Source organism: Sphaerodactylus townsendi, linkage group LG04 (genome assembly GCF_021028975.2).
Source record: "Sphaerodactylus townsendi isolate TG3544 linkage group LG04, MPM_Stown_v2.3, whole genome shotgun sequence".
NCBI lineage: Eukaryota > Metazoa > Chordata > Lepidosauria > Squamata > Sphaerodactylidae > Sphaerodactylus > Sphaerodactylus townsendi.
Window position 1 is genome coordinate 45249535 of NC_059428.1, and position 288358 is coordinate 45537892.

The following is a 288358-nucleotide window of genomic DNA, read 5'->3' on the forward strand; positions in this document are numbered from 1 at the left end:
AATATTGTGCGGGAACATACCCAGCTTCCAACAGTAAAGCATAAAATAAAATTAGAAGTCTATTATAAAACAATACCAGACCAGCAAAAGCCACAACACACACAGGTGGATTCCTCATGGGCCAAAAACAGTGGTGTGAAAACGGTGTAAAATGGTTTACAATGGTGTAAAAGGGTTTACACCGTTTTCACACGGCTGTTTTTGGCCCATGCAGAATCCACCACAGTTAAGTCAAAATACCAGGATCTATTCAACCACAACCAGTTTTAGCCAAGTCTATAAACACAAAAGAAGATTGCTGAAGGCTTTTATGGTGGAATCAGCAAAAACTACCACAACACAGCCACACAACCCAGAAAACCTTTAACAGCAAACAAAAGAAGATTGTCTTAAGCTACTTACTGAGCACCAAGAAGCTATGTACTGAACACCAATAATAAAGAAATCATGTAAATCTTACTTGGCAAAGCTTGCATGTTTTTAACATCATGATGAGATGAGAAATGGGAATATAATTTCAAGTTATGTTTTGCACTAACTTATCAAATAAAGAAGACTATCCATGTCTCTGTAAAAACAAAGAGACATATAGCATGAAAAAACATTATGGCAAGAGATTTATGAGAAAGCACATGCTTTCCTTATATCAGATATTCCTAATCTTGTTGTGCCTGTGGGCACTTTTGGTATTTTGAGTGGGAACAACCACAAAATGGCTGCTACAAGAGACAATCACAAAATGGAGCTCAAAGGCTAATTACAAAAATTTGGGAGGTGTCAAGTCAATCACGCTCATACACTTATATTTCAAAAAAACGCTAAATGATAGGTGGGAAAGATCTTCAAAGCTAAAAACAAATCAATTCAGTGAGTCTGGTTTTCACTGCTATATACTATGTGTGGTGTTGAGATTGATGAGTTGATGGCTGGATTTCTGGGTGATATAATTTGCTGATTATTTATTAACTGCCAGATGTTTATTATTTATTTAATAATTATGTTCAGCTAACAACCATCTGCTGATGATCCCTTGCCAAAAACTATATGGCTGGTCTGTCAGAGTGTTCTTGGCCCTGGCTTCAGCCTGGTGAAACATTCTGTCAGATGAGACCTGGGCGCTGAGAGACTTAATGCAGTTCCGCAGGGTCTGTAAGATGGAGCTGTTCCACCAGGCCTACAGTTTACTTCTCTCACACCCTCTTCCCCTTTAACTTTTTGTTAAAGTTGTTTGAAACTTATTGTTTTAGCTATGAGAGCTTTTAATCACCATCTGGATAGATTTTATAGATAACTGCAGATCGTGTTGAATGTTATTGTATTTATCATATGTTGCAACCCTGAGCCTGCAAGGGGAAAGACGGCATACAAATATAAATAGATAAAATTACCCCAACTTTCTCCCCAAAGGGGCTTTTACCTTATCTTCTCCATTTTATTCTCACAACAACTTTGTGAGTTAGGTTAGGCTGAGACAGTATGAAAGGCCCATGATAACCCAGCAACCCTCCATGGGAATTCAAACCTGGGCCTCCCAGATATTAGTCCAACACTCTTAACTGCAGTTCATTTCTTAACTTCTATACCACATATGTCTTATATGCAGTTTTTTTCTATGTTGAAGTTCATTCTTATTGTTGAAACCAGAGGCGTTCCTCCCATTGGGCAAAGTGGGCAGTTGCCCTGGGCGCAGCCCTGTGGGGAGTGCAGGTTTGTGGGGTTTTTTGTATTTTCAGTGTTTTCCATTTTTGGCCTGCAGAGGGCGCAGTTTTTAGGCTAGCAGCACCAAAATTTTCAGGATGTTTTGGGAGACTTTCCTGATGCTATCGCCCAAGTTTGGTGAGGTTTGGTTCAGGGAGTCCAAAGTTATGGACTCCCAAAGGGGGTGCCCCATCCCCCATTGTTTCCAATGGGAGCTAATAGGAGATGAGGCTACACCTTTGAGGGTCGATAACTTTGGACCCCCTGAACCAAACTTCACCAAACCTGGGAGGTATCATCAGGAGAATCTTTTACTGATACCACCCAGGTTTTGTGAAGTTTGGTCCAGGGGGTCCAAAGCTATGGACTCCCAAAGGGGGTGTCCCATCATCCATTGTTTCCAATGGGAGCTAACAGAAGATGGTGGCTACACCTTTGAGGGTCCATAACTTTGGACCCCCTGAACCAAACTTCACCAAACCTGGGTGGTATCATTAGGGGAGTCTCCTAAAGATACCCTGAAAGTTTGGTGCTGCTAGCTTAACAATTGCACCCCTGCCAGCAGGCACCTCCCAAATTTCCCCAGATTTTCCTTTTAAATCCCCCCGCCTTTGACATGGATTTAAAGGGAGAATCTGAGGTCCCCAGTTTAAACACTGCAAGTGATGCTGTTTCAGGGTGGGGGAGAATCAACCCCAAAATAGCATCACTTCCAATGTTGTTTAAACTGGGAACCCCAGATTCTCCCTTTAAGGTAGATTTAAAAGGAGAATCTGGGCTCCCTAGTTTAAACACCATTGAAAATGATGCTGTTTGGGGATGGATTCCAGCATCACTTGTTTAAACTAGGGAGCCCAGATTCGCCTTTGAAACATTGAAAGTGATGCTGTTTCCCCCAATTGGGGGTACTGGATACAACACCATGAAATGTTTTCATAGCAGTAATAAAACATTTTGAAAGCATTTTAAAAATGTTTTCAAAAAATATTTCTGCTGTGTGGCATGGCTTATTGCTGTGCTCAGATTTGTGAGTTGAGGCATGTTCTATAATGTGATTGTGATTTTGAAACAACCTGGTGTAAAAAATCATTGCTTGGTCACAGTGGGGGAGGATGGCTGCCCATGGGGGGCACCAAACTCCAGTTTGCCTAGATGCGCCACTGGGCGTAGCTACAAGGGGGGTGCACATTGCATTGGGCACGCGCCTGGGGGGGCATCAAACTCAGGTTTTGCCCAGGGCTCCAGTTTGCCTAGTTACGCCACTGGTTGAAACCCATGTTGCAGGAAGTGCAATTAAACTGTGGAATCAAAATAATACTTGGGGGTCAGAGGTAATTTTTTAAAAATTCCAAGAATGAGTCAACAACAAATTTATTGTGTCATAAAGTACTGTGCATTAGAGCCCACTTCATCAATTGCATGAAATGGTCTAGGAATAAGCAGTATTTGTTTTAAAAAGGTAGCTCTCAAGCTCAAGATAGGGGGAGGGGAGCCAATAAAACCTAGATTTCAATTGATGGGTACGAGTTAAAAATAGATTAAAATATTTCTAAGCTGTGTCCTCAGGCAACAGAGTGAGAGACACAATAAAGACACTTGACACAAATGATCCTTCCCTTCTTTCAGTCATGAGGCTTAGGATCCAGTGTAAGTGGATAAGTGTTCTTTTTCAAAGCTTATCATATAAGCCTTTTAAGTCTGTAATTACGAGGGCTTTTTATTTCCTTTCAGATGTCAGAATTTTTTGGCAGTCTTGTACAACAGTTGAAATGTAAACCATGAACACTAACATAAATAATATGGTCAGATATTTTACAGTAATACCGAGCCCTGAGAGCAGCTGCCCAATGGCAAAATTAGTATTTAATCACATAGTGCAGAGCAAGAGCCCCAAAATGCATTACAGCAGCCATTACTTTGAAGTCATTCTCTCTGCCCTATACTGCTTTACTCACTTTTGCAAATGCTAATTTTAAATACATGTAATTCCTGAGAAGTTATTCTGATACGGCAGAACACTTCAGCAGTTTGAGATAAGTGAAAAATATTTCCAGAGATCACGTTTTAATTTATGGAAGCTTGCAAGATATGTCACTTTGTTAACAGCATCTTTTCAAACAATGGTCCTGGATTAAACATCCGTCCTGGATTAAACAACAGCATCTGCTTAATTTTAGACTAGCAAGACTTCATGTCTATTTCACAAGACACATGGCAATCTTTTTAATGGTTCTCTAAATCGCCTGGTGTTGTTGGCAACCTAATAGAAAGATCAAGGCATTAAGCATATTTCCATTACAAATGTTCTGCTGGAGAGTAGAACTTTTAAAATTGTTATTTACTGTAAACCCCACCTTTTCTCTAAAACAGGGACTTGAAGCAGCTTACATCATTGTTTTCTTATCCTTCATTTTATCTTACAATAACCATGTGCGGTAGTTTAGGCTGAAAATTATAACTGCCTCAAGGTCATCCATCAAGTTTCCAAGGCAAACTTTAGATTTGTACCTGAGTAGATCCTAGTCTAACCACTAGATCCTAGTCCAACCATTATACCATAATAGCTCTCCAGCATAACAGTTTGCCTAAACTTCTGCAAGCTTCTTAAGAGCTACAGTGGAACCTCGATTTTCATTGCCTTCGGTTTTCATCGGTTTCGGTTTTCATTGATTTTTTAGTGAAAAATTTGTCTCTGTTTTCATTGATTTGCCTCGGTTTTCATCGATTTGCAGTAAGGGTTTGTGGAGAAAAATCACCCAGACAAAGCTGTTGCAGGCCGTGTCTGCAACTTGTTTAATGACAATGTCTTTGCCCCATTTCAGACAAATCTTAAAGAAGCATCAGAAACAGACATCTTTGGACAGCTTTCTGGTGCAACATTGGTCCACTGGCTCTGAAGCTGGTCCTAGTGTTATTGTTTGTTAATGTTTTCAGCATTAAACACTATGTTAATTCACCAAAAAATGTGTTTTTGGGTGTTTTTTGGAGTGCCTGGAACGGATTAATTGGATTTACACTGATTCCTATGGAAAAGTTTGCCTGATTTTCATCAGTTTCAGTTTTCATCAATTCTTTTCGGATGGATTGCCAACGAAAACCAAGGTTCCACTGTAGAATAAAACCGTGATTCAAAGCACTAACTTCAAACTGCATACTGAAATCTCAGCTTAGCTCTGAACCGATATCTATAAGCAATTCTCCAGGGAAAGCTGGTGTGTCCAAAATATAAAGGTCTAAGTTTGTGGCATTCTACTTTGTTACTAATACTAAACATTATTCATTGTACAATGTTTGAATTAAAGGTCTCTTAGCTTGTGTTTTAGGAAGTTCAGGGCATGATTTGACCTACCTCTATTCAAAGGCATCCCAGGGCTATAAGCTAATATTGCTTTCTGAGGGCGCATCTTTCTGGAAAGACAAGGAATATACGTAAAATAATGCTGTTGAGATCTATCCCAGGGAGCCCAGAAGGGTACAAAGAGATGTTGAAGTTCTAAAAAACCCCAACAGTGTTTGGGGTCATTTAAACCTCAGTAAGGGTTGTCTACTCAGGCCTCTTTCCTAAAACTGGATGTGAAAAAACATTGCCAATGGCCCAGATAATCACTACAATCTAGGAATCCTTGCACTATACACAAAGCTCTTAGCCAAGGGTGGAATGTTTAAAACTGTTTTTAGTTATCCAGGTCAGAAGCAACCAATGAAGGTTTCCTTCAGAGTCAGACTCCTTTATACACTAATAGCTTCTATTAAAGGTAAACGGGACAAAACTGTGAAGTATCTCTCAACCTCCAGCTAATGCTGACATTTAAATGTTGGTATTGCTAAACAGCAGCCAGTCCTTCAATATGGATAGAGCTCACATATAAAAATCATTTACTCAGCCTGCACTACTCTCCCAGTCTAAATGCCTGAAAGAATTGGCATTTTTCCTGTTAGGATAATATACAGATTGCACATACTTGGTAAAAGAGCAAATAATCATTTCAAGGACAATATCTGATGAAAAGATTCAAGTTCCTCTCCCAATCTCTGGAAGGCCAAACCATATGAGATGCATAGCTACTACTAGTATTAAAACTGTACTAGAGAAGAAACGTTATAGATTTTCTAGTATCTTATCTTGGGATGAAACTTAGAAAAGCAATTATAGCCAGAGGGTTGCAGTTTAGGATTCATCTGAAATTCTCAGCCAAATTTAAAAGTCAAATGTGGAACAGGCTAACTAGGATTTTTTCTTTTCTTTTGAATTCTATAGAGCATGTTGCATGTGTAATTTGCCTTTATATTAATTTACAGGCTATTCCTCTGTATCTTCCTAATACTTTCAGGGTACTTCCTAAAACACCCCAAATGAGCAAACCAGTTATTATATATATGACTGTATTAAAAAAAATCACTGTTTTACCAGTGTGTATTTTCACGTCTGAGTAAATTGCATTGAAATCAATGGGACACCTGCAGCAGAAATGTTAAGGACCGTGGTCTCAGTGATACAATGACAACTGCAATAAGGTGAGGATCTCCATATTTTTCAAGCCTCAATTTTTTATTAGATTAAACTTATTCAATATGGCCAGTATTCATAAGCCTTTAGCAGCATCAATCCACACATCACAGCACGTACAGTGTTAAGTCAGATTTCCTACATCCCAAGCCAAGTCCATGAACCCATTCCCCAGTAGAACGCCTCTTACCTGTCATAATCTGGCAGGAGGGGGATCAGATTGGCTCTAGGCACCTGTCAAGAACCACTCCAGCTCTGTCTTCTTCCAAGTGGTTGGCAGAACAGCATGTTAACTGCCAAATATCCTGCGGGCCTCTGCCTTAGGCAGTGCCAAAGGCTACTGACTGTTTTGGGGCAATTACGACAGATTTGGGAAAGGGAAGATTTCATTCAACTGCAGTAGTCCCGCAGCATTTAAAATAATGATTATTCTACTGCATTTGTGATTTCTGGTAAATTAGAAAAAAATTCTAATGAAAATCACCTAGCTAGACATTTAAATCTCTGGAGGGACTAAAAAAGCAAATAATGATGCTGCATTAGGAGTGAAACACTAGCAAAATTCAGTGCAAATCAACAAACAAACAGGTCCAAAATATTCATTTTTTTAAAGCAGAAATGCCTTGTTTGCATTATGTAGTTGGTACCAAAGAATCAACGCGGTGAATTTGTAAGTAGACCAGAGACATCAGAAGGCAAAACTTCAGCTTCTCTTTGGTTTGAACAACAAAGAGTTTGTGGCATTTTAAACACCAACAACATTCATAAAGAACTAAACTTTTATAAACCAGAACTCAGTTCTCCAGAAACCTTATGCCAAAATGATTTGAATTTGCCACAAGATTCACGTTTTGGCAACCACAGCCCAATGTAGCTTCCTCTCAGATGTATGTCTGTGTTGTTTTGAATTGTTGTTCACTAAAAATGAAAAGGAAATGAAAATTTAAAAATAATTGAAACAATAGTCAGCAAACTCTTTAATGTCAACACACGCAGAGCTGCCTCCCTAAACTATCCATGTAGCTCAGTATTCTTTACTGTGATTGGGATAGGATTTCTAAGGTTCCAGATAGAGGAAGCTCTGCTCCAGCTGTTGGATGGGTTTCTTTAAACTGAAGATGCTAAGATTTGATTTGGGGGCCTGGTAATTTTTGCTCCTAACATTCTGCCCACACCCTGGGCTGGCATCTTCAGAGGCAGGTCATGCATCTCCTACCATGGCACAGTATGGAATCAATAGCCAGCTGATTCAAAACGTGAAAGCCTTCAACAATATATATATTGATATTCTGTGACAAAGATTAGACAAGCATTGAACCTCAAGCCTTAATGTTTCTTATTAAAACATCTTTTGTCTCTCTACCAGACATCCCAAATCCAGGCAGAATTAGAATGGTTCCTTAACCCATGAACTCAAGTCTTCTAGAAGCAGTATTGTTTTGACAAGACAGTGTTGTCAGACAAAAGCAAACACTCTTCACTACCAGACCTCTTCCTCAGAGTCTCCAGGGGAGCCAATACTGTCCCACTGCATGCCTCTGCTGATGGTATGAGGGTAACCAGAACTACTCCAAGCAGAGGCGTAGCTACCATGGGGACATCCGGGGACAAGTGCCCCGGGCGCCACCTTGTGGTGGGCGCAAAAATTGCAGGTTCGTTAGTGGCTTTTTCTATTTTTCAGGGTTTTTCCCATTTCTGGCCTGCAGGGGGCGCAGTTTTTAGGCTAGCAGCACCAAACTTTCAGACTATTGTCAGGTGACTCTCCTGATGATACCAGCCGTTTGCGGCCAGTTTGGTTCAGGGGTCCAACGCTATGGACCCACAAAATGGTGACCCCATACTCCATTATTTCCAATGGGAGCTAATAATAGTAACGCTACCATTTCCTGAGGGGTCCATAACTTTGGATCCCTGAATCAAACTTCACTAAACCTGGGTGGTATGCGTATAAGGATTGGGTCTCCTGATAGTTGATTAGGTTCTGAAGCATTCCAGGTTGGTTCAGAGGTTTATTATGGACCCCAAAAGTGCTCCATCCTCCATTGTCACCGAGCTAATGGTAGATACGGCTACCCTTTGAGGGTCCATAACTTTGGGCTTCCTGAACCAAACTTCACTAAACCTGGGTGGTTTAATCAGGAGAGTCTTCTGAAGATAGCCTAAAGTTTGGTGCTTGGCACAAACATTGCTCCCTGACAGGCACCCTCACATTTTCCCTCAGGTTCTCTCTTTAAATCCACCTTTGGAGTGGATTTAAAGTGAGAATCTGGGCCCCTAGACAAAAAAACATTAAAAGTATTGTTGAAAGGCTTTCAAAACCAGATTCAACTGGTAGTTGTGAGTTTACAGGCTGTGTAGCCCGTGGTCTGATAGATCTTGTTCCTAACATTTACGCCTGCATCTGTGGCTGGCATCTTCAGAAGTGTATCACAGAGAAGTCTGTTATAAGAGAAGGCTGGACACAGTGTATAATAGACTTCTCTCTGTGATAACCTCTGAAAATACCAGCCACAGATGGCAGCATTCATTAGGAACAAGATACAACTAACCAGACCAACCACACAGCCCACAATAACCAACAATATTGAAAAATGATGCTGTTTGGGGTGGGGAATCCCCTGAAACAGCATCACTTTCAATGTTGTTTAAACTAGGGGAGCCCAGAGTATCCTTAAGATTGGATTTATAAGGAGAATCTGGGCTCTGTAGTTTAAACAACATTAAAAGTGATGCTGTTTCAGGGTGGATTCCCCCTCCTTAAAAAAAAATAGCATCACTTTCAATGTTGTTTAAACTAGGGAGCCCTGGGTGTGTTCAGATTTGTGTGTTGGGCCATGTTCTATAATGCAATGGTGACTTTGAGATGACCTGGTGCAAAAAATGTTGTTTGGTCGTGGTGGGGGAGGGAGGCTGCCCAAATGGGGGGGGGGGCGCAAAACTCAGATTTTGCCCCGGGCTCCATTTACCCTAGCTACACCCCTGACTCCAAGTCAACATGGTGCATTGGGTTATGTGGTTCACATTCAAAGCAGCTGGCGTCCCTGATGGATTCTGAACAGCAAATATATAATGGGTTGCAGTCATTATAAAGGAACTCATTTTCCTTTTTCCCGTTTATATGCATGCTGTGCAGGCAGCGGAGCCCATGGAAACAATCCAGGTTGATTTTGCACCTTTGCACGGAGATGCTTCTTTTTTACATTTCCTGAAACACATGCATAGCTGTGCAGGCATATAGAAATGAACCCCTGCAGCCATGCCAATTGTCCCACAATGTGATCAGCTGCACTTGTGTAACTGCAACCTCCCTGCAACAGAAGAGCAATAATGAACATATTGCTGTGGCAGGGGGATTCTCTGTGACTGTGGACAGCACAGTGGAAGGGACGGAAACAAAGTGCCTCTTCCCTGGTCGCAAGGGAGTGGCACCAACCTGGAATTTTGCAAAAGAACCACTGATTTAGCAATTTTCAAAAATCCCAGGTTGAAAGAATAAAATGGGAGCAAACTCATTTTCAATTGGGACATGTGCAAGTCCCTCACCTTCCAGTTTGTATTGTACTCTACACCCATTGTATTTCCCCTGTGTGGAATCCACCACCGCTCTTCATGCACCAACAGTCCAGGTTCTGTTTACCTCAGGATGTTCTAAGACAGATTTGTAATAATAGCATACCCTTCCACACACAGGTAACTCGGCATATAGAAATCTAGCATGTCAGGGTGAAGACTATTTTAGAGCCCTTCTTCCAAACATGTTTCTACACACTGGGTGTTTTTTTTAATTTGAAAGTATTTTATTTAATAATGTGACTCTTCTCCTCCGTTTGTGACCATAGAGAACTGGTTTTTGAAGCCTTCTGGAAATGAAGTATAATTTATTATCAGTACAAATACTTTAAGTGAATTAAAATATATATATGTAGGTCTAAATGAGATCCAAGCATATGACTTGTAGGGAATATATTTAAACACACACAGCTCTGCAGTAAATTTTTTATTTCCCTTTACAAAGACAAATGGTATCTAGAAAAAGGTTATGAAGAGACATCTATGGAAAATAACTATTTCATTAAAAGGTTAACTACTAGTTTATTAAAATGTTAAAAAGCTACTATTGAGCTGAAGCAACTGAGTTTGAACTTTTGTAAAATGTAACTGCACTTAAGTTCAAACTGCTAAAACAAAAGATTAAGACGCAGGAACTAAAGGGAAAGCTGAACATTTCGAAGGTATTTATTGATGTTACAGTCTAACATCAGTGTACTTAGTGAAATTAGAGTAATAGAGTTTTAGAATTTTAGTATCTCCAAGCACCAATAGATTCATTTTTGAATTAAAATACACAGGAGACATACAAAGATACTGTAATTTAGCTAAAGGAATGCTTTTGCCTTTCTGGACAAAATAAATATATGTTCTCAAAGTCCATTACTTTAATATTTAGGCAGAGTTGATTTATTAAATATTCAGGCAGTGGTTCAAAAGTGTATAAAATTATTTCTACCCCGATGTGTGGGAAATATAGTTATGTAATGAAAATTCAAAAGTGACTATATAAAGCTTGATACATAAAGAAATGGAAGCATTGACAGTTCCATATAAACCAGATATATTCAGACCTAAAGAACTGAGAAACATTGCAAAGGACTGAACAGTATTTAACACAGAAAAATAAAAACTGGGTAAAATATACACCAGTGTTTTCCAGCTTCTGAAATTAGGCATTAATATGTTATTAGAAGTTTGGAAACATGAGGATGAATAAGGCTGTGACACTTCTATTAGAACAATTGATGACGTGCATATTGTAGAACAATATTTTAAATTTTATATTTTAGTATAAATGCAGCTTTGTATATTTTCCTGGATTCTACTTTACAAATGTTAAAATAACTATTTTAAAAAAGCTGATCAAGCTGAGGTCCCCAGCTGCAGCCGAAACATGTGGGATAGCAGTGTCAACAAGAAAGGTGATTTTTACTAGAGTAATTTTCAAGACTGACTGCATACAGAATTTCCTTTACATAATAATACTGAAGATCTACATTCATTCTAGTTGGATTTTTGGATGAAACATAGTTCTAGATAATCAAATTCTATAAACTGAGATTAACAGTCTCTGCACTTAATTTACCACCACTTAAGCTGTGTATCATGGCTATCATATGAGAATGTTTATTCAGTTCTTCTTGCTGGAGTTTAACCAAGGCCTCCTTTTCTTCCAGTCGCCCTTCCAATTGTGTCTTCTGAACTTCCCAGGAGGATGCCTAAGATACACATGACATATAATTCCATCGTCAGTCGCTAGTATATATATTTGCCCATTATCTAGCAACCCAGGCGGACTAAAATCATGTGGCATAGTTGACTTAAGCATCCTCCAATTTAACAGCTTCATAAAATATGTTTTATGTGAATGATGTAATGCTTCAGATTACTATATGGTAGACCATGCTTGGCAGACTGTATGTACAGTGAAAAACGATTCCATAGATGAGAAATAGGAAGCTTACATCCCTAAACAAAATGTAATTACCCAATATTCTAAGAAAAGCAATGCTTCCTCTTAAGATCATGGGAGACATGGGAGAAACATGCATCTACGTATATGCCCTATGGTTTGCTAAAAGGGCAAAACTTGGATAAGCAGGGAAAAAAGGAGAGTCCCAAAATTGGAATATTAGTGAAACAGAGGGGTGCCAGCTGAGTCTGGGATTGCTTTCAGAAGCACAAAGTACAATATATTTTAGAATAAAAAGGCAGTGCAAGCTTAAATGAATAAATAGTCAAAGGAAAGATGTTCTGGATTTGTCTTGTGTATAACAGGATTTATTACAATAATAGCCCCAATTCTGGGAGTAGGGGGTGGGGGAATGATGTCTGGGGTGGGTACAGGGCTGCACTGGTATGTTTGTCTCCTCTGCTGGCATAAGAGGCACCCACACCAGCTGAGGGGGCAAAGACACTGATGGCTAGGTGCCCCACAGCAGCTAAACCCAGAAGTAGATGTGGCGGCAGAGCTATGCTGGAGTCCAAGCGAACATAGGGAAGGGAAGGGGACAGGCCAGGGTGTTCCCAAGGGTGCAGCCGATTTCAGTCAGGTTCTACTTAGGCTTTTCAGCTCGGAATGCCATAGTGTGGACCTTGGACTTACGCCAACAAAAGGGTGGAGTAACTCCGTGACCGCTCTGGAGTATATTCCAGGGGACCAGAGTTTTCTTCTTTTTTGCTGCCTCCCTATACCATCAGAAAGTCTTCTGGAGGTGGTGTGCCAATGGCACCATCCCCAGCTGCCGCAGTCTGTACATTTGGTTGCCAGTGTTTCAAAGCAGGCTAGAAGTATTACGCAAGGCTCCTAACTAACATGGTAAAGAGCCAGCATGGTTAAGGTATCAGAGTGGGACCTGGGAAACTCAGGTTCAAATCCACACTTGTACCATAGAAGCTTGCGCCATGACCTTGGACGCGTTATACATTCTCAACCGTCACGCTGGCTAGTATTTGGATGGGAGACTTCAATGGAATGCCAGGATGATGCAGAGGCAGGCAACAGAAAGCCACCTCTGAACATCTTTTGCCTTAAAACCCTACGGGGTTGCTATAGGCCAGCTGTGACTTGACAGCAACCCCCCCATGGTGAAATAAAATTGCTTCATATGTTCATTAATAACTGTAATTATCCCTTCCTTAACCATGCAAACTGTAACTCAATAGAAGTGGCTAAGAGCTTGCAACTCAGAGACAGGACAGGACAAGCCATTACCTTCATCCTCACCAAATGTGATCAACCAAGACTGGGGGGGGGGTGCACTCTTGAACATTGTGGTTGAAGACACCCTCAAATCCAACAGCAAAATGAAGAAATCATTACTGATTTTTCCCAATATCCCTACTCAAATAGTTCCATCCACCCATCTGATTCCCAGAGCTGCAGGACAAATGTGAACTAACAGCCATGCAAGTTGAAGGCCAATGTAGTATGGAAGAGAAAGAGAACGAAATCATCATTCCTGCCTCTTCCATCAACATATCTGCGCTGACAGAGCACACTCAACTCACATGGCTAAATATGATGCCAGTAATTGTTCAGGGATGGGTGGAACTGCTGGCGAAAGTTCTATGATTCTTTTGTTCACAGATCCAACACAAACCTTCTAGATTTTTTCATCAGGGCGGGATAAAGGACTTAAGAAACCTTAAGTCTTCACCTTATCTATTCATTATTAGCTGTTTACAAGATGTCTGTTTAATTCCTCAGCCCTGTCATAAAAGTACTACATTGGCATGAACTTTGCTTACCTTAATACTCAATTCTTTCCTTGTCTGCTCAGTTCTACTTAATTCTTTTCTAAGGATGTCTATAGTCTCTTCCATATCAGTTTTTTCCTTCTCCCTTGCTTTCAATTTTTCTTCCTGAACTTTCACCTTTTGTTGCAAACCTTTTGGAGAATTAGTGACAAGACACTGGGGTTTTAGTTAAGAGTAGGCATCAATTACAATTAAATGAGTTACACAGTACTGCCATCTACTGAACACTAGTAACTCTTATCTTCGGCATATGCCTGCCTAACCAAAAACACGACTGCTGCAGAAACATGGAGACAGGAACAATTTAAGAAATAAGCTTCATTAAAGCATGTATTTGTATCACCAAAGTGGAAAAGTGCTGTTTCATTTTTTAAAGCATGTACTTGTATCACCAAAGTGGAAAAGTGCTGTTTCATTTTTTTTAAAAGCCTCACCTTTAAAAGCATAAATCACTCTAAATAGGAGCATTCAAAAGGAGCAGTTTGTCTTAAATTAGCTTCTATAGCGCTGCTGCTCACACGCGCTGTACTATTACTGAACTAACTTGTGCTTCTTGGGCCAGGATGAAAGACTTAATGTTGCTCTTAGATTAAGTATGTACTTGCATGTGATCTCAGATCTGTACACTGAGATTATAACTAGAGATTAGGACCATCTACTTGCATCCAAACCTGTCTAAGGCTGAGGTTAACATCTGAGGCTCTGTATGCCGCACACCTGAGGTGTGAGATAACTGTGGCATCAACTCTATCAACATGTACCAGGAAAGAAGCCCCACTAAATGTACTTCTGAGAATACTTGGATAGAGCAGTACTAAGCTTTTTTTAACTGCCCAGGCCATTACAAACTGATAATTTTGTATTGGCTGTAGTATGTTGTTGTTTTAAAAAATCAAATTAAGATAATACCATATATACTCGTGTATAAGTCGACCCGCATATAAGTCGAGGCACCTAATTTTACCACAAAAAGCTGGGAAAACTTATTGACTCGCATATAAGTCGAGGGTGGGAAATGCAGCAGCTGCTGGTAAATTTCAAAAATAAAAATAGATACCAATAAAATTACATCAATTGAGGCATCAGTAGGTTAAATGTTTTTGAATATTTATTTCAAAGAAAAACAGTAAACTGGCTCTGTAAGTGGAAAAGAGGGTCAACAAGAACAATATGGTATCAACAATAACTTTAAAAGTACAAAAACCTTAGCTCAATCAGCAACCAAGCTAAAACACAAGAATTAAAATCTTCAAAACTGGATTCCTCATCATCATCTGTATGTCCAAATGTAACCCAACTTAGATTTTAAGAGGGATATAATCAGAAATGGAAAATCTACTATTAGCTTCCATTGTAAACAATGGGGGATGGGGCACCCTTTTGGGGATCAATAACTTTGGATCCCCTGACTCAAACTTCACCAAACATGGCTGGTATCATAAAGAGACTCTCTTGATGAGACCAGCCAAGTTTAATGAAGTTTGGTTCAGAGGGTCCAAAGTTATGGACCCTCAAAAGGGTAGCCCCATCTACTAATAGCTCCCATTGAAAACAATGGGGAATGGGGGCACCTCCTTTGGGGGTCCATAACTTTGGACCCCCTGAACCAAACTTTACCAAACTTGGCTGGTATCATCAGGAGTGTCTTCTGAGGGTACCCTGAAATTTTGGTGCCGCTAGCATAAAAAACTGCACCCCTTGCTGGCCGGCAAAGTAAAAACACACACAAAAATTTAATGACCCGCATATAAGTCGAGGGGAGCTTTTTCAGCATTAAAAATGTGCTGAAAAATTCGACTTATACATGAGTATATACGGTAACAATAATATTTCAATTATAGGTTGATTTTTTTTACAACTGGCATTACTAAGGCAAGAATAACTGCTCTCATTTTATGACTAAAAAAGGATTACACGTGTTTTAGAATTAAGTTTATCCTTTTTTCTATATAATAGTCATTGTTGTTTAATCCTGTTTTCAGTTTTTTGTTAATTCCCTATGCTTTATACTATTGTATGATTTCTTTTTGGAAAGTGCCACACAAAATGAAAACAGCATCCAAACCCAATCATATTTAGAAGCACAAAAGTAAACCAGAAAATATCCATATAGTTCTCCAAAGCCGCTGCAGTCATAATAATAATTCTTTGCCCAGGGACCTCATGAGAGAATAGGCTAAACCTTGAGCAAGTGCCTAGGTAACAAATGATTTTGGATTGTACAAAATTAGAACAAAAATGAGTTAACATCATTTATGTAAACAAGAAGCAATTACAACTTCTTAACTAAAAGTAATTATGGAATACACTTGAGAAAACTACTGTTTTTATGCATGCTTGGGAGTGGGAAGTCCTTCAGACCTGACGCCAACACAGCTTTGCAAATGTAAATACTTTTTCAAAGATAAAACAGAGAATCAGCATGTCAGACTACACAAAGACGCCATTGAAATCCACAAGCAAATGGACAATTTCAACAGAAAGGAAGGAACTATGAAAATGAACAAAGTTCGGCTACCAGTACTTAAAAACACTAGAATCAAGACAATAGTTAGTGAACCCCACCCAGGGTGTTTCCAGGCAGGAAGCAATCAAAGGGATTAAAATGCTGGGTGGCTGCTGTGCAGATGCCCTCGCTAGCTGATTGTGCAAACTTCATTGTTACTTACATTTGCTAAAATGGGTGGATTCCACTCAACACATGCAAATCACACTTGCTAATTGCACCCTTTACACTTGTTAACGCAAATAGTTCTTTCTCCCACCCTGGACATTCCACAGGTACATATACTCCACTTGCTTTGCTTTACTACCATCAGATCTTCTGAAGATGCCAGCCACAGATGCAGGCGAAACATCAGGAGAAAATGCTACTGGAACACAGCCATACAGCCCAGAAACCCCACTACACTCCAGCATTTTCCAGTCTGTTTATCTTGATGAAATGACAGAGACCAGTATAAGTCAACAGTAACTTACTTGATATTTTTCCTTCTCTATCTTGAAGCTGTTTATGCAATTCTTTTCCAAACTCTTCTGCTTCTAGCAGCTGACATACAGTTCTGAAAAATTGCAGAAGGTACAAAAATTAAAATTTCCCCAAAGAACAAAAATGTGAGAGGGAGGATTCCTCCATTCATCAGTGTATTATTGTAATGTTTGCCCATCACGGTGTTATCTAGAATAGAATGGACATTTGGACATAAGGTTAAAAACCATCCCCATTTTAAAACAGCATTTTAACTAAGCTTCTGTTTCTTGAAAACTGGTGTTTCTTCTTTTATTTCAGTATAGATTTTACAGTCATATAAAATAACCACAGATCTTGGTTTCAACTGTATAATGCTGCAGAATAAGCTTCTTCTCACTGCCAACAAAAATCATCAGTTGGGGATTTCCTCACCCGCAAATAAATATGCCAGGAAACACTGGAAGTCTAATTCTGGAATACCTACAAGGATATTAAATTCCTATCTGCTTGCATAGAAGCCTAGGAATGTATATCACAAGAAGAAATTCAATAATGATTGCTTCCTTAGGACAAAGAGGTGCACATGAACCTGATTTCCTATATGGTTTAAAACCTCCATATTTAAAAAAGAAGGAAAAAAGAGACAATTTGGTGATTAAACAAAAGACACCAGAAACCTCTGTATCCCCTTTCCATTTAATGAACGTTTGAATCCAGTTCCTAGAATTGTTTTTGATACTTGGATAATTTTTAAAAACTTAAAAAAATATTTAACAGGTTTATATCATTTACAGTTTAATATTTATGTAAACAAGATGCAATTACAACTCCTTATGCAAAAGTAATTATGCGATACACTTGAGGAAGCCACTGTTTTAATGCAGAGCATATTAATAGTTTTCAATAACAGTTTTGATATTCTCTCAAGAGAATGAAACTCTCAGAAAAATAATCAGCTATGTAGTTATGTGCGCATGGTATTCTGGATGACATTTTATGGCATCTCTAATGCTGAACTCAAATGGCACCACATAGTTAAGTGGCTGTAGTTGTGGAATGCCAACCATACCCTAAACTGGCAAGAGGAAAATAAATCAGAAAGGAATATCTAGAAATCCACTTTTTTCCAGACAAATTTCAGCATGAATTGTACCTTCTCCCCTGCCCCACATGACTGTCCAGGAATTGTCTAACGGATGAACATGGCCCCTCTTTCCTCTTCCAATCCTGCAGCTTCCAGTCACAGTATATTGAATTGTTATAGCAGGGATTACAATTTCAAAAAGCCAACAGGTGCCACTTAGCAGTCGGTAAAGACATTGCTGTTCTGCCCACATCCTGTCAAAAGAGCAGGGCTGGGAAAGTACATCCATATAGAGTGCACAGATAATGTTTCTGTGTGCAGCAAGGTGTGAGCAGGATATGAGTACTACTACATCAACAGGAACAAGCAGCTGGAGGGGGAGGCCCAGACTAAAAGATTATTGTGTTCTTGGATTGGGTCTAGTGCAACCAGCCTTGTGAATAAAAGGCAAATATGTTTTTTTTAAGCAATGATAAATATGAAGAATAATTTCAGAGCAAATAACTGACATTTAAGAGGTGCTGTTCTCCACTTTACAGAAATGACTTATTTTTGTGACAAAAACAGCAGAAGAGAATATTCTTTTTTACAATTGTCTCCCGTGTAGTCTCTAGTTTACATAAGGATAAAGATTACATGAGAGAAGAACGAGAAGAATCAGTATTAGAGAAAGACAATCTTACATATGCTTCTTCCTAGGTAAGATTAGGTTTAAGACTGCAATCTTTCCACGGCTATTAAGCAAAATGATGAACTGCAGAATCTTGTGGAAAGATGTACAGATTCTCAGAACAGGTATAACAAGCTTTATTAAAAATGTAACTAAAGTTAAAATGTAACACCTCTATTCTGCCTTGGAATACATCTGAGACTCTGCAAAGTACCTACCAAATAAGCTGTGCTTTAGGGCTTGACTGAGGACCAGGCTAGCAAAAAAGAAAAAAAATACTGCTATGCTTTTGGCATATTCAAAATGCTCTAAAGAATTATACTATAAATCCAAAATAAATGTTAGAATATTTTAATAATTAATTTTGGCTGCACAGTAATATGATCATCTTATAGCTGTCATATTTTATCTATATTTTTATCTGCCTCCTTCAAGGAACTCATGACAGAGACAAGTTTCTGCCCTTTCCGACTGTGTTCTCAGTCATTTGCCAAGTAGATTAGGCTGAATTACTGGCCTGAATTTCTGAATTGAGAAGGGATTTGAAACTGAGCCTTAGAGGTAGCAATCCAACATTCAAACTAGTACCACACTGCTACTCCATTCTGTACTATGATTAGTTCACACCAAAAGTCTTTGCCAAAACCAAAATCAAACCATGAAACACCCACTTTAAAACATTCTCAGTACATCATCAAGCTAATCTGAATCAAAACTCAAACATTTACCATCCCACAAAAATAAGCGCTTTCAAAAATTAAAGGTAGGAACTCAACTTACCTGTCATTCTGTTGCTTGAGAGATTCATTCTGCCTTTTAACAGTCTCGAGCTGTTTATTTAATGAATTATATGTCACTTGCAGGTCTTTATATTGCCTTTCAGTGCTTTCATGCCTGTTAAGTTTAAAGTATGATCATCAAATTAATTAGTGCTATGTGCTAACCTGCCTAGCTGAAAAATTAGAAATTACAGGTTTCAAATAGGACTCATTCACGCATGTATTCAATCAGTCTTGAACAAAACCCTGATCAGACTTAAATATAGATAATGGCCACTCACTGGTTAGGTGTCAAACATTTTGCGGCAGTCATATCAAAGAATCAAACCAGTAGCTTGTTATTTATTCCTAACATTCCTATTCAGTAACCTGTTCAAAGTGCCTTCCTGAAAGACTACAGGCGTATAGACTGAAGTTTGAATAATCCAGTTAGAGAATATTATATTCTAAATAGGCAAGGCCTACAATCAAACATGAGCTGAAGAATTACTGAACCTATGCTATCTATTTTTTCAGTCCAGTTATGATCTCGAACAAAGAATTCCATTTTTGTTACAACTTGAAATCAGCAATCTAATGTTACCAGATAGCATTCTTACTCATTTTTTAAACATATGAATTCTATTTTTAAAATCACATCACTTGTAGCTTAAATTTTTACTGTGAATTAGTGATTCAAACTATAACTTTGCTTTTTCTGGAAGACTGTTGCATTCACCAATTAGACCAATTCAGTTTCTGCTCCAATTAAGATTTCTGTTGTTAGAGATGATGGTTTTGGTATGGCACCCAACATTTGCTCCTACCGTCCACATGTAAACAGAAAATTAGTCTCTCAAAACAGTTTTACAATCACAGAAATATTGAACACACACACACATACACTTTCACAGCAGTTTAATGCCTTACTTTTGAAGAAGGTCAATAGAAGATCTTTTAAGTATCTCATGTTCTTCAACTATACTTTGCAGTTTCCTATTATGTTGAAAGAGCTGTTCGATATCACTCTGGGCACGTTCAGATTCTACCTGCTGTGCTTTCAATAATGCATCAAGATCTTCATTTTTGCGTTCGGCATCCTTCAACATAGAAGCCAGGGTTCTAGCCTTTTATAAACATAGGAAAAATTCGGATGGCTTAACAGTTTGGTGTTCCATAGCACACATAACTTTTGTAACTCTATTTTATATTTGGAAATTCTTCCTTGGATCAGTAGCTCCCATTTTTAATATTGATTTAAGACCTGGGCAATCCATGGCATCCCACTGTGGCGTCCCACCACTCTCAAAGAGGCTTACCGGTGGAGTGGGGAGGCTGCAAAAGCATAAAAGCCTCCCTGCTACCAAGAAGCTCCCATTGGACGCAACAGATTTACACCATCCAAAAGGGTATCGTAAGTCTCACGTCCTCACCACCAGTGTAACACCTAATGTTGGCTCCTCCCCTGGCCATGCCTGTTATGACAGTGCTGTGAAGGACCGTGGCAGCCACACGCCAACAGTTTCGCTTCTCCGCTGGGGCAAATGCCCTAGGGAAGGAAAATGCACCAGCATGGCCACATGCCGCTTCCACAGGCAAATTCGTCTCACGTCCCTGGGATGGGTCCATAAGACTTAACATTTTTACTATCCAGTCCGCAAAGCAACTTCACTATGAGGACACTATAGATGTGCAAAACCAGACGGCCTTAAGAAAGCCCCACCCCCAACAATATTGTTTTAAAAAAGGACTAGGCCATCTTTATTTATTTAAATATATACGCCAGCCTTCCTGTTATGGGCTTTGAGAGGCTTGGACTGGTTGGCTGCAAAAAATTAATTTGTATGTGATTATTACAGATTTTACCCACCTCTGACTCTGCTTGGGCTCGCTGACAACGATACTGGGTAATGAGTCTATCAGCCTGAGCAAGTGCTAATGCCTTTGCTTCCAAAAGGTCTTGCAATCTAGTTTCTTTGGACTAAAAACAGGGGAAAAAATTCAGATACCAGCAAACATGAACATAACACAAACATGCATATTACATACTCACAGCCAGTGCAGACAGTTTCTGCTCATACACATCCATTATTTCAGATATCCTCACATCTGTTACTGTTTCCTTCATCTGTGGGACAGTGTGAAATAATAGGCAAGTCAAGCCAAACTTATAACCACTCAGACAAATGAAAAGCTTGACAGGAATAATTGTGATGATTAAAGTATTGGCAAACATCCAACATTTCTTCATTTATTGTCGAAGGCTTTCATGGCCGGAATCACTGGGGTGCTGTGTGTTTTCCGGGCTGTATGGCCATGTTCTAGCAGCATTGTCTCCTGACGTTTCGCCTGCATCTGTGGCTGGCATCTTCAGATCCAGGAGAGAATGCTGCTAGAACACGCCAAACAGCCCGGAAACCACACAGCACCCAATTTCTTCATTTTCTGTATTAACAAAGCAGCATGTTCGCGAAATGTGTTAATTGAATCCACATAACTATGTTGACATTTTCTAAAAATAGTCCTATATTCACCATAAACATTGCATTGCAAACAATATTTATCTTTCATCTTACTTGCATTCAGATGGCACTACGGTAAACATACTTCAAGGTACTAGAAGAATCCCTTTTACAGGTTTATACTTCCTATAGGTGATTGATGCTATACAATATGCATTTTTGATCAGTATCGTTGAGAATAGCCAAGTGTGTGTGCCATCCCTTTATTATATAAATTAAAAAGTGGGAGCTTTAAAAAAATGAATATGCCCCCCTATCCTGGCCAAATAGTTAAACAGCCTAATAGGGCAAGTCTGATTACAAATATAGACCTAAAATGTACTTCTATCAGGTAATTAGGACAGCTTTGCAGTTAAGTGTTCAAGGACTTAGGTTCTCATTTTGTTATTTCACCAACAGCTTTCCTTCCTGTCATTTATTATCGCCTGTCAGAGCTGCTCTTCAGTAGCATGTATTTCTTTCTTTCTCTCTCTCTCTCTCTCTAGGATGTGTTGTCAGACCCAAACAAGAAATGTAGTTCATGTTTCTACCCAATTTACTTTTACAATGTAACTGCAATACACACAGATTTAGTCACCAAATCATCAACTTGTTTCAGTGGACTAAATCCCTGGTTTTTGTAGGTTCAAATCTCGGACGGAATGGTTTCCTCCAATCTTCCTAGCAGTCTGACTTTGCACCACTTCACCCCTCCTTTGTTTAATGAATTCTACAGAAGCTGGAGTGACTGGATCTTAGCACATTTGGACAGACTTCATTGCATTTTATACGCTGCTTTTATCCTAAAAGAAATTGGTTAAAAAGCCATTAACCTCTAGGCCTGACTGAAGTTTCTGTATCAGGTCCTGAATGTTGAAAGTTGCAGCTTCTTCATTGGGAGGGTAAACAGAAACTTTCACTGAATTAACACAGGTCATAGCTGCCTGCATGTGGCTCCTTTTAGGTATGTGCTCTGCTTCCTGATGTCTGTAAGAATTATTGGCTGCAATGTTTTCACCAAGCCTATTCGGGGAACAAATAAACCCAAAATAAGTATCAATTGAAAAAGTATATACAGCAATATTTAAGGAGGATGTAGGGGGGAAACTGTCAGCAACAGTAAGCACCCCAGGAATACAGTGACAGAAACACAAGCATGGAAGAAAGAATCTCACACTATGGCAGGAAAATCTGGTAATGGGGCTGCTTCAAAGAGTATTCTGAGTCCCGCTTGTACTTGCTCTCTGTAGTCTGATGTTAAAGCAAAAGCCAAAGGTGCAACCAAACGTTGGTCCTAAACACAAATTACTTGTCAGTTCACAGAATTTCTTTGAGAAAGACAGACAGCAGGAGAGGCAAGCACATAAAAATAAAATGATGTATTCATTTTCATGGCATCCATTAACTCTTACAAGAAAAGCCTACATTTTATTGATCACAAGTACTTTTCCAGCAAGAAGCATTAGCATGTTCTTCTTCTCTTTGTTGTTTCATGTATCCAAGAATTAAAGTGAAAGGCATCAGAACTCTTATATCACCACACAGGAATTAACAATTCTGTATATTACAGAAACCAGATATTGTCTTAATACAGTCATACCCTTGAACCGTAAACAATCTTTAATTCAATCTCATTTTTACACCAAACTGGAGTAATTGTCTGAACTGGGGTTAGTATGGTATCTACATGATTGTCATAAAGATGTTCTCTCTCAAGTGTTTAGGAGAGGAAAGACATATATTTTCAAAAGGTTATGACATGTATAGCTTGCTAGAGCTAAAAGCCACCACTTCACCACACATTATTTCAAAGATTTAAGCTAACACAAAACTTACCTGAAGAACTTTGTAAAAACTGACTTCCATGCTAGGAACCAGCTGCTTAAGTTTGCTCATAAGATCCAGTGTTTTTAATACTGCCTCTGCAGCAAGCTTGCTAGAACAATAATAAGATTAAAAAAACAGCATTTCCCATTTAGTGCACATATCAAAGCTTCTAACATTGAATGTTTTTTGTTTTCAGCTAGGAATGTTTTAATGAACAGTAAAGAGGCAGGATATAAATATTTTAATAAATAAATTCTTCCAACAGGATTTTGCCTAAAAAGAGATTTCTTTATATAATGAAAAAAGCAAAATTTCTAAACTAAGGGTTGCTTAAAACAAGAACTATACATTCTTAACTGTAGAATACAGAAAATGGAGACAACATGTAATATATACATATAGTATATATTTAAAGCTTCCACCATGCTAGCTAACTACCATTAATGGTTTTTGGCCAGCAAGTGGCTTGTCTGGAGACATATGCAGAAACTGACCAAATATTAGACCTATTAAATAAGGCTGACATTCCCTTGTGCATAAAGTGCTGTCAAGTTGCAGCCAATTTATGGCAACTAGGGTTCATCAATGTTCTATTGAGATTTCCTCTTCAAAGGAACCAGAATTCAGAATGATTCATTTAGACCTAGAATTTTTACTTTTCTTACCTCAGTTCAGAGTCTATTAGCTTTGCTCCAAAGCCAAAGTCAATCCCACTGCAGGTAAAATGATGTTCTATCAAGTTCATACATTTGCTAGCTGTTAGAACCTTTGTAACATGTGTTTTTAACATGTCATCTGCACAAAGGGGTATGTTCTGCTAAGGAAGAAGACTCATTTGTAAGATTTTAGATAAAAATATGTTATGCACCAGTTCACAACTGAATAATAGTTATATTTGAGGGGAAAGAAAACCCTGGAGATACCACACAAAGGTCTTATTTAGCAGGAAACTTTTCACACCTAGATCCACAATGAGTTGTGACAAGAGATATGAAGGCATGGGAGAGGGTGGGGAATAACACCCCCCCCCCCCGGTATTACTTTTTTTAAAAAAAAATCAGGAATATTTAGGAAGTCCTGAAAGAAAGTTACGATTTTTTTTTCTTTTGAAGGGAGTATGATAACAGAGGGTATAGCCATTTTCAGGCCTCTATCACTTAATTTGGGTGTATTTTGCCCTCCTCTTTTTTGTAGAACATTTATATTTTTAAATTCTGTAACAATAACAACTCTAATATACTAAATTTATACATGATGCATTTTATGTTAAAGCAGAAAAATATGGTTTGATAGGAAAATAAGCATTGCGTACACGTCAATTTTACTCATATTTTTCCCCATTATGTCAACATTTCCAGAAATTTTATTGTGAACTACAACAGGTCAAGGCAGCAAACATAATGAGCACAGACACACTAATATTCTGTCCAATTACAAATCAACCATATGTTTGAAATTTAGTCTACTCTTGATTTGTTGAACTTTAGATGAGTTCCTTGCACATCATTATACAACTATGAAATTTGTGATCTGTTCACAGTTTGAGGCCTCTAAGTTTTCTGGATGTTCATTGTACCTTTTGGTAAAGACGACAGAGCACAAATAGAAAATATGTGAGTCTATGCACACCCAGATAAACATTTTAAGCAGCCCAGTCAGATTTTAATCCAATAGCTCCTTAGAAACTAGCATAAGCGTAGAAGCTTTAGTTTAAGAGTCAAAGCTCCCTTCATCAGACGCAGTAAAGTAGAAGTGGAAATCAGAATCCTTTTATCCTGGTCAGAAGGTGGGAGTGGCATTCTAGAGAATGCTTGTAAAGGATGCACAGGTACAATGTGCGTTTACGATGGTGACTGGAGGCATGTAGGTATGTTTGGCAATCCATAGGTTTTGGGTATAAGATGGTTTTTATGCTTTCAACGTGTATTTATACAGTGGTGTCTACAAAGTGCATCTTGCGTCAATTGGTTCATGGTCAGGTTGATGGTGGGAAGGAAGTTTCTGACGCCCTGGTGAAAATTTTCCAGTGTTTCTTATCAAGCATTCTTTACAATAACCTTCCTACCTTCTGACTAGGATAAAAGGACTCAAATCTCCACTTGTACTCAACTGTATCAGATGAAAGGAGTTTTTACTTTCAGAGGTTATACACCAAAAATCTTCTTTGTCTCTAAGGTGTCACTGGACCTAAATTTAACTGTTCTACTGCAGACCAACACAGTTATCCTTTGAAATTATTTTAAGTAGCTGCAACTGCTGGTTGCCCTCTAACATGTCCAAAAATTTATGGTCCCATTTTCTCCTATTCTTATGAACACTGTTCACCATGGTAAACACCAGGCTACTCACAAAAAAGCTATACTGAGATATAAGGCATCCCTCATGAAAACTTGATCAACTACACTACAATTTTCTAAAGTTGCTTTTAATGTTATTAGGCATATTGCCCAATCAAAATGTTATCCTGGTGAGAGGAATTTTTTTCTTCTCAAAACACCTCTTTGCAAATTGACTTCCTATAGCTTCCATGCTTAGGTCCAATTCAAAGCAAGGTTCTTCAACGCCTAACAACTGTCATTTCACAGTATGCTTATTGTTACAAAAAGTTTGTATCAAGGATATTCAACAAGATGTCAATGGCTTTCATCATTTTTTCACATTTCTTCTTCAGCAACAGGTCTTCTAGAGAATTATCTGGAACATGAAGATGGTCGAGAAGAACAGGTAAAAGAAGATCCACAAAGCGCTCAGCCATAGCACAATGGCCTGTGTCAATAACATCCTGTAACAGAGACATGTCACGCTTGTTGACATCCAAGTCACAGATGAATACATTGTGCTACTGCTACCCAAGATCTGTTTTCTAGGTTCAACAGTACCTCAAGCTCCAGGACACACACCCTCTTTCAATGCTTCGGACTCTTCAGCTTCATTGCATTATTTTATAACTGCATGTTAATAACAATCCTATGTGTTTGAATATTCATTTAAAGGCAATTACAATATCCAGGGATGATAATTTTATCATCACGGAGCGAAGCTACTTCAAAATTTATAGCACCAGAACAAATATAAACATTCATTTGTACATCTGAAAATATATACACTTTAAGTGGCATGTTAATAAGCCCAACCCTGTTTGTTACAGGTCTTTTTTTTAGACAGTGACCCAAAGGAGCACCCTACTTAACTGCCTTACAACACAATCCTGATCCTGGAGGCAGCCAGGGATGGCACAGAAAGGCAGAAGAAACAAAAAACCTCCTCAGCTGCCTCAAAGCCCTCCATAGTGGAAAACAAAGTTACACCACCTCCATCTTCCCTGCCACTAGCATTCCTGTGGCCAAAGCCCAGTGGCAGGTGATTAATGTCTGCTCCACCCCCAGAAAGCCTCCAGTTGTGCCTCCCTGTTTGCCCTCCCAATCAGCATAAGTGACACTGACACCAGCTGGGTGGGCAAATGTGTCGGCGTGAGCTTGCACGCCTCCTATGACCGTTCCATCACCACCACCCATCTCGATTGGGTCTCCAGTGTACTGCCAGAAATGTGAGCATAGTTTGCATTTGGCATACTGCTAAACTTCCAGTACATCATTTCCTTCTCTGTAAAGCATCTCTACAAAGCCCTTTTGTCCCATAAAACATATTTGCTTACTATGCTCTTTGCACTCTGGTTACACTAGCACTCAAACTACACTGCCACCATAACTTAACATAGATTTCATTTTTGTTTGTTTTAATAAGGTAGAGTTAGTTCCACATTGAACAGGATGGCACCTAAAAGACAGCAAGGCTCCAGCCAGGCCAGAGTCCCAGGGAAGGGCATTCCCATTCCAAAGGTAAGGCATGACCACCGAAAGACCAATGGCTCATTTTAACGATAAAAGGTAACTGAATTTCAAATATGAAAGCAGAAACCCAGGATACTTGGAGTAAACCAAGGTATCTACTTAATGGAGTCAAAAAGTATGCAGAGAAGCATGGCTTCATAAATTACCAAGGATGGCATTCCAAAAAATATGGGGGAGGGAGAATTTCTTCCAATCATCAACTCCAGCTTGTATCACCTTATTGCTTTGCAGCAACCATATCATTTTAAGTCAGTATGCTGAGGGCCTGTTAAGATCGTGGCTATGTCTGCAATATGAAAACAGCAGCCAAGAAAAAAAACTACCGAATAAGCTTAAAATTCTAATTAATTCTCAGAAAGAAGGCAGCTGCAAATTGAATGTTTAAGTAGGGGAATTTTAAAAATCTGAAGAGCGTCAACATTAACGTATATGGTTAATATGAAAGAAGGATAGGCTGTGATTGTTTCAGTAATGAAATTAGTTTGAAAAACGTTTATGGAAAAAGACTTTGCAAGTTGTCGGGGTTTTTTTTTTAACAAAATCTTCACAGACAAAAGAATATGTAGCACATTTTTAATATAGACTGAAACAGTTCATCTACTGTAGCAACATAAAATGTAGGGACAAATATTCAATAAGCAAGTGTTTTCTACTGTGCTCTCATACACAAAGTAGGTTGTTTAGATATTAGAATGTAAACGGTTTTATTTTGATTATTTCCAAGGAAAGGCTGTGTTTCAGTTGTGGATTTTACAATTTACTAATGTCTTTACTTCTAATATGGTGCACACATTTAGGGAAGATCCTGAACTTGCAATTTCTTTGGAAGCTTGATCATATTTGTAAAAGCCTTTATTGTGATTGGAAGGGTTCCCAGATTACAGCAATCATGCAGGTGTTTTATTTGCTATTTATAAATAAGGGATGCAATCCAGCATGGTTCAAAACCTTAAACTGTTATATTTTATTTATTTATTTGGTTCAATTTATATGCCTTTTTTTAGTTTCTGTAGACTTAAACCTAATAATTTCCACATAAATTTAAAAATAAATTATTAAAGTATCTGGGAATAGCTCAATGGAGTAGCCTGAAAAAGTTCTATATAAAACATTAAATAGGGCCATTTAGGAATTACTTGGTAGCTATGTCCCAAAGAAAGTGGTAGCGATGTCCCAAAGAAAGAGCTTTTATTTGAGCAAACATTCCATTCAATTATTGAGGAATGACTACATCTCAGTATTAAAAGAGTTTGGTACCTCAAATATCTCCCTGAACAGCTCCAAGGCCAGAGTTGAGCAGTTTTCAGGTGCTTCCAGTGGCTGATTTGACCAGTGCACTAAAAGAACAGATGGCTCTGAAGGCTTGGACCGAGACACAAGTTTTGAGTTTCCACAGCTTGCCGTATTTGGTTCCAATACTGCTTGACACAAGACATGACGGAGTTCTGGTACTGAACAGAAGGCAAGAAGTAACTCCAATACCTGGTTAAAAAAAATGAATTCCATGTGTTTTCTATCTTCTCAGGCAAAATATTCTTAATAGCAGTATCAAAACCTGGTTCAGATTTCTGCTATAAAGCAATTTTAAAAGCTTATATAACAAAGCATTAACTCATTAACAAATTGTTTTTTCCATTACCCCCAAGAATGTTAGTACGCTGAAAATGTCGTTTTATTCTACCAAAAATCCTACCTTCTCAGCAGGAGATAACAAAAAGTTACACTTCAGTCTCCCTCATACTAATCAGCACTGGCTGGTCTGGCCATGCAGAGGTCTTAGCCTTTAATTTGCCATATTTTGGATTGCTATATTTTGGATTTCTATATGCAATTTGTCTTCTCTACCACTGATCAATAGACAACCAGTCTCCAAACCAGAGGCAATTCTCACTTTTGTCTTTTGGAAATATTTACTAATTCAGAGAGAGAAACCAAACTTCAGAATATTTCTCACTTGGTATACTAGGGATATTATTCAAGGAAATATATTATTCACCAATTCCAAAGGAAATAAATTGAAATTTCTCCTGGACAAAACTGTAGATGTTTATGTAACTGTATGTATCAATTAAAGATTTCCTTATTACAAAATATTCATCCTATATAACAGTTGGAATTACCTACAGCACATGACTTATTCTTAAAAAAGTTTTTTTAAAAGACCAGTAACACAAAGTATATATGCCATAGCTATAATTATGTTTAAACTCATTGTGTTACAATGAAACACAACACTAAATGCCATCATGTGTAAATTTCTGTAGCTGTAATCAACGTACTAAGGCATGACATTACACTTAATGGGGAGCTGGAATTAATAAAGGGAATGCATGGGGTATCTGGATTCTATAAGGTGTTTATATACCTGTACTTTATTACTGTAAAATTACCTTTGCTGAAGAATCAGGGTCCCTTCCTTGAAGGAGGCCCAATACCTGATTGAGGCATGATTGAAAATGTTCATACCTGCATTGCCACACACACACCAAAAAAAAAGTTGTAATTCATGTTTTAGTTGAAGTATTTGATCATTAAAAGCAGAATTTCCTATTAGCCCACAAGAAGGATTTTCACTGTTCATACCCCGTTTCTAACTGATGTAATAGTTACAATTAATGGGTCATAACAGGTGCACTAAAGCTTGCTGTGTCAAAAAATGTTACCTTCAGGGAGTATGCATCAAACAAATATTTGGGATCCAGTTAATAATGTCCAATTCATGGAACACTGAGCTGAAAACAGAGGACAGCAAGGTGCAAGATTCAGTGCTTATTTAGTTCTTCTAGATCCCTATGCGTTTCTCAATTTGCTTTGTCAATGTCTATAGAGGTCAAAGTTGAGAAATTTCTATAAAAGATCTTGATGAAGCAAACTGCAAAACGCATAGGGATCTAGAAGAGCTAAATAAACTCTCAACCTTGCACCTTATTCTCCTTCTACTAACTGGTGGGTTCTCATTTTCTCCTGGCACTGAGTTAAAGAGCCAGTACTCATATTATTTTAATAAGGCCATTCCACTTAAACAAAACAATGCCAGATTTCAGGTCATGAAAATGGGATTTGCCCCATCCTCTTAATGATGCCGAAAAGCACATGTCTTATAATGATAATCATAATTTCACATGGTGAAGAAATCACAGAATCATGCTTTCCACCATAAGTGCCTGGATGATCAGGATTATTACATAGGAGCCTACATGCACAAAGCTAAATGCACACAGATTACAGCAACCAGTACAAAGCACAAAGATGGTGCCTACATACAGTGGCCTACAGGGAAACATGACCAGTTGAGACCTGGAAAAAGCTGTCCCGTTCATCACACATAATTCCCAATGTACAGAACTACAATGAAAGAAAATATAATGTAGGCCTCTTGACAACAGATAGATGATCACATATTGGAACATTGTATTGTTGCTGCAGGCCTGCTGTACGCCGCCCAGTGCCCTTCGGGGATGGGCGGTTTAAAATCCAATATATAAATAAATAAAATAAATAAACATGTCTCTATGGCAAGAACTCCCTGCAAGCAGAAAATCAGCACAGCAAGCAAAGAGAGAGCTTAAATTTTTCCACTGCTGTTTACTTTAGAGTTTTCCATGGAAATAGTTTTCTAAGATGAAACATGATTCTTCTATATTTAGAAATTTGGGCAGGTAACACATGTAAAAGCATATGAAGGAATATCTTGAAAATATCTTAACTGAAAAAAGTTACTGTGTAACTCATACTTTGTAAGATAACTTGCAATCTTAGGGTTCTTCAGAAGATCCATGAGCAGATCAACAGAATACTTCCTTGTCAGCGTTCCATCTCCATTCACAAGAATGTTGAATATCAACTGGAAAGTCTGATGAATGTTTCTGGAATGGAAAAGCTAAAACAATCCTGTTTTTAATCTTAATGAGATTGCAGCCATTTATATCAGGGCAAACCTAAATCATAAAACATGGTTAAAGCAAATATGAGTCAAGACACACATAGTGAAATAGACTCACAACGCTTGCCTTATGCAGAATGATGGAGTGATATTCTACATCCTGCCAGAAATATTTTATTTATAAAAGGGTTAGGTATATTAGGAGCAGCAGTGACATAGTGGTTAAGAACAGGTGTACTCTAATCTGGAGGAATTGGATTTGATTCCCCGCTCTGCTGCTTGAGCTGTGGAGGCTTATCTGGGGAATTCAGATTAGCCTGTGCACTCCAACACACGCCAGCTGCGTGACCTTGGGCTAGTCACAGCTTTTCGGAGCTCTCTCAGCCCCACCCACCTCACAGGGGGAAGGAAAAGGAGATTGTCAGCTCCTTTGAGTCTCCTTAAAGGAGAGAAAGGGCAGATATAAATCCAACTCTTCTTCTAAACAGAACATTACTTGAAAACAAACAGAATACACACACACTTACCTTATCTCCAACTTCTTCATTTAGTGTAAGGCTTGATAATATTGACAGTGCAAAGACAACCACTGTTAAACTACTGTGAGCCAAGAAACTGATCAGAGTGCGATAGAAACCCTTCACATTGGTCTAGTGCAGGGGGGGGGGGGGTGAAAGAAAATTTTCATTTGTTTGCTGCAGTATAAGTCAATGTACCACACTTACCAGTTAGCTACAATATTAACAAAACAATTGACTGTCCAAAACTTAGTTGTAAACAAGCAAGCAGAATTCCTACGTAAAGCTATAAGTGACTGCATAACTTTACATTCACTTTACCAGTTTCCACTACAAATGACAAGGATTTGAGGTAAAAATAACCACTCATGAATACAGATTGATACTTTTGATACTTTAGACTTATGGTAGTCAGATCAAGAAAATTCAAGGATACATAGCAACTTCCACTACTATTTATGTACAAACACAGTTGACATCATAGGGATCAATCTATGCTCACAACTTTTCATTAACTAAAAAACCTTATAGTTTGTTGGAAGCGCAGTTTTCAGTATGACTAATCCAAACAAGAATTCTGTTATGCCAGCACACAAGAATGTTTATAGTTAACCCAACTGCAGCCTTTCCACACTATATCAGAAGCAGCGGTTAAGAAGTTTTAAAAGCCACTTGAGACAGTTTATGTAAATACAACAGTTCAGTAAAAAGTCACACTACACACATGGATCTCCCTGAATATATTCAAACCCATATGTTTTTCCATTACTACTTAGTAAATCTTCTGTAACATGAAATGCAAATATTTTAACTTAATTTAGTTGTGAGCATAAACCGTCAACAGAAGGCTACGCGTACTTTATAATGATAAAATATGAAATGCTGTTTTTTGTCTAGGTCCAATTCTCCAATGGCTCTGGTTTGAGTAACACACAACTAAGATAGACAAGAGAAGACATATTTACAGCTTTAGCAAAGAAAAAAAATCCCAAATTAACCAGGGCATATTCTCCCAACTTTCACTTCTTCCAGATGGGCCAGATGTAGAGCAGGCCCACGACAATACGTTTGCCCCCTCCACCAATGGAGAGGACAAAGTTGCTGGTGTCCAGGCACCCCATAGCTCTATGGCAGTGAAACCCAAAAGTGGGTGGTGCCAGAGCTATGCTGGTGTCCAAATGGATGCCTGTGCAGGGAGCATGGACTGTTTCTGGGGATGGATCCAACAGCAGTTGGCTTCCACCAAAGCTTTAGAGCTGGGAACACCACAACCCAGGCCCCCAAAGGGTGGGGTAACTCTGTTCAGCCCTATGAAGGACTTTCAGGTGGTTCTTTTTTCCCCTTTTTTGCTGCATCCCCATACCACCTGAAAGCCCTCAGGTGGTGATGCAACAGCAGAGCTATCCCCAATCATAGCGGCCTCTGGATTGGGCAGTAACAGTGTGATCCTAAACACAGTTACACCTAAGCCAATAGATTTAAGATTGCTTAAGATTGCACTGGAAGACTTCAAATTTTTTAAAAAGAGACTTCATAGCCTTCTCTTCCATCAATCAGATACAATTAAGTTCCTTACCAATGACTTGATGTGTGCTTGAATGGATAGATTATGTCGACACAGATTTGCCATAAGTCCCAGGCATGGTATAGTTAGCTCATCTTCTGTGGACTGACTAAAATAAAAGCCCAGAATAAGCAAATGTCTTGCAAAACTCTAAATTTCCTTCCTTGAATAAATTCACTCCTACAAGTCATTTCCTTAAATGAATTTTCACCTTGCTGTACAATTTAGCAGACTGGTCCCACATAACAGAACACACGTTTCATTAATTCATCATATGCTCAGATTCTGTTCTTCTGCAAACTTTGAGCAACAGTGTAAAACCACGGTTTCCTATCAAGGACAACTCCAGTTGTTACTTCCACCACTGGAAAAGTATACAAACAAAAGCAGGGATGTGGCACTGGTTTACACAGAGATAGGTCTTGGCTTTGCTCTCTATATGCAGGATTGCCTGGACAGGGTGTTTGCTAGTAGGTGATCTGTTCAGCTATTGTTAATGACATAGCAAATAGCCTAAAGATGAATGCTGCAGTTTTGTTCTGAACAAGCCTAGGCCTAACTACTACTCGCACAGAAGACAGTCTGAGAACAGGAGAAAAGATAAAGCTTTGGAGAAATTTTCCACAAGACCTGGTCTTGTTTAAAAATTGAGTTATTTCACAAGAGACAGCACAATCTTGCACATTTACTGAAAAAACCCTGTTTGAGTTTAATGCATCAGTCAAGTAAATATTTTCCCTGAAAAGGATACTTACATACGATGCATTAGAAATGAAATTAATTCATCAATGTTAGCACTGGCATGGAATACTCTTACACTGTAGGTCAGTTTCTGTAGGAGCTGAATACTCTAAAGAAATAAAAAATAAGCTAATTGAACATATTCACTATTCATCCCAATGTATAACAAAAAGAAATTCTTTGAGGTTCAAGATATATTTCCCATGAAGATAAATATTTTATGCATTTGTATTGCACTTCAGATCTAAAACTAGATCAAGCTTAATTCCAACAGTAAATTAAAACTCAAACTCATAGTATAGTGCAGAACAGATAACAAAACAACTTTTTTTATATTAAACCACTCATATACAGTTATAAAAACAAGCAAAATTAGTGTTCAGTAATTAATATGGCTTGTCTGATTTAAACACTAAGCTTTTTCCATCTTGTCTGACTAAAAAAATTGGTTTTCAAAGCATTAAAATAATGTTATTGCCTTTTGGTCCTATGAACATCAAATAATTATGTCATACTGTAATGAACAGTGTGATGTACTCCAGTACCCTGCTGCTTTATGCACTAGCCAGATAACTCATCTTAAAAAATTAACCCTGTAGTATATGAATTGCCACAGCTGGACATCTATCAGCAGTATTCTTCCAAGCATTTTGATGGTTGGAATCTGACTGACAAATTTTCTAGACATCATTACAAAGGTTGTGGCATTTCCCCACCTCGCCCGGGGTTCTTGGGCGGCTGATCCTTCTCTCCTTCCCTGACCTGGGGGTTGGTCGCCCCAGACGGTGACTCTTCCAACTGGCCCGAGGAGGCAAGAAACTGGTTTACACGGCAGCCCTTGCCCATTGTTCTCAGGGTCTCCGCGGTTTCTCCAGAAATTAGGGACCACCCTATCAGTTTCTGCCATCTCAGACCTGGCAAGCTTCCAGGAGGCTCGAACTACACCCCATCAAGCTTGTCAGCATGGCCAATTGGCCATGCTGGTAGGGGCTGATGGGAATTGTAGTTCCTGAACATCTGGAGAGCCGCAGGTTCCCTACCCCTGTCCTAGCAGGCCTCTCTGCCCTCCTTCCCCTGGCTGACCTGAGAGTTCGAACCCTCCCTCTCTCACTCCCTTGTTGCTTCACAGGGAGAGGAGTTTCCAGGGGTGTGCCTCTCCCGTTACTTCACAGGGTTGGGACCAGCCTAAACCGTGCTCTAGGTTCTGGCAGGGGTTTTTGGCTACAGGGTCCTCTTCCCTCCTTCCTACTTCCCACCATTGATCTATCCCTTACCCTTGCCTTTTCACACCATTACTCACATTCCCTGCTGCTGCGGCAGCTCCTGTCTCTCCCTTTCCCACTTCCTTATATCCCTTCTGCCCTCTCATTTCTCTCCCTCGTCCCAGTTGCTTCCCCAGCCCATTTCCCACATCTGCCTCAGCTGTAGGCGGGCGAGCCCTGCTGGGCCTAAAACTCCTCTCTCCCCTGCCTTCCTCTTTGAACAAGTCCTCTGCGGCCTCCGCTGCCGCTGCAAGAGGCTCCTCTGCAGCCTTCACGTCCCCCGCAGTGCTGGCCTGCGTGTAACCCAGCGGGGCGAGTCCAGGCGCTGCAGCCGAGATTATTAGAGATCACAAATATTAAATTCATGGTCACAGTATACAATAAGCCTCAGCGAGAGGCATATTCTTTTTGGTTCCTACAAAACTGTTTTCAATTCATGTCCAGATGCCGGGCCCCCTCCCTTCCCTTGCATGCCACCCCTCCCTCCGCCAGGGTGGGTGGGCCATGGATACGTGACCAGCACTTAAATTGCAAATATGTCATGTATGACTGCCAAATCTTAAATCACTTATGACTCGCATAACCTTCTATGCATTATATGTATCTGGTTTCTTATATCATACATTAATCTTATATTAAAATGTCAGCAAAATGTTATAATTCTTACCGGAAGTAACACCACATCAGCAGCACTGATAGAACTTCGATGAACCACATTTGCTAGAACACTACCCAGATTGTAAGTATTCTGAAGAGTTTCTCGGGCCTCATTGTCTGAAACTAATACACAAACATATAATTGAAACATCAGTGATATCCTCAAGATCAAAAGCAACAGGCCTACTATGATAGAGTAAGCAAATCTTTTTTCCTTAAAAAAACAAGATCAGTCCACTACCACTTATATTTTAATCAGCAGCTGTAGCTTACATTTTAAAATTTTCTTTGGAGGTATTGGAAAAACAAGAGAACAGTTTCTCAAACTGAAGAAGGCATTTTAGTTGCTTCTGTGTTTCATGTCTCTAACTATAAGTAAATTACTTACCTAATTGAGAGAGTAAACCAACCACAGTTAAGGTTAACTCAGAACTTGTATTTGGGTCATCAATGAGTTCTACTAAACAGCTAAGACATTCACTTGGTAAAGTTTGATTTGATGCAAACAATCTTGTCACCTTCAGTCCTGAAATAACCTGGCAAAAGAAAAACAAATCAAACAGATAGGGTATATCAATTATTTATTTCAATATTTATATTTTGTTTTTCTCCCCAACTGTGAGACTTAAAGTCTCTTCTCTTCTTTGTTACCCTCACAACATTCCCGTGAAACAGGTTAGACTGAGAAAATCACCAAACAAGTTTCCACAGCAGAGTGGGGATTTGAACGTGGGTATCCCAGATCCTAGTCCAATAATCTAAGTCTAACCACTAACCGCTAGGGAACAGCAGTGGCGTAGGAGGTTAAGAGCTTGTGTATCTAATCTGGAGGAACTGGGTTTGATTCTCCGCTCTGCCGCCTGAGCTGTGGAGACTTATCTGGGGAATTCAGATTAGCCTCTGCACTCCCACACATGCCAGTTGGGTGACCTTGGGCTAGTCACAGCTTCTCGGAGCTCTCTCAGCCCCACCCACCTCACAGGGTGTTTGTTGTGAGGGGGGAAGGGCAAGGAGATTGTAAGCCTCTTTGAGTCTCCTACAGGAGAGAAAGGGGGATATAAATCCAAACTCTTCTTCTTCTACACCAGGAGTCCCCAAACTACCCATAAACACCTTTCATGGTGCCTGCCAAGTCTTTTTAGAAAGTGGGTGAGGCTTTTGCCCAGTAAAGTATCAGATTGGCCACTGAAGATTTGATTGGCTGTGCAGATTTTTAGAAACATTGCTTTGGTAGCCTGCAGCCACCATAGTGTTTCAAGTTGGTGACTCTTGCAGTACACCATGCTGGATCTTACCTACACATTGGTAGCTAGATCTGTGAGTTACCTGGGAACTTGAATCAATATATACAGTTCTTGCCTTATGAAATATGCAGAAAGAAAATCAAAGCAAGAATCCCAATGAAGAGTAACACTGACAGCAGCACAGAAAGACTAGGAACAGGAGAGCATCATTGGTTCTTAAAAAGCACTGCAGAAACAGATAAAACTGAGACTGGGAAGGGCAACCATGAAAGACCTAGAAAAGATTTTTAAGCGTAAGGATCTGTAACTGGCAACCAAGATCAAGTCAACTCATGCTACAGTAGTTTTTATTACTATGCATAGGTATGAAGCTGGATGAATAAAGCTGACAGGAAGGAAGTAGATTCCTTTTTAAAGTGATATTGGAGGAGAATGACAGTATTGTAGACCACCAAAAAAAGTGGGCTCCAGATCAAATCAAGTCTAAACCACCCCTAGAAGCTCAAATGACTAAACTGAGGCTATGCTACTTTGGTCATATAATGAGAAAGTGAGTCACCAGAAAAGACAATAATGCTAGGAAAGGTTAAAGGCTGCAGAAAAAGAGGAAGACCCAACTTGGGATAAATTGACTCTATTAAGGAAGCCATGACTCTCAGTTTGCATGAACTGAGAAAAGCTGTCAATGACTGGATGTTTTAGAAGACTTTGATTCATAGGGTTGCCATGAGTTAGAAGCAACTTGGTGGCCCTTAGCGCACACACATAGCCAAAAACCAACTATAGATACCTTAACACAGAGTTAGTAGCGGACGCAGCAGTTCAGAAAAAAAATCGTATAAAAGTCTTTGCTTCTATTGAGTTACTTCTTCACTGGGAATGGGGAGGTATAATTGGTGATCAGATGCATAACAGTTGGAAAATTAAAGCGGAGTAATAAGCCGTTTCAGGCTAATATGATAATGAACGTACCTATTTGGTACACTACAATGAGTACAATTAGGGTTTTTTAAAGGTATGGTAGGCAAACAATAATCGGAAGTTTCAACTTCATAAATAAATATGCATGTCAATATCCAAAGGACCCCTCCCCCGCAACAAGCCCCTATTATTAGTCCAATAACACCGGAGGCAAGAAAAGGAGAAGGTAAGCCCCGGTAGGTCCCTGGCAGCTGTCTTTCACCTCCAGACTCCTCTGCAAAAGCGCCGCGTTAGGCTGTGTACGCGCAGCCCGGTACTGGGACGCGGCCAGCAAGACCGATTTCATACTGGCTGAGGCATCCATGGTGCTACCTCTCCTACCAGTCCTTGCTTCCACCTCTTTAGGGCAAGGAAATCGTATTTGGCGCCCCAGCCGCCATTTTGATGCGGGGGCCCACTCAGAGAAGCCGCGCGCGGCGCCGCCCAGAACCCCGGGGCATGTCGGGAACGACAAGAAAGGAGGCCGTTGAAGGCCCGCTGGGGAAGGGGGTGGGTTGAGTGGTAGGCTCGGCGAAGCGGAGGAGGCGGGCGCTTGTTGTTGCGCTCGAGGTATTTCCGTTTGTGGTTTCAGCTCTCGCCACGCAGGACGTCTTCCTTTCACAGCTGAACGTGTCCCGCCCCCATTTCGGCTTGGCTTCCTACTGAATAAGCTGGAGGGGCCAGTTGTCTGGCTCTGTATTCGAGGAGAGTGTGGCATACCGTGCGGAGTAGTGCGATGGACCACCTCGTTGGCCAAGTGCGAACCAGTCGCAAATCCCCGCTGTGCTACGGAAGTTTTCTGGTGGAGCTTGGGCTAGTCCCAGGCGTAGACTACCTCACGGGGGTGTAGTCAGCAAAAAAATCGAGAAGAGGAGAATGATGTCAGCCGCTTTGGGTCGTTGGGAAAAGGTGGTGTATAAAATAGGGAACAAATCATGTTCCTTGGCAATGTGAAAGTTGTGGGTCATAAACGGCTTGATCCGCAAACGCTATGACTGTGTCGTTGCCTGTAGATTAAGATATGATCAGTATGGGATATTTTTTTTTTGCTTCAATGGAAAAATCATTGGAATTTATGAAGATCCATAGAGATCTGGGGTGTTGTGTGGTTTCTGGGCTGTACGGCCATGTTCTAGCAGCATTCTCTCATGACGTTTCCCCTGCATCTGTGGCTGGCATCTTCAGAGGATCTAGAGATCCAACTTTTACCTATTGGGAAAGCAATTGACTCGCTTGCAGGCACATGGCAGGGAGGGATATGGCATAATTCATCCTTGCACTTTATCCCTATAGCATCTTCTATTCTCCTGAGCTCAGCATTGAATGTGATACTGATATACTTTTTCACCCTGTCTCACAGTCAGATTTCTACATGTACCTGTCTAACCAAAGTAAAGAGAATGATTCATGCATCTGATAATGTAGTTCCAGTATGTGGAACCATATTCCAATTTATAAAGTGTGGTGTAATGTTTAAAGTGTTGGGAGTATGACTTCACTTCCCATTAAGTTTACTGTGTGACCATCTATTTTCCAAGGCTGTTGTGGGGATAGCATAGACAATGGGAGGACCATAAATGCTGCCCTTTCCTTAGAGCAAACATGTGCATTCGATAAATTAAGCTATCACAGAACTCTCTTGTGTGTTTTTTATATTGGACTAAGTCTAATCTCATGTATACTTACACAAAAGGAAATTTCATAGAAATCAGTGGCTTATTTTGAGACTGGGTAAAAGTTGAATTTAAATTATTTTAAATGGATTCCAATGATTCTACCATTGAAACAAAATAAAGTTCCAGACATATTGTAGATCATACCTTAGTCTACAGGCAGCACCACAAAAATTGTGTCCATTGCTTTGTGGCATCACAGTGGCACTGAAGCATGGATCCTCATGGACCCCTGAAAGTTCTGTGCAGGACACCCCAGATTCATCAAATCACATATCATGTCTATAGCCACAGATTGCACCACAAAAACCATGGGTCCACTGCTCCATGGTGCAGCCATGGCACAAAAACATAGTTCCAGAGCATGACACTTCAAGATTTTTGCATTAGGCCCCTCAGAATTCATTAACTCGCATGTCCATAGGCATAGATTTTACCACAAAGATGGATCTATTGTTTTGTGGCACAAAAACATGGATCTGATGCACGAATCTTCATAAATTGGCCAAAACAAACAAAATGAATTTCAACAGAGATAAATGTAAGATACTACACTTTGGCAGAAAAAATGAAATGCACAGATATAGGATGGGTGACACTTGGCTTGACAACACTACATGCGAAAGGGATCTGGGAGTCTTAGTAGACCATAAGCTAAACATGAGTCAGCAGTGTGATGCGGTAGCCAAGAAAGCCAATGCGATTTTGAGCTTTATCAATAGGAGTATAGTGTCAAGATCGAGGGATGTAATTGTACCTCTTTATTCTTCATTGCTTAGACCTCACCTGGAATATTGTGTACAGTTCTGGCCACCGCAATCCAAGAAGGAACGGGTCCAGAGGAGGGCACCCAAAATGGTAAAAGGTCTGGAATCCATGCCCTACGAAGAGAGGCTTAGGGAGCTGGTGAAGTTTTAACAGTTTAGTGGCAACAGTTTAGTCTGGTGAAGCGAAGATTAACAGGAGACATGATAGCTATGTTTAAATATTTGAAAGGGTGCCATGTCGAAGAGGGAGCAAGCTTTCTGCTGCCTCAGAGACAAGGACACGGAGTAATGGATTCAAGGTGCAGGAAAAGAGATTCCACCTAAACACTAGGAAGAGTTTCCTGACCGTCAGGGCTGCTCGACCATGGAATTCACTGCCTTGGAGAGTTGTGGAGTCTTCTTTGAAGGTATTTAAACAGAGGCTGGATTACCATCTGACAGGAGTGCTTTGATTGTGCGTTCCTGCATTGCAGTGGGTTGGACTTGATGGCCCTTGTGGTCTCTTCCAACTCTATGATTCTAATCCAGGATTTTTGATTGGGTCACCCCAAATTCACTATCAAATCACATATGCCTGTAACAAAATCCTATGGTACAAAAATCACAGTTTCACTCCATGGTGCTACCCAACATAACAACATTGTTCTGAAGCATGGATCTTCATGAGTTTGTGTTACCTCAGATTCACCATTAAGTTACATATGTCCTTAGTGACAGTTTGCATGACAAAAGTCTTACTGTGTGATTGTTTGCAACCAACATTTATATAAAAATATTTAAACAACAATTTGGTCTCTTTTGCATTCTCTGTAGAACTTTTCAAAAGCCAATTCTGGTGTAGTTGTCTAAAATATCCCACCTAGCCTGCCTCTCACACTGCCAAGCTGAGTTATTTTCCCCACTGCTACTTTGAAAAATATATTCATAACTGTTCAGCTAACTGTTAAGGTAACAACAGTGATCCCAAAGCTCCAGAATCCTCATGGATCCTCAGGAATTTTACATGGGCTTACTCAAAACTTATTAAGAAACCACATGTCACATCCATGTCCATAGAATGAACTACAAAAAACAGGTACTGATCTTTGCAGCACTGTTGTGGAGCAAATGTGTAGTTTTTATAGTGCCTATAAATTAAGGTATGATGTATGATGTGGGTTATTTTGTTTCAATGCAAAAATCGTATACATTCATGAGGGTTTGTGCTTTTGCCGCACAAAGTATTACATCAATGTTTTTCGTGATTTGTTTTGTGGTTCTGGCCTTGATAAGATTTGATACTGGTTTTGGGCTTTTAGTCTTTTCCTTCTTGTTTTAAAATGTGTTTCAGATCATGATGCAACTGTTTTTGATCATGGAGGCTGTTTTCGTTGCCCCCTGGTGAGAACTGCACAATTACATTTCTTTATCACGATTCTTACCAAAATCCCTAAAGGATTTTGACTCCAATGGGTCAAAATCTAAATATGATGGAATAATAATTGTATAATGTTAAAGCCTTTAGACGTTGTTCAGAGAAAACACTATGCAGCAGAACCGCAATCTAAAAAGTTGTATGCTGAGTTACCCATTTTTTAATCATCTTCAGTGAGAAAAGTTAATTGCCTATTTTTAATGGAATTCCTGTTATAGGTCCATATTCAGCTTCTGGATAAATAAACAAAATGTTTACTGATAGCTGTGCTATACCCATCCCTTTCTATTTATTTTTGCTACTTATTTCTTTCATTTCCTGATTAGTGGTCATGCACCGCATGTCTTGAAATTGTTATACTGACCTTTTGTTCTTATGCTATTCATATGTTGAGAGGAGGAGCCTATAAAGTAGACTTTTTCCTTGGTTGTTTCTCTAGGATCCATCTTTTTAGGATGCTGTGACTCTGTAAGGTCGTCTCTGGTCCTCTCTTTCAAGGATCTACATGCTTGAACCTAAATTTTAAATACTGTTCCTGCATACTGCTTCTATTTTTGATAAGCTTTGTTTCTGTTGCCCAGCTGACCCACTTTCAGCTCTTCCTTGTTCTACTCTAGGTGTTTTGTTCCTCTTTACTACGGTACATCTGTGGGATAACCCCTTAGTGCCTAGATTATACAGTAATGTCTAGGTGCAACTGTGATACTTGCTGACCAAGCTAATCATAAATCTATCACCTTAAGTCACATGAAAACCAAACTATAATGTTTAGTTGCTCTAGGACCACTATGGGGTAAACAGGTTGTGGATTGTAATCAGTTTATATACATCAGCTACTATTTCCTGTGACCACATATGCTTACAGAGATGAAGTTGAAGGGATGAAGTTTCACTGGTGCTAGGTAAACAGCATGAAAGTGTTAAATCCTGTGTAAACCAGGTGCTAACTTATTTCCCATCTACTTCTGACATGCTTTAACACATACAAAGTGTAAGAAGTTTAAAAAAGGAGTAGTTATTGCAGAATATTCTTTCTTATAATATGGTGTATTTTCTCAGCTTTTCTAGCTAGTGATGTGATGCACAAATGGAAAACACACAGCACTATGATACTGAGATGTGTAATAATATATTTATAGATGGGATAGATAAGAACTTGACATGAAACTGCCATTTTGAACAGCAACCCTGTGGTTATATTGGGAAATTCTATTGAAGAAAATGCTGCTAAAAACAGTGAATGTTGCAAATAGAAGACTGCCAAAGTCATTTATGTAGTTCAAAGTTGATGCTGTGTGGCGGGTTCTAATAAGCTAATCTGTTGAGACAGAAAAACAGGAATAATTCTTTTGACATCTGATTAAAATAATAAATTTATTGAAAGCTTTTTTGGCACAGAGCTACTTTATCAGATACATGAATGTATAAGCATATATATCATGACATAACAAAAAAGGGGGGGAGTTGTGTTTAAGTGAGACAAAAATTAAAATACAAGAAATAAATGATGTATCACCTTAAACTTATAATTAAACAGAATGTTAACATTACTGTGCACAGCATTATAATACAGAACCCAGTCAGATTAATAGAAGACCCAATCAGCAAGGGTGCAGCTACTGGTGATGAGCAGGCATTATGTTGAAAGAGCAAAACTTATTTCATTCTGGTTCAACATCAATATAATCTGCATCTTCAATTTCTGGAAACAAAAAGATAAGACAACTGATTATTTCTGTGATTGTAACATAAAGTGGGTAATTTATTGGTAGACACAAAAGAGATGATAGCTTGTATTAAATCAATTTCTGTTGAAAGATACTGTGTACTGCATAATGACAGTACATATAACAAAGAGCCTGAAACCAGTTATTAAGGAGTCACCTTATGTACTAAAGTCCTAATGGCTGAATTTGTGCAAATCCCTGTTAGGAGATGCAGTGCAGAAGTAGCAGGATATATACTTAACCTGATTCTCATCTGCTATTTCTCCACTGCAATTTAACTTTAATAGTTAAAGTTAAGACTCTAATAGTTTCTATAATAAATTACATGTATTGAACCTAGTACAAAATCAGCTTGCAGTCATACAACTGGAAGGAAGTTTTTTAGACCACCAACACTCAGAGAAAGATTTTTCAAAATGAAAAATCTTCTCTGAGTGTTGGTGGTCTAAAAAAAATGCAGTTTGCATACCTGTGGTGAGATGAAAGAGATTAACTTGCTTTTGTGATTCTCATATGTTTGGGTAGTTTGTTTGTTGGTTTGTATGTGTCTTTTGCATTCTTTAGAATGCAAACATAGATCCCATGGGGTGTCTTTCAGCAGAATCTAGTCCTCGGAAGAGACAGCAATTGCAGGCTAAACCAATTCTATTCAGTTCCTTTGGCCCCTTCCACGTATGGAGAATCATGCACTTTCAATCAAGTTTCACAATTGTTTGAAAGTGGATTTTGCTATTCCGCACAGTAAAATCCAGCTGCAAAGTGCATTGGAAGTGGATTGAAAGTGCATTATCCTGCATGTGCAGAAGGGTATATTGGATATAATACTATTGGATATAATACTTTTTACTGAAGAAGATGAGGGTTTATCCCCCATGAAACAGGAATTTTTGTTATCTTGAAAGCTTGTCTGAACTCTTTTGTTTGTGATCCTCTTTGTAGGACATTTTTCTACTGTACCAGGTATATTTCTGTGAGTTTATTTTGTACATGGTTCAAAACATGTAATTTATTATAGAAACTATTAGAGTCTTGCCTTGAATTATGGTCTAACCTGCAGGATAGTTTTTTGGTGGGTGTCAGTTTGTACTATTAGAAGTAAGACCATTCCATAGGCGAAGAAACACAAGTGTAGGACGCTATATAACCTGGGTTTTTTTTGGGGGGAGGGCTTTGCACAGGTCCCACCCCCAAAACAAGTCTGCCCTGTTTTATATCTCCCAACCTGGGTTTTTTGAAAATCGCTAAACAAGCGAACCTTTTGAAAAAATCTCTGGTCGGAGCCGCTCTTGAATAAATGGCTTTGTTCCCCTCCCTTACACTCCATCCTCCATTGTCACGGAGAGGCTGCCTGCCATTGCCTGGCCATTGCAGGGAGGCCCCTTTTCCTTCTTTAAAAAAAGTTTGCGACTGGTCATATCATGGGGCATTGATATGGCTGTGGGGGGTTCATCACTGCATGCCTGTGTAGCTATGCATGGGTGGCAGGTAAATTTTTAAAAATAGAAGCATCTCTGTGCAAAGGCTTGACAACAACCTGAATTGTTGCCGTGGCCTCCAATCTCTGCCTGCATGGAACACATGTGAATGGGAAAACAGGAAAATGGTTTCCTTTATCATGATTGCACCCCATTATACATTTGCTGTGTGGAAGGGGCATAGTCTACCGGGCTTATGCTACATTAAAAAAGCAGTTGTAAGGAAGCTAGCTACACTCAACTCTCAATGCCCTTGTTTTCTTTCATAGACCTTGTGGCTTAAGATCATTTAATGAAAGAAAATGGTGACTAAAATGGACTTTGTATACCAAAGAATGTGATCTACTACTGAGTTGAAACCCCGCACACTTTTTCCACATTTGATCTTGAACATCCTATGATTTCTTCTTTTTCTTGTTTTGACTTACAACTTTTCCAGGGATCACAGATCTGTTTCCTTAATTTGTACTTGATTTTCCTGAGATTTATCCAGGCCATGTTTGGGTGGTAGTTACAGTGAAACCTCAGTTTTCGTTGATAATCCATCCGAAAACAATTGGCGAAATCGAAACTGACGAAAACTGAGGCAATGCATAGGACATTTCCATAGGAAATTAGCAGCGAGGTCACGTGGGCAAGGCGACGAAAACGGCAAAATCTGAGGCAACCAACGAAAACCGAGACAAAATTTTCACAGAAAAAATCGACGAAAACTGAAACCAATGATAACTGACGTCAACAAAAACTGAGGTTTCACTGTATTTACTTGACTTACAACTGTCCTGGGAGCCAGAAGGAAGAACCAGAGAAAGGACTGAAGCCTGTGCTTGAAGTACATGGAAGTGTTTGTACTTCCAGCCAGAAAAAAATCTTATGGTGAGATATTGCCCTTGTAAGAAAGACAGAAACCTGGACTAGAGACCTGCACCCTTTTAAAAAGTGGGAAAAATGTACAGTAGATACTATCTATAATTAATCAGGTATAAATTGTACGTTCCCAATCTGTTTATTAACACTGCTTCTCATCATTACTTTTTCTACTATATACTGGAATCCTGGCTATGAGAATTGGAAGTAAAACATTAAACATGTAGTAACTAAACTGAGAGAACATAGTATCTATGATCTTTGTTCCTTGTTGTGGTATAAGCATAACTTAGGGAATTGGTATGCATATTAATAGGGCATTTATTTCCTTTACGTGTGTGAATAGATCTCAACAGCAACAAAAATGACAAATGAAATTTCATAAATGTTTCATTTTGAAAAGTGTCCTAAATCCAAGTCTTTCAAGGTTCAAGATAAAAATGACTCACCCATGCCCTTTTTGTTCCCCAAAATAGAAAACATGGTCTTCTTAGTATGTGAAAAACATTGAGAGCCAGCATGGTATAGTGGTTCAGAGCAGGCAGACTCTAATCTGGAAAACTAGGGCTGTTTCTGCACAGGCGGAATACAGCGTCCCAGGGATGCTAAAAACAGTGTCCCTGGGGAGGGGTTTGCACGGCTGCCATTGCTGCATCGCAGCAGCGCCGGCCTCGCAACCCCCAAGTGGTGTGAAGCTCAGGGAGCGAGGTTTTTCAAAAGCAGCGGCTTCCAAACACTGCCATGCGAATGGCAGCAGCTGGAAGGCACCATTACCCCTCTTTCCCGAACTCCTTACCGTCCCCTCCTAGCTTCCTGCGCGTTGCACAGGCCAGGGGGCACGCACGCCCTCCCTGTGACTCTAGAGTTGTCGCGCCGACTCACCCCCTGAGCGTGGCCGTGTGGAAACGGCCTTGGTTTGATTTCCCACTCCTCCACATCAGTCTAATCTGGTGAACCAGATTTGTTTCTACATTCCTGCTAGGTGACCTTGGGCTAGTCACAGCTAATTCATAACTCTCAGTCCCCCCTACCTCAAAGGGTATCTGTTGTGGGGAGAGAAAGGGGAAGGGAGTTTGTAACCCCTTTTAAGTATCCTTACAGGAGAGGAAGAGTGGTATAAATCCAAACACCACTTCTTCTGATCATTCTTCTCATCTGTTTCACATTGGTAGAGTGATTTAAATCAAGATACTCTAACAGTGCAATCCAGAGGGGAGCAGATCACTGAGAAGATGGTGTGACCCTTGTCTCAACATAAATGCCACTTATGCCGGTACAAGGGGCATTTATACTGGCACAGGAGCACTTACGCTGGTACTGGAGTGCCTCACAGTGGCACTAAAACACCCAGGTGCCAAAGTAGCCATGGTGCCAGTACTTCTCCATCACAGAGCCTGCACTGATTCCAATTGGGATATTTCTGTGACCAGAGCTGGCTATAGTCGCTTTCCTGATCCTTTTTGGCCCAGAACGTCATGATTTGTCAGTGTAGACTTACACCAGCAAAAAGGTAGGCACAGCCCATTGTGCTCCATTGGGGGATTTTATAAAGGTTGGGAAAGAATTGTGTTCGGCTTGATGACCACGGCACAGCAACCCTCTTGGGAGACAGTGTGGCTGTGTTGTCTCCTGACGTGCTGCAACTCCCCTGCCCCCAGGACTGCAATCTCCATCATTGCTTTAAAGCAAGTTTCTGATCACTGGACAAGCATAATGTTTGCCATAGCAGCTACAACTTGCTGATCCAGTGGAAAGGCCACTGCAATAAATATGACACATAATTATACTGTAAGATAAAAGACTATCAGCATAGTATAATGGTTGGTGTTGGACTGTGATCTCAGAGATCAGGTTCAAATCCCCACTCTGCCATGCAAGCTCAATGGGTGATCTTGGACAATCTCACTCTCAGCCTAACTTACCTCAAGGATGCTGCTAGTGAGGATAAAATGGATGAGGACAGAATGTTGCAATAAGCCACTTTGGGTCCCCATTGGGATAAAAATTGGGATATAAATAAATAATTTACAACATTACATGCATACTCTCCACATTATAGAAGTCAAGTTTCCCCATGGCTAACTTTCTTCCATAGAACAACAGCATTAACTAAATGACAAAGATGGTCAAGATTCAGTTTTAAAAGATAAATACATCAACATGCTGATTTCTACTAAAATGTGAAAAAAACTTAACTAGGTTATTTGAAAGAGAGACAATAGCTGTAATTACACTTTTTACAATATGATTTTACACCCCCCCCCCCGAAAATCCTTGATTTTTATTTATTTTAAAGTGCCCTGCTTGATCTTCCATACTATAATTTAACATAAAGATAGGTGCTAGGAGAGGTACATAATCTTAAAAAAATATATAAGGGTGCCTTTGTTGAATTTCTACCTGATGTTTACTTCCAACCCCGCCAAGTCTTATATTCTGACTGATTCAAAACTTCATACATAAAATGTAAGGTTTAAAAAGAATTCCCCTGAAAGACAGTATGAACTGAAAGTTGTATTTTTCAAAGCTTATATATAGTCATGAATGCTGGTTCCAGTCCTGCAGTTGGAGATTAGTGCATCTGAATTCATATAAAATTCCTTCAGAAAATGTTTTGGATTAGCCTGCATAGATAATTTAACTCCTTCCTCCATGGGCTTGTCTGCACTGAATAACTTTTTGAAAGGCCACGAATACTTCTGCTGTTGGTCCCTGTACCATCATTTCCTCCTTTATACAAGGTGGCGTATCTTAACTTCCTCCTACCTCAGAAATCTACCCAAAAGATGTTTTTAAAAGGCAAGGAAAGCCTACAAAAGGTCTGTTTCCAAATTAAAGAAAACTTAGTTGACTGATTAAAGCACTGTTTTAATTGCATAAATTAGGATAATAATTTGAAGTAAAAGAAATTGTGTTTTTGTGTTAGATTATGCACTTACGTTTCACAGCAAGTACCACCCTAAAGAGGTATTGCTTTTAAAATGCAAGAGAGAAAAATTGTCTGTTCTAAAATGGCACTAGCCAACTTTAGGTTTAATAAATACTTTCTGGAGAAAAAAATAAGTCTGTTCCTTGACTGACCTTTTATAAAAAATATTTATCATTGATTATTCCACAGAATGCTATAGCTCCACTATTTTAAGTTTATTTTGTTTTTTTAAATATATTGTCTAATCCAGAGGCACTTCTTTTTGAGCATTTTCTCTGAAGAAATGAAGAACATGTTCATTTTTTTTCTCCCTCAAAAAGGCAATTGTATTTTTAGCTAAGCCTCTATTGCAGTCTTGTTTGCTGAGGGGAGGGGACCACATAATATTTCCTGTCTGGAATAATTTTATTAGTTTGCCATTTGATTTGTTATGCACATTCTTACCAGCGTAATCTGAATTTCCATGGCCATGCTCCGACCCCTGCTGGAATGTTGATCTATTTACTGGATAGCGCAGATGAATTACTAGTCCTTGATTGGGTTTTTCATACTTAGCAACTAAATCCTTTAAAGTTCTGAAGTCCTGTCTTGGACCTGAATCAGAAGTCTGCAAAATAATGTGAACAATATGTGGATTGTTGCTAAATTTACATTTAATTCTAAATGTGAATAGCAATTGGTTTTTGAGTCAAAGAATATGTATGATGAAAGATTATTTTTAGTAAAGCTCATTAATAATGCAATATGAATATTTCACTATCATGAAATAAGTAACAGTTAAGAACACAGCTTTTAGATATTTTCAGGGATGTAGTGGTGTTGAATCAGAATCCATTCCATTGGGAGCTGTGGTAGATGGACAGTCCAGATATTAAGATGAAATAGGACAATGCATGTTTACTAAATTTGTCTTTACCCGCAGACATTTTCTTACCTGAATAACGTAATGTCCATTACGTTTCTTGAATATTCTGTAAGTGTAGACAACCTCTTCATAGCTGAATATTTTTTTAAAAAAGGAAAAGTATTAATTGTGAGATTATTAGAATGTTGAAGAGTCATATATATTTATGTCTGTATCATGAAAATCGTTATCTGGGGAGTATATGGAGAAAAGGTCATCTTGGCTACCAAGACGTTGCTTCTCACCTATTTTCAAATAATACCAGAACTTAACTGAAGTTGCCTGTGATAGATTTCTGGCTAGTCATATTGAATGACATTTACCCGCAACTACGGTTACAGTGCAATCCTAAATGGAATTGGACTCTGGGTATAACTGTTTAGGATTGTACAGCTACCCATGTTTCCCCTAAAGTAAGACAGGGTCTTATATTAATTTTTGCTCCAAAAAATGTGTTAGGGCTTATTTTCAGGGGATCACTTATTTTTTTCCATGATTTTGCACCCCCCATGTGACCAGATCAGCTGCGCCAGAGAATCTGTAACTAGGGCTTATTGTTGGAGAAGGGCTTATATTTTAATCAACCTCCAAAAATCCCGAAAAATCATGCTAGGGCTCATTTTCGGGAGTGGTCTTATTTTTGGGGAAACAGGGTAGGTTTGTAATTAAGTAGAATTAGGCTCCTGCATAATAGCCAAGTCACAAAGTCTCTTATGGTAATAGCAGACTGGTAATGGTTCTTATGGAGTGTGTGAGAGAGAGTGTGTGTGTGTGCAGGGGGTACATCAGTGAAGATCTGCATTAATATGTGAAAAAACAGATCTCTGATGCAAATACTACTATTCTTATGTACATGTGGCCAATCATGGGTCGTGCAAACAAGGTGAGACGAACATTGTTTCCTAGCAGTTTGGCAGTGCTTCAGATATGGGAACTGACTCTACTGTGAAATCACCATGCTGTACATGGTTCCATATATTCAAAAGGTGCGTCTCCAGTACTATATAATGCCCTTGTGAATAAATGTTATGCTATTGTATGATAGGGTGTGAATCAAAACAGATTGGCAATTTCAGAAAGGTGTGGATTTTACTTTTTGAACTAAACTTCCTAGTTTGAATACCCTTTTGCAAGGATTCTGGAAAAAAACTGGATTTTTATCGACATTTGTTTGACTGGAAACTTTTCTGCGTGTACATTTACTACATATCTTTATTATTATCCTACTTTTTGATCTGAGCCTAGATGACTGAACAATGTACACTACAAGTCAAACCAGCTACATATCTCTCTGAGAAAAAAAATCAGACTTTTCCAAAAATGGCAATAGTTTTCCCATCCCCCCAAAAATCCCAAAACAGGAAAAAGTATTAGTCCAGATGTGTAATTCCCTAGAAATCAGTGGGGCTTAATGATTCATTGTCATAAAAACTCATGTGGAAGTAACTCTAGTTAAACTATTGGGAAATGCTTCAAAATTATATACAAATTTAAGCTTCTGTAGATTGGGAGCTTCCTTTTTAAAAGACAGAAGAAAGATACCACTTAAAAGAATAAGAAAATACTTACAGAACACAAAGACACAAGACTCCCGGTATGCTCTCGCTCTCTCGTAATAAAAAGCTTCCATTCTTTCCTTTATGTATCAGTACTTCTTCACACATTTCCTTCGTTATATTTCCATGGAAATACTGCAGCTCCATTTGCCTATGAAAACTGTTTTACAGGTTAGCTCTTAAAATTCTCTTGAGAAGAGCACCTGTTCCTAACTCAGCTGAAACCATATTGGTGAGGAAAGGATGTTGAAATGGATGCAATGCTGCGTGGGTTTAACGTGGTTTCTCATCTCTTTGAAAAAGATTCAGACACCTATCATTTGGCACAGGAAGCTCAAACTGATAAATGGTTTAGTCATTTGCAGGTATCTTAAAGCCCTCAGATTTGCATTGTAAGCAAAGAATACCATTTTGAGTTGTCTTGAGAAAGTGGAGATGAAGGTTTAGCCGAGCCTAGATTATATATTATAACAGATTTTAGAAGTACTGTCAGTGTGATTCAGACATTCTTCGTATACAGTGCTTTGCTGAACACCCTATGGGTATAAGCACAAGGATCTGTCTGGCTTGAATAAACCAAGCCAACCAGAAGGCCTTAGGGTCCATTCATGTGTTTGGTACTAATAAAGACAATGACACCATAATCTCTTTAGTGTCCCAGTTCAATAAAGTTTCTTGGATGCAAAGATATAAGCAAGGGAACTTCCTAGTAGTATTTTTTTATACAAAACTAGCGGGGCCCGGCCACGCGTTGCTGTGGCTTATTGTGGTGAAATGGGAAAGGAACAGTAGCAGCAAATCATTTGCAGAGGCACAGCTGATACTGTGTGATGTCATTTATGTGTGTGACCGCATTCCTTGGGGGGGGGGATGGAAAGGCACCCCTCCCACACATCTAGGCTGGCTGGTCACAATCCTTTACTTGGGAGTAAGTTGGGGTGGTGGCAATGGGTGTCGCTTCTGAGTAAACCCTCTCAGTCCCGACTCAGTCATTCAAAGTATGTCACGGTTGCTTTACTGAGCTTACTCCTGAGTAACGCATGCCTCGGAGGCAACCTTGTTTTCTGAACTGTAACCTCAGTATTCAGGAAATCAAGGTTGGTTGGGCACTCCCCTCCCTTGCATGCCACCCCTCACTCTCTCCCCTTGCATGCCACCCCTCTCCCTACCTCCCTCCCCTTTCCCTTTGCTAGAGTGTGTGGGTCATATCCAGATACTGGTCCCCCTCCCTCCCCTCCCTTGCATGCCACCCCTCACTCTCTCCCCTCCCTAACTTCTGTTCCCTTGCATGCCTCCCCCTCCATCCCTTCCCTTTCCTTCCGCTGAATGTGTATGAGAGTAGGTGTGTCGTGTGGTAGTAGTGGGTGAGGCTCAGAGAGTGAAAGGCATCTGAGTGTGAGGGGGGGAACCCCACCTGACGTCTCACACGGCAATGGGTGTATGTGTTTCACTTCCACTTGAGTTATTGCCTACATACTGTTTTCACTGCTCATATCTGGCCATCTGAGCGAACATTCTAAGGGTGACAGTTACACACAGGCAGCTTCATGGCCTGGTGCGCCAGGAAAAATATGTTTTACCTGGCTCAGGTGTGTTGTCTGACAGCAGGAAGTATGTAAGAACACAGTCAGGGGAATGAGTAAGTGTCTGTGAAATTTTCAGAGCGTTAGGGCGAGCAGGTGCAGGGTTATTCTCAAAGCAACAAATGCAGGGTTCCATTTTTATATGTATAGATGTACAAAATTCATATAGACATTCACTCATGGAAAACATTGGTGTATGATTATCTTTGCTCTATCATATTAATAGGCTTGGACAGGGTGTTTTTTAAAAAAATAAAAGTCAGATTTTTAAATTTAAATAATTTTGTAAATAAAATGCTTTTAAAGGAAAGTCTTTCTAAAGATAGTTTTCTGTTAAGATACGTTAATAGTCCACATAATTAGTTTATAATTATGTAGCATAATTTTTATAAATATGTTTTAAAAATAACACTGTGCTATTTAAAACATTTTTACGCAGCATTACTATCTGATCAGGGTCTCTAAGGCAGCAAACATAAAAAACAAACAATAGAAAAAAATTAAAATGATAACATAATAAAAACGTAAACACCAGGAACAGAGCGAAGGATCAGTAGCCATTATTGTGGGCCACTGGGAAGCCTCTGTGTGGGAGCAGCTGGCTAGCCCATTTGATCGGACTGTCATCTAGAAGATGACCTGTATTCAATAGTCACATTCAACATTCAAATCAACCTTGGTGGAGCAGATGGCATCTGAGGAAATCAGACTAAATTTCTATTCTGGGATTGTCTAGTTTTAGAGCGAAAAAAAGTGATATTGGAAAACAGAACAAAACAAATAGGTTACATAGATGTATAAGTTTTCTTGTTTCTTTCATTACCTTAATCATGTCAGTCATTTGTTTATATGAATTCAGATGTCACCTTATCATAAAGATTCAAGGCAAAAACACAAGGATGCAGGGGCTAGAGAGTTGAGTTGGCACAGATTTGTCATTCCCAACTCATGTGTTGTGTGAAGCTGTCTTAAATCAGAACCTCAAGAGCAATGTGAGATGATCAAAGATGCATAATTCTGCATTTGAGCTATTAAAAGACACTGACAACACAGACATAATACACTAGTTCTCAGCTGGAACTGGCTTGTTTCCATGTGCAGTTCATGTTGTTGCGTTTGCTGTTTTGTGAAGACTTGAATGCAGGACTGTCTGTAATCTCAGGACCCATGACTCCATTGCTGTTTTGTGAAGACTTGAATGCAGGACTGTCTGTAATCTCAGGACCCATGACTCCATTGCTGCTAGCTGAAATTCATGTATTTCAGTAGGCAGGACAAGTTTCAAGTAATAACAGTAGCAGTGCCCTGATTCAAAAGTCCATGTCACACGTTGTGGCTCTTGTGGTTTGTCAGGAAATTGTGAAGTGATTTTTCTTATCCCTGAATCCCTTCATTGCGGATGGGGTGGTCTACAAATCCAAACAATAAATAAAATAAATAAATATCTTCTTATCTGTCAGACTTCCTGTTTTGTCCTTTGTGTACATCTTGAACATCAATCCCTCTTCTATTGATGTAGGAGTAAACAGTGAGGCTGTGCTGTAGTTACTTCCTGAAGCAATCATTTATGGCAGGTGTTTCTGTCATCTAGTGAATCCTGACATTTTGGCAATGGTACAGACTGCTAACTGCTTCCTTAACTAGGACCTTAAGATGCCTTCATTGGTAACCCTGGCTTTGGTTCTTCCCACACACTCTTCAGCACCAGCAGCCAAGCAATTTAAAACTTGTCAAATTGTTCTTCAAACCACCTACACTGCTTTCTGAGGAACAGTATTCTAACCCTTTAAGAACAACTATTTCAGTTTTATATTACTTTTACGAAGTAAGAAAAGTGTGTGCTATTCTGATTAGACTAAAGCAACAAGATAGAGGTATGTGCAGTGGTGGGATCCAAAAAATTTAGTAACGGGTTCCCATGGTGGTGGGATTCAAACAGTGGTGTAGCGCCAATGGGGCTGGGCGGGGCATTCCAGGGGCGTGGCCTGGCATTCCAGGGGCGGGGCATTCCTGGGCAGGGCTGTGGCAAGGATGCAGGGCACGTGCACTCCAGGTGCAGTTCGCTTTAAGGAGTCCCCAAACAGCTAACAAATGCCCCTCCTTTCCTCTCCCCACAACAAACACCTTGTGGGGCAGCAGGTGGGGCAGAGAAAGTGGGAACTCAAACTCAGCTCTCCAGATTACAGCCCAGCCCCACAGCAAAAGTTAAGAAGCCAGGTTTAACAAGATTTTAGGGATAGAAGTGCAGTTTGGATTTGCACATTACCTTTAAGGAGTCTCCAAACAGCTAACAAATGCCCCCCTTTTCCCCTCCCCACAACAAACACCTTATGGGGCAACAGGTGGGACAGAGAAAGTGGCGAATCAAACTCAGCTCTCCAGATTACAGCCCAGCCAACGAACGCGCACCCCCTTTTCTCTCCCCACAACAAACACCTTGCAGGTGGGGCAGAGATTGCCTCCCTAGCTGGCCTATGCAGTTCTCCTGTGCTGGCCGGCGCCCGTCTGCTGGGGAGAAGGCTTGAGACTGAAAGCAATGGCAACGACTTAATGGAGAATAAGGCACTGCACTCTGGGTGAAAGGGAGGGGAGGGAGAGCTCCCCAGTCCTCATCCTGGGAGCACAGTGGTATTTCTCCCCCACCATATGGACACTCAGGGCCACTGTAGAGAGTGGGTGGGGCTATGTCAGGCCTCCTTAATTCTTGCAGCAGCCAGCTTCCTCAATTCCGGGCTTGCTGGGGCTTGCAAAATCAGTCTGTGTGGGGGGACATTTTGGTGCCTCCCACGTGACTGCAATGGATGCGCCCAGGGACATGGGGTACCCCTTGTCCCTAGGCAAATATGCCACTGCCTCTGAGTGGACCCAATTAGTAACCCCCTCTCGGCACACACAAATAATTAGTAACCCACTCTCGGGAACCTGAGAGAACCGGCTGGATCCCACCTCTGGGTATGTGTAATTTTGAAGCAGTATAGGATTGCATCCAGCAAACCATAGGCAAAGATTGCAAGTCTTTCCTTCATTCTCTTCCCCATCCCCCAACAGCAACCATTTCTAGGCCCAGGAAAGTTCACTCCCATTGTTACAACCTAATAGTTACACAGGTCAGGAGATTACAGTGAGAAGGAGAATTCTCCTACCGTAGGTGCCCCATTAGAAGGAGGCATCAGTCTAGGTATTTAGACATAACTTATAATAGATTTATTAATTTTTTTAACAAAAATTTTATCTTCCCTTCCTGCCCTCTCAATGGCCACCAAGGCAGGTAACAAATGAAAATGTACACAATAAAATCAAGTTTTTAAACCATTAAAACCACCCTCCAAAAATTCTATAGTACAATTAAAACCAGACATAAAATACATATAAAACAAAAACAACAATTAAAAACATTGGGAAGGAAGCAGGGACCAACAAAAGAAAGAAGCCTTTTTTTGTTTGTTTTAAAAGTTTTATTAGTTAAAATTTTAGCACACCATTACAGTGACACAAATATCATCATCAACAAATAAACAACACAAAAGCAAAGACAGTAAACAATATCAAATGTTATATCCCATCCTTAACCTTCCCTAGTGCCCTCCACCCGCTTTATACAAGATAGTAGTAAATATGTTTATGCATACTCAACTTTACTTCATTTATCTATTATTTCCATTTTTAACTTCTATATTCATTTTTCCATTAATTATTTCTTCTATAATCTACAAATACAAAATATATCCAAATAATGGTATTTCTCATTTAACACTCTTGTATTATGTTAGCTAATATGTAATTTTCCCTTCTATCTTTTAACTATTTACCCTATCTTGTTGTTACAGACTTATATACTCAAATTCAACGTAACATCCATAGTTCTCAATATATAATTCTCAACTAAGGTAAGTATTTATTTTCAGTTTTAATGATTCTTCCTAATTTTATACAATTATACATTAATTATTAACCTAACTGAAAAACATTATCTAGTAATACAGTGTTTTGTTGTTCCCCTTCTACATATTGTATGTAACATCTCCAAGTCTTTTGAAATTTAGACCATGGTAGTTCTTTAATTCTATTGGAAATCTTATCTAGTCGGAAGTATTCTGTCAGTTTTTGGAAAAGAAAGAAGTCTTGATGTGCTGGAAGAAAATGATAACAGAAGGCGGCACACATCTCTCGGGAGAGAGCTCCACAGTTTTGGTGCCATGGCCAAAAAGGTCCATTCCTGTGTTGCCATTAGCCTAATCTCAAAAGTTGGGACACCTGAAGCATGGCCTCTGATGATGGCCATAGTGTCCAGGTAAGTAATGAATAGCTTGAGCAGCACACTGTGTCAGGTAGCGCACCTGACATCAAACGGGGCTCTGGTTCTGCAATGATAATGTGCTCCCTTGCATCACGGCTTCCTGTCGTCTTTGTGCTTTGTAACCTATAGTATGTAGATTGAGCCAAGCGCCAGTGGGACTGATAGCCCTTCCTGTCAGCTTGAGAACAATCGCCTGATTCCTGTTTGGTAATGCTTTGCTTTGATGTTTCTGAGGACAGAAGAAAGGGGGGCCCTTTGAGGCATTAAAAGGGGTGCTAGAAGTGCGAGTGTTTAGAACTGGCTTTTTCTAGGGCTACACTGCTGTCTGACAATATAAGACTTCTGATTGTAATCACTGAGTCTGGTATTGGTCCAGATCTGGGGCTTGCCACACTAAACCATTCTGACTCTTATAAATCTGAGTCATGTGACAAATGCACAGGAAGAAGCACGCCCAGTGGTGGGAAGTTCATCGTCCCAATATTCCAACCAGTCCCCAGTCTGGCCTCACCCCACCCCAAGCACCAACCGAGGGTGCCTGTGGCAGCAATGCTTTGCTGCCTGGTGCTTGCTGCTCCTGGAAAGGAGGGGCGGATGGCTTCCTATAGCAAGAGCTGCTGGGAAGTGAAGTCCTTGCCCTCTCCAAGAAGCTGGAATCTGGGTCCTCCCAGATGGCTGAGGACTACACTTCCCATCAGCCCTCACTTTTTCTGGATCCTGGGGAACATGCTGCTCTATTATATAGTAAGATTCTCCATGACAGCAGATTTCTTAAATCATATAAATGCAGTATTGTGGACAAGCTATTCTCATCATTTTGTGAATGCAGTCCTACATCTGATATAGAGGAGGGCCAAGTCAGCAAAGAGATAGAAAGATACCTATCATCAATCCACGGAAGTTGCTACAAAAACTTGTGACAAAAAAAGCAAGGTGCCTGTTCCAGAATACTGGTGGAGCACATTTGAGATATCCTGTGCATCTTTCCTTATAACAGCAAATGAAAGACAACCCAACATTTGTAGGTTTATAAACATAATACTGGCTTTTGTAGGAGGAAAATTAGTTTTGCATAGAAAAATCTCCAATCAGTGGATGTATTTTCCATCAGAGAACTGACAACATCCGTCCCCCCCTTTTTCTGAGAGCCTGATAAAGCTGTTAGAGTTGATCCTTGGCTGTTTTGCACCATACTGGGTAGCTTCATGAACTGCAGCCAAGAGCTATTTTCCTACCTGGTGAAAAAAAGAAAAAAACAAAGCCTGTCACATCAGCTTTTCATACTGAAACAATTCAGCAAATTTTCTAATCTACCTTAGAAAGCACTGCTGCAGGCTTGCTCGTGATCGTTTGTAAAACAGAGTATCACACAAACAACTGTCACTTTTTTTAAAAAGCAAGATTGTATTCTGTATAAGATACTGAGCCCACAATTTTTTTTATTTCTTGAGGAATGTCTCAAAGTGGCTAGACATCCACACTGGAAGAATGTAAGTGGAGGGTATCATTCTGTTCTTAACACCTTGAGCTAGAGGGCAGTAGCCAGCCTTCCTATCTAAGGGGGGCTTCCTATCCAAATGGAACGTCAAAGAAATGCATGGAGAACTGGTGATTTTTCAATAATAACTTATACAATCCTGTTGTCAAGCTGAAGTGTCTATGAGTAGTTTAGTCATGAATTCACAACACAATACACCTTCAGGTACCCCTGACCACTTTTGTCACACTTAAGCACCCTTAGAAATAATTGTCTAAGGGATGGGATGTTGCAATGACAAACTTCCCACCAATGAGCACACAGGACTGCACACTCAGTGGTTCATTGTCCCAACATTCCAACCACTTCCCAGCCAGGCCTCACCCTACCCCAAACACCAGCCCGGGGTGCTCAGGGCAGTAATGCTTTGGTGTTCCTGGAAATAGCCCCCCTCTGCATGGTCTCCCCCCCACCTCCCATTCTCTTGCCTGCCCCCCCACCCCAAACACCAATCCATGCCTGCCATCCTGCTGGCCCCATAAATATCTTCCATTTCCCTGCATGACTCCTCTGCCCCAAACACAAACCTGGGCCCACTGGCCAGTGGCACTTTGCTGCCCACTGCCCTGCTGCCCTGGAAACACCTCCCCTCCCTCTGCCTGGTCTTCCCCCGCCCCTTCCATTCTCCTGCCTGGCTTTCCTCCACCTCAAACACAAATTTGGACCATGGCCTTCAATTTGCAAGACTTGAGCAAGGCTGTTATTGATTGGATTTTTAAAAGTTAATTTATTTACAGGGTTGCTACAAGTTGGACGTGATTTGAGGGCATTTAACACACACCATACACACCATACGCCTTACGCGGTCTGGGGCCTCCATACCTGCGGGACCGTCTTACCCCATACGTCCCAAATCGGTCTCTGCGCTCGGCAGAGGCCAATTTACTGGTGATCCCTGGCCCCTCAATGATGCGGCTAGCCTCCACCCGGGCCAGAGCCTTTACAGCTCTGGCCCCGGCCTGGTGGAAAGCTCTCCCTCCAGCTGTCCGGGCCCTGCGGGATCTTAATGAGTTCCACAGGGCCTGTAAGACCGAGCTGTTCCGCCGGGCCTTTGGGGAGGCCGGCTGCTGATGGGCCCCCCACAGAACATCAGTGGGTCCTGCTGTCCCCCTCCCCCCTTTTTGTTTTAGGGAACTTGATAGTAGGCGCCATCTTTATGCTGATTTTTATAATGCTGCGTTTTAATAGGATGGGGTTATTTATATAGAGTTAAAAATTACCTAATATTTATTGGATTTTAGCTTTGATTTATGTGCTCTATTCTGTTTTGTTCACCGCCCTGAGCCCTTCAGGGGAAGGCGGTATAGAAATATAACCAATAAATAAATAAATAATAGTGTACTTTGTTTTTGCATTCCTTGAAGGCTTTCCCTTTTGTTTTCTCTTTAATATAGAGTTGATTATTTGATTCCCTTTATGTTTCTCTTGGTAGGCTGAACTCTTTTGGAGCAGCAGCACTGGCAAAGGCAGGCGGAGTTGCATTGCTTGTCAGCAGTTTATATCACAGACACCATCCCTTGACTTCCTGTGACTTTCAGGTAGCTCCATTGCATGCAGCCTGGGCAATTTCTCTGGACACACTAGCACCCTAGGGAATATTGCATTTTTCAGGCTGAATAATGAGAAAATGCACTATTCCTTGCACAAAAAAACAGCCTAAGGGAAGACACTGGGATGTTTATCAGCAAAATCTAAAAAACTGCACTTTTTATTGACTAGGTTGGGATCTTTCATATTGCTGCTCATTTGAAACTTTTATTGAGCCTCTAGATGGCAATATGACTCTGCCTAATATAAAACCATAAGGTAAAAGACGTATTGTTTTAAAATGTTCCCTTCCCCAGACGATTTAGGAATCAAAAGCATTCAATGATATGCCTGCACTTCCTTATATATTGTCACCTATCAGCGAAGTTCTCCAATAACTTTATCAATAGCTTGTAAATAAGTTTTTTTTGTCATGATACTAGTGAATAATAGTATAACCACAGAAGTGCAAATAAAGAAGCAATTCAGCTCAAAGAGCAGTGCAAAAATGTGACTCGTGTGTTATTTTCAATCACAGAAATGTTGGTCTATGCTAAGCAGTGGAACTCATAATCCTAATTTAATTTATGCACTGTAATTATTACCGTAAGTTCTTAGGAATAGAAGGAATAGAAGGAATAGAAGACCTTTCCCCCCTAATTTCAGGTGGTTTCTTAACATTATGTTTTCATTTGCAGCAATGTTCTCCTCCTGACTTGATTTGTTGTGCTAGGCAGCGACCTGTGTTTTAGAAAGCAATTCCTTTGTGAGGAGCCTTGGCAAAATGGCAGAGCATCTACTGGCTGTTGTGGGGTTTCCAGGCTATTTTGTTGCGGTTTGGTCTTTTTTGCTGCTAACGTTTTGCCCGCATCTATGGCTGGCATCTTCAAAGAGATATCATGATAAGATGCCACAACAGCCAGCTTGATTCCAGCTGTGAAAGCCTTTGACAATATGCAGAGCATCTACTTTGCATACAGAGGGTCACAGGTTCAATGCCCAGTATCTCCAGCTAAAAGGATCAGAGGTCATAGTCAGTGTGAAAGACCCTAAGATCTTGGAGCTGCTGCCTGAAAGACTATCCAGAACTGATTTTGACAGACGCCCTGATCTAGCTCAGTATAAGGCAGGTTCATGTGATCCACTAAACACTACATCCTAAGTGGAGTCTCCCCTAGAAACATACATGAGAAAACTTCAAGGAGGCTATGTAAGTAAGAAATCTTAAGGTTGTTTGTGACTGTAGGAACCATCCTAATGATCTCCTCCTCCTTCTCAGTCTGGCTTTAACTTCAGGGAGCAGATTCCGAAAGGGGGCATACTTTCCTGCCTCCACTGTCCATTCCTATGGGTCGTTTAAAAACTAGGTCCAGTCTAGATCAGGAGGATTTCAGTTTAATTTTGATTTTAAGTGAAATAGTAAATCATTCCGCTTAGCACACAGTAAGTATTTTAAATTAATATTGAGACAAAATAGGGAAGAAATAGCATTTAGAACATGAATGGAAAGTTTCTTCCCTTGCATTCATGTAAACCATCAATATTAAATAACAGTCTGCAGAATAATAAAGACTTCTGTGTCCTATATGTGGATTGCCAATGGGTTCTCAGGAGACATCTGAAAATTTTTCCTTCCTCTTTTAATTTCAGGGAAAGGGACTAATTTAGGTTAAAGGCCATGGCATTCGAAAAGGTATTGTAAATCCACTTCTCAGAACTTTCTTTCTTTCTTTCTTTCTTTCTTTCTTTCTTTCTTTCTTTCTTTCTTTCTTTCTTTCTTTCTTTCTTTCTTTCTTTCTTTCTTTCTTTCTTTCTTTCTTTCTTTCTTTCTTTCTTTCTTTCGCACTCCCTGGCAGGAAAAATGATAAAGTTTCAACTACTCCAAACATTAAGCTTCTGTTTGAAAGAGAAGTCTTTTTTTAAATGGCCTGTTGTCACTCATACCTCTTCCCAGTCAGAGTAAGTAAGTAAAATGACATGAGGAGAAGGCTTTTAAAAATTTTATGGCTTTTATTTTAAGGCTTTAAAAATTTTTTAATTCTGCCCCCAGATGTGGCTGCAATGTTAAAGAAAACAATGTGCAATGCAATCACAGATTTTCTTTATAACTATTGCCTTTATAGATTTCCCAACTATCCCTTTAATATAGTATTGATGGGATATTATTTACATTGGATATTACATTGGACAATACATTGGATATTATTTACTATGTCATTTATTTCTATTTCATGAAAATTTTCAGCTTTCCATTTCCTCTCAGAAAACTTCTATTAAAGGGACATTTTTCTCCAAGCCTGTCAGGAACCCTAACTTAGAAGGTGCTTAAGATGTCAATGAATGTGTAATTTACCAAGGCCCCTTCTGCACACGCAAAATAATGTGTTTTCAAACCACTTTCACAACTGTTTGCAAGTGGATTTTGCTATTCTGCACAGCTTCAAAGAGCACTGAAAGCAGTTTGAAAGTGCATTATTTTGCATGTGCGGAATGAGCCCAAGTCTCATTGATTTCAACAGAATTTAAAAATTAATTAAATGTAACTAAAAAGTAATTGGTCCAAGGATACAAATAATATATTGTAGATGCATCTTTTTTATTCCTACCAATGCCTGTAGCATTTACTCCCCCAACATATTTAAAATGGACAAACTTCTCACATTCATAAAAAGTTAGGAATTAATTTGCCTGATAGGTTAAAATGAGTGTGGTGGGTTTAGGTCTGATTCATTCATTCTCTGATACTGGTGTTGTTTAATGCCAGGTCCATAAATTACAAGACCTGTTCTTTACAGGATTACCCGATAGCGTACAAAACGGACTAGCATGCGTGACCAAGACCTGAGTTAGGGTGAAACTGTCTCCTTAAAAGACTTCAACCCACCAGGTTTCTTGGTCCTCCAACAGTCACAAAGAAAGGGCCTGGGGCAATACTTGTCCCAGAGACTTTCTCTTTCAGGGAGTCTTCCAGATTAAAGATCTCTGGCATTGATTGTGTTGGTCTGGTGTGGGACACTGTAGAAAGTTTGGCTGTTTGCTGGTGTTCTGGTGTTGGCAGACAGCCTGTGGATCTGCTGGAGGTCATCTCAGATTGGTCATCTAACCAAGTAGGCCACATGCTAGATTTTATCTTTGAGATGGGGGGGTTAATGTGGTTCCAACCTCTATAGATAGAGTGCTGTGCTTGGATCACATTGCTATGAGAGTTTGAGTGGATATCAATGGCTCCTTCTGCTTAGACAGTGGGCTTATGCCCACCTATGGAGACTTATGGATCCAACAGGTATCTGGAATGCTCTGTGGGGTCTGATGCCTACCAGTGGGTGCCTTGATGAACTGGTGGATGACTGGAATGCCCAGCTGTCTGAAGTCATTGAGGCGATCACTCCCCAGCATCACTTCACTCCCATACAAATTCCGCCCTCCTGGTATACCAATGATGAAATCGGAACGAAGACAACTACAGAGAGTTTGGCAAGGAACTCATGACAGAGCTACAAGAGCATCTTATAGGACATTTATGAAATTCTATGATGGCAGTCAGTGAAGGAACTGGAGGCCCCTTGGCCATCTTCTTTTGTTTCAGCCTGCTCTCCAAAGCTGATGTGGACAGGGTATTAGCAGCAGTGAGACCTACCACCTGTCCTCTTGAAATCAGCCTGCAAGTTTGTAATTTCCTGGATTATCTTTAAAAAAAAATAGAAATCAAATTTGTTATGTTGGATATCTTTTGATTTTTCTAATAAGGCAGATGATTTTACATATTTTAGTAAATAATTTAGGAACTCTACATTCAATTATTTAGGAATTCTTGAATTTTTATTTCTTATTTTGTTAAGTAATTTTGACACAACTTTCATTTTGGAAGTAAATCTTTTACACCTCCGAATGTGCCTTAGATACTGCTGTTTAGCCATACTGTTCATGTTTTTGAACTTGTTTATAAGCTTTCCACAGTATAATATAAAATTAATCTGATCTTCTACTGTTAGAATTGCCCAACGTGGAGCAAATTAACACAAGCTTAATAAAATATTATTTACCAGATAATGTTATTTACCTGAATGCCATGAAAAGCTTCATCCTCTGGTTAATGATATCCCATTAAAGCTTTTTTTGAAGTGACAGGACATTTTTCTTCTGGAGAATCCTGTTTGCTATACTGGATTAAGTAATCTATGTAGTTACAATACTACACAGAGTTCAGTTACTTAAATTCCATTGAGTTCAAGAGGATTAAGGCAACCTTGCAGTGCAGGATTATAGCTAAAGCTCCCTGAAAAATTGTGGTATCTCTGACTGAACATATCCTTTTTAACTAATTACCTTGCTTTTTATTAGGGAAGTCTAAAACTCCAGCTTCTGACTAGGATGGAAACATATTGGATAAAACCTGCAGCTTGCTATTCTGTTCTCTGTCAGCTGAGGCTTAGCAAAGGGACTTTTTGACTTTTTGGTGGCACTAAGGGTGTGAAATGCTCTCTCTCAGGACAATCACTATTAGTGCAGATGTCTAAGTATTTTGCTTTCTCTCTTTGTGTTGGTATGTTTCTGTGAGGATTTTAATTAGGATCTTTTGACTCTATGGCCGTTTCTGCATGGCCAGAGCGGCGAGGCTGCATCGGCATGGTTCATGCTAATGCAAGCCCTGGGGCCATTCACGCGAACAGCCCTGCTGGCTGCGCAACTGGCGGAGCAGGCTCCGCATGGCTGTGCAGCCCCCCAAATGCCTCCTTACCTCCTTCTGGCTTCTGTCGCTCTGTGGAAGCCAGGGGACACGCCCCCACAGCCAGAGTGACGTGCCCCCATGGCCAGAGCGACGACTGCAGGGATGGAGGCCAGGAGGCATGTCCCCTGGCCTCCACAGAGCAGCGGAAGCCAGGAGGAGGTAAGGAGGCATTTGGGGCTGGCGTGGGGAAAACGCCACCTTCCACTTGCTGCTGGGTGGAAAACGCTGCTTTTGAAAAACCTCGCTCCCTAAGCAAGGTTCAAAAGCGACTTTTTTGCACCGCTTGAGTGTGGCGTGCATAGCGCTGCTGCGATGTATCACCAGCTGTGCAAACAGCGCCCCGGGATGGTGTTTTTACCATTCCCAGGACGCTGTTTTCCGCCCGTGTGAAAAATGCCTATGAAAAAGGTGGACTAAAAAATGAAATCAATGAGTACATTTGTCATCAGCCAATTTGAAGAGATATACCGTATATACTCGTAAGTCAACCCACGTATAAGTTGAGGCACCTAATTTTACCACAAAAAACTGGGAAAACGTATTGACTCGCGTATAAGTCGAGGGTGGGAAATGCAGCAGCTACTAGTAAATTTCAAAAATAAAAATAGATACCAATAAAATTACATTAATTGAAGCATCAGTAGGTTAAATGTTTTTGATTTTTTTCAAAGAAAAACAGTAAACTAGCTCTGTAAGTGGAAAAGAGGGTCAACAAGAACAATATGGTATCAACAATAACTTTAAAAGTACAAAAACCTTAGCTTTTTTGTAAGGAAGGGTTTTAAACAATGGATCTTACAATAAAAACTGGAATGAACATGCCTGTTCACTGTGACTCAAAACTACCCTGCTTTTTAAAAGAATAGTTCATTATTTTTAGTGTACATATTTTTTAAAATTGCACATGGCAGGTGTCATTTTAGAAGGGACATTCACACAACCTGTCAGGGGAGGAATGTTTATGTTAGCAGTACCAACATTTCAGAGTATCTTTAGGAGACCCTCCTGATGATACACCCAGGTTTGGTGAAGTTTGGTTTAGGGGGTCCAAAGTTATGGACCCTCAAAATGTAACCCATCTACTATTAGCTTCCATTGGAAACAATGAGGGATGGGAGCACCCCCTTTGGGGGTCCATAACTTTGGAGCCCCTGAACCAAACTTTAGCAAACTTGGCTGGTGTCATCAGGAGTGTTACCTGATGACATCCTGAAATTTTGGTGCTGCTAGCCTAAAAACTGCGCCCCCTGGTGGCTGGACAAAGTAAAAACCCTACAATATTTTTTTAAAAATACAGCTGACTCATGAATAAGTCAAGGGGGGTTTTTCAGCACAAAAATGTGCTGAAAAACTCGACTTATACACGAGTATAAATGATGTATATTCTACTATAAATACATTTCTAGAATGGAATCAAGAGTCGTGTTTACATGCTCTGAGATCTCTGATACAGGAAGAGAATATGAATACACATATCCCATCTTGCCAGATTACTTGGAGTGTGCAAAATAGCGACCTACTGTGCTTTGGACATCCGAAGTGATAGCAGGCATCTTTATGGTTCCTCCAGAGGAATGACGTTTTCACCTTTCCTTCATTCATTGGAATCTGAGGGCATGTGATACATATATCTCGTATGGTTTGCTGTTGACCACTAGCTGAACAAAGGGTTCATATTTTTATTCCTGATTCCTCCTACATACCAGGGGAAAATAAGGCAGTGATCTTTCTCCATGCATATGCATTTTAAAATCAGCACCAGATTTCACAATCCATACTGGATTTTGATGTAAAATGGAATGAAATTGTTGGCAGAACTTTTCAGAGCAGAATCCCCATGGCCATACCACCCTGAACATGCCCGATCTCATCTGATCTTGGAAGCTAAACAGGGTCGGGCCTGGTTAGTACTTGGATGGGAGACTGCCTGGGAATACAAGGTGCTGTAGGCTTGCCAATGGCCATACCACCCTGTACACGCCTGATTTAGTCTGATCTCGGAAGCTAAGCAGGGGCGAGCCTGGTTAGTACTTGGATGGGAGAGCAGATTCATATAATTGATTTCCCCTTCTAAATGGGAATAGGACTATATTCAGAGGTGGGATCCAACCAGTTCTCACCACTTCTCTAGAAATGGTTACTAATTTTTCTGAGTGCCGAGAAGGGGTTACTAAAGCAACTTCCATGCCCAATAGGGAATGGAGGTGTGTGTGTGTGACGGCGCCACTGTTTGAATCCCACCACCATCGGAACCTGTTATTAAAATGTTTGGATCCCACCACTGACTATATTCACATCAATATTGTATTTGACAGCATCATGGTACCTGTATCTAAGCCATTGACCAAATACTGCAAAGGAATTTTTAGACTTCCACAACAACTAAATATGTGTAGAAACATCCTTCTATGAAATCTGACTTCTGATACAGTTTGTTTAGCTCAGATTCACTTCCAGTTTCAGAAACATACATCTTTTTTACATCTTTATGCCATTTTAAAATTCTAAATTTCCAATGAGACTGAAGTAAATGAAGCTTCATTACTATTTAGGAAGCAACCAAATCACAGTTGCACACTTGATGAATAGAGTCTCAAGTTATATTAAAAACATTATTACAAAATAGATCAGCTTTGTATCAGAGGCGCTGAAGTTTTTATTGTATTTCCATCTCATGTAATAGATTCCTTGTCCCAAAGCTTCACAATTTGAACAGGGGGCATCTTTTAGACTGACAAATAGATTTGTAAAACCTGCATCATGACTTGAGAACAGATATGTAAATCAAATATGTTTTCTTCAAGTGAAAATTGCTTTGATGAATGGGAGCTTCATGTTCTAAGGAAAAATAATTTAAATTCATAAGCCCCACACATACATTCTTGGATAGCTTTATGTTAATGATAACTATTATCAATTCATAATCCTGCCTAATTAATTTTGAGCGATCGCTCTGTACAGAAAAACATATGCAGTTCAATTTCCTGCATTATTCAGGGAAACTTTTATCCAAAGCAAAACAAGAAATATACAGCATACAGCAGGCTGAACTTGGCAAAGAGGTTGCAGCACCATTAGGAACTGTTTGAACTTCTTTAAGGAGGAACCACTGGTCCACAAGCCCTTCACTCCAGTGACCATTTGGGATCCACATGGATGATCAAGAGTAGCAGTAAGAGCTTTATGGAGTACCTTTAAAACTTTGTTTCATGGTCTTTGTATCTGTTAATTGAAACATATCCCATCTAGCTATGCTCTATGGTTTCAATGTTTAAAACATTCACTGCAATTTTAGAACCTTCTCGGATAATTTAAAACAACTGGGTTTTGTTCTTTGTATTTTACTCATCCAGCACTAATGGTACAAAATTTCACTCGCAAACTATGAACACAAGAGGCTGCCTTATATCGAATCAGACCGTTGATCCTTCAAGGTCATGATTGTCTATGCAGACTGACAACAGTTCTCTCAGGTCTCAGGCAGAGGTTTTTCACATCATTTACTGATCCCTTTCACTTGAGGCGGTGGGGGTTGAATGTGGGATAGGGTTGGAGATTCGGACAGTCCGAATCTGGATTTTTACCGAATCTGCACAGATTCGGACGGATTCGGACGAGCAGGGTCCGAATCTGAGCTGTCCGAATCTTAACAGATCCGAATCCATGGGATTCGGATCACCAGCCGAATTGCGTTTTTATTTTTTGGTGTTTTTTTCACGTTCCGGCCTGCAGGGGGGGCATTTTTAAACATATCGGCACCAAAATTTCAGGGTATCATCAGGAGACTGTCCTGATGATACCCTCCAAGTTTGGTGCAGTTTGGCTTAGGGAGGCCAAAGTTATGGACCCCCAAAAGGGGTGTCCCTATCCCCCATTCTTTCCAATGGGAACTAAGGAGATGAGGCTACCCTTTTGAGGGTCCATAACTTTGGCTCCCCTGAACCAAACTGCACCAAACTTGGAGGGCATCATCAGGAAAGTCTTCTGATGATACACTGAAATATTGGTACCAATACATCTACAAATGCACCCCCTGCAGGCACCCCCAGAAATTTGCACAAGATTCTTTGTTCTGCAGTGACTTAGCTGCATTGCTGTCAATAGGGAATTTCTGATAGAGGGCTGTGGAGTGCACATTTTTCATGGTAAACCCACAAAACTTTCAGGGTATCTTCAGGAGAGTCTTTGGATGACACCATCTAGGTTTGGGGAACTTTACTTCAGGGGGCAGTGGGAGATGGGCCCTACCATTTTTGGGTCCCATAGAATTAAGCCCCCTGAAGCAAAATTCCCCAAACCTGGATGGTGTCATCCAGAGACTCTCCTGAAGATACCCTGAAAGTTTTGTGACCATACCTTCAGAAATGTGCACCTCACAGCCCTCTACCAGAAATTCCCCATTGACAGCAATACAGCTAAGTCACTGCAGAACAAAGAATCTTCAGCAAATTTCTGGGGGTGCCTGCAGGGGACGCATTTTGAGATGTATCGACACCAAATTATCAGGGTATCATCAGGTGACTGTCATGATGTTGCCCACCAAGTTTGGTGCAGTTTGGTTAAGGTATGGACCCTCAAAAGGGGTGCAACTATCCCCATTGTTTCCAATGGGAGCTGATAGGGGATGGGGGCTACACATTTTAGAGTCCATAACTTTGGCTCCTCTGAACCAAACTGCACCAAACTTTGGGACAGTCTCCTGATGATACCCTGAAAGTTTGGTGTCACTAGCTTTAAAAATGCTGGTTTGCGTGTTTCACCACTCACTCACTCCAGCAGGCTTCATGTGCAGGAGCGGTAAAACATGAAAACCGGACTTTTTAAAGCTAGTGGCACCGAATTTCAGGGTATCATCAGGAGACTGTCCTGATGACACCCCCCAAGTTTGGTGCAGTTTGGTTCAGGGGGGCCAAAGTTATGGACCCTCAAAGAGGGTCCCTATCCCCCATTGTTTCCAATGGGAGCTAAGGAGATGGTGGCTACCATTTTGAGGGTCCATAACTTTGGCCCCCCTAAACCAAACTGCACCAAGCTTGGGGGGTGTCAACAGGACAGTCTCCTGATGATACCCTGATATTTTGGTGCTGATATGTCTAAAAATGCGCCCCTGCAGGCACCCCCAAAAATTTGCCCAAGATTCTGTGCTCTGCAGTGACTTCTGCATTGCTGTCAATGGGGAATTTCTGGTGGAGGGCTGTGGGGTGCACATTTATCAAGGTACAGTCACAAAACATTCAGGGTATCTTCAGGAGAGTCTCTGAATGACACCATCCAGGTTTGAGGAACTTTGCTTATGGGGCAGTGGGAGATGGACCCTACCCATAACATTGAACCCCTTGAAGCAACGGTCACCAAACCTGGATGGTGTCATGAAGAGACTCTCCTGAAGACACCCTGAAAGTTTTGTGGGTTTACCATGAGAAATGTGCACTCCACAGCCCTCCCACAGAAATTTCCCATTGGCTGCAATGGAGCCAGCCAGCCACTACAGAGCACAGAATCTGGGGAAATTTCTTTGGGTGACTGTGAGGGGTGCAGTTTTAGAGCTACTGTCACCAAAATTTCAGGGTATCATACAAGTACTGTCCCTATGATACTCCCCAAGTTTGGTGAAGTTTGGTTCAGGGGGTCCAAAGTTATGGACCTTCAAAAGTGTAGCCCCCATCTCCTGTTAGCTTCCATTGGAAACAATGGGGGATGGGGCACCCCTTTTGAGGGTCAATAACTTTGCCCCCTCTGAACCAAACTGCACCAAACTTGGGGAGAATCATCAGGACAGTCTCTAGATGATATCTTGAAATTTTGGTATTGCTAGCTTTAAAACTGCGTCCCCTGCAGGCCAAAACGTGTAAAAACACTAAAAATTCAAAAAAATAATAAAACGGACCCAAATTTTTCAGATTTACCCGAATTTTCGGGCATATCCGAATCGGCTATGATTCGGATTCGGGCATACAAATAATTTTATGCCCCAAAACACCCAAATCCGAATTTTACCGAATTTTTTTAGCATTGACCAACCCTAATGTGGGACTTAATGCATGCCAAGCCCCAGGGCTTGTTTAGTGATGGTACTCATCAGTACTGTGTCCTGGCACCTTTGGGGAGGCTTCCCCAAATTTTGAGGGGGGAACTGGTAGAAATCAGCATTGTCTTTTTTGAAGAATGATTTTTATTTTATCATTTAGGAATACATATTAATTGGCAAACAGTCTGACTTAAAGTGGTTCCAGTAATAACAAAATATGATCTGCCACATCAGTTATAAACAATGTACTTAACATTTGGGAGTAATAGTTACATCAGAAATAGTGGTTTAGGATTCTAGTACATAAATGCAATGCAAAAATATAGGTATAAATGCACAATAATATCTTTATACACACACACTATATATACATAGATAAATAAAAATAAATAGGTTAATAATAATCGTAAGCTATGCAGATAGCAATAAGGCTCTGTTTTGAGGGTCAGAATTGTATACCATATAAACTCATGCATAAGCCGAGGCACCTAATTTTACTACCAAAACATGGGAAAAGGTATTGACTCACATATAAGCTGAAGGTGGGAAGCCGGGAGGCCGAGGGAGCTCCTTATTTGGGCAGTGACTCCCCCTGATGTCATTGCCCAAATAAGGAGCTCTCTCCACCTCCCTGCAGGCTGGGCTTCCTCAAACACAGCCAGGAGGTGGAGGGAGCTCCTTATTTGGGCAATGAACTCAGGGGCAGTCACTGCCCAAATAAGGAGCACCCTCTGCCTCCTGGGATTTGAGGAAGCCCAGCCAGTCAGGGTTCCCCTTCAACCTCAGAGGAAGGCAGCAACAAGTGGCTTGTGCAGCCTCAGGAAGGTCATCCTGACCATGCCCCCAGCCTTGGCAGAGGCCTGAAGAGCCGACTGGTAAGCAGTGACTCGTATAATCCGAGGGGGCATTTTTCAGCCTTAAAACAGGGCTGAAAAACTCGGCTTACACGCGAGTATATACGGTAGGTATTGGATTAAAGGATCCCATACTTTATAAAAAGAATCAAGGCAATTTTTGTGTATTAGAGTTGTCAGTTTGTCCGCTGTTCTGTAATCTTGAACTTTTAACAGCCATTCATCATAAGACAGCAATTTTTGTGTCTTCCAATATCTGGCTATCACTACTCTTGCTGCTGTCATTAAATAATAAAGGAGCATTTTGTGTCTTTGTAATATGGCATCATTAAAGTCCCAAATCAATAGAAGATATAGGTCCGGTCGTTTCTCAAACTTGTAATTTAATATGATTTCTATGATGTTGTGTATTGTGTCCCAAAATGGTGTAATTTTAGTACAAGTCCACCAACAGTGGAAGAAGGTGCCATCTCTTTCTACACACTTCCAACAAAGAGGCAAAAAGTGTAGATTTTTTGAAGAAGACTAGACAAATATCTTAAAGTTGTAAAATGAATCTTTTAATGGTTTCATGACGGAGGGAAAGCAGTGTCTTGTTGATGTTACAGGCATTGTACCATTTGTGCTGACATATTCCATCCTGGATATTCAGAGATATGGATGTCAACTCTGTGTTGGAAAATTCCTGCAGATTTGGGGCTTGAATCCTGGGAAGAGAAAGGTTTGGGGAGCGGAAAGACCTCAGTATGGTATAATGTGATAGAGCCCATTTTCAAGAACAACCATTTTCTCCAGGGGCAACTGATATTCATAGTCTGGAGATCTCCAGGCCTCACCTGGAGAATGAAAATTCCCTGAAGAAATATTCCCATCCCTTTCCATTTTTTAAAACTACTTGTATTTGTTCTTTATTAAATACTGTCACTCAGCTCTGCTTTCTTATCTTTATCTTCAAAAGCAATTTGAGGGGTGAGCCATGGCTCTGCTTGGCAACCAGAAGGTCCCATTTCAATTGGCATCTCCAGTTTAAAACAATTGGTAATGTTAAAAATCTTTACCTAAGATTCTGGAAGTCCGTTGCCAGTTTGAGTAGACAATGTTGACTTTGACGGACCGGGGGTCTCATTCTGTAATCTGTTTATGGATTTTCAACCAAAATCGTTTAGACTTTTTACAGGTCCATCACATATGGTAAAATGAACCTATAATTGTTCCACACTTCCAACAGAGCGGCGTTTAGAAAGGATTAATTTTGGACATTATTATTGGTGTTATGTACCACCTACCAATATTTTCCCATATATCAGAAATATAGGCATTCTAAGAGCTCAGCTACTTTACAGAGCCGTCATGTTATTCTTTGCTTGAAAAAGTGAGACCTCTGAGTGGTTGGGGTCATTTAGAATTGTTATTTACTTTTCTTTAATGATACTGCTAAAGACCTTTAGCAGTGTCACACTACATAGAATAAAAATAAGAATAAAAATAATTTAAATTACCAATGAGTTACCATGCTTGAGGTCCTTTGAATTTGATTATGTGAGCAAAAAAATTGGCTACAGTCAACATAACTCCTAAATCCATGTCTGCCAAGAGTTTCTTAACTTTATCTAATGTTGATAGCCCTAAAAGAGGAGTAATCTCTTCTTCTGGAAATCTCTTCTTATGGAAAAGGTACCTCAGTCCAGTAAGCAATGCTCCAAAGTTTTAATTTGTCCAGAAGCACAGTCACAAAGTCTATCAGAATATGCAGTCCTTTGCATCTGACCTTGCATTACTTGAAAGGGGACAGAGTTTAATCTTGCAAGCATAAATGTTCTCCTATATTGAAGAACAATTTAAAAATCTAAATATAGTAAAGGCACCTTTGGGTAAGAAAATCCAAGTATAAAGGGGAGCTTACTGTACAAGCTCTCTTTGTGGTGCTGATAAAGTCCAAGTTATACAGACCTTCATTCACCACAGAGCATGCAGCTGAACTTCCTGATAGAGCCAGATCTCACTTTCAAGATCATGGTGAGAGGGCATCCATTTTAGGGTCTACCTCCATGCTGTTTTCTGGATCTGAAATAATCTTATGTGCTATTATTAGTGTCATTGAATAAATATACATGTCCCATTAGACTACTGCAGGTAAGAAAAATGATAAGGGATAAAGGCTAAAACCCCTTCTATTTGAACCATGGTCCTGTTCTGAATTGGTCCGATGTGCACCTAATTTTTGAAGACAAATGCTGGGAACTCTGATCAAGAAACTCATGGAACTGAACTTTTTTCTGCTGTTCTAGCCAAGTCCCAGCACTCCTAATTAAATTCATCAGCATGGCATTGAATGTACTGCCATTCTTGTTTCAAACTGTGTTGTTGTGAGTGTACAGTACGTCGCTGCTGTGAAACTCTTGCTATTTTTACATTGAAAGGAGCACCAGGTCAGGGCTGAATGAAAAAATTCAGGCACATAATAGAAATGAGATATTGATTGCATCTTGCAAAGTCCTTTCTAGTATTTCCACATAAAGGACATCCTATACGTGAAAGTCCTTTGTCGCCAACCTTGAATATCAATGCAGCTTGTCAACACAGCTTGATTTTTTCGTTACCCTAGAGTCAGAAAGAAAGTGAAAACATCATAGTCAAGGATGTTGCATAACAATATATATTGTTAGCAAGTACGATAACATGGGAGTCAAATACAGCCAATCTATATATAAAATATAATTGGTATTTTATGTTCCTTTTCATTCCTTTTTTCCTTTCTTTTTTTCCCATTGAGCTCCTGTGAGCTCCTTATAGCTTTTAATAGCTATAGAATAAACATACATTCAGAAAATAACTAACTGGTCAGAAATTTGAGTTGATTCAGGACAACAGGTGAGCAACCTGTTGGCACCTTTTTTCTGTTCAGTTATTGCTTCCCCCCTTTTCTATATAGCTCATAGCTGTTGGTGTCAACAATCATCTGCCAAGGGCAGCAGGGCAAGTTCTCTGCATGGGTATTTCAAGCAACTGCCAGGGGCACTGTAATTTGAGGATGCTGCCATGAGAATGGGTGTGTCTTGTGTCCCTTGTTATCTCCCAGATTTGCCCTGTTTCCACCCAGTTCCAACTTAAGCTCTAGCCGTGGTTCCTCCCAAACTCTGGCTAGGGCAACACAAAGTGATAAGACAGGTGCACCTTGTCCATCACCATTCCCTCCAACCTCTGCCACCTGGGACCTGCTTGGGGCAACAAAATACATAGAGTCAGAGTCCACATCTGCAGGTTTTATAGTAAAAGAACACAGCTTGTTCTATATGCTCCATTGATATTTCAGGCCTATAGAAGGTGTGATTTCATATCTCAAGAACAGTGTTTGCTCCTGCTCTCACCCTACTAAGTAGAGGGATTATCACAGTTTGCCTGTGGTCAAAGGCTCAGGATAAATAACATTATTATTTGGAGAAGGCATCTGAAGATTAGTCTTTATATTTCAGCTAGCATTTTATTTACCAAAAAATAACATCAAGTATTACTTCCAAATAGTAGTGTATCTGTCACGTCAGTTGCTTTTTGAACCTCAAAACATCAGCTACTGTTCATAAACGATATCTTGTTTATTCAAAGACCACAGCAGTAATTGTCTTTGCATCCATGTACTACAGCATCACTACAGGTTGCACTGTTATTACTTGCTTAAGGCACTTGACTCTGTAAGTAGATTTGTTATTTTTGAAACCCAACCTTTTGTATTTCAATGTTTTATGAAAATGTTTTATCTCCAAGAGTTTTACTGGAAGAAGTTTTACTGTGGTTGATGTCTGCAAAAAAGTTTAGCTTTTTTTGGATCAACAATGAAGCTTGTTCAACACTGATTTTTTTCTGGATACCTGGATAGATGCACTTCATGAATAATAGTAGTATAGTTCTTTGAGCATAACATATGAGGTGACAAAGTCTTTTTTTCTGTGGGTGTGGCAGTTGTTCCAAGAGCCTTCCTTTATATTTGATATTTGAAGGACATGGTTGAAACCTATCTGGTCATGCATTTCTGATTTGTTTTGGTGTTTTATGTATACAGAGATATTTTGTTGGTCATGCATTGATTTGTCTTGGTAAACAGAGATATTTTGTATTTACTTTTGATATATATAGTTCAATTTCTTATTCTTTGAAATATCAACTCTACCTTTCTGTTCATAATATTAGCATTGGTTTGCTATATTGCTATACTGTTTGCTATACTGCTATACTGTTAAATATATTCCAAGGTGCCAACCAGAATGAATGAGAAGAAACTGAGACCCAAAAATAAGGGGGGGGGGGTGTTTTGGAATTTGAAGTGGGAATAAACAAATAGCAGATCATGAAATGAAGAGTGCAAAACAAAGGAGGAGAAAAGCCTGGAAAGAGTTAGAAAAATGTAGGAAAAGGCAACAACTTCTTAAACAAAATTGCTACCACACACTAACATTGCTGCCCTTTTGCAAAATCAGGCTGCATGGGAGCTAGCCAGAACTAATGGAAAAAGGAGGGCATAGACTGATGAAGGTAATGATCTTGTTAAGAGACTGTATCTTAGCAATGACTTTAGCTTGTCCTGGCTGGTCTTGCCTTACTCCAACACTGGCTTGGCTGATGAGGTTAAGAGGATCTGAGAAGGAAGGGTTTCTCTCAGCCTCCTAGTAAACTTTGAAGAAAGGCCAAACCAGCACTTTAGTAGTATATTCTGCCTTCCCTAATCCCCAAGTGGCTGCAGTCAGAACTGCATTAGAAAAAAAATTAATTGCATTTTATGAATACAGCATAATGCTGGCTTAAGTAGCCCTCCACCTGACTTCAGGCCCAGAATTTTGCCTTCTCAGTTCACTCCTTTTGACAGTCCTGTTCCTGGGATTGTCCCTGGCATGCTGCAGAAAATACCTGTTGAAATTCTTGCTTCTTGTAGGTGAGGAGAAAGAGAGCACAAAGGACCCAGGAAGAGGAGGAGTCAGAGAGAAGCATCCAGCTTAGACAAAGCAAGGCATCCTATTCAGTTAGAGGATAACCCACTATATGGTACTAGTGAAAACAGAAATATAGCAAACGCCCCCCCCCAGTGTATAGGTGTTCTGAGTGACCTGTACTCCAACAAAGCCCCGGTTGAGAGGATTCTGTAAGCCCCTATATGGTACTAGTGAAAACAGAAATATAGCAAACGCCCCCCCCCAGTGTATAGGTGTTCTGAGTGACCTGTACTCCAACAAACTACAGCTGACTTGAACCAAAGTGTAAGCCCCGGTTGAGGATTCTGGAGAGAAATATTGCCGTGAGTATACCCTCTTCCTGCCACCTGGGGATGCAGGCAGAGGCGTACAGCTCTAGGGACATGTGGTACCCCATTTCCCCAGTGCATGCCTTTTGGTTACATGGGAGGCACTGAATGGCCTTCCCCATGTGACCAAATGGTTTGCACTTTGGCTGGAGGTGAGAAGCTGAGCCGGTGCGTGGCCGTGGCACCCAGTGCCCTGCTCAGTTCCTCACCTCCAGCTTGATGCACAAAGCTCAGCCGACCGCTAGAGCTCCCAGTCCTGCCTTCCCCAGCTGTGGAGGGAAAGACTGGGAGCCCCTGCAGCCCTGGCACTGGCTCAGCTTCTCGCCTCCTGCCCGAGGTGAGAAGCTGACCTGACCACCGGAGCGCCCAGGCCTGTCTGTCCCAGCTGGGGGGGAGGACTGGCAGCCCCAGCTGCAGGGCTGGAAAGAGGGGTTGCCCTTAGCTCCCCTTCTCGCCCAGCAGCCGGGATGCCAGAGAAACTGGCACCCCAGCTGCTAGGCTGGGAAGAGATACTGCAAGTAAGCGGGGCTTACTTGTGAGTAAGCAGTGCTCTAGAGGGATTTTTGCCTCCGGGCACCATTTGGCCCCCATATGCCTCTGGATGCAGGTAGTGCGTCCTTCACAAACTAACAAGACTAATACTCTTCGGCCGTTTTCGCACACACTTTTTATTCTAGAATAAAAGCAAACCGCATTGATTCCTGACCTTTTTGATGCAGTTTCGTCGCTCGATGGCATTCACACATGGCCAGGTAGTCACACATCTTCTGCCTGCTTCGCAGCTGTCCGGGTTTCTACGCCACAGCCCAGGAATGCAGTGCATAAGCTTGACGCCAGCTCTGATTGGCTATTCACCATCATGGGGCAGTCAGGCGGCTTCAAATTGCTTCCATCCCTGTTTCCGTGGGATTTGGGCACAATCATTTGAGCTACCGTGTTAACGCAGGCATGAAACTTGACCGAATGAAGTCCACCCGATGCTGCAAATGTATCAAAGCAAAGATGCCCCGGCGACTTGGTAGCCTCGAGCTATCAGGCTGCACACAGCTGAACGCGAGGAGGAGTGGAGTCGAGTGAGACTCAAAGCGGAACAATGCCGGATGTGCTTGTGATGCAACAGAGCAGAAGCCCAATCGCGTTCCCATTGGCTGGATCAAATCGCGCCACACTGTGCACAATCACCCTGACTATCAGCTTACTCCAGATTTGTTTACGCACCTAGCCCACCAGATTGGGGGGGGGGGGGGGGAAACCGGTTTTCAAAGAGAGTTGCAGAAGTGCTCGGCATTGGAAAAATGCGGAACAACGGCTGGAATGTGGCACAGAAGGGGGTCGGGACACATTTCAGCTTAAGTGTGTGCAAACAAATGTGGGAAACAGCAACGAACTCACATGCTGGATCTGCAACAAACAGTGTGTGCGAAAACGCCCTTCATCTTGCACCTTGTACATTCCCTCTGCATTCACCCCCAGCTCTGGAATGCAAAATTAGATTAAGCCGGAATAGAGGATGAAATAAATTATTAAGCCTTATTATTAAGTCTTAGGACCCTTAGTTGGTCACCCATCTTCTGTATGTTAGATTTTTTTGGGGATTAACTTGTGTTTGATCTAATTTTAACACTCTTAACCTTTATGTGAGCCCCCCTGAGCCCAGTCTTGGCTGGGAAGGGCTGGGTATAACTATAATAAAATAAAAATAAAATAGCAACCCTTGCCTTTGGACCTCCTGTATGAGTCCATTTGGGTTCTGTTTTTTAACAGCCATTCCCTGCAGCTGCGGTTATTTTATTTATTTATTTATTATTGCATTTATAAACCGCCCCATCCCCTAAGGGCTCTGGGCGGTGGACAACAAGTATTACAAGTTTGTGGCAAATCCAAGTTGGGTCTGGGAAATCTGAATTTGTAGTTTGGCCCTAAGATTCGCAGCATATGTGGGGCTGTTTCCAGTGCTAAGAATAGAGATTTGTGCTGCTGGGGAAAGCAGGGAGGCACCACTTAAGACATGGATCAGTAGATATCCTCCTTCATCACACTGCAGACACCCCTGCTTCAAAAGCACACATCACATTTTCTAGGTTGTCTGTTATCTACTGTGAAATCTGTCTGACTAGTTGCCTGTATCATTTAACCAAAGTCTTATGTGACAAAAAAGAAATCTCAATGGAAAATGTGTGTGTGTGCAAAATAACTTAGAAGCCTGAAAGTGCTGTTCAGAGCTCTGGAAAAAAACCAGTGGTTTCTCCACAGGAAGTCTGTGATGTGTGTTTATAATAAGAACAAATCTTTCAGGGCAGGTGACAATAAGTGTAATGTTTTGACTTGAGACATATTGTTTTGCCTTCACGTATTGCTATGTGTTACGAGTGTTGTTAATTATTCCATTAGACCTTTAAGGCCTTGCGCGGCCTGGGACCTCCGTACCTACAGGACCATCTTGCCCCATATGTCCCAAATCGACCTCTGCGTTCAGCAGAGGCCAATTTGCTGGTGATCCCTGGCCCCTCAATGATGCGGCTAGCTCCACGAGACCCAGAGCTTTTGAAAGCTCTGGCCTGCCTGATGGAACACTCTACCTCCCAGCTTCACCTTGGCGAGACCCTCTGCCCGGGATCCTGAGATGATTTCCACGCCCAGGGCCTGCCAAAGCTGGAGGTTGTTCCACCGGGCCTTTGGGGAGTCTGGCCGCTGATGGGCCCCCATCCCCCCCCTTTTAACATCTGTGGACCCTGCTGTTTCTCCTCTCTTTTCCTCTTCCCCTCTCTTTTTAGGGGATTTATTAGTTGGACACCATCAATACCTGATGCTAGAACGCTGCATTTTAATGGGGTTGGTTTTAAATATATATATAGAGCCGTTTTGTAATGTTTACTGATTTTATTGTGCTCTATCTTTCTGTTCGCCGCCCTGAGCCCTTCGGGGGAGGGCGGTTTATAAATATAATAAATAATAATATTAATAAATTACTATAAATTACATTGTAATTAGATAATGCATGTATATATCATAGCAATTATCTTAGATGAAGCATTCCCTGCTATGAAAGAAGAATACCTCTTCTAACAGAGCACTTGCTATTTTTATAACTTAATAACCCACGAAAGCCTTCCTGTGCTGCACACACAGGTGTAGTCGTGCCCAGTCTCAAAGGACAGAACAGGTGGCAGCCAAGAGTGTAGTCAAGACAGTCCAATGGGTCAAAGCAGGCAGCAGGCAAAGGCGTAGTCATGGGTCAGTTCAACAGATCATGGCACAGGAGATCAGGTAAACAGGCTGGGAATCAGCAGTAGACCAGGCACATGGAGACAACAGGAAACACCTTGTTGCACCCAAGCAAGCTCACAGCAATGCTTATATAGAGAGCCTTGTCCAAGGGACAAGGAGTTAATCCTCCTTTGCTTAATCCTGCAAGGAGTTAATTCTCCTTTGCTTCTGCAGCAGCTGCCTCTGCTTCTGACTCCTATGCACAACTGACTCATTGCTGGGTTCCCTAGAAGGATCTTCAGGCTCCTCCACCTGCTTGTCATCAGGCAGGGAAGGGCTGGGAGTTGGCTTTGCTGCCTGGTCTTCCTCAAGACCAGCCAATTCTGGCTGCACCGTGTTGTCAGGTTCTGCTTCAGAGTCCCCTGTATCCAGAGTCCTCTGTATTAAGTAGCCAGGGGCTGGCTCATGACGCTTACTGGATCACTCCAATAGCCCATCTAATCAGTATCCTGTTTTCCCTTGAAAGCTCCGAAGCAAGGACAGAGACAAAGACTTCCCAGCAACTGATTCTCTGAACCCTCTTAGCCCCAACTGCCTCTATTATGGGAAAATGAGTTTGTGAGCCGCCTTGAGTTTCCTTGTAGGAGAGAAAGGCAGCAGGGGGTGGGAAGGTATAAATCCAAACTCTTCTTCTTCTCTTCTGATTCTCATGGACTGCTCTCCCATTATCATGGACTTCTGAAGGGATAAAATTTGGGGGGGGTGTATGTTAATGTTTCCAGGAGGTAGAACATCTTTAAGTTGTTGTTGGTGGGTCTAATATGGAGGCAGTGTGTGTGTGTTGGAGGGGGTTTGAGTGGCTCTTCCCTGAGGGCTGGCTGAGGGACCCCCTCCTCTCCCACCTGCCACCTGGCTGCAGCTCACCTGGGCTAGGGCAGGATAGTCTTCTTGCTGGCACGGCTGGCAGGTGAGCTCTTTCTCTTCTTCATGGCTATCAGGTCACTCATGTCAGGTAGGGTTGCCCCCAGGTTGGCCATCTTGAACCCGCCAGCTACGGGGGCCCCAACAGCACCCCGCCTCGCCAGGATGACCCAGACACCCCCCAGCCTCAGTCCATCTTAGCCCCCCCACCTGATGGAGAGGCTGGCCTTGTAGGGCCCTGCCCTGCCTGTCCTAGGCTGCTGGTGGAGCCCAGTGGTGGGTTGTTGGGGGTCTGCTTCTAGTCCTGGGGAGCTAGGACTACTTCACAGCACCCTCTGGAGGTGTCCCATCACCTGCCACTGCAGTCCCCACCTCCCCGTCAGCCTCAGCACACCTATGCCAGGCAGGGCCGGGTGACCATGGGGGGGGCATGACGTCAATGGACCCTTGCCGAGCTGCACTGCCCCAGGGAGTGAGCGGGGGGAGGGGGTGGCTGGGGACAGCTGGACAAAGGTCTGTAGCTGTCATGGCTCCCCTGAAGAGGTAAAGCTACAAGGGGGCCAGGGGTGTGTGCGTTGCACTGGATGCGCGCCTGGGGGTGCAAAAATTTGTGGTTTTTTGTGGTTTTTGGTTTTTTGTATTTTTGTGGGTTTTGTATTTTTAGTGTTTTTCCCCAGTTTTTGGCCTGCAGGGCCAAAGAGGTAAAGCTACAAGGGGGCCAGGGGTGTGTGCGTTGCACTGGATGCACGCCTGGGGGTGCAAAGATTTGTGGGTTTTTGTGGTTTTTGGTTTTTTGTATTTTTGTGGGTTTTGTATTTTTAGTGTTTTTCCCCAGTTTTTGGCCTGCAGGGGGCGCAGTTTTTAGGGTAGCAGTACCAAAATTTCAGGGTATCTTTAAGATACTCTCCTGATGATACCACCCAGTTTTGGTGATGTTTAGTTCAGGGGGTCCAACGTTATGGACTTCCAAAGGGGGTACCCCATCCCCCATTGTTTCCAATGGAAACTAATATAAGAGGGTCAGATTAAATAGTGCTTTGGTGCACAATAGTGCACAAACTATGTCCCTGTTGAAAACAGTGACATTAAATAAATACTGTTTCTTAGTTCCAGGTCATTTTTCTCATCCTATTGTACTTGCCAGGCCTCATATGTTGGTTTGTTTGTCCAATGAAATGATACTCCATAACTTTTCTTGTTGCAACGAAACGTTCATCCATATGTGCCATAACCTTTGTCAGTTATTCAATGCAAAAGCTCTGATTTCATGGGAGGTGGCAATCTTAGCTCCTTTGTTTTTGTTTTTGTTTGCTTGCTCTCAGGCAAACTTTTTCTTTTGATCAGTGTAGCTGAGTTTGGACCCATATCCAGAGGTGGGATTCAGCAGGTTCGCACCACTACGGCAGAACCAGTTGTTAAAATGGTGCTTGTAAACAACCAGTTTTTAAATTATTTGAATCCCATCACTAGAACCAGTTGTTAAATGATTTGAATCCCACCACCAGAACTGGTTGTTAAATTATTTTAATCCTACCACTGCCCATATCCAATGCTGGCAGAGAGCTAATGACTTAATGAATGCACTGATTAAAAGTGAAGTTAAATGTTTATTAGGAACTAAATTTCAGATAAGAAAGCTGGGAGACAGGGACATCCTGCATCTACCCTAATAACTAGAGGAGGAGGGACAGGAGACGTCTGAGAAGTAGGAGGAAATTACACATGAGAGTATCGATCTAAGTACAGATGAAGTGACTCTAAAGAATGGAAGGGTCTCTAAACTTACAACTGTATCTCACTGACCACTTACCTGTTCTCTGCTGGGTCTTCTCATTTCCTTTGCACGAGAGATATTGTTATTTCCAACAATTGGGGAGAGGCTGTGTTCTGAAGAGGGACCTACTTTGCATGCATCTGCTTGGAATACAGAAGATCCCAGGTGCAATAGTAGCATCTAAAGTTAAAAGGATCAAATAGTATAGGTGATGTGAAAGATCTCTGTTTGAGACCCTGGACAGTTTCTGCCAGTCTGAGTAGAAACAACTGGGTAGGCAATACCATATTTCAGTGGTCCAGGTTCAGAACATGGTGCAGTGCAAAGCACAATCAATCTGATACCAGGGGTGAGACATAGGAAACTTTTAGTTTGAACTGCAGCCAAAATAGGCAACTGACCAAAAGCAGAAGCAAAGTTACCGCTACAGTTCAGAGGTCATATAGGCAAAAACATCATTGAATATATCATCCTTAGCCAACCTTTTACATAGGAGAACAGGTGAAGCCCCTTTTTAGGAGATTTCATGTGTCCCATGACCAAGAGGGTCTTAGGGATAGAGATTTTGCCATGCCAATGAAACCCAGGGCAATATTCTAACAAAGTTTCACATGAATCTCTTCCACTGCAAGTTTGCATAACAATGAACTGGTGTTTTGGCTAATGTCTTTATCTCTTATCCTGGAGGAGGAAGGATTTAATTAATGGCCTTTCTGAAAAGTTTATGTTCTTCAAGTACCTTTGATGTGCAGGAGACTTGTAACACCCTACTGATTTATTGCTTCAGCTAGGAAGAGCCATTGACACTTCAGTATCTTTTAATATGGGCGTAGTTAAAGACAAGCACTCATAGGCTGGATGCCCTGAAGTTATGCATGGAGCAAAATGCCAGTAAACAAGAATGAACTAGTTTTTCTCTTTGGTTTAGCCAAGCCACAAAGAACCAATTTCTTTATTAATATCTATTATCTAATAAAAAATATACCCCTGGTTATGTTGCTGCATAGGTAAGTAGATATTTACTGACTTTGAGGACTGATGGTCTGATTCAGCATAAGGTGACTTCATATGTTCATTAGTAAATAAATTAAATGGCTGGCTGTCTTTCACCTTTTTCTGTGGAGGTACACTATGGGTTCCTGGTGTGGGATCTCCTACAATGTTGTCATGCTTTGACCATTCATGCTTTGTTACGATAGGGAGGTTGTGAGAAAATAATAACAGTAAAATGCTAAACCCACACGTGTTCCATTTCTGCCTAAACAAAGGCTTGCAATTCTCAAAAAACATACATTCCGTAGCTCATGCTGAGAATCTGATTACAAAAGTCATCATGTGTCCTAATTTCTAACATGAGAAGAATGTAAGGCTTCATCATGAAATACATCTATTCTTGAGGACTTCATAACCACGAATCTTTAAATTGGCAGTGAAAAGCTCTGTACAAGAGCGAGCTTTTCACTGTCATATGTCAAAAGAACAACTCTTCTATCTCACCTTTTCTTCCTTACAGAGAAGAAGGAAGTCTCAGCTCTGATCCCATGGTGGTTACTGAAGCTTCGTCTGCCACGTTTCCTGTTTGTAACTGCAAACATTTAAACTGCAATTTAAGTTTCCAGATCAAGTCAAAGTTGGGTCAAGAAACAAAAGCCCTCAAAGTCTTTGACGCTGTCAGCCCCGAACTCCATTTTCTCCCATTTGTTCTGTCAACATGAAGCAGGAAAAAGGTATGGATATTTTCATGTTCCTGAATGCTCAAATTTTATATTAAAAATATGCCTGATAATTTGACATTATCATTTTCAGAAACCTTAGATAATCTCTACTGAAGGAAGACTTCCACTAATACTTAATATCACTATCATATTTAAAGAATTTTCATTTTTATCTTGTGCCTTTCCCCCATTGGAGCATATACTTTGAATATGTAAAACCCAATTCATGGTTCTAATTAATTGCCTTTTAAAAACCTCTTTTCTGATATTCAGATCAGCCTTGAGACAGCATAAAAATTACTATTTAGTTTATGTTGATTCAACATTTATTCAGTTATTGTCGAAGGCTTTCACGGGCTGGATTCAACTGGTTGTGGTGGGTTTTCCGGGCTTCTCTCTGTGATACACCTCTGAAGATGCCAGCCACAGATGCAGGCGAAACATTAGGAACAAGATCTACCAGACCACGGCCACACAGCCCAAAAAACCCACCACAAACAATTATTAAGTTATTTAATAAACTTTAGTAACATTCTGTGGCACTGAATTTTATTTATGTCATTTGCTAATTGGATCAGTTAGTGGGGGGCTCCTCAATAAAGTTAGAATTGAAAGTCTGCAACTTCTTTCCTAAATGGCTTGACTAAGGAAAATATATACCTCCTAGTGTTAAATTTATAATTCAAAGTTCTCTGGTACCTGAAATGGTTGAAATGACTGACCCTTCTACCTTAACTTGCTTCACTAGCCTATGAAAATTTGAATTTAATCATTGGTCTCTGATTATTTAGATTATGCACTAAAACAAATTAAAGAAGCATAGGACTCAGTGTTTCTGAAACTTAAGCAGAGTGTGATAAACAAGAAGCTCAATCAAGGAAATACTTTAAAATATGGAAACAAACATCCAAAATTATGAACCATGGTTAACTTCTAACTCATTTGCAGAGACCCTAATACTGCATTCATTTTAGATACCTTCCTCTGAAACTCTCCCCACTAATTTGAGCAAGATAAATCATTATTCAGAATCAATTAACACATGGAAATCTCTTGGAGATTGTAAATGCCTGTTATGATCGCAGAATCCTTGAATGAAATCTGTCATGTGAGCATGTGAAATACTATGTTCTTGGATAAGATGTATATAGCTTTTACAAATGGTGACAAACTGATGGTAAATCTATTCATGTTTAGATAATAGTTATGCCATTTAGATGGCGCTTTAAAAAACATGTTTCATATACATGAGCTCAATAATCTTTATAACTGCCTTAGAATGCTAGTAGCATTGTTTCAACAGATATATCAGGGGAGAGACAGGCAAGGGAGTAAACAGGGGAGCAGTGTTCCTAAAGGAAGCAAATTCATGACTGAGCTGATTTTTGAAAAGGGGAGCTTCTAGCTCTCAGAGCAAGCTCTTCACTATTGTGCTACTACACGTTCTATTCAATGCTATAGCAAGTGTATTGTTAATTAATAGACTGCCAGCAATCTGTACATTTGTGGTGGCTTTATTTTTTGAAGGAAATATTTTGAATGCCTTTTTAATAGTTTTAGTTGTAAGTGGCCTCAGGCATATCTCTAGAGATATTCATATCCTAATTTAATAAAGTAGCCACAAACACCTGAAAACTGTATCTGCAAATGTGAGAAGTAAGGTATAGTCCACACACAGAATGTCACATTGTTGAATGCTTGGATTCTGTGGCTCTTTTCTGCTAACAATAGACCATGCCTCTGACTCAAATAATTTTTCCTGGATATAAGAGCCTTTTCTGCTGGAGGAATGTTTCTTGCACCAGGAAAGGCTCCACCATTAGTAGTATGGATCCATGAGATCCAACCTTATTTTGCATGTGTGCTTTATAAATTATTAGTTTTTAGAGAGCAGACTATCTTGCCATCAACCTAATCTGCCATCAACCTATCACTAGCAACCAGCACTACTAATCAACATACTGGCTTCCAGTATTAGCCTGATCATGTCAGGACTTTACTGGCCCATGGAAGTATGTTGAATCTTCTGAAGCAAACCTGTAATCTCTAACGAACATTTAGTTTTTCAGATTACAAACTGCTGGCCTCTTTCCTCAGGTCAATGTCCTTGAAACAGCATCCCTCTAAGAGCCCTAAGAGACTCACAGGGCTAATGATTACTGATAGTGAAATGGTAAAAAAAGATTGCTATGTGTTGAAGTTGATTTTTGAATGTTAATTGATGTATTGATATTGAAACTGTGAAGAATATTGGCATTTTGTGCTAAAGTTGATTCTTGAACGTTAACTGATACTTTGGGGTGATATTTAATACATACATAAATGGTTTATGAGGATTGTTGGGAAACAATAATAATTCAAATTTATTGAAATATAGCATTTTTGCTTTGCTAGCCAAAGAATGCAAGGTGGTTTGTTGTGTGTACTCGTGTTGCACCAGCCGCATACAACTGTAAGGATGCCATGATGGGTAAAAAGGGTAAAAGAAGGAAGCTATTGTTTAAGGGTTCATTATAAAGAGGTAAAAAACTCAAATTGATAATACCTCTTCATCTTCATGGTTTGTCTGTGCACCCATACATTGGGACTGCGCTTGTACAGGGGAAGACTAACAAGTTTGTATTGGAGCTCCTGAAGATCAGGGCGCCCATCCCCCTCCTCCCCAGAGCCAAAGGTGGGAATTTTCCAACTTCATGGTCATATGAGAGAAGTGAGGGAGGTGCTCATCCCTCAGTTCTTCTTTTGCTGCCGCAATTGAAAGATGTTCTTTCAATTCTGTGACTCTTGTGCTCTTCCTGAGGTGATTTCTTCTTTGAGGAAATGGATTCATGGAAGAGACCAGCTCTATACAAGAAATGTTTCACTTGTGGAATGAAAATGGCAAAATTTGACTGGTATAAATTGCCTTTTGTGCCTTTCTGTAAGCATTGCTCCCAACTTATTCCCAAGGTTAGATAGGTTAGGGCTTCCTGTCTGAAGTCCACTGTTTATGACCGCTCCCTGGCTCCTGCTACACCAGGGAAAGAAAGTGTGTCAGTGTGAATGCAGAATTTGCCACCAGCAGCCAGTCATCCTAATACAGAAAGACTGTACAGTCCTTAAGTGTCAAATAAGATGTCAGCGTAGACATACATTTTGTGAAAGTTCTAGGGGCTGTGGCCAAACCAAATGGGAGAGCCATGTAGTCGTAGCTAATGTCTCCGGAATGAAAGCATAAGTAGTGTCTACACTCCTCCTTTATTGCAATATGAAAGTAGCATCTTTTAAGTCCAGAACCACAAACCAGTCATCAGGCTGAAGCAAAGGAAGCATGTTTGCCAAAGACAGCATTCAAACCTTCCTCACTCTTAAGTGTTTTTAAGGGTATGTCGATCCAGGGTCTCCCTCTTTCTCCCATCTTTCTCATGGATAATACAATACCTTGAATACCAGCCTGTTTAATCTGACAGCAGGGCATGTTGGTAGGAATTGGAAAGGATATTTACATCTGATACTATTAGTTGGTCGCAAAATATATGGGTGGCCATGGGTTAGTGGTTCTCAACCTTCCTAATGCTGCGACCCTTTAATACAGTTCCTCATGTTGTGGTGACCCCCAACCCTAACAATAATATATCTTACAGATGAAGAACACTGATGCAGAGAGTCTTAGGCAACCCCTGTGAAAGGGATATTCGACCCCCAGGTTGAGAACCACTGGGGTCTAAAAATGCCATCCAGCACACTGCTAGGCTTAGCTAAACGCTGATGTAATTTATAGGATTGCCATAAGATTGGAAGCAACCTGATGGCACTTAACACACACAGAGCCTGATGATTTCAGTCACACACACACATGCTTAAAAACGCACTAAACTGAAATCTTTGGAATGAAAATGCTAATTCATTAAAAATATTCATGAACATTTCTGTTACAGACATGAAATATTCAGAGTGTACCTATGTCTGGGTAGGTTTTGGCTTCATAACGGCAGTTATGGTAATTTCCTTGATGAAAAATATCTCATACTACATGCAAGAAAAGAAACGAGGTAAGAGAGACGGCATGTTTGATCTTTGAGTATGATTGTTTAAAAATGACGTAAAGTAAAATGAGTACTCAAAGCAACTCAAACAGTATAATTTTAAAAACACATCAGTTAAAATGTACATGGTGTACCAATATGTGGCCAATATGTTAATAATATTGGCATGTAGCCAATATGTTAATAATATATGGCAAGGGACATATCACACCTTTTGCATACACAATGCTCAAACTCGGGCAATTACAGGATCTCAGGATCAGAGAGACACTATCAATCTCAGTGAACAGTACTGCAGTAGATAAACCAGTGATCTGACTTGGTATACATGGGAAGCAGTGGGCTACATTAGAATTAAGCTTTGAACGATTTAATTAATAAACGGGAGAAAGTTGTGCAAATCTTTAAGCCTTTCTTTGGTATAGTATAGAGGCCAAAATATTGTGGTACAAGTCAGGAAGTGCCTGGTTTCTACTATGAATGCACCAGGCAACTTCATGTGAGAGAATTTCACTCCCTGTTTGCAACATGGGAGTAATAGTACACACATGATTGCTCACTTAATGATTGCTCAGCAGTAATGGATGCTACTATCTGTTTTACACTAGCACCACAATATTTCAATGTGATGAGGGAGCATCAATTCCCTGTTCCCACTATTGACTCCATACCATACCAGAGCGATCATTTTCTTTAGGGGCAATTCAGAATATCTTATAATACTGTAAAAAAAAAGTTAACAATAAAACACATAATACTATAAATTACCTTCTCATTTGCAGTGATTCTGAACTGTTCATATTTTTCCAGGTAAAACATGCAAAGACATTCCAGAAAATAGTCCAAGGTAGGGCAATCATTTTATTTCAGGTCAATAGTTTTGAAGGACAATCTTGTTTTACGTTTGGCTATATCAGGGGTAGGGAACCTGCGGCTCTCCAGATGTTCAGGAACTACAATTCCCATCAGCCTCTGTCAGCATGGCCAATTGGCCATGCTGGTAGGGGCTGATGGGAATTGTAGTTCCTGAACATCTGGAGAGCCGCAGGTTCCCTACCCCTGGGCTATATAAACTGCTACTGGGTGCTATTTACTCTGTTAGATAAATCTTAGTTTTTAAACAAGGTGAAAAAAATAAGTCACCTATTATACAAGAACTAATAATGTTCTAAAAATATCGGCAACATTTTCCCGGACAGTATATCAATTAAGGAAATTTTGTTTTTCTTAATGGGCCATGAGTTTCTCTCAATTCTCCTTCCCACGCCAGACTCCCACTTTGTTACTTGCACTATGCTTTATGGTTAACAGACTGTCAGGAACAAAACTGTGGGCAAAAAAATATATACAGGCTATTGTAGTTTATTAAATGAGCATAATTTAATGTATTGTCAAATGTTCTTACAGCTGGAATCAACTGGTTGTTGTGAGTTTTCTGGGCTGGGTGGCCGTGCTCTGGTAGATTTTGGTCCTCATGTTTGGCTGCATATATGGCTGGCATCTTCAGAGGTGTGTCATGGAGAGAACACATCTCGTTGTGTCATACCTCTGAAAATGGGGGTGAAACATTAGGAGCAAAAACAACCAGACCATGCCCACTCAACTCATAAAACCCACAACAGTCAGCACGGTTTGCTGTGAACAAAACAAATTGTAAAAGATGAAGATTTCCCCCTCTTCAGATGATTTCTAGAGGTGGCACAGCAAACACCATCTTTGGAGAAACTACTTTGGTGTGCAATCAGAAACAGAATTACACCCTCCCGTTGATGTCAATAGTCTTAACATGGTGCAGCTCCACTTAGGATTCTAAGTGGCACACCAATATTTAAGTCATTTGGAATTGCTGCTTCATTCAGTCAAAAGATTTTTTTACTGATGAATAGACAAACAGTACAATCCTAAACAGAGTTATACTCCTCTAAGTCCATTGAAGTGAACAGGTACAGAAGAGTGTAACTTGGTTCAGCATTGCACAGTACACATGATAAGCCTCTATAACAGTTTTTAAAACTTTATGTCACAGCCATGGAGAGTTTTATACTGAAGAATGCCCTGTTTATGACAACCTCCATCACCATCAACAAGATATTCTAAGTAAGTTGTGGTTAAGAATTTGAATTTGGAATGTTGGGTTTCATGTATTTTCTGTACTCTATATTCTCTATTTTAATTATATTGTAAGCCACGTTGAGCATGTGTGTGTGTGTATAAATTTTGACTACAACATATGGAGCATTGTCTATCATAATATTTTTGAAACTCCAGGTCCTTTGCCTATATGTCTATTGTGTTACATATTTTGAACTGCCATGCCAAATAACTTTGAATTAGCTGTTTAGTTCAGGACTTTTAATCACATTCAGCAACACTCACTTTTTAAAACATTTATCTCTAGATGAAAGTTACTATGAACAAATGAATGCTCATTCCCAGATGCCCAACAATGAAGTACAGGTATTATTACTGATACTACAGAGCTTTGTTTTTCATACTTGCGTATTTTGAATTAGTTGCTTGTGTATATTTATGTACCAGAAATGTAAAAGCTTTGGATCTAGATTAGTCAGCTATACAATTAGAGAGAATCTAAAATTGAGTACAAGGGAAACAAGAGAGGGATGGGAAAAAGAAACCCTTGCACAGAGAAGGATACATTAGACTAAATTTGCCTATGCCTTTATTCTAAACAAGAATTCTATTTTCAAGAGAAAATGTATGCGCAGCCAAAGGATTTCCATTCTTGTCTATGTATCAAGAGCAGATACTTTTCAGAGTTAGAAATATGGGGCAAAGTGCAGATTTCTATGGAATTGTTTGCCATTATCATGAAAGCAGGCATACATTCCTTGGACACAAAATAACCCACATTTACGGTTACAACTTACACAAGCATCTGGAAAATCCATGATCGTATTTCACAGCATTTTAGAAGAGTTAATTCAGTTTGTGACTACATGGGAAGTGGGTTTAATCTTCACCTGTCAAAACTGATCCCTCCCTATTATGAGACCTGAAAGGGGAAAAATGTGAGCTGTCTTACCTTCTTTTTTTTCCTTCCAAGGCCAATAGCCAGGTGGGATGTGGATGTTTTGCTTTCCCTAGAATGAAACCATCCAAGGCTCAAAGGATTAAATCACCTCTTGCCTCTCACTCTGAATCAGTGTCATGCATAGTCTCAAGAAGGTAGAGCAGCGGCTTTGCATGCAGTTCCCAGGTTCAGACCCCAGCATTTCCAGTTAAAAAGGATCACTTAACAGGCGATTTACAAAATCCTGGAGAGCTACTGTCATTCAGTTTACAGTACTGATCTTGATAGGCCAGTGGCCTGGCTCATGACTATAATTTGTTTTGTTAACAGTTCTGGGAAGATCCACATATAGCTCTCCTAGCATTTCATCTTGTTTAATACAAAGCTCTGTAAAACTTAGTGCGTGGGCATAGTGCAGCTAAGTCACACGTAAACAGAACAAGTGAGCAGTGACTAAGTATAGTATTTTATCCAACGGCGTGATTTGTACTGCTTCAAGGTTTTTTTCTACCCTTGATGATCAAAAAAGCTCCAGATTAATACAAATAAATTTCTTTGCAGCCAAAAGCTGAGCGTCAGATGTGCTATGCTTCCCTCGACCACAGTGTCAAAAGAAAACCCAAAAACCTTCAAAAAAAGAAATATCCTCCATTAGAATCAGATGAAGACCAACTTACCAGAAGCTGCTCCATGCCCACAGACACCTGCATTTATCTCAATAGCGAACAGCTGATCATCGAAAACAAAGTTTCTGAAGATTCTTTTTGCCAGTGATGATCCTTTAAATTTGGTTGGCTCTGTTTAACAGATTCTTTTAAACTGCCATTTCTAGATGTCTTAGTCATCCGCAAACCAAACCAACAATTGGGCCACACAGTATACAGAAAACCGACGCACACAGATAGATATCTACACAAAACTCCAATCATCATCCAGGACAAAAAAGGAGCACCATAAAAACTTTGGTTGATCGCACAAACAGAATCTGTGAACCCCACCCCTACATGAAACCACTGGATTCAAGATGAATTGAATCACCTAAACTGGGCTCTACAGGCTAATGGCTACTCTACTACAGACATCAGAAGAGCTGCAAGACCAAGAACAAGCCACATGAACAAGGATAAAGAGCCATCTAGAGGGAAAGTGTTCTTGCCATACATCAAGGGAACCACTGACCGTATAGGAAAACTGATGAAGAAACATAACCTACAAACAATCTACAGACCCTCTAATAAAATTCAACAAATGCTACGTTCAGCAAAGGATAAGAGGGGTCCTCTAGCTACTGCAGGAGTCTACTGCATACCATGTAGCTATGGACAAGTCTACATAGGAACCACCAAACGCAGCGCTCAGACATGAATTAAAGAACATGAAAGGCACTGCAGACTATTTCAGCCAGAAAATTCAACAATAGCAGAACACTTGATAAACCAACCTGGACACAGATTATTATTTGAAAACACAGAAATTCTGGACCACTCTGACAACCACTACGTCAGACTACACAGCCATTGAAATTCACAAGCAACATGGACAACTTCAACAGGAAGGAAGAAACCATGAAAATGAACAGAATTTGGCTGCCAGTGTTGAAAAACTCTAGAATCAAGACAGTGACTAATCAGCTCCATACAACACAGGACAACTATAGACAATAGCAATCAAAGGAATCAAAGACCAGGATACTTCTATTCAGATCCATTCACCTATTGACCTTGCTATCTTCATTGTTACTCCCAGGGTACAGACTTCTTTGTGACTCACATACCAGGCTACTCTATTCAGAGGGCCTCACCTTTTGACCTCACAGTATATATACTCCACTTGCTTTCCATTCCTACTATCAGATCCTCAGAAGATGCCAGCCACAGATGCAGGTGAAACGTCAGGAGAGAATGCTGCTAGAACACAGCCATACAGCCCGGAAACCACACAGCACCCCAGTGATTCCAGCCATGAAAGCCTTCAACAATACATTCTAATCTGATTTTCCTGGACTTCTCAGTGGTTTTTTACTCCAGCAATCATTTTGGAACACCTATCTGAGCTGGCATGGGGAGGCACTGTTTTGCAGTGGTTCTGGTACTACCTAGAAGGTGGTGTTGGGGGCTGCTCAGCCCCTTAGATATTGAGGTTCTGCAAGGTTCTATTTTGTCCCCTAAATTATTTAATATCTACATGAAACCACTGGATAAGGTCTTCCAGAGATCTGGGCTGGATTGTCACTAATATCTCAACAAGATGGAAATGTTACTAGTGGGTGGAAGGCATGAACAAGGATTTAAGGTATTACTTGTTCTATATGGAGTTTCATTCTCCTTGTAGGAAGGAAGAGGTCCATAATTTGGGGACCCTTGGACCCAGACATACTGCTAGATAAGTGGGTAGCAGCTGTGGCCAGGTATTTCACTGGATAGCCAGATATGACCTTTCCTGGACAGAAAACATCTGGCCATGGTGGTACATATCCTGGTAACATCAAGATTACATTGCTGCAATGTGTTGTGTATGGGGACGCCCTCCCTTACACTTTTATTTGTACTGAATACTGCAGCCAGGATGTTGACTGGAGTGGGTTGAAGAGACCATATAACCCCTGTCTTGGCCCATCTACATTGGCTCCCAATTTGTTCCAGGGTGCAAGTCAAGGTGCTAGTGCTGACCTTCAAAGCCCTATATGGTTTGGGATCAACATAGCTGAAGGACTGCTGCAACTTATACAGGCACTTAGGATTATACCGTAAATGGAATGTTCAGAGTCCAAAGGGTTTAGAACTCCACAGGACTGGCTGTGAGAGTTGCATAGTATTATTAAGCCTGAGGACAGGGAGCTCTGAAAAGAGAAAGTTTTCTGTCGGGAACAAGAGTGAATGGTAACTCTGAGGTAGTGCTGTTCTGTGGAAGTGGAGGGCCAGTTTAGATGGGGGTTGTGCTTCTCTGAATTAAGTGCCAGGAAAGGCATAGTTCAGTAAAGAAATCTGTACCAGAGTTCCTGAAGCTAAGCATATTTAATCACACTGTGGCTTGGTTACTTTTTTCTCTGAGGAGAATCCCACTCAGTTATGAAGCTTATGAGAAAAGGAGAGTTAGGGAGGACTGGAGCTTCCTCAGGGAGAGTGGCCATTCTTCAATGACCAGCACCATGTGAGACAGACAGTCTAAAGGAGAGTTTGGCTTAGTGTTAATGTCCAAAGAATTGTGTGTGTGTACTACTTACCTGAGGTAAACAACACGATTTTTAGAAAAAGGGCTAGTCAAACAGAACCCCAAACAACTATATTGAAATAATAGATTTATTTTGTCTAATGTCAAAGTGACAGTATCATCAGGAAGTCACAAAGAGAGTGTCCTGTCTGTAATTTGTATCAACTGAAAAAGTCTCTAAACAAAATCGTGTACATAGTAGCCTCTCCAAAATCAGCTTCCTTTATATCTATATATATTTTCCTCCTTAATCCTTTGCTAGATTAGCTTTTTAAATATGTTCCTGAAAATAAAATCTTTCAATCTCTGGTCACTTTATAAGCCTCTGATGCCATTACTTTATTTAGATCATAACAGAAAGACAACAGGTTATGTTAGTTTTCTTTCAGAGATACTGCCCTGCCTAACAGACGCCTTGGAAGAGCAGCTAAAAACTATTTAGACAACTTCTTTGAAAAAAAAAATGTGGCAAAGCTGAAGGTGAAATGTGAACTCTTGAACAACTGCTCCATGTTACCAACATTTATCAGTCAGAACTGTTCTGTCGGTGATTTTGGAGGAAAATTTTCCATCAGGGCACAGGCAGTTGGTAGACACTTGTGTGTGAGAGTCACACCCTCTCTCTGACTGATTTGTTGCGGTTTCTCCTTCCGCATGGTTCCCAGGTGCTTCCAAGGAGTCGAGGCAGGTCCAGTAAGTAATGCCCCAGCTGGTTCTGCACTAGCCCACATCTTTTTCCATTTGCATCGTGATCTCTTCTGTGCATGCGCGGACAACCTCCGTTTACCGCGTTCTGATTGACTGATTCCCCTCCATTCCCCCACTCACTTTAACTACTATAGTTTGAAAACGACTTTGAGCCAAAAACTCATTTTGCTTTGATAAGAGACATGGCTTTGATTGCAATGGGGAAAAAAACACAGTGGGAAAAACCGTGGATTAAGACAGGAAAAAAAGGGGGTCGGAGAGGAGAGCAACGATCCTCTCAAGCAGCCATGGATTTAAACACAGATTGGGTGGGGCAAACAAGAGAGGAAGGCAACAATCCTCTCAAGCAGCCACTGATTTAAACACAAAAGGGGGGGGGGAATTAAAATTAAGCACTTCCTAAACCAACACAAACATTTGTTGCTCCCACGCCTGTTGATTGGTGGGGCGGGCCAGAGCAGTGAGGTGAGAAAAATAGACTAGTTTTGTCCCGGTTCTGCTCCCATGGTATTTGCACAGCAGTGGCATCACACGGGCATTTTTAAAAGTACCTCCTCTTCGGCAGTTTTTGAAAGTTGCGGGGCAAAGGAAAAATAGCGGTGCAGACCCCGGGGCTGACCCTGTGCAGCTTCAGGAACCATGCAGAATTCCCGACTGTACAGGGATATTTTCCGGGCTCACCCTGGGATATTTTGACCGTGCAAAAACACCCTCTCTCTTGCTGAAGAAAACAGGAGGTGCCATGTTACAAATGCTTATGAACTTTCTTGACAGCTAGTCATCTTCTGCAGGTTGGTTTTGGGTGCCCCTGCCTTCTGAGATTAAATGTGTGAGAACCTGGGAGAGGGCCTTCTCAGTCATGGGACTAAAGCTCTGGAACTTTCTCCCCAGGAAGATTATTCTGTTCCCTTCTGCTACCATCTTCTGCCAGCTGTTTTGTTTCATTTGGCATGTCCTCATTGGTTGTTCCTTCGTAACCAGTGTTTTAATTGCTGTTTTTGTTTGGTATGTATTTTGACTCTGTAATGGTTTCAATATGCTTTTGGGGGGTGGATGTAAATAGTTTTAAATTTTGGTTTTATTATATGTATGTTTTATTATATAAAGGCAGGAAAGCCAGCATACAATTCAAGGCTTTGCTCTGTTACAAACTAATACATTGTAAGTTTAACACTACAGCAATAGTTAAATTATGTAAATATTTAAATTATGACTTAATTTGCATATCTCCAGAAAAGGCTCAGAATGGGTCACACCATTAAAGAGAAATAACTCTTAATGGTACCAGAATCTAATATAAAAACCAAAACAGCAGTCAACCCAGGATCACATAAAGTCTGTCAGAATAATTCAGTACTGCTGAGAATAACCCAGTACTACTTTAGCAACGCTGCTCGAACACACAGGATCTACTGCCAAAAAAGCTTTGGAACAGCAGAAGTTATTCTAACATGTCTGCAAGATAAAACCTGTAGCAAACGCTGACCTGCAGAGATGACTGCCAAAACAGAAGTTACCAGCAGAATCAGTTCTGTAGCTGTTGGCTTCCGGACCACAAAGAGCTTCGTCAGTAGCAATCAGTCCTGTGAACTGAACTTGGATACAAACTGGCAGCCAATAAAACATAAACCAAAACAATGAGTACATTGCACTTTACTCTAGTATGGGTAGTAGTAGCAGCTGCATTTTGTACCAGGTGAAATTTTCAACTTGTTCCAAGCAAATACTGTGCAGAACATAAGCAAATAGGCTGACCTCAGGGGTTATTCTGGTATGGACTAGCATGGCTAAATTCGGTGTCAATGGAGAGGGCAACATTTAGGCCAGATAAAGGCTTAGCTATCTCCAGTAATAGGCTATTGGTCTGAAAATGTTCTGAACCTCACAGTTGCAGAGTGGGCTTACTCCTGGAGAAATATTTTTATAGGAGACATAGTACTATATTGTGGCAGTCTTCATGGGAAAAAATCACACATGCTTTACTATTAAGCTATGGCCCTCCTCATTTTTTTTTAACAGGAACTACAAGGGACAAACTGACGTCATGTTATGTCCCCTGCAAGCATGACAAGAAATGCATGGCAAGTAACTGTACCATCTCCCTGCCAAAGATAGTTTTTCTGTTTCAAATTCTTTTGGCAGGCAGAGAACCCAACGAGAACTGTACTGCAGTACAGGCAACAAGGTTGCACATGTGATTAATCGGTCTTTCAAGTTACCAGCACAACCCATACAAGAGCTGGTGTGATGTGGTTTTTTTTAAAAGATTGTGGGCCAGAGAGAAAGGATAAGTTATAGAAAGAGTGGGCAGACTACTGAAGCATCTTTTGTGCGGGGGGTGGGGTGGGGGATATGGGAAAGGAGGCAGAAGTACGCTTTTAAAACAGCTAATTTAATGTAACTCAATTTTGAAGATTCAGGGAATCAGAAAATCAGCCAAGGGGAAAACTGAAACATCTTTCCCAAAGAAATTTGCATTTTAGTGCATTCATAACATTTCTCTAGCTCACTATTTAGCCCAGTTGAAATCAATATGTTTGGATTAGCCAGTTCGACATAACTCATCATTTCACTCTGGGCTGTTAAAAATGGTTAATTGTCTTAGAGCTGTGAGAACTGCAGCTGTTTGGTTTCAGGGATTTAATTATGATAGATGTGGGCATAGCTCCAGAGAACTTGCATTAGCTTTTACATACCAGGCCTTTATATTCACCTTGTGGAATCCATTTATAGATAGCACTTGAACTGAGAGCAAAATAGACATATGGGGCAAAACTTTTGTTGAAAGTACCCCTTACCTAATAATAAAGGTAATTAACGTCCTACATTGTTAATTCACACTTGATCTGTAGCAGTACACATATGCTAGGCTTGTATCTATTTATCAGGCCATCTGGTGGGTTTCACTGTGCCAAATGTGAATACTACTGACTGGTCTTTCTTAAAAAGGTTCGGGATAAGACAACCACTAACTGCTTTAAGACTCAGACCATTACTTAATTTGGAACTCAAGTACATGTCTGAGACAGCAAGGGAAGCTCACTATTTATATGCAGTACAATTTTTATGTTTACAAATGCAATGTAGTCCTATAGTTATCCCCACGATCAGCGCCCAAACTAAATAGTTCCTTAGCATTTATCTAAATGAATGCCAAGGCACAACAGATAGGCTGAAATTCAGTTTTTTTTCACAAACCCTCACCCCGGCTTTTCCAAGATATCAATGTACTTAAAATATACTCCTGCCTTACAGCCATAATTCATACATTGCTCACATATTATAGAAGTCCCCCCCCCCTTTCTGGCCCAATACTTTTACTCTGGACAGCGTATACTGCAAGGGGAATGCAGGCTGTGTGACACCACCCATGCTGACAGATGCTAGTTCTAGATTTCGCATCAAGTTACCCAGGTTATAGAATATATTAACAAGTGTTTGCTGTTTTCTCTTTTAAAAAAGTATGAAACAGAGTTACAAAACTGAGGCAGACAAGGAACAGAGTCTACAAAGTTTAAAGCACTTTTTAAAGAACAAGACCAGTGGTGTTTACAAATAAGACTTTCAGACAGACTTTCCATATGTCCCAGCTGTATTTCCTGAAGCCAGTTTCAGAAAATCCCTATTGCTGTCTCTCCCAGTTCATATCCAAAATACGTTCACCTATTAACAAACAGGGAAGCTTGAAACATATTTAACAAACCTTTCAACGGGCAAATCCAAACTCACTTTCTCACAATAAATACCTGAGGCAAGCAAAAGCTGACAATGTTCAACTGAAAACCAATGCCAGTCTTCATCTTGTGTCATATTGATGAACAATGGATTACAGAAACCCCAGAATCAACATGGCATTAAAAATGAGAAACACATGCATTTTATAAAATTGTTAGTTCTCATACTTATTAGCATTGATAACATGAAGATTAATTTGCTTGGTTAAAAGTCAATAGGAAATAGAATATTGTTAGTCCAGTCCAGTAGGGGGCAGGGCTCCATGAAAAGACGGTGTGGCAAAGACAGTGCTGCACCGCCTCCAAACTGAAGGAAGTAAATTGAAAAACCCTCCTGCCACCCGAATAGCCCCATGGGTTAAACAGGCTTACACTCTTTCTGGTGGTGTAAGTCTGCAGCCACAGAGGAGGCCCAGTATAAGCCGACTAAAGTTGGCTCTGCCCCAAGGAATGGACACCACTGCACCGGCATGTTCTGCCACATTGGCATAACTTCCAAATGGCAGAGTATTCCAGATTTGGGCAGTGAGGAACTGTGCAGTGCCCGCCCACCAGCATCCATGCTCTGCCAGCGTACTTGCTACCTAAACCAGCAGGGTGGGCAAATATGCCTGCGCAGACCCATACTGCTTCCCCAAGCTGTTTCGCCCCCTACCATCTGGATTGGGCCCTTAGTCCCTTAACCAGAGTGGTCTCAACATTTTTGGCACTATTTGAACTGCTTCTAGAAGCTTTCTAAGTAAATACCATTTCATAATTTGAAGTCTGACATTAGATATTACCCAATATTAAAAACCGTGTGTGTGTGTGTGTGTGTGGTTTTTTTAAAATACAGTTCTTTAAAGCCAAAGTAAAGGCCTGTGCAGAGTTTTGCCATGTCTCCTGGAAAATGCTGACACCTTGCAAATTCTATTTAGTAAGCTCTAGTAACAGTTTTCCCCTTTATTTCTGAACCGGGTAATATAATATCTCATCCACTGACGCTGGAGACTGTTCCACTTTTGGCTGTGACTTTTAGGTTTTTCTTGATATATTAATCTTGCTAGAAATTTGGAAAAGTTTAGAATTCACAGTTATATCAAGGGATGCCATTTCCATTATAAGGAACATAGCTAGATTTTTTAATTGTATTGCTTTGCCTTTCCAACTGAATTGTATCTATTGTTTTCCCATCGCCCTGTTTGAGATTCTTCCATCCCTAAACAGTTGGACTTAAACCTCTAGAATAATTTTGCATTATCTTCTGATTTTACCTGACTTTTTCCCCTCGTGGACAGATGTGTTGAGTTTGTTAGTCTGGTTAATGAGTATACACAACCAAATAGGCAAACTTCCGATTTTTACTTATTGACAAACATTACTCATCATCTGGTCAATTTTTTCTAATAATTGAGTAGCTTCCAGAACACAGCCATATATGAAGGTTTATTACACAACAAGATATAAAAGTGTCAAGCACTAGACATGTGCATTTATGACATTAAGACTAATTTTCCTAAGTGATTTAGGTTTATTTATATCATTTATTTGCAACAACTGATAATGCTTCTTCCCAAAGCAGAAGCTCACAGGGTAGTATATACAATAAACAACATGTTAAATGTGCTTTAAGAATAAATTTTGATCGGACAATCAGGCAGTCAGAAACAAATTCCTCAAAAATGACAATTGTTTCCTATAGGCAACACTCCTCAGACATGATCTATCTTCAAGAAAACAGTCTCTTTGGTTTGTAGAAACAAACTGAGTTCCAGAATTGTGTTCCCAAATGGGAGGGAATAACTCCAGTATCTCTCTCCAGTACCGCACTCTGGTGGAACATCATGACATTTCATCTCCACTTCCTTCTGAAAATGATTCTAGGTAATCTTTGCATGCATGTTCTTCCACATAAGTTTCTCTCGCTGTCTCTTCAATATAGTTGAGCTTTTTGGAAACCCTAGAAATGAAAAGAAAATATTCTAGAAACACATGCTGGAAGAGCTGCAGTAATAATTTTTTAATACATCATTTGTTCATATCTTCTTTAAAGGCAACAATTCCACTCGGCAGACCAAGATCTCTTTTTTTCCTCTTCAGAACAAAACATTTCCCCTCAGTGTCTCTCTCATACATGCATTGGTGAAAAACTATAGCGTTTCATATCCATTTTTTTTTGCTATAAAGTTGCAGCTGACTTGTAGTGACCTCATAGGATTTTTCAAAGAAAGAGATATCCAGAAGTAGTTGACTAGTGTCTGCCTCTGTGTAGTAACTCTGATGTTCCTTGGTGGTCTCCCATCCAAATACTAACTAGGGCTGACCCTGCTTAGCTTTTCTTACAAGAGAGAAATCCATTGTGTATCATATACAAAAAACAGCATAATCAAACACATAAGCAGAACATCAAAGCTAATAGTTTTAGAGCTATTACTGCTAGAACAAAGTATAAAATCAACTCCAGAGCCTCACCTAATTTAGCTCAAATTCTAGCTGCAACCAGAACTACAGTAAATATTATATGCCTTTTGAATCCAGGATCCTTGTTGTTCAGTAATTGCAACTTCAGCTGCAGTAGATTGGCTTGATTGTATACAGAACAGCAATGATGCCAAAGTAACACTAATTCTTCCATCTAAGTCAGTGGTTCTCAACCTTCCTAATGCTGCGACCCTTTAATACAGTTCCTCATGTTGTGGTGACCCCCAACCCTAACATTTATCCATTTTACAGATGGAGAACACTAATGCAGAGAGTCTTAGGCGACCCCTGTGAAAGGGTCGTTCGACCCCCACAGGGGTCGTGACCCACAGGTTGAGAACCGCTGATCTGAGTAAATCAGGTCTTCAATAGTCCCAAGCCATGTGTTTTGGAAAAAAATGTTAATAATTGAGCAATCACTAATACTAGTTGCTAGAATGCAATAGCAGGGAAAGGCTGACTTCGTGGAAGTATTTAGATTGCCACTTTGGGAAACAAGATGCTGGATTGTGTGATACAGGAAGGCTGATGACTATTTGGCATCAGTTTGATGGTCTCCCCTATTTCCTGCTTTGAAACCAACCTCAAGCTGCCGTGAAGAAAGTCTCAAATAAGGAGAAGCAACATATAGTCATAAAGGGAAGATATCAGTCCATCTTGGACAAATGTTAACACGCACAACATTCAGATATCAAGAAAAATTGCTGTTGGAATACCAAGGTATTTATTCAAAATTTGCATGTTAAGATCACCACACTCCCCAAAACAAGCACCTCCTATCCTCACACTGATTTCTACTTCTTTGTTAATGACTCATGGCAAACAAACGAACATTATTGAAGTTGAGAGCCAAATTCAGCGATAACACCTCCTTCTGTATGACACTATTACCATAAGAACATAAGAACAAGCCTGCTGGATCAGACCATCTAGTCCAGCTCTCTGCTACTCGCAGTGGCCCACCAGATGCTTTTGGGAGCTCACATGCAGGATGTGAAAGCAATGGCTCATCCAGCTTCTTACAGAATGCTGAGTACTTTAACATGTTCACATATCATTTTCATCATGAAACAAGTTTCTTCATTATACTTCCACACGCTCACCCTACTTACCTTCCCTACCATCTTTTCTACTTTCCACTACTGTGAGACGCTTGGAGAATTTGCCTTGAACTTTCTCCAACATAATGCTTCTACCCAACAACATAAATTTATTCCTCCTCCTCTACAACAGAAAGCATCAAATGGATTCTAAAATATATTTAGATGTCACTTACCCTCTTGAACAGTTCTGCATTCTTTTGAGAGAATCACAATTATGCAACAACTTGGGAATGTATTCATAGTTATCTCCACTTCCAGATTCTGTGTGAATAAAAAACTAAGGATTTCAAATGCAATTCCGGTTTGTTCAAAATGTTGCAGCCAAGCTACTGTCAACTACTGGATACAAAGACTGTATGTACCCCATACTGCACAATCTGCACAGGCTTCCTACCTATTTCTGGACATAATTCATAGTGCTGGTTCTTATCTTCAAGGCCCTAAACAGTTTATGGCTAGATTACGTTATAGATCACCTTCTTCCATACCATCCACACACCAATTAAGATCTTCCTCACAAGTTCAGCTGAGCATCTGCTTCCAGAGGTGAAGGTACGTGAATCCACTTCCTTCAGAGAGGGCAGCCAGGGTTTTTCAGTGGTAACATTTCACCTGTGGAACTTCCCCTCTGAAGCTTTCCTGGCCCTTGCAATACTCTCTTTTGGGCATCAGACCAAAACATTGCTTTTTAAGGAGGGGATTCAACCTTTCAAACAGTTTTTACACTCTGCTTCTAGCCTGAGGGCCATTTTGCATGGATATATTTAGGCTGCTAAATGTTCTGTGCTGTGTTCATGCTTCAATTGGATTCACTGACAGGGCTTCTAATGGTTTGTTAATTTTAATTATTGTTATGATTTTTTTTCATATTTGCAAACAGCCTGAAGCAGATCTTAAGAGAGATACCATATACATTTTCAAAATTATGGATATGAGAGACAACAAAAAATGCACAGAGAACTAATGTTGGCCAGCTTAAGGTCTCTATAAACAGGATGGCTTAATACCAGTTTAACATGAAATCTTACAAATCCATCTTCAAATTTAAACTTAATTTAAACTGGATCCATGACCCTCTGAACAAATATTACACAATTATTTTGCATAAAGTAATTACAGAATTGCTTTACATAAAAACAAACTATGAGTAAAAAGACTGATTTTTAAAAATGAAGAATTACAAGCATGGCACGATAAATCATGCATTGTTAGGTAAAATTCTGAATATTACTGACTGTTGTATCTTAAGGGCTAGTAACGCAAAAGTCTAGCATCCAAAATAAATGTAGTCAAGTCTAATCAGTCAAGCACAGTCCCTAAGTGATCTCAATGCTAAATGATCTTTGGGGAGTTCGTTCTCCACAGGATCATTTAGCACCAAGATCCCTTAGGTACTACCTATGGCTTAGACAGACTACAGTTATTTTTCTGTTAACCAAAACGCATGGCTATACAAGTAACATGCAAATAATTGTTTTGTAAACAACTATTTTGTACTGGCAGGGAAACAAAGAAACAAGCTCAACCCTAACTCAGTGTATAGTATTCACAACATTTAAGTTACACAAATAAAACCAGCCACGTATTCATTATACACCTTATGGTAATTTGGTTGGTTTTGTGAATAACAAATGTTTTGTAAACAGCTTCAATACACAATAACTTCATATAGCTAGGACTGTGCTTTTTAACAGGACTTGTATATTGCAGCAATCTGTTTAGTTCAAACTTTTTGAAAGAACAAGTTGTTGAGAAATGAAAGTGACCTAAACAAACACTGGTGAATATGTATTTTCAGAAACTGTAAGTTTTGTTTGAGCCAAACAATTAACCAGCTCCCTGTCTTTTTTGTTGGGCTGACTAATTCAACATAGTGAATTAAATCAAAACATTTTTATTTTCAGCATGAACACAGTAGGTTTTCAAAGATGACAACAGTAATCCAATTTATGGCCATTTTGCTCAAAAGATAAAACTTCAGTACTGATTCATAAACAATACTTACTGTTTGGGCATTGGTCCAAAAGCACTGGGTCAAATACCATACTAGAATGGCAAGAAGGATATAACTTCCTATGAAATTGCTGCGATATATTTAAAAGAAGAGATTACTTGCACGTGTGTTCGTTCCCATATCAAATAGAAATTGTTTCTAGTTTTTTTTAACCTGGTTTTGTGCCAAGGGATAACTATGAACAAGAGTGAAAGAGGGAGTAAAAAGGAAATATTTTGCCAAGAAAGGTATAAAGTTTGTGTTCTTGTGTGGCTTTAGTGGAAGCCCTTTTGAGTATATATTCATAGGATGACATTGTATTCATGGTCTCTGGGTTTGGGGGTATTTGAATTTGCCTTATCCTAAGTGTTGGAAGGAAAAGGCAGGAGGGGAGGCGGACCAGTACCAGTACCATACAGGTAAAAATTCTGTAGTGAGACAGTGTGGCAGCTAGGTTAAATAAAATATTTTTAGTAGTCATCGTTGTTGATTTCCTTTCAAACTTCAGATGATCAAATGAACATCTTAATTATATCCTATTTCAGGGCTACTTTTAAGATGTATCTGTAACCATGAAAGTAACATTGAACTCTATAAATGGAGGCTATGAGACATATCTCCAAGAAAAATCTGTATTTTTGACTTCTGCTACTAATTAATTACTTAAATATATTAACTTATGCAAAAGTGAAAAGGTTTTCTCTAATAATGCCTGAGGCATTAAACAAGATTTTATTTATTTATGTATTTATATTTATTAATTTTGTATACCGCCCACCCACGAAGGGCTCTGGGCAGTTAACATCATATAGATAGAGAACTATGTTGAATTAGTCAGCCCGACTAAAAAGACAGGGAGCTGGTTAAATGTTTGGCTCAAACAAAACTTACAGTTTCTGAAAATACAAATTCAACAGTGTTTGTTTAGGTCACTTTCATTTCTCAACAACTTGTTCTTTCAAAAAGTTCAAATTCTGTTGAAAAATTCAAACTGAATATTCAGGCTCAGGTTAAAGCACTTTTTATTTATTTACTATATTTACAATCTGCCTTTCTTAGAGACTTAAAGCAAATTATATCAATTTACCCTGTGCAATCAATGGGAGACGACATCTAATAAGTAGTCTACAAGGATTTTAGAATCTTTTCAAATATAAAATATATGGACCATGCTACTTCAAAACTACTAAAGATGGAAAATATTAATAAAAACTATTTAATTTAGTTTTTCCAGGTTCACTAAATCAATAAAAGGAAAATATTCTGAAATCTTACTGGCCCTCTGTTCAAATCTAGTTTTTCCAAAAGTATGCATCATGTACCAGATGATCTAAACCAACAAACAAAAATCTGAATTAGTGACTCTGGAAAAAAGCAGAATACACATTCATAGCTTTTGCCCTAGGAAATAATTTGATGTTATCATGTTAACCTTCCTCTGAAATGTATCCAAAATACTTTAAAACTAAAGCCATTCAGATATGACTGGGTTAAGATGACAGAAAAATAATATATATTCTGTCAAAAACACAGAGGACCATACTTGTTTCATAGAGGATACTCATTGAGCATCAAAAAATAAATATAATCTTGGAAAACCTACCACGTATGTAAGTGCTTGGCCCGACCAGAAAGGTGCGATTTAAAGAAACACAGAATCCAGAATCCTGAAAATTAAGTGTCAAGCATTAAAAGGATGCATTACTAAAAAGTCAGAAATTATTTACATCAGTGTCAGCAAGCTTTTATTCTCTTGTCAGTATTTTTTTTTGCATTTCATATGCAATATCTATGGGAATACATTGTGTATGGGAATATTTTGCCAGAAGATATAGGAAAAAATAAAATATTACCACCTTCTCCTGAAGCAATTCTATTTAACCACAAGTCAACATATGAATTAAAAAGGAATATTCACTAAACTACTAGCAGCCAAGATTCAGTTACTGTGTTTAGAGGGACTAACAGAGGTAAACATGCAAAGGAGTTAAGCCATTGTAGTAGATTAAAACTAAAATAGTAACTTTGCCAGACACTGAAGGTACACAAGTCTTTAAGGAAGTGTTCAGATTAGAGTAATTATCGTATGATTGTAGTTTACATACCAGTTTTTTTGAAGACCAATTGCTTGAGTTAGGAGAGTGCAGTGTGTGAGTCATACCAGATTTATCAAGGTTAATATTCCCCCAGTCTGGTGGTTTCTGGTGTACTCTAGAAGCAAAGCTTTCGGATATATTTTTTAGTCTTTTTACAGGTGATGACAGAAAATCTTCACTAGAGAAATTTGCTGTTCTTTTAGTTCTGGCAACTGAAGGTAGAGTTCTAACAGGAGAATTGACTAGGGCATTTACAGTGTGAGACACTTGCACACCTTCATATTTCTTTAATCTTGCAGCTCTTAGAAATGTAGGGATATTTGGAAATCCTTCTGAATGTGACTTCACATGCATATTTCCAGACTGGCTTTCTTTCTGATGAAACCGCATCCAGTCCGGTTTCAAAAGCTTGTTACCAGACTGTGTTGGGCTCGGGCACACGTTTGACAACTTAAATGATTTCTGAAACTGTGGGCAACACAGTTCTTTGTACATCTTTTCAAAGGCATCTTCAGATTTCTGCTGAACTTTGATACGATTATGGTTAACGAGAAACTGTGAAAAAGACCGACTTCGCCGCAGTGAACTAGCTGTAGGGAAAAATTTAATCTCATGATTTTTGAATAGCCTACATGGGGATTTCACTGGAGAAGATTTGTCTGCTTGCAAATATGGATTCATGTTACTATTCACATAGAAGTTTAAATATGATGGAGCTTTGACTTGCATGATCCTTCCTACCCCGCTCTCATCTCTTTCTGTCAGATCAAATGTTGCTCCAGAATCATTCGGGCAACCGGTAGAAAGCTCTTCAAAAGGCTGACTCTTTCTTGCATAGTCTGAAGATGAAGGTATCCAAGATGAACTTTCAAGATTAAATATTTTTGTTTTAGAAAAATTGTTAGGAAAAATGATAGCCCCAATACCATTCTGTCCAACTCTCTCAACAGAGGAATAATCTTCAATATCAGAAGAGTCCATCTCTATTTTATCTGCTTTATGGTATGCAGGAGATGTCACTCTAGATTCAGTGAGAAATGTATGCTGCTTTTGACTGTTGCCATATCCCAAAAGTCTACTACTTCCACTATTCTCCATAGGCAATTTACACTTTTCATTTTCTTTTCTAATTGCTAGGACAGAATTGTGTTTTAATGGCCCAGATTTCCTCACTCTTTCAGTAGCTGCGTTAAACTTGGTTTTCTTCGGTTGCCAATATCCATATTCATACCGTTTGCTCTGTGAACGGAAAGAAGTTTTATGGGGAATTTTATTCATAAGTCTGCTAAATGTCTTAACCATTTCTGGATACAAGTCGGCTATTGTAATATTATTCCAAGAACAATGCTGATCTGCTGACTCATAAGTTTCCAAAAAGCTACTATAGTCCGTTTTTCCATTCTCCCCAAGGGACAGATGTCCAAATGCAGTCATTTCATCTGGTGACCCGTTAGTAATACAGCTGCCTAACTGGAGAGACGTAGATTCGGAATGTCCATTTTGTCCTTGCTTTCTTGGGACCACAGCATGCTGACCTACCAAATCAAATGAAATATTAGCAACAGTACTTAAAACCACACAGTATTGCCTTATTATTGATCTACCCCAATCAGAATAAAATAAGCTGTAGCCACTATAGCACAGTAGCAACAATCTTTTGTTCTCCCTTGTTTTATAGGCCTTTTGCATCAAAATTCTTCTGGTGAGAGTCCCCCCCCCCGCCCCCGCTCAAGGGAGAGGTCTGCGGAAATCACATCCCTCCTCACAGCATTAACAATAGACCCTTCTGCTCACACAATGATTCCTCTTTCAGTGGCAGAGCTGCAACAGGGCGGGGAGGGCACTGTGCCCCGGCGCGCACCATTGGCATCTCATGGGGTGGAAAATCGCCCCCCGGAATCTCCTCCCCAGGGGAAGGGCGCGGGCAGGTTGGGGGCAGGGTACGCGGGCAGGTCGTGCCCCGGGCGCAGTTTCCTCTCCCTCCGTCCATTCCTCTGTTCCAATCCAAGAACTAGGCATCGTCATTAAACATTTTAACAGATCGTTCTTCTAACTCCAAATCTCTGTGTGTACTCTGATGCCATCAAACACTTTATAAAAATCTGCTATTCACTTCAAGGTCACCGCTACAAGTGCAGATGTGAGCCCAGAACTTCCCCCATAGTTCTTATAAGGTTGTCACAGATAAAAACATATGTGGATCACGTTAGATTGATCCAGATCTGTAGATTGAAAGTTTATCCCCCTGCTCTCTTTCTGCATTGACTGATTGCACATTTTGTTAATCATCTAGTAAGAAAAGCCTAACTAAAAACAGATTAAAGGACTTCAAGATAAAACTTGAGAAAAATTAGGATATGGTACTTCATTAAAAAGAGCATTTCCGCTCTGAGAAACAAGTCACATTGAAAACCTATTGCTTCTTTGTCCATGGCCATCTAGTGACCAACAGCTGTAGAGGGGATGCCTGGACGAAGAGGAAGGTCTTTGTCATGTGCCTAAACCCATAAAGGGTAGATGCGCGGCAAATCTCCGAGGGAAGACTATTCCAGAGCCTGATGGCAATCATGCAAAAAGCCCTTCTGCATGCCGTGGGGCAGTATCACCAGCAATGCCTACCCCTGTGATCTCAGTGCCCAGGCAGGTACATAAAGGCACAGGCACTCCTTTAGGTAGTTAGAGCTCAAGCTGTTCAGGACTTTGTAAGTCCATGAAAACATCCTGAATTGGGCCCAGGGGCAAATTGGGAGCTAGTGCAGTTCCTTAAGGAATGGTGTGATTTGTGTCTGGTCAGATGTACTGGCTAACAGCCTAGCTGCTGCATGCTGCACCCACTCCAACTTCTGATCCATCTTCAAGGGCCACCCCACATAGAGTGCATTGCAATAATCCAATTGGGAGGTTACCCGAGTGTGTAACACTGCGGCCAGGTTCCCTTTGTCCAAAAACAGGTGGAGCTGATGAACCAGATGGAGCTGCATTGTCAGGCACAGATTCTTATATAACTCAGTAAGCATAATCATTTTAAACTATCTGGAATATTATTACTTTAAAACCCACTTGGAGACAGCTTTACTAAACAGTAAAGGGCAATGGGTAACATAAGCATAATCACTGATAAGAGTCTTAATTTAATCCTTTGGGATTCAGTACAGAGAGAAGAGTAGGCAGGCTGGCTTGCTTGCTTATCCACCTACTCTGAAGCCAGGTATCTAGAGTAGCTTGCACTTACATGAGAAGTGGGCAACCTTATGCGCAATATGAAACATTGTACCAGGGTATTGCCAAGTAATGAAAGGCTTTTTGTTCAGGCCCTGGCTGAGAATACATGGTGTACCCGCTTAGACAACACAGAAAATCCAGTTTAAGTATGGCAACAAGGTAGTACTATTAAACATAGGGCCCTGTGCTCACAATCTCTTTCTTAAGCAATAGAGGGAAAGGGGACAATTAGACAGCTATGTTCTTGCAAGCATTGACTAGTAACTGGACCAAGGACCAACAGCACATGCTAGTTCAACTAGCCCTTTCCTATTCTCCCAAGACGTAGGATTAGCCCTATAAGTAAATGAAGCCTCAGATCTAGGTAAATTTAACATCTCTCCAATACACTGTTAGACTCCGTTTGCTGGGAACCTCTTGTACTAATAGATTTCATCTAATTAGACAGTATATGCTTGACAAGGATTATTGGATCTTCTTGCCAGCAGACATCTGATAGCACACACACTAGACAGTGCAAAACTACCTGAAGAAATCAGTCAGTCTATAATAATGGTGGTATAGAATATGAATGATAAATGATGTCACTACCATTTGGTTCTGGTGGGTTTTCTGGGCTGTGTGGCTGTGGTCTGGTGGATTTTGTTCCTAACATTTCGCCTGCATCTGTGGCTGGCATCTTCAGAGGGAAAGTTTAGTGTGGTATATTGTCCAGGTCCCAGGGTGGGGAACCAATTATGGGACATGGACAATATACCACTCTAAACTTTCCCTTCTCACTTAGACACAGTGTGAAACAGACTTTTCTCTGTGATACACCTCTGAATATGCCAGCCACAGACGCAGGCGAAACGTTAGGAACAAAATCCACCAGACCACGGCCACACAGCCTGGAAAACCCACCAGAACCAGTTGAATCCGGCCATGAAAGCCTTCGACAATTCACTAACATTTGTCCGACTTTGGGATTGAAGAGTTCTAATTATTTTTTTTTCATCATTGCAAAAATGTATGTGAAGGCATAAGGAATATGAGAAGCTCGGGAATAATGAACATATGAGCTTCCACAAAGCAAAGGAACTAAGCCTTGCCATATTAAGAATATGTTCTGAAGGAAAAATGAGGGCAAAAAACACCCCCTACCCACAGTGTACTGACAAGCAAAAAGCAACAGTCGCTGTTAACTATTCTTTACACTTTAATGTATTGTCGAAGGCTTTCACGGCCGGATTCAACTGGTTGTGGTGGGTTTTCCGTGCTATGTGGCCGTGGTCTGGTGGATCTTGTTCCTAACACTTCGCCTGCATCTGTGGCTGGCATCTTCAGAGGTGTATCACAGAGAAAAGTCTGTTTCACAATCTGTCTAGTGATTCTTTACACTTGTTTGAATTCTGTGACTAATTAAATTGGGTTGCACATTGAACTCTTGTATTCTGGATTTCTGTCCTACTTAGTTTGGAGGATTCTAAACAGATACTTTCCTGCTTTTATACAAACCATTTATTAATCAGCGACAAACAGGAACTTACCTAGAATACTCATCAGTCTGGTAATATTTAAGCCCAGCCTACAAGAAATACAGCCAGCTACCCAATTTGAAAGTATCTGAGTTCACCAGATTTTGTAATAAGATGAGCCATTAACTTCTCTTGTAAGGACTTCAGCAGTAAAATGTGAATTGCCATGATGCTCACCATATAAGGGTTCATTCGTCAGCTCATGAAAAGAAGATTCTTCATGAATATTCTTTGATTCTGTTCTTCCAATCTAAGACAGAAATCACCAAAGGAAACAGTGGATTATTTGCAGAAAAAACATGATACATCTGCCCAAGAAATTAGAATGCTTTAATCTGAAATACATTTAACGTATTTTACTGTGGGATATTTGCCAAACCAGTACATTTGTCAAACATCACACTTCTAGAACTCATTTAAAAATGGGGCTGGAGGATGCATAAATGAATGCAGCCTTAGCCAGTCCAGAAGTGAAATAATTTCTTATGAGCACAGCAGCAAAATGCAGTGATCAATCTGAACTATCTGATCAACTGGTACTGACTACTGTGATCACTGGCTTCTACTTTGTTTGAAAGAATGTATATATATACACATCTTTAAAGGAAATACCTAAGGGGTGCCTTCTTCACTGTTATTATCACTTGTATTTTTAGGCTTTTAATTACCACTGCTATTTGTGTATGTTTGTTTGTTTTATACAGTCATTGACAGGCTTACTAATAAAATAATAGCTCTCCAAAGCTCTAAATAAAAATCTGTTCTGTATAAAAATAATCCATTAAAAAAACTGACATAAGAAAAAAAAAAGTCTAAAGCAAAGTCTAAAAAACTATTACTCCATTTGGCATTTTAGTTTGGCTACTGGATGACGCTCTTTACACATATATGCACGAAATTTCGCAATTTGCAGACACCTGGAACTCTAGACCAGTGCAGAGAAGAGATTTACTATAACATTTGTATTACCATAGGTGATTCTGACACAGTATAGGCGTCATCATTCACTAGCAAGTCCATTTCTGCTCCAGAACAGCATTCAGGATGAATATTCTTCTTTTGCAAAAGGAAAAAAAAAAGATCAAAAGTCAATAAAATTTGGCTGCTTAGGATAGAGAAATATATTTGAAGAGGTAATAAAGAATAGGTATTATGAAAAAGAAATTTAAAGTTACGTTCAAGATAATTGTATATATTCCTGTATCTGCCAATAATCAACCTTACATTCCAGAAAAATACATTGCTACCACAGCAAACAGGACACATTTACACTTTTAACCACTAGTGAATGCGTTCAGAACATTTCCAGGGCAATCCTAAACAACGTTACATCCTTCAAAGTTTGTTAAAATCAACGTGGTTACAAGGATGCAGATCTGTTTATGATCGTACTGTTCAACTATTAGTTTCATTGTTTACTTCATTTATACCCTGCCTTTATCACCAGTGGGGACCTAATTCTCAGGATAACGATGAAAGGTAATTTAGGCTGAGAGTGCATCACTGGTCCACTAAGGAAGCTTCCAAGGCATAATGGAGATTCTAAACTGGTTTTTGCAGATGCTAGACCAACACTAGAACCTCTATGCAACACCAAGGCCCCTTCCACACATGCAGAATATTGCACTTTCAATCCACTTTCACAACTGTTTGCAAGTGGATTTTGCTATTCTGCACAGCTGCAAAGTGCATTTAAAATGCATTATTCTGCATGTGCGGAAGGGGCCTAACTCTCACACGAGGCAAGACAACATCTTTGGTGAAGTATTGGTGAAACCAACAGAATTGAATTTTATCTTATTAATAAATTACATTTCATGTAACGCTTCGGTTAATTCCATGGGCTCGGTGCTTAGTTTTTTCTTTATACAAAAATATTCAGAATTCAGTATATTCTAGGTTAAATATCTATTCATGTTGAAATGTTACCTTGAGGTGCATATTTTCCAAATATCTTTTAATGGATAACATCTCAGAATTGTTCTTGTAATCTACAGTTCAAAATTAAAGAAAAAATTTTTACTCTTCATAATTAATACTGATAGGCTTGAATCCTTTACACAAAACATGCTTTACACAAAACATGGGAATATATTTTGGGAATATAGCCCCCGGCAAAGATTTCAGGAAGTGCAGCATTTATGTAGCATTATATTTTTCCAAAGACAAATGACATTTCTGTCTGAGTGGGTTTATTTTACTAATCCAGGAATTCCTAATTAGCTAAGACTTCAGGTAGTTTTGGATTGTTTGAAGAGATAGCCAGTCTAATAACTGTCAACAGATGGTGAGTTCAATCATAAAATGCACCAAGACACATATCCTCCTATAAAAGAAGCATCTGCTTCAAATGAGCACTCCCTGATGACCAAGTTAATGCTTCATAGGCATTTCTAAGGAATCTCTTGCACCAAAGAGGTGGAAGAAAGTCTTGTTTATGGTTGTCAGCAGCTCCCAGCTGTGACATCCCTGCCCAGGATGAGCTCAGAAACTGGCAGAATGGCAAGTGCTATGGAGTGATCAATAAACTGATTTTTTCTGTTCCAAAGTAAACCTTTGCATTTTTTACTAAGACTGAAGTAACAAGAGGACCCCAAGAACACATCTGCAGATACCATGCCCCCTCCCCCCAAAGATACACTGGGGATCACTGTACTAATCTCTGCACTTTAATAACTAGACAGTGTTTTTAATGACTCCAACAGATAACTGTATCCAAAATGTGAAGTGCCGGAATCAAAGTTGTTTTTTCTATCCTCCCTTCAGTGTAGGGCAAAGGGTACTCAAAATAAGGGGAGATGGGATGGTATAAACGCACCATATGCTGAAAGATAACTGCACAAAAGTTTCCAAAAAAAGATAGATGCAACAAGGCAGTCATGTATATTCTTCATGGGAGGGGGCTGTCACTTGGAAGTGACCAGGCACTCTCCCATAAATTAATAAATCACTTTCTATCACTTCTCTAGTTCTACTATAATAATTTCTGTTTGATTTAAAACTATTCAGCAGCTGTTCATTTTCAAGAAAAGGAGGAGCTGGCAGGCACAGACATCGTTCAGGCATCATCCTTAACCAAGGCAGATCAGATTCTTCTCATCTTCTAAACATTCCTTACCTGTACCAGATGGACTCTCTTCATATGAATTCATTGACTCTTTTCTCTCAGGTGACTTAAATGTCCAGAGAGGGGAGAAATTAGAACAAGAACCATTACTGCTGGAATAAAATTTAAGAACATCACATAACTTGATAATTTTTCACATCATGTGGGTAGACATCTGAAGACCTCCTGGATAATGTATGCATCTCCAAAATACTGGTTATCACCATATCCACTGGTATTTTGATCTTATTGCACAAATTCCTAGCCTGCCACAAATATGTATGTTCTTTATGAGAAAAATGTTTAATAGTTCAGGAAAAATTACTATTGAATCAACGTAGTTTATTTTGCTAACTGTGGCTATTTACACAGAAACCTGAACTTAACAAACAACAAAAGAAACGAAAATTGGTTCTTCAACTATGACAGTATTTTAGACCTACTGCATTCAACCAACATTTCTAGGTTTACTGAAATCAGTTCAATTATGAGAAAACACTCCTGTCTGATAACTGTAAACATATAAATGCAATAATTAGAAAACAAACATTTGTGGACACCTCATGCGTGCTATTCATGCTTTCTTCTTCAGACTCTTCACCCCAAGTTTTTGGACCTAGAATAAAAGAAGAATCATTATGAAAAATGCATAGAAGTCTCCCAGAAGAAATATTTTAATTAAACATACTGATTTTAGCCTATCCATATGCAATCCCAACTGGAATTTATGGGAGAAAAATAAAATGTAAGCAGGATTGTAGTCTCAAATTATAGAAACATTCATTTATTGGGGGGGGGGGATGTAAAATGTGAAGGGATACACTTGGAAATATTACTACAGTGAGAGCTAAACTAAAGCCTTTCCCCAGTTGTTAAGAATAAACTTCGGTCCTATCTACATAGCCTCATTCAGAGTTCTACATCTTGGCCAAACTAGTGCATGACAGAACCTAGAGAATTGGCTTTTAGATAGACAGAGAATCCCAGAATAGTGTGCACTTTTCTTTCTGATTGGAAATACTAGTAACATGGTCCTCTTCACAACTACACAAAAAAGTATAGATGACAACTGTCCTTCTACATAGACAATAACATAGGCCGTATCTGCATCGGCTTCCTTTACTTCTATCGGCCTCAAGCGCCAAAAAGTGCTTCCAGGTCATTGCTCGAGACCAGGCGCTGCTGCAACACAGCAGCGGGCGCATCTGATCGCTTCCTTCCCCAGGGCGGCGCCGCGCCGCTTCTAAACAAATAAACCCTTTAAAGGGTTGTTGTTGAGGATCAGCTCTTCCCGCGGCGCTGCGCGGAACCGCTACAGCCATTGAAGATGCTTTTCCTCATCTTCTACTGGCGTCCTCCTCAAACGTCGCTATAGTGTCAGAGTTCTCGACACTGTCCTCCCACCTCCAGGGTCGGAGGGCAGCTGGCATGCCGAATAAGCGACGCCCACAGGCGACGCAGGGGACGCTGCAGAAATGGGCGGAGGGGAGCGAGAGAGGCGGCTCCGCGGCGGAGTCAGCCTCTGCCGGGTTTCCCGTCAGTTCTCCGTTCGCTTCCTCGACGCTATGCGGTAGTGAGCTTCTTCACGCTCTTAAGAACTCCTGCCGGCGCATGAGGGGCCGCAGAAACCGCCGTTATAGAGAATGGACACATAAGCTCTTTCACTTTGTGCTGATGAAGAGTTTTCCCTCTCAGCTTCAGAACAAGAACTGTGTCCCCAGAACTTAGTTTTCTGTTCTTGGAGGAACTGGGTTGGATTCTAGGGTCTTAATGCTTTGCTAAATCTTAAGGCTAGTAATTTTCACTCCAGCTTTATATCATTTACAAGCAAGGCACATTCACAGCTTCAAAACCATGGGCAGTTTGGTGCTTTGTCAGATATAGATTATTACATTTGTCCATGTAGGGAGAGAAGGGCAATAGTTTTTCTATTAGTGGAAAGACTGCACCTTGTAAACCAAGTTGTGAAAAAGGCTATTAGCCTAAAGTTTAGCACTGACAGAAAATCATAAAGCTAAGGCTAACCTTCCATACATACATAATTAGTGAAACTTGACCAAAATTATAACAGATTGTGAAAGTTCCATTTATTTATTTATACATTTATTTATTTATTGTATTTGTATACCACCCTCCCCGAAGGCTCAGGGCGGTTTCCAACAAAATAAAAAGTTAAAACATCATATATATAAGTTAATTAAAATACATAAAATATTAGACTAGAGATGGCTTCAGCTATTCTATTCCCCCTTTCATGAACCCACGGGAGGCCAGATGTTTGCTTTTTGTTGCAGTTGATATCATCCCTCGGGTTATTAAAACGCCTGGCTGAACAGGTCCAGCTTTTACAGGCCCTCCATGGAAACTTTGTAACTCTGTAGGGCCCCTGATCCCCACCTGAAGCCTGTTCATTGGCTCAGGTAGGCCAGAGTCAGTAAAGCTCCTGGCCCCCTTGTAGAGGCCAGCCGGATCGCCTTGGGGCTAGGGATCACCAGTAGGTCCGCCTCTGATGAACGGAATGGCCTAAAAGGGCGATATAGGGAGAGACGGTCCCTTAGATATGTATAGGCCAAGGTCAGCTAACAATGTATTTTAGAAAGGTCACAGAAAGTATTCACATACATTTCTATAGTTTATAGAGTATATTAAAAAACCAAATTAATTGAAAATGCTACTAATAAAAATCTTACCATCAGGTGTATCATACATCAGTGACTTGATAGAGATAAGTTTATCGTCTTCAAAAGGAAAGTTATACTAGATTAAAAGATAGGGATTCTGTTTTAAAATTAGATCACTATAAAACATCTAAGAAGAGAAAGCTTTATATAACATGCACACTAGACAGAAACCACAACTTCAGTGAAGATTATAGTCCTGATGGTTTTTTCAAACCAAAGGCATCTTTCAAAATCTACCTAGAATGGTGTTAGTTTGTACCGCAGACAGGCAACAATTGGAATGTTCAATCTGGAGAAGAGATTTGGGTGGGTGGAGGGGATGATTGCTCTCTTTAAGTACTTGAAAGAGGAGGGCAGGGAGCTGCTGCAGCAGAACATGGATATAAAATGGGTGTAATTAGAGGCTGAAAGGTTCCAGTTAAACATTAGGGTTTTTTATAGTAAGAATAGCTCAGCAGTGGAATCAGTTACCTAGGGAAGTGGTGAGCTCCTCCTCATTGGCAGTCTTCAAGCAGTGGCTGGATGAACACTTATCAGGATTGCTTTAGTCGCTGAGGAGGTTGGACTAGATGCCCTTTATGGACCCTTCCAACTCTATGGCTGATTCCACATGGGCCAAAAATAGCAGCGTGAAAACAGTGTGAACATGGTGTAAAAGGGTTTAAGACGGTGTACAAGGGTTTATACTGTTTTCACACCGTTTTCACGCCGCTGTTTTCGGTCCATGTGGAATCAACCTATGATTCTATAATACTAGACAAAACTACAAGTCAAGTCAGAGGTCCACGATCGGCCCTCCAGATGATTCCTCCCCTATGACACCCCTACACCCAAAATAGCTGTTCGACAAGACAAAACAAAACGCATTAGGTCCAGCTCCTTCGACCCCTAGTGTTTGCGAAGAGGGGGGAAAAAACCCTACTGCGAGACAGTAAAACACAATTAGCAAACTGAAGAAAGGATGATCGTCATAGAATAAGTTGTTTGGAAAGCTTGATTTGCAGTGTTACCATTTTTAGTGTGTGTCTTTAGTAAGAGTACCCCAGACGTCCAAAGACATCAGAGCCGGAGGGGCCTTGGACATGTAATAGAGCCCTTTCCTGTTCGCACCTCCCCAAAATATGCAAAAACCCAGCCCATCCCTCGACCCCCCCCCCCCCCCGCACGCCCCACAGGAGTCCTAGGAGGACGGCCGCTCTCCCCTGTTGCATCAAGGCCTTTCTCCAGTGCGCCTGCCGTTCGTCCCTTCGCCCGTCGTACTCGCCCATTCAGCCTGGGAGGGCATTCTCGCTCCGACCGCCCCGATCCTCACCTTCTCCACGATGCTGGACATGGACAAGGCGAAGCGACGGCGGCTTCTATCCAGGAGCCTGTCCAAGTAACTCGAGCCGCCTCCAGAGTCGCGGCGTTTGCAGCGGCGTCGCTCGTCTCGCTCCTCTTTCCGGCGCGAGGGTCGATGGCGCCTGTCCCGTTCCTCCTTGCCCCATATTCCACCGCCGTCTCGCATCGCCATCGAGGAAGGGCCTCGGTTCCCTCCATCCACGGAGGACCGGACAGGAAGAAACGCTGACATTCGATTCAAATTTAGCGCCGACCCAATCGAACAAGGCGGTATCCCGTTTCTATATTCCGATAGGTGGCTGCCTACGTCGCTTTATGCAAAGCATCCAATTAGAGCATTAATTGTGAAAATTCTCTTTGGGCGTGATTTCAGATTAACGTTCTGGGTCCCAGCCTCTCTAGTTCCTCCTAAACGGAGAGTCTCCGGGAGAGGGTCATTCCAATAAAAAGAGACAAGTGACGAAGTGGAATCGGACTCCAGCGACTCCGCTCTGATCATTCTTGGATTGGATATCGCTATAGAAGAATTCTCGTGAGCTTACTGCAATGACTCCTGCGAGAGGAGCGAACGTATTGAGTGAACAGGGCTCACGTTCATTTTCAGCGGTCTGCTGATGGAGATTAGTTTTGGTGGAATAAGGAGGAAAGGGAACTTTCTTCGAACAGAGGGGTTTTAGTTAGAAAAATAAGAAGATAGGAGAGTTTATTTCGGAAGGTTCCTTAATATTGCCAGCGTTGGGGTAGTAATACTTTTCCATTATACATAATACAGTAAATTGTACCCTGATTGCAGGTTGGACTTTTTGCTTTCCTTTTTGTTCCCCTGACAAAATTGTTTATCTTAAACGGAGGGTTCTACATTGCTAGGTGTACTTAGTTGCCTGCAGCACTATTTTCGTATTTGGATAGAATTGATCTCTTGCCACTGAAAAAATTCTCTAGGATCTCTACAACATAATGAAATAATACAAAGTGTACCAAAACCCTACCAAAACTCTGAAATCGACACACTATGTGCGTAACGATTTTAATAACCTAACCTAATTAAAGAATCTTTCTATGAGCATCTTTGGGTGAATACCTACTCTCTGATTAACCTTAATAATATAAATACATGGGGCAGGAGATTTTGTCCCAGAAAAAGAAATTCTTGTGTAGGTGGTATTGTAGAATTCCCCCCTGTTGTGGTTTTGATTGATGGCATATGCGGCCAAAAGAAAAAAATACACAAGATTTTTTTTAAAAGTGAATGCAGAATATGCCAATTAACACATGCTATTCAGCCTCTAAAAGTAATGCTGCTGCTGAAATATACTTCCAAAGTTTTTCCTAACCAGGAAGCCAGAGGGGCCCCGAAAGCTGGATTTCAAAGACTCATGGGAGGAATATGGATTTAGGAACACATTTTCAATCTTCTTGGGCTTCACAATGTACCGTGATGTGTGATTGATTTTGCTGTTAAGGCTCTGGCTGATTACCTAGGGTTTGCTAAGCAAGTGTTCTTTGCATTTTTTATCATTTTATCTGCGCAGAGGCTGTAAAATGTGAATACTTTTCTGTAGCCTTTCTCCCATGAAAACAAACTTTAAGCTTAAAAGTCACATAATACATATTCAAAATAAATAAAATTAAAATGAACAATAAGTTGTAAGCACATAAAAACAGCATAATTTCCCATCAACACAATAACAGTACTTCTCAGGTTAAAAAAACACACAGTCCACCAAAAGAGATTACTCTCCTGTCAAACAAAACCCCTTTTACGCCTTTGTATGACTGAAAACATCTAAGGCACTTTCTGTACCGCCTCTGGCAAGCCATTGCAAAGGACTGGACCTTCCACTGAAAATCCTGTGACTTGCTATTCTGGAACAAGTAGGTATTGACGAAATTTCTGTGGATCACACTGTTGTTTTTATTCTCTCAGTTCCTAAAGATTATAACTTGTTCATAATGTCTTTTCCCTGAGAGAGAATAAGATATTGGTGTGGTGCTGGCATAAGCCACAGACCTAATATGGCTAGATTTAGCACTGAACTATTGATGATTTGTGTTCTTTTGCATTTTATGTGATGTTGTGATGTTAACTTTGGCCACATACTGATATCCTGAATGTGACTTTTCTGATTGAAGTGGTCAATTATAATTTGATTCTGTTTATGCCTTTCTGAAGCAATAGATGCTATTAAACAAATACGAAGAATATTGGATTAGATTTGTGCAGAAGGGACACAGTTTTGAAAAGGGAAAATGTCCATTCATTGGAGACGTTGGCTGACATAAGGCTAGTCTTTTAAGTCAACATATTTTTCTGTCCAATTTGAACTCCATCCCCTTTTCTCAAATTTGTTTGATTATAAAAATTAACATACAATTTTTAACTAATGTCCTCAGTGATCAACGAATCACATAAAGATGAATACGTTTATTTTCAATTAACTGTGCATATAACAAATTATTGTTCAGTGGAATAAACATTTGGTATGTGGCAATGACTTCATTCTCATCTATGTGCTTTTCAGGTACACTGAGTGACCTATAGAAGTATAAAAATATAAAAGGTCACACATTGACAGCTACAAAGGAAGATACAGTATACACTGAGTTAAGGATACTCAGAGAAAATATGTATGGCTTTCCGTCCTTATAATAAACTCTTCCTTATACATCTGGAATTTGCAATCTGTAAGACAAGCACGTGGATAAGGGTGATCCAGTAAACCATTTTTATTCTGCCCTTCCATCCTGCAAAGTGCTCTGAATAGTGCATTTTATTATCACTGCAGACCTGTGGTTAGGCTTAAATAGAATAACTGGTCCAAGGTCTCCCAGCAAGCTCAATGGCAGGTTGAAGATTTGAACTTGGGTTCTCATGGATTAAAAACTGGTTAAACATCAGAAAGCAGAGGAGAAAGTGGACAGTTATTTAAATGGAGTGGCAAAAAAGTATAATATAGCTAAGTGCAAGGTAATGAATACTGGAGCAAAATATAATTTTAAATATGTGCTGGTGGAGTCTAAATTGGCAGTTACTGAGAGGGAGACAGACTTTGGGTGTTTAATGGAGAGCTTGGTAAAAGAAAAGATTCTTACTTGGTGTGCAGCATTGGTGAATAGGACAAACCCTATAGCAGGGATTATTAGAAAATGCATTGAAAATAAACAGCCAGTATTGTGATGCTTGTTTTTTTATAGATCTGCAGTGAGACCTCATTTGAAAAAGTTTCTTTAGATCTGGGAAAAATATGGAAGAAGTCAGCCAAGATGATTAAGGGGTTAGAGCTCCTTTCATTCAAGAAAGCCTGAAGGAGCTTTAATAATAATAATACACACCTTCATTGTCCAAGAAAGAGCTTTTCAATGGGAATATAATATAGAGGTTCAATGGGCAACTCCACCCCTACAATGTAGAAATAGTGCTGATGAGGTTCTCCTAGTAATGCTAACATCTGTAGCCATTTCCCTTAGGTCTCTGTGTTGTCTTCTTTGGACTGTAAGCATGGTCCCTTGCATTTCTGTGACTGTGTAGAGGTAAGACATATATAGCAGAGTTAGTTTGTCTTGGCTGTAAATTCCTCATTAAGAATTGATTGACACTTTTTTGATTGACACTTTTCCACAGCCATTTTCTTTGTACCTGTATTTATTTGAGCATTCTTTCTACTCTGATAACAACTGACAAGTCTGTTTCCATGCTGCAAGGAGAAAATATAAATGCTTAACATTATGCTGTAATCTGATAATTCTGTGAACTGCATTGCAAATGTGACTCTGGCTATGTCCTTGCAACCTTTGTATTAATTAACTATCTTTTTTCCTATAGCTTGCTTTCAGTGCCCGTTTTGTAAAGTAGTTTTTTAAAAGGCCATAAATATTTCAATCAAGTGATGAGTGATTCAACTAGTGCTCTGTCTATCTGTTAGCACTGGAAATAAAAAAACACATCCCAAAGCTTTTCTCATGCATTTACAATCTCTTTATTTCTATGGAATAAACACTATGGCTATGCAAGCTCCATTTATTTAATTGTTTGGTGCCTCCTTCCTTTCTACAATGACTTTATTCTTCAGTTGTAAAAATACTGATACAGACTGTGGTATATTAGTGTCCCCTTGCACAATAAGTAGAAATGTCTAAGTTCTAATTCATTATTATGTTGTAGTGAACAGATGTAAAAGATCTAAATGCCAAAGCTAGAATGTCAAGAGTGTTTTTAATATCAAGCCGTACTTGTTACATTCACTGGCTGTCTGCTGTATTGATCATAACTAGCATACTGGTAAAATAATTACAGGTGATGTGGCACATTCCATGTATAAGCAGACAGAGTTCAAATGAATCTGAAAGGGAGGAAATTGCTAGGTTGTTAGTCTCTTGTGTTTCACTTATCAAGATTAAAACTTTATGATGAAAAAACTGGTGTTAGAAATGCTACTTCAGATAAAAGAAACTGGCTATAAGGCCTGGCCTTGCCAAAAATCAAAGTCACACCACACATTCTTTGCATTCATTCCTATGTTCCCTGTTCATTCATTGTCCTGGCAATGCATAAAAGAGTGTGATAAAAATCATGTTGATGTACTAAACTTTTTTATTCAGAGTAGTTTTCTGTCTCTGCTTGGTTTCAGAGGCTAGCCTTGTCTAACTGCAGTAGAAAGATAAAGTCCAGTAGTTCCTGAGAGACCACCAAAAAGTTTAGGGTTATGAGCTATCTATCTGATGAACGGATCTTTGACTCTTGAAAGCTCATACTCCCAAAATCTTGTTGGTCTCTGAGGTGCTACTGGACTCAAATCTAGCTGACTCTGCTTAGTTTTATTTATATTACCTGCAAGTATGTAGATAAAAGTAAGGCTGATCAGTGGCAAACTGATCCTCTCACTTTGCTCAGAGTTCCAGAAGAAGAGCTATAACCATCTCTTGCCTTGTGCAAAATATAATTTTCTGTGGCTGTGGAGTGCTTAGGTGGAGGAGGCAGGGGTAGCAGAGAGGTGGAAAGGCTAGGGTGTGCTATTTGCCTGAAGCGTGGAACTGGTGCTGTGCAGTGATTTTCAGAGGAGTATTTAACTCTTCAACCTGCTTTTACCACTTCCAGGAAGGGAAAAGGGTTTCTGAAAATTTCCACCAGCAGGAGTAATATAGCTTGAAAATGATAACCAACAGTGTATGAGTTTGTTTCTGTAATACTCTGCACCCTGATTTCCTCCTGGAAATCACAATTGCTGCAAAAATAAAAATAATTTAACATTATCAGAATCCATTATGTCATATGTAGTTCCTAAGCAGAGTTACACCCTTCTAAAGCCATTGACTTGATTGAATTTAAAAACATTAGCATGTATATGATTGCACTGAGAAGCATTTAGCAGGCCTTCTTTCAGTATGAGAATGTGGTTCGTTGTCAAGGTAAATTCTCACTGTGCTCAATGTGTACTTTAAGAATGCAGTGACTCAGTAGGTGATGTTCAAGCAGAAAAATTTAACCTACTTTTTCCCAGGCTTCTCATATAGAAATATGATTCTGCTGTCTAGACAAGACCTTTTGAATGCTTGCTCTCTCCCATTCCACCATGATTAGGATTTGTTATTTTGTGTAACCTGCAATGAGAGTCAGGTAGGTTTCTTTTGAATTAGAGGACCATTTTCCCATCAAAATCAGGGGACTTATCTCAGATGATTAAAGCAAGTACTTTTGAACCTCCTCCAGAGTTTCAATTATTTTTCTCATGTAGGGTTAGTTATTTACATGTAAATGTTATTTTAAAAGGTGAATCAGTTCTTCATTAGGTCTCATCTAGACCCAAAAAACCTCTCTAAAGCAAAACAATTTAAATGTTACAACACTGTCACGTTAACTTAATTAATAATACTGAAGTGGTAAACAGCTTTTCCAAGTGGATATTTTTTGAAGCCACCACTATATTGAAGTGTTTCTCGTGTAGCCCACTTGCAGTTTAAGCACTGATTAATACAAATATTAAGTTGATGCAAACCACGCATTGCCCCTAATTGATCTAATTGGAAGCAAATCGTATTTAGTTGTTTGTCACCTCTCTGTAAATTGAAGTTTAAGCAACAAGTACTTAAAGAAGCAATTCAACAACTTAATCCATTTTTGTTAGTATTTTGTATGTGGGGTCTCCACATTACAAGTGCTGGTAGTGTTGTTTTCTGCAGCATTAAAACTGTTTTTTATAATGCATGTGGACAAACATTTGGAGAATCCATATCCAGAGGTGAGAAAAATAGATGTTTGAAATGACTGTTCCTCCTTTGCTTCTCCTTAGTTTGAACAGTGGATATGAAATGAAATTCTGTGTAGATATTTAATAGGGTCGCTGCAATGATTGTTCCTTTTAAGATTCACAACTCTCAGATGCTTTTTTCCTCCCGCTTTGTATAATCCTCAATACATTGGAAAGGTCAAAGATCTTTGAAATCATTCTGAAGAGTTCCTCATCACTCTCTACTCCATTGACGAATTCTTCTAAAGAGAGTTCCCCTAAAATGAAGACATGGGAGGGTTAGGAATCACAGCAATAATTAGACAAAATTGTCACAAGATATCATATATTTCACTCTTGGAAAGTGAAGTAACTCAGAAGATGTCCCCTAGGACAACTGGAAGATCAGAAAAATACCTACAGGACTTAGCAAAAACAGTGGCCGTTTCTGCATGGCCTCAAGCGCTCTACTGCAGGAGTTCTGTCGGCGTATGGAGCCTGTTTCGCGACGCTGCCGCGAAAGCAGGCAACGGGAGCCGGTGGAGGCATGGCTCCGCATCGAGTCGCCTCTGTTTCCAGCCTTCATTTACGGGCGTCTCAAAGCCTGCGCTTGCGCAGCCAGAGTCTTCGCTGCCCTCCGACCCTGGAGGTCGGAGGACAGTGGGCGGGGCTGGCCCGTAGGGCGGCGAGAGGAGTGACGCCAGAAGTGGGCTGGAGGGAGCGTCTTCCGGCGCCGTTCCTCGCGACTGCCGTTAGAAGACGACATCTCCCCAACAACAACCCTTTAAAGGGTTTGTTGTTTAGGGCGGCTTTGACGCCCTGGGGAGGGAAGAGGCGTTAAGCCGCTGCTGCGTTGCAGCAGCGGCGCCAGGTCTTTGGAAGCGGCGGCCTGGGGGGCGCCTTTTGGCATGAGCTTGCCGTCGTAAAAGGGCCGTGCAGATACGGCCAGTGTGTGAGCTTTTTGTAGCAATTACACAACAAAATAAAACTATCTTAGGCAGATTCTGCATGGTCCAAAAACAGCCGTATGAAAACGGTGTATACCCTTTTACACCGTTTTCACACCACTGTTTTTGGCCCATACGGAATCCGCCTTAGACCAGAAAAACAGAAGAATTTCAAGCAGATGCTTTGATGAATAAGTCTACCACAAATTATGTTTCTTGCTATTCTTTCTGTGTCTGTGTCAGCCATCCTCATGAACAGAGCTGGAGCACTTGCACAATACTGTTACAACAGACTCTTATATTCTAAGCCACTAAAAGATCTGCTGTAAGAAGAAACTAGAAGGGAGATTCTTACCCCTTTCGAAATCATTCCCAGGGAACCATTTAATTCATGGAAATGTCGAATCCCTACATGACTGAAGTATAGGGATAGCATTACATAACAGCATTACACACATTTCAGATTGTCCCCTTGGTACAACATTTACGAATATATGTAGCGAAAACTCAGATGCTTCCCAGGAAGAGTAAGATTCTGCAGAGGCAAGGGAAGCTGCTCTTGAATGTTCTTCAAACACTGAAGAGAATTAACAGTGCTTAAGCGTACATTCTTATCTTCATGTCAGTCCTCAGAGTTCTTTCCTCAATTTCTGTGATTTCAAGTAAGTACAACTGTTAACAGAAATTACAGGAATCTGAGTTCCATCTTCTACTTTTTTATTCCCTGTAAGTTACAAACATAACACTCCCCATTGAGTCAGTATTGGTTTATTTCACATTCCACCTTGGTATTTTTCAGAACTGTCTATGTCCGTGGTGGCGAACCTTTGGCACTCCAGATGTTATGGACTACAATTCCCATCAGCCCCTGCCAGCATGGCCAATTGGCAGGGGCTGATGGGAATTGCAGTCCATAACATCTGGAGTGCCAAAGGTTTGCCACCACTGGTCTATGTCCATGCCCTTTTCCAATGAAATTTCATATCTACAGATACTGATGTTCTGTGAGGATGCCAGCATCTCTGAGAATTTTCAGTAGCCTTAAAATTACAATTCTCAGCATTCCAATGGGAAATCCATCATATTAAATCAATCCTACTTTAACACCGCAAACATACTACCATTATTTCAATATTTACTTTTATGCCAATATGACAATATAGTGAAGATGAGTCCTAAGAGAGCTTTAAAGCAATCAATGCGTTCTCATTTTATGTGAGGTACTTTCCAGTTATCTTGTAGTATGCAGAATGGACTAGTGTTCTGTCTTTTAATTTTAAAAGAGTAATGACTTATTTTGATCAACCTTGAAGAGCAGACTTTAGATAAACTCTCTAGAATGCTGTAGAAGGGAAACAGTCACAGATCCGATAATCAGACTTAGCTGAATGTGACTAATGTGTAGTTTACTTGGCAGTTTGAGCCAGTTACAAAGTGTAATCTGTTTAACAGAGCAACTTCCAAAGTGAGAATTCTGTGATGGTAATTAGTTTGTATGTATATGAAAGACTTTGCTATGATGGAGCAATCATAGACTTAGAATGGATTGGGGTATAACAAAGGGCTAAAGATTTTCATATTGCCAGTTTATATAGGACACTAAGCAGTGCATAAGAATAGGGAATATTTATTTATTTAATTTATATTAGCTTTTTTAAAAAAATGGACATCAAGGCAGCTTACAGACGATTCCAGGGTCAGTGATCTCCTATCCAGGCACTGACCAAACCCAGGCCTGTTTAGTTTCAGCAAAGTATTTGTCAGTGTGATCTAAGACCATTGACTTTAATGGATTTACATGAATCATATGTTCTCTGATCCCATTCTTGGACTCTGCATTTCTTTATTAAAAGAAGAGATACCGGGGATCAAGGCTTTCTAGAAGCCACATTATCTAAGTCTTCCCTGTGGTTCTTGGTATGCAAAGGCCAGCTACTTTTGTTCTATATTGGGAAAATGTTTTGCATCTGTTTGGGGCATACTTGTTGCTGTACTCTGTCTCACCAAAAGAAATAAACAAAATTATGACTTCATTTGCCACATGCTGGACTGTCTTTGGTTTTAGAATGCTCTGTTTGGGTCCTAGTGCCTACCCTGTTCTGTTAAGTAGGCACTAGGACCCAAATGGAGCCTTCTAAAACAAAGACAGTCCAGTGTGTGGTGAATGAAGTCACAGTTTCATTTTTACCTTTTGGTGAGACAGAGGATAGTGAGTCTAACATTGCATTAGGCAAGGTGCCTTCCGCACATGCAAAATAATGCACTTTCAATCCACTTTCAAGCTGGATTTTAGTGTGGAATAGCAAAATCCACTTTCAAACAATTGTGACAGTGGATTGAATGTGCATTATTCTGCATGTGTAGAAGGAGCCAAAGTTACCACTGAATACACTGAAAGTTGCTAGTTGAAGTCCCAGTTCTGCTCAACCAAGGACTCAACCAACCAACTTGAATATCTATGTAGTCTTACCATCATGGTTGATGTCTATCTTCTTGAATACAATTTCTGTGAACTCTTCAGGAGTTGTTTCTTGGTACCCTGTAATAGCCTGAACAGCCTGAAGAAGCAAAAATGGAAACTGTCAAAGTCTTAGAAAAATATAACTGGAAGGGATCTCAAGGGTCATCTGGTCCAACCTCCAACACAATGCAGAAAATTCACAACTACATTCTCCCCATTCCCCCAGTGACCACTATTCCAGGTGTAGATAAATGGGTTGGGGGAAGCCTTTAGGATTTCTAGGCAATCTATCCTGCAGGAAGATTCTTTCCTGACCCGAAAATGGTGATTTCCTTTGCTTTAAACCATTTTACACTGTTTTCACACCGCTGTTTTTGGCCCATGTGGAATCCACCTTATTGTTAGGAAGTTCTTCCTACTGTTTAGCTGAAAACTCTTTTGATTTAATTTCAGTTCATTGGTTGTAGTCCAACCTTTTAGGCAACAGAAAACAACTCTGCACAATCCTCTCTATATGACAACCCTTCAAATACTTGAAGATGGCTATAATTTCACCTCTCAGTTGTCTCTTCTCAAGGCGAAACACACCCAGCTCCTTCAGCCTTTCCTCATAGGACTTGTTCTCCAGACCCCTCACCATCTCTGTTGCCATCTTCTGTTCCAGTTGGTCAACATTTTTCTAAAACTATAGTGCCCAAAACTGAACACAGTACTCAAAGTGAGGTCTAACCAGAGCAGATTAAAACAATACCAGCATTTCACGTGATCTGTTGATGCAGCCCAAAACTGCATTTGCCTTTTTAGCCACCACATCACATTGCTGACTTGTGTACAGTGTATGGTCTACTAAGACTCCTAGATCCTTTTCTGCTGCCAAGCTTGTAAAGGATTCAATGGTGTTGATGTTCAGTACAGCCGCCTGGCCTTGACTGAATTCCATAACCCGGGCGATGGGCCAGCATCTGCGGCGGAGACTCTGATGGAGGCCTTATCTCTTCGAGAGAGATGAGAACTCCGTTCCCATGAGAAACCGGGAGGGGGGATGGGATGGACAGAGTTATAACCTGTGCTTCTGGCGGGAGACTTTATTCCTGCCACGTCGTGTACGTGAGCTTTCTAGGATGTCTGAATAAACGGTCTTTTACATCAAAAAGCCTTTTATTTCTGCTTCTATGGAATTCCTTACATTGTGGCAGGAATCCTAGTTCATTTATCTTCCCAGTGTAGCGGACCTCTGGTGTCTCGGCATGGAGAGGTTGAATATTCCTGAACCTGTGGAAGGTGCGGTAGCCCCCAAAGAGGGCTCCGAGCTTTCCCTTATGGATTTGGAGGAACCGGCGGCGGAATCGGGTCTCATTGGTAACTCTTTCCCGGCCCTCGTATCAACACGAAGTCTTCCCTTACTCCGTTGGGACGAGGGATGAGGAAAGCGATCATGTGGACTTGCATGAGTCGTTTGGGCTTGTCTATGGATCGGCCTGTGGATCGGATACCTACCACGTTTCCGTGTGGTTACAAACCTCAGATGCAACCTGTCGCGGAGGAGATGGGGCCTGACCACTTTTCATCGCGCGTAAACTCCAGGAGTCCACGTTGAACGATTCCTGGACTCAGATTTTGATGATGCTCCCAAGAATCCACCGTGGCATAGCACTGGGGCCCGCCCTAAGACCACCGTTAAAAGCCTGGACTATATCGGATTGGGAGGGTATCCGCATTACCAGCTTCCGATCGACCCCCCCAGATCCCGGATCAGCAAGCTGCATGAGGCGCCGATGGAGCCGCCCGGTGGACTGTAGTGCTGCATTCCGATGAAGAGGAATCCCGAAAGCCTGCTGCCTTCCCATCCGACCTATTTCCCTCCCGCCAAAGAGCCAATATGGGATGGTAATGACTGCAAGATGCCCAGGAAGCATGGGCCCGTGAACGCCAGCCATGGAAGAGGAATGGAGCAGCTGCAGCAAGAGCTGAAAACTCTCGCAAAAGGACCCGGGAATAAAGCAGCGAAAGAAATCCAACCTGCACTGGACCGCGGCAAGATTTTGCAACGGCAATATATATGCAGAATCTATCGGTCCATGATAAGGTCCTGGAACACTCCAAACTGGACTTTAGAGTTGCCAACGCCAGCTGCGCATAGCTGGCGCGAAAGTGAACTAACTGCAGCTATTCAACGAGATGAACTGGCCAAACTGGAACGAGAGAAAGCAGCTCTTGCATCGCATCTAAGATGTCCTTGACTCGCAAGGAAGAGACTTAGCAGCCTTTGAAAAGGAGCTGAAGAAGCAGGGACAAGATGCCCCAAGCTGGAGTCCTCGCCGTTACTGGTACAATAGCCAACGCCAGAGAACGGCGCTTCTGGGTCCCCATACTCGCTGTGATTCGCCACCTTCCAAAGACGCGTGCTCCACTCAGAGCACCAGCGGCGCCGGGCGTCTGTGCTCTAGCACCTCCACTGATTCCGGCTCTGCGCCACCAATCCTGCGCAACCGGCCCCAGCTGGCGCCAGGGCCGGAGAGAGGAGAAGCATATTACAGACCTCCAATACCTGCCTCGCTTCGATGTGGGGACCGCTTCCAAACTCCCCTACTTCATCCTGCAACTCGATGCCCACATGGAGGACCTATGACGATCTGTACCGGGTCTGAACGCCAAAATACGGGACATCGGGTTCCGTCTTGGATGGAGCGGCAGCCGACTGGTTTGTGACTCTTTTGACTGCAAGGGGAGGATACTCGCACGGTGCCTGCCTTCCAAGTTCTTAAGGGCTCGCTTCAAGATCCGGGTGCTGGAAAATGAAGCCATCCGCACCATCAAATCTATTCAGCAAGGCAACGCGCTCCTTTGCGAGTTTTGCCCGTGAATTTCGTAAAGCGTGACTGCCTCGAACTCTCCTGAGTGGCCTGAGCGCATGAAATGTGAATACTTCGCAGGATGCCGTCGACGGCAAACTGCGAGGAACGGTGTTCCTTATTCCGGATCCTAATGCACTATTGCTGAATGGATCGAATTAGGATCTCAAGTGGCGTCGCCTCGTTTGGATTACACTCGCGGGGGGCCCATACCCAAAACCGCCGCTACTGACTCACCGCTCGACTGCATAAGCCAAGCTCCAGCAGCTCTGACGGAAACCACCTCCGAGCGCCCGTCGCCGCTTGGGATTGTGTCTTTACCAAGGAGGACCGGGTCATCTAGCTGCCAACTGCCCGAAACAGAAGCACCGCCCGCTGCGCCAGCACTTAATCTGCTACAAGCCACCACGTGAACTGGCCGCCAACGGGGGCCTTCGCTCTAAAGGCGTTAGCCACTGGCTACACTCCAGAAGAAGCAGCGTTTGCCTCTTCAGCCCCATGGATATGGGTTCGATTTCAGATCGGTGGAGTGAAGGCAGCGCTCCCATTACGATTCAAGCGCATTCTGGCCAACCCTTCGCTTAAGCACTCGTGATTATAGCCTCAGCCCTTGTAGATTCTGGGTGCTCCCATTTGCTTAAATCGCGGTCCCAAGTGGCGGAGGAACTTTGGACTAGACCGAGTCCCCTAGCTAAGCCCATACCGTTCACTCCAAAATGGGCGCAGCCCTCTCAATGGCGAAGGACCGGCCAGTTCAAAACGTGCATAAACCGTTCTCCGCTTCGCGCTTCGACCATTGGGAGAAAATTAGTTTTATTCTGGCTCCAGTGGCCAAACACTCCATAGTCCTGGGCATGCCATGGTTGTTGCTGTACCTAATCCAAAATTCATTTGGAAAGAAACGGATCTTAGAATTTACTGACCCTCCCGTGGAGAACACATGAATTGGGGAAACTCCCACTTAATGACATACACCCCTGGCCCGTCCAGCGGGTTACGCAGCTCCAGTTGCTCGAATCTACCGGCATTCCACCGGCTTACCAAGATTTAGCCAGAGTATTTCCAGGAGCAAGAATGCGATCAATTGCCACTCCCATAGAGACACTGACTGCAAATGTGATTACAGCCAGGGCCTCAACTGCCTAAGGGTAGAATTTACGCATGAGTCCCAATGAGGAGAAGGAACTTCGTGCCTTCTTAGACAAGAACCTTGCTTTCAGCTGGGTTCATCTGACGAAGCTACTAAAACATAATGCATGCTGCTCCTGTATTATTTTGTTAAAAAAAGGACGGATCTTTAAAGGCTCTGTAACACGGATTACCGAGGACTCAATGCGGTTCTTGTCCAATAAATACCCTTTGCCTTTAAGCAAGGACCTTTTAGTATGCATTGGGCAAAAGGACTTATTTTACTAAGTTGGACTTAAAGAAGCTTACTACAGAGTCAGGATCAAGGAAGGCTATGAACATTTGACTGCATTTAACACAAAATTTGGACAGTAATGAATACTTAATAATGCCATTATTCATTAAGTAGCCCCCCGGAGCTTTATGGCCCCTATCAACGAAGTTCTACAGGATTTATTATACAAGGGAGTAGTGGTGTGCTTAGATGATGTTTTAATTTATTCACAAACCATGGAGGAGCCTGAAGCCTTGCTTCGGGAAGTATTACACCGCTTTCTCAACAACTCCCTCTTTGCAAACCTTTCTAAATGTTGTTTTCACCAATCCTCCATCGACTATTTGGGCTACCGGATCTCTTCCGAGGGGCTAAAAATGGATCCTGCTAAGATTGAAGCAGTCCTCCAATGGCCTGCCCCTACCAATCGGAAGGAACTCCAGTCTTTCCTAGGGTTTGCTAATTTCTATCGTGACTTTATACCCCAATTCGCTGAACTGACTCTCCCACTCACAGACCTCTACAGGGGGAGAAGTTTGTCTTAAGGGAGGCAGAGTGTAAAGGATTCAGTGGTGTTGATGTTCAGAACAGCCGCCTGGCCTTGACTGAATTCCATAACCCGGGCGATGGGCCAGCATCTGCGGCGGAGACTCTGATGGAGGCCTTATCTCTTCGAGAGAGATGAGAACTCCGTTCCCATGAGAAACCGGGAGGGGGGATGGGATGGACAGAGTTATAACCTGTGCTTCTGGCGGGAGACTTTATTCCTGCCACGTCGTGTACGTGAGCTTTCTAGGATGTCTGAATAAACGGTCTTTTACACCAAAAAGCCTTTTATTTCTGCTTCTATGGAATTCCTTACAGCAAGTCTCAGACTCCTACTGCCAAGGCAAGTCTCCCCAATTCTATAGTTTTTCATTTGATTTTTCTTACCTAAATTCAGAATTTGGCATTATTGAAATTCATTTTGTTAGTTTTAGCCTAGAAGAAGAGTTTGGATTTATATCCCCCTTTTCTCTCCTGCAGGAGACTCAAAGGGGCTTACAATCTCCTTGCCCTTCCCCCCTCACAACAAACACCCTGTGATGTGGGGCTGAGAGAGCTCCGAAGAGCTGTGACTAGCCCAAGGTCACCCAGCTGGCGTGTGTGGGAATGTACAGGCTAATCTGAATTCTCCAGATGAGCCTCCACAGCTCAGGCGGCAGAGCTGGGAATCAAACCCGGTTCCTCCAGATTAGATACACGAGCTCTTAACCTCCTACGCCACTAGTGTTCCAGCCTGTCAAGATCATACTGTATCTTGACCCCCTCTTCTACTGTATTTGCTACCCCTCATCTGCAAATTTGATGAACATCTGTATTCCTTCATCCAAGTCAGATATTGAACAACACAAGGGCCAGGACAGATTCCTGAGGCACTCCACTTTTCACTCTTCTCCAAGAGGCTGAAGAACCATTAATAAGCACTGTTTGGATGCAATCTATCAATCAGTTATAAATCCAACTGACACTAATAAGATCCAAATCACATTTTAACCAACTTGTCAACAAGAATATCACAGGAACATTATCAAAAGCCTTATTTCAATTAAGATAAACTATGTCCACAGCAATCCCCTGATGCAACAAGATAGTAACTCTCTCATAAAAGGAGACATTGTTAATGTAACATAACTTGTTTATGAGAAACCCATGCTGGCTATTAATAATCACAGTCATCCTTCCTAAAGGCCTGACTGTTGATTTGTTCTAAAATCTTTCCAGGTATACATGTCAAACTGATTAGTTGGTAGTTACCTGGTAGTTACTTTTGCCCCTTCCTGAAGATGGGGATAACACTTGCCTACCATCAATGGCACCTCACTTGTTCTCCAAGAATTCTCTATATTGTTCTCTATAGTGTATATATTGTTCTCTATAGTGTATATAGTGTTCTCTATAGAATGTATATGGTAGCTGTTGTGTTTAAGTCACTCAGGGAAAAATTGAGATACAATTTCTAGAAATGCTTCAGTAGTGAGGATTAAAAATTTAATTAATATAACAGTGTCTAAAGAATTATAGTTTGAATTTGCATATCATTGAAGACCAGATCACTCCATTTGATTTTTTTCCTGAAATTCAACTATGTTTTTATCCTGCCCTAGAGAATTTGATCTTTCAGGATGTTCAATATGTTATGTGTCTTTTAAAGATAGGATTATTTTATACAGATATACCGTCACATGGCAACAAAGCTAAGAAGAGGTTTCTTATCACAAATAAAATTATGTTTAACTAAATATTCCTAATGAAGTGAGTATTAGAATGACTTGACAATCTTTTTCACCCAGTACAATAAAAAATGCTTTATAATCGACATTTGTGTGAATGTTTGACCAGAGGCCCTCTTCTATAATGCAGGAACAAAGAAACATATCTTTAAATCGATCTCAGTTTTACATTTGCATTGCAGAAGATGGAATGCAGGCACTCATATTTGAGCTCCTTCTAGATCAGGGTATATAATTCTGAGCAATGGACCCTAAGAGGAGAACCAAAAATGAGTGCAACGGGGCTATGTACACATAGGGGGATTTTTCTGCACCCCCTAGGCATGCAGAAAAATATCCTATTTTTGTTACTGGGGAAGGAAAGGTTACATAGTGACAGGGATATGAGAGGCCGTTTCCGCACGGGCAAATCATGGCGGCCTGGAGATGGTAAAACACCGCTCTGTGGCCGCTATTTTCGAGAGCGCCGGCACAACGCGGCAGCGAAGCCTTCAGCTGCCCGACTTGCTGCCGGCCTGAAGCCTGCGTTTCCCCAGAGCGCTTCCCAGCACTCTTTTTGGGGAAACGCCGGCATCAAGCCGCTGCCGAGCTTAACGGGCAGCGGCTTCATGCGCCTCGCCCACCTGGCACTCACCTTGTCCTCGGGCCTCCGGTAGCGTCGCGAGGCCTGGGACATGCCCCTGCCCTCGCCCGCTGGAGCAGGTTTACAGAGCTATGCGTCCCCAGGCACCTCGACGCCGATATCACTGGAGGTCTGCTGGATAGGCTGGTCCAGAGCTGAAGCCAGCTCAGCGGGCGGCTGCTCAGCTACTTCAAGGGCGTCCATGCAGACGGTCCCAGCGTCTTCAGGTCGGCGCGCAATGCGCCGACCTCGCCGTTTCCGCCGCCATGCGGAAACGGCCAGAGAAAGTGGCGACTAGGCTAGGAAGGGATAAAGGGGCAGGAGAAATGGAATGAGGGAGAGAAGTGGAAATTAGCATTGGGAATGGGATTTCATCATACAGGTCCCCAGCTTGCAGAAAACTAATGTATAAGGACATAGACTACACTTGCAGAGGTATAGTCTTTGGAATCTGTACACCTTTTCTGAATGTTTGAATAAGATAATTTATATGGCCAAGCTGTAGAATTTTCATCACTCCGTGTGTATCTCTTCCTTGTAACGTATAATACACAAACAGAATATGGTGTACAACTGTACTGTATGTTGCCCACCAGTGAAGTGAATTTGGGAAGATCAGATGATCAGTATGACTGTATTATTTCATCTGTTACATCAAGCATTGTTTATGATAGGAGGAGAAAGAGAAAAGACATCTATCCTACAAAACCTAATTTAGGCTCTCTTAAATCCATGCTTGTAGACTATTGTAGGTCTGCACAGTGAAGGATTGCACTATTCATCTATGAATGCTTACAGTTCTTAAGGACTTTGACTGCCACCACACAAAATGAACTAGAAAGCATATACCAAAACAAAAATGAAACCTCAAACTCCAAACCCTATGCTTCTCAGAATGTGTTTTTTGAAGTACTTTTTCTGCTTCTTAGAAAACTGACTGGGATGATTTTGTCCTGGCTGGATTCACAGAGGGTTTTTTTTCCACCTGTGTGGGTTTTGTTTTTGTTTTGGCACATCTGCACAATGGCATCCCTTACTCACCTACTTTTCTATTTTCCAGTCTTCCCCATACCTAGCATGACACAATCATTTTGGAAAGATTGCTGTCAAAGCATGTTACGCTGTGTGAATGGGAAGGTACACATTTTTGTAAGTCCTCCACAAATTGTGCCATTTTCATTGACTCAGCCCTCTGCTACTATTCCTGGGCATTCTCATTCCTGGGTTTTAAAGAGCATAATAAACAAATGTGGGAATTACTTTACAAACATCCCTGCATTTGTCGCGGCAATGAGAGCTACACAGGCCTCTTCTGTACGGACCAATAAACACAGGTGTAGGATACTAAATAACCCATTTGGGGGGGAGGGGATTTCACTCAGATCCCACCCCCATGCTGTTTCCCACAACCCTGTTTTTTGAAAATCACTAAACAAGAAATTCTTTTCAAAAAATCGCAGGATGCAGCCTCTCACAAGCAAATGGTCAGGCAGGGGGTGCTTTATTTGCCTCCCATTTCCTTAAAAAATGTGTGGCTTGCATCTGCGTACATGGTCGTATCATGGAACATCAGCTTGGCTGTGGGGGTTCATTTGTGCATGCTACATAGCTACGCATGTGTGGGAAGTGATTTAAAAAACAGACTTGTCTCTGTGTGAAGGTGGGACAGCTACACGGATTGTTTCCGTGGGCTCCAATTGCTGCCTGCACAGAACACATGTGAATGCGAAAACAGGAAAACAGGTTCCTTTATCCTGACTGCAACCTGTTATATATTTGCTATGCAGAAGGGGCCACAGAGAATCATAGCTGTGTAAAGATATTCCTGTGAAAATTAAATACATAGATGAGATAATAGGCTCTTATCCTGATCTACTCCTGATGAAATCCAGAGATCCATTCTTGCAATATGTAATCTCCAATTGCTGCAATCCATGGAGGAGTGGGGGATCTTAGAATAGGCACATAATCCTCTTTCCCATCAAAGACTTCCAGGTCCAGGTAATTACAGTACCTCATGAGACAGATATCTTTGAAATGGTCAGTAAACAAAAGCTGAAACATTGATGCAATCAAATAATTGATTTCTCATATCTAACATAAGCAATGCGATATACATTTTTCTTACCTTGAATATTTTTACAAGTTCTCTTTTTTCAATAGATCCATTTCCATCAGCATCATATAGCTTAAAATACCATTTCAATTTTTGGTTGATTTTCCCTCGAATAATGAGATTTATTGCAGCTATGAACTCCAAGAAGTCAATAAAGCCATCCTAAAAATGAAAGGATAGAGACACATTTAACATGCACAGTATTTAACTTATTCAGCCAATAAATAACTGGGATCCCACAAGATGAAGGAGCCATCTTACTCCCCTCCCACTATTTGATCTTTCCCATTCCTGAAAGGACCCATTACCTCTCCTTGTTTTTGTTTCCTTGTATCTTTCCCATTTCCAGCCAATTAGCCTTTTTCTGCTCCCTCCAGTCTTTTAGCTTTAACTCTGTCTTCCCCAGGGATGTAGTGCCAACATGGCTGAGGTGTAGTATTGTGATGCCCTGGGCATATAGCTGCTTTCATGGGTAGAGCGTGGTGAAGGTGTTCCAGGGCATTCCAGGCGAGGTCAAGTGAGAAGCTGTGCTGCGCGGCAGGAGCATAGGGTGCATGCACCCCCTGGACGCAGTTTCCTCTTGTTCTACCCCTGGTCTTCCCCTGGCAGCCATTCCTCAGGAAAAGTATGGTGCAAGTCACTTGGCTGGGTTGAATTTCATTGTGCTGGCAAGACTTGAGTCCAATTGCACTGTGCAGAAACTGTAAGGACTTGCAGGGGGCACCTCACTCTCTCTTGTATCCCGTGGTGGGGTTCAAATAATTTAACAACTGGTTGTTTACTAGCACCATTTTAACAACCGGTTCTGCCGAAGTGGTGCGAACCTGCTGAATCCCACCATTGCTTGTATCCCTCAAATTATTTTCTCTTTACCTCCTCCTGGCAGCCCCATTTCATTACCTTCCTGCTTCTTGCTTTGCACCCACCCACCCACCTACATTTCATGTGTCCATCCACCTTCTGCTATATTATTAAACTGAAGCTGAATCCAAACAAGGCAAGGTAATGATGGTTGGGAAGGCTGAAATTCTACATAAGAACATAAATAAAACCAAACTGAATCAGACCAAGATCCATCAAGTCCATCATTTTGACTAGCAGCCCTCTCCTCCATGGATAGCCCTCTCCTCCATGAGCATATACACATGCCTCTTAAAACCTTCCACCCAGCATTGGCAGCAGCATCTCCCAGCATCCCAGGAGTAGTTGAGTTCTGCACAATTGGAATTAAGTGGTATTGCGATGAAGAAGAATGCATTCTAGGCGGTTGAGTCTCCTGCATCCAAATTAAAACTATATTTCCTAAAATATACCATAAAACCATCATTTACACCAATATTGAAGGAAACAGGAACAGAGGGTAAGAAGGGGAGGCCAATAGATGGAATGCCATTGCTGTCCTCAACCATAAGTCCAGTAGAACAACTCCATCTTACAGGTCCTGCGGCAAACGCAGCAGCACGCAGTTATACACAGGTCCGTAGGGTCTCTTCATTCAGACCAGCGAGGTAGGGAACCTCTTCAGATAGTTTCAGGAACTACAGAAATTCCGATCAGCCCCTACGCAGCATGGCCAGGTTACCACCATGCTGACAGCCAAACTGATGGGAATTGTAGTTCCTGAAATATCTGAAACCATGCAGGATTCTACCCCTGCAATTTGCTAGGATAAGCAGAGCGATCTACTCAAAGCTGAGGCCAGAGCTGAAAAAAGGCTCCTGATCCCTGGATTGAGACAGAGACAGCTGGACAGCTTTCCAGCCTCCAGGGACTACCAGCAAGTTCTTAGCCAGATCGCTTAACACTCTTGTAGAATGTACCTCGGGAAACATGCTGGACATAATCAATTCCTTAGAAGTCTTCAGCAGCTCTTAGGGCGCATTCCACACACGTGGGTAAAATAGAGTCTCAATTGGGCCAGTTCACTGAGTAATGCCGGGTACCTAACACTAGGTCGAAGCTTTCATTGTTGTTACACCACTTGCAAGTTTTCAGTTTGATCACCACGGTTCGAGGGCTGGAATCCTCACCTGTGCCTCTTCACTGCTCCGTTCAGCCCGATTGGCTACAATTGTCTAACGGCCATGTTCCGTCCTATCCCTACACACGCAGGTAACATAAAAAAAACTGCCACAGGAATGGAGAGGGACGCAAGGTGGCGCTTTTGATTGGCCACAGCTGTATGCATGCCCTAAAACACCTCAGCTGTGGATTGTCTCTGAATGGGGGACTCCTGGTACCCAGAGATTCTGCACTTTACTGGAATCTCGAGCTGAGTCTCGGTTGGTTCCCTTGAAAAGTGGTAGTAGATTTCCAACTGGAGTCGGAAATTTTGACTATTACATAGGGCAGAAGCTTGGTACAAATTTTTCAGCTCCCACGCCGATCCCAGTAGGTTGTGCGCGGAGCACACTTAAGAGTTGAACGCTTGAAGCTTCGAGGAACTTAGGCTCATGCTAAACCTAAGTGTGGAATCCCGGACCTTCCACAGGTGGAGAAGCATTGAAGAAGAACTCTAGGATAGATACTGAAATAGTAGGTCCCTTGGGTGACTAGTTAAAGATTACCCGCAGTTTTCTATATGTTCTAGAACTTCTTGCCTTGCCTTGTTTCCACAGATTGCCCCAGCACCTAATTCTTCCACCTCAAAACATCCGCCCTATATCTGCCCTATAAAGGTATCTGCCCTATATCTACAACAGTGAAGACAGATGAGAAGAATTAATTTAGCTTCTCATCAATCACTTTATTACATTATTATTTATCCACCTTGAGTGTTGCTTTACTCCCATTGTTAACCAATAGTCTAATTGTCTCCCCAGCTGGTTTCTTGCTCCTAATATACTTAAATAATTTCTTATTGTTGGTCTTGATATGTTTAGTGATGTATCCTTCAAAATGCTTTTTTGTTTGTTCATTTCTCTCATTGGCCGTTTCCGCACTGCCTGTTTATGGTGCCCTGGGGGGACGGATAAATGTTGAATCCCTTAGGGAGCCATTAAGCACGAAGCGGCTGCTGCTAGCGGCAGTGCCGACCTGGCGTCGCTCTCCTTCTGTGGCTGCGTCAAGGTCGGGCGCCCTGGAAAAAAAATAACCTTTAAAGGGTTGTTTTTTCCACCGGCAATGTTTGTTCCGGTTTAGCGGTCGCGAACAACTTTACCGCCCGAGAATACGCTGTTGTTTCTACTCCCGATCCCACTCACCTTGTCTCCGTTACGTTGGCCTGTTGGCCGAATCCTTCGTTGGAAACCGTGCCCGCTTCACGCTGTCCTCCGACCCCTGGAGGTTGGAGGGCAGCGTGGGCGGGGCTTCGACGGCCAGCAGGCCGACGACGGGGACAAGGTGAGTGGGACAGGGAAGAGGCGGCTCCATGCGGAGCCGCCTGCCGTCTGCCGGCCTCTCCGGAGGCCGCCCGCATGTTTGCATGCGAACGGCCTCCGCCTCCACACCCGGAAGAATTCTTGCCGGCGTGGAGGCGCCTCGACGGCCATGCGGAAACAGCCATTGTTTGTTCACATTTCCTATGTGCATGTTTGTGTTTGCTTTCGTTTACTTCATTTGGGCAAGCCTTCCAATTTTTGAAGGAAGGTGTTTTTTCTCTAGCTTCCTTCATTTTATCTGTTAGCCATGGTGGTGACCTGTTGGGTTTTATAATACCTGGCCTGCAGTGTACAATCTAGCTTAGCCCCCAGCATTGAGGACTTGAGTAACCCCCAAGGATTTTCCAGAGATTTAGCCCTCCTAACTGTTCCTTTCAACGTCTTTTTTTACCTGGTTCCTCCTTGTAGAAATGTTCCCCGAAGAATGTAGTTGTGTGAGCTTTCCCAGGCAGCTTGCCAGATACATATTAATTAAATTTGATGCCATTGTGGCCACTGTTGCCAAATGGTTCAATCACATTCACATTCTGCACTAAGTCTCTGACAAGCACCACTGAGTATTAAATCCACTCTGATTGGGTCTGTGACCTTCTGTTGAAGGGCTCAGTCACTGAGGTGTTCAGTGTATTCTATACATTTTTTTTTTTGCAGAATAAGCCTCAACAAGATCCATGGGGAGAGCAGGTATAAACTTTGTCAATATCCTATTTGGCAAAATACGTGATCTAGCTCCTTATTCCTTTCACTCTGAGACTCTGAACATCATATTTATTAATTGGCGCCAAATATTTATAAACAAATATTGTAGGTTTTGTTTTCTGCCTTGATTCAATTGGAGCTTCCAGGAGCTGAGACATTTAATGCTGCAGGGCCATATTTAAATACCAATAACTGTTACAACTGTAAGTATTGCCATTCTAATTAAGGCAGCAACTCCTGTCTAGACCTCAGCTCAGAAAATAATAAAAACTCATTACCATAACCTGTCAATTAATCCAATGTACAAATCCACCAACCTACCAGTTGGTCCAAGCCTTCCATAAAAAAGATTTTCCCCCAATTTTTAGATCTGAATTGGCCCATAATGTTAATTTAGCATGTGAAAATGGATCAAATTGATATTGTTGTGCCATTATACACCATTATATTATATTGCTCTCTAGGAGCAATAATTGTTAGGAATGGGATCCACTCTAGAATAAATAGATCCTAATGCATTCCACTTAGAGAGGGGCATCAGGCAAAAGATCCCAAAATGGACAGTCCAACTGCAAGGACCAATCCCAACAATTATTACAAATTAACATGATGGCATCTAATGATATAAACTAAGATCAGGAAACCAAATTTTCCTTAATTGAACCTAAGTTGCATCTCTACAGAAATCTGAGGTGGTGAATAGCCCCACAAAAATTTCCATAATAAAGTATTCAAAGTATTTATGACTATATCTGCAAGGTATACAGAAAGGAATTGCATGCAAATATAAGTAATCCTAGGTATAATATTCAATTGGGTATATTTAGAGTCAAGTTTAAAGTTGCCCATCTGTCCAAATACAGCAATGTATCAGCAATTAGTTTGTTGAAATTTAGAATAATCATGTGTGTAATACCCAAGATAAGTAAGGACATTCGGGCACCACCAAAAATGCCTATAGGTGAATATAATCCTGTCTCACAATTGTTATGAAAGCATATTACTAAGAAAGCCAACTCATTTGTAAAAGAGATTCATAAGCAACTAAATCTGGGGGTGGAGGTAGATGGGCAGAAAATAACAGATTTTACAAATATATTTTATTTTATGACTAAATAGACTAGTTAACTTGCTCACTATTTATAAGACCAGCTGCCAATCAGCAAGCAATAGGAATGCCAGGCCAAACAGGCACTACATAACTGAACAAAGAAACTAACAGCTTCATCCAAAGGCCAATCTGCCATTGGAGGTGGCATGAGGCTGTAAATTTGACCTCCCTGGATTTGACCTCCCTGGGGCACTTGCACCAGCAGAGGGGGTGAATCTACTGGCAGACGACTGTTGAACACGGCACAAAGCACCGCACCAGTATTGTTGTTATTATTATGGTAGATAACAAAGCTGCCAGATCTGTAGTTGGTTGTTGGCCTTCATTACAATTCGAGCGTCTCTCAGAGGCCTAGGAAGTTGTAATGTATTAGTGTAGTATTCGTGCGGATCCCAGAAGGGCTGCCTTCTGAATTTGACAGATGTTACTTTATTATTATTACTAGCGGGGCCTGGCCACGCGTTGCTGTGGCAATTGTCTTTCTTATCACAGTCCGCAACCCACACAGATGTCCATGCAGCTCCAATGATCCCCAGCATAGCCTTTTGGGAGCAGCAGTGGCATAGTGGCTAAGAGCAGGTGCACTCTGATCTGGAGGAACCGGGTTTGATTCCCAGCTCTGCAGCTTGAATTGTGGAGGCTTATCTGGGGAATTCAGATTAGCCTGTGCACTCCCACACATACCAGCTGTGTGACCTTGGGCTAGTCACAGCTTTTCGGAGTTCTCTCAGCCCCACCCACCTCACAGGGTGTTTGTTGTGAGGGGTGAAGGGCAAGGAGGTTGTAAGCCCCTTTGAGTCTCCTACAGGAGAGAAAGAGGGGATATAAATCCAAACTACTACTACTACCTCTTCTACCTCTACTTCTACTTCTTCTTTTGGGGTGGTCAAATGGAATCCCTCTTTCCCTTTTCAATTCACATTATTATATGGTGCTGTCTTAGTTTTTAGTATAAGGTAACCCTTTCCATTCCACAACGGAACTGTCCAGAGTGTGAATCCCACTGTCCATGAGGCTGGTTGACACACACAGTCCAGGCTTGGGTAAGGCAGAACTGAGGCAAGGAGGCTATCCCAGTCAGGCAGCAGAGGCAGGGTGGTGAGGCGCTCAGATCGAGGCCAGCTCCCTGGGTTTTTAAAGGGCCACGTGCAAAAGAAGCAGAGCCAGTAGTGTTGGTTCTCCCCCACCCCACGGATTTTCTTAGGAGAAAAAGGCAAACTCCAGCTCGCTTTTAGTAAAAGAGACCTGTGGTGAATATGGGTGAGGAAGTGGGTAGATGTGAGGGAGGGCAGAGTGAGGTGTGTGAGGATGAGTTGGATGTGTATTGTGTGGTAGCAGTGGGTGAGGCACAGAGAGTGAAAGTTACCTGTGTGTGTGTGTGGGGGGGAAACCCCACCTGACGTCTCACATGGCAAAGTGTGTATGTGTTTCACTTCCACTCGTATTACCTAACAGTATTATCTATTTACTGTTTTCACTGCTCATCTCTGCCCATCTGCACAAACATTCTAAGCCCTCATACCAAGCCCTCAGGCCGCAGACATGCTGCACGAACATTCTAAGGGTGACAGTTAAACACAGCCAGCTTCATGGCCTGGTGCGCCAGGAAAAAGACGTTTTACCTGGCTCAGGTATGGACTTTTGGCGATTTGAAGGTCCGATTACCTACCCACAACAGGGAGGGACATTCTGTGAGAATTTGGGGGCGATCCATCCAGCCGTTTTGGCGTTAGGGCAAGACCAACAAACGAATGGTTAGCTTATTATATAGATTATTGTAGGTTTCACAGCTGCCAGATCTTTAGCTGGTTGTTGGCCTTCGTTACAATTCGAGCCTCACCCAGAGGCCTTTTAAATAATAATAATAATAATAATAATAATAATAATAATAATAATAATAATAATAATAATAATAATAATAATTATTATTATTATTATTATTATTATTATTATCTGAAGATCCTCTGAAGATGCCAGCCACAGATGCAGGCGAAACGTCAGGAGAGAATGCTGCTAGAACACGGCCATACATCCCGGAAACCACACAGCACCCCAGTGATTCCAGCCGTGAAAGCCTTCGACAATACATTATTATTATTATTATTATTATTATTATTATTATTATTATTATTATTATTATTATTATTATTATTATTATTATTATTATTACATCTGGTACATCTGGTTGTTTTAGAAGGTTTACTCTTTCCCTAATGGGTAATTAAGTTGCCCATGTTATAGTTAAACATTCTTTATTCTTAGATCCAATTGACAGTTCAAAGTGCATGAACAAAGTTAACAGGAAGGAAGTCTATCAGCATCATTCCCATCCAACTTCAACAGGGCACATAATTGCCCTGTTCATACTTCATTTACATGGAATATAAATTCCATGTAATTCATACTTCATTCCATGATATTCATACTTCATTTACACTTTAATACTAAAGACAGGATCACAAAAGCAACGGTGGTATCACAGAAAAAGAGGCAATTATCTTAGTAAAGGTTTATATTTGGAAAGCATTGTAAAAATTCTTTGGTGTAGCAGCAGAATGTCTGCAGTAGTTATTTATTTAAAATATTTATAAACCCACCACTCTTCTGGTAACACTAGAATACAATGGTGGCTTAATACTTAACAGGTGATTGCCAGTTTACCAGAATGAGGACGGGATATCAAATCTAATAAAATAAAAATAAATTAAATGTACATACAAATACATTCAAATATATTTTTCTCTGTGACCATTATGGCTTCCTGCATTTTTCTACTTTGGAGTACACATGCTTTAGATACCCAAAAGGGAATCCTAGAACCCTAGAATGAGACTTTGTTTACTTGAGAAACAATGTACACTAGGTCTGTGTAACAGTCAGGACCTTCTCACAGAGATGTATTTCCCTGCCTGTCCTTTCTCACAGAAATTCCTCTGTGTCCCTGTGAAGAAGTTACTCTGAACTGACCAAGTCAAACTAGCCTGACAAGGGCTTTGATCTCCGGATAGAACGCCAAAAGCCTTTCAGCAAATTACCCCAAAAGGAAGCCAGCAGCCAAATGGTGGAAAGAACAAAGGACTGGCTCCCCACAAGAGCCGGATGAAGAAGGGCTGCAATAAGGAAAAGCAACCAAATGAAATCACCACTCCCACCTGGGAAGAACTATCTCTGACCTATTTTGGCTGAAGAGGTAGGAAACAATGTAATCTAATTCCTCTTGCTTATTTCAGCCCCACCCCACCCCTCCCTGGTGCATTTTGTCCCAGAAAGTCTCTCAGACCTCAGAATGTTCTTTTGCGATGCTGATGGAGAAGATGGAGAAAATCTATGTGGTGCATGTGGGCAGTAGGAGTCAACCTTTAGCTTCCACTGACTTTATCTTTCGCTGGATATAAATTGAGCTTATTCATAACTCCATGGATCATCAACCTTAAACTCTCCGAAAGCAGGTGACTCTCCACTATGCCCATTCCATTTTTTGCTCTCCTCGGGTTTTGTTAAACTACCTACCGTGAAACTGGAAAAGCTAGTTCACTATTTGATGGCATTCATTTGGTCCTGACAAAGGCATTATGCTACCATCTCTAGATAATTCTGTAATCATATTCCCAAGTACAAAATGATTATTCCTTCACAACTTCATCTCTTTTCCACTTCTTAATGGCTGTACTTTGTTCTGTTGCATCCTTTTAAAATTAAACATTCAGTTCATTCCATGTGCTTGTATGCTTTAACATTTTTCCAACATTTTTTCCTCTTAAAATGTACTTCATCTTCTTCTATCAGACACACGAATGAACATAATTTTACAATAGGCTAAAATTAAATCATTGTGATAGTTACGAATCTCTTTTTGCATGATTTGTATGACTCAGTTTTTGTCACTTCTAAGTATATTTCAGTTTTACTTGTAACTGATCTACATTTCCAAGTTGGAAGACAAGTTCTAGGAAAATAGTTGGGGAAAGACATTATATCATAAGCAGCATTATGCTTTAATTGACTTGCAGCAAATTCCAGAGGCGGGGGAGGCAGAGTGTAACTGTGTTTAGCAACGTACTGTACCAGCATTACCATTTGGGCAGCCCAATCCAGAGCCCTGGATGGTGAGGGATGGTGCTGCTGTGGCACTGCCCTGCCGCCTTCAGAGGCCTTTTTGGCAGTGCAAGGAGGGTGAAAAATGCAAAACTGAAAACAAAAAACCTGCTGCCAGAAAGCCCTCTATAAGGGCTGCAAACCCAGGGTAGAAGCTGACTAAGGTTGGGTCCACCTCCAGGAACTCCTCTGTTATGCTCCCACTGCACTAGTGGGGTTGGCAGTGAATTGGGAATTTCAGCACCACATCTGGATGTCCTTGGGGGGCCATGGCATCCTTCCATTGGCATGATTACCCCTTCACTAGGGTAATTGCCCTTGAGAGAGCAACTCCTGCACCACCTCTTCAAGCCAATTCGGCCTCCCACTCTGGATTGGGATATAAATCCTATTACATTTTCTTCAGACCAAATTGTGAATTATATTGGAGATCCATGATCGACTGTTCCAAGTTCTTCATTTGCTTACTTTGCCTTACTGCAGCCCTTAGTACTTTTCATCCACAAGGGGGACCTGGTCACAACATTATCTTGGGGGGGGGGGGGTCCTACAGCCCCATTAAACTGAATTGGAGTATGTCTGTCTATGTCAAGTAGTAATTGAAATGACCCCTTGGTTGCTTAGTCTATGATTTCTTTGCTTACATACCTGATTTGGTACTATCATTTTTCTTGCATTTCTGTTCTCATTTTATTTCAAGAGACAAATAATCACACCTTCTCCAACTTGTGATTGAACTAAAATACTGCTTCAAAATGACATTGAAATACCAGTACACACTGACAAGTGGATTGCCTCACAATGAAGAAGCGGCAGTGATGAATTGCTCTTGAAATCTCCCAAATCAGTATAAAAGGTGACATTATTCTATGAGCTTGAATGCCATGCTGAATTCAGGAGGGGTTAAACGATGTTGTGCACACTGGAGGGCTTCATATCAAAGAAAACTCTTAGGCATTTGTTCTTCATTTCTAGACGTTTTCTATTTCAGACCATTTTAGAGTCAGAAATGGATACTGACTCTATATTTTAATTCTTTTCCAGTTATGTGCAGAATATTTGTATATGGTAGCAAAACTAAACTTTGTAATGTATTGCTGTAGTTTTTGAAATGTTTCAAGTTCTTATTGTCTCTTACTGATATTTGCTTGGTGGTGGAAAGTATCATCAAGTTACAGCCAACTTGGGGTGACCCTGTAGGGTTTTCAAGGCAAGAGATATTCAGAGGTAGTTTGCCATTTGCCTGCTCTGCATAGCAATGCTGCCTTTTCTTGTACTGACCAGGACCAACCCTGCTTAACTTCCAAGACCTGATGATGGCTAGCCTGGGCCATTCAGGTCAGGATACTGGAATATTGTGTACAGTTCTGGGTACCGCAGTTCAAGAAGGATATTGACAAGCAGAAATGTTTTCAGAGGAGGGCAACCAAAAAGGTAAAAGGTCTGGAATCCATGCCCTATGAGAGACTATGACCCTTTCTGCATGGGCCGTATATGGCGCCCTGGGGATGGCAAAAACGCCGTCCCCAGGGAGCCGTTTTCACAGGGGGCGCAGCTGCTTTGCAGCCGCGCCGCCCGAGCGGCTCCAAGCCGCCATTTTCCAACCTCGTTTCCCAAGCGAGGTTTATGGAAAACCGCGGCTTGGAGCCGCTGCTGTGCGAACGGCAGCGGCTCCAAGGCGTCTTCCCTCCCCCCATGTCCGGTAGACCTACCTGCCCTGCGGCCCTCTGGTGCATTGCCGAGGCCTGGGGACACGCCCCCTCTGCCCTGCAACTCTGGAGCGGTCACGCAGGGCAGGGGGGTGTATCCCCTGGCCTCGGCGACGTGCCGGAGGGCCGCAGGGCAGGTAGGTCGACCTGACGACGGTGCAGCGCTGCGCAGTCGTCCCGGGAGGTTCTGGGACTGTTCATGCGAACAGTCCCAGAGGGGTCAGGTCGGCGTCATGTACGCTGACCCGACCCCTACCGTGGCCGTGCGGAAACGGCCTTAGGGAACAGGGGATGTTTAATTTGGTGAAGAGAAGGTTAAAAGGTGACATGATAGCCATTTTTAGATATTTGAAGGGATGTCATTGTGGTGCGGGAGCAAGCTTGTTTTCTGCTGTTCCAGAGACTAGGACCAGGAGTAATGGGTTCAAAGTGAGGGAAAAGAGATTCCACCTAAACATCAAGAAAAACTTCCTAACAATAAGGGCTGTTCGACAGTGGAATGCACTACCTCAGAGTGTGGTGGAGTCTCCTTCTTTGGAGGTTTTTAAAGAGAGGCTCAGTGACCATCTGTCAGGAGTGCTTTGATTGTGTGTTCCTGCATTGCAGGGGGTTGGACTTTATGGCCCTTGGGGTCTCTCCCAACTCTATGATTCTACTATTTGCTTACATACCTAATTATAGAAAAAAGGGTTTTTTTAAAAGGAAGATGGAACCTCTGGTTTTAACAAACTGTAGTCATTAGATGGGAGAAAACAATAGATTGAATCTCATGAACCACAGGTAGAACACTGCTCTTGGGATGTGTCCTTCCTGTCACTTTCTGTCTTCTGCAGGCCTACTTCTGTCATCTGAAAAACTGTCCCTGAGAGTGGGAATTCTACAGGAACAACCTAGGAGGTAACATGAAGGGGTGTCTGCAGTATGGATGGGAATTATGGACTGAATGAGAAGAAATGGTTTTGTATCCAACCCCTCAAACATTTGTTGACTGTGAAAAGTTTTTTTAATATGCTGTATCCTTCCGGTAATATGATTTAATGACTTGGAATGTGAGTATATTATAGAAAATGGTATTTATCTGGTAGTGACTGGAAATACATCAAAGTAGTGAAAAAGATTCCTTCCCTTAGCTTAGAACAAAGAATACTACTTGGTTCTTATTGTACCACTTATTGTAATAGATCAGAATTGCTACTAGGTTTAAATATATTCTTCACATTCAGTACAGATTTTAACAAGTTGTGATGTTCTTTGAATTTGCTGTCATTCTCCCCCTACCTCATTCAACAAAAACATATCTAGTCTTTGTGTTATGAAATGGTAAAAACATAATTTCTATACTTATTAGCCAAAGTTTAACCCTGTGTGGATAGGCAAATTATCACAATGGGGCCAGATACAGCTTTCATTTAGGAATTTGCAATCCTGGTGGAAATCACAGAATACCAGAGCAATATTACTTTTAATCCTCTAACCACCCTCCAAAAAACTTTCATATATTGTATTCTGGGATACATTCCTATCTCAAGGTCCAATTCCATTGCATTTTTGATATAAAAGTTCATACAAAAACAAATATTTGTGGTGGCACAAGACATTGCATTTGACAGTACTAAAACATCCAGAGCTTGAAAACATACTTGGACACGAGGCAGAAGGTTTCTTTTGTGTAAATTCACTCTTCCACTTTTGTATTTTGAATAACAGTACAATCCAGAAGGAGGTTGGCTGAAAGGGCGGTGGAATTGGCATTATTCCATTGCCGACATACATACAACTCCATGTGGGTAAGTGGAATCTATGCCTGCTATGGGCCACTTGCCCTATCATTGGGAAGCCATGTAGCTCTAGGGTGCCCAGGTGTGAATGCTGCTGCTGCACTTTTCATACTAGTATAGTTCCTTTACAAAGCTATAGTTTTTAACTGCTTAGATACTCGTCAAAATAAATAGCTATACCTGTAACTTAAAAATGACTGAGTATGGCCAACAATTGGGGTTGTTGTAGTTGCTCAAAATGTGTGTGAACATTGGCAGCAGTGAGCTAATGGAGTTGGAAGGAGCTGTGTGGAGGACTCAAGGTATATAGAAACATAGAAACATGGAGCTGGATCTTATGGGTCATCTAGTCCATCCACGTGCAAATGTAGGGCATTCACAACTACCTTCCTCTACTCGCCCAGTGCTCTATGCTCTATGCCCAGTGGAAGGGGAAAAAAACCCCAGAATCCCTGGCCAATATGGTCTGGGGGAGAATTTCTTCCTGACCCCAAAGGGGTGATCAGTATAACCAAGCCCTGACTCATCCTTTCCTTTCCTCCCTCTCACGATCTACCTTTAAAAAATAATTTTCTTCATACCCCCCCTCGAGTTTAAAAACAAAAAACCAGGAAAAATTAACTGACCCTAAAACAGGGAAAACATCAACAGAATGGATCTTAATATTTTATAATGTAAAAACATGATACATGATAAATACAGAATGTTCTGTATTTATTAATTTAGTTTAGCCATTGTACCATATTCTCTAACTTTATCCTCCCACAATTCTATGTTTGGGCTTCAGTCGATTTTCCAATTGATTTTCATCTTTACTTTATGGCTTCACATGCTTGGTAGGAAACTAGGCTTCCCTTGATACCTCTGTCCCATGAGAAAAGAATACCATCTGTTATCTTGCGGGGGCAGGAAGCCAGGTGGCTCTCTTGCTATCTTGGGGTGCCTCAGCTCCAAAAAAACTGTTTTTCACAAACTCTTGGGAACTTTGGAGGGGGGAATAAAGGGGACTGTGAATGCCAGTTTCGTCAGAACTCTTCAATAAACACTGATAATCCATACTTCAGAGTTTATTTATTGGCTTAAGGTTCCAAGACCTAACAGTCACAGAATTCACATTGTTGTCAGATGGGCCAAAAATGCATTTGCCTTTTTCAGCTACACTACTGACTCATGTTCAATATGGTCTAAGCTTCCTAGATCCTTTTTGCAGGTACTTCCAATCCCATGAGTATGCATTTGATTTTTCCTACCTAAAATCAGAACTTTACATTTATCTCCTTTGAAAATCATTTTGTTAGTCCAGTTTTCCATTCTGTCAAGATCATTTTGTATCTTGACCATGTCTCCTATTTGTTACCCCTCCCAATTCAGGACAAAGCCCTGAGGAGCTCCACCTGTCATTCCTCTCCAAGAGGATGGAAAACCAATAACACTCTTTGAGTACAATCTGTCTACCAGTTACAGATCCACCTAAGAGTAACAGGATCCAAACCAACTTGTCAACAAGAATATTGTGTGATATATGTTGTGGTGGAGGAGAACTAGTTGCAATTACAGTGGTAGTGGCAGAAGGCATTCCAGTAGTGCCGAAGAAAATCGAGAAACAGGAGCTTGAGGAGGGAAGGAATGGAATTTCCCGTCCGTCACGAGGTTTCTGAGATGTTCCCTGGTTTTAAATGTTTTGAAATATTTTTAAGTGATGCTCCTTGCTTTTAAGTCATTTTCAAACAGGTTTCTTCATTTTTCTTTCTTTTACGAGCATGGGTACTAGTCTACTTATTAAAACCTTCATTAAGGAGTACTTAAAAACGGATGGATGACTAGTCACAAATTACTGTTACAATAAGCAGACATCCTTTTAAGTGTTTCCAGATTGAGCACATGAAATTGCCATCAATGCACAATGGGAATCTAAGCTAGTCTGAGTAAAGCAATACCATGATTATACCAGTTAATAACATGACTTACAAAGGTCAAGTGCAAAAGCAATGAATAAAATAAGTCTTACCTTATTCAAGTCAAAAGCATTGAATACTTGGTCAACATAATATTCTGCCTCTTGATTAATATCATGCAGACTCAGAAAGGACTTGCATTCATACAGGCTCAACTGCCCTGATGGGCAATCCTTCATAAATTTGTTGTACCAGTTGTGGGCATCATTGATGTTGATTTCTTGTCCAGATTCACAGGCACCCATTGTACCATATAGCAGAAATCCTTGATTTTCAGTGCTTACTTGCGTACTTTTTCCCCATCTTCAGTGGTGTCTACACAGCTAAAAGCCTCACACCACGTTGTACCCAATGACTACATTCAGTCCTATGCAGAGTTACTTTCGTTTAAGCCATGGATTTCAACAGCTTTAGAATGGAGCATGCATAGGACTGCCCTGTAAACCTATTATACGATGACAGCAGATACAGGTTAAACAAGAATAGAAACTTGAATGAGATTAATGTCAGCTCCCAGTTTTAAATTAGCAGAGTTGTATAATATGTTTAAAGCAAAAATCAGATAAATCCAATAATTTATTTTAAAGTATCTTATTTCTAGAGTTTTCATAAACTGTGCATTGCATTTTTAGTTCAAACATCTTCCCATTTGTCATGCTCTCCCACCAGTATACAGGGTTTTGATTTGCATCAGTAGCTATTGCTGGCAAACATCTGACCCGGTGAAGAGCATAATTAGTGTGTCCTCCTAGTGATCTGTCAAGAAGCTATAATGGGAAGACCAAGAAGATGAAACACTATAAAGCAATGGATGGATAATGTTTCTATTTATGTCTCATGGGTTTCAGTATGGGCTTTTGTGCACATACTGGTTGCAGTGCAGCTATTTGCTTCACCATGTAGTTTTCCCATGATTGTCTGTTTGCAGGGGAAGTCTCCTGCTACAAGGCATTCTCAGCTACACTGATCCAATCCACTATTTTTCCTGCCCACTGCTTCGTTTTCATTCCCGGGCAACCGCCTGCCTGGGATTATTGATAATGTAATAAACAATGTCAATTTTAAGGGTGTATTGTTTCATCAATAGACCTGCAGCACAGAAATTTTTAAAAAACAGCCCTTTTGGTCTTGGCCAGAAGAGCTGTTGTGTAAGTGGGGAGCTGCTGGAAAACCCAAAAGAAGCTTAACTCATCCTAACTCCCCTTGCTTTCTCTGTGAACCTGATATATGCTTTCAAAAAGAATTTTTTAATAGTAAATTAGACTTTATGGGATCCCCCAATGGAATTGTGTTTAAAAACAAGAGGAAGGCTCCATATCATACAGTTTCTATGTTGTTGACTGGTGTGGGTAACATGGTGACTGATTACAGTTGCTTGGTTATAGTTCCTATTCACATGCAGAACACAATATTAAATGAAAACACTGTATCTTAAATGCTTAAAATTTGATATGTATAAAGTTATTGATTTGTATAGTAAAGGCATTTTGTATGCTTTCTGGTGGATTTCACACAGCACAAATATAATGTCTAGGATGTTATAAAAATATCTGTTTTGGAATTTTGTCTTCCTACAACATAGGAGAATATAAGTGTTGCCTGCCAAAATGGATGGTATGTGCCATGTCTGGCAACTGTGGAGGGCAGAGGCAGCTGCCCACTGGTGAATTTGCCCCTCCACCAGAATGATTGTCTTGCAGAGAGCAAATCCACTGGGGTAGGACCCCACCATCTCCACAACTCCCTTAGCACTGCCCCTCCCTTTCTGGATTGGGCCATTCGTTTTGACTGCCTAGTTCCTGCTATGGTAGGGAACTGGATTTCTGACTCTTGGTGGGTTGCTAGATGTCATGTCACTCATACAATTTCTTGTAAAATGTATAGATCTACTCTATCATACTGGAGCTTGACAACTCCAAACAAATACTTAATAATTTATTTCTTTGTGCCTTCTAGTTTTTTTTAAATAGTGTTTGCATTTTCTCCCCTATAAACCCCAAATTTCCACTTGCTGGTAGTATGCAGAGCAGCAAATATTTAAGCATATAGGCATGGGTAGATGATTTAGACAAAATAGTTAGATAATATTGATTAAAATACATTTCTTATCAGGAAATAATATTACATAGAATTCAAGCATCGTAGAATATCCAGTATTTCTGAAATAAAGGTTCTGACTGAAGTAACAAACAATATTCTGGATGTATGTTTTATAACTAACTGCAACGTGTAATGATTTAGACCAAATTTTAAAATTAGCAGAATACTAGGAGATTTGAAATTGATATTAGGGATTACAGATATTTTTTCTTATGCTTCATCTATTGCAGTGGTGGTGAATCTTTGGCACTCCAGATGTTATGGACTACAATTCCCAATTGGCCATGCTGGCAGGGGCTGATGGGAATTGTAGTCCATAACATCTGGAGTGCCAAAGGTTCGCCACCACGGATCTATTGACTATTAAATGTGTAATGTAGCTGAAGCTTACTTTTTACATTGATGACTGAGTTGCCTTGAAATAACTGTACATGGTTATTTAAGCATTTTATGAAGTGATAGCTTGTAGATTTAGAAAAAGCATAAAAGCAATCTGGACTTGAGCTGTTAATGCATTTTTTTCTTATTTTGAATGAGTTGATAAATGTAACTATTATGTATAATTTATAATGAAAGTTAAACATGTCAGATCAAAGGAAGGTTTGGGAGAAATCTAGAAATTTGTAAAAAAATGGTTCACGTTAGAGTGCTTAAGAAAAGGAAGAAAGTTACTATTGGGTGGATTTTAATTATTATTGATTCAAGTTGCTCTTCAACTGGTATTAAATATTTGTAAATTTTGATCACAATAATTTTGGTGGTATACAATATATTCAGTAAAGAGATTTTAACACTAACACAATAACCTAATAAAAACTCAGGTACATACTTGTTGTAATAACAGAATTTTAACAATCAATTTGTTTTTATTATCTAGGCCATAATAGGCAGGGAACCAAGCGCTTTTGGTCCAGGAGCATATTTTGTTAGAGAGGAGAAAGAAGCAGGAAGAAGAATTTAAAGTGGTTATATGAAAGTGATATGTACACATATATAGTTCACAGTGTTTTAAGCCATATATATATATATATATACACATATAGCAGCCTGCACAAAGGGTGGAGCATGTTACATAAACTCATTTTAGCTAACGAAACTGATGGGGCCTGTACTATTGAGTTGGCTGAAAGTCTGATAAACAGAAAGGTAATTTAAAGGGCACCGAGAAACGAAACTCAGAGCAGTCTGACACTGGCCTTAAGTTAAAAGAAATAGGGCCCCATCAAGGAGATAAGAAATTAGCAGAAGACTTGATTGCTATAGAAACCAGTAGTTGTTATAGAATTTTTATACATGAGGTGTTTTAGACTCAAGTTACATTAAAAATATGAGAAGAAAAGGTGTGGAAAAAGGTGGGATAAAATGACCAGGTCTGTATGTCTTCTTGACTCAAACCAATAGTCAGAAGACAAGGAGGGATGTTTGTAAGAAGGTATAAATTATGTTACACAAGCAACAGCCCCTTTGAACCTCCTCCCTGTTGCTGACAGAGGAGAGTTCCCTCTTCTGCGCAGAATTGAACAATAAAACTCTTAACACTGAAGAAGCTTATGGATGGTTATTTGTGAGTAACGGACAGAGTTTTAGCTCTGAACACAGGGCTCTGCCCTGTGCCTAACAATTGGTGGTGGCCACGTCTGAAATTAATCTTGGATCTAGCTCTGGTTTGGACAGTCTCTCTGAGGGCGCCCCCGCCTCCTTTAGGCAGTCAGGGCCACTGTTCATTCTGCAGCTCAGCATTGGGATTGAAGACTCGACAACTTTTAGAGCCAATTCTTCAGTGCTCAGACTTTTAGCAGAGTATTCCTGAAATAGGGAATATCCTGAAGGTAACAGTTAGAGCAAGGATTCCTGGAACACGGATATCCTGGAGTAGGTCCTGAAATAGGGACAAGATGGTGAGTAGTGGTTATTGAAATACACTACACAGGAGAAGAAGGGAGGAGGGAGGACGCTTTCTCAGAGGTCCAAGACAGGGGCATGGCCCCTCAGACCCCCCTTAAGAAAACCCCTTGGGGCAGGTAGAATAAAGGGAGGAAAGGGTACGCTCTTTCAGAGGTTCTAGATGGGAGGTATAGTGGTAAGGGATACCCTCGGAGACCCCTAGCAATAAGGTTGAGGTCAGTGGGACCAAGATGACCTATTGTTTTAAAGGTATGTAATTGCCCTGTTTCCCCAGGTATAAGACAGTATCTTATGTTGATTTTGCTCCCCAAAGATGTGCTGTGTCTTGTTTTTCAGGGATGTCTTATATTGGGGGAAACAAGGTAAAAGTTTAAATGGCTAGCCAAGAGTGTAAAAAGATTATTGTATTTAAAGTCTTCTTTTGTGAGTTTAGCTAATTTCTAGAGCTCTTTTATTTCAAGAAAATATTGTTGATAAAAAGATTAAAACAGGCTGTTTTAAGTAAAAAGAAAAATGCTTTTAGAGCAGTATTTTTAAAATAGGAGAGGGAGGAAAATTCTGCTCAGTGGTTCGATCATGTTTGTGTGTGAGAGAGAGAGGCTTTTTAGCCGTACGCGGGGACTGAAAGAAGGGGGAGCTGCAGCTGCCCCCATTAGGGTTGGTCAATACTAAAAAAATTCGGTAAAATTTGGATTTGGGTGTTTTGGGGCATAAAATTATTTGTATGCCCGAATCCGAATCATAGCCGATTCAGATATGCCCGAAAAATCCGGGTAAATCTGAAAAATTTGGGTCCGTTTTATTATTTTTTTGAATTTTTAGTGTTTTTACACGTTTTGGCCTGCAGGGGACGCAGTTTTAAAGTTATAATACCAAAATTTCAAGATATCATCTAGAGACTGTCCTGATGATTCTCCCCTGTTTAGTGCAGTTTGGTTCAGAGGGGCAAAGTTATTGACCCTCAAAGTGCCCCCATCCCCATTGTTTCCAATGGAAGCTAACAGGAGATGGGGGCACCCCTTTTGAGGGTCAATAACTTTGCCCCCCCTGAACCAAACTTCATTAAACTTGGGGAGAATCATCAGGACAGTACTTGTATGATACCCTGAAATTTTGGTGACAGTAGCTCTAAAAGTGCACCCCTCACAGTCACCCAAAGAAATTTCCCCAGATTCTGTGCTCTGTAGTGGTTGGTTGGTTTCCATTAGCAGCCAATGGGAAATTTCTGTGGGAAGGCTAATGAGTGCACATTTCTCATGGTAAACCCAATAAAACTTTTCAGGGCCTAGGAGAGTCTCTTCATGACACCATCCAGGTTTGGTGACCGTTGCTTCAAGGGTTCCAATGTTATGGGTAGGGTCCATCTCCCACTGCCCCATATAAGCAAAAGTTCTTCAAACCTGGATGGTGTCATTCAGAGACTCTCCTGAAGATACCCTGAATGTTTTGTGACTGTACCTTGATAAATGTGCACTCACAGCCTCCACCAGAAATTCCCATTGACAGCAATGCAGAAGTCACTGCAGAGCACAGAATCTTGGGCACTTTGGTAGCTGTAAGCGCATTTCTAGACATATCAGCACCAAAATATTCAGAGGTATCATCAGGAGACTGTCCTGTTGACACCCCCCCCAAGCTTGGTGCAGTTTGGCTTAGGGGCCAAAGTTATGGACCCTCAAAATGGTAGCCACCATCTCCTTAGCTCCCATTGGAAACAATGGGGATAGGGGACCTCTTGAGGGTCCATAACTTGTTCCCTGAATTAAACTGCACTAACTTGGGGGGGAGTCACTGTGGACAGTCTCCTGATGATACCCTGAAATTGGTGCCACTAGCTTTAAAAGTCCGCTTCATGTTTCCAGCTCCTGCACATGAAGCCTGCTGGAGTGAGGGAGCGGTGAAACACGCAAACCAGCATTTTTAAAGTTAGTGACACCAACTTTCAGGGTATCATCAGGAGACTGTCCCTGATGATACCCCCCAAGTTTGGTGCAGTTTGGTTCAGAGGAGCTACAAGTTATGGACTCTAAAATGTGTAGCCCCCATCCCCTATCAGCTCCCATTGGAAACAATGGGGATAGTTGCACCCCTTTTGAGGGTCCATACCTTAACCAAACTGCACCAAACTTCAAGGCAACATCAGGACAGTCACCTGATGATACCCTGATAATTTCCATGTCGATATCTCAAAATGTGTCCCCTGGGGACTCCCCAGAATTTGTTGAAGAAATTTGTTCTGCAGTGACTTGGCTGTATTGCTGTCAATGGGAATTTCTGGTAGAGGGGGCTGTGAGGTGCACATTTCTGAAGAAGTGGTCGAATTCTTTCAGGCTAGGTTCTGGATGACACCATCCAGGTTTGGGGAATTTTGCTTCAGGGGGTTTAATTCTATGGGACCCAAAAATGGTAGGGCCCATCTCCCACTGCCCCCTGAAGTAAAGTTCCCCAAACCTGGATTGTGTCATCCAAAGACTCTCCTGAAGATAAATTCTGAAAGTTTTGTGGTTTACCATGAAAAATGTGCACTCCACAAGTCTCCCTATCAGAAATTCCCTATTGACAGCAATGCAGCTAAGTCACCAGAACAAAGAATCTTGTGCAAATTTCAAGTGCCTGCAGGGGTGCATTTCAGATGTATTGGTACCAATATTTCAGTGTATCATCAGAAGACTTTCTGATGATGTCTCCAAGTTTGGTGCAGTTTGGTTCAGGGGGGCCCCAGTTATGGACCCTCAAAAGGGTAGCCTCCTCTCCTTAGTTCCCATTGGCAAGAATGGGGGCTAGGGACACCCCTTTTGGGGGGTCCATAACTTTGGCCTCCTAAGCCAAACTGCACTAGTCTTGAGGGTAATTACTGGATCGCCCTGATGATACCCTGAAATCTTTGGTGCCGATATGTTTAAAAATGCCCCTGCAGGCCGGAACGCGGAAAACACCAAAAAAATAAAAACGCATTCCGCTGGTGATCCGAATCCCATGGATTCGGATCTGTTAAGATTCGGACAGCTCAGATTCGGACCCTGCTCGTCCGAATCCGTCCGAATCTGTGCAGATTCGGCAAAAATCCAGATTCGGACTGTCCGAATCTCCAACCCTAGCCCCCATACAAGAGAATGTTAAAGTTTCTGTTTAGTTACAGAGACTAGAGGCATAGAGAAGCAAAGAGTTTTTAATTTAAAGAATGTGGAAAATGCAGAAAGGAGGGGGGAAGCAGAATGATGTTTAAAGATGAATTTATGATGGCAGTTAAATAAGAAAGTAAATTGAAAATAGGATGGACATTTATAAAACATAAATTGTAAAAAGGATAACATGAGGCTGGTCCTCAGTTCTTAATTACAGGGGCAAATGGGAGAGGAGAGCTAAAATGTTGCAACATTAATTAGGAGAAAGCAGATGCGTTTTTGAGGTTCTTTAATATAGTCTCTCTCAACAAAATTGCAGTAGAAAGCTCTAAATTAAAAGAAAGTGCTAAATACTAAGAGCTAAAACTACAAAGGGTGTGCGTTTTTGAGGTAATCAAAGTATGTTTTGAGTAAGTTAAAGTAACAGGATGGAAAGGGGGCTGAGTTAGTCAGTTTCCTTAATTAAATGACATGTTTCAGTAATGCACCAAAATATGAATGTCAGTAGTTTTAAGAAAGTTAAAAAAAAATGAACCTAGTGTTTTTGAAGATAATGTAGCCTTGTACCCAGTTTCCAAAGACCCCAAAAATTTCAAACAGAGGTTTTAGTATCAAGAACCAGTTTTTAACAGCTGCAAGAGAAACCAGGGGAAACTGGGGCACATGTTTGCACTTTTTAAAATTTAAAATTTCAGATTTGAAGTGAAGAGTAGAGCCTCCAGGAACGAACGCAGTATTTCCTGACAGGCTGTCTGCTTCCAAATTATTCAGGGAGAAAAAGCTGTATTGAATTACGTAAGGTGAGATGGCAGGCTGCATGCCTGAAGAAAAAGGAGAGATAAAGAATTAACCCTTTTCTAACTGTGAGATGCCAGCTCTACTTAGTAAAGGGTGTGAAAGTCAATGAAGATAATTAAGGAACTGGAGCACTTTCCTTATGAGGAAAGGCTGCAGTGTTTAAGATTCTTTAGTTTAGAGAAGAGACGTCTGGGGGGGGGATATAATTGAAGTTTATGAAATTATGCGTGGAGAAGAAAATGTTGACAGAGAGAAATTTCTCTCTCTTTCTCATGGTACTAAAAGCGGGGGTACATTAAAAATGTTAAGAACAGAAGGGGGGGATTAAACCAATAAAAGAAACATTTCTTTACACAATGTGTGATTAGTGTTTAAAATATGCTGCCACAGGAGGTGGGGATGGCCACTGGCCTAGATAGCTTTAAGAGGGGTTTGGACAAATTTATGGAGGAGAAGCCGAACTATGGCTACCAATCTTGATCCTCCTTGATTTGGGATGGCAAACTGCCAGGAAATTTATGACATGCTCAGTTGCTTAAATATGAAGCTGTGTTACTAGAACAAACAGATTTAGTGTTAAACACAGACTCATTGTTGTTAAGAAGAAATGAGAATGTAAATATCTATACAGATTCAAAATATTCATATAAGGTTATTCAGACCTTTGGAAAATTATAGAAGGAAAGGGGTCTTTTGAATACAAGGGGGAAATCTTTAGCACAGGAACAGTTAGTGGAAAAAGTTCTAAAAGCTTTATAACTCCCAGGCCAAGTATCAGTGCTACATGTCAAAAGGCATCAAACAAGTGACTCTGAAATTTTGGCTGACCAAGTGGAAAGGGAAGAAAAATATTTAGGACACTTAATAGCACAAAGGAGGGTGACTGTTTTTAAATGGGTTTTCTAGAGTAATAAAGGGAAAAGGCACAATGAGTTTGCAGTAGTGGATGGGGAAACAAGTAAAATTTTAGAGGCAGAAAGACTGCCTAATACCTGGTCAGCCCAAATTCGCGAGCTTTATGCATTGAATCAGGCATTACAAAATTTAAAAATACCAGGATGAAATGTTTTTGGGGTGTCATACTTTTTAGAAAATATGAAAAAAAAGGGATTCTAAGATAAAAGGGGGAAAGGGAAGTTGCTCTAGAATCAAGAGTGTGGTTTATGGGAGATGATCATAAGTGAGTTGGTAGAGCAGTAGCCTGTTTGGTGCTGCATGGGATAAGCCACAGGGGTATCAGTGTGTTGGAAAACAATAAATGTTTTTGATAAAGTTTTATAATGAGAGATAGGGAAATTTGTAAGGGGAAAAAGAGTTTGTGTTTTTGTAAAATGTATTAAATATATATATAGTTATTTGAAAGTAATATAGGGGGAAAGGTCAAGGGATATGTAAAGAAAAGTTGGGAAAAGTAGAAATTGGAATATGGGTAAATATAGTCAAGCAAATTCTGGCCAAGTTTATTCAGAGTTCAAACATAACCATGGGATTATACTGTTTGCTTTTTAAGTGATGTGCAGCATTTTTGTATGGGATGTCATCTTACCACATGAGGGGGTAATTTCTGAAATCAATGATTGTTATTAGGAAATGTGCTGCTGGTCTGGCCTTTGTTTCTGTTTTGTTTTACGGCAGGCGGCTTTATTACCAGATCCCGACACGAGTCCAGATCATAAGTTCTTGCCTAGAGACTGAGTCCTGTTGAAGCACTGAAAAAAAAAGAGTCCTTAGAGCCAAAGTAGGATGGGCCTTATTAAGTGCTGTTGACGACAGAGGTATCAGTAAGGACAGAACGTGGATGGGCGCATTATATACGGGACAAAGCTTCATTGCCTCTTGAGCCTGAACTGCTGTTATGCATCCAGACCAGCTGTTTAAACTGACTTTGAGAAGAAAGCCAGACAACAAAACTGAACTTAAATTTTAATATTTAACTTCAGGACATTAACAGTTGAAGAAGAAGACAACCCTGTTGAATACCAGAGAAGAAATTACAGAACTTTGCTTTTTAATTTAAAACCCCCTTTGACTTTCTTATGGACTTAATTTAAAAAATGAAGGACTTTTGTGTAGAAATGGGAGAGATAGGAGTTTTCAGATAGTGGGGAGGGTGCACTGATGTTATCGTTATTATAGAAAGAAAAGAAAAAAAAGCTTCTAGCTTTTGAGACTAATAGATTTTTGAGTACGGTGATAAAGGTATCAGGACTGAGGCTTACAGTACTCTAATTGGTAAAATGAGTGGCAATATTGTAATCAATTCTTTTAATATAAGTGGTGTCATATAGTACATGCATTATATTAGTGGTGTGAGGGTTACCTTTTTTTGGTGTAGGCAGGATGTTACAATAATGAGTTTCATAAAGTTGTAAGGTCAATATTATCAGTAGCAAATGTTTTAAAATATTAGATATACTCTAAAGAGTCTTTTTCTGCTTAAGAGATGGGTTGGGTGGCTTACTAATTGAATTTCTTATTTGTAGTTGAAAAATGTCTTTATGTTTATTTTAATGGTGACATAGTAATGGGTTATTATATGTATTTGTATGCAATGTTTATCACCTTTGGGCAGTTGTGCACATGCTACACGTGACAAGGTTTAATGGCTCTAGTTACAGAAAAGCACACTTATTTTAGAGGAGCACCAAGTCAATGCAGAGAAACATAATACAATTATGTAAATGCAAGTTTTAGTGGCTTAAAACAGTATGAAAAAGAAAAAGGATGGATTGATATGTACACATATATAGTTCACAGTGTTTTAAGCCATATATATATATATACACATATAGCAGCCTGCACAAAGGGTGGAGCATGTTACATAAACTCATTTTAGCTAACGAAACTGATGGGGCCTGTACTATTGAGTTGGCTGAAAGTCTGATAAACAGAAAGGTAATTTAAAGGGCACCGAGAAACGAAACTCAGAGCAGCCTGACACTGGCCTTAAGTTAAAAGAAATAGGGCCCCATCAAGGAGATAAGAAATTAGCAGAAGACTTGATTGCTATAGAAACCAGTAGTTGTTATAGAATTTTTATACATGAGGTGTTTTTTAGACTCCGGGTTACATTAAAATATGAGAAGAAAAGGTGGAAAAAAGGTGGGATAAAATGACTCATTCTGTCGTCTTCTTGACTCAAACCAATAGTCAGAAGACAAGGAGGGATGTTTGTAAGAAGGTATAAATTATGTTACACAAGCAACAGCCCCTTTGAACCTCCTCCCTGTTGCTGACAGAGGAGAGTTCCCTCTTCTGCGCAGAATTGAACAATAAAACTCTTAACACTGAAGAAGCTTATGGATGGTTATTTGTGAGTAACCAGACAGAGTTTTAGCTCTGAACACAGGGCTCTGCCCTGTGCCTAACAAAAGTATCGTCAAAGGCCCTTTCCGCACGGGCCATAAACGGCGGCTTGGGGACGGCAAAAACGCCATCCTCAAGCCGCCGTTCGCACAGGGGGTGCAGCTGTGTCGCAGCCGCGCTGCCCTCGCACCGCCCGTCCGTCCTGACGCCGGCGTTTTCTCAGTGCGCTTGGGCAAGCTTAATTGTTGGGAAACGCAGTTGAAGCCGCTGTCGCGAGCGGCAGCAATTCCGGCCTTCCCCACTCCACATCTCTCGTCTCTGGCGTTGTCAGCTGAGGCTCTGCCCTGCGCCGCTGGAGCAGGCGTGCAGGGCCAGGGGGGCGTGTCCCCAGGCCTCGTTGACACGCCAGAGGCCCGGGGACATGCCAGGTCAGCCGGGCGCCGGCGCTCCGCGGTGCCGGCTGCCCGGCTCGGACAGTCCTAGCGTCGTCCGCATTCGTGCGGAAACGGCCAAAGGCTTTCATGGCTGTAACCAACTGGCTGTTGTGGTTTTTTCTGGACTGTGTGGCCATGGTCTGTGACTGTGGCCACTCAGCTTGGAAAACCCACAACAGCCAGTTGAATGTGAATCTCTACATTCATTTAAAATTGAAATTATTCCAAATTTTTCCATTCCTTGACTCCTTTCAAAAATAGAAGGAGTTTGAGACTGGGAAGGGCAGCAATGAAGGATTCTTAAATCCAAGGATGTGTGACTGGTGACCAAGATCAAAATAATTCATTCCATAGTATTCCCTTTTACTATATATGGACATGAAAGTTGAACAATTAAGGAAGCTGACATTTCCTTTGAAATATATTGTTCAATGTTTTATCTGGGATCTGAGTTGTTAATGAACTTACTTTAACGAGGTGCTGCTGGTACAATTGCACTTGCACTGTTGGTTGAAATCTTTTCAGTCCCATTTCACAAGTATGCATTTTTCATTCCCTTGAGTTTTCTGAAGCTGCTGGCTTTTGAGTAAAATGATACTTTTTAAAAAGGGCTTGTGCTGCCTAAAGTAAGTATGTGGAAGAACAGAAAGTTTTGTGTCATCCATCAGCTTCTCTTTTTACATTGGTCGTAATTTTGTTCCCATGTAGCAATGGCCATTTTCTTATGTTGAATGATGGCTTACTGACACTAAAGTGACATCTGTTATTGGAAGGACTACCTCATACCTGTCATAGAGCTAGCAATGAACGTACTTGAATTTTAATTTTAAAACCAGATGTGACATGTATCTGATGGGAACGGGATGTGCAACCAATAAAATACTGATTTTAAGATATAGGATATGTCACAGTCTCTTTGATATGACTTGAAGAAGGAGGAGGGATATGAAGAGACCTCAGGAACAGGAAGGAGGTGTTCTGTCAGTTCTGGTGGGGGAAACAGACAGGGAACACTTTATTTTCACATATAAAAAGGGGCTGGGTAGGAATCTAATTTTAGCAAAACCAGAAATATGGGACATTGAATCCTGCCCTAGTTTATGTCTTATTCTGTTGTTTAGAAAATATATTCTCTTTGCCAGGCTCTGATGCTCAAGAGAGAAGTTCATACTTGCCCATTCATACCTGTGTGTAACCTGCTCTCCAAGTGAGAATTTTAATTGCCTCTGGAAGAAGGATCTTTTCTCCTTTCTATGTAACATTTGAAGAGAGACTGCCATAACATTTGAAAAGAAACATGCAATCCAACAGTACTGGGGAAATTACAACTTGAAATGGGTTTTTCACTGAAACCAATGGAAAGTTCTATTTATTTCCTAATGCAATTATCCTAAATTATCCAGAAGCCAGCTTTGATTTTAAAATGATTTGTGACCGAGTCGGAATATGTCTGTTCTCCTTTAGTCCTGTTTACAATTTCTCTAGTTGCCATTTGTACTCTGTTTCAAGTAATTTCAGTTGTTTCTGCAGTTTGCTACCATTCTCACTCATATCTTGGTAAAATGTTATGGTTCTCCCTTGCATGGTTTCTATGAACATTCCAGCATTGTAAAAGCCACTTCAACCAAAGTATTTCTATCTCATAAATTGCCCATGAAGTGTAATTGAAGTGCTTTAAATAGATATTTTTGAACACTCAGAGAAGCCCAACCAAATCAGTGGTGGATATTCATTTGTCACCAGAGCCCTTACAACCTGTTACTGTTAGGAATGATCCAGTATGGCTATTTTAGTTTCTTTTTGATACCATCTATTATTGATGTTTCTTGGCCATGTCTTATGCCAATGTATATATTTATACTCACCACTGATGTACCATTTTTACTCAATTTAATGTTATACACGATTTGTGTGTGTGTAAAATGCTGTCAGGTTGCAGCAGTCTTTGTACATGATTCCATTTGCCATTTATCTGCACTGAAAACTGTGCTTTTCCAGGCCAGTAATTTAAGTACATTATGCTAAACCTTTGTATTAAGTACAGTTACTAAATATTCTCATTTAACTGATGGTACTGCAACAAAATGAAGGTTCAATATGCATTTAATTTACTGTTATAAATGCTTTGAGACTTTTATGGATGCAATCCTGATGCTAGCCATACATAAATGACTTAACTATGCACAACTGAGGCACTCTAAGTTGTTTTTTATAATTCTGTCAGTGCATTATTGATATCTACTGATTGGTTCTTTTCTTATTTGGGTTTCGGGTAGCTGGCTAGCTTGGGAGAGTCTCTAATGTGTATTTGGCTGGAAAAAAACACACTAAAAAAAAACCCAGTAAGGTATTTTTGGATATTTTTTTGGCTTGGCTAGTGATATTTATTATTAAGAAGTAGTTGTAGTTGTAGTTAAAAAATAAATACTACTTTTGAGCTTTATGTTACATTTTTAGAAGCACATACATGGATTATAATAAAGCTGGAAAAGTATTAGAATGTTTTGCATCTTAGCCTCTTCTTTGGCAGCATTAAAATTCACATAGTTGTAGATAAAGTAGAACTTCCTCATGGCATGGGTTGGAATTAGGTGGGTAATAATGATATTTATTATTTATTTCTGTTTGATTTTTATTTAACATTGCTTATCTATTCTATCACTTGCTTTGAATCATTTTAAAAGGACCATTTTGCCAGTAAAACCTAGGATATTTCTCTTGCTGGTTTTAGTGAGGAAAAAGTTGATTCTTCCATTGAAATCAATGAGAATGTAAAGGTTATTCTCCATGTCTGGATTATGTCCAATAATTATTTTTCTTGCATTTTTAATGTTTTTTGTATTATAAGAATAAATTACTGAGATACTTCAACTTTAGAAATATTTGTAATATTGGTGCTTCAGTTAAAAATGTTTTTTTTAAATCCGTGTTGCATTTAGGAATTCTATTGTTGTTTAAAAGATATTAAAAATTTAACTTCTTGAAGAAGAATTTCATAATGAGTCAAGGAGATAATGAGAAAAACACAACAGGGCTCCTAATCTTTAAACTTTATGGTATTAATTTCAGCTGATTAACTAGATTCATTCTGGATCAGATTTTGCATAACAAAATTCATCTGCCTCATGTGGAACTCTATTTATAAGTTCATGAACTAACTTCTGTACCACAATTGGACTAGAACTACCAGTTAGTGTTTCTGTGTATCCAGTAAGACTGGGCAGACTGAAATGGTCCTGGAGCACAGTGAACAAGGGACCAATGTAATGCTGGCATTACCCTCTCCTCTGAAACTGAGCCCTCTTTCCATAAGACAGAGGATGCTGGCAACCATGTCAACAGGTTCATCCTAAACAGATTATTCATTGTCTCATCCTCCTCATCTATATCTCAAGTACAGGCAGATCTGTGGATATCAAAATCTGTGGGCACACACTGACTCCCCAGATTTGCAGAAAAATCTGTAAACTGTAAAAAATGGTATTGGTGGCTTAAATCCCCTCAAACAAATGTACTTGCCTATGTTAGAGTCTCAGCAGTAATGGGGGGCATGGCAGGTGCCATAAGCTATCGGAAGCTGTGCTGGACTTGTTGGCATAAGCAGTGAGTGGGCAGGGGCTTCACTGAACTTGCAGGCATCAATGTTGGTTGGGGTGTGGGGTTGGGGTGGCAGGAGCTGTGCGTGGGTCAGAAACTTTGAGGATGGAGGGGCTTTGAGGACTAAAGTGGGCTTGGCAGCAGAGGTCTAGGATGATGCTGGGTTCACCAGAATTAATGGTGGTGGTGGAGCTGGGGGTGGCACCCTGACAGCAAAGGTTAGAAGCCTCACCAGGCATGTGACAGTGGTTGCTACAGTATGGGTATTAGTGGGGTGCCGGGAGGAGGGAAACTGAGGCCCAGCCATTTCTGGGAAGGAGGAGGGGTGTAACTGGGCCTTGGTGTGATATGTGCACACCACCTGGGCAGGCCTTGGCCCAGGTGGTGCGCTCATGTCGCACCAAGGCCCAGCCATGCCCCTCCTTCTTCCCGGAAGTGTGGGGGCGATTTTTCAGCCCAAAGTGTTTGTTCCCAGATGTCCCCATGGCAGCAACACCACTGGATAGGGTTGCCAAATTCAGCTTGGGAAATTCCTGGAGATTTGTGGGATAGAACCTGGGAGAGTGTAGGTTGAGGGAAGTTAAGATCTGGGGAAGGAAACAACCTTAGCAAGGTAAAATGCCATTGACTCCACTCTCCAAAGCAGCCATTATCTCAATGGTAACTAGGGTTGCCAACCTCCAACTGGGGGCTGGAGATTACCCAGAATTACAACTGATTTTCAGATGACAGAGATCAGTTCCTTGGATAAAATGGTTGCTTTAAAGGGTGGACTCTATGGCATTTTCCCCTGCTAAGGTTATTTCCTTCCCCAGATCTTGCCTTCCCAAGGCTCCACTGCCAAATCTCTAGGAATTTCCCAATTCTGGAGCTGGGAAACTGATCTCTGCATTTTGAGGATGTTTGGTTTGTAGCCTGTCAATGTTTTTGACTGCTGATAGCCAGACATTTTGTGGTTCCTCCAACCCACCTGTTGGAGGAAGACCTTTTATTGCACTAGTGTCACTCAGCTGGGTGGATGGTCACATGCTGGATCTCTGGGAAACTCAGCTCGACAACCACATGCTGGATATCCATTTACTGCTAAGGAAGAAGAGTTGGATTTATATCCCCCTTTCTCCCCTGTATGGAGACTCAAAGGGTTACAAACTCCTTTCCCTTCCCCCTCACAACAAACATCCTATGAGGTAAGTGGGGCTGAAAGAGCTCTAAAGAACATGCTCATTCGCTTCTGCTTTTTCTCCAAATTCAAAGTGCTCATATGATGCAGAAGATTAGGAGAACTCCTATGCTTGGTCAATAATTCACTGAATCATATTAGGGAAATCAATCAAGAAGGCCTTACTGGTCTAGTTTTGTTTTTTAAATGGGAAGGACAGCAGCTGAACTCACTGATGTTGAAGGCCAAGATACAGCCTGTAGCTGATAGTGTACATTAAATATATAACTTATTAAAAATGTTTTTAAACTGATCAGTAGCTCAGTGAAATATTTTCACAAAACCCTTCAACAGCAATTTTGCATCCTATACCAGAAAATATGTATATTCTACGGCATATGGAATAAGCAGTTAACAACGTTTAGAAGGTTTGGTTAGTGTAGCACAGTTTGCCCAGTCCTAGAAGCAACACTAATATGATTCCAAAGAAACAGAAATTCAGTTTTCAGGCAAGAAATTTTCTTAAAAGAAAAACAATGGTTATAGATTTGTATTGTTTATTATTTTCTAGACATTGTTCTCAGTTATGAGATAGGGTGCAATATAGTATTTATTCATGGCATGAACAAAACAAACATTTCCTATCTTACTATTGTCAAAGGTGAGAGACTTGATTAACATTCTTATTAGCTTCTGGAGTAAGTTGCTGTAGCCTCAACACCGATTTAAATTCATGTCAGCAAAGCTGTCTGCAGCACAGTGTTTTATATTATCTGCTGACGCACTGATACTCATAATACCTCACATTCAGGCATTCTTTTGCTTTTTGTGTACTTTTTCCAAAATGCCTGTGCTGCCCAGAAGCATTGTCTGCTGGTAACAACTATCACTCAGACATCAGCTTGCCGGATGAAGAAAAAGCTGCCATAAACCTCTTTACAGGTCACTGCAAAGATATGCCATGTATATATAATTTCCTGGTAAAATTACCTTCATACCAGTTTACATACAGAAAGCTTTTAGTAGTGGGTGGCAGTCTTTCCTGAGCCAGGATAAAGCAGTATGATGTCTTTGGATTCCTCTGGAGTGCAACCATTTTACCAAGAAAGGGAATAGTCCAGTTATCTGTTGTGTGAGTTTTTTGTTTTGTTTTAAATTATCCTTGAAGGCAGTGCAACCTGGTTTCTTTTAGACCATCTGACTATGCAATTTAGGAAACAAGGGACACAAGTTTAATACAGAGACTAGGGAAGTTGTGAATAGTCTGGGAGAAACTAATGACATGGAATAGTTGAAAGAAAAGGGAGTTAAATTATAGCTTTAGCAGACGACCAAAAGGAGTCTCATATAAGACACTCTGCAAGACACAGAGGAAGAGCAGGAATGGGTGTAAAAATAAACTCTTGACAGTCCAGTTGTTTCAGTGGCTTTCAGCACTGTCAGTCAGCACCCATATCGGCACCTATCTGTTTAAAGCATCTGAACAGGAGTAAGACCCTTATTCTGCAGTTTTAACTTATCAGAATGTATACATTAACATAAGTGGGGACCCAAAAGACACTTGAAAGGAGCTGTCATTCCATTCTTCCCACTTTGGTTTCCTACTTTTCACCCTCCTTTTGTGCCTCTCACTTTTTTTCCCTCCCAACAGCCCTTCTCCTTCTCTCTCCCCCACGACTGTCACTTTCTCTCTCTGCCTCCCCCACCCATTACTATTTTTCTATTACTATTCTCTTTCTGCACTTCATCATGTTCACCCCCCACCGCTGCTTTTTGTGAGACCTCCCCCCCCTGCATTGCTGCTTACAATGGTGAATCTGGCACAGCTCCCAGGAAGCCACTGAGGCTTCCTCCCAATACACACCAGGTCGATCAACAGAGGAGAACAAGGTAAGAGCATAGTCTCTGCTTCCTCAGACAGTACTTTTATTTTTGAAGCTGAACTTCCATTTTTTAAAATTTCAGATTTTTCTGCAAACCTGCTTCCACAGAAATGTGTTTTCTTTCTGGGTGGCACTGATATGTGCAGTTTAGATATCCAAAAAGTTTTGGAACCTTTTCCTCTGGTTGAACTAGTGAAATGTCTCCAAGAATGACTGTCTTCCACTTTTAGAAACATGGTTGCAGCTTGGTTTTGACATCTTGAAATCCTTATTGTGGCACGCCTGTACACTCTTCTGACTTTTGTGCAGACATACAATCTTCAAAGACCAAGGTAACAAGATATGCGGTCTTTTAGTTTACATCAAAAAACTCCCCGATTGCAATGATAATTGGCTGGCTCCCTGTGGTAATCCAAATTCTTTCAACCTACTTCACTGAAATTTCATGACTAAATATACTGTCTGTCTGAAATACACAGGGGAAATATCACTGTCTGAATAAGCAATCTATTAAGGAGTCAACAATCTTGTTGGGCACTTCTAGAATGCTGACAAGTAGGTGGGCACCACCACAAACTGGCTGACATGGAAGGTCACAAAATCACACAGTTGCTGCTGGGAATCATGGAGAATTCACAGATAGTGGCGGGTACTAGCCCTCCTATAATAGAGGAATGTTTCTAAATTGATGCGTGTAGGTCCAACGATGATGTCTGTTGAACACTTCCTAAGTACCACCTGCTCCAGTAGATTAAGCCATGACTGGCTGTTTGTTTCGTGGAAGAGATGTGGTGGCAGGGAGCACCAACAAACACACTGGGTGGTCGATGGTACCCTTGTTCACCATGCTGAGGATCACTCGTTTAGCTGATTAATGCGTGTGTCATTTATAGACATGTGAGAGGAAGCTGCTCAATCTCCTGTGGTAACATGAACCATGATACCTATTCTTTTGTAAACTTGTATTTACCCCACTGGTACCCTACTAATATATGTACCTGCAAAAAGATTGCTGGATTGTTAGCAGAGCTGAGGGATATGATGAAGCATTCACCTCTGTTCTAAAACATCTATTTGCTTGTACTATAAATACTACATTAGGACAAACTGCTGATCAAGTACAGTGGCAACAGAGGTTTCTTCACATTTTCCCTAGTTCAGTCTCCAGTATGATGGGAATTTCTTTGTGCACCAGGTGAGGAGGAGACTTCTCCTTTTAAAAGAACAGTAAATGATAACTTTTATAGCATTATAACAGTACAACAATGTGTCAATTATTGATTTTAAAAACCCTGAAAATCCTTTCAAATGGCATGGAGTGGTGGAAAAGATAAAATGGAACCAATGTGGGTGTGGTTGGAAAGACTTTCCTATTCAAACAGTAGGTGTCAAATCTTTGCAGTGATCCCCTCCCCCCTATCCCAGTAAAGCAGGTTTTGGAAGACTGCAAGAAAGCTGGGGAAAGCTGGAAGGTGCATTAAAGAAATACAATGCTGTGTGAAACTAGCAACCTGCTATCATGAGTCCTATTAGCATCAAAGCCATTCTAATGTATAGTATGGAACCCACTTTAGAGTCATATCTATTATTCAGGAACATATTTGAAATAATCCATGTACATTACTTCAGTGTATGAACATGTCAACTCACTTCAATCAGTAACACTTGGTTGAGCAAGGAAACTGTAAACAATACTCTTTTATTATGCCAGACAGTTTGCATTACTAGTGACTTAAAATGGAAAACTCTTGATTTCCCTTAAGAAAAAAATATCTAGAATTTCTAGTGCTGCATATTAGCATATAATTATTTACAAACGAACAGAAGCAACTTTTTAAAATGTCCAACTGAATTATTTTCATTAATCTATAACAGACAAGGATACAAAACCGACATCAAGTTGTAACAAGCACATCACTTCCATTCACTTCTTGTGAGGAGAATCCCACTGGAATGAATGAAAACTGCACAGCAGTAGTGCTCTCAGGATTGCTCCCAGTACTACAAAATATGGTTTATACATTATGAAACATTAAAAGCCTTTTAGTTTTGTACTGTTGAAGACTTTCCTGGCCAGAACTATGTGTCTGTTGTGGGCACAAGGTTTTCTAGGCTTTATGGCCGTGGTCTGTAGCTAAAACTACCAGACCACAACCACATAACTCATAAAACCCACAACGGCCTTCCACTTTTCTGATTCCAGCAATGCAGTTTTGCTTAATTTAGTGGTATTCCCATTAATATAGATGTTCTTCATTCTGAATTGCTTCAAGGTAGCCATCAATGTCTTCCAGGCTATTTATAACAAGATTCTGAAACAGAATAAGGTAATTGACAGTCAACGAGATCTCAACAGTCACTGAACAGGGACCTCTATGATTTCCTTTGTAGGATGAACAGCAACCGGGGAGGGGGGAGGTAGGTTGAATGAGAGAAAGAGCATGAGGGAAAAGCATAAAGCCTCTTATGCCATTAGTATGGTTTCAATCTGATTGAAGTGACTCCAGAGCAACGTTTAACTTTTTAAAAGATCCTAATGGCTGATACATTTTTATCCTCAAACTGCTAATTTCTGGAGCAGTGATACTGATTTCAGAAACCTTACCCAAAGTAAGCAGCTGAACTCCAGCTTTTTAGCAAGGTCCTTGTTGAGTTACTGATAGCTATATGGAAGACAACACAGAGGCCCCTTCTGCACATACACTTTCAATCCACTTCCAATGCACTCTGCAGGTGCATTTTTTACTGTGTGGAATAACAAAATCCACTTGCAAACAATTGTGAAAGTGGATTGAAAGTGCATTATTCTGCATGTGTGGAAGGGGCCAGAGAAATGTCAGCTGCTTTAATCAAGTAGGGCACAAGACACAGATGAGAATCTATTATTCGTCTCTGAAAATATATTGTTCATCTCAAGAACAAATAGGCAGTATCATGAATTTATGTGTGGAAATGAAGAGTAACAAGTTTGATGCTGGCATATTTTGTTCATCAGAGAGATACTAGCCCAAGATCTCTCTGTTGATGGTTCCACAGGATGAAGGTGGATGGTATCACTACTATGCTGGATCTGTAATCCTGTAACCCTTTCTAGGTCAGTGTTCCTGGCCTGAAAGTCCAGGTAGAAGCTAATGCCAGCTCCATACCCAGGAATGCCCTCAGCTCACGTGCAGCTGCACCTATGGCCAGGTTTAGGCTGGTGCAGATATTCAGAGGACAGGCATTTCTGAGTTGGGCACCACTGAGCTGTGTGACAACAGGCAGCATCACAGTTTGCCCTCCCTGCCCAAGTAAGTGCTAGTGGACAAATGTGCTGGGGCGGATCCATAATCCCATTCGACCCCCCTTTGGATTGGACTCTGGGACACCTAAAATTGGCACATCAAAATTATGAATAAAACAGCACCACTTACTGAATGAATTTTCAACAGAAATTGTGCAATCTTTTCTCGAAGATGTTTAAGTCTTTCTTTCACAGTCTTTACTTGTACCTCACAAAGACCAATCTTAGTTTCAATGGCATGGATAGGTTCAAGGATATCTTGGTTCATAGCATGGATATCTTTTAAACGCTGACTTTGATACCGCAAAAAATGCTGAAACATACAAAGAATCCTCCTTGGCATTTTATACTTTACCATTCAGTATTCTTCCTTTTTTTCACAAAAAAAGAGAAAAAACATTGCTCTTTATTTTAAAAAGTGTTCTTCTATGGAACAGGCTCTTTATTTGGAGACAACATAATTTTTTAGAAAAATTAACAACCTCTAATTGAAGCTAAGGAACCACTGGCGTAATGCCCATTGGGCAAGGTGGGCAGCTGCCCAGGGCATCACCTTGTGGGGGGCATCAAAATGTTGGGTTCGTTTTTGGGTATTTTAGTGGTTTTCCATTTTTGGCCTGCAGGGGGCCCAGTTTTTAGGCTAGTGGCACCAAAATTTCAGGGTATCATCAGGAGACTGTCCTTATGCTACCCCCCAAGTTTGGTGAGGTTTGGTTCAGGGAATCAAAAGTTATGGACTTCCAAAAGGGGTGCCCCTATCCCCCATTGTTTCCAATGGGAGCTAATAGGAGATGGGGGCTATTATTATTATTATTATTATTATTATTATTATTATTATTATAATAATAATAATAATAATAATACACATTACAGCACAGCACAAGTGTCTGGAATTCATCTCTGAATATCGAGTCCTTCCCAAGGACCTAGGATATTAGAGGTATTTGCGTAGAATATGTGCAGTTCCTAGAAGTGCTGCTTTCTGCAGCATGTGGACTGATGTTCTGTCCAAGTTTAGGCTTTCCAGATGTTTTTTCAAGATTTCTTGGGATTCCTCCTAGAGCACCGACTACTAGTGGGATTACTGTTGTTCTTTTTTGCCACAATCGTTCGACTTCAATTTGTAGGTCCTTGTATTTTGTGATCTTTTCCAGCTCTTTGTCCTCTACCCTGCTGTCAACTGGCACAGCAACATCTATGATCCAAACATGTTTTTTCTCTACCACTGTTATGTCTGGGGTGTTGTGTGCCAGGTGTCTGTCTGTCTGTATTCTAAAGTCCCAGAGTATTTTTGCTTCTTCATTTTCTGTGATCTTCTCTGGCTTGTGCTGCGTACCAGGTCTTGCTACAGGGCAGGCCATTACTTTGCAAAGGTTCCAGTGCACCATTGCTGCTAGCCTATTGTGACGTTCGAGATAGTCAGTTTGGGCTATTTTCTTACAACAGCAGATGATGTGCTCCACTGTTTCATCACCCTCTTTGCAGAGACGGCACTTTGGGTCATTGTAGGACTTTTCAATTTGTGTCTTTATTGCATTTGTCCTTAATGCTTGCTCCTGGGCAGCAAAAATCAGGCCTTCAGTTTCCTTCTTTAGAGTTCCCCTTCTGAGCCACTCCCATGTTTTCTTGCTGTCAACCTTCCCTTCAATGTTCTTAAAGTACTGCCCATGGAGTGGCTTGTTTAGCCACTGCTCCTTTCGTGTTTTAAACTGTTGGACTCTATACTCTTTTGATTCTTTGGCTTTCAGCATCTCAGCCTTGTGGACTTCTTTCAATGCTGGCTCTTGACTTTCTTGGATGTATTCTGTCAGGCCTCTTTTCTCTTCCTCTACTGATTGCTTGATGTGGAGCAGCCCTCTTCCTCCTTCTGACCTTGCTAGGTAGAGTCTGTCTACATCACTTCTTGGATTATTATTATTATTATTATTATTATTATTATTATTATTATTATTATTATTATTATTATTATTTATTCAATTTCTATACCGCCCGATCCCCAAAGGGCTCCGGGCGGTGAACAACATAACATATAAACAATAAGCAGGAGCAAATCCGGTAAAATACAAACATAGGCTCCGTCAATAAAACATCTTAAAATACATAAAAACAGCGGCTAACAATTAGCAAATTAAACAAGAGGCGTCCAGGCTCAATTTAAAAACCCACCCCAAGAAGGGGGGGACGGCAGGCCCCTCAATATGAGGAGCTCTGTTGTACCAGTGCCAAAGCAGGAGCAGTGGGGGGGCACCATATCAGCGGCTGGACACTCCAAAGGCCTGGTGGAACAACACAGTCTTACAGGCCCTGTGGAACTCACCAAGGTCCCGCAGGGCCCGGACAGTTGGTGGGAGGGTGTTCCACCAGGCCGGGGCCAGCGCTGTGAAAGTCCTGGCCCGTGTGGAGGCCAGCCGCATCATTGAGGGGCCGGGGACCACCAGCAAATTGGCCTCTTGAACGCAGAGGCCGAGTAGGGACATATGGGGTGATGCGGTCCCGAAGGTACGAGGGTCCCAGACCGCGTAATGCCTTAAAGGTCAGAATCCACACCTTGAAGATGATTCGGAATTCAAACGGGAGCCAATGCAGCTGGCGCAACACAGGCTGGATATGCTCTCTAAAGGCGCCTCCTGTGAGCAGGCGCGCAGCTGCATTTTGGACCAGCTTTAGTTTCCGAATCAAACGCAAGGGAAGGCCCATGTAGAGCGAGTTACAATAGTCTAGCCTGGAGGTGACCGTTGCATGGATCACGGTGGCTAGGTCCGTTTGGGAGAGGAAGGGGGCCAACCGCCGGGCCTGACGAAGATGGAAAAACGCAGTCCGGGTTGTAAGGGCCACCTGGGTCTCCATTGAAAGAGACGAATCCAGGTGGACCCCCAGACTGCGAGCCGAGGAGGCCAGCGCCAATGAGGGTCCATAACTTTGGCCCCCCTGAACCAAACTGCACCAAACTTGGGGGGTATCATTAGGGCAGTCTCCTGATGAGACTCTGAAAGTTTTGAGACTGTGCCTTCAGAAATGTGCCCCCCACAGCCTGCAACCTCCCATTGACAGCAATGCAGAAAACTCAATGCAGAACTAAGATTCTTGGGCAAATTTCTAGGATGTTCCTGCAGGGGGTGCATTTTTGATGTATCGGCCCAAAATTTCAGGGTATCATCTGGAGATGATGGCACCCCCAAGGTTTGGTGCAGTTTGGTTCAGGGGGTCCAAAGTTATGGACCCTCAAAGGGTAGCCCCCATAGCAAAGAATGGGGGATGGGACACCTCCTTTGAGGGTCCATAACTTTGGACCCCCTAAACCAAACTGCACCAAACTTTGGAGGTACCATAAGGACAGTTTCCAGATGATACCCTGAAATTTTGGTGCCGATACATCCAAAAATTCGCCCCCTGCAGGAACATCCCAGAAATTTGCCCAGGAATCTTTGTTCTGCATTGAGTTTTCTGCATTGCTGTCCATGGGGGTTGCAAGATGGGGGGGAGACATTTCTGAAGGCACAGTCTCAAAACTTTCAGGGTCTCATCAGGAGACTGCCCTGATGATATCCCCCAGGTTTGGTGCAGTTTGGTTCAGGGGGGCCAAAGTTATGGACCCTCAAAACTGTAGCCCCCATCTCCTATTAGCTCCCATTGGAAACAATGGGGGATGGGGTACCCCCTTTGGGAGTCCATAACTTTGGACTCCTTGAACCAAACCTCACCAGACTTAGGGAGTAGCATAAGGACAGTATCCTGATGATATGCTGAAATTCTGGTGCTGATATGTCTAAAAATGCACCCCCTGCAGGCACCAATGTCCTGGTGCAAAAAAATTTTTGGTCATGGTGGAGTGGCCGCCCTTGGGGGGGGGGGCATCCAACTCAGGTTTTGCCCAGGGCTACAGTTTGCCCAGGGCTGCCTCGTTACGCCCCTGTAAGGAACTGCTAATTTTTTTAAAGGAACTGTTTTAAATTTGGATCAATGGAATACCCTTGCATAGGGTAACAGGACACTGCAGCATTAAGGAACAAGCTTTGTACATGGGTTCCTGATATCTCCCATTAAAATCTCTCATATCACATGGTTTGGAAAGACCTTTGATTTATGGCCCCTGCCTCTCTGAGTAGCTAATTAGGCCTGATGGACCCTTGGTCAGAGCTGAAATAATAAGTTCCTATTAGTTGGGAATGTCCATCAAATCCAATTCATGGTTTCCAGGCAGAGCAGTTGTGATTGGTATGTCTAGTTATTAAGTTCCTATTCGAAAGAGCATAGATCATAATTCATTTGAACATGGAAGTTCAGTTATTAGCTCTCAGAACTATTGACAGGCCTACCATATGTCCGTCTTCTCAAAATGGAACTACTGTAGTCACATAGGTTGATCTTGCTGTTGAATGTGGACCATAAATTGTTTACAACTATGGATCTCCCCCTTCTCCTAGTCGTGTGCTGCCAGGTGTGCCGTCTCTCCTTCCCCTTACCCGGGGGTCTCCTTGCTCCCATGGATTGTGTGGCTTGTTGCTCTACTGAACCACTGGGCTTTGTGGTATGACTGACTGCAGGCCTGAGCGGCCAGCACAGGTTCTAATCTCCACTTCCTTTTTTTCTTTTATCTCCTCCCTCCTCCCAGTCCTTTCCTAGGTAGACCCTCCCCACCATTGGGCCATGGGCTGTCTGGTTGGTCCTGCCTGGCCTGCAGCCCTACCTCCCTTCTTAAACCTGTGAAGGGCTGGGGACTCCTCTCCCCCCCACCCTGTGGCAGGCCTGGATGCTGGACTTAGTGAAAAAGGCCCCGCTTCTGCAGATCCAGCCCAGCCCAGTTGCTGCCTGCTCTTGCTGGCTGCCGGCCCCTTCAGCTGTGCTTCCTTGCTCCTTGGAGGTGGCCAAGCCATGTTGGCACACTGCATTTTGGCATTGTCATCCTGCGTCACCTCGGTGAGTGGAGGAGGGGTGGCAGCATGCTGAGTGGCTACTGCAGCATGTAAGAGCCTGGGCTGGATGCTGGGAAAGTTCAGGATGGCGGCTGCTGCCATCTCCGGACAACAACAATCATGGCAACAAGATTAAGAAGTTGCATAAACAAGTTAATTCATGAAGATCAGACAGGATTTGTTTTGAAAAGAGATATGAAAGATAAATGCTATGAAATTTAAGGCAAAAAAGCATTTGTGTTTCTTAAGGCAGAGAAAGCATTTGACAATGTTTTGGGGACATTTATATTGAAAACATTAAAAAACTTAGAATGTGGTTCAAGATTTCTTAATTGGATGCAAAGTATTAATACTAAACAGCATGCCAGGATATTAATAAATGGTGTTCTCACAGAAGAGGTACAAATTGAAAAAGGAACGGGACAAGGATGTCTGTTATCCTCGTTGCTGTTTATCTTAGGACTAGAAGTTTTTGCCTCAAAGATCAGAAAATATCAAAGTGAGAGAGCAAGGATAAAAGAACATGGGTGAGAAAAGAACCCAACAGTATATCACAAGATCTTTTTCTACTACATCACAGGAAATTAAAATGGAATTATTTCTGTTCGTTCATTATGCATAAGTAAAGGAGTCAACTCATGGATTGTATATTTCTTTTCCCAATCCAATGATTGCTAGAAATCTAATGAGAAATTAGTTCAGAATGTTAACTAGCCATATCAAGTATCTTTTACCTGATGCATTTCTAGAGGTATGTTCTCATTCAGCTCCGAATGTCCTTTCAGCTTTAAATAAAATAAAATAAAATTCATGAGTTTAAAAAACTGAATCAGATGACCCAACTAAATAAAAAAAATAAAAAAGCTGAGACATGGGAGCAAATTCAAATAGTAAAGAAAATGATGAGAGATAAAGTTTTCCAAAATTTAGCAAAACTGAAGGCTGTAGAGTGGTATTGACTTCCAAATGACTAACAGCTTCAGCCTAAGACTTACAACACCAACAAACACCTATTTAGAACAACTAATAATATTCATTACTCTGAAACTGCAGACATTTGCACAAACATACACATGTTTAGGACTGCCGCTGCCTGAATAGGACTGCCAAGTGTTTATATTCAACTGAATGATGGACTGACTCACAAAATCTTTAGCAAACACTAGTAAATAATATACAAGACTTGTGTTTGTTCTACAATTATATGTGATACTTAAGAGGGATCTCTTTCTTTCATACCCTTCTTCTACCTATCACTGTCTACTGCAGATTCTGGTCACCTACCCACTATCATTGCTGGACCTACCATGGCTTTCTTACCCTCTCACCATTGCTGCAGAGCCTGCTGCAGTTCCTGTCTACCACTGCAGGTCTCACTCCCTTTTGTACCCACTATCACCACTGCTGCTGAGTCTAGTACAGCTCCTGGCCACTCCTGCTTATCAGTTTGCAGCAGCTCCTCGCCTCCACAGCCAGTCCCACCAAGGGTCCCTGCCCCCATTTCTATTGTAGTAATCAAGATTGGTTCTGGCTTGTGGCACCGTATCCACCAGTAGAGGAGGAGGGGCTAAATGTATTGTCTGTACATATACAAACATCACTGTTATTTTAAAACCCCAATGTAATTTTTTTTACCATTTCTAATTTTTCTGCGCAAACTTTTGGGAATAATGGTTTATGTCAGTGTGGATCCAATCCCCAGATTAAGTATCTGCACGTATTAGGTGTATGATACAGAAGGGCCATAGCATATGTGTGAAGAACGCTAGTTAGGTCTGGTGAACTGGCCTCTACTCATTACAAAACACATGCAGTTTGATCCTAAGTTTCTAGTCCTTATTGCTCTGTAAACAAGCTTTAAAGTGACACAGTGGATGCTGGTGAAGTAAGATATATGGAACATGATTTCCAATAACCAAGGTATGAAGTAGCTGATCTCCTTGCTCCATCTCATAATGAGCAGCAGAACTTATTATTTCTGAAAAATATGTGTAGGTCTGCCTAATACATAGAAGTCTCAGAATCTAGTCTAATTAGGCAGTTTAATTGTAGTTTAACTTTTCCACTCGTCCCCACCAATTCAGGAATTTCAGATGGTGAAAAATATGTACGTGGGGTGGAACACACAAAGATAATTAGGATAACAATTGCAAATCTGTGATCAAATGCTTCTGCATTCACTAAACAACATGTCATATATTTATGAATTTAAATTAATCTACATTTAATTTAGATGTCTGCTTACCTGAAACATAGACAAAATATCTTGAGTGGACATACAAGTAATGTATTCTCTTGAAAAAGAAGAATTAGGTAAGAAATACAGCAGGAACTCTCTAGAAACAAGAAATTTTTTTCTAAGTAGATATCGATCACAGATTCAAAATAATGAATTCTATTCATACATTCATTTATTAAAACATGCATATCTTGCCTTTCCAGCAATTTATGCGTGTGTGTATAAACAAATACTGAACCAATAACATTCTTAAAAGTACATTTCAAAAACAGCAGTTAAACATATGAAACCATCTTAACATAACAGAAAATATATATGTAGGAGAAAGGAAAGCAGAAAGGCAAATTTCTAGGTTAAAAAATTCTGACAGAGGTAGTAAAAAAGCATTTAAAAACAATACTTATAAATTATGGAAAATCTCATCAGGAAAATACAACAGCAGACTGTTTGACTACAGACTGCATAATTCAGTAAATATTTCCCAATCCAGGATAGGGATTACCCGGCTGCCCTCTTGATTCATCATGAAATCAATCTTGTAAACAGGGACACTAAACCTCCTTACTTGATAAGATCTGTTAATGTTTCAATCATTTTGTTTTCATGGGAGGGTTCCCGTGTGGGTGACGCTGCAACCTCAGAGTTCTGCCTATCAACCAGTGCTTGTTCTTCCTGACTCTGACCTTTAGACTTCTCTGTTGAACCACTGAAATAAGACATCACAAAGATCAAGTTTCAAACATTGTATCCAAAGCACATAAGGATCAATTTGTAACCAAATCACAAACAGTGATTTGGACGGCTTTGTCTCTTGGAAGACATTAACTGTAGGTACCCTATAGGGAGACAAAAGCACGATACACTCAAGACACTGGTTCACAGAGCTTTGCCACCCGAGGGTGGGACCACCATCGCTCAGAGTTCCCCCCATGCCCCAATAATCACACCACACAGTTATCTGTGGGTAAAATGTTTTTGCCATAGCCCAAACTGTTTATTGATAGGAAAAGAAGTGTGAGGCGCAGCATGGGACCTGATCTGAGCACTGGGCAGCCCACAGGCTGGCACCCAGGAAGCTTTTCTTCCAACCAGGGGGTTGGAGGAAACCGCTGACCTTGCACAGCCTTTTGTGGAGCTCCACTGGGCGGAAGCCTCTTGCCAGAGGTCTGCTTAATGTGCAGCACAGCATTCGTGGAACTCAACTGGGCCGGAGCCTCCTGCTGAGAGACCATTTCTGCTAAGGGGCACAAGCCTCAGTAGCCATCCTGACTTGTGGCTTGCTCACCCAAACCTCATGAAGAGATTCCACTTAAGCGGCGGTAGCTCTCCAGCTCCCGCCCATCAGATCAGTTCTCATGCGCAACTTGCCAGGTGGCTATGACAGAGGCGCAAGCATTAGAACCACAACTGTGAGGGAGAGGAGGAAGGGAAACTCGCCGGGTTCTGCAGCAGCTGGAAGGCGGGGCCAAGGCTGGGCCGGGTCTTTTAAGACCCCCTGGTCGGCCTGCCTTGATGATGTTGTGGTGCCGTGCCTGCACTGCCTCCTGCCCACTCTGGGCATGGCTGCCACTGGTTTCCTCCGTTTCCTGCACATGAGGGCGCTTCTTCTTCACCCTCCCCAGCTGGCAACGGTGGCCGCAGTAAGTCCCGGCCGCTCCTTTACACTGATTATACCTGGATGAATCCAGATGCACTTAGAAACAGATTAAACCTTCAGTATCACAAGCTTCAAAGCATTCAACTTAGTGTTCTTCCATCAACCACAGCTATTTCATATCCTCACGATGTGACATAGTTAGATGCAAGTTCTTTGCCTTGTTGTTTGTTTTTGGGTGTTTTTTTGATGTAGAAGAATGTTATAAGTCATCAGTGCATTTGGATATCTTCTAGTAGGCACAGCAAAAACTTGTGAGGGTTCCCAGTTCCCCCTCATGCCCATGGAGAAGGGGCTTTAATAATACATTGGGCCTAATATTCAATATTCTCCCAACATACTTGAATTGAGCTACAAATGTTATCACTGTACAAATGTGAATAATATATCTCAATGAAGAGGATATAAAGGACTCTGCTGTAGGTCTAATGTACGTCACATGAAGATCTTACTGATTTATTACTGCACACTATTTAATTTAGTCTTTTCTTCCATCATGCAGTTTGTATTGTATGTTTTGTTTAGAGATATTTCACCTAGGTGTTTACTCTTTAAAGTGTTTTCATCCATATCAACAGGAATACTTTCTGTTCAGAGCTAAGAAAACTAATTTCAGGATCTTTGGTTAAGACAATTAAACATCTTTGACTGCTTAGTTGAACATCATTTCTTTGTCCATAAAACCAGCTGAGATATTTTATCCATTGGAAATGTTGTAGAATTCAAAAGACTGCCTGTTGAGAATTCCAATACACTCACCTTTCAGAATCAGTTTGACACAAATCCTTTTCCTCAGGAGTTGCATAAACTGCTAGGTCAAGCTGAACATCTGCCTTGTCATCGTACTGCTCCTGTTTTTCATCTGCTTTAAACATTTAAGAAAAAGAATATACAGAGTTATTAGCCACATATTTAACTGGATGAACTGGCCTAGACTGGAGATGCACCTGGAAGTTCCCCATAAGTTGTGGTTAAGTTTTTTGGACAAAGAGATGGGGAACACGGATATGTAAATCAGGGCCATGTTAGACTTTGGGCTTATTCATGGCTTGCATTTCTAGTCATCTGGCACTGAAATATTGCTAAAAACATACCACACTGAGTGAACTTAATCTCTACCTGACAAAGGTTACAACTCTGTGTATGGTAACAGGTAGTACATCCTACTGAACTCAATAGACTTTACTTCAGGGTAGACTTCCTCGGGAGTGTCAGTTTTAAACTCTCATCTTCAATTATTGTATATACAAATGAAATAATTTCTGATGAGCAGCAACCAAGAATGTTTGCTGCAATGCTGTGCTTGCACAAAGTCCCCTCCCTCCCCTCCCTTGAATGCCACCCCTTACTCCCTCCCTCCCCTCCCTCCCTCCCCTTCCCTTGCATGCCACCCCTTCCCCTCCCTCCCCTCTCTTCACCAGAGTGGGTGGGCCATGTCTAGATGCTGGACCCCCTCCCTCCCCTCCCTTGCATGCCATCCTTTACCTCTCCCCCTCCCTAATGCTCCCCTCCCACCCTGTTTCAGGAATAGTATTTTGTCCAGCGATTAACTAGTAAACAGGTTGAGGATGACTCTCAGCTTTATCTTTCCAGCACGTTCATGCCACCTCCGGGAGTTTCTTTGCTCCCAGTCCCGTGGAGTGGGCCAAGAGGAAGGCAATGGCAAACCACCTCTGTTATCTCTTGCCTTGAAAACCTTACTGGGTTGTCGCAAGATTAGGCAGGCACAAATCTATGTGCTCAGGATGCAGAGAGTCTTTTGTAGGAACCTACTAAAGGCAGTTTCTACCAATATTGATCATATATGGCGGTATACACAAGATCCTGGTTCTGATCCAAACATGGAAGCAGCTTCATCCAACTCAAAGATGGGGTAATTGAAAGAAGAACTGTCTTGTTTTACCTTTGGGGATGAAAGCAAAGTCTTCATACTTCGGCAAATCTTCACTCTCACTGTCAGATATTATAATCTACAAAACAAAATTTCCTATTTTAAAAAGGACATTTTCTTTCAAAAAATTGGAAATATATACATTTTTGACATTGTTTGGGCTTGCATGGTGGGCCTCAGAACAGCTCCTTCATCCCTTTTAGCCAGTGCCGTGTGCATCTTACAATACATCTTTATATTACCATCTGTTTATGCTATTTATAGTCTGTATGACTCACTGAGACTTAAAGCTGATTACACAGTGTAAATCAATACTGTCAACAGGATGGGGCATCCAATAAACAGTGTAATAAGATTAGGATTGCAGAAATTTGATACAGTACTGAAACAAAGAAAAAATATAAATATAAAAACAACATGTTGTACAATACAGAAATTACATAGTAGGATCATTCATAGAGTAACACATATACACAGTAATACAGTCTAAAGTCCCCATATCTTTTTAAAAGCATCATCCTAAACCATTCCCTTAGAGTGTAGCCCTGTCACCAGTGTAAAAAAGCCCTCTGGAATAATTCAGTTTTTGCATAGTTGGCAAGATGCAAAGAGAGTGGTAGCCTTCTTGACCTCATTAAGCAGGCCAATCCATATTGGGGGGGGGGGGGCACAACAGAGAAGGCAATGTGTATGCACAGTTGTTGATCTTGCGCATTTGCAGGGTGGCACCTGCAGAAGACCCTGCTCAGATCAGTGAAGTGGCCTAGTGGAACAAAGGGGGAAAAGGCATCTTGCTGATAACCAAAAACTTTGCTTCAAACTATAAACTCAGAACAAATCTGAAACATCAGTGTTAATAATATGCTACAACATTTTCTTCTTGTTAAATCAAGCCAAATGTATTTGTATTTTGAGGTTGTCAAGCAGCGTTCCGGATTCCATTCTTGCCACAGCTCAATTCCTAAAAAAAATGGCATAGTGATGTCCACCTTATGGACATTCTTCCAGCTAATTTCCCTATTCTTTCCTCCTACCAAGGATGCTTTCTTGTGAAGTATCTTCTGTTACCAGGATAACTGCTGAATACCAGAAAGCACAATTTACTCCATGGGCGCAAAAAAAGAAACAACTGTCATGTCAGAGGGCTTTATATGGGGAAATTAAAAGGATCTTTTAGATTCCTTCAAAGGCATTCATAAAAAAAATTATAGAGGGCTTACTCTTACTCATGACACCTCCTCCCTAATTTGTAACTAATAAATTAAAACTTACACTTATAGAGGGAGCTCTTTGCTTACATAACGTGAAGATTTCCTGAGTTGAGTTATTTAACGGAAAACAGCAAAAGAATTTCTATCACGTTTTCATTTCAAATGGCCTCTTTGAAGTCTCAGCAACATTGATTTTAATCTCTTGTTATTGCCCTGGATGGCCTAAACTAATCTCATATGAGTCTCAGGTGTTTGTTTGAATTACTTTCTGGGACCTTTTTCTTTGCTTCCTCACTGATCTTTCTCATTATGTTACTAGTTATCACCACAGCCTCCTCCCAGAGTAATCATAAAATGTAACATCGAACATATGTTAGTGCAATCTTGCTTGCTGGCATTCCTTTTTGTTTTGAATCAGCCACATGCGTTTAACATTAAGTGGAAAGAACATAGTTGACTAGAACAGTGAACCCTTTTAGACATGTACTAATTGTATCTGAATAATACATGTTTAAGGACTGCTGTTTTTTTTGTACTCTGTTAGTAGTAGAAGATATTTTTGATGAACCATGTTGCCTTTCCTCCCACCTTCATATGGAAGCTGCACACTTACTTGTTGAAATTTGAATCTGCCCTAATCATGCATAAAACGGAGGGCAAAGTGAGGGCAATTTTAACTGCGAAAGTAATTAATGGTTTCTCACAATTCAAGTCCCTGTCCTAGCATTTTTCTCCCTTCCTAGCTTAGCTTCAGTTGTGTAGCTGGGCTGAGAGAAAAAATATATCATTGGAGAAACTTCACGGGTCCATGCTTAATTTGTGATCTGGGTTTAAACATATGGCCTCAGAATCCTACCACCAACTGACCATAGTTACATAGAGAAATAGTAAATTATCTCTTACACAAATTACTTCTGTCATTTTATCTGTTTCAGTTTTGATGACATCAGGCTCTTTCTTCAATGGTTGCTTATCTTGTACTTCAAGAGGTCGCAGCTGCATTAGAAGAATATTTCAGTGATTATTTGACTCTCAGAAACAATGGCAGATGCTTGACAATAGCACATTAAGGAAGGAATGGTCTTCTTTAAAGTATCTTAGTTAAGTTGAGTAGTGGCTGATTCTGTGCAACACTAATTAAATGTTTTGGAAATGTTTTAAAAAGAACTGTTTCGCTTTTTCTGTCTGCACAGTGTGGGGGGGGGGGGAAGTGTTTCCAGCCAAGATGATTCTTTTTTCCTGCCTCTCCCCACACTGTTAAATATCTTGGTTTCATTTTCTTTGCAGCATGTGCCCAACATTTTCTGGATTTTCTGAATTCATTCTATGAATTCTGTTAATAAAATCCAGGTTTTATCCCATCTTAAAGTCAAATTGCATTGCCCACCCTACAAACTATTTACCACTGTACCTTATAGAGAACTGAAGACTAGACAGTGCTCTGCCACAGTAAATATCAACTTTTGTGGAAGGTAGGTATATAAATTGAAGCAACATATTAAACAGTGTTCAGTAAAGTGCTAAAAATGTAACACGTAAATTAAGGCAAGAATTATTAAACTCTCCAACTATTGAGAGATCTACACAATACTTTTGGTTTACACTGCAATTCAGCTATACTATACCACTGAAATATTGTGATCCTTCCTATCCTCTGGCTTTGAAACACAATGTTTTGCTTCCTGATGAGGGTGCCATTTCCTCTGAGAGCAAATCTTTTGCTTTGCAGGTGGCTGCGTTTGAAGGCTCGATTTTTGTACACGTCTTTTATTTGCACTGTTCTTAATCAAACGACTGCAGGCTGGAGATGGATCTTTGTGAACAGCTTTCCTCCAGGACACTGTCTTCTTGATGGTTTCATTTTTCTTGAAAGAGAAATCAGCATCACTTTGGTAGCTTTGATAGAATTGTTCCTGCGAGATATTTCTATACCTGTACCTGCCTATTAATTTGATTCATGAGAGATATAAATGGTGATTTGCTCAAGGACAAAGCCAAAGCCGCTGAGGTTTCTAGAAATAATCTCAGTGGACAGAGGTTGCCAAATTATTTACTGTGCTGAGTAGCCATTCAGGCCTGTTCAGGACCGGCTAGTACTCAACACCTTGCAAGGGTAGAAGATCAGAATATTGCTACTAGATTCCCTTCTTGGTACAGTATATGGGAACAGCAAACTATCCACTGCCCCTTCTTGTTCACATTACGACTCCTTTTCACACTTCCCCCCACCATCTGCATAGGTGTCAAACTCGCGGCCCTCCAGATGCTATGGACTACAGTTCCCATCATCCCCTGCCAGCATGATGTAGTCCATAACATCTGGAACTGTAGTCCATAACATCTGTTATGTAGTCCACATAACTGTAGTCCACGAGTTTGACACCTGTGAATCTATTAGTACTGAGTATCGTGTAACACATCAAAAACCAGGATCACCACATCACTAAAAATACCTTAAGAAAAAAATGTGTGGATTGTTTGAATTGCATGCTGATTAATTATATTAGGCAAGTGATAACTAATTGTCAAACTCTGACTATTAAGTGAATATGTTTTGTCTTCCTTCCCATTCACTAAGCATATCACCTATCGTCCATTGTCTGTGCCTATCAGGTCAGTAACAGTCTCTTCCTAAGCAGACTTTTGTGTGTAAAGTGCCATCAAATCACAGCGGACTGAAGGTGACCCTGTAGGGTTTTCAAGGCAAGAGACATTTAGAAGAGCTTTGCAATTGCCTGCCTCTGCTTGGGCTGAGAGAGTTGTGAGAGAACTGTGCCTGGCTCAAGGTCACCTGCAGGCTTCATATGGAGAAGTGGGGAATCAAATCCAATTCTCAGAGCCAGTGTTGTGTAGTGGTTAAGAGCAAGTAGGCTATAATCTGGAGAATTGGGTTTGATTCCCTACTCCTCCATCTGAGCAGTGGACAAGAGTCCACTGGCGAATCAGGTTTGTTTCCCCACTCCTACATTTCTGCTGGGTGACCTTGGGCCAGTCACAGTTTTATCACATCTCTCTCAGCCCCACTTACCTCACAAAGTATCTACTGTGGGAGAGGAAGGGAAAGTATCTACTGTGGGAGAGGAAGGGAAAGGAGCTTGTAAGCCCCTTTGAGTCTCCTTACAGAAGAGAAAGGGGAGGTGTAAAACTAAACTCCTCCTCCTTTTATTCGGATTAGAGTCCACCATCTTAATCACTGCACCATGCAAAGTTATACCTCTCCAAGTCTACTGAAGCCAACAGACTTCAACATAAGCAACAGAACTAGCCCTGTGAAGTCCACATCCTTGTTAAGTGACTGTGGCCTTGCCAAACAATTCTGGATTGTCTGTAAGAGGGAAACAGAGATCTAGCTCACAAGTATTGATTGTTTAGTTCTTTGCATATTAATAATTAGGCTCAGAAATGTGTGCTGTTAGAGCCACTGCAGAAACACTTATGGAAGTGGTAGTAATGAAAGAGCTAGGTCATCTATTCCCATTTATTCACTACATTTTACCCTGCCTTTACCCCCCCCCACTGTGCTGTATATGCAAGGCCCCTCCCATTTTATTATCAAAATAAACCTGTAGATAAGGTTTTATGGAGAGATGGTGACATTATACCAGTCATTTGGTGAATTTCACTAATGAAAAGGGATTTGAATCTGTGTTTCCTTGGTCTTCATGTGAAGATGATGACCACTGCATCATACCGTCTATAACACTTCTGCTTTCATACTATAACAATAATAACAGTAACAACAATAACATTCCTTTACAGCTTTCCTATCCAGTAAGCTCCAGTGGTTTTTGTGGGACTAAGGGTGCATTTCAGTCAATTTACTCACATCCTTAATAGTTCTGTAGTCTTCTGTATGTGGCACAACAGTATGCGGTTCTACCCAGTAAAAATTCTGCAAGAAAAAGTTGGTTCAACATTTAAGCACTGGATCATCATTTCTATCGGGAAGATATGATCTCACAATGATGGTAACAAAAACAAATGGGAAAAACATATATATATGAATGCCATTCCTTCATCTGTGGCTTAGAAGGTCCAAGGAGGTCAGCGATCAGTCAGTTGTGCATGACTGTAGGAAATACCTTGTGCAATTGGTATTTCTTTGAACTGCCTGTAAAATATTTGAATGCTATCTGAAGCAAATAAAGAAATAGTTTTTTCCAGTCAATAGAGCCAGATCTATGCACATAATATTTAACTACACCAGGCAATTTTATCAGTGAAATTATATAAATGCATTATAAACATGTGTTTTATTAGGTGCACATCTATTGGGACTAAAACCTAGCCCAATGGAACAGTAAGTGTATTGAAAGATACCAGGCAGTATTTACAGCACAGAGCTAGATGGCCTCTTCCTTTGAATCAGGATCAGGTCACTCTCCATATATTATTTATTTATTCACTTACATTGTTTATAGTCTACCTTTCTCATTTGGACTCTAGTGGATTACACAGAGTTAGTCATGCAACTGACAGACAGGAATGCTCAGCAAACAATGTAACAGGAATTGGGCTTGCAGTACCAACCAGTATACAAACAAAACTGAAGCAAAGATATAACTGGCTTCTTAGTGACTTAATTGAATGAGTTTCGGTTTGGGGGGGAGTTTTCAAGAATGTTCGGACCAACGCATAATCTGATGGTTCATTGATGATCATTTGATGCGGCTAGCTTGGAGCATAAATTAGTTATTCAGTGTTACCAGTGATCTCGCTTTCCTTTCTTTTGTCTTCACGATGCTTTGCCTCTACTTCACTTGAAGAACTTTGTACATGTACTGAGGACTTCTATTGTAGTTTCTTTGCAAGTATTCTTTCTAGTAAGTCAGTTATATTCCTTGTTACTTTATTGTGTACCTGAGACGCATCTAATGATTTTGTGTTCACTATCTGCTTTTTAAACTTCTGTTTTACATCCATCCTATTTTAAATAAAAAGATAAAAAATCAGTTTTGAGTTTGGAGTACTGATTCAGGGCCCAGGGCTAGTCAATGCTACCACCCAGGGCAGGTCTCTGACAGCAGAGTTCATGGGGAGAGGTTGTTTCACAGATACAAGGGTCCAAGGGCATGAGAAGCTGTGTATGTGATAGCTAATATCTTAAATGGAGATGGGTAACTGATGGGCAGCCAGTTAAATATATCTCTACTGGGTTCAAGGTGAAGGAAAAGAGATTCCACCTAAACATCAGAAAAAACTTCCTGACAGTAAGGGCTGTTCGACAGCGGAAAGCACTACTTTGGAGTGTGGTGGAGTCTCCTTCTTTCAAGGTTTTTAAACAGAGGCCATCTGTCAGGAGTGCTTTGATTATGTGTTCCTGCATTGCAGAGGGTTGGACTTGACGGCCCTTGGGGTCTCTTCCAACTGTATGATTCTATGAAATGCTTGCAGGATGGAAGTAATGAGCATGCTCCAGCTATTTCCTGATACCTGCTAAGCTGTGGCATTCTGCGCCAATCGAAGTTTTCAAATTGAATTTGAAGGAATATCAATGTACGGTACATTGCAGCAGTCTAGTTTTGATTTTATCTAGTCTAGTTTGATTTTATTTGATTTTGGTATGGATCCAGGTGGTTAGATCAGCAGTATCAAGGTAAGAGGCCATCCTTCAGACTAGGCTGAGTTGGAAAAAAGACTTCATAGAACTTGTATTGACAAGAATTCAAATACATTTCTGATGAATTTATGTTATAAGAATTTCTGAAAACATTTTTATAGGTATGTCAGGCATTTGAAATCTTTGTTAAAATACATCATACAAACGATGACAATTTTCTCCCTTCATTTAAAATATTTCAGGGGCTACATTCAGCTGAAGATGGAGAAAAATGCTAACCCTTTCTCCATCACGTTATATCTCTGAAATAGGGCTTTACACTATTTACAGTTTTAAAATGATAGGAAAGTGTTTTCTGCCTTTAGCAAGAGAAGAGTTGGTTCATGTATAGAAGGAGAAGGAATGAATCTGCATGGAGAGAACAGGTAGGGAGGTATTCAATATTAAGAGTTGTGCCTTCTCGTGCTGTGCCTGATGTCAACTATCATTTGTCTATCACTGCTGCTGACTTATGTTCTGGACGGGTAAAACAATACCTCATATTGTGAGATCCACAGTAGTTGCATTCTGTGTGCTTCTCTGTTGATTAAGCAATCCACAGGATTATGCATTTTCCAAAAGACTAAATTATGCTCAAAAATATAACAAAAGCACAATCCTATGCAAGGGCTACAAAGGGAACTCTCCCACTGAAATCACAGAACAGACACCAACTGCTTTAAGTTGCATCCTGTGGCATTTAAAGCTGTTTCACTGTGAATTCCTTTTATGAGCACTGGACCTCACAATGCCAGTTCAGGACGTTCTTAAAGCTTTCATGAAGTTCTGCTTTAAGCTATGTCAAAGGAAACAACAAACTATTCAGTTTTAAGAGAGATATCTTAGGCTTGTGCACTCAAAATCTCAGTGAACGAATTTCACATGTTTTAGGACTTCCCTGAAATCCTTGTAATCTGAGGTCAAAAACATATACATCTCTACTGTATTTTACATATTCTCGGCAAATAGCTTACCTGCAATGGCAAGTTTTTCTGCTTGCTTTGACATTGCTGAATGGAATCTGCAAGTAGTTTGTCATTCAGCGACTCTGATGATGGGAGAATAGTACCCAAAGGAACAGAGGGTAAATTTTCTGGAACATGACATCTATAAAGTGATATAGATCAACACAAAGAAAAGAAAATTACTGTGAAGAAATGTTTCTCCTCGTTTCTTGAATTATCTGACAAGGTCTTTTTACAATGGGAAAAATTCAACACCCTGTGAGCACAGCAACTTCCTTTTCATTCATATGGCAATAATTTTTGTATGATCATAAAAGCATTAATAATGCAATCCTGGAGGGCGGGCATGGAATACACTTGCGACAGACTGCAGAGAAATTTGAGGTTTTTTAAAATGCAGTTCTGTCTGAAGCAAAGCAATGACAGTAAGCAGGGGCCTGGTTCCAAAACCTGCTTCCCCTTTTCCCTTGCTTGTGGCTGGAGCTGTCCCAGTGACACCACCCACATAAGAACAAGCCTGCTGGATCAGACCAGAGTCCATCTAGTCCAGCACTCTGCTACTTGCAGTGGCCCACCAGGTGCCTTTGGGAGCTCACATGCAGGATGTGAAAGCAATGGCCTTCTGCTATGGCTGCTCCCGAGCACCTGGTCTGCTAAGGCATTTGCAATCTCAGATCAAGGAGGATCAAGATTGGTAGCCATAGATCGACTTCTCCTCCATAAATCTGTCCAAGCCCTTTTTAAAGCCCAGCACCACTGCAGTCCAGCAGGGGAAGCAGGAGCCTCAACACATAGTCCAACTCCCACCCCTTGGCTGTGATGTACACAGTGCTGGTTCCCTGGACCTGCCATGATTGGTCCTGTTTGCCCTGTCTGTCACAGCCCTACTGTTGCTCTTCATGACATGTATGGGAAGCAGTAGCATGGTTGCTAGGAATGCTGATGCAGTTGCTGTTGCTTTGATCCTGCTTCTTGGATTTTTGCCTGCCTCCAGGTCTTCGCTGGAACCCTTTAGGGCAGTGGTGGCGAACCTATGGCATGGGTGCCAAAGGTGGCACTCAGAGCCCTTTCTGTGGGCACATGTGCACAGAGTTCATCGTTGGGGGTGCGGAAAATCACCCCCCCCACACACACACATCTAGGCTAGCCTGGGGATGATCCTTTACCTGGGAGTAAGCTCGGTTGCTGGCAATGGGGCTTGCTTCTGAGTAAATCCTCCTAGGGTTGTGATTCACCCATTCGAAGTGTTGCGTGGTTGCTTCGCCAAGCTTATTCCCAAGAACTGTGCGACTTGGAGCCAACCGTTTTTTCTAAGCGAAAACCTCAGGATTCAGGTTAAATTGCCGTGTTGGCACTTTGCGATAAATAAGTGGGTTTTGGGTTGCAATTTGGGCACTCGGTCTCAAAAAGGTTCGCCATCACTGCTTCAGGGAGTGGATTAGTGGCACTACAGTTATTCCAGTGTCCCATTGCTGTGGCACAGGCGGCCCTTGGGCCACTGCCCACTGCATATCAGAAAAGGTAAGAACATAATTTCCCCCTTGTGAACATTCATTGTCCCTCTTTGGCCTACTCTAACAAGTGTGGAGGAGAGAAAAAAGGTCCAAGATAAGTCCAGGCATTAGCAGTATACAGAAGATTCCTACAGGTTGCTTAAGGGTAGCACCATTTAGTCCAACTACAATGCATTTACATTAGGAATCAGCCTAGAGGCATATTAGAAGCACCATCCATCATTGCATTCACAGCTACCATGATACCATCAGGGCCCAAGACATGATACCATCAGGGCCCAAGACATGATACCATCAGGGCCCAAGACATGATACCATCAGGGCCCAAGACATGATACCATCAGGGCCCAAGACATGATACCATCAGGGCCCAAGACATGATACCATCAGGGCCCAAGACATGATACCATCAGGGCCCAAGACATGATACCATCAGGGCCCAAGACATGATACCATCAGGGCCCAAGACATGATACCATCAGGGCCCAAGACATGATACCATCAGGGCCCAAGACATGATACCATCAGGGCCCAAGACATGATACCATCAGGGCCCAAGACATGATACCATCAGGGCCCAAGACATGATACCATCAGGGCCCAAGACATGATACCATCAGGGCCCAAGACATGATACCATCAGGGCCCAAGACATGATACCATCAGGGCCCAAGACATGATACCATCAGGGCCCAAGACATGATACCATCAGGGCCCAAGACATGATACCATCAGGGCCCAAGATTACTATATTTTGAACACAATTCACCCTAAATTTGACAGACTTGCATTTTGCCCAAATTCACCTCGTGGGATGGTTTTTACATTGCCTCATGATTGTGATGAACATTCCTACTGCATGTGCAGTAATATCTGTATATAAATCTGGAGACTACACATCTTCTCTGGCAATTAGACCTCATATTACATTTCCAATACTGTACTTACTTGGATGAAAATTAATGGAAAGATATCGAGATAGGCTATTTGAAAGACATGATTAAGAAGTCACATACTGAAGTCAGCATGAACATGAACTCGTGGTTCATCTCTCTGCACTGTGTACATTTTACAGTTCAAACACTGAAGAAACAGAGAGAAAGAGCGAAACTGATGTGGGTTAAAGATTAGATTTTTAAAATTAAAACTTAGAACCTTACTTATTTTCTCCACAAGTCCAGATATCATGATGTCCTTCATTATTTATATCTGTATCAAGCGACAGGAGTCTCCACTTGAGGCAAATATCTACAATATTATAAGATCAAGGTTAATGGATAGAGATACTATAATGACATTACTTTATAGGGTGCTTTGACTGCAAGCAATCATTTATTTTTACTTATCAACCTCCCTCTCCTGCAATAGCTGCAGTTACTAATATGATAAAGTAATTTTTCTCTTAACACAAAAATTATTCCCCTGGATTTTTCAAATGAAGAATGTGGAGTACTTGCTAAGGGGAGATTATTTACCCATTCACATACCTCCCTTGAGTATTCATCGCTTACAGTGTAATGCTAAGTAGAGTTACTCCCCACTAAGCTCATTCTCTTTCATGGCTTTAACCGGGTGTAACTCTTTTTAGGAATAAAGTGCCTCCAATTTGAAGTGCCTCCAGTGAAGTCCGTTTGAATGAAATCTTTTTGATTTCTCTGATGTTCAGTCTGTGATGATTTAATGTAAGCAAAAGATCTTTGAGATTTGAACAGGCACGTGCCCCCCCCCCACTAATCAGAAGATGATATGCTATAAAATAAATAAATTGGTAATTTCCTTGCTCACATCTCAAAGAAGGAATCAAGGATAGCAACTTAATGATATTGTGATAAGCCTTTAATCCTAATGGTACCAGTTCACAGTGGCCATTTCTGCAAGGCCACGCTCATTCGCCCGAACAGTCCCGGTAGGGGCGGGGAAGACGGCGCAGCCTGTGCAGAGGCTGTGCCGTCGCCCGAACGCCTTACCGTCCCTCCGACCTTCTGGCGCGTCGCCCAGGCTAGGGGACACCCCCCCCTGCCCTGCATGACAGCTCTGGAGTTGCAGGGCGGGGGGGGGCATGTCCCCTGGCCTGGGCGACATGCCGGAAGGTCGGAGGGACGGTAAGGCGTTCAGGAAAGGGGGGGGGGAATGACACCTTCCAACCGTTGGAAGCTGCTGTTTCCGAAAAACCTCGCTCAGGGAGCGAGGTTCGGAAACAGCGGCTTTGCGCCACTTGGGGTTGCGAGGTCGCTGCTGCTGCATCAGGATGCTGTTTTTAATGTCCCTGGAACGCTGTATTCCGCCTGTGCGGAAACAGCCAGTGTGTAGAAGAAGAAGAAGAGTTTGGATTTATATCCCCCCTTTCTCTCCTGTAGGAGACTCAAGGGGCTTACAATCTCCTTGCCTTTTTCCCCTCACAACAAACACCCTGTGAAGTGGGTGGGGCTGAGAGAGCTCCGAAAAGCTGTGACTAGCCCAAGGTCACCCAACTGGCGTGTGTGGGAGTGCACAGGCTAATCTGAATTCCCCAGATAAGCCTCCACAGCTCAAGTGGCAGAGTAGAATCAAACCCGGTTCTTCCAGATTAGAATGCACCTGCTCTTAACCACTACGCCACTGCTGCTCCCTGTAGACAACACAGTGCTAGAAAAAATGTTATTTGATTTTTAAAGTCTGTCTACTATGTTTGAATCCTATACATCCTCCATTTTTGTTCTCACAAAACCTTGATTAGGTTGAGAGATGCTGATTGGCACAAGTTCATCCAAGACTCACATGGCAGAGTAGGAAGTCAAACATCGGTCTCCCTTATCCCAGTCCAACGTTTGGGTTTTTTTGGCATTTGAGTGTGTTAATTAGACAAGTAAATAAACATTTTTACTTACATACGGTACATTCTCTAACACTATTCTCAATTACAATAAAAATAGCCACTATTCTAGATGCAAAAATAAGATTTCCCGATTATATAAACACCCACTAGAGAAGTTGTTTAATCTACACAGATGCCTTTGTTTAATCTACACAGATGCGATTAGATCTACAACGTGGAACCCAAACCAACACTTTCCCTTTTTAATTTTTCTCCTTCTCAAAAACCAGCCACCAGAAACTAATAGTAATCTTCTACCTTACTGGAATGGCGAATCTTTGCATTTTCAAGTACGTTTCAAAAAAGCAGTATTAAAATAAGAACACTTAAAAAGTTTTCCCCATCTTAAAAACAAACAAACAAGTTTCCTGGCAACATGTTTTGAAAGGCCCAGGCCATTCAAAGCAACCCCGGTAAAAATAAGATTGAGAATGCAAAGATAGCTGCAGATTCCACTATATTACAGTGGCAAAAAGTTTGGTTTTTTTCTCTTTCAAAGCTGAAATTTCAGTGCTGGGACAGAGAACAGACAAAGGGAAATTGTTTGGAAATTAAAGTTCTTTGTGGTAGAAATGTTAATCATGGAGCTGTCTACCATAATATGTGGCTTCACTGTTGAAAAACAGATCCTGGTTCCGGATAATCTCTGCTTCTGAAAGCTTTCTGTTGCCATCGGAGTCTATCTCTTCTATAAGATATACCACCTCCTCCTGAGCAATACCATCATTATTGGGAACCACCCAGTCCAACAGTTCCTGAGGGTTGAGTTTGCCATCTTGACTCTTGTTGTATCCGAATCAATCCTTCTCAACAAGAATCCATTTTGGATCTTCACCAACAGTTGGATCTCGTTGGTAATCACCAAGAAACTCTTCCAGGCTCACAAATCCATCGCTGTTTTCATCATGGTCTTCAAAAGCTTCTTGGATGACAAATTTCTTCATATATTCTGCTTCCTCGGGATGTTCAAATGCAATGAATTCATTCAGGTTCAGACCAGAAGCTCCATCCCTGTTTGCCTTTTCAAACCTCCTCTTGTCCTTTAAGGGAAGCCGCCAGAAAGATTCCTCCTCGGCATCCTCTAAAGTAGAATCTTCTTCAAAGTCATACGGTCATACATTTGAACTTCATATTCTTCCCAGGATATATCTCTGTCGCCGTCTTTATCATATTCACCAAATTGCTGCTCAGCATCTTCCACAAAATAACGCAGAAAGACTGCTGAATCCACATACTTAGCTCAGCCTCTGTGAGAAAGCCATCTAAATCCAAGTAAATTTTATTTATAACAGCTTTCAGTCTTTTCTGTTGCTCATCTGGACTCAGCTTGGCTAACTCATCTGCTTCTTCCTGGCCCCCCAGCAGTGCCTCGCAGTCCAAGTCGGGCCGGTGCTGGCCATCGTGCTGATGGGGAAGTTTTCTGTCAAGCGCTGGGAGAACGAGAAGCCCAAACCCAGGCCTAGCAGTGGCAACAGCAGGGGGGCTGCATCTCCCCCAGTCCAACATTTTAACCAATATGTTACACATCTTCCCCATCCCCAGGATGATACTTGTTGGCCAATTTGTATGCTGTTTCCATTTCTTTCATAGAAACAGTTGGTAGTTCCATACTTAAACCATAGATTAGAATCAGGGATATATGTGCTCTCTTCACAAGTTATACAGGCAAGCAGTTGATACATGCAGAAAAATAGTACCATCTAAATTCAGCTTAAACTTTTCAGTTTTAAACTAAATAAATTTTAAAGTAAACATCAGATTGATGCACTTTTAACTCCCAACCTCCAAACAGAATTCCACACATGCCCAATCAACCTATAAAATACAAAAATCTAAATTCTAATTATGAGTCTGGATCTAGAATGTGTATCAAAATGTATCCAAAAATCTGAATAGTTGAGTGAAGTTAAAGAGGAGATGTTTTCATGAATCTGGGTAAACTTTTTCGGTTTTTCTGAATAATTAGCTACATAAGAGACATTTACAGCTGGATTTGATTCAGTGTGCTGGTTTTGCTCTTGCTTTGCTTCCTTCTTACCTTTCAGCATAAATTAGCTGCAAGGTTGTTGTAAAGATACACCAGTCAGATGTCTTAGGAATAATGTCAGGAGGTGATTGTCAAGATATTGAAGATAGCTTTTTAATTCTCACATGAAAAAGTGCATTAAGGATGCCTCAAACCTGTACTGAAATTTGGTAACTAGACCTAGGCCTGCTCACATGCCCTACAGTAAATCTGCCCCTCGCAATCAGAGAGAGGGTTGAGGGAGAGGCAGGGTCCTGGCTAATTAACACTGAAGTTCTGACCATAGAGTTCCTAGCAGTTCCTCGAACTACCTGAAAATGATAAGAGTAGATCTGTCAATTTCTAGAAACTCTATGGGCAAAGCATTCGGAAGGTAACCAATGCCTTATTTTTCTTTTAAATGTTTCTCTCCAGGATGACTGTGCACCCTGTTTTGGGCTTCAGTTCCCATCCATTGATCAGCTAAGCATCATGGGCAAGGGCTACAACTGGCTGGACAGGATCGCTGACCTTCAGGTAGCATCTGGAGATATCCTGTGATTACAACTGATGTCACATGGAGAAAACGACTGCTTTGGAAAATGGACACTACGGCATCATACCCCACTGAAGTCTCTCTCTTTCTCAAATCATGCTCCTCAGCCTCCACCCCCAAAATGTCCAGCATAAAGCTAGCAACCCTATCCTGCGGGCAAATAAGAACCCTAGACATAAACCAGGCCTCTCCAAACGTCCATCCCAACCTTCCAGACATCACTGTTCATACACATCTCCTTCCTCTACCCCCTCCAAGTGAGCCTCAAGCACAGAAAGAAAATCTGAAATACAAGTGTGTTTTTAAACAGTCTTCTGTCCTAAACCTTTGAAAAAACTGACCCTAAAAGCTGGCAGCTTGCCTATAATCCTCTTTATACCACATCGAGTGGCCAACAAAGCCACTTAAGTTATATGCTGCTAACAAAATACACAGGATTCTAGTTACATTAGCAGTCCCAGAGTGCTTTTAATGTAGTATAAAGTGAAACAAAAGGGGTGTTTGTAAAAGAATTCCTTCAAAGAAGAAGGAAGTGAAAAACACAGCAGTGTACAGCATCTGTGACAGGGAAAACTGGAACAACGTTATTTGAAGTCAAAGAAAAAAAGAAACCTTCATTTGTATCCTGCTGAATCCTTTATTTCTTCCCTTCTCTTTTTAGCCATCCCACTTTATAAACTCACCACACTGAACAATATCCGGAATCTCCACTGCTCTTCTTCTTTTGTACTGAACTGTATCTGAAGGTTTGTCATTCCATTTGGCACCCAGATAGCCAAAGTCATTCCAGAAAACAAATTCTCCTTTTTGACCTTGAACGACAACAATTATTTGTCAGATACTGGCAGCAGTGAGGAAATAAAATATTTATTTAGCATCAGTGGGTATTACAGGCCTGGCCTGGCATACTCAGGTGTCTGACCACAAACTGGGCAGATTTCTCTGGAAAGGATATTCCCATTGTTCAGAGCTGGGGTAACTCAATCCATAAGGAAATAGGGGGATGCCCCCCCACCTTGGTGCATGGGATCGGTGCGATTGGGGCTACTGGCTTTGCACGGGAGGGGGCAGGGTCCTCTGTCAGACGCCCCTGGTGCTCCGAGCAAAGCATCTTCTGAGGGAGGCTCAGTGTGGAACTCTTTTCCGGATGGGGAGCCCTCCCGGCAGTTACGCTTTCCCTGGCTGGGGGGCACCTTGAGAGAGGCTGTGTTCAGGCAGGCAATGCACCAAGATCTGCCAGGTGCCCTCCTGGCGGGTCTCCTGGCTGTCTCCACCCCCAGCTAGCTCCTAGTGCCGGCTGGTGGAAGTGGTGGGGGCCTGGGGCTTGCCTGTGCGAGTGTAGTGGACCCCCTGTCTTCTTGGCATCCCTGCTGGGCAGAGCTGGAAGGCTCCTTGGGCAGCCTGGCCTGTGGCAGCGGAGGGTGACTTGGAGCCGCAGGAGAGAAGATGGAGCCAACAGGGCAAGAGGGCAGGGGCACAGCGCTGGCACTCTCCACCCCTTACTCTTCTGATGGTGGGAGGGGGAACCCCCCCTTACAAGCTGACTGATCTAATATCAATATTGTACATATTTGAAGATTTATAATTGTTTCATAAAGAAACATTGGAAATACAAAGATCCAATCAGTGTATTATTCCCTCATGTAGGATGCGGGTTGTGTTTTTTAAATCAAACGATCTCTTGCTACTCTTAGTCTTCCCTTAGAAGAGTCTGGGAGGTGTCTCCCCTCCAGTTGAGCCACTTTAAGATGCTGCCAACTGGCGGTTATGGAGGCAGATCTTTAAAGGCAAGCACCTCCATATTGTTCTTTCCGTCAGTCAGGGATGAGGTTGTTTCCTGTTCCCAAACAGAAAGCAAACAATTTTTGCTTGCGTATGCAAGCAAGAAGATCCAGTTCCTCTAATTCTGGCATTCAGCCAATGAACAGATAGCATCTTGACTTTCAGCATCAAACCAAACAATTGAACAAGTTTGAAGACAAAGATGTAAAAAGGCTTGATACATAATTTAAAGCATTTTAAAATACATATAAATATTAATGATTAAATCAGATTAATGTGCAAAAGGCACAGCAGCAGAATGCCACAAAATGGTTATCACGAGATGTGAAGCCAGCCACAAAATGATACTTAACAGCTTAACCACAGCAACACAGTTAGATCTGTATGGTGTGGTGGTAGCTGCTGCCAAAGGAACGTTTTTAAAAACTCCACACATCCAATAAAATTTCCAGTGATCAATCAGAAGTCTGGCTGGGCAAAAGCTCTACTGAGCCCTTCGGGGGCTAATAAATAAATAAATAAATAAATAAATAAATACTTGGCCCCACCTAATTCCTAATAACAGTTGGTGGGCACCAGACAAAAGGTTGGGGTTCTATGGCACACCCAGGCATCAAGTTGGGGACCCCTGGTCTCATCTGACTGGCAGCAGTTCTCCAAGGACTCAAGCAGAGGCTTTTTATATCACCTGCTACTACCTTAAAAACACATGATGGAGAGGGAACATTAGATTTTCTGCATGCTAAGCAGATGTTCTATCCCCAAGCCATAGGCCCTCTTACCCTTTCCATGGGGTTGTTATATTTTTCTTACTGAGGGCAGTTGGATGGATTCACATAAAGAGTAATTATGGTGCCCCATTTCCTGTAGTAAGTCAGACACATCTTGATGAAGTAAATTTTGGAATTGATGAGGACCAACCAACTGAAACTTAAACCTTACAAAACAGAGCTGCTAATTGTCCGGGATGTGACCCAAAAAAATAGGTGATTCTTTGTTCTGGATGGAATTGCATTCTCCATAAAAAAGCAGGTTTGCAGCTTGGAGCTGCTTTGAAATCAAAGGCTCTTTTTAGATGAACAAATGGCAGTGGTGGTCAGTTTGGCTATTGAGCCAGCCATAGGCGAAGCTATAAGGGTGTGTGTGTGTGTGCACTAGGTGCACGCCTGGGAGGCGTGGAAATTGCCCTTTCCCCCTGCAACCCCCCTCCCCTTGTGGGCCCCCAAGGTCTCCTGGGTAGTGTAGTTCCCACTGGGCCTTTTTCAGCCTGAACTGAATGGACTACTTTTCAGCCTGAAACTAAGAACTAAGGTAAGGGGGGATGGACTGGAACCCGGGGGGGGGGGGGAGGGGGTAGAAAATGAAGAGTCCGCCCCGGGTGCAGTTTGACTCAGCTACACCTCTGGAGCCAGCTGCGGCCCTTCCTGAGCAGAAAAGATGTACTACTTTGGTACATGCCCTGGTAACATCTAGATCAGACTACTGTATTGTTCTCTGTATGGAACTGCCCTTGAAGACTATACAGAAGGTACCATTAGTACAGAATACTGTGGCCAGGCTGTTCCTTCAGGCTGAAATGGGCCCTTGTGGGAACTACACTACCCAGGAGACCTTGAGAGCCCCAAGGTCTCCTGGGTAGTGTAGTTCCTACCCAGACTTTTTTACTTACTGATTCCTATGTCTTTCCAGTATTGGAGAAGATAGGATTCCATTGATTTCAACAGGCGGTTGTATTGCTTAACATTGGCAAAGGACTGCTTGTTGTGAGTTGGCTCCATGACTTCTAAGGGTACGTCAACCATTCCTACAGCCCCAGCACCCAAACTGCAAAGACAAAAAAAAAAAAAGTAGCATATGGATAATTTTTTTTAGTCACAGATATTTTCATTTCCATTTATGGTTTTATAGTCTTGTAATGTGTTCCTAGTTCAGTTTATAAACATTAGTAAGTCATCATTTGGATTTATAATGAATTATCTGAATGTACATAATGGCCCAATCCAAAGGTCCAAGGCAGGTAAAAGCATCTGCCTATAAGGAGGGCCCAATGCACCTACCTACAAAGAGGACCAGATGAAACTGGGGATATTCCAGATGAAACAAAAAGTCTTCACCTGTTGATAAAGGAAGACAGACAAATCTTCCTGGGTAGGATTTTCCAAAGTTTTCATGCCAGGAAGGCCTTTTTTTCAGGCTGCTACCCATCTGGCTTCAGATGACAGTGTCTCTGAAGATGATTGTATAGGTAGGTTCAAATGGGAGAAGGCAGTCCTTAGGGTATATTGGTATTTATAACCCATTTTTCTCTCCACCTAAAGTAGCCCACAACATATTCCTCACAACAGTACTTCAGGATGCCAACTCAAGTTGGGGAAATTCCTGGAGATTTGGGGGACAGAGCCTAGGGAGAGTGAAGTTTGAGAAAGGTAAAGAACTCAGCAGGGGTGTGATTTGGAGGGACAGTCTGACCTCCAAAACAGCCATTTTCTTCAGTGGAACTGATCTTTGTAGTCTGGTAATTCCATGAGACCTCCAGATGCCCCTGTAAAGGTGACAGTGTATAACAAATCCAAAGTCACCCAGCAAGCTTCCACAGTGGAATGGGTGTTTGAATCTGGGTTTCCCAGATCCTAGTCTAGCATTCTAACCTCTACACCATATCTTCAACATCATGTCTTCTCTCCTAGCCTTGATTTCAATATATCTAAGACCGGACTTTGGACCTTACTGCAGGTATCTCCCTTGCATTGAAATATCTTTATTCTTGCAAACTTGTCCTCAGTCACTTTTATGATTGTATTGTCGGAGGCTTTCATGGCTGGATTCATCTGGTGGGTTTTCTGGGCTGTGTGGCCGTGGTCTGGTGGATCTTGTTCTTAACGTTTCGCCTGCATCTGTGGCTGGCATCTTCAGAGGTGTATCACAGAGAGAAGTCTGTTACACACTTTTACAATTGTTTTTCAAATGACAGCAGAATGTAACAGCATGTGAACTGCCAGATCATAAGAGGCAACCATGGCCAATCGCAAGATGTAGGCAGAAACAGAAAAGCAGAAACGTTGATTTATATTTTCTTATTTATTTGGCTTTTTTGTTCAGTTTATAGACTGCTGTTCCCCAATGGGATCAGAGCGGCTTGAAACAGTTGTGTTACATTTACATAGCAATAAAACCAATAAATATTCCTGTGATCTCTCAGTGTCATCAGAATCTGAGATATAATACTCCAATACAGCCTCCCATACTAAACATCTCTACATTCAAGAGGGAGTGAAGGGAAAAAAGAGGGGAAAGGGGAAAAGGAGGCCAGCTCGGTGTATACTGTTGCTGTCCTCAATCATAGCTCTTATGAAACAGCTCCATCCTACATTTCCTGCAAAACTGCAGTAGGTCCTGAAGGGCCCAGATCTCATGACAGAGCATTCCACCGGGCCCAGGGTCAAAGGTGAAAAAGCCCTGGCCCTAACTGAGGACAGCCAGAAAAAAGTTGGGTCAGGAACTACCAGCAAGTTCCGGTTAGCGGAGAGCAAGGCTCTTTGAGGGATGAATTTGCAGAACCAGTCTCACAGATACGATGGTCCCAGACCATGAATGGCTTTGAAGGGCTTAGCCATCACCAGCTCTAAGAAATAAGTCTGTCAATGGGATTACCCAAATATTCACATGACTGAAACTTCCTAACACTGAAAATAAGTGGTCTCAAGCTTTAAAGCGGCCTTCAAGTAAAGTTGGCACTCTCTAGGTAGGTAATGGAGGTCTACTGGAATTACATCTGACCTCTAAACTACAGAGTCAGTTTCCCTGGGAAAATGGCTGCTTTGGAGGGAGGCCTGAACTGCATTGTACCCTGCTGAATTCCCTCCCCTGCTCACACTGTGGCCTCCTAGGGATCCACCCTAAAATTTCCAGGAATTTCCGAACCCAGAGTTGGCAACCCTACCTTCAAGTATTAGAAAAGGACAAAAACTTACTAAGATCCCACTCTCTTCTGCGGTCCCACCTTCTCAAACACCCGAATCAAACGACTGTTGCTGTAGATAAGCATGCCATCTTGACTTCTATTTTGAATGTTAATTCCAAATATTAAGAAAAGAATTTTTGATTTTCTAAGATTCCTGGACAGAGAAGACAAGCATTTTCAAAAGAGGCTGGCCATTGCATTTGAAAGCTCTCAACTGCCACTAGTATCCTACGTATATAATTACATATTTAAAGCCAATTTAAGCCTGCAAATTATAAAAATGATTGCAGTCAGAAAATAAACACAAAGGCTTTACATCCAAATTGTACTTTTACAAACCGGCATAAGATGGACAGCCCAATCCAGAGTGGGGCAGGGTCCCCGACACAGCTCCTGAAACCAATGGGAAGCCACACCTACAGGTTTTCTCACATTGCCGGCATGAGTGGCACCTACGTGGGCGGGGAGGACAAACAGGGCTGCTGGTGGGCACTGCACAGTTCTGCAGCACCCTACCCAGAACAGCCTGCCACTTGCTGGTCTCAAGGCTGCAGCTGGCACAGCTGGGCACAGGCTAGGGGGCTTTAGGCCTCAAAATGTCCTTGGGATAGCCATCTGACTTGCGCTACAATAACAATAACAGTTGTCTGGGCAGCAGCAGGGTTTTTTCCCCACTGCTTGCTGTGCTGCCTGGAGCTCCATTTGAGGCAGCATGGCATTATCTTTGCTGTGCTGAACTCCTTCCCCAGCCCCCATATCTGGATCGGGCTGTAAGAAACTCACTGATTTTAGTACTTGGGCACATAAATAATCTTTAAGAGAAGTACTATTCTGTAATCATCCACAGCTGGGTATCTTCTAAGCCAATCTGCAAAAACTTTGGTTTTAATGCTCTTTCGGGGAAAAATATATCTAAACTCTGCAGCCTTGAAACTGAGCCACTATTTAACTTTTGAACAATTTCCATGGTTGCTGATGTAAATTTAAAAAAAGTTTCAGGCATTTAAATCTCACATCATCATAGTTGTATTTTAGTTAACTGTGTTTACTGTGAAAACATAATGCCAGAAATAGTAATACATGCATCAGCCTCAGAACTTCTGTGCTTCTGAACCACTCTTGATCATTAAAGGTAGACAGCAGCCCATTATGCATGCAGTGCTTCCCTCAGGGCTGTTTGCTCCACCATCGGGTATCCTCCCATTTTTTTGTTTACACATGAGGAAGTGCTCCATTGCATGGCTTGACTTCCCCCACTTCCTGGTTGCTACTGGTCGGTTGCAAGATTGCTGGCTTTTTAAAAATCCCTTTAATTTTTCATATTGTTATTCTTCATATTGTTATAGTGATGACATTATTAATTTTTTTTAAAAAAAACTGGCCATCAATTCATTGGAAATGCTTGGTAGAGTGGGTGGGAAAAAACGGAACGGAAACCCAAAGCCAGGGAAAACAATGTTAGGAAATGCCACTCTTCCGTTGTTAGGAAATGCCAGTCTTATGGGATCTGCAGCACAGTAAGTGTGAGCACGTCTGCAAAAAACCTTCTGCCCCAAAGGAGGTGTACCATCGCTTTTGGGCAGAGCACTAGTGTATAATTGGCCATGTCTATTTTTATACATGGCTCAATTTTTTTCTTGTTACAACAGCATTTTCACAAAACAAATCTATTCCATGTTTTCACTTGCCTTTGTCTGTCTTTCAGTTTGCTCCTTATTCTCGTGTCATTCCCCACAGCATTCCATTCTGCAACCTGAGCACCCTTTGCTTCCAACTTTGGAAAAAAAGAGCACTAAAACAAGTTATTTTATCATATATTTACTTTTAAACCATCTGCTTTAAAGTGCAAGGGACTATTGGAAACATGCAACAGAAACTGGGTTATCAATCCACGGAGTTTCTGTAGAACAAATCTATAAACCTAGTTCACCAATCATATCCTGCAACCGGTCAGTTCCTACATAACCCATCTAGGTAGCCAGAAAACCCTGAGGAGGTCTATGAACCACCAGTGGTCTGTTATGCAAGTGTTTTTTGTATGCTGCAGACTAACAGCCCCTTCCAAATGAGGGAGGCTGAATCCGTTCTGGGAATGGTGCAGTAGCCATGTCGGCAGATTTGCCTTATCTTGATAAAAAGGGGATCCCACCAGGGCCAACCCCCCCCCCCCCAATGCTGGAATACTGTGCTGGACACCACACCAGCGTCCCCAGCACCAGTCTTTGCCAGTATTATGCACTTAAGCCAGGCTTTGGGCTGGCGTAAGTCTGTTGCAGCCCATTGATGCTTCTCAGCAACAGGGAAGCTTTCTGACTTCTCCAAGCCATCGGGAAACTTCCTTGGGGGTGGCAGCCAGGCACAGGATGGGACATTCAGTGTCTCCTTCCCTTCCCTTCAGCCATCCATACTGTGCTTTTACAGTACAAACTATTGCCAATTCGGAGGGGATTGGAAGTTCTCATCTGGGTCTTGACCCTACCATGTCTATCTGTTTTTTTAGCGATACACCAGAAAAACACACAGGATTCAGGATCAACTAGTTGTTCCTAAATCACCATTTGCTTACCACTTCTATAAACTTCTTGACTGAAATTGTGTCAGTTATATGTATGTACAACAGATGGCCCACTGTTAGCGTTCTATAACTATTTGGTCGTGGTCTGAAGTCTAGCAAATAATTACAGTGGGAATTAGCACTAGTGAACATACCTATGAATATAAATGATCGTTTGTGCAGATACAATTAGGCTATAATTATCACACTAGAAGTCTTCTGAAGTGGAAAGTGCTTTCCAAACATTCTTTAAGAAATAATTAGAGCAGAAGCCAAGGCAGTTTAATAATGACTTTTAAAAGCCTCAACAATGGTAAATATGCAATTAACATGATTTGAAAGTCTTTCCTACTGTTTAAAGGTCGTGCCAGGCAAAAAATCCAAAGCCTATATTACAGAGTAATTAACATAAGGCCAATAAAGTGGTAAGGCTAAATATGACAAACACTGATGCTATAGATGGAAGTGGTGGGTCAATGGGTTGGACTACTATAAAGCACTACTGAAGTATTTTGCCCAAGGCCATTGAAGTTAACGGAGGACAGAAGAAAATCAGGGCCAGGCACTCCAAGAAGTGGCAAGTGCCTGGTACTGTGTGCACTGAAGCCTCAGGGCCAAAGTACGCAATACATTATTTAATGCAATAGACTTCACCTATCAAGGTCACAAAAGAATGTGTTTGGCAAGAACACATTTATCAGGAGGGCTATAAATTGACATCACAAAGGGAAAGAAATAACATAGGGATTTCAATGAACAGAAAGCCAACAGCAAAGGTCCAGCTAAGAAGATCAGGTCAAATATAGCCAAAGGTTTAGAGTTTCAAGTGACTATCTACCAATGCCCAAAGTTTGGGCAATAAAAAGGAATAGCTTGAGTTTCTAATGCGGATGTGGGGTGAGGTACGATTTAGTAGGCACTGCAGACACCTGGTGAAATGATTCCCATGACTGGAATATAGTAGTGGATGGATGAATAGTTCAAGAAAAACTGAAAGGATTGAAGAAGAGGCAGAATAACCCTGTATGTGAGGAGGTGGTCTGCTTGTTTGGAAGTACTAGAGAAGGCAGGTTACACCCCAGTGGGAAGTATCTGGTTGAGGATAAGAGAAGAAAGGACAAACAGTATTGTGGTTGGAGTCTGCTATAGTCTGACCAGAGTGAAGAGGTGGATGCTGCCCTCCTTTTGCAGACTGACAGTGTACCCAAGCAACATGGTCTTGTAGTTATGGGTGAATTTGACTTCCCTGATGTGTGCTGGGAGGCAATCGCTCATAAGAACATACGAACATAAGAACAAGCCAGCTGGATCAGACCAGAGTCCATCTAGTCCAGCTCTCTGCTACTCGCAGTGGCCCACCAGGTGCCTTTGGGAGTTCACATGTAGGATGTGAAAGCAATGGCCTTCTGCGGCTGTTGCTCCCGAGCACCTGGACTGTTAAGGCATTTGCAATCTCAGATCAAAGAGGATCAAGATTGGTAGCCATAAATTGACTTCTCCTCCATAAATCTGTCCAAGCCCCTTTTAAAGCTATCCAGGTTAGTGGCCATCACCACCTCCTGTGGCAGCATATTCCAAACACCAATCACACGTTGCGTGAAGAAGTGTTTCCTTTTATTAGTTCTAATTCTTCCCCCCAGCATTTTCAATGAATGCCCCCTGGTTCTAGTATTGTGAGAAAGAGAGAAAAATTTCTCTCTGTCAACATTTTCTACCCCATGCATAATTTTATAGACTTCAATCATATCCCCTCAGACGCCTCCTCTCCAAACTAAAGAGTCCCAAACGCTGCAGTCCTTTCCTCATAAGGAAGGTGCTCCAGTCCCTCAATCATCCCTCCTTGCCCTTCTCTGCACTTTTTTCTATCTCTTCAATATCCTTTTTGAGATGTGGTGACCAGAACTGAACACAGTACTCCAAGTGTGGTCGCACCACTGCTTTATATAAGGGCATGACAATCTTTGCAGTTTTATTATCAATTCCTTTCCTGATTATCCCCAGCATAGAGTTTGCCTTTTTCACAGCTGCCATACATTGAGTTGACATTCCCATGGAACTATCAATTAAGACGCCCAAATCCCTTTCCTGGTCTGTGACTGATAGCACTGACCCCTGTAGCGTGTATGTGAAGTTTGGATTTTTTGCCCCTATGTGCATCACTTTGCATTTTGCTACATTGAACTGCATTTGCCATTTCTTAGCCCACTCACCTAATTTATCAAGGTCCGCTTTGGAGCTCCTCGCAATCCTTTTGTGGTTCTCACCACCCTACATAATTTGGTATCATCTGCAAACTTGGCCACCACGCTACCCACCCTACTTCCAGGTCATTTTATGAATAGGTTAAAGAGCACTGGTCCCAATACGGGATCCTTGGGGACACCACTCCCACATCTCTCCATTGTGAGAATTTCCCATTTACACCCACTCTTTGTTTCCTGTTTCTCAACCATTTTTAATCCATAGGAGGACTTCCCCTCTTATTCCTTCATTGCTGAGTTTTCTCAATAGTCTCTGGTGAGGAACTTTGTCAAAAGCCTTTTGGAAATCCAAGTAGACAATGTCCACTGGTTCCCCCTTATCCACATGCCTATTTACATCCTCAAAGAACTCTAGTAAGTTTGTAAGACAGGATTTGCCTCTGCAAAAGCCATGCTGACTCTTTCTCAGCAGGTCTTGCTTTTGTACATGTTTTATAATTTTATCTTTAATGACAGATTCTACTAATTTACCAGGAACAGATGTCAAACTGACTGGCCTGTAATTTCCCGGGTCCCCCCTAGATCCTTTCTTAAAGATTGGTGTGACATTGGCCATCTTCCAGTCTTCAGGGATGGAGCCTGATTTCAAGGATAAGTTGCATATTAAAGTGAGAACATCAGCAATTTCATGCTTGAGCTCTTTAAGAACTCTTGGGTGAATGCAATCTGGGCCAGGGGATTTGGTAGCATTTAGTTTATCAATGGCTGCCAGAACTTCTTCCTTGTCTACCACTATCTTCGTTAGTTCCTCGGATTCGTCTCCTAAGAAGCTTGGTTCAGGTGCAGGAATTTTCCTCACCTCCTCTTGGGTGAAGACAGATGCAAAGAATTCATTCAGCTTTTCTGCAATCTCACTGCCATCTTTTAGCACACCCTTTGTTCCTTTGTCATCTAACTGGCCTACCGCTTCCCTTGCTGGCTTCCTGCTTTTGATGTACTTGAAGAACTGTTTGTTGCTGGTTTTGATGTTCACAGCCATGCGTTCCTCATAATCCTTTTTTGCCTCCCTTACAGCTAACTTGCTTCTCTTTTGCCACCATTTGTGTTCTCTCTGGTATTCTTTATCAGTTAAGTTGGACTTCCATTTTCTAAAAGACATCTTTTTTTTCCCTAATAATTTCCTCAACGTCCCTTGTTAACCATGGTGGCTTTCTTTTGGACTGGGCGCTGCCTTTCCTAACCTGTGGAACACATTCCAGTTGAGCTTTTAAGACTGTGTTTTTAAATAACCTCCAAGCATCTTGGACATTTTTGACTCTCTTGATTTTCCCTTTCAGCTTCCTGCGCACTATCCCCCTCATCTTTGAGAAATTTCCCTTTCTGAAGGCGAATGTAACTACATTAGTAGTTGTCACTTGTTCGCATGCAGAGCTCCTAAGCTGTCAGAGTCATACAATTCCTGAATTGCCTGGCCAATAGCTTCCTTTTTCAAATAGTAGAGGAAGCTACAAGGCGCTCGACCACACTCAATTTAGTATTAGCCTGCAAGCAAAAGTTTAAGGTGGTAGAGATCTTAGGGGAAATTGGGGATCTTAAGGGAAAGTGACCAATTTTATTGCACCTCACATGTAGGATGTATGGGGACAATAAAATTGAACCCCCCTGACCGAATCTTTACCAAACTTGGGAGTTCTTCTAAGAACAGTCACTAGCAGCTATGCTGCAAATTTGGTTCATCTGCCTTAAAAAAAGACCCCCTCTTCCCGAACAATTCCTTGCAGACTACAGCAGAGAAGAAGGTTGGAAGGGATTTAAATGTGCTGAGCTTTTTTTTACTTTTGAAAGACGTACTATAGCCACCTATCCCAAAATGATCCTGGAAAAAAGCTGGAAATGGCTGCCTAGGGAGGCAGTGAGATCCCCATCACTGGCAGCCTTCAAGAAGTGACTGGACGAACATATGTCAGGGATATTTCAGGCTGAACCTGTACTGAGAAGGGACTAGATGGCCTTATGGTCCTTTCCAACTATAGGTTCTATAGGTTGAGGCCAGGTTCCCCAACCCTGAATCCTTGCAGCTATTCTACAGATGTGAGCAATGGTATTTTTAAAGCCTATAGAGGCTCAATTCAGCCTGGGAACACTGTGGGCAGGGAAAAGGCTTCTGTCTCCCCCGCCTACTGCTGTCCTGGGCCAAAAAAGACTCACACACACTTTAAAAAAAACCCTGTTCCTCACATCTGTAGTGTGGCCTCAGGTCCAAAAATGTATTGTGTAGTTTGGCCTTCAAACATATCTTCATATGCAGAAAAAGCAGGTGTACAAGGTTCACCTCTGCAGTTTATAGTATGAATTTTCTGACTTGGTTAGGCCTGTTATAAATACTAGGAGTCAAAACTGGCTTTTTCAGCTTCAGACCAAGCCCAGTAACTCTGATACAGAAGGCATACCCAAAACCAAATGTGGACAGTCTCAATTCAACAGATGTTTTTAGCTCATATTCATTTCAATGGGCCTGGCATAACAGTCAGTGTCTAAAAAACAGATTGTAAATACTTTCAAAGTTTTACTTTTATATTATACCTCACTGTGTTCATGCAAAAGAGAATCTTGCAAATGTTTCTGTCCGCCCTTTGTGTCCTTCACAGCACCTTTAGCTACAAACACAAACAAAAGCATTTAGCAAACTATTTTGAAGATTTACTACCCAACCCACACCATTAAAAAACAATACTGATTCCAGCTAGGCACGTTGTTTGAGGCACCAGGTGTCATTAATACTAGTGCCAATCAAGGATCTGTCTGGATTGCATCAAACAAACCAAAGAGCTGCTGAACAAGTCTCCAGCTGTCTGTTAGTCAGAAGCTGACTCACAGGAGAATGGGAGATCAGCTGGGTGCTGTGTTCTGATCCCCCACTCTGCTAAAAACAGCTGCAAAGGGAAGTTCAGCATCAGAAGCAATTGGCTTCTTGAAACAGCGGTTAGCTTCTCTTTGCTTCTCCAGCCCACGCTGACAGCTTGGCATGGGGAACAAAAAAATAAATTAGCCAGGCTTCCAAACACCCTTCTCCCCCACCCCTCATCGGCTATATGTCAGCAAAGCTGAGGTTCATCAGGATGAGGGATCAAAAGAACCTGACATTTACCTGATCAACTAGGAACTGACATTTGTTCCTTTCCCTTAAAAAAATCTGCTGGGTATAGAGCATAAGTTCCCAAGCAGAAGGTTGGAAGCTGACTCCCTACTGCTCCTTCATTAGCCTATTCCAAGTAACCTATTACTGAAAACAGACATAAACAGGTTGTAAAACGGCCACTGTTTAATTGACTGCCTGATCACTACTGGTAAATAAGAAGTGAACTGAACTGGCAGATGTCTGAGCATTCCCACCCCCAAGCAATTCTGCAAAATACCTCATGTGAAGGAAATAAACTAGGTCTTTTCTCTCTATAGGTTCAGAAACGGAATGGTTGTAAAGCAAAGCCAACATAAAGTTAGCAGCCACTCAGAGAACCTTTGGGAAGATGAAAAGAAAAATACTTCGCTAGTTTTAAGATTACAGGACACTGCCTACCACAATTCAGTTCCATTTCTGCTGTTTTCGATTCATGTGTAGCAACGTCTTTCAATGGTGATTTATATGGATATTTCCTATTAAGATAACATAAAAATTGAGTTGCATATCACATAGTGAAGAGTAATGCTAATCTTAAGTCTTATTCATACAAATCTCATTATTCTTATTTGCACAAGAGGATGGCACACATTCAGAATACTGGGTGAATTGTTCCCTGCCTGCCCTATGCATGGGATGTAACTGCTTGGTCAATACCCTAGAAATTCAGTAAAATTTGGATTCGGATTTATTCGGACATAAAATTATCTGTATGCCCAAATAAGACAAATAATATATTTGGGTTAACCATGTTAATCTTGTCTTATTTTAAAGCTACTAGCATCAAACTTTCAGGGTATCATCCAGAGACTGTCCTGATGATACCACCTGAGTTTGGTGAAGTTTGGTTCAGAAGGGCCAAAATTGTGGATCGTCAAAGGGGTTGCCCCAATTTCCTGTTAGCTCCCATTGGAAACAATGGGAATGGGGCACCCACTTTGGGGGTCCACAACTTTGCCCCCCTGAACCAAACTTGATTAAACTGGGGGGGCATCAACAGGAGTTACCTGAAGATGTCCAACCATTTTGTTGCCATTAGCTTAAAATATGCGCCCCTGACAGGAACCCCAACATAAGTATTGGGGAGATTCTCTGGGGAAGTGGATTCTTCAGGGTTTTTTTAATTTCTTTAAACATTGCTGAAAGGGAGTTCAAGCCACTTAAACAATCTTTAAAGAAAAAACTAATAAAAGAATCCACTTTTGGGGTAGAATCACTCTCTCCTCTTTCTAGGAAGAGCCTGCACCCCCGCAGATCTTTGAGATCCATGACATGCAGGCTCCTCCAGGCAAGAGGGGGTTTAAATCACTCCCCGCTCTTTCCAGGAGAAACCTGCACCCCTGCACCCCGTGGATCTTTGAGATCCATGGTGTGCGGGCTCCTCCAGGCAAGGGTTTTTTTAAAAATCACTCCCCCCTCTTTCCAGGAGAAGCCTACATTTCACGGATCTTTGAGATAAGAACATAAGAACAAGCCAGCTGGATCAGACCAAAGTCCATCTAGTCCAGCTCTCTGCTACTCGCAGTGGCCCACCAGGTGCCTTGGGGAGCTCACATGTAGGATGTGAACGCAATGGCCTTCTGTGGCTGTTGCTCCCGAGCACCTGGTCTGTTGAGGCATTTGCAATCTGAGATCAAGGAGGATCAAGATTGGTAGCCATAAATCGACTTTTCCTCCATAAATCTGTCCAAGCCCCTTTTAAAGCTATCCAGGTTAGTGGCCATCACCACCTCCTGTGGCAGCATATTCCAAACACCAATCACATGTTGCGTGAAGAAGTGTTTCCTTTTATTAGTCCTGATTCTTCCCCCCAGCATTTTCAGTGTATGCCCCCTGGTTCTAGTATTGTGAGAAAGAGAGAAAAATTTCTCTTTGTCAACATTTTCTACCCCATGCATAATTTTGTAGACTTCAATCATATTTTGTAGACTTCAGTCATAGATCCGCAGGCTCTTGCTGAGGGGGGCGAGGAGCAGCGGCATTTGAGGATTGTTCCCAAATACCTCCGAATACATAGAAGCTGATCCGAATACTTTTTATTCAGATCGGCTCGTACTTGGGCATCATGTATTCGGGCGGAAATTGCCCGAACAGGCCATGATTCGCCCCAAATACAAGATTCATTTTATCCGAATCACCAACCCTAATGGCAGCTGTTCAATAGCAGCTCATTTTAGAAGTTACATTTCACCACTGGTATGTAGAGAATGAACTACATGCAATCATACTGTTGCATGCCATCATCATTTTATCTGAGGCAACACAGACATTTGAAGCTGAATATATGCTGTTGACCCTTTCAGGCAAAATGTCAAATTGCATACATTGGGAGGATCACAAGTTGTCCATTCTCAAAATACACACTAAAGGGACATTTGTGCCTCATCAGTAGGCCTAAAAAGGATGATATGTAAATGTATGTTCAGTTCTTTGTGACTGTGCCATTCCACATACATAATGCCAAGGTGGAGCATATGGCCTGCATGATACTTGCCCCACATGGAAAGATATAAAAGTTTGTGACTGAATCTCAGAAGTGAGTAAATTATTCAAAAAATCTCTTGAAGGAACAGAAGCTGCAGTCATCTGACAAAGCTGAAGGTCTACACTTATGCATTCAGTACAACCAATCTGGATGTGGCATTTTATGCTTAGTCCCTCCCGCCTTTTACAGGCACCCTACTATTGATAGGACCACAACTTTCTTGTAACACATTTACTCAAGATCACTGATTTACCTTGCTCAGTCTTGCTTTGTGTGTGCTTCAAGTTTGAAGTTTTGAACATTATTAAGGTAATGAACTCTTTGAGTGCCCTAAAATTATGTGGGACCTTTATAGTATAAGCGAACATACAAACCTCAGGTTCAGGGGAAAAAAATTACACTACAATGATAATTACAGCATAACAATGACAAAACTGAACCCAAAAGGAAATATAAATATGCAAAATTTAATATATAACATCAAAACAACACCCAATAAATTTGGTGTAACAAAGTAATCTACTCTGGTGCAGCCCACAACCATTCAAGACCTGCACTGCTCTAACATCTAGAGACGCATAACAAAAGAACATGGTACATGGTGCCTCAAGTACATCAACATATCATGCCCAGGGAGACTTGTGCTCACTAGAAGTAACAGAAGATAGAACAAGATCACCAGTCACTTTTTCCAAAATCCTTGTTTCATGAGGTCAGTAGCCCTTTGGCAGCTTTCTTTTCAAGTTTCAATGCTGCCCCCATTACTTCTGGAGAAATCTGTTGTGCTGTTTAATGCATACAAAAACTCCATAAGGCTAAGCTGTGCTTGGAAGATTTTCTAGCTAGATGATCTAGTTCTACCTTCAGTCACTTCTAACGGGCACGAGTGATACCCTGATTTGCTGATGTACTTGGGGCAGTGTATCATGTTCTTTTGTTGTTACACATCTCTAGCTGTTAGAACAGGGCAAGCTTAGAATGGTTGCGGGCTGTACACAATTTCACAAAAAGTTGATTTGATCTTATATATTAAATTTGGCATGTCTTTATTTCATATTGGGTTCAGTTTTGCCATTGGTTAGGGTGTAACCTTTACGTCCAGCCTGAGCAACTTTCACTTGGACAAAAAGCAAAAAAAACCCCAAAACCCTGTTGTGAGGTGATCATCTTATGCAGAGTGTTTCTTGCTTAGGGTCAAAAGTGTTTGGCCACAGCTGATTACTTTTCAGCAATCCAGTCTGCCTGAGTGATTAGAACTTGGCTGAAATTATAAATCGCTTTGCCATCCAAGTCAATTTCTTGTCACGGGTAGTTAAACACTTCCAAACACATCACTTTGAAAATTTAAACATCTTGCTGTGTAATAATAAGAGGAGCTGACTTACCTGGGTCTGTAAAAGCAGTAGGGCAAGTGTTTAGTTTCTACTTTCTTGGCTTGAATGAATATCCTCATTTGTGGTTTGAAGTACAACAGAGCTGTATAAGCCCTCAGGGATTGCTGCTCTGGAATGCTGGCACAGAAAAGTGTTTAAGAAAAAATAGCTTAAGGCCCAAAGGGAGAAAATCCACTACATGCAGTGCTTTTTTGTAAACGAAAAGGTCCCAGTGCTCATGTATACATTTGTGCCTGTTTCTACCAATTTTCCCCTCAAGACTTGGGACAGCCTGCAAAAAGGTGCCAGTATTCAGTACCAGTGAGGAACAACACAAACAAAGCCCTAACACTACGTGTAAGAAATCAGGAGAACAATTAGCTACATTCAAACAAGCTCTGAAGCCCCACAGAACTCAAAATAAATGTTCTTGAAACCCCACAGAGTGTTCTATACACTTTAAGAAAGTGATGTAACTAGTTCAAATGCTAAACAGCAATTCTATCCAGTTAGAGAAGATTGTTAGCAAGAATGCTGAGGAAAAGTCGAACTGGTTATCGACAACAATACCTGAAAATGGTGGAATGAATGTGTTACATACAATAGAGGTCTTGCAGGAATGTTAAGCAGACTTGCACTCTTCAGTGGATTTAGAAAGGTGTAACTCTGAACAGGATTGCACTGTCAGTCTCTCTCTGGTGCTTTAAAAGCAAGATGGGTTGGACTTCAGTTCATTTTGATTACTAGAATCCCCGTGATCTGTGAATCTCTTTAAAATTTACAAAGCCAGAATACGCACTCAGGATTTCTTGATAGTTAAGTCATAACTGGCATAATTTACACGTTCCTGATTATATGTCAGGGGGATTGTATCTAGGTGATTGAGCTGCATCCCTATCTCATTGTAACTGCTTAATGCTACAAACCAAATGCTGTTAAAAAATATATATAACCAGCCTGCTATATGTTACCACCGTCATCTGGGCCATTCTTTCCTTGATCTTTACTTTATGGCTTCACAAGCTTTGTAGATAACTAGGCTTTCCCCTGACACCCTGATCCAATGGGGTAGCACCAACGAGATGGAGGGGGACACCCTGGGAGCACGCCTGTGGAGAGGGGTGGCTGGTGCATGCCTGGGGGCATGGCTGGGTGCATGCGCGCCCCAGGCGCAGTTTCCCCTCACTCTGTCCCTGCCCTGATCCCATGAGAAATGGAATCATATCCATTATTTCATGGGGGCAGGAAGCCAGCTGGCTTTTTATATTTGTCACTGACCTTGGGGCACTTCAGCTCCAGGGACTGTTTTTCACAATTTCTTGGGAATTCGGGCGGGGGGACCTGCTGGAGATAAAAGCCAGGTTTGCCAGAACTGGCTTTGTCAAGCTTTGGTGATCTGACACTTTTCAATAAACGCTACTGATCAACTATACAGAGTCCGTTTACTGGAATAATGTTTGAGACCCAATATTTTGCATCCTTGATTAAACCTATAAGAATACAGGATGTGTTTTACTGCAGCAGATCAAGCATTCACTTCAAGAATCTCAGCAACAAACAGACTCTAAGCAACCTCTGAAATAAGGATGAGCAAAAAGAGAGACTTTGTCAAGTATAAGCCCTGAAATGCTTGGCTTACAAAGAAAGGCAAGTGTAAACATCACTGCATTACTGAAGTTTCAGAATCATCTAGCAATTGTACTAAATGCTATATTTCCCTTGCCAATTCTTCTCTATTTCTGTGAATGATTAGAATAATTAGATTGCCTTTAGGTTTTTTTGTTGGCAGTTCAGCTCACACTACTGCAAAGGTTGGGAGAAGGAAGCAGCTGTCTTGCTGTAGACAAGAAGGCAGCCTGGTTCTCTCTTCTGGGAAAGGGAAGGGATTTGTTCTGCCTTTCTTTCACACATTTCATCCCCTGAGATTCTGGAGCAATTCATCAGGGCTTTAAATAGCTAAGATATAGAAGAAGACATAGCTAAGATGTAGGAGTCTTTGTATACATGTATTTAAAGAGGCTTTTGGTAAGACTAATGTGCCTCTGGACCCCAGAGAAATTGTGTTGGATAGCGGGGTTGGGAGAGTCACGTGAGTATTTAATATTGCATCACCGTTGAAGCTAAATGGGAATGGATTGTATCAGTGCAGACCCCAGGATGTTTGCACTGTTGGCACACCAGACCCATCCAGGTTGGCAAGAGAGCAGCCAAAAAGAAAGGCATCTTCTGCATTTACAGGGCGCTGTGCAGAATGAGGATAGGAGGGTACTCTGGTCACCACAGGCCGAGCTATTGTGAGTGCAGTGGGCTGGAGTATACTGGTTTGTTTGCACTGTGAAGAATAAAAAGTATGGTGTTCTCTGCCTATGCAGAGTGCAACTCCAAGTAGATCTACTCAGAAGCAAGTCCCACTTTATTTAATGGAGGGTACTCTAAGGAAGTGTTCTTAGAACTGCACTGTTCAGCTTCTTTTTTAGCATTTTCCAAACAATATTTTTTTTTGTTGGTCATACCTTTACACTTACATTTACGGTTGTGAACTTTTTAACAAGAGCCTAAGATTCTAGGCATTCTAAAGGCAAAAGACCATACAGCATCCCTGGGGATAACCTGGATGCTGCAGCCATTTTACCTCAGGAATTCTTCTATTTTAAAAACGTCATGGAAGCCCAATCTTATTTGGGACTATATTACAGTGAAAAGCGTTCCTCTCCACCTGCCCCATGTTTTTCAAAAGCCCAAATTCCCCAAGCAAAATGATTGTAACGAATATTTTTTATTCACATCTTTATATTATCATGATCATTAAACTTACTTTTCAAGTCCTCCGGCAATCAATATGTCCACTTCATCTGTTTGAATGTCAAGTTCTGGCTTACCATCAAGCATAAGTTTCAAATTGTATATCACCACCAGAGTTCCTAGATGTGAAGGATAATATTGTGAATCACCTACCCATTCTTAAAAGTATCAATTAAAATGGGTGATAAGTGAAAATGAAATAAATCATTACCCCTGTCAGGGCCTATCTGCAATTTTTAAATAAATTTATATAAACTGCCATCTGATGTTTCTAAACTGAGTCAATTAGAGGTCAGACTCTGTGAGAAGACACCCAGGTCTCCTTCAGGCTTGCATCTAACCCCTCACATCCAGTGCTTTTGAACAGGGGCTTCTAAAAGTTGAGTTCAGCAAGGGAGCGGATTACTCCTGAAGTCAGAGTGTCTTGAAAAAGAGGACGTACAAGTTTCATAACAACAAGGACGGCAGAGTATCATAATATCCTTCCTGCAGTGGAAATCTGTATAGATTTCGGTGGACTAAAACCTAAAACACTTTTACACAAACAAGCCAGTTGTGAAAAAATAAAGCCAGGAGGGGAATGGGGACTGTCCATTGTTTTTCAGGGAGTGCTACTGTCCACTGGGCAGAAACCACACAATATATAGAGCTCTAGACTCTCAGGGGCATGAATGTTCCCTTGAGGCTAGGGCTGCTAATCTAGAGAAGCCAGACAGGCAGAGGAGACCTTCAGAGACCAGTGCTAGGAGAGTCCCACTCCTGTGCTGATAGCTTCTCCACTGTCATAGTTTGAGGGTCTTGAGGCTGGAGAGTATCAGTCTGAGCAGGAGGGACATGATCCCTTGGACAGGACCTTCTGTGGATGATGGATAGATATCCTTTTGTACCGAGGATACTCCGCTGATGCTGAAGGGAAGTGAGCTTTTAGAAGTGGTTGATTCAGTTATTAGGAGCATAAAGAGTAGTCCTGGATAAGGATTCATAATCCTTTAATGGATTAAAATTGGCTAAACAAAAGGAAGCAGATAAGTGGATACAAATAAATGGATAGTTCTCTCAATGGAAGGAAGTAAACAGTAGGGATCCACAAGAATTCGTATTAAGGGCCAATTCAAGTCAATTTGTTTCTACTTTATCTGGAACTGGGGGGTAAGCAGTGTAGCAGCCAAAATGGCAACTTACACAAAATTATTCAGGACGGTTAAAACCAAACCTACTTCCAAGAGAGTCAGTAAAACATCGACAAATTGGGTGACTAGGAAACACTTTGAAGTTCAGTTTTGATGTGTGTAAAGTGATGCTTACTTTAACAAATGTCACATCTTTAAGTACATATGAATGGGAACTGAACTTGCTGAGACTTGGAGGGAAAGTGACACCAGGATCCTGGTGAACAGTTCAATGAAAATATTAACAAATAAAAACAACAACAACAACAGTTTTCTTAGGATCCTCCAGAATTCACTGTCTTGACTGGGGAAAAACACATGGCTCAAGATCAAATGTTTGGGCAACTGTACAGGCAGAAAACACACAGAATACTCAAGGATATGCACAGTTAAGGATATTCATCTGCCTCAAGTCAGAAAGCACACCATTGAACCAATCTGGTTTGGGCTAAGTGATGGACTTTGGAAGGATAAGAAACTCACCACTTTTCCCATAGATGACATCAAACTGCTTCATCAGTTCAGCTTCACTCTTAAAAGGAGAATATTTACAAATGATAGACAACTGTGTGGCAAATTTCTCAGGATCATCCATTACTGGATTTCTTGTAGTACTTGACCATGAAGGTATTGGAACGATGACCTATAAAAAACACACACACAACAGCCAAAAGCTGAGGGCTACTGGATTATTCCCCCAACCTCTCTTTAGTGATGTAGTTCTCAGTGGCTAACAAATTCAAATAATAAAGAATACAATAAAGCCTCACATATCCTTCCTCCCTAAAACAATGCTTACCCTCTATTAAAAGTCTTTTAAAAATCATTTTTATTAATTTTCTGCATACACACGCACACACACACAACAGAGAAGAGGAACACAAAAAGAAACCAACCAGAAAACAATGAAAACAGCAATAGAACGGATCTTAACATTTCATTACATACTATTTCATAATACAGTTTTATGAGAGAGCCTTCTATCCCTTTCTCCCCAGCTAGAATTCTGTTATTTGATAATTTGATTAGCACCCACTGGTTTATTTTAATTTAACAATTACTATTAACATAGTATTAATTTAGTGTTTGACGTAGTAAATTTAATAATATTCGTCCATAATGTCTCCCATTGTTGGAAGGTTATTTGTTTTGGGAAATTTTGCATCCATTTCACCATGCAGACTTTTACTTGCTTTGTTCCTTTTTCATATTCAAGAATTTTACATAACATTCTCGAAAGATACTGTTTCTGTGATATAATCTCTTTTTCAAATTCTGTCATGTCTTGACAGAATTTTATTCCAGCTTAACAAAATTTTAGTCCATTTTAAGATTTCATGCACCAGAGCTCATTTCTTTAGATGCCAAGAGTGATCCTTACTTTGCATTTTGTATAAAAGGCTGAAACAAACAGACATCAGGGTCAAAGCATCATGATAGGAAGTACACACTGAAATGTAATTATGCAAAATTAAAATCTGACCAGGAAGAAATACAGAGACCATTCACTTGCGATACACACAGCAATGGGTAAACGACATTTAAAATACATATTTTAAAGTTAGCATTTAGAGTGACATTTGGTCACTCAGTAACTGAATCATTATATGTTTTCATGACAGGGTGAGACCAACACACAACTCTGCAGACGAAAAAAGGTAAATTGATTATTGTTGGCTGTATTATGATCAATGAAACTAAAGAAAACTAAGAAAAATATAATCACCTCAGTGAGACCTTCTGTCTCACAAAACGTCTGAGAGAAAAGAAGGCATGTCATGGTACTCTCTTTCTTGGTGAACAATATGAAGTCTTTTCCAATTCTCATGGCTCCTCTGTAGTCAGGACATGGGAAAAGATAGATTTTATAACAGTAGCATTCTTTATAAACTAATACATTTAATGTAATTCTGACATAATGTGTAAACAAAGTGGGTATGTCTGTTCTTCAAAAAAAAAAGAACTGAGTAACTATATCAATAATTTTTCCTTCCTCTCACGCACCATGTAGAACTGGGAAATACACTCAAACTATGTAATTATCTAGTTCCCTTCTAGACCTCCTTCCAATTGAAATAGTTCCCAAGGTGAGTTTCCCACGATCAAAAATAAAATCAGCAAAAATCAATAAACTAAATCCAAATTTCAGAAGCATCTAAAATCAATGAACAAGTTCCCTCATGAAAACAACAGGCAAAGTAAAAGCTCTCCATAAAAGAAAGGTGTTAAAATCCATCCAGAAGACCCTGTTCTCAGCTCTTGAGAGACTTCCAGGGTCAGGGTGCAGGAGGTGAACAAGTCCTTCTTTAGGTTCCCACCAGATGAATCTCTGGCTCCTGGAGAAAGACTAATCTCAGCTAGCAGGCTGGTTGATAAAGGATGGAAGTGATCCTTCAGGTACTCCGGGCCTAAGTTAACATCTAATACTGGGCATGAAAGAGTGGAAGCCAGCGTAGATGGCTTCCACTACCTTGGTATGGTCACTCCTGCTCCCTCCCACAAAGATCTTTGATGAAACAATTTGGACCACATGAAATTTCTGAATTATCTTAAAGGTCAGCCCCACATAGAGTATGTTACAGTGATCTCTTTAGACAAAGTCTTTTAAGAGAGACAAGAACTTAAAACCATTTTAAAGTACATTTTAAGTACATTCACTACGAAGTGGAACTTCAATTTACAGAGTTAGTAAACCTCTTAATACCAGTGCCAGAAGGCAACATGGGAGGAAGACCATGCCCTCTATGTCATCTTGCTGGACCTCCAGAAGAACTGGTTGGCCACTGTGTGTGACAAGATGCTGGACAAGATAGACCACTGGTCTGATCCAATAAGGCTCTTCTTATACTTTTAAGGTAAGGAATATGACATTTTTTCCATCAACAGATTTGACTCTCAGGCTTCCAAAACATTACAAGCAGAATAAAAAAGAAATAAATCTCACGACTTGAGTCCGTTGCCATAATGTCCAATCATTTTGGTCATAGTCCGCTTAGAAGATCTTCCAAAATATACAAGATCAGTAGTCTCTCCTGTAACAGATTTGTAATTGTTATTTTTTTAAAAAAATATTCCTTTTGAGGCAGTTGTTATTATTGTCACTACACAGAAACTACAGGAGCAGTAAATGAGGTGTTCACCTTAGTTTGTGGCACCCGAAATTTACAAGATACTTCTACATGGATGTGCCAAGAACTAAGCAACTGTAATTAATTCTGAATGCGGCTATACATTTATTTTCATGCCCAAATATTTCCCTTTTAAATTATAGAAAAGATGGATTCAGGTGAATCATTTCCTAACCCATTACCATTGTTTGCTGATGGCTGAAAGTGAATGAAAACAATCCAGGACAGAAGGCATGCACAACTCTAGACCTGCTGAGCCAGGTACAGCCTGCCAACCAGTGATGGCAATTCACTGGGATCCAAAAGACCTCATTCTTTGTTTGGGAGGGGAAGCTGCCGAGCACTTATTTGGCCACAATATAGGTCTGCTAAGCTAAGCCCAAAAGTTGTACTGGTCTTTATTAAGTTGAGAAAGCAAGAACAGCAATTACTGTGCAATAAACATAGCATATTAACTAACTGACCAAATTATGTTATCAACATATTCTGTAATTAACTATACATCAATCTCTATTTTTATTGAAATGTATGTGTTATTTTTATTGAAATTATTTTTATTGAAATGTATGTGTTATTTTTTTTCTAATGAATGTTTCTTTGAACTTGCAAACATGAGCAGTGTGCCAAAAATACAGGCGGAATCCAACCATTCCAAGGATCCTTCCTCAAATTGAAGATATTCTTCCTCCAACATTTGAGCTGCAGCAAAGCTTCTTAGACTCCAGGAAAGATTCAAATTTTGCTCAGTGAATAGTAACAACTGTTTTTAATGTAGAGAATTGTGTTTCAGATGAATGATCTGGATGCAAGTGGCTTCTCTTGTGCTGATCAAAGATCGGATTTCAGAAACACATTCTCATCTCTTGATGGCCATATATCCTCCACTGTCTCCTCCCTGGTGATCCTCCTCAATTGTTGAGGATAGTGTATTTAATGTTAACTCTTAAATAGAACATCTTTGCTTATATATAGTGTTGGTCCTTTTTCTGTAGGCTGCAGTCTCATGTTGTAGGTTCTCTTTGTATATTTGAACTTTCCGCTATGCCTCTCCCCACCCCTTTGGGGTTTTTTTTGCTATTGTTAGTAACTTCAAAGGGCCATGCTGCAATCATGTCCAGTTACAGTCACAGATTCAACAAATTAAAATGTTTTGCATAAGAGGATTAGAGTGCTGTCTGGCAGCATCTGAAATAGAGCCACCACCAACTCCTCATCCTGACTCTTGTGCTGCTAAAGATATAACCCTCCTTTCATTTGCAGATGCAGTGTTTTACATACCAAACTGTGCCCACCTGGTGACAGCTGCAGCGAGTCAAAGTCACCTGCCCCTTTCTCAGTAAAAGTTTGCCATGCCAAGCTTCAAAGAACTAATTTTGCACAGTGGGGATTCTAAGAACACCTGATACGATCGTTCTGGGAACAGTTTATTTTCAGCTCAGGTTAACCTAAGCTGTTAGGCACAGTCACCCTATTATCATCTTGGCACCTATTAGAAGCAGCAGTGATCCCATCTTGTTAAGCTGGTTATACTGAAAGGGTGGGAAATGTTCACTACATGCAAAGAGCCACAGGACAAAAAAAGAAGCTGCTGTGCTTAACCAATTAGCTCACACGGCAGCAAGTTTTAAGAGCGATAAACAGCTTACATAGTGAAAGGTCACAGTCCCAGTAGAAAACATGTTATACTGGATTTTTACTAAACCCCTGGTTAAGGTTGCCAACTTGCCTGGAAAAATGTCCTGTCCCTTGACTAGATAATATGCAGAAATGGACAATATTTCATGGCAAGGAGCTAAATAACCCAATAATTGTGGAAGATGAAACTGACATTAAAGAGACAGCTGAAGGGACTAGTGAATTTAAACACTGGCAACACTAGGCCCTGATATATGAATTAATTTAGATATCTTTACCCCAGTTTTTCTCCAAGGGAGACCCAAAGCAGCGTACAATAGAATTCTTCCCTACTCCATTTTATTGTTACAACCAAATCCCTATGAGGTAGATTATGCCTAGAGAAAGTGGCTGAGCCAAGGTGAGCCAGCAAGCTTCCTTGGCAGAGTGGGGATCCACACTCAGGTCTCATAACCACCCACTCCCCCACTCTAACCAGTATATTATGCTGCCTATCTAACTCCTGCAAGGCACCTCTTGATTGTACTCATCACCACCACTGTGACACAGCAGCCAACAGAAAAGGTTCAGGGAAAAGGGATTTTTAAAAAATCACTTTGGTATCCTCAAACAACCTCAGATGGTACTCTCACTAGGTCAGACTGCTTTTGTTCCTGGTCCATTCAAGAAAATAAGCAGAAGCTACTGAGGACATATGAGCAGAGGCATATCTGGGAAAAATGGAGCCCAGGGCAAAATCTGAGTTTGCTGGAGTGCTGGAATCCACCCCCAAACAGCATCACTTTCAATGGTGTTTAAACTAGGGAGCCCAGATTCTCCTTCAAAATCCACCTTTATGGGAGAATCTGGGATCCCCAGTTTAAACAACATTGAAAGTGATGCTTTTTGGAGTGGATTATCCGCCACCCTGAAACAGCATCACTTTCAATGTTTAAACTGGGGACCTCAGATTCTCCCTTTAAATCCATGCTGAAGGGGGTGGATTTAAAAGGAGAATCTGGGGGAATGGGGTGTGTGTGTGTGCCTGCTGTCAGGGGTGCAATTGTTAAACTAGCAGAACCAAACTGTCAGGGTATCTTTAGGAGACTCTCCTGATGATACCACCCAGGTTTAGTGAAGTTTGGTTCAGGGGGTTCAAAGTTATGGACCTCAACGGTGTAGTCCCCTCAAAGAGCACCCCCTTTGGGAGTCCATAACTTTTGACACCCTGAAAAAAACTTCACCAAACCTGGGTGGTGTCATCAGGAGAGTCTCTCAAAAAAATCCCTGAAATTTTGGTGCTGCTAGCCTAAACACTGTGCCCCCTGCAGGTCAAAAACTGAAAAAACACTAAAAATTACAAAACCTCCACAAACTCGAATTTTTTGCGCCCCCTGCACGCCCGGTGCACTGTATACCCTCATTACCCTGATAGCGCTGCCTCTGCATATGAGAATAGATGAAATACAAGCAATTATGCTCTGTGACTAATTTTAAAGTGTCGTTTAGAAGGCCCAACAGCCAATGGAGCAGAGATCCAGGGCTGAAGCCCTCAGGAAGATGTCACTGGGCAAATACTGAAACTAAGTACAGGCATTAACTTACGAGGTGTCATGCCACATCCATTATCCAAAAAACATAACATAAATCCACCTTGCAGGGTCTCATTATTCACTGCAAAAAAGAGAAAAAATATTTGGAGGTCATACATTATGGACAGAATAGTAATACTTTTGCTTAAATGAGATTTTAGAAAATAAGCACAATCACACAGTACAAATATAGTTAGGTTGTACCACTGCAAACATATAGAAAAATCCTTGCACATACAAAATTACAATGTCAGAGAATATTTTAATTATGCCCAGCCCCCTTCTCCTTTTAAAAAAATATCATGAATTGCTAGTTTTCTATAGGCAAGGAAGAAATACATATGGGAAAATATTCAAATGTGGTCTATCCTATCTACATTCTCAATAAAGTAAGGCAGAATATAAATCATGGGACTCTTCCGACAGAGTGTTTCAACACGGTTAATAGAACTCAGTAATTTTGAAATATTTTAAAATCATTTTAAAAATATTTTAAAGTTGGACATGTTTTTCCCCTGCTTTAGCAATTCTCCCACTAAACGGAGGACATCTTATGGGTTTTTTACACTGTCCAGTAAGGGAGGCAAGAAATGATCTTTTTCTCCTTCCTGATGGTAGTGAGACCACCCATTTTCCCTCAGTCCTTTTCCTGCCTAGCCAGGGTAGAGAAGTTCTTAGGTTGCCTTAGCTACACTAGAGATTTTTAATAGCTTATTTTACCTTTCTTATCCTATTATATATTGTTATATACCTTACACCTCTTTACCTTTATTCTTAGTCCTATTCTATTTATATCTGCTTTTAGCTGCTCTAACATATTCCACACTACTTTCCTTTCCTCCCTCAACCCTGCAGGCTAGAAGAGCAGGAATGTATGTGGCTTGTCCATTTGGCTCATAAGGTCCTCTGCACCGACATCCAAGCATGTAGGGATCAGAGGAAGACACATTCCTCTTCAGAAACAATTTACAGGCTTCCATAACTGCCAACTCAGTCTCTGACCCAAGGAGCTTGTCTCTGTGAGCTGTTTCCAATACACTCAAACTTAAGGGGAAAAAAACAGCTGTTGGCAGAACCAGCAGAAAATTGTGCCAAAACTACATACACAGGCAAACTGACTGTTGAAGAGCCCCAGAATGAGGGAGCAGGCACAGGCCCCAGAAACAATTGGGTGGCTGTATTTCTCTCCAGAACGCTGCAGCAGTGCCCTACGGATTCATTGGGAATAAATTCTAGCAGACAACAGAGGGGTAACATAACAGTGCCTGGTTCCTGCCACCAGATCTTTACTTCTTTGTGAGAGACATCCAAAAGGAGTGGGTTCTGTTCTTAGCTCAACAACACATTCCAGCACCTCTTTTCCAGTAGTCAGGAAAGACCCTGATCTGAGGGAAGTGGGGGCTACTAAGTGGCCCACTGAGGCAGCCTGGAAGACAAGTTTCTCAAGCCTCTGCTGACAGGCAACGAGGAGCTTAGACAGTGACTCCAGGGAGGAAGGCAAATTCCTCTCTGAAGAGGAGAAGGTTTTGCGAAAAGGTACAGGTTTCTGAGAAAGCTATATGGTTTTTCAAAGCTGAGGACTCCCAATACCTCCTTACCAAGACCCTAGCAGCCCTGGATCTGAAGGGCTTTCATGGAGAAGGGGAAAAACAAAGGGGAATTAGTCAAGCTTTTGATCACCCTTTATTCCGACAAATTTGTTGCATCTCAAATTTGTGTCTGGGATACAGCTAAATTTCTGGGATGAAAGATTAGATGAACCCAATTTCCAAATAATTCCCATAATCATCTGGGAGTTAGCTCGTGATTAGGCCCCCCCCCCCAAAAAATTTGCAGAACATATTTGCAGAACAATTTTTTTTAAAGATGACAGCTGAAGGCTACCAGCTGACCCCTGTTCCTACAAGTAAAAGTGAACAGAGGCCTGATCACTATGGAACAAAATGTGAGGCAAACTGGTAGAACCCTGTAAACAAACAAAAAACTTGAAACTGAACTTACCAGTAAAGATGTCGAGCCGTGTGGCACCAGCATCTCTAAAAATATTGTTGAAAAAAAAATAAGAAAAGTGTATGTTGCAAGTAAACACACATAAAACCAAACCAGTTACTCAAAAGATTTTGGGCTAGCTAGAAATAGAAAACATTTGACTCATAATGGACTTGCTTAGCCCACACCTTTGCCCAATATGAACAACATGGGCCACCATTTGCCAGTACAGGAATGATCAGGGCATTGAATGAAATGCTACTTAATATGTCCTGAGTAGGTTGTCTCAGTGCTGTAGATTATTTCAAAAGGAACTGAGACTAAAGCCACAAATATTGTAATGCCCTTGTATAAGGTCACAGTATGGCCTCATTTGGAATACTGCGTATAGTACTGGTCAATGTATCTTAGAAAAAGACGATGAAAAGCTGGAAAAAAACAACAGAAAAGTACCACCAAGTTGATTAAGGGGATGGAGCACATTTCCTGGGAGGAAATTCTGGATAGTTCGTGACTTCTTATTCTAGGAAAAAATATGACTAAGGAAGAACATAAGTGTATATAAAATTCTGTATGGGGCAGAAAAAGTGGATAGTGGCAATTATTTCTCCGTCTCCCATAATACTAGAACTTGGGTGTGTGGAATGGAGTTGATGAGCAATAGGTTCAGGACAGACAAAAAAGAAAATACTTCTTTATTCAAGGGGTAACAAAACTGTTGTCTTCACTATTGCTGGAAGGAACAGACAGCAGTAAAAAGGGGTTAGACAGATTCAAGTAGAGCGTCTCTGAACATCTGCAAACAGGCTGAGACCGACTACAGCTGTAAGCCATGTCTGTTGTCTCTTCTCGTGGTACTCCAGTCAATCTGATAACTCAAAAGGCTGTTTGAGTTACTTGAATGATACACTGGCCCAGTGGTGGGATTAAGCAGGTTCGTACCACTTTAGCAGAACTGGTTGTGAAAATGGTGCTTATAAACAACCAGCTGTTATATTATTTGAATCCTACCACCAGGACTGATTGTTAAATTATTTGAATCCCACCACTGCACTGGTCCTAATTCTGGGAGACAGATAACCCTCAGCTGCTGGAGAGGTGATGTCAAGCTGAGCCCACACACACACCCTGCCCTTGTTCAGGCAGAGTTTACTGCTCTCATGCTAAAGTTGTAGCTGCAGGAAGAAAGTTTTTGGTGTTGAAAGCTGAACAAAACCTTGAGCTAAGTAGTAGAGAAAAATACATGTGACAAAATAAATATTTTATATATTATATTTAATAAAAACACTCCACTTACTAGGGATTAAGACATGTTTCTTTTGATGCCTGCTTTTTAACAGACCTGTGTGTCTCCTCCTGTGCTGAGGAGATACTTAGGCAACTGTTGCCTTTTCTATTCACAAGTGGAAAATGCTAATTTTTCCTCTCACATGCTGAGCCTAACTACACAATATGTCCCTTCACGTGTTTACATATGTTCCCCAAAGCCCGACACAGCTATGGGAAACTGCTTCTTTAAAAAAAGGAGAGTTCAAATGGACTCAGAACAATGGAGAGGGAGGAGGGGGGGGAGAGGAATTTTGTTGCTCCACTACCACAATGAGATGTGTGAAATAACTACAATGAGATGTGTGAAATAACTCCTCTCATGTGGTTTTCAGGTGCGAAAACTGTTGGAGGGAGATAAACCTTTTCTCCCTCCCTGGCATCATTTCGAGACCATTAGGGAACATCTCCCCCCACCCAACAAAGGAGTTCCCACAAATGCTGTTCAGCTCCAGGGATCACAGGAGTATAAGTAAGTAAAGGAACATGCTGCATAGTGAGGCTTTTTGTCCCAGAGATCTTCAGGTGCAACTTGAACCCATTTCGAAGTTACTCATCCAGTTTACGGTGCAATTCTACGTAGAGTGATACCCTCCTAAGTCTATGGAAGAGCTTAGACAGTGTAAGGTAGGACTGCCCTGCTGGTCTGTACCACATCCTGTGCTGTATTTTAAAACTATAACTGTAGACATGAGACATTGGCTTTGATCCCACGAACAACATTTCCCACAACCACCACTTTGGTTTTTTTGAACTGAGCATGTAAACTGACAAAGAATTTTGCAGGACTCAAAAGCTTGCATACTGTGTTGTTTTTTTTAAAAAAAAATTATGATTTTTTGGGGGGCATTTAGTCCTGATTAAAGGTATTATGTGGCTTTTATTTTAGGGGTTTGAGGACCAATGAAGCATCTTAAAATTTTTGTCCCAGAAAAATCAAACACTTGAGTGGTGTCTGTAGCACAGAACCTTAATGTTATTTTCCCTTGCAGGCCAGAGTTTTCACTTATGAACTATCCTCGGCATGGCAAGTGGTGTTACTAACATAAAATTTAGCCCCTGAAAGGAGAAAAAATATTTACCGGGAGTTGTCAATCAGTTCAGCAACCGCTCCAAACAGAAAGTCATGTGTAGTACTATAAGGAATCAAGACAATTTTTTAAAAAATATCTTACAACAGCAATACATTCAGTACTTCAATATGACTTGGAATACATGAAAAAAATATGTTCTTCAAAACATGCCTGAGAGAGAAAAGGAACCTTTGAAGGGTATTCTACTTTGAGCCTCAATACACGAAGAGGAAGCAATTACTTCTACAAATAGCATGTAGCCGGATAGCAGAAGCATGCTGTCCTTGTAAAGCCTGACTTTACATCTGTTTTTAAAGGAAAAGAACCTGCACTGCATTCATAAACACAGAGGAGGAAGAAGAAAAGGAGTTCGGATTTATACCCCACTTTTCTCAATCTTAACGCGTCTCAAAGCAGCTTACAAACTGCACCTCTTCTGTATTGTTGAAGGCTTTCACAGCCAGAATCACTGGGGTGCTGTGTGGATTCCGGGCTATATGGCCGTGTTCTAGAAGCATTCTCTCCTGACGTTTCGCCTGCATCTGTGGCTGGCATCTTCAGAGGATCTGATAGTTGGAAAGGAAAGCAAGTGGAGTATATATACCTGTGCGTAAAGATTAATAGGTGAGGGCATCTGAATAGGAGTGACCTGGCAAGTGAGTAACAAAATTGGAAAGCTTTCCTTTCCAACTATCAGATCCTCTGAAGATGCCAGCCACAGATGCAGGCGAAACATCAGGAGAGAATGCTGCTAGAACACGGCCATACAGCCCGGAATCCACACAGCACTCCTGCACCTCTTCCTTCAACAGACACCTTGTGGGGTAGATGGGGTAGTTTTTAGAAAACTGTGGTCATCAGTCAGGCTTCATGCGTACGAGTGGGGAAACAAACCCAGTTCACCAGATTAGAGCCCACCTGTTCCTAACTACTACACCATGCTGTTTTTATTTATGAACAAGATTTTTTACCCAAACCACCCAGGGCTTTAAAAGCAGCCTCAGCTGCTTGTGTAATGCTTGGAAACAAAATGGGGACTAGTATAGGTGGAACAAAACTGGAGTGATGTGGACACTGTGATGCACTCAAGTCAACATCCTTGCTTCAGCATTCTACATCAGTTGAAGTTTCCAAACACTTTTCAAGGGAAGTACCACAAATTCCACTTTACAGTATCATCTGTAAAGAGCAGCAGTGGCGTAATGGTTAAGAGCAGGTGCACTCTAATCTGGAGAACCGGGTTTGATTCCCAACTCTGCCACTTGAGCTGTGGAGGCTTATCTGGGGAACTAGATTAGCCTGTGCGCTCCAACACACACACACCAGCTGGGTGACCTTGGGCGAGTCAGCTCTTCTGAGCTTTCTCAGCCCCACCCACTTCACAAGGTGTTTGTTGGGAGGTGGGGGAAAAGGAAAGGAGATTGTAAACCTTACAGAAGAGAAAGGGTCTTAAATCCAAACTATTCTTCTTCTTCTAATCTAGATGTAAACAGGGTATGTACCACAGTAGCCAGATCTTTCCTGCCGAAGAAAAGCTGTGCCTTGCTAACCAGTTGAATCTGATCAAAGGCACTCCTGGCCACTGCTGCTACTTGCTTACTTAGCAGTAGGATCGGATGCAAGAGCACCCCAGACAAAGGCAATGCCTTCAAAGGCAATTCAAAACCCCATCCAGAATGGGGTGACATCATACTTCCCCCCTGAACATCTTTAGGATTCTGGGTTGAAGTGATGCGATAATGAAGAGTCTTGCAGCACCTTAACAGATTTATTGTGAAATCAAACTTCTGTAGACAAGTCTGCTTTGGCAGACGCACCAGATATATTCTAAAACACCAAGCTTTGTGCTATAATTCATATGTTTTTAAGGCAACGTAAAATGCATATGTTTGTGGCTGCAGACACTCACAGCTATTCTTCTGGAATTAATATGTGATGGCATCTTGGTTTTTAAGATTTTAAAAGGAAATTATCCTAATTTCATCCAAAGAACTGTTTCTGAGTACATTCAGCCGTACATGCATTGAATGTATATGTAAATTATTCCAAGTGTATGTAAAGGAAAAAAGCGAAACACAGATTTTGCAGGTGTTCACTGTAACCTGTGAGCAGGCATGCGGAAGTGCATGTGTTCATATCACTTCCCCATGTTTAACCCTAATTAATGTTCTCTCAGAATTTTTGCCTGAAATCTGATCAACAGATTCCTCTAGCCTGCAACTAACGGAGTCACTAACATCCGAGAAGGCAAAAGACGGCTGGAGGTGTTTTGCCATTACCTGCAAGGGCTGAGAGAGGGCTGAAAAAACTTGCCCAGCAAGCTTTAGGTGAAGGAGGTAGGGGAAAAAAGTGATTCTCCAGATCAGAGGCCATTGCTCTTAACCACTACACCACCCTGGCTCCTTGGTGAGGCTTTTTACTCATAAAAATTAGTTTTCAAGTGTAAACGCATAAGTCCTCATAGAAATGTTTAAAAAATTTAGTTTAACACAAAGGGCAACTAGAATGTCTCAAGTAACACATCTCTTTTAAAATAATTATGAGAAAAAAGTAATCAAAACAAAGAGATGCAATACTTCTGAATGCAACTAATTACTGCATTTACTCGGGGATATCTCAACCCATCTGAACAAAGGAATCATCAACATTCAACCTGTATTACTCGGGGCATCGAACCACATGTCTCCTGTTTCACCAGATGAATCAAGTGTCCAAAGCGTATTTCCAGCATGCAAAGTCAAAGCCCTCAAACTATTTCTCACTTCTAAGAGTGTGCGCGTTTTGTTTTCTCGCTCTTGCTGTAACCCAAACTCCATCGACTTTTCCCCCTGTAAAAACTCTATTCTACTTTCTAGAATCCCCCCCCCCCCCCGCGCTTCAAGATAAAAAGTCTGTATTTATTTTCCTGGAGTGAGAAACAACAACGGACTGCCCATCCCCCGCTGTCCCACAACACCACTGCGTATTGATCGGAGGCTTTGGGACAAATCAGGCTGCTAACTCAGCAGGGCTCTCCCACTCACGAGTTTGCATGCAGATACTCCAACCTCAACTCCGCCCTGCAAAGAGACTTGTAACCTGTCGTGGCAGACATGACTGCTGCCTAAAGGACCACGAACGGAGAACCCGAGAGCGCCTCCTCGTGGCCAACGTGCGACCAGCACGCAAAGGGCGGTGCCCTACTCAAGGCTATCGAATAAATACGGGTCGGCGGGCGGGCGGGCGATCAGCGCCCTCTAGCGTGGAGAATGTTTGATGCTATTGCAGTTGGGAAGAGTTTTGATTTCCAGTGCAATTAATTTCTTCATTCATTATACCAAACAAGAACTGTTGGGCCTTCAGCTTGCCAGTACATGATGCGCTCATGCCTGATCCTTGACTGTAGTTACTAGTGGTAAAAAGACACTGAATGTAGTAATAATAGATCAAGTAGTCAACCATATGGGTTTTAGGGTAGATTGCCATCCCTGATGATCTATGGCCGAAACCTTCTGTTTCAGAGGGATTTTATCCTTGTTCACTGCAAATTTGTGAACAATTAATTTTTAAAAACTTAAAAAAAACTCCTGCCCTATTTTAACCATCTAAATACTGCATCTCACAGGCTCTGTAATAGATGACTTGTTTGTTTAATATTTAATTCATTTGTATCCCCCAGCAGAGATTCAAAGCTGCTTAAGTTATTCTCCTCACCTCCATTTTATCTTTAAAAAATGTCGGGTACATTAAGCTTACAGAGTAACTGGTCCAAGGTCACCTAGCAATTTTCTGTGGCATGAGGGAGGATTCAAATCTGGGTCTCCAGACACTAATCCAACACTCTTAACCACTATAGCACACTGGTGCTGGATCCACACTGGTGCTGGATTCACAGAATGTGAGGCAGGATTATTCCAGCTTCAAACAAAAGCACACTGAGTCAATAAGTTTGAACTCTGATGCACATAACAAATAAAACTAAATTAATGAGGTTAATTTTCAAAGGCTTAATTTTTTATAGTATAGAATGGCAACAGGAAAAAAAATTCAGATAGTAACTTTTTAATATGTCTATATTCTAATAGCCAAGCCAGCTAAACCTAAGAATACTTAAATCTAGAGGCTGGATCAATGAATAGATAATACAGACTTTTCTACAAACTGGAAACATGCCCACTAAAGTTTACATAAAAATCTGAAATCTAAATAAACATATAAATGGTGGGTTAAAAAATCCAAAATGATAAAAGAAGTATCTGTAGCTTTAAGAAGCAGATTCCCTAAGTGGTCGTTGCATAGGTGACCACAACAGACTTGTTTTTTTGTCAGTAAAGGTAGGGGAAGCAGACAAGGTCCTTTCCAGGTCTGTTTTGGGCTTTATGGGACTCACTGGGGCCAGGTCTGGAGGGAACCATTATATTACTTGATACTTCATGACTTGTATACCTCTCCTAGGTCTGGTTACTTGCTAATGTTCAACCCCACCACAACCCCACAACCCCACCACATGCTAATGTTCAAGCCACACCACAAAATCCAGTGTTGTATAGTGGTTAGAGTTTCAGACTAAGACCTTGAATCCCCATTCTCCCCTGCAAACTTTCTAAGTGAGTTTGGACCAGTTATACATTCTAAACTGAACTTACTTCGCAGTCAGGGGCAGTAAGGCCATAAGATGCCTTCTAGTGGACATCTGCCCCACCTGGGTTGAACAAGCCCTGTGAACCAGCCTACTTGATGTAAGGGAAGTGGCACCCATCCAATCAGTTAGGCAGATGTCTTTTCCCCCCTCCCTTTAGGAGGGCAGGGCAGACTGCTTCTTTCTCTCTCTGTCGTTCCTTCATTTGCAAGAAAAGGGTCATGATGGCGTTGGAGTGGGGACCCATTCCAGGATTTTTTTATTTCCAGTCTGCCACTACTCACAGGGAGGGAAAAAAGAAATAGTGATGGAAGGAGAAATTACGTGCCCACCCCACAACTCTTTGTGGGTCACCATTTCTGTATTGTATAAATACTGAAGGGATCATTTTTATCTTGCACAACGTCCGTGATCAGATTTGTAAAATTGGTATTTCCTGTTGGAAGGCAATCAAAGTAGAACCTCAGGCATAATGAAATTGCTGGATAATTACAAAAAGTAAATGAGAGACTCTGCCGCTATTTACTAATTGTGGGTCAATGGCAGAAACTTGCTTTCCACCAAGGACTCCCAGATTCAACTCCAGCATGCTTGCCAAGTCAGGATTTATTGTGGCTTGGATCCAGCAGCACTGAAACTTGTTTTCTTTGATTGACTCAGCCTGGACTATGGGAAGAAACAAAAAAAACTTACCTTTGAGCGTATGAAGAATGTCTTTGTCTCCCACTGAAATACTGCAGCCAAAATCAGAGATTTCCATTTCAGGGCACTTTTTGGACTGACAATTTCTGACACCTATGGTTTTGGGAAGTAAACACTCTGCTATTTATGTATAACATCTAACAAAATGAAAAGGTTCAAAGCAGCACTCCAAAGTAATTCTTGTAATACTCAGTGTTGCAAGTCTCATAAATAATTGTTTCATTATATATATACAGCAATGCACTTCTCAGTTCTGTGGCTTGGCTTGCATGTAATGGTCTCTAGCACCTACATGTGTGGTGGAGGGCTGAAGAAAGGACTACAAAATCTGCCTTGAGAACACTTGTGAAGTTAAGGGCAAGTCAGGGCAGGCAGCTCCTTCCAAGACCATCTTAACAGCATTATGGGCCCACAGGCAAAACATTGGGGCCCCTACCAATAAAAACACTCACAGGAATAAAAATGTAAATGGTTGATAAAATCTCAAATTCAATCTCTAATAACCAATGGCATATAAGTATAACTGATATAATTGCTATTAATTATCAAATGAGTTGAAGTGATGTTAGCATATACACTTTTATCTAGTGAGTGAGATACATACAAAAACATATATGTGTGGTTGCAGAGGTGACCGTGATACTAAATCAGAGATGAATGCCAATGCCCACTGTTTATAACAATTATCTTTAGTTATCTTGTTATCTTTTATAAAACACATCCTAAATTTGCATTTTTCCAATAACAAAGATTTATAGCTTCATAAAGTATAGTAGTTATTTATTTATTGGCAGCAATGCACAATATACCTAGATTAGTGGGAGGCCCCTATGCTTGTGGGGCCCCTGGGCAACTGCCCAGCATGTCCATGCATTTAGATGGCCCTGGCTCCTACAGCACTACAAGCCAGAACTATTCAACTCATACCTGGTCAGCAGTGATAAAAACTGATGTTGGCTCACACATTGCCTCTTCCTGCGTCATCCCTGGTTGGCTGGCAAATGTGCTGGGACTTGGCCCTGCTTGCTTCTGCTGCCAGCAACACTCCAAGGTCATGGACTACCAGGAAGTTTCCCTGGCATGTTCAGTGTGCCCCCGTACACATCTTTCATTCTGAAGCTACTCAGTTCAGGTTGCTTGAAATCTTAACTAGTGCAGCTCAGCAAACTTGTTAAGCATTGTCATAGCGCTCATGCTGCTAGTTTTTTTAAATAGCTTGGAATTGCTGCATGGTTAGATTTTTAATTGGGCATATTGAGACTTTATGAAATTTCCCTTTGTCTTACTAAAGCACCACCACCAAGAGTTCTCCATAACTTGACTAAGGTTGTTTCTGCATGGTCCAAATACCTCGGGTTGAGCAAGGGAAATATCCTGGTTTAGCCAAGAAATTCGCATGGTTCTTGGTCCTAAAGCAGGTTTGTCCCACGATATTTCCTTCATCTCGGGATTTTTAAAAATCCCACGTTGAACCTGCTACCATGCGAACACCACTAGAGCAACAACAGTTTGTTTTTCCTGCCCAGCCACCTGATCTCGTCACCTGATTTCATGCCAGTTTTCAAATCTGCTAATCCGCCCTTCCCAAAACGTTCCCCCAAGCCCATTTTCTGCTCATGGTATCGACTGGGTCCCATTTCAACTGGGTTAATCAGGAGTGGAATCCCAAAATGTCCCTGTTTTCTTTTCTGAACATGTACTGGTTGCTGGGTGCGCATAGCTAGGGAGATGTGCACTTTGGGTCAAATGTTAGTGGGGATGTCACGGGGGTGGGGGTGGGTTTTCTCTCGTTTTCCACAAAAATATGAGAACTTGCGTGGGAATGTGATGTGATGCTGTGCCCCATTGTTTTTTTTGCTGTTGCTTGCCATGTTGAGGCCTGTGCCTGGCCCTATCCAGAACTGGAAAAAAGGGGGGCTTCATTTCTCCCTACTCACTGTGGGTCGATCAATCAGAAGACCAGCCTTTTTGTGGGTGTGGCAATGGCCCCAAATGGAGCTTGGGCTGGAAATGGCCAGTTTGAGTTTAGTGTCAAGGTGGGGTTGGCAGCCCCAAAACAACAGCCAATCAGAATGTGGGACACTGGGGATGTTTGTGCATGCGCAGATATGCTTGTGGTGTAAATACAAAAGACCCGGGCTCATGCGAAACAAATGGTCTTCACTCGATTCCTTCACAGAAATGGGCAGTCGTGTGAAGGGAGAAACCAGGATAAGATAGACCTGGATTGAAAGATACTGATTGTAACCCGGTACAATTGTGCTTGCGGAAATGGCCTATCTTCAACTGTGTGTACATACTGTAAAGAGGTAGATGAGAATCTAATCAGCCCTGTTTGTTTATTTGATGGTCCTGAGCTGCAGACAGTGGTCCTACAACACAAGGAGATATAACCAGATTGTACCAAAAAAGGGAATTATCTTTGTGTAATCAAAGTTCAATAGGTAAAATATCCATTCAAAGGGGAAAAACATGTTGGGAGTATTTGAACCTTGCATTTAAAAAGTCCAAAGGGCACACAGAGTGTTATGACGAGGCACTGAGACGTAACTGTGTACCCTGCCCTCTGCCTGCACAAAGGTATGCAGTAAATGATTGATAAAACAAAGGGAATTCTAGTACAAAACAGGCACCTTTTTATTATGTTTCATTATAAAGCAAAATTTCCCAGAGAATACATCATGTTTGCTTCAGTGCTTCAAGTGGCCACATGTGCTATGTTGCTCACAGGTAGGCTTTTAGAAGTCAAATGGATAGTTGGCTGATCAATCCTGAGCATTATTAACAAATAACACAATATGTCAAAAAGTTTGAATGGAATGGAAGACAGTGATTACAGCATTTAAGTGACTCTGGACTGTGTAATGTAAGTGCATTATCTTTGCATTTAAGTAACAGGAAGAACTTGGACTTTGTTCAGATTCTGTGTGGCATTTAAAACATGCAAGATATTTACCTTTTAATGAAATTACATTTCTGGGTAAGAATGAACAAGCTGCTGAGCTTTGCAGAGCTGTTCTTCATATTTCACTCTGCCAGTTGCTCATGCATTGGGTACTACCAATACCTTTATCGGAAAAGATTTTACCTTCTTGTTCTCTAGTGAATGGAAGCAGAATCAGTTGCAGACAGTTGCCCCCAAGGTGTTTTATCGCTGAAGAACTTTTGGCACAATCTGGATTGTATGGATTGGTTGAAAATGGTGGTGATGGGATAGCCTGAATGTGTAGTACTTTTGACTTGATTTTATCCTGTTAGCCTGTCCAACTCGATTAAATGGTATTGAAAATAGGCTTTTGGTAAGGGAATTAATGTGAGCTTTAGTTCTAGTTCTCTGACATTTGAGTAGGTAGTAAAATTGTCCCTGGGCTGTATTATTAAAGGGCCAAACTAGATGTGATGGGTGGGGGGGGGGTCATACCAGCATATATTTGTTCACAGGACTGCCTGTTTATGTGTAAAGCATGACCAGATGGAGAGTTTCTTTTCTTTCATAAAAAATGTAGGATGCAGGTCCAAATCATGCCCCTCACCCACTTACCTCATTTTGCTTCATAGTTTGAGTACTTTTTCTTATTGATCAGCTTCCTTTTGGTATCAGGCCAGGCAGAGAGAAAAATGTGTGAAATAAGGGATCATATTGAGGGACAAGGGAATATTTAAATATGTGCTCCATTTTCTGCAAAAAATAGGCATCCTAACTTTTCATGTACATATGGAGCCCATATCACATTTGACTGGCTCTCAAACTGCAGTTGAGAACTCATATAATTCCTGCATGGAATTCCTACATCGGAAAAAAACTAGCATGTCACGGAGAATAATAGGCTGGAACATTTTCACCTAATAGGCTACTTTTCTTTGCGTGGGAGATTTTTTTTAAATATAGAAATCAATTACCAGTATATAAGTTTTGACCTACTGGTAAAGTAGCACAGTCAAAGCTATTCTTGAGGCTCTAGGATGAATATTTGAAGGTGGGAATGTTATTTCCATAGCTTACAGGCAATTTCTTAGAGTAATGAACATCCAGCAACCTATGGAACAAATCCTACAACATAGTACTTGAGCTTCCCCCCACTTTTAGCTTATTCTTATGTTGGGCAGTGAAAATGTTAAGTAGGAGCCCATTAGTCTACACACTGTGGTATCAGAAGTAAGGATGCCAGCAGACCTGGAGAAAGAGAAGCCCAGTCCCTTCAGCTGAGGTTTAGTATGTAGAAAAGGCTTCCCATGGCATGGAACTAAGCAACATCACCTGATAACGGGTGCAGATCAAGCTGGTATTCAAAGGACAGCTAAAGTTCAAAGGCTGGCAAACCGAAAGGCATATTTTGCCTACGTTTCTTCATTACAGAGAAATACAGATAACAATCAAGTTACTTAGACTGAGGATAGTGGGTGATTTGTCCTTCATGTGGTAAATCCCTTTCGATGTACTACTTAAATGTATCTTATAAATGTATAGTGCTTTATACAACTTTAAGTTTTCAGAGTTTGATTTTAACTAAATCACAAATGGGATATGAGGGTTTTGAGGAGAAAGACAAGCTTGCTCAATATGTTCCGAACATTCATGCCCTTCTAAGCCATGACTGTGATTGTGACAATTTTGCAGTTTTAGGGGTTTGGGGAGCACCATATGCCTCTGAAGAAGAAGCCAATCAATTTTTACAACTTAAGAGACGAGCACCATATTCTCAGAGCTACTGGGATCCCAGTAGCAGCCAGAATGGATGGAGCTTTACCGTGGCTGAACAGGTATTCACATTCTTCTAAGACTGGGTAGTCAGCTCCAAGACAGCCAGATTAGTTCAAGAAGGTAGAAGCTTCTCTGTAGTGAGAAATATTTGCTTTGTCATGGAGTCACTGGAGGATCTTGGGCAATCAAATTTCTCTCAATCTGAATTTTCCAATATGTGAAATAATAACATGATCCAACACACACTGATGTCACGAGGATGGATGAAATCCAGATTTTAAAACACTTTACATAATTAAAAGACCACGCAAGTAATATTTATGACTGGGCCAGTAATAATAATTAATAGTAATTTAATTTCATAACAACCCTTCATAACTACAGGTTTCAAGATAAAGTAATCTCATAAAGATGTTTTTAGCTCCCTTTTGTTTCAGGATAATTCAATTTGGAAAGCTGCAAGTTAAAGTTGTCTACTGATTTTTGTGTGTGCATCTTGATTTATTGTTTCCATATATATTTAATTTGCAAGATTTATAAAAAAATATTTATTACATTAACAGTTTTTCAGTAAAGTAGGTCAGTTCATTCTAAATGTGGGAAAGCAATATTGAGACTTGATGAAGACCATAAAACAGGATAACATGGAAGGTGCTCCCAATTCTCCCAGGTTTAAATTCAACCCACTAGTCATTGGATGACACTGCTTTGAAAACATAGCATGTATGATAGGGCCGAGACAGACAAATGGCCCCACATGTCAACAGTGCTGCCATTGTTATTTGCCCTAGAGTACCTAAGATGTCTGAGGAACTGTGAGTTAAATCTTGGATTAGGTAGCCCATCTTTCAAGTAATTAATTCAAATATTTCAGTGCTACTTAAGGTGGCTAAAACTAATTCATTAAAACACATACTTAAAAAAATCTAATCATTGGACCAAAGAAACAAACAACCTTATAACATAAATGAAATAAACCTACAGAAGCAAAGGGATAACAGGCAATTCCTGGGAGATAGAAGGAGGTGGTACATGGAAGGAGATGGGAACTTACCAAAGTGAGGGCACGATTATCATCCCTGCATGATGATGCAACTTCACTGACACCTGGGACTTCGCAGAGTTTTCGGCAAAATTCTTGAACATTGCTATGGCCATCACTTCAAGTTGCACTGGAAGTTGCATCATCATGTAGGCATGACAATCATACCTCCCTCCTGTTTGGCAAACCAGTTCTACCCACAGACCTGGTAGGCATCTGTGGGAAATGACAAAAATTACCTAGGGGTCTCCTGCCACATGCAGATAAAGAGCACTATTACACTATGTGTAATAGAGACCTGAGTTCCTAGACAAGTGGGAGGGATTCAGGGGTGACTTTTGTCCATCTGCCTTGGTGACTGCCTAGGACACCAGAAAACTTGAGGGGTGCTGAGAGTAACAAATTGGGTCCCAAGCAGCAGCCCTGCCCTACCTCTCCTTCCCCTACATCTATTATGGAGGGCGTGAAGCTAAACTGGCCTGGTAGCTTGAAGCATGCCCAGGCTGATCTGGTAGCTCAGCATGTGCCTGGTCTGCCTGACTGGCCAGCTAGCAGGTAGTGTGGGGGTACAGTAGGTTGACTGGCATAAGGAGCCAAAAGCCCTTGAGCCAACCATGGATGGATTACAAATATAACAGAATAATAAAATAACTGATGGTGCGTCTTCTGTTCTAATCAGACTAGGGAAGCCTGGACTACACTGAAGACAACAGCACAGTATTACATGGACTTGGGATCATTTGCATTTTATCCAGATAAAGCAAGGTAACTCATGTTTAAAAGCAGTCCAGTCAAAGAGATTTCAGAAGTTATGGCATTAGGTAGGATGCATAATATCCTAACTGCATTAGGATTTTCCAAACTGGTTTATATAAAGAGCTAAAGTTGTGCACCTGTGTTCAATCTTTGATTTCACTGAAGTGCAGAATTTGTTATTAGCATAGAAACCCTTGCATAGAAAATCTTAGAGTTTGCATCTGCCTAATTGTGTGAATAAATGGCAGTGGACGTCATTTGTCTTGGGATTTCCACTGACTTTGAATTTTCTGTCAAGCTTTGTTTTCTTGTTGCACAATTATTTATATATTTCTTATTTTTTATTTTTTTATTTATTTATTGGCAAGGGACAGGGCCTGCTTAGTGCTGGCATCATTTGTGCAATACTGACTTTGTGAGATACCCCTGCTGTTTTCCTTGCTTTCATTTATGTTTCAGGCAAAAGGACATTCATCATTTGAGTATAAATATGAGACAGCAATTCTGCATTTATAATTTATGCACATATAATTACAGTTAGCAAGGCTGTCTAAAATAATTATCAGTGAAAGCTAGTGTAGGAGGCTTGGGAGATGAGTAAGAAGACTTCTAAAAGCTGCTGTTACAGTTATGAAGATAGAAACGATGCTTTGGATTGTGAAGTGCTCAATACATTCATAGACAACAGGTTAACCCTAGGCAAGAAAGTTGGAATTCCTCAAAATATATAGGGAATATAAAGATCATTGGCCACTCTTAATATTAGCAGAAGTATAATAATAAACAGTATATAGTATTGATTTTGACGACCTCAATTGTTCTGGGCTAAGATTAGACTGGCACATAATTTTGATTCTTAATTTTCTTTTAAAAACCCTCAGAGAACAACTTTGCAAAGATATCATTCATTCCACAGCAGAAGTCCAGTATCACCTCACCTAACAAATTTTCTAGCATAGTTTGGGCTTCTATGAGTCACAACTCACTTCTTCAGATACAGCTGTACCTGAAGAGGTCAGCTGTGACTCCTAAAAGCTCATACCCTGCCAGAAATTTTGTTAGTCTTTAAGATGCTACTGGATTCCTCCTCTTTTCTGCTTCTACAGACAAGCACGGCTACCTATCATGATCAATATGTCATAAAGAAAAGCAAATGTTTTGATGTGGTAGTTCAGCAAAGTTTTAATAAAGCACTTTTTTTTCCTTACAGGGACCAGATTCGGTCTTACATGGAACAGTTATAGCAGTCTGGGGCTCATTCCCAGCAGCAGATGAGCCAACACAACTAAACAGACAGGTGCCAACAGACCTGTACTGAACAGTGAGATTGAAGTCCATTGCTTACATCAACTCGACTTGTACTAAAGTATCAGAGCCTGAGACTAACTGTTCTCTTAACAGCTGCTCAGCATTCATGGGACTGCCAGAAACATCTTCAGTGGCACTGGATAAGGAGCTTTATCTGGAACAGAATAGGCCAGAAGATCCAAATCCCTCTGAAATGAATGGGGTCTGCTTCTCTTGCGAAGTTTCAATTATTACTTGCAATCTGGGGCTTTGCACACAAAACATTTTCTACTGTTCTAACCTAAGCAGCCACAATTTGTGGGGAAAAAAAGTTACTTGGAATACACAGGCTATTACTGGGATATTCAAATCATGATGCTGTGTATTTGAGACTGGATCATTCCCTAGCATGTAATTTAGCTGCAAAATGCAGCTGCTTAGTGATCAGGTCTTTGGTGCCATGGAAGAGATTTCAACGTTATTTCAAACATTTTTTCCCATAGCTCCCAAACCATAGTTCGGTAAAAAGACAGGAACCTATACCATGCCTGGGGTTTTTTTTTCCATACAGGGACTTAAAGAGTGGAGTGAGGTTTGGACCAGTGAAATGGCACAGAGAGGAAATTACCTCCATTCATAACACCATGGTTGTGGACTTTAAGCTACATTTCAAGAATTGGAAATTACAGCCCTGGAAATAAAGGAAGGTGGAAAAAGAGAGGCACCATGCTTTCTCGGTCTGCCCTACCCCCTCTCCCCTTTAATAATAGTATGTGAGATAGTGGTGGCAGTTGGCTTTGATTGGCGAAAACCTGAGGGTGGAAGGGTTAAACCCCATTGACCTCCATATGGTAATCAGACTTGTTTGAGAATGCTATTTACTTTTAAAATTGGTGGGGCAAGCCAATTCCAGATGTCCCAGTTTCTCCTGTTGTTAGGTCCTCGGGAATTTTAATTCAGGTTCTTTTAGTCACAAAGAATTCAGGTTCTTTCAGTGCAAGACGAGAGACATCTTTCAGCACCTCGCTGCAAAATAGTAGGAGAGAATGGATAAATAAAGAGAATGGATTGTTTGTGCCATGCTCCTGTGTTTTCATACTGGGATATTCAATATGCAGGGGTACAGGGTTAGGAAATACCTGGAGATTTTGGTGGTGGAGCCTGAGGAAGGTGGGGTTTGGCGAGGGGAGGGACTTCAATGGGGTATAATGCCATATAGCCCACCTTCCAAAGCAGCCATTTTTTCCAGGTGAACTGATATCTGTTGCCTGGAGATCAATTGTAATAGCAGGAGATCTACAGCCGCCTCCACTGGCAACCCAAGAGATAGAGCAAATTTTGTGAGTGTAATGCTTAAAATGCTAGACTAGGCTTGGGATTGAAATAGCAGCTTTGCCACAATGCTTATGAGGAAACCTTGGGCCAGTCATCTCTGTCAGCCTAACCTACCACACAATCTCGTTTTAAATATAGAATGGAAAGGTGAGAAAAGGGGATGGGAGTCAGGGAGGGGGGAAGGGGACCTGTCATCTGGTCATGGCCCATCCACCTTGGGTGGAAGGGGAGGGAGAGACAGGGGCTGTGCTGTGAGATAAAAATGTACTAAAAGGAGCAGCAGTGGTGTAGGATGTTAAGAGCTCATGTATCTAATCTGGAGGAACCGGGTTTGATTCCCAGTTCTGCTGCCTGAGCTGTGGAGGTTTATCTGGGGAATTCAGATTAGCCTGTGCACTCCCACACACGCCAGCTGGGTGACCTTGGGCTAGTCACAGCTTTTCGGAGCTCTCTCACCCCCACCTACCTCACAGGGTGTTTGTTGTAAAGGGGGAAGGGCAAGGAGATTGTAAGCCCCTTTGAGTCTCCTGCAGGAGAGAAAGGGGGGATATAAATCCAAACTCCTCCTCCTCCTCCTCCTCCTTCTAAAATGTACTACAAATATACTTTAAATTATTATTCATCATACTGAAAGGTGAAACATTAACTTTAAAATGAGAAAGAGGAGTAAACTGAAAAATTATAACAAAAAAAGAATCCTTGTTTGGCAAGCCATTTATGTAAAGAAGTATTTTTTTATTTCTTGGAAATCGTGTTACAGAGAAGAGGCACATTTATGAGAGCAAACACGCTTGGAAGAATGTAAAGGAATTCTATCTTTTGATAAGATTTACTTGTAACAACTGATTGTGTAAACTCAGCCAAATAGCACAACAGCTTGTTTACTCAGTGAGTCCCACTGTGATTCCCACTGTGTTCCATGGTCTGCTTCACATTGCCTCCTCTGATGGAGGTCTGTGTACAGGTTTCCAAATACATATTTGGGACTAACATGCATTTAAAATACCATTAATAAACTTGCTGAGAGGGTGTCTGAATGTGTGTGAGACCTGGAGGGATGAACTGTCAGTCACCTTCTCTGGATTTGGCAGTAGCCTTTTTTTTTTCAAACTAGGATCATTGAGCCACCTTTTGCATATCATAAAGGTTTGCATATCATAAAGCTTAGCCTTGCCTCTTATTCAAAGCTACCTCACAGGGTTGTTGTGAGAAAGTGATAAAAATGGCAAAGCACTTTGTACTCAGGAAAGTGCTGCAATCGTTTCAGCAAATGTTAATAGGAGCTGCTGATCAAAGCTAACTATCTTTTGATCTGAGCCTATTGTCTTGATCTGTATTATGTTCAATAAAGTTAAAAGACTTTTAATAAAGCAGGACTCCACAAGAGCAAAGAAACTGACTCCACTTCTAAGTGATAGGGTTTTTTAAAAAAAAAACTTTGGTGCAGCAGAAACATTTTATCTTTGGGAAGAAGAGATTTCTTTCTCCCTCATTAGTGTGGAGAAAATCAATCAAACCTGCAGCTCCTCTGAGAAAAGCTTTGTGCTGCCTTAAAACCTTCTTTTTGCTTCCATTATCCAATTTCAAATTTGTTTGGAGCACTCCAGATAGCTGTTCTTCTATTTAGAGTAACTGGTTGTTTCCTATACTGAATTTGTATCCAATGAGAGAATCCTTCTCTATAACATTCACTAGGCTGACTTTTTAATCTAATTTTAAGTTATTCTCCATAATCATATTAAATAGGGGAATGCACCAAAATTTTAATTATACTCACTTTTAGTTCATTTTTCCCTTTAATAATTGTTTGTCTTTTTCAGTGAAGTTTTTTTTACTATTATTTCCTTTGATTTCAACTTATAGCACTATAATTTTTTAAAAAAACTTCTACCTAATAACTAAGAGTTTTAAACACTGTAGCCCTCATCTGTGGGCAAGCAGGTATGAGAGTCATGCTGTAGAAATGGGATATTCCTGGACATCATAAATGTCTGCTGCATGGGTGTCTTTCCCCTGTGGGAGTGACATCGAGGGGACATGGCTGCATTGGCAGGTGGTGATTGGCTTTGCCTTTGTATGCTATTGGAAGAACACATGGTAATCAGTTGGCACTGCCTGATTGGTGGGTGTTGTTGGAATTTGCTATGGACTTCATCACTCTCACTTTGTGGAGAGGCATGTAGACCCCCAACCCCAAGGAATGTCTGTAGATTTCTGACTGGAGCTGTCCCTATTATATGGGCAGCTGGCTGCCATTGCCACAGCTGCCCTCAGGATTGGGCAGCTGTAACACAGGATTGGGCAGCTGTAACACAGACAGGCAAATGGCAGTAAGGTTCCTGCTTCCCCAAAACATTCCCAGTAAGTGCAAGCACATACAGCCCTGTCAGCTTATTGCTCTTTGGTGGTGCCACCAATATCTGGTTGGCTCACTCTGTCCCAGGTCTTCCTTTTCCCTTGTCTTCGTTCTGACTGCTCTTGTTGAACAAAAGCCGCATCAGTGAACTACCAAGGATTAGTGTTCTTACTTGATTACCATTGGAAAGTCATACATTTTGATCAGGTTACTATTTGAATTAGACATTCTTCATATTAATTATTGTCAAATCCTACACCAGAAAACAAATGTTGAAAGATCACCACAACCACATTTTTTCTTTGAATTTCTAATATTTAAAGTTTGTAAGCATACCAGACTGGACAGGCTAGCCTGATGTCATCAGGTCCTAGAACAGTCCATGAACATCTGGAGTGCCATAGGTTCACCACCCCGGTCCTAGAAGCTAAGTAGGATTGGCCTTGGTCAGTGTTTATGTAGGAGACCAGCAAGGAATATATATCCACCTCACCCCTAAAGTAATCTTTAAAATGCATATGTGTATACAAGATTTTCTACTTGGAATGACATTATCTTTTAGCTCTTCAAATATATTTATGAAACATTCTGTGGCTTCTGTTAGTTGTGCAAGTGGCGACAATCACAGTTGAAATCTCGAAATACCATCGCCAAGTAATGCCCCTGCAAATTTAATGTTCCAGTGTTTGCATGTGCCAGCAGGAGTTCGATCATTTGGTGAATTTGGTTGTTCTGGTGTGTTGACAGTTTTCGGTTTTTGCTGTGATACTTGTTTTGCTGGCGTGGTAGTCATTTCTTATTCTTCATTATTCTATTTCAACTATGTATGTATGTGTGTGTGTGTGTGCGTGTGCGTGTGTGTGTGTGTGTATGATTTTTTAATGGTTTAAATATCTACAAATTAAAGACATGGTTATACAATGAAGGGGCTGACTGATAAAAAGTAAAAATGGAACAATTTGAGTATAGTAGCATTAAATGCATTTTACTTTAATTACATCAGTATTTTCTTAAAATACAGTACGTGTACTTGGGGGGGGTAAGGGTTTAATATGGGACTGATGGAAGGCACTCAAGGAGTGCTAACGGCCCATGGGTTAGGGGGCACAATAGTTGTTTTGCCCTAGGTGCTGGCAGCCCATGTTATGCCGCTGGACAAACCATATCTGAATGTCTTCTCCTGAAAACTCTAATGGGATAATCATAAACCAGATGTGACTTGATTGCAAAAAAGGAGCACATTGATACCAAAATATCACGTGAGGGAGATAGATTTTGTATAATCTTAAACTGTATTTCTGATTCTGTATAATTCCTCCCAGGCTTAAATTCTTGGGCATCAGGAAATGGCATTTCCCTGCAGATCCTGACTGCTTGAATCCGAATGCTGGCCTGGTTTTTATATTTCAGCTATTCTGAAGCAGCTATCCTCCACGTGGCTTTAGAGCAGTGATTCACTGCTCACATGTCCTAATTTACTTAGTATGATGACAGACTTAAAACAAACAAACAGAGCATGCACAAATCAACGCAACTGAAAAAAGCCTGGGACCCTCTTTAACAGAATTCAAGTCCTATTTTTGGGTCAAGACTCTCAGGTTGAAAAATGTTGGTTTAGATAGAAGTTAAGGTTTTAAATAAGAGGCCGTTTCCGCACGTTTACGACGCCGACCCGACGACGCTGGGACCGTCCGCATGGACGGTCCTGGAAACAGCCTGGACGGCGGCGCCGTGGAGCGCCGGCGCCCGGCCAACCCGGCATGTCCCCGGGCCTCCGGCGCATCGCAGAGGCCTGGGGACACGCCCCCTGGCCCCGCGCGCCTGCTCCAGCGGCGCAGGGCAGGGGGGCGTGTCCCCAGGCCTCGGCGACACGCTGGAGGCCCGGGGACAAGGTAAGTGCCAGGTGGGGGAGGCGTTGCGAAGCCGCTGCCGTTCACTCGGCAGCGGCTTCGAGGCGGCGTTTCCCCAAAAAGAGCGCTTCCAAGCGCTCTGGGGAAACGCCGGCTCCGCGACGGGCGGGCGGCGCGAGGGCGGCGCAGCTGCGATGCAGTTGTGCCCCCTGTGCGAATGGTGGCCTGGAGACGGCGTTTTAACCGTCTCCAGGCCGCCATTCATTGCCCATGCGGAAACGGCCAGAGACAGTTTGTCTTTGAAACAGACTGCTCCCTGGTTAATAGAGGTCTGGGACCATGGTTCAATTTATCTTCTGGAGGAATGACTTTGAAATCCTACTTAGATATGTTCAGGAGAAGCACTTTTGTTGCATTCTTAGCTGCCAAAGAAAGAAGGGGAGACTCATGAAATTAGGTGTCCACGTGGAACAACTGATTCAGATGTTATGTGAATGATGGTGGAGGAAAGGGTCTTGTGCCACTGTCCCATCACAGGAACTGAGAGCAGAATCCACAGGATATATGAACCAGGGGTTAGATCAGTGATTCCCAACCAGGGTTCCATGGTACCCTGGAGTGCCATGAACATGTCCCAGGGGTACCATGGCAATGCCACCCTCACTTTTGCGGTGTCTCCAGCCGGCACCAGCACGGATATGGAACTGGCCCAGGGGGCAGGGTCTGCTTCAAGGTCAGCAGCCACTCCCCCACCCACCCCTCCCCCGTGCTTCTCTTCACCCTGGGAGGCGAAGGTGGGGGGTGGTAAGTAGGGAAACTGGGAGGGGAAGGTGGGGGGAGGATGGCAGGGATACCATGAGATATGAAGAGCGAGGTCAAGGGTACCGTGACATCGAAAAGGTTGGAAAACACTGGGTTAGATCCTATGCCTCCCCACGCTCTGTTGGATCATATCTGTGCAATCCTAAGCAGGTTTACTAAAAATCTTTTTGAAGTAGGCTTACTCTCAGAAGAGTTTTCATAGGACTGCACCCACTGATACCCTTCTACAAGGTTTTCCTCCAACAGGGAAAGACTTCATTAAATAAAGGGTTTTTTTTCTCCATCAGAAGAAGTAATTTTCTATGTAGTAATAGCACTGTGGTAATTTGTAGTCCCAGTCCTCCACAGTGATATCATGATCTTCAGAAAAGCACTGACTATGGACATCTTCCCTGAAAAAAGACTGCAGGAAGTCTTTGATCCATGAAAAAAAGACTTCGCTTAAGAGAGTCATAGGATCCAACTTAGTGAAAGGCGGTCACAGGATCCAGCCCCACAGTGCGGGTCTCAACATTTATCTTTTTAGAAACTGACTTCTGACTCTTTCCAGTATCCTTGGGAGTACAACTGAAAGCTTACACACCTTAAGACCAATTCCACTGTTTCTTGAAACCAGACATCACATATTGAAATATTTATTCTTTGAAAACAACATTGGAACACTAATGACAAATTGTGTTATCACTTTGAGGTTACACAGACCATAACTGCTCTACCAATCATATGTGGAATATAAAAAATGCGTTATGCATTCTCGTGTCACATTATCTTGTGACAATTGCTCTTCATTTTTCTCAGTGCATTTATTTGTATAAAGTGTCCTGAGCATCACTTGCTCAAAGGAGGCACATTGTTCATTTCCACGTGTTCAATCCATTGCAGTAGTATATCAAAGGAAGCCATCCCCAATAGCCAAAGATTATATACTTTAGTAACAATATTTAACTCGACTCTGAAGTGTGTGTGTGTGAGTGTGCGTGTGTGAGAGAGAGAGAAATAAAAATGCATGGAAGATATAAAGCTTTTTCAAAGGAAGTCTCCATAAAGATAAACATTGTGTAACATGACATATATTGGGGTCCTGTGTGGTTTCCGGACTGTATGGCCATGTTCTAGCAGCATTCTCTCCTGACATTTTGCCTGCATCTGTGGCTGGCATCTTCTCCTCTGAAGATGCCAGCCACAGATGAAAGCGAAATGTCAGGAGAGAATGCTGCTAGAACATGGCCATACAGCCCGGAAACCGCACAGCACCGCAGTGATTCTGGCCATGAAAGCCTTCGATAATATAGTGACATATATTCTTTGATCCAAAATTCTCTGTGGACTTTGTAGTGCACATGGTGATTCTCATTTAGTTAAGGCAAGAAGTTCAATGTCATACACATAGAATGGGTTCTTCACTTGAAAGAAGGAGGTTGTTGGTTTTATATGATTTTGAAAGCATGATAAAGAACATGAGCAGAAGCCAAGCTCCTCTACTTGAACAATCCATACGCTCCATCCACCTCTCCTGTCTGTCCTGTTTGAATGCACCCTGTACACATCTCTGAGACTTTTCTCCTTATGGCGATTAATTTACTTTATTGAAATCTAACAGCTGAAAGTGAGTGGCCAAAGAAAAATGGCAGGCTGTTCATTATATGGTTCCTACTTGTATGTACATTCACATGCTTGTGTAGTAGTGAGGGGATGAAGCCACTTCCACATATACCTTAGGAACATAACTGCTGGAAACATGATGGAAAGAGAATGGAACCCTGAAGAACAGTAGCTCACAGTCACACACTCACACTGAATTAACTTGAAAATCAGTGTTTGATTCTTCAGAATCAGTGATGTTTTAATTCTTCCTTTTGTAAATGTTACTTGTGAGATTTTCATTATGTCAAATTTTTACTTTTATATTTATGCATTTCTTCCCACTATGCATCCTTTTGGCATATAAATAACAAGCAAATGATGTAAAAATAGTGTTAAAGTGGAATAAAAGAGTCAAACTATTTGGGAACACCAGACCACTAAAATTGGTAGAAAGAAAGGACTAAACACCAACTTGAGAAAACAGGAACAAGAATGGCAAGGGATATTTTTACATCTATAGTTAAATGTCAGCCCAGGTTGCTAGAGACAGCAGTTTACCTGGGATGGGGACCATAAAGCAGAGAGTATCTCTGGAAAGTAGAAAGAGTGGGACTATGTTGGAATCCTACTGTCTTCACCCCTTAGTATTGTGGGATAATTATCTCTTTAACCTGCCTGAGGTGTGAGATGTTCACCTTGACAATGGTTACAACCTGTGCACTTAATGTCTCATTTTGTTACTCAGCAGTACCTTTTGTATGACTAAATGCATTATTTTAAAACTCTAGAATGCAACAAAACAGTGGAGATGCAGCACATGGCAACTCCTGAGCTGCTTTTTTCCCCCTGTATAAAATATTTTCCTTGCAAAAATCAGCAAAGTATGCTTTAAAGGCTTTCTGTTAATCACTTTGCCCTCCTGTAGAATCATCTGGCATAAAAGGTTTTTACACTTGCCCAAATCTGATTTTCCAGTATTTTAGGATGTATTGTTAGGAAAATTGGTACAAGGTTAAGTCAATTAAGAATTAATCACTATATTTTTCTGCATTTTAACATTTACAGAAATATATATGATATATTGGCAGGCTTTAACCTTAACTTCATGCATGACGGAATATTGGCAGTTGTGCCAATCAGGTAAGCAAGGCAGAGAGGGAGAAAATTTACTATCTGAAAATATTTTTTTAAAAAAACATGATTATGTAAATCATGAATACAAATAAGGAGCAATATATCTCCAGAGACTCTTGAAAGTTGTATTTCAGTTCTGTCCAAACAGCCTGGTCACAACAGCAGAGCTTCCTTTATAACACATTGTCACGCAGGAAAAATAGTTTCAAAGTGACTCATAATGCCGGTGTAATATTCTATTGCTATCCTTGCAGTGCCCGGGACATTATTAATACAAATGTTTTGCTAAGATAATAGCTGCTGCTGCTTATCTTCCACCACAATTAAAAAGTGCTAATAAAATAATATTGAGATAAATTGCACAGCGCTTTCTATTCCAGAGCTCATCAAAGAAAGCCTAATTTTTACAGCATGGCCCACAAACTTGTTAGGAAGTCATTTTTGAAAATAATGCCACGATAAATTTTAATAGTATGCACCGTGCAAGCTTCATTGCCACATTAATTATGCATTTAAAGCTCTGCCGTCCAACGCTGGCATACAGTGGATGTATGCCGCCTGTCGAAGATGCAACCTGAGCCAAATTACGAAGGTGCCCAATTCATCAGCAATGGCTGCTTCTGACATAGTTATTCTATTCCAGCCTCACTATGCATTAAATTACTGTCATGCTTCCTTACCCTTCTAGCTTGCTGAGGGAGCACCAGGGGTCTTGTTGTTAGTCTTTCAGGATTCACTGACTCTCCTGCATGCTAAATACTGACGCAGTTTCTCAAGATTCCTAATTAGTGATGGTGTGAGAATGTAGAGAGAGAGAACTACAAACAAAATTAACCATGACCCTGGTATGCTTACACAGCAGGAGGCTGCTGTAGCCCTGGTGAAATGGCACACAATAGTGTTTATCACTTGCTTAGCATGGAAGGGACTGAGAGGAGGGTGCCTCTAACTTCTGGCTCCTGCCATTTCCTTGACAGGTAATCAATGTTTTAATCAGTTCTCTGATTCAGATGGAATACATGAGTGACAGCTGTTTGTATGTGTAGCTTATCAACTTGTTTCCTTGCACATATGGCCCTAGTTGAATTGGGGCATCTCTATATTAGTGTTAGGTTAATGTTATAAAGGCAACAAGCAGGGTTGATTTCTGATGACATAGTTTGCCTTTGACTGAACTTCCATGCTCAGTTTAGAGTGAAGTACTTCTTAAAAAACGAAGTCCAGATAGAGAAGTGTTAAGCTATCACTTTCTAGCCTGCTGTGAAGACTTTGGCTCATTCCGCACAGCATATTTAATACAAGTTACAATAGTTGTAAATAAATAAATCGTTGTAAATAAATAAATTTATAAATAGAAAACGAATTCATTTATAACTAATGCAACTCATTATAAATATGCTGTGAGGAATGAGCCTTTGACAGTGAAATCCAAAGCATAGTTACATCTTTCTCAACCCGTTGACTTTTGTGCTTCACTTTTTCTTTTTTACTTAATTAGTGAGGCTACACTATGATGTCCCTTATGACAGCATCACCTGGTGTTGGTTACTGGATGTTGATTTACCTTCCTCTGGATAAATTGAGTACCTGTACAATCTCTCATTGCCTTATGGGAACTGTAATACCTCACTTGTATCTGCTGACTTTTTCAGATGCAAATCCAGCATAAAATGAATAGGCTGGGGATGTGGAATGGTATAGTATAGTCCAATCTCATCATATCTTGAGCTAAGATGGATTGGTACTTGAGAGGGAAGTATCAAGGAAGACTGCAGGAGAAGGCAAATGCAAATCACGCACCTTGAAAAACCCACTGGGGTTGCTATACGTTGGCTGTGCGCATGTGTGCATGCACAGACACATTGCATAGGCCATTTAAATGATTCATCTGACTATGCAAGTTCTAAGATAGGACCAATTGTGGGTGATCCTATGCTCAGTAAGTACATTAATCAGTTTAATGCCTGAATTGCAACTCTGGTGGCAGTGTACCTTCTTCTCTGAGAAGATTTGAGCTATTTTCTATACAATCTGCAACTTACATGTTTGTCACATGTTACATGTTTGTCATAAAAATGAACATATTTTTCTAACCTAGTTGGTCTGCTCACATTCCTGAAGAACTAGTTGTTGATGTGCAGGTACAAAGCTTCTCAACATTACCAGTATATTCATGTCAGACTTTGACTGGCTTAATGTGGATGTTATCGAGAAGTTTGAACATGGAACACTCAAATCAAATTGCAGATCAGGGCTGCAATTCCAGAACATGGTTACTTCTACAAATGAATTTCCCACTGAAACCAGCAGAACCAAATATTTAGTAAAACAATGATACCAAATAGGCTTAAGGATATCCATAAGGAAAATGAACAAAAGCCCAAACCTGAATTTGAACAAAAATTGTTTGCTTACCCCTACAAAACAAAACAAAGTATGCACCCAATTCCAATTCTTTGTCCCAGTTTTGACCCCTTTGTGATCAATACATTTGGCTCCTACAGCTGTTCTCCTTCATCCAGATTCTCTGTCTCCACCGCTCTCTCATTAAAACAAGCGCAGCAGGAGAAAATGAGCTTTTATGGCAAAGGTAATTGCTTTCTCCTCTGATATATGACAAATATAGGCATGCAAAACAATCCTGTTCTCATGCAAGTTGCATAGCAGCAGACCTTGGGAGAAAAATGTGTGCTTTTTCACGTTTGTTTTTACTAAGAGGTGCAGCACAGCCTTATGCTAAAGATCTTTTCCCCCTCCCCCTGCAGAGCAGCTCAATTGAACTGTAACCAGTTCTTCAATTTGTACAGTGACTGCTTGAAAACCTCCTAGTTGGTAGAGTGAGTGATGTAAATGGTGTTTTATGCTGTCAGTTTCTCTTTAGACATCTATCACTGGATGGAGCTGATCCATTTACCAGCTGCACAATATGCATTGGAGAAATGAGATAGGAACTGTCTACCTAATTTTTGTGAGATATTCAAAGATAACATAACAGAAATCCATTGAAGTAAAGATCAAATAACAATGCATGAGGTGCTGTGTGGTTTCCGGGCTGTATGGCCGTGTTCTAGCAGCATTCTCTCCTGGCATTTCGCCTGCATCTGTGGCTGGCATCTTCAGAGGAGATCCTGGCATCTTCAGAGGAGCCCAGAAACCATACAGCACCCCAGGGATTCCAGCTGTGAAAGCCTTCGACAATATGTTGAACAATGCATGAACTTGTGGGCATGTGGTTTTTCTGGGGTTCAAAAAGTTGTGCTTTGTCCCCCTCCCCCATTCTTTCCCCTCAAATATAGACTCAGAGACTCTGCAGAATTCTAGATAACTGTTTAACCCTTTATTTTCAAACATAAGTTTTATTCATTTCATCAACCATACATTAAAACAATAATACCATGCTACAGACAACAACATAAATCTCATTCAATATAACATTTCACAATACAGTTCTTCTTTCTTTAATTGATATTTAAAAGCTTTCCACTAGGAATTTCTGATCCCATATCACTATTATAAATAATGCTTGTCAGAATACTAACGTCAATCATCATAACGTAATTTTGCTTTTCTACCTCCAAGGAAAGACCTTTTATAAATATCTTCACATTATTATAACTACCCTTATATAAAACAAAATCAGAATAGTAAAGAGAATCTTATTACCCCTAGCTACTTTGTTTCTGCTCTTTCTTTTTCTTTTTTTTACTAATACTGAAAACCAAACATTAGGTATTTGCATGGGGATGTGTGGAGACTCGTTCCATCAAAGACACTGACACATACTTGTTGGAAAAGAAATCGGCCGCAGCCCAAATTTATTAACATATAACAAAACTTTGAAGCTGGGCGAGCATAACAGAGCACATCCTGGCCCCCAGGCAGCAAACCGCTGACCTGGTTATAGGGCAGCCCAAGCTGACCCCTTAGGCCCTTCGGACAGAACCCCTGTCCGGCACATCCCCCGAGGGAACCGGAACAGGAAGTTACTAGATGCCACATGGACGCAAACCCAATTTGTGACACCCCTCCCTGCCGGGCAGCGAGCTCTTGGCACGGCCCCAAGGCTTGTCTTCAAGAGCTCTATCGCCACCACGGACCTCATATGGAGGCCCCCATGGGAGGTCTGGCATGCAAGCTACTGCCTTCCCAAAATAGGATGTGCTCTTATGCCCAAACCGCCACCGAGCTGTTAAACCAACAGCTCCCGCCCCAGCTTCAGCAGCCCAGAGTCACACAGCTCAGTGCGTGCCGCAAAGCCACTGCAACAGAGCATATCAGACGTCATTTTGCTCAGTGCGTGCCGTGAAGTCACTGCAACAGAGCAGCTCAGTTTCACTCAGTGCATACTGCAAAGCCATTGCAACAGAGCAGCTCAGTGCATGCCGTGAAGCCACTGCAACAGAGCATATCAGAGCATAACCGACATCATTTCACAGATGTCCTGACGTCAATCTGATAAGTGTACTCTATCGGGCAAAGACAGCGCACCGAGCGCATGGGATATATCCCTGTGGGGAATAACATCCCCCCTATATCCTGTACAACCCGGGCTACGGCCGACAAGCCTTAACCTTGGCTTTGTTTTCCCTGGTGGGAGCAACTACATCCCTCCAATTCCTCTGTTCCAATAAGCACAACTCGACAGCTTGGTCTGTGACGTCTTACGATGCAGCCAGCTCAGGTCAGGCTCCATGAGGATCCCTCCAAGTCCTCCGTTCTAGTAAGCACGACCAAACAGCTTGGTTTTTGGCATCGTACAACGCAGCAAGCTCAAGTCAGTCTTCATGAGGATCCGCAAGGCCACTCCCGTCAAGCCAGGAATGCCATTCTCTTGTAGCACAACTCCATCAGGGAAGCCGAATTGAAGGACGGAATCCCGCAACCAGGGGAGTAGGGACCACCTCATGGACTTCGCTGCGTAACGACCAGCCCAGGACACAACGCTGTGGCCCACCAGCCAAACTCAGTAACGACACGCCACCAGAACTATAAAGAGAACAGAGTTACAACAAAAGGTGAGGCCAGATGTACACACGGAAAGCCAAAGACTGCCAGCAGCCTCCAGCCTGAGTGGTCTGTAGCCTGAGTCTAGTCAGCGTGGTGGGAACCAAACTGTTCAGCAAGGAGACCCCGAAATCACAAGCAACACCGCAGAACAGCTGTGAATTGATATCTGGACACTGGTAATGCAGTCATGTGAGCCATCGGGTTGGCTCCTAATGCTGCCTGCATGGATGAATGCAAATGCAAAACAGGAAAGCGGGACTGCAACCCGCTACACACTTGTAGTGTGGCAAGTGAATAACAGATCTTCTTCCTGCTCTGCCCAACAAATTAAAATTTAATAAAGCAACAATTTAAATGTTTCCAAAGGCTTGGAGAAAGGTAATATACTCTTTGTTCTCGCCCAGCATGTCAATGCCTCCCCATCAACCATGCACATGTCGACCCTTTGAAAGGCTAAAGGGAGCTGATGCTTTGGTGAACAGGGCAACAAGTTCACTGCACCGGAACAAACCATAACAGGCCAAAGCAGCGTTCTTAGGGGGGCCCTTTCTAATGGGCTGCCTATGGTCCTGTGGCCTGGGAATACCGCTGCCAACAGACCATGGCCACTCGGGCTTCGAGAGTGGGAATGGTCAGTGATTCCCAGGGGCTGACAAGTGTTCAGCAAATTGAACCTCGTCCCTAGCCTAGTTTTCGCTATCGACTGAAAACTAAAGGCCTTTTACCTGCTTATCCTAGATACCTAGTGGATCAAGCTAGAGTGCACTTTTGTGCTAGGCTCCACTGTACTAGGGCTGAAAGCGCTCCACCATGCCTGCCTATATGATAGGCATAACCATATTTTTTTGGCCAGTGGAGCTACAGATGCAGCTCTCTGAACTGTAAACAACTAGCCTGACAATGGGGCGGGATGATGATTCCATTAGCTGTGGAGCCCTGGCCAGCGCTTGGACCACATTGAGTGGCGGCGGCAGCGCATCCCGTCGCAAACCATGCTGCCCGAATCAGCTAGCTTGACGGTGGAATCCCCGCCGAGGTTCCACTGCCTCTGGATCGATGAGGCAAACCAACCAGCCTGAGCTGTGTCCACAGATCCACACTCCAGTTGGCTGGCTCGATGAGACTAGGTAAAGAAAATAGAGAGAACTGAGGCTGACCATTCCCTTGTCAACCAACGATACCCCTGGCTGACCATACAAATTTGCTCTGGGGTGACTGTCCTCTGCCACTGCCCCAGCAGCCCTTATGTTGGAGGAACCCAGTCGAAAAAAGGCCCCGGTGATAAAATTCCAAGCCATCACTAAGAATAATAGCCTAGAACCAGGACCGAGATCGAACTTAAGTATAAGCAGGATCAATACTTATCCCAAAGTCTGCTTTAAGCAGCCCATGCTGTAGGAGTGAAGAGAGCTGCTGGAATCATATTCTGTATTCAAATTGATTAATTTGGCACTTTCTTATTTGAATTAGACGTGCGATGTAATAAAATAAAACAAAATCTACCATCTAAACAGGGGAGACCCATCCCCGGTGAAAGTGCCTGAAATAGCTGGCCACTGAGCTGAGCCACAGCTGCCTCATTGTCTGGCCATGAAGACCCTGCAGTACGGTTTAACCCAGGTCACCAGATTCGCGTCCACCTCTCTTTGCAGATGTGGTTTGCCCCTGCCAGCCATCATGTCAGCCTGGTACTCTTAAGCAGAGCCATAGTGTGTGACACGCCCAGGGCCACCAAGAAAGCTTCCCTGGTGCCAGTGGGGGTTTCCATGTGGCAATCCCAGGTCTTAGCCCCATACCTGAACCCCTGAACCATGCTGAGTCCGTGTGGATAAATTCATCCCTTTGTCATGCTGGGCAGTGTGGAACCAACTGGCCAGATCACCAGATTGTTGTCACCAATCACATATCGGCAAGTAAATGGCCTGTGGCACTTCATTTTATTTTATTTTTAATTATTATTATTATTATTATTTATTTATTTCATTTTTTTTTAAAGGCGCTACCTCCCCGTATGATGGAACAGGGTGAGGAAGACTGAACCCACTACATCCAGTGATCAAGTACTAAAGTGGGGGAGACCTGACGGAGTCCCCTACTGCCACAAGAAAGGCTCCTGGCCCAGCAAGATCAAGAGCCCCCCGGGGATGGGGCAGTATATCAAGCCAAAAATAAGTAAATAAATAAAATAAATCGCCCACCAATACACGGCTGATCTGAAAATGCCTCCGGCTACTGTTGCCCCGGGAGCCAGGGAGCGGGAACAATCCATCTGGTGACGAATTAACTGTTGGCAATATCCGTGTTGATACCTGGAAAAAACCAGCCTTAAGAAATGCCAATTAGTTCACATAACGACACCACTCCTGGGCTAAGTGCCCAACCCTTACTAAAGTGGCTGGATTGTCTGACAACCGTCCATGCCAAGGTAGACTCTGATGGTATTGTTTTGTGGTGCCATAGTGAACACTGATGGCCGAAAGCCTTATGGTCACCCATGGATTTTGCAAACTGGGCCTAAAGGCCCTTTAAAGTGCTACAACCCTGCTGACCAATTTGGGTGCTCTTAACGGGAAAGCGCATCCATGACCGCTTGATTTCAATCCCATAAACAACTCTTGTCCTATACAGAAGGATGATCACTTCCGATGGATTTCTGCATAGTATAAATGTCTACATTGAACCATATATAATAGGCTTAATCAGCAAGGAATCTGCCCAACCAGAGTCAGCCCCAGTTAATCTCCGAGCTCTGATAAGCAAGCTCCGAAGTAAAGAATGATCTATTTTAATAAATTTGAATCCCCAATGCCACATCAAAGGCACATGTTTGTGCTCACCACCATTTATAAAAAAAAAACTGCTAAATACAGTCCCTTTATCAACTTCTTCGTGCTTGGCATGGTGGCAGTTTGCTCTTTGCATATATTCAAAGGAAGAGAACTTTCACATTACTGACTTCCTTCCCTCCAAGGGTTGGTGGTGATAGGGTTACCATCTCCAGGTTGGAAAATTCCTGTAAACTGAATTGGGGAAAGGGAGGAACAATTGTCTCTAATGAACATAGCATCCACCCTCCAAAGCAGCTGCTTACTCTATAGTTTAGAGATCAGCTGTAATTCCAGAAAAGCTTCAGGCCATAGCTTGAGACTAGCTTTTGGTAGGAAGAGTGGAGGCCTGATTTCCAGCATGAAAGCATTGTTTAAGCCTCCCCAGCTCAAGCAGAGCAGGAATAAAAACCCGGTTCTCATAATTATGGTCACTTTTACACTACACCACGCTGGATCTCTCCATCTGTAATTTGAATCTGGGTCATCCAGAAAATTACAGTGCCCCTGCTCTTAACCACTACCATGCTGCATCTCTCCATCTGATATTTTGAATCCGGTCATCCAGAAACTTACAGTGCACCTGCTCTTAACCACTACATTACGCTGGATCTCTCCATTTGTTATTTTGAATCCGGGTCATCCAGAAATTTACAGTGCACCTGCTCTTAACCACTACACCATGCTGGATCTCTCCCTCTGTTATTTTGCATCTGGGTCATCCAGAAAATTAAGCCTGCCTGAAGAGCCTTCTTTTGAGAGTGGCTGCCTCCCCGACTCGGCCACCACCTTGCCTGACACCGGCTCTGGGACACAACCCTGCTTCCTAGAACAATCCCCGCTAACGGGGGGGGGATCTCTGCCACGAGCATTTTTGCATTGCCGGAGCAAGGCCTCTCCGGCGTCGCGCCATATACACTGGCAGGCCCTGCTGGAAACTTCCGGGGTGTAGTGGCAAGCAAATGCCTACATGAACACCCCCCATGAGCGCCCAACTGCCGGCTGGGACAAACCCCCGAGCAACATCCTCTTTCTCCGGGAGGCTCGGCCGGTAAGCCGCCACACCCTTCAACATGGGAGGAAGGGGAAAGGCGGCTGCAACACGGAGCCTTCAGGACCTCCCAATTCCCGCTGAAGCCCAAAGCCCTCCAATCAACCCGGCAGCAAAGAGCCGGCCGCATCGAAGCCTCCCGGAGTAGCTCCCGGCACAATACCCTTCAACAAGGGGGGGGGAGAGGGTCGCGCCCCGAGAGGGGAGCACCATAGAGGCAGCTGCAACTGCTTGTGCTTTAGCTCAATCGCCCGCTGGTAAAGCAAAGAGTCCGCCAACCAACAGGGCTGCAAAGAGTCGTTGCATCGATGCGCCTCCCGGGAGGTTCCAGCTGTGCAAAAACCCCTTAAAAGCAGGGGGGGGATGTTGACTCTGCCCAAGCGGACGAACGCTTCTTTCAAAGCGTTGCCCTCCCCAGCACGCAATAACTGCAGCCGCTTTTCCAGGGCTCTTGGCCAAGAGGCCCGTAACAAACCTTCTCTAAAAGCGGCGAAGGCCGCCAAGGGAGAGCAAAGGACTACAGTCTCTCCCTTTTAAAGCAGCCGGCCTCGAAAGAGCCTTGACAGTTCCTGAGGCCAGCCCATGAGTGTCTCGAGTGAAGGTCGTAGGTCACCCCGCTCTGGTCGAGGCCGCCAGGGAGAGCCGCGCCAAACAGCGTCTTCCCTTTTAAAGCAGCAGGATGCTCAGCTGTCAATGCTCTGTTTTGGGAATGGCCGAGCGATCGCACGTCCCGTCCAGCCTAAGCAATATTAGGGCGGGAGAGGGAGGGAACCAAGAGTCCCAGCAAAGGCCGCATCAGCCTGCTCTGTTCGAGGCCGCAAGGGAGAGCTCAATAAAGGCAGACTCCTTTGAAAGCAGCCGGCCTCGAAGAGGCCGGTCCCCTGCCGACGCAGCCCTTTATAGGCTGCTCAAGGCCCCTGTCACGTGCCGGCACCCGGCCACGTGACAGCCTCAGTCGGCCGGCGGGGAAGGAGGCTTCCACTCGTTCCTCCCCCCTTGCAATGGCGCCTCCAGGCTGAAGCCTGGGGCGCGATTTATAATCCTCTTTTGCTTTAATATATTTCACAAATTAACCCCAATTCTATCTAAATTTCTCTAAATGCTGATATTTAATAGACAACTGTTTAATTCTTACTTTATTATTATTCTACACATTTTAAGTGTTAATTACTTCAGTTGATAGTAAAGTCTCCTGATGTATACATTGGTTTAACTATCACAGAATTAACAACTCAGTCTTTGAAAAAAAGGAAGTAAAAAATATGAAGTTTACTATGGAGTGAATTCCTTTAACCTCAGTGTTTCCAAACTCCTCCTCCTCCTCCTCCTCCTCCTCCTCCTCCAAGACCATGAATTTCAGTGGGTGTAACACTCCATATGACTGCATTGTCAGTTCTTAAACTGTTGATGTATTAACTGAACCTGTTTGGCACAAAGTGTAGGCTGGCGATCCCCAGGATTACAACTGATTTCCAGACTTTATAGCTTTTTGATTTATTAATTATTTAAAATGTTTATTCCACTTCTTTTGGAGAAAATAGCTGCACTGGAAAGTGGACAGTAGGACACTATATCCTACTGAGGTGAGGTCCCTCCCTTTTTTGAAACTCAGCTGTTTCCAAATTCGGAGTTGGCAGCCCTCATTGGGCAGCAAAATTTCATCCCTCAGTTTAAAAGAGCCTACTCAAAACAGCAGAATTCCAGATGAACCAAAGCACACAAGATGTTCTTTGTTATCTCTCAGTTTAAGCATGGATTGGTACAAGTGGTACAACTGCACTCTTCAAAGTTTATATCTTCCCCTTGGAGGATGCTAGCTCAGATTTTCCATTTGTAATTAAAGGTTACATTTTTTTAAAAAGATCCATCTATTGAGTACATATCGGTTACCTATGCATTTAATTGGATTTAGGTCATTAACTTCAATTCTTGAAGTTAAGTTTGGTTTAATTTTAGTTTAATAAATAGTCCTTCAGCATATTTTGAATGCCTTCACCAGAGAAAATTATTCAAGAGTTCACAGACCCAAGAGGTCTCATTAGTGCCCCATTAACAGATGAACATTGGACTAAATGCTCTGCTCTGGACTCTGCTCTGGACTCTACTCTGATCTGGAGGGACCCGGTTTGATTCCCAGCTCTGCCTCTTGAGTTGTGGAGGCTTCTCTGGGGAATTCAGATTAGCCTGTGCACTCCCACACACGCCAGCTGGGTGACCTTGGGCTAGTCACAGCTTTTCGGAGCTCTCTCAGTCCCACCCACCTCACAGGGTGTTTGTTGTGAGGGGGGAAGGGCAAGGAGATAGTAAGCCCCTTTGAGTCTCCTGCAGGAGAGAAAGGGGGGATATAAATCCAAACTCCTCCTCCTCCTCCTCCTCCTCCTCCTCCTCCTCCTCCTCTTCTTCTTCTAAACCATAAACATTTCTGGATTGAAATCTACAGTGCTGAGGAAGAGGGGTTTAACAATTCCCTTCCTAAGTCCCTGACATTTTGAAATCTGCCCCTACTACAGTGCCTGAAGAGAAAGGAAGGCAAAAAGACAAGTACAATATAGGTACCTGTCTTTTTTTTTCAAGTCTGTAACTTAAAGCAGCCCAGGGACAGAGAACTAGCAGGAGAGTAGTGTTTCAGAGAACTCCCAAGCTTATTATGCATGTGTGGCCTGCCCCATGGTGAGAATACATTTCTCCAGGGCTGATTTCTGTTTGCACATAGATTTTACCTGCCCTTGCAGTCCGGGTGACGCAGATCTCCAAAGCCCTGCATTTCTGAAGAGTAGGAACAGCTCTAATCCATCCCCAAACAGCATCACTTTCAATGGTGTTTAAAGGGAAAGTGGAGGAGATGGTGCTGTGTTACTCTCTTTGGCTTCTCTCTCCTCCACTTTCATGCCTTCTCTGTCCTGCAATCAAAGGGCTTTTAAAAAAATTTAACACCAGCATTCTAACATGCGAATGCAGCAATGCAGAAAGGATTTGGGTTTTTTTTTATTGATTCTACATGACAATGAAACAACAAAGCAACAATGAACAAAACACGTGTGCAGACCCAACACACACACACACACACACACACACACACACACACACACACACACACAGACACACAAAAGAAGATGGCAGGCAGCAGAATCAAAGAAACTGTGGGTAGGCAGTAGTTGAGGGGAGCTGAGAAAGGGGTTTCTTTGAGGGAGATCCTGTGAGGGCTTATTTTTAACAGCCGAGTTTGCAAAGGGCATGCTCTGGAAAAGCAAGGTGGATTAGCACAGCTCTGCTGGATGCTTTGTACAGAAAGTCATGGGTAAACCCCACTCTGAGAACAGCCCCAAGGTAAGCTGGTAATGCATAATGGGCCCCATAGCTGTGGTTATGTGATCTTGCGGTTATTGGACTAGGCTGAACGGCAGAGATTTGGGCTCAAATCCCCACCCAGTCCAAAAACTCACTGGGGCTCATTCCGCACATGCAAAATAATGCACTTTCAAGCTGCTTTCACAACTGTTTTTGCCATTCCGCACAGCTTCAAAGAGCCCTGAAAGCAGCTTGAAAGTGCATTATTCTGCGTGTGCGGAATGAGCCTGGGTGAACTTAAGCTGCTGACTCCCTGTCAATCTAACTTACCTTGTAGGAGTGTAAAATAGGAAAGAGAACTGCTACCCTTAATTCTTTGGAGGATAGCGAGATAAAAAATGTACAAGATGGATAGATACCAGTTTTAAGGACTGCTAGTGCCTGAGGTCTTTAATATTAAAGTGGAGCAGAACTTTAAGAAACATTTCCTGTTTTCAGATCTATGACAGGGTGGGGCGAGGGCTAGTGAGGGGGCGGGAGATGGGATCAATAGCTGAGTCAAACCCTGCAGTCACTTGGACCTCCACAACAAGGAACAAGAAGATACAGCATCTCTTTTGAAGTGTAAATAACATGCTGGTAAGCAAAGAGATATCACAAGATGCCAGCAGGTGTGTGCTCCAGCAGGGTTTTAATGCTGGAACACACCCGCTGGTAACTTGTGATTAAAACCAGGCACTTTTGTGCTTTGCCATTTAGGCACACCGACTGCACAACAGAGTGGCTTTTACACAGCAAAAAGAGATTAAGGACAGGAAATCCAGCTGGAGGGGTAGGCAGTGAGCAGAACTAGCCTTGACCAAGGATGCAGAGCACTCTTTCTTGAGCCCTTTCTCCCCTGCTCAGGAGCAGAGTTGCTGCTGTTGCTACTTCTCACTGCAAGTAAGTCCTGGCAGCCACGCTGGCAAAGCAACAGGCCCACACAGGCTCAGTGGTATCTTCCTCTGCTCGCAGATGCAGCCTATCTCAAGCTCAGCTCATGTAATTCACTATCACTTTTAAACACACATGTCCCCTACTACTTTCCCAGCAGGTGTCCTGATAGTGGGCTGGAAGAATGCCGCTGGGGAGAAAGAGAGAGAGTAGCAGTGATTACTAGCTTATCCTACAGCATCCATGCATGACTTTCCTTGCTGTTAATGTTCCTGAGTGTAACTTACAGAAGCAGTTGCACTGTGTACTGATGTAATAGGATCATCAATGAGAAGCTTCACAGGTCACCACAGACAGCGCAACCCTATGCAGCATTTGAAAGGGCTTAGACTGGACTAACTGCACTAAGGACTGCACTGTTTATGTCCCTGGTTCCATACATGAAGACAAACCATTCTCTGACACCCATGTCATATTGATGGAAAAGCTGTGGTGCAAGACATGGTCAGCACCAGGGCTTGGCAGTATTTTGGATCTGCTGAAGTCTACTACCTGGCAGGGGCTCAAGCACTGACTAGAGATGCTTGATTCATCTGTTCCCACCAAGAAATGGAAGACTGCCCTAGAGAAGCTGATGACATTGCAGGATATAATGGGACAGGGACTTTCTGATCTCTTTGACCGCGTTAGCAGAAACTGTGTGCCGTGTGCATATAACTGTAGAGGGAGGGGGGAAGATGGAAAAGAAGAGGGTAAGGAATCCACTGAACCACATCCCAAATTGTGAGCTGGCTATTATCACAACTAAGCAGCTTCACAGGTCTGGAATGTGACTCAATACTTAAGATTCACAAGCCAAAACATGGTCCAGATGACCCTGGAAGTGAATCAACCTAGCTCTGTGTTCAAAGAGCATTTCTGATGAGAATTATCCATTCCATTCTGTTTCCGTCCATGGTAGTTTAAGTGATCACATTTTCAGTTTAGATCAGAGGCCAGTTCAAGAAGAAGAATAGTAGTAGTAGTTCGTATTTATACCCCACCTTTCTTTCCTGTAAGGAGACTCAAGGTGGCTTACAAGCTCCTTTCCCTTCCTCTCCCCACAACAGACACTTTGTGAGGTAGGTGGGGCTGAGAGAGTTCAGAAGAGCTGTGACTATCCCAAGGTCACCCAGCAGGAATGAAGGATTGCGGAAACACATCTGGTTCACCAGAAAAGCCTCTGCCACTCAGGTGGAGGTGTTACCCAAAATGGTCGGAGGCCACAACCCTTTTTGGTTGGGGAAATAAGCTACAGAGCACAAAGATGGTCACAAGGGGATGAGTCAGAGTAAGACTTGAGTAGATTAAGTGATATAGACAAAAGAACTGGTTTCGCCCAGGTTGTGCTATTGTCCATATTCAAATGCTGTTTCCTGAGTATGGGTCAGGCATTAGGTTGGGTGGGTGAAGGGGAGTTCTTGCCCACAAGGTGAGACAGTCCCAAGATGGAGTTTCTGAATCAAAACAGACTCCTACATTTCAGGGCACTGTTTCTGCTAGGTCTGATAGGGCAGCATTCCGGGAGAAAGATTCTCTCTCACCCTGCTACAGGTCAGGTTGGCTACAGAGGAGTGGGGAATCAAACCCGTTCCTCCAGATTAGAATCCACCTGCTCTTAACTACTATACCACGCTGTCGTGTCACAAGTATCTGTGACAAAAGAAAAAGCCCAAGGAGAATGGTTGGCACTTTTGGGGGGAGGGGGTGCCTCAGCTGGTGAGCTGACATTAGGGATGGAGTGGCTACTTGGGCTAGGGGGGTGGCTGCCTCATCTGATAGTGGGATTAACATTGGAGGGTGTGACTGCCTCAGCTGGTGAGCCCACAATGGCACTGTCAGTGCAGGTTGGCACAAGGGGATGGGGTGCCAGGACAGACCGGGAGCAGGGTGGGGTGCCTGGACTGGTGAACCGAAAGCAGGTGTCTGGATTGGGTGAGCCCAAAGCAGGCTTGTTCAGCCAGATTGGGAGCAAGGGGTGGCTGAATGCCTCTTCTGGTTTGTGGGTCTGATAAACCCTTTCAAGAGGCCAGATCCGGCACTTGGGTGGCATGTTGGACTTGCTTTACATTTACTTTTTGTAGAGCATCATTTTCTGCCCTTGAGGAGTTCTTCACACAGTCAGAATATGATAAGTAATGCAATCTGAAAGACTTCTAGTATATTTAAAAAAGGGATCCTTACAGGTCTCAATGGTTTCAGGTCATCTTACAAAATTAGCTCAAATTGGAATTGCTTTTGATTCATTACTCTCCAGCTGGGGTCTATTGGCCAGTCTTTATATAATTTAGATGCCCTTGCTCAAAGAAGAGCTTTTACCTTGCCAAGTATGAATGATTTTCCATCTAATATTCTATTAGGAACATTGGTGTATCCTATTAAAAACATAGGCTATTTCAGCGTTTTCACTATCCGGAAGTCTGTGTATCTGGCTCATCATATTTGGTACGCCATATCATCCTTGAATGACAACAATACGAGAGTCCCCGTAACAAATATCTTATAGCCTTACTTCAAACCAAAATATTTGTAAACAAGTTTTTAGCAACATTATTAAAGCAAAACATATAAAGTCTTTTTGATGTTATTAATTATGCTTGTTAGGATACCTATTGCTGTTCTATTTTGTTTGTAACTTGTCAAACTGTTCCATTTATATTGTAATTTTACATTACTTGTGTGGAGAATTTTATAGTTATCATTATTTCTCTTGGTAATTTTCTTTTAAATCTGAAGTGATCTGGAACTCTTGGAATTGACCATTGATCTATGAGGGTCATTATCTTGTTGTTGTACCATGCTTGAGGCTGTGGGATATGTTTGTGCGGATTTTGATTTATGCCCTTTAAAGGTTAATGAAAATGAAATGATAAGTAATGGCCATACCAAATTTAAATTTAGCAATATAAGGATCTTGCTCTCAGGTTACATAGCAGACATGGACACCCCCAGTCTGTGGCTCTGGACATTTCTAGCATGCTGATATGCTGCCTATATGGTTTATTTTTAATACAAAAGGTTTTTCATGCATGCTGTTTTTGAAGCTCAAGTTCTTCGGTAATCCCTTGAGAAAATGATTTAACAACAAGAAAGAAAAAAGAAGACATTCTACACAACGAAGATGTTGAAGTCTTTTTCCTGTGCTTCCACCTAATGAAATACAGCTCATTACATCGATTTCTTTTGCTTCATTTGACAAACGCCATTCCAGAGCATTGCTTAATATGGGAACTCATTTTGAGAGATGTTAAACTTGCAGGCTATCAGCTTGAAAAATGGACAGTGCTTATGCCGCAAAAATAAGGCAACAGCTTCCACTCTAAGACAGTAGCCCTTACATTTTTGTGATCCTTTTTACACAGATTGGAGGAACTGGTTAATAGTTACTTTACTGGAAAATGGTAATCTGCCCTGTCAATGAGAGCTTAATCCAAGCAATCACTGAATGGCATGGTTCATATTGAGAGCCTTGTCTAAAGTCACATTGCCTATAGAAGGCATTGGTCTGGACCTTGTAAAAATCAGTGGTGACAAAAGTCATGGGAAATCATGACATTAAGACATGTTGTCAGAACACCAAAGATTGCTCATAAAATTCTGTCTATTTTGATTTTGGGATTTTCATTTCGGGATAGAAAGTGGCAATATCAATTGGATCTGATTTTAGGAATAGCATTATGATTAATTCCTGTGCTCCATGTGCCTTAGAACATTTTTTTCAGAATAAAACCAGAAAGCTATTAAACAGATCAGAGATGGTAAAGCGTTCCACTTTTTGATTAATACAGATTTAGAGTGGCACCCTCAAAGACTTAACAGTCACTACTTTTAATTAAGTGCTTGAAATTGCTCAGCTATATCTGTTCATGTACTGTTTCCCCATGTACACTGACCTTCAAACCTACCTGTCACTCCATAAACTTCAAAATCAGCTACTTTCTTTAATAGTTTCAAGCCGTGTGGGTAGCTCCACGGTTTAACTCTCTAGAATTCCAGCACTGCCCATTTTTGCTTTCCGGATTTCCAAAGCCAAGAACATTCATGTTAAATGAATGTTCTAAATGGGATTACAAATAGCTTGTATATGTTACACGGCCACCTGGCAACTGAAGTTCCAGTTATTTCTGAGCATGCATCAACAGAATAAATGAGGTTGGCTGATTAATATTACCAGTTCAAAAGTACATGCATTTGAAATGGAGCTGATTTTGAATTATTCAAGTTCCTGCTGACCCTGTTGGCCCTATTTTAAGCAATGATTTGGATGCAAGCAAGCCAGCATACACCCACAGTGACTACAAGCCAGCCATCATACCATACAACTGTACAGATGCAAAAGGAATAAAAAACTGCCAATTTTAAAATGGAACGATTTAAAATTTCATATAGACGAATTTGTCTGCTCCAGCAAATCCCTTTTGTCAGTAGAACAGAACATTCTTGCCTCCCCATCCCACTGCAGCCTACTGATCTCATGGAGCACCATGAGAGGCAAATTGAGGTTCTGCACTTCAGCAAGAAGAAGAAATTGTTGAAAATTTCTCCATCCCTTCTGCTAGCCTGGATTTAACCAACTGTGATCAAAGAGGATACTTCACTTGAGCAAGGTGAGTTTTGAATGTCTTATTTCTGAAAATGGAATAATCTCTACAATATCTGCTTTTAGAAAACTCTGCTGTTTGGAATGATTCACTTAAATGCAAACAAAAACTAGTCTTTTTTGAGCATAATATTCCCCCTCCAGCCTGAAATTCTGCCACTGTTTCGGCACTGGATAACATTTTTACAAATTTTATATCGGAGTACTGGTAATGTGTAGAATACTTTAAAAGAATTTCATAAATTCAAATTTAGCCATTCTTACTGAGCTGTTAAGACAGAGTGATTATGGGGCAAAATGTTGACGATCCAGATCACCCTGGTGATATGTCTATAGATTCAACGGATCTTTTACTGAGAGGAAATAAAGTGTGAAGTGTAGCATCGGTCATCATCTCTCTGCCTAACATACCTTCACAATGTGGTGGGGATAAAAAAGGGAGATTGTGCACACTGCCCTGAACTCTAGCTTGCCCCATGTTCATAAGGCTTTCCCTAACTCCAGTTGCTGTTGAATTAATCTGTAATGTTTTGTTATGAAGAACTGAAAGTTAACTTTTACCTTAATCTATATTCATAAGGAAATGTACTTCTCAGAAGCTGACTTGCTTGTTACTCCTTGCTGAGTACCAGCGAGACGTTTCCTTTTTTATTAAGCAGAGAGAAAAGCTGTCATCAAGTAGGATTTTTATCAAATCCCTTCTGAAATCTTTTCTCTAAATGGCCACTTTAGGCTGATCTATAAAAACAATAAGTGGAGCTACCCTCAGCCAATACCTGTGAAGAAGCAAAACCTTGGTTTTACAAGGACAGAGCAAGTCCTATTAAGCACAGTGGAACAGTCAATTATTTTCTTCAACTGGCTGTCATATAAGATAAGACATTCCTTACTTACAGACAATCAGTGCCCAGACTAGTGTGAAATTCACTTCTGCACAGAATACAAAAAAAATCTGGGGAATTAATTCTAATTCTGTCTTTTTATCGGTTGTGTGAAGGGGAAAAGGAGGAAGACAAAATGAAGCTGCAAAGATACTGACTCCTGTTCTGGAGAGCTCTTTGGATGTTGAAGTTCTACATATTAGAATTCCAAATATGGTCAGAGATACATTTCTGAAAGGTCATCACAGTGAATCTCCTTAAGTTAATCCAATGGAAAAGCAGCTCAGGGAGTCAGCCTGTGCTGGAGAGTTGCATCCCCCCTGATAGAACAGGTTTGTAGCTTGGGGATGCTACAGGATCCTGGGCTACCACTGGAAGTTCTGGTCTCATCTTTTGCATACAGCACCTTTTATCTGCTCTGGCTTGTTTGCTAGCTATGACTATTCCTTGAAAAGTATGAACTGTCTTGGGCCCTTTCCGCACACGTGCGGAAACGCACCTCCATTGGCATGAAGTATGCTGGTGGAGGCTCAGAGACTGTTTGCACGCTAGCGTGCGCGCAGCCCTGACTTCCCCTGCAGCTGCAGCTCTTGGTGGTCCCCCTCCACTCACCTTCTTGTGCAGCATCCCTCTGGAGAGACCCACCCACGCTGGCGCTGCCTTGTGACTACGGGGAAGATGCTGTTTATCAATAACCTTTTCAGGGGTGGCTTCATGCCACCTGGGGAAAGCCAGGAAGGCGCTGCTGTGCAGCAGCAACGTGTCCTGTGCGAACGCTCTCCCAGGGACAGTGTTTTTGCTGTCCCTGGGACACTGTATTCGGCATGTGCGGAAAGGGCCTTGGTCACCATGCTTCAATCACTGCAAAATATTTTCCTCTCCCATTCCTTTCCATTATCTTCACCCAAGAAGTGGGTGAGAAACTGGATTTTTAAGAGCTACTTCTCACCCAGCCTTTCTTTCTTGCTCTCCTTCTCCCCAAGCTCTGCCTTTTATTTCTCTACACATAGCTAGAGGTGCTAACAGAGGTGGAGCAAGGGAAACTGCACCCAGCGTGTGCGCCCTGCCCCCTGCCACAGTGCTGCCCGCCCCGGATCACCCTGCCACACCCCCTCCACAACACAGCCATGCCTCCACTATGGGCGTCATGCCCCCTGCCCTGTTGGTGCTATGCTACTGGGGCACTAATAGGAGCTAGGACCTAGGTGCGTATGTGTCTGTGTTGATACCTTCACACACCGTCTCTTCTCTGTCTGTTACCCAGCTGCCTGTAACCCAGTCAGGCATTTCTGTTCCATGGCTTCCTGGATGAGTAGCCAGGCATCCTGGATGAGAATGCTGTCCAGAGTCTGAGATCTTTAAAAGAAAAAAGTTCTTTATTTACAATCTCAATTCACTAGAGTACAAGGACAATGAAAGCTATATCAAAACATTACAGCATGTTACAGAACTAAGAAAAAAATCAAACAAGACACTAAGTTATACCGTGACTAGTGTTAATTTGACATTCGTTACCATGGAATGGATACAAGCCTGTTTCAGCCTTGGAAAGTAGAGGTTTGGTCAAGACAGACTTCAGTCCATTGCTTCATATTCCTGTCAAACATGGCTTGTGTACTTCTGACAGGGTGTACAGAGCTTTGAACACTTCCTGTCTCAGCAGAGAGTTTCACTTTGTCCTATCTTGAAATTTGGAGTTCCAAGTGCATTACTCTGCACCATTTCTCCAATAGAGTTAAGATGCATATCCCAAAATCTTTACAGCCCAACTCAGAATATCTAGATAGCCCCTTCCAAGGCAGGCAAGTGATTTTCTCCATCTTGCATATTTGTCTTCGTAAAGGAATACCATCTCCTACTGTTTGCAATCTGAATTTTATTGCTTCATTTCCCCAAAAAGAATGTTTTCCCTCAGATCAGGGCCTCCCTCAGCCTTAATCAAGGTGTTCTTCATTTCTTTATGTTAACGTTCACATCCAAGTTAGATTACTGTAATATGTTCTACACAGGGCTGCTTTTGAAACCCATCCAGGAACTTCAGTTAATCCAAAGTGCAGTGGCTGGGCTTTTGTCAGGGGTTGATTAAAGGGAATGTATCACCCTTGTGCTGAAAGATCTGCACTGGTTTCTGGACACAACTGTTTCTGGACACAATCTATATCACCAGTTCTTATCTTCAATTTATTTTTGTTTATTTACGTATTTATAGTCTGCCTCTTGCTGGGATTCAAGGCAGATTACACAGAATAAGTCAATACAATAAACAGGGTGGGACATCCAATAAACTGCAATAGGATTTGACTTGTAGGAATCTGGAACTAACTAGAGCTGAAGCAAAGTAACACGACATGTAAAACAAAAGCAAAAATAATATAGTAGAATCATACTTACAGACAGAACACACTGAAAGACCTGTGATGTTTCATTTTGATTGCAAATCAGGACTAGGGTACCCACTCAGGTTCCTACTCTCATAAGTCCATTATGAAGGGAATACTTACCTCAAGGTTCTTTCTGAGCTCACAAGTAGCAGAGATTAGGGAATCTGCCATGCAGTGAGTGTGAGAGGAAGGAAAAGTCTGTAACAGAAACTCTGCCCTGAAAAGAATCTGCCTTCAGTGTGGGTAAAACACCAAAGTATAATCAGCCATATTCTCACAGCAGAGACGCATGTGTTCAAAACAAACATCCTTTTATTAGCAAGAAGATACAGGCACATGATCAATTGGCATCAGGGCAAGGGAGCTCAGACAGCCAACAATTCTAATTAGCAAACAGAATGAATAAGCAAGAACCCCACCCCATGGGACTAAACCGATACAAACAAATATCTGAAGTGGGGCAGACTATTCAATCTATATATATATAAACCTATCAGTGCATTTTTCTGCTGACAGGTAATCTCCCAAACTACTGGACCGATTGCTTTGAAATTTTCACACACCGTCACATTTGCATGCGGCCAGGTTTCCTCCTGTTGTGTACATGTCACAACTGTTGTGTACATGTCACAACTGTTGTGTACATGTCACAACTGTGCCAGTTATTGTGTGCATGCCACACCTGTGACAGTTGGAACCACAGTTCTGTTCAACAACAGCGCCATCTGCTGGCTGTCAAAGCAACACCCTCTGATACAAGGGAACTAACCATGCCTTCTTTGAAAACCACTGCCTTATGGAGTGAAAGGGATGGGGCGGGCCATCTGCACATGGCCCACCCACCCTAGCGGAGGAAGGGGAATGTGAGGGAGGGTCCAGGAGTTTGCTGGACCAAACGCTCTGAAATTTGAACACAAATTTGAACTCATGCCTCCCAGCGTGTTTTACGCTAGATAATTCACCTGCAAGGGAAGGGAGTGAAAGGAACAGGACCAGCCGCCCTAGCAGAGGAAGGGGAACATTAGGGAGGGTCCAGCCGGGTTGCCATGCAAGGGAACGGGAGAGAGGAAGGGGAGCAAGGGGCCTCTTGCCCCTCCCCTCCCTTGCAATCATTGTGCAATGACACATGTTTGAACCATTTGCTTCCCCTTTTCTTTCTTTTCCTCTTCACCAGACTCAGTCACAGCAACATGCGGCCGGGCCTGCTAGTTGTAATATATGCAATAAATACACAATAGGACTGTCTCCTCCAATACAATCAAGCCCATCATTTTAGATCTTCTCACTCCCTGCTTTCTGTGTCCTACCTTCTGAGGTGAGGTGAGATGGGTAGCAGCGCTGGTAATGCAGGGACACTCTGGTGTTTTGGCAAAAACTCTATGCGGAAAATAGCTTCTATCACAGGGGTTTTTTTTTGTCTAAATACTGGAGTGTACATAGCTGATAATGTGATGATGTCCCTCACAGGTAGGTTGCTGGCAATGATGCTGAAATGCTGGCAAAGGCATCCCCAGTAAGTCCTCCCCCCCCCCCCGACCCCTGCTGACTGCCAGGGTTACCTGGCAACCATTAGGGTTGCCAACCTCAAAGTGGCATCTGGAGATTTCCCACTATTACAATTCAACTCCAGATGACAAAAATCAGTTCCTCTGGAGAAATGGCTGCTTTGGAGGGTGGACTCTATGGCATTATGCCCTGAGTTTGCGTCCACTACCTCAAACACCACCACCTCCAGGCTCCACCCATAAACTCTTCAGATATTTCCCAACTAAGAGCTGACAACCCTGGCAGCCATCTTGTGCAATGACTTGCTGGTGGAGATCAGGAAAGCTCTAATACTTGGATCATCTCACAAAATGTGTGTGTGTGGGGGGGGGGGAAGAAATGGGTACTTTTAAAATGATTTAGAATTGTAGAACAGCTCAAGCAGTAACTTTTATAAGGGAACAAGCGAGGGACCTGTAAGAACTTGCAGGATGCATCTCATTTTCTCCTGCCCCACTGTTTACTTTCAAACTTTGAAATTAATCCCAAAAATGTAAATTTTAAAGTTTTGTGTTCAAAAACTGTGACACAAAAAAAGAAAAATCCCTGCAGCATAAAAGACAGTGTGCTTGAGATCTCTGCACAGTAATCTTAAGCAATGGCATGTACACAAAGAAAAGAAAAAGTTAACAACAGTGTTGATTTTCATGTAATTAGCATTCCTAATCAACAAACAATCTCTCTGATTAAAATGTCAAATTTCAGCACAAAACTATACACACCTAAAATTCAACTCAGCTCTCATCTTGGTATATGGCTTCAGCAATATTTCAAACTATAATGTTTTACAACAAATGTTTGTTTGTTTTTCAGTTAAAACTATGCTTGTAAAATAGATGGCTCAGTGAAACCTTTGAAATGTAAATAAGTATGTATTGGAACAAAACACAAGGAAAGACATACCAAAGAAACTGATTTCATATACCTGTGCATTGTGGTAAATGGATTTTTTTGCTGTCTCATTACTTAATCTGTTTTTTTAAATTAAATCAAAAATAATTTTACCTGTTTATATTTTCAGTTCTTAAAGCAGCATATTAAATATGAATAGCTTGGTGTCTATATTAAATGTGATTGAATATAGTAAGGCAATATACTTTGTCATGGTTTAACACAGCATGGTCTTTAAAATATAATTTCAGTGATTAATATCTAAATTTGAAGTCCAAAATCATTCTCTTTGGACCTCACTAATACACATCTGTATGGCTTCCGGGAAAAAAAGGCATAATGAATTAATTTTGAAAAGGCATATTATTCAAGCATTTCAAGGATAGTTCACACTCTCACTTGAAAATAGTTATGATTTGTTACTAGTGAGAGGACAATAGATTATATTCCCTATTTTACACTATTTTTAATGAAAAACTCAAGCTGTTTTTCAAATAAATCTCAGAAAAAAGTAGGTTGCCAATTGAGGGAAACAGCATGGGTTTTTCTGATTTTTGACAGCACAGGAAAAATGATGTGCAGTGAATTATGTATCATTCTGCCCATTTTTTCTTCCAAAGGCAAAAATTCCCTTGAGAAGGAAGTGGAGATACTTTACTTGAAACGGCACTGACATGGTCAAGGCCAGGAGTCGGCAACCTTTAACACCCAAAGAGCCATTTGGACCCATTTTCCACGGAAAAGAAAACACTTGGAGCCGCAAATACTTTTTGACATTTAACATGAAGGTAACACTGTATAGTTTTTTTTACCTTTACGCTTTGTATAAAAAATTTAGTGTGCGGCTTATGAAATCCATGAAGTGCTACAGAGAAAATTATATTTTATTTATATAAAGAACGCATTTTGAACTCTTAAAAAGTAATAACAGACCTCCATGTCTGCCATGGAGGGTGGACTCGACAGCCATATTCCTCACTAAGCATGGCCTCCACTCTGGTCCCAAAAGCCATAGTTTCTTGGAATCTACCCCCAAATGTCCTGGGATTTGCCCGCCGGGAGTTGGCAACCCATGGCTGAGGATGATCCCGGCCTTCCTCCCTTCCACGGTCTACAAGCTTACCCTCCACTGGCTTACTCAGAAGTAAACTTTCCAAGATCCATGTGCAAGGCTTTCCCCATGTGCTCCTGCCCTCCTTGGCAATGCAGAAGCAAACAATTCCCACCCACCCCCGCCTCCCCATCAAACAGCCCCGACGAGTGCAACCTTGCAGGGCTGCTGGTAATAACGCCTTTAAAACTTGACATCGTTTTTCTCACGTGGACTCAGCCAGGCTGCCATCCACCAGGAAAGCCCCTGGAACTCAGCAGGGCTGCTGGAGGGGGTTGCAACCCAAGGTGGCGCTGCTGGGGTCCCCCATGTGGTCCCGCCCCCCAAGAAGAACCTGAGGGAGGCGGAAATGAGGCCACCCAAAGCAGGCTCGATCCCTGACCCCCCATTCAAGGGCACGGACTGAGGTTAGGATTGTGCTGAAAATCTGTGCTCCTGCAACTCCCTCCCGTTTCCCGCCCTTTGCCGCTCACCTGTTCAAGAGGATCCATCAGCAGTGCTCTGCCCCCACCCCGCGCCGTCATCACTGGCATCAGCCAACCAGGCAGCTGGAACAGGGAAGCCAGAAGTGGCTTGGGATAGCCATCTCGGGCTGTGCCTCTCTAGGAACTGGGACTCTTTCCCATTAACCCTTAGGGTGACTCACCGAAGGAGGCTGTGAAGACACAAGCCATGCGGAGCCACAGTACAAGGACAAAAGAGCCGCATGTGGCTCCAGAGCCGTGGGTTGCAGACCCCTGGTCAAGGCCATTGTTTCCCTTGTGGGCCTGGAAGCTGAAGTATCTCTCTCTGGTCGTCTCAGTGCTACGGGGCACTGAGCTCAGGTTGCAGTCTCCTCTTTTTGCAGATGTTATACAGGAGCAGGAATTTGGGTGTCAGGACCCTGCTGCCAGGATGCTTGATTTTATGCCTCACTCCACCCACAGTTCGTTATATTTCAATGGACTTCTGTCAGCCATCTGTGTAGGCTTCCACTCTGCCCTAAAAACAACCATTCGTACATAGGGTTGCCAACAACCCAAATTACAAGTGTTTTTCAGACTACAGAGATCGTTCCTCTGGGGAAAAAATGGCTGCTCTGGGGGGTGAACTGTATGGCATCACATCCTTTCAGGCCACCCTCCAGCAGAGAGCCAGTATGGTGTTGTGGTTAAGAATATGCTGCCACAGGAGGTGGTGATGGCCACTAACCTGGATAGCTTTAAAAGGGTCTTGGACAAATTTATGGAGGAGAAGTCAATCTATGGCTACCAATCTTGATCCTCCTTGATCTGAGATTGCAAATGCCTTAGTAGACCAGGTGCTCAGGAGCAGCAGTAGCAGAAGGCCATTATTTTCACATCCTGCATCTGAGCTCCCAAAAACATCTGGTGGGCTAGATGGACTCTGGTCTGATCCAGCAGACTCTTTCCTATGTTCTTATGTTCTCTAAGAGTAGGTGGACTCTAATCTGGCGAACCGAGTTTGATTCCCCGCTCCTCCACCAAAGTGGTGGAGTCTTATCTGGTGACTCAGATTTCTTTTCCCACTCCTACGTTCTTGCTGGGTGACTTGGGCTAGTCACAGTTTGTTCAGAACTCTCTCAGCCCCACCTACCTCACAGGGTGTGTTGTGGGGAGAAAGGAGTTTGTAAGCCCCTTTGAGTCTTCTTACAGGAGAGAAAATGGGGTATAAATCCAGTCGTCTTCTGTTCTTCACCCATACTTTGCCCTCCCCATGCTCCACCACCAAATCTTAAGGAATTTCCCAACTGCATACATATATATAAAGTGCAGTCTCTAGCAGTGCTATTGATTGATGGTGTTAATGTACTACACTCAGCAACACATGCCTCCAATAAGTGCATACAGCTAAACAGCACAAGAGCTGTCAACCAGATTTCGGAGCTGGTAACACTAGCACCAGCGTTATATGCAAGTTCTGCTCAAGCTACTGAGCTTTTCCAATCAACCTCCTTCCATTCTCCTTTGGCAGGATCCGTAGGAAGTGCAGACTGCAATGTTAAAATAGTCCTGGAAAAGCTGAGCCAAATAGCTCGAACACTTCTGCAGGAGCACCTGGCTGATCTTGTTATTGGCTTCTAGGCCAAATGTTCATGGGCTGGAGATCCCTGCATTGGGGGCCCTCTCTCCAGCAGTGATCAGTAGGCCAGCAGGGGGACTTGCCAGCAGCAAACTGGGCTCTAGTCTGTCACTGGCAATGTGTTGACATCTCTTCCAGCGACCACAGGAAATGATGTTATCACATTGCCAGTGACATGTCCATGCTCTGGTATTTGGGGGAAAAAACTATAGTAAAGACAGCTTCTAACATAGAATTTTTGGCCAAATATTAGAGCATCCCCATATTGCCAATAATCTGATGACATCATTTCCAGTGCGTGCCAGAAGTGACATTGGTACATTGCAAGTAACAGAGGCCTCAGCCTCACTGTGCTGTAAGTAAGTTCCCCATATGTATCCCCTGTCAACACTACCCTGATTATATGGCCCAATGACAACTGCATTAGCAGACTTCCCATACATATGGAGCAGTATATTTGAAAAAAAAATTCCATCCTGATGAGGGCCAAATAGAGTTTGTAAAAAAAAAAATTACCCTCACAAATATTTTTGATTATTCTACATTTGAAACCAAGGTAATCTAGGCAGACTACTGGATGAAACATAAGTCTCTGCAGGTGGTCCAGAAGCCATATATGAAAGAAGCCAGAAGTAACCCTTTGCTATGGGGAATAAAAAATGATAGATTTAACTGTGGAACTTACTAGAAACTATGAATCTGGCACATGGTGCCTAAGAAATACAAAGCCATTTTACTCCAAGGAACAAGCTGTAGCCAATAAAACGCTGAGATTAGGAAAACAATGCACAGATTGTCATAGTGCAAGCAAAGCAATCTTATAACAGGGGAGCATCTGTCAAAGAATCCAGATACATTCATTTAACTGAAAACCTAAACAAAAATTGCACCACAGGATCTCTGTCTCTCAGAACAGGCGTTCTGACAGCTGAAGACAAGTCATAAAATGAAAGGCTAACAAAATTCCAGGGCTGTTTGTACAGAAGCTTTTTTTAAAAAAAAACCTCTTTGGAATATGAACAAGTGAGAAAGGAGCCAGAGGAGTCCTTTTCTTCTGGAAACAAAAATGTTGAAGTCAATGAAAAGGGGGGCTTTATGGAATTATTAATATAATAGAGATATGAGTGTATAGGAATGTACTATAAGTATTTGCCTGCTTTGAATTCCTCTGACATTCCTCGAATTAAAACTATCTCTTAAAAACTACTGGATTATGATGAAGGCAAACTGTGAGGCTTCTCGGTAAGACAGAGTGACATGAATAAGTGTACCTGGCACTATGTCAGATTCTATCTTACTTTTTATATGAATAGAAAAAAACTTGATGATCCTCTACGGGTTAGTATTACTGACCATGTCTATGCTATTTATTGTTATGTGTAACTGAGTTTCTGCAGGCATGTCCCACACAAAAGGAAGATGATAGAATGGTTGTTGTGGTTTTTCCGGGCTGTGTGGCCATGGTCAGGTAGATCTTGTTCCTAATGTTTCACCTGCAACTGTGGCTGGCATCTTCAGAGGTCTATCACAAGCACTTCTCTCTGTGATACATCTCTGAAGATGCATAATCAATTAGCAAGGGCAATTACAGTTGCAGTTTGCAAGTGTAATTTGTATGTTCAATGGAATCCCCCGATTTTAGCATTTGCATGTAACACGGAAGTTTCATAATCAATTAGCAAGGGCAATTACACTTGCAAACTGCATCTTTAACAGTTCTTTCTCCCACCCTGGGCATTTCACAGGTATATATACTCCACTTGCTTTACTACCACCAGATCCTCTGAAGATGCCAGCCATAGATGCCGGCGACATGTCAGGAGAAAATACTACTGGAACACAGCCATACAACCCGGAAAACCCACAACATCCTCATGGAAGATCTGTTGGTATAAAATGCTGTGTCCATGTGAAGGTGGCATATGGGACCTCTGCAGTTTGGATAACTTCAGAGTTTTTAAAAGCTTTTTTACTCAAGGAAGTCATAACAGCTTCCACTGTTCTTAAATGTTATTGGAAATATATCCTTATAACTACAATACAAGAGAGAATTCTGTAATATTTTTCTAAATGCACTCAAAATTTTACAAAACAGTGTCCAGGGAAATGAAAATGATTGAATTATTTTGCAGCTGGAATTAAATAATCTAAGCAACTATGCATTTCTGCACAAATTTATTTGGGAAGATTATAAGTGATCCTGTTATTGGAATTTCTGCATCCACAACTCATGCTTCTCCTCCATCCACTATCTAGTGATGAGAGTTGGAGGAGGGGCATATGGGAAGTGGTGAATAAATAAGTGGCCATTAAAGCCTACTTGTCTGCCCTGCCACAGTGGAAGCATGGAAGTCACCCAGGAAAGAGAGAGTGGACCAGTGGTCAACCTGGCACAGGTGTGAGTGAATGGTGTGTAAGAAGTGGAGGGTGGTACTACTGCTATTCTTGTACATCATTCTATGGTAGAATTGAACAGGGAAAGAGACAGAGAAGAGGGAAAATGGGCAATGGCTTTTCTTCCTTCTTGCAACAATCTCAGATCAACAGGGTCTACTCTGCCACTTAGATCAACAGGGTCTACAGGGTCTACTCTGTGTCAATATTGGCCTATATCTGGACATAGCATTGGCCTCAGAGTTGGTTAACTGAGAAGTTAAGCTTTGTTTTCTGTTCCTTCCTCTGGCTGAAATTTTTAACTGTTCCTGCATAACCAGACAACTTGTTAACCAAACAAATGAGCTGCCCACCAGCAAAAACAGCAGGAATGGTATTAGGCTTTTTGACTTAATGGTTCTTAGCTCTTTCATCTTCAAAGTTCTTAATTTTTTTTAACAAGTATTAACTAATTAATCCTCAGTACACCTCAAGGGAGAGAGAAAGAGTTATGTTCAATACTGTTATTTCCCAGCTAGTCCAATTAGACATAATTGTGTCTCATTTTAGCTGACCACTTAAAGAGCAAGGCAAACACAGGGAAATGGGAATTAAAGAACCTGTTCAAAACCAATCAGAAAGTCAATGTGATTGGTAGAAAGGTTGAATGTTTTTTTTACTTTTGGGTAACAAGACTTATTTGTTACTGTTGAATGCATATGAAGACAATCTCTTCCACAAGTTTAGTGGAAGGAGTTACTGTTTCTATATATTTCATATAATTTTAAATTTATGCACATTATCATTCATTCTACAGTTCCTGGTAATTCTCCCAACACCACACCAAAAAAATTATATGGTCTTTCCATCAGTTTCTGCAAATAAATCCTATTGACTTTAACAGTACAAATATAATGCAGAGTTATATTGTTTAAACCAATTACTATGCATGCAAAAGGTCCCACATTAAGTCCCCGGCATATTCGGTAACATTTGGTCATTGGAGAGAATGTCCTCTACCTGAGACTGTAGAGATTTGTTACCAGTCAGAGTATCAAGTGCAGAGCAACGTCTCTGTCTCTCCACAATGTTCTCCTATGATGATTATGCAAATAAAATAGCATATTACTTATTTTACACCTGCTAGTCATGTGGAGAGCTGTGTGGTGTAGTGGTTAAGTGCTTGCACTGCCACTCACACGATCAGGAGTTCGAGCCCCCTGGGGGTCAGATATCCTGGCAGCTGGCTCATGTTTAACTCAGCCATCCATCCATTTCTTGGTTGGTAAATGAGAACCTAGCTCATAGCTAGGGAGTAAAGAATAGCTGGGGAATGCAATGGCAAACTACCCCACAAAAGTGGCTTGCCTATAAAATCACTGCTTGCAGTGGTACCCCAGGGTCGGATACGACTGAAGGGGAAACGTTACCTTTTTAGCCATGTGGAAGGACCATATGGACTATGCACTGGAGGCCCAAGTCAGTATCTCTCTGATTTCTGAGATGTCATCCTCATGTATGATTCACATGCCTTGAAGGTGATGTCTACAACAATAAGGATTCTGTGCTAGCTCCATTTTGTCAGGCTTTTTCAGTTTTGTTAAAAATAAATCAGCAATTGCTATTATTTTTTTCTGTTGCAAACTAGTAATCTAATAATCTACTGCCATAAGCTTTGAAGTGCCAACTTTTTAAAAAGTAAGTCTCTAGTTCCACAAGTCAGCTGCTACTTGATGGCACATATTTTACCCACTTTATGTGCTGTCTACATTTGCATCTTTATAACCCTGCAAGGGAAGGGAATACTTACTTTGGGGGGGAAAAAAGGAAACCTGGGATTTCAAAAGTCATGGAAATGGATGTTTAGAATATTTGCACTAGCAATTACCATTTTTAAATAAAGTTCAAAAAGCCTTCTGGTGGCTCAGCAGGTGAAAAATGCAGGTCAAATAGTGGCTTGCTGTGCTCACTGAAACATAGATAGTGAGATCTGCCCAAATTATCTCAATCAGGCATAAATATATCATGAATTTAAAATAAACTCCTACCCTTTGGGGCTCATTTATTTAGTTCTTAGTTAGTGGCTGCTGATCTGTTTGGATCAGAACTAATTTGGTGAATGCTGTGCTTTCAAGAAAACCAACAACCAAAAAGATACAAACCTATTTGGAAGGCATTCGTTACCGATATCCAAATAGACCAGGTGATTGGCTTATACATTCAAGCACAGGGAATTCAACTGTCAAACACATTCAGGATGAAATTGTCAGCATCCCTGATGGGAACCAGAATAGAATTGGGATAACTGTTGAGATAAAGCTTGCCAAAGTATTAACGGTAAAACACATATTTGGGAGTTACTAAATCTTACAAGTAAAGCAGAGGGGAAAGATCTAAATTTGCAACAATCTTTTAAGGATTTGTAGGTAATACTTCAAGGAAGACAATCAGCCCTGCCATTACCAGTGATACTATTGTCAATTGTCTTTAAAATGAAACTTAACCCTCTTATGGCCCCATCCAGGGAGGGAAGTGAACAAAACTAAATGTCCATTTCCATGACTTTTGGGGAACAGGGAGCAAATATACTGGCATTCAGTCGCTCCTCTGCTCCACAGAAGTGAAACCCAAAAGTCAGACCCCAGTCAGTGTGTATATGGAGAGCAAACTAGGGAATTCCTGGGGTTGGAGCTGATTACAGTTGGCCTCCACCTAGCCTCTTGTGCTGTGAGTGCTGTGGCCAGTGCTCTGGACTTTGGTCCATTTAGTTTCATGGAGGGCTTTCACGCAGTCAGGGAGGTTTCTTGGAAAGTCCTCTGGAGCGGGCAGGGAGGCAAGGCAACGGCACCGTCCTCAGCCACTTTTGGATGGGCTGCCCGTTTATGGTAGCTTTTCTTAATGCAGAAGTTATAGCAAATAGTTAAAACTTGTCAAATACCATCCAACTGCTTATACAACAAAATAAATAAGAAGCAGATACTATAAACTAAATGAAGACTTTCTTGAGTAATCACTATACTAGGAAAATATGAGGATTTATGTCTAATCCCTTTTCCCAGAAACTAGAAGAAACAGAACAAATGTGTTGATTTATTTGTATAATATTTTCATTCTAGAATAAATAAGTAATGGAACAAAAATGCATGGTAGAATGTGTATCTGTAGAATGCTTTCAGTAACTGCAGGGCTGACTCTATTCAAACTTGTTGATTGAACTGACTTTTTTTAAAAAAAAATCCAATATGAGACTATACATCTGTTTGGGAGCTCTACCCACTTCTGTGCTTCAGTCATTTGGGCAAAACAAGAAAGATCAGTTCCATTCTAGTAATTAATTTCTACCGGATACTGGTTTCATTGAGAGATTCCAGGTTTAATAACAACAGGTTGTTCAATGTGCTTAAAAATGTGTCCACATGAAACTTTTAAAATTTTACAAAGCTATTTGGAATAACACATAGCACAAAACCACCAGCCTACAGGCCTAAAAGAAAGATATATTATCTTGTATTAAATGACTGAAAGCAATTTTTACTCTAACGGTTAACAGGGTTCCTATTTGCATTTCATTCAGTGTGAATTATGGTGCAAAATACAACAGGAGGCAGATAATGGAAGCTGTAATCAGAATCACAGAATCAGGAGCTCTGAAGATGGGTTATATCTTTTCTAATTTTTGTTTTTGTTTTATAACAGATCAGGGGTTTCAGAACAATTAGAAAAATGTTATAATATAAGATAAAATACTCATATTGAACTGCAAAATGGGATAAGTGCCATTAAACTGTTAGGAACTCAGGAAGTAAAAGATTTAAGAATTTAACAGTTTTTTAAATTTATTTAGAAAATTTATCTGCCACTTCTACTTTGGAAAGAATAAAGAGCTACGAGGTAGATCCTTAATAATCAAAACACTTTGTAATTTATTTATTACATTATATGGAAAAGATCCTTATAGCACATGTAAACAACCATTATCACAGAATCATAGAGTTATAGAATTGGAAGGTCATACAGGCCATTTGGCTCAACCCTCTGCTCAATGCAGGATCAGCCTAACCGTAGAGCATTGAATAATGTATGTAAAATAATGTATGTAAACACAAGTTGCCATCCATGTTGTTCTGGACATTAAAGGGATTAAGCAAAAACCAACCAACCACAAGCAAACAAAATCTGAAGTAGGAATTAGGGTTATCACTTGTCTTTTAATAGAGAAAACACATGTCTTGGATACTAGCAGCAGCAGCTGATCACTTATAAAGCTCAAGAATAGAACAAGTCATTCATGGAAATATTTTACTTCCTTGATTTCCAATTCCCAATGGATGTTTCTAAGACCAATCCTTAAAGATCTGAAAGTGGCTTGTCAAAATTCAGCTGAAAACAGCCTTTTGCAATCTATTACCATTATGCAGAGAGGTGTTCATATTTTTCATCTAGAGCTGCTCTTATGCTCCTCTCTAGCTCCTCATTTCACAGATCAATATGAGTTTGAAGGATATCCCTACTTTTTTTTTGAGCCTGTGGGCACCTTTGGAATTCTGGCATAGGGTTAAGGAAACAGCCGCTGAATGGCTGCCACAAGAAATAGGGCACAACCACAATTGGGTTGCTGCAGGAGGTAAAGCCAACTACACAGAGAAAACCCAAGTGAAGAAGAGAGGCTAATTTTTAAAATGCACTGGAAAAATGAATGAGACAGAATAAAATCAACACTGTGATGATAGCTGCCTCTGAAACTTTATTTACAGCCCTATCCAGATTGGGTGGGCAGGGATGGTGTTGCCCCAGCACTGCTTCGCCCTCTCCAGACAAACAAACAAATAAACAAACCAGCCAGCAAAAATTCCCCATAGGGAATAATGGAGATACCCCATGGAACATGTGGTGTATCTCTGAGGCTGGCTCCATTGGTGCATGGGGGCTGAGAAGGCAGTGGAAGCTTTCTGCACCAGCAACCTAGAGAAGAACAGAGGCTTCTGGATCAGGCACCGCAAAGCCAAGCATGCAGCACCCCCCTACCCAGGTAAGTCATCACTCCATTGGCGCATCTTCCCCTTGCGCCAGTGAGGTGGGCACTCACAGTGTTGCAGGGATGTGCCATGTCTAGAGGTGGGACTGCCCCCCCCCCGGATTGGGTGCAAAACAAATGAATCTCCAATGGGCAACCATAAGCCCTGCTGGATGAGAGCCCCCCCCCCCGCCACTTTCTACAACATTTGGCACCAGGAAAGGTGTCAGTGACCGACATGATGTCCATCAACACCAGTTGGGGACTCCTGGCTGATAGAATCAAACAAGTCTTTGTAC

At 41.4% G+C, this 288358-nt stretch overlaps 7 protein-coding genes, 2 long non-coding RNA genes and 2 pseudogenes across 16 annotated transcripts; 5 read left to right on the forward strand and 6 right to left on the reverse strand.

Moving 5' to 3' along the window:
- Window positions 1-6238: 6238 nt before the first annotated feature.
- Window positions 6239-38558, reverse strand: CIP2A (cellular inhibitor of PP2A). Of its 4 annotated transcripts, none has more exons than XM_048494578.1 (22): window positions 38231-38558; window positions 36192-36339; window positions 35814-35926; window positions 33899-33993; window positions 33156-33252; window positions 31589-31711; window positions 30886-31058; window positions 29569-29644; window positions 28436-28660; window positions 25950-26109; window positions 23993-24134; window positions 23337-23436; window positions 22676-22794; window positions 22334-22523; window positions 21053-21127; window positions 20870-20980; window positions 19930-20126; window positions 19022-19135; window positions 16496-16578; window positions 13508-13647; window positions 11343-11475; window positions 6239-7123 (listed from the first exon to the last, which is right to left on the reverse strand). In XM_048494578.1, the coding sequence occupies exons 1-22, from the start codon at window positions 38330-38332 to the stop codon at window positions 7050-7052; spliced, it is 2790 nt and encodes a 929-aa protein (XP_048350535.1). In that variant the 5' UTR covers window positions 38333-38558; the 3' UTR covers window positions 6239-7049. The 4 variants fall into 4 exon arrangements, with proteins under 4 accessions (XP_048350535.1, XP_048350536.1, XP_048350537.1 ...); XM_048494579.1 differs by having other exon boundaries at window positions 6241-7123; window positions 30913-31058; window positions 38231-38556; XM_048494580.1 differs by lacking the exon at window positions 6239-7123 and having other exon boundaries at window positions 10188-11475; window positions 38231-38555.
- Window positions 38559-38618: 60 nt separating this feature from the next.
- Window positions 38619-92734, forward strand: LOC125431614 (T-cell receptor-associated transmembrane adapter 1). 3 transcript variants are annotated; one of them, XM_048494583.1, is made up of 10 exons: window positions 38619-38916; window positions 56730-56789; window positions 58651-58689; window positions 60169-60274; window positions 84580-84793; window positions 88699-88812; window positions 89617-89653; window positions 90833-90903; window positions 91205-91263; window positions 92399-92734. In XM_048494583.1, exons 5-10 carry the CDS (start codon window positions 84778-84780, stop codon window positions 92609-92611), a joined length of 510 nt encoding a protein of 169 aa, XP_048350540.1. In that variant the 5' UTR covers window positions 38619-38916; window positions 56730-56789; window positions 58651-58689; window positions 60169-60274; window positions 84580-84777; the 3' UTR covers window positions 92612-92734. The 3 variants fall into 3 exon arrangements, with proteins under 3 accessions (XP_048350540.1, XP_048350541.1, XP_048350542.1); XM_048494584.1 differs by lacking the exon at window positions 58651-58689; XM_048494585.1 differs by lacking the exons at window positions 38619-38916; window positions 58651-58689; window positions 60169-60274 and adding an exon at window positions 41794-41827.
- On the reverse strand, window positions 43166-51575 carry LOC125431615 (SH2 domain-containing protein 1B-like). Its single transcript, XM_048494586.1, has 4 exons — window positions 51333-51575; window positions 49794-49857; window positions 49304-49466; window positions 43166-43563 (listed from the first exon to the last, which is right to left on the reverse strand). Exons 1-4 carry the CDS (start codon window positions 51464-51466, stop codon window positions 43523-43525), a joined length of 402 nt encoding a protein of 133 aa, XP_048350543.1. The 5' UTR covers window positions 51467-51575; the 3' UTR covers window positions 43166-43522.
- LOC125432228 lies at window positions 66826-66944 on the forward strand (annotated as a pseudogene).
- A 6520-nt stretch (window positions 92735-99254) lies between the features above and the next one.
- On the reverse strand, window positions 99255-119369 carry LOC125431042 (Holliday junction recognition protein). 3 transcript variants are annotated; one of them, XM_048493546.1, is made up of 11 exons: window positions 118980-119369; window positions 117677-117743; window positions 115547-115602; window positions 114999-115053; window positions 113810-113871; window positions 112850-112933; window positions 112058-112130; window positions 107151-108676; window positions 106649-106712; window positions 103226-103313; window positions 99255-101428 (listed from the first exon to the last, which is right to left on the reverse strand). In XM_048493546.1, exons 1-11 carry the CDS (start codon window positions 119238-119240, stop codon window positions 101311-101313), a joined length of 2454 nt encoding a protein of 817 aa, XP_048349503.1. In that variant the 5' UTR covers window positions 119241-119369; the 3' UTR covers window positions 99255-101310. The 3 variants fall into 3 exon arrangements, with proteins under 3 accessions (XP_048349503.1, XP_048349502.1, XP_048349504.1); XM_048493545.1 differs by having other exon boundaries at window positions 112850-112936; window positions 118980-119368; XM_048493547.1 differs by lacking the exons at window positions 117677-117743; window positions 118980-119369 and having other exon boundaries at window positions 112850-112936; window positions 114999-115096.
- A 3597-nt stretch (window positions 119370-122966) lies between these two features.
- GUCA1C (guanylate cyclase activator 1C) lies at window positions 122967-153041 on the reverse strand. The gene is made up of 4 exons (XM_048493548.1): window positions 152686-153041; window positions 137918-138067; window positions 128650-128737; window positions 122967-125510 (listed from the first exon to the last, which is right to left on the reverse strand). The coding sequence occupies exons 1-4, from the start codon at window positions 152875-152877 to the stop codon at window positions 125365-125367; spliced, it is 576 nt and encodes a 191-aa protein (XP_048349505.1). The 5' UTR covers window positions 152878-153041; the 3' UTR covers window positions 122967-125364.
- LOC125431044 lies at window positions 147905-152691 on the forward strand. Its single transcript, XR_007244271.1, has 4 exons — window positions 147905-148046; window positions 149733-149796; window positions 150607-150686; window positions 152049-152691. It is a non-coding gene; the product is annotated as an uncharacterized LOC125431044 (long non-coding RNA).
- A 6699-nt stretch (window positions 153042-159740) lies between the features above and the next one.
- LOC125431728 lies at window positions 159741-160225 on the forward strand. Its single transcript, XR_007244336.1, has 2 exons — window positions 159741-160046; window positions 160153-160225. It is a non-coding gene; the product is annotated as an uncharacterized LOC125431728 (long non-coding RNA).
- Window positions 160226-172619: 12394 nt separating this feature from the next.
- On the reverse strand, window positions 172620-234944 carry MORC1 (MORC family CW-type zinc finger 1). The gene is made up of 27 exons (XM_048494354.1): window positions 234874-234944; window positions 231860-231913; window positions 229464-229498; window positions 227476-227544; window positions 224073-224160; window positions 222855-222963; window positions 221612-221771; window positions 219973-220078; window positions 217170-217295; window positions 213699-213775; window positions 212705-212778; window positions 207055-207140; window positions 205377-205520; window positions 203075-203229; window positions 200307-200435; window positions 195369-195456; window positions 192704-192836; window positions 189957-190022; window positions 187756-187995; window positions 187034-187126; window positions 184932-184998; window positions 183788-183893; window positions 181940-182080; window positions 181381-181429; window positions 179870-179920; window positions 174353-174535; window positions 172620-173251 (listed from the first exon to the last, which is right to left on the reverse strand). The coding sequence occupies exons 1-27, from the start codon at window positions 234942-234944 to the stop codon at window positions 173177-173179; spliced, it is 2775 nt and encodes a 924-aa protein (XP_048350311.1). The 3' UTR covers window positions 172620-173176.
- Window positions 197614-198568, reverse strand: LOC125430690 (annotated as a pseudogene).
- A 4896-nt stretch (window positions 234945-239840) lies between the features above and the next one.
- Window positions 239841-246030, forward strand: LG04H3orf85 (linkage group 04 C3orf85 homolog). The gene is made up of 4 exons (XM_048495188.1): window positions 239841-239900; window positions 241789-241931; window positions 243594-243679; window positions 244881-246030. Exons 1-4 carry the CDS (start codon window positions 239852-239854, stop codon window positions 244912-244914), a joined length of 312 nt encoding a protein of 103 aa, XP_048351145.1. The 5' UTR covers window positions 239841-239851; the 3' UTR covers window positions 244915-246030.
- Window positions 246031-288358: the final 42328 nt, after the last annotated feature.

Coding starts and splice junctions, on each gene's coding strand:
- GUCA1C (XM_048493548.1), bottom strand. CDS start 152,877: ATGGGTGCCTGTGAATCTGGACAAGAAATCAACATCAATGATGCCCAC. Junction 138,068..152,685: donor ATGCTTTTGACTTGAATAAG/GTAAGACTTATT, acceptor TTTCATTTTTAG/GATGGCTTTATTGACTTCTT. Junction 128,738..137,917: donor AACTTGTAAAAATATTCAAG/GTAAGAAAAATG, acceptor TTGCTTCTTCAG/GCTGTTCAGGCTATTACAGG.
- CIP2A (XM_048494578.1), bottom strand. CDS start 38,332: ATGGATGCCTCAGCCAGTATGAAATCGGTCTTGCTGGCCGCGTCCCAG. Junction 35,927..36,191: donor TGGTTTACTCTCTCAATTAG/GTAAGTAATTTA, acceptor TTTGTGTATTAG/TTTCAGACAATGAGGCCCGA. Junction 28,661..29,568: donor ACCCTGATTCTTCAGCAAAG/GTAATTTTACAG, acceptor TTTTTTAACCAG/GTATTGGAGTTACTTCTTGC.
- LOC125431614 (XM_048494583.1), top strand. Junction 88,813..89,616: donor CATGCAAGAAAAGAAACGAG/GTAAGAGAGACG, acceptor ATATTTTTCCAG/GTAAAACATGCAAAGACATT. Junction 89,654..90,832: donor ATTCCAGAAAATAGTCCAAG/GTAGGGCAATCA, acceptor TTTATGTCACAG/CCATGGAGAGTTTTATACTG.
- MORC1 (XM_048494354.1), bottom strand. CDS start 234,944: ATGTCTGCCACGACAGGTTACAAGTCTCTTTGCAGGGCGGAGTTGAGG. Junction 183,894..184,931: donor CTTTGCTTTCATCCCCAAAG/GTAAAACAAGAC, acceptor AAATGTTTAAAG/CAGATGAAAAACAGGAGCAG. Junction 181,430..181,939: donor ACATTAACAGATCTTATCAA/GTAAGGAGGTTT, acceptor TTCTTTTTCAAG/AGAATACATTACTTGTATGT.
- LOC125431615 (XM_048494586.1), bottom strand. CDS start 51,466: ATGGAGCTGCAGTATTTCCATGGAAATATAACGAAGGAAATGTGTGAA. Junction 49,858..51,332: donor GTCTTGTGTCTTTGTGTTCT/GTAAGTATTTTC, acceptor AAAAATATTCAG/CTATGAAGAGGTTGTCTACA. Junction 49,467..49,793: donor ATGGACATTACGTTATTCAG/GTAAGAAAATGT, acceptor ATTATTTTGCAG/ACTTCTGATTCAGGTCCAAG.
- LOC125431042 (XM_048493545.1), bottom strand. CDS start 119,240: ATGTCAGCGTTTCTTCCTGTCCGGTCCTCCGTGGATGGAGGGAACCGA. Junction 115,054..115,546: donor GCATGAATAGCACGCATGAG/GTGTCCACAAAT, acceptor TGGACATTTAAG/TCACCTGAGAGAAAAGAGTC. Junction 103,314..106,648: donor GCCAAGCACTTACATACGTG/GTAGGTTTTCCA, acceptor TTATTCACACAG/AATCTGGAAGTGGAGATAAC.
- LG04H3orf85 (XM_048495188.1), top strand. CDS start 239,852: ATGTTTGCTTCAGTGCTTCAAGTGGCCACATGTGCTATGTTGCTCACA. Junction 241,932..243,593: donor GCTTTACCGTGGCTGAACAG/GTATTCACATTC, acceptor TGTTCTAATCAG/ACTAGGGAAGCCTGGACTAC. Junction 243,680..244,880: donor TTTTATCCAGATAAAGCAAG/GTAACTCATGTT, acceptor TTTTCCTTACAG/GGACCAGATTCGGTCTTACA.